The 288358-nt window shown below is 38.1% G+C and overlaps 3 protein-coding genes across 14 annotated transcripts; 1 reads left to right on the top strand and 2 right to left on the bottom strand.

Moving 5' to 3' along the window:
* Positions 1 to 4898: 4898 nt before the first annotated feature.
* On the bottom strand, positions 4899 to 162650 carry STXBP4 (syntaxin binding protein 4). Of its 8 annotated transcripts, none has more exons than XM_087440949.1 (19): positions 162551 to 162621; positions 151892 to 152000; positions 150998 to 151074; positions 150411 to 150535; positions 146292 to 146424; positions 137370 to 137476; positions 136974 to 137193; positions 135900 to 135978; positions 129924 to 130018; positions 120494 to 120590; positions 117946 to 118037; positions 107010 to 107099; positions 103579 to 103644; positions 78672 to 78848; positions 72447 to 72563; positions 71844 to 71890; positions 69681 to 69814; positions 27488 to 27545; positions 4899 to 8895 (listed from the first exon to the last, which is right to left on the bottom strand). In XM_087440949.1, the coding sequence occupies exons 4-19, from the start codon at positions 150455 to 150457 to the stop codon at positions 8781 to 8783; spliced, it is 1674 nt and encodes a 557-aa protein (XP_087297075.1). In that variant the 5' UTR covers positions 150458 to 150535; positions 150998 to 151074; positions 151892 to 152000; positions 162551 to 162621; the 3' UTR covers positions 4899 to 8780. The 8 variants fall into 8 exon arrangements, 7 of the variants coding, with proteins under 7 accessions (XP_087297075.1, XP_004434801.1, XP_087297080.1 ...); XM_087440952.1 differs by lacking the exon at positions 4899 to 8895 and adding an exon at positions 12404 to 12443 and having other exon boundaries at positions 162551 to 162620; XR_015554701.1 differs by lacking the exon at positions 4899 to 8895 and adding an exon at positions 61204 to 61281 and having other exon boundaries at positions 27530 to 27545; positions 162551 to 162620.
* A 48-nt stretch (positions 162651 to 162698) lies between these two features.
* On the top strand, positions 162699 to 168936 carry COX11 (cytochrome c oxidase copper chaperone COX11). The gene is made up of 4 exons (XM_004434742.3): positions 162699 to 163077; positions 166158 to 166313; positions 167621 to 167746; positions 168124 to 168936. The coding sequence occupies exons 1-4, from the start codon at positions 162715 to 162717 to the stop codon at positions 168304 to 168306; spliced, it is 828 nt and encodes a 275-aa protein (XP_004434799.1). The 5' UTR covers positions 162699 to 162714; the 3' UTR covers positions 168307 to 168936.
* A 123-nt stretch (positions 168937 to 169059) lies between these two features.
* Positions 169060 to 228246, bottom strand: TOM1L1 (target of myb1 like 1 membrane trafficking protein). 5 transcript variants are annotated; one of them, XM_087440956.1, is made up of 17 exons: positions 228031 to 228222; positions 226830 to 226900; positions 226164 to 226248; positions 224071 to 224149; positions 217735 to 217884; positions 216992 to 217117; positions 215144 to 215239; positions 214033 to 214149; positions 190418 to 190551; positions 186107 to 186167; positions 185597 to 185714; positions 184184 to 184280; positions 177020 to 177071; positions 174680 to 174785; positions 174159 to 174237; positions 170389 to 170453; positions 169060 to 169809 (listed from the first exon to the last, which is right to left on the bottom strand). In XM_087440956.1, exons 1-16 carry the CDS (start codon positions 228216 to 228218, stop codon positions 170414 to 170416), a joined length of 1599 nt encoding a protein of 532 aa, XP_087297082.1. In that variant the 5' UTR covers positions 228219 to 228222; the 3' UTR covers positions 169060 to 169809; positions 170389 to 170413. The 5 variants fall into 5 exon arrangements, 4 of the variants coding, with proteins under 4 accessions (XP_087297082.1, XP_087297081.1, XP_087297083.1 ...); XM_087440955.1 differs by having other exon boundaries at positions 174159 to 174240; positions 228031 to 228219; XR_015554702.1 differs by lacking the exon at positions 169060 to 169809 and having other exon boundaries at positions 174159 to 174240; positions 177020 to 177103; positions 228031 to 228240.
* Positions 228247 to 288358: the final 60112 nt, after the last annotated feature.

Raw genomic sequence — 288358 nt, forward strand, 5'->3', positions numbered from 1 at the left:
AATGAACAATCTTAGCAACACTCGGAAAACTGAGATAACTGTATAGACTCACCTTCTATGATTTATAGTAGCAGTTCCATTGCTGAGTGATGGGCCACCAGTTTGGTCATATTCTTGAAATTTTGTAAACATTAGCCTATTAAATATTTCTTATTCCTCCAAAGTGTGTATATGTGTGTACATGTGGTGTATATATACACACAAGGTATATGTATATACACACACACACACACACTGTGTGAGTCTGCACGCACGTGAGCACCCTATTTCCTTCAGATTTTCCTTATGTTGAGCACTCTTACCATTCAGAGAAGTAATCCATGCATTTAATTTGGTGCCAGCTTTTTATTTTTCTTTTGTGGTGATCATAAAACTATATATAACCCATGTGATCACCACATAAAATAAAAAGCTGGCATTAGATTAAATGCATGGATTCCCTCCTTGAATGATAAAACTACTCAGTATATAGAAACAGGATCTGCCCACAAACATCTTGGCATATTCCATTCCAGAGAAATAACTGACCTGAACTGACTATATGCCAAGGTAACTTTATTATCCACCCAATTTGTTTTGTCTTCCTGTTTCCCTGCCCATATTTTGCTGATGAATGATGAATTTCTCCATTGTGAAACAGCAACAGTCAAGCAATTCCAGGGGGCTTAGTTATAGATGGGATAATTTCTGCACTTTCAGAGTACTGTGGCAATACACAGCTCCCTCGTGCCCAATCAATTCTTCAGCAACATGATTAACTAACCTATAAGAGCAGAAGTTTGAGTGCTGTTGCCTTGAAATGCACTACTTGTATTTTGCTCCTAGGCTTTATCCACCCTTCATACCAAATCATTCTGTTGTATTTTTTCAAAACCTCGAGCAAATCAACAATGTCTGAGTACGTGCTTTACAGTCCTGCCACTGCAATCACACTGTGAGTTTTACGACCAATCTTATGCAGCATGCACTTCCTTCTTCAGCAAAACCCGTTATATCGTTTCAATGTTAGAACTGGTTAGTGTAGACATGCTTAGCTAAACTCCCAGCTTATTTTCTTTTTCTTTTTTCATTCACTTTGTCTTTCCCTGCCAGAAACAGGGAAGAGTTTTTGAAAACAATAAATCATGTTTTTAATTTATTCTGTAAACATGTATTGAATATTACTGTGCCATGTCTTGTGCGAGGGATTAAAAAAATTCATGGACTCTGACTTAAAAAGGGCTCAAAGTTGAGTAGGAGAGACACACACTTCCCTTTCTCACCCAAATTAATTGCAAATATAGTGTGATAGAGGCTTTATTAAAAGGTTTGCAGTGATAGGCAGCTGGGGTAGGATTTTAGAGCATGAATTCTCCCAGTTAACCTTCTCCCCTTCCAGGGTTTTAGATAAAAGCACCCCAAAGCAACAAAAGACAAATACGAAGCAACAGACCCTCCGAGCTAGTTTTCTCTCCTCCCATCTCCCTCCCAACTCCACCTGATTTACTCACCTAGTTGCTGATGTTGAGTGGGACAGGCGCAGTGAGACAGACTAGTTGGCTTTAACCAGAATTCTGATTTTCATTACCACGAGGAGAAAGGAAGCACAACAGGGGTAGGACCAGATTTCAAGTCTTTAAGATTCAGTAACCCAGCTCATTAGACAGAAATTAATTAGTAAATAAATGTAGTAACCCAACGAGTGTCTGGACAAACAGGTCAGCAACTCCCCTCGGGGTGGAAGTTCTTGCCACCACTCCTGCGTGGGAAGAGGGGTGGACATATATGAAAAAATGCAGAGGTGGCATCCGTAGAGCGCCAGTGCTGGGCATGGGGAAGGTGGCATGTGTCAAGATCTTCATAGAAAGGGTGGAATGAGAGTAGTGTCTTGAATGATGAGAAAGAACCTGATGAGGGAATGAGGCAGGAGAAGTTTCCCAGACAGAGAGTACAGTCTATTTGAGCGACTGTTGGGGATGAAAAATGAGGCTGGAGAGAAAGTGGAAGGGCTCAGATAATAGGAGGTGCTAGGAAACCACTGAAGAGTAGCAAGGGGGCAAGAGAATCAAATTTGTGTTTCAGAAAGATAATTCTGACAGAAATCTGGTGGGTAGATTGATGGGGACAGAGGTGGTAGAGAGGGAGGAAGGTATATCGCCTACGTTGCAATTATCCAGGTAATAAATGAGAAAGATCTGAAAAACAAATAGGCAGTGTTTGCATGGAACAGAGAAAAGGGAATATAGTTGAGAAATGTTCTAGAAACAGTACGTCTTGTTCTTTATCCCAAGCCCACCAAGCATGTAGGTCACTGCCTGAGAGTGCAGAGGCAGAGATGGGCCGGAAGTGTTACTGTAAGTAGCTCCCTCCACGAACAAGGAACCATCAGGAGTAGAGAATAAATGAGCTTGACCAACGCTAATCTCAGTCAACTTGTACTTCCCTCCGTTCTTTGGAGTCATTGCTAAACTCCAGGAGGCTTATCTAGCGCCAAGGCACTCCAAATTTGGATGGTCTGATGTCATTATCCAAACTGAGTTTCATTGAGAGGCCATGTGGATTGAATGGAAAAAATCCTCACTCAGGTCCAGCGGGTCTTCCTGCTGCTCCCGTGATCCTTTTGGGTTCATGGAAGTCAATCTGATCTTCCAGTTTGGACCACATCGGGCTGGAGGAAGCTCACTGGAGTTGTCCAAGGCCCCATCTGCCTAGGCACACCCTGCAATCATTTCCATCCTAGTGTACAGTGAGGAATGGGTCTCCTCTGCTCTCAAAACTCATGAATATAATTGGGGTTTTGCTGCTTTCAGGAGGTGGGGCCCAGGTATCTTTCTCTGAGCCCCACCAACATTTTCGTTCTTTCTTCCCTCCCACAGTGAGGGGAATTATTTCCTAGGCAGGGAATAGGAAGACCTTATTCTTCCTCATCATATGTGCTCTCAAATCTTTGATTGAAATCATGAATCCTTTCCAGTTCCCTAAGGAGCCAGACTTCTGAAACTCAAAAGAGCATGTTTTCCTCTGCTTTTTGATGTCACACCCCTTTCTTGAGGCAATGAACATTAAATGGCCTAGAAGTTCAAATATGGGATAAAGAAAGGGGAGAAAGAAAATAAATGGAAAAAGCTTTGGTTAATTTCAGTTGAATGTTCTTTGGATAAAATATAAATCACATGGGGGCTAGGATCATGTCTGTTTTGCATTGTATCCCTGGTACTTTACAAAGTGTCTGGCATCTAGCAGCACTTGGTAAGATTTGAAGTGAATAAATGAAGACAAGGGCATGAGAGTTAAACGGAGAGCTAAGTCTTAGTTATGGACAGCCTGTGACACATGCAATTTGGCAAGTATGTATTGAACACCTGCTATGTGACAGGCACTATGCTAGATCCTGAGGATGTAGTGGTGGATAAGACAGATTAATAATAATAAATTATTAAGGAACGCAGTAAACAAACAGATCATTACAAATTGATAAATAATGTAAAAGGAATAAACAGAATGAAGTGATAGAGAATAATTTCATGATGGAGAAATGGGAATGGGAGGGTCAGAGCTATTAATCTGACTGCTCTTTCCCTCAGACCCCCACACTCCAGAGTGAAAATCAAACTTAAAAAAAAATTAACAAAAGTAGTATTAGTCAAATGTAAAAAGTCATATGAAGAAAGCAAACACAGAATTGCATTTAATGTTTACATAATCATCATGCAGGCACAATGATATTACACGTGGATAGTTATGTTTAAAACATCTTGGGTGTTTTATTTCCCAAGTTGAGCTCCACAAGCATATTCTGTTTAAAATTCTTTTCACCTTCTCAAAAGTTATATGCAATAGAATACGTAAAGTTGTTTTAATGTTAGTTCCATCCTTTCTGTTCTATATACTGTAAATTCTAGTTTGTTGACCTTTGAAAAAGTTGCATTTCACTTGGCAGAGAAAATAAAATTGTCCCATTTCCCCCTGGAAAAAGGATAATATTTTCTAATTTTGCAAATGCTTTATGAAAGTATCATTTGACCCTGTATTTTTACAGCTGCTCTGCATTTATTATCAGAGAGGCCCTTCATACAGTATGTTCCTTTTCTTTCATTTCTAGTCAAGGGGTGCTGTTAATATTATTTTGGAATTATTCAAATTTAAGAGTGATAAAAGGCCTCTCTTCAGGGGCTCTTACTAAACAAACCCCTAACTTCTTACTCCTTTAAGGAAACATAAAAGGTTTTTGAGAAAAAAGAAAAGAAAGGAAAAAGGTTTCAGACTATGAGCTTCTTGATTTGGGGATCGGTACTCTTCAGCATGGTAACTTCAAGACCTTGCATCTTGCCTGGCATTTAGCAGGTGCTCAGGAAATGGTTGCTGAGTTGAATTGGTTTGGGAAGAAGCAGAGCATTACTATCCTCCTTATACAGATGGGGCAAGTGAGGCTGAAAGGACTTGTGGATGTGTTTGTATTGTGCTTTGCACTTTACCAAGGGCTCTCACCCAAGTCAGCTCATTTACAAGGCGACCCTCACCACCACTATATAGAAAGTAGGAAAGGTCAATGTTTTCAAGTAAAAAGATGAGAGTAACAATGTGTTCAACATGCAGTGAATTAGTCACTGCTGGACTACCCACTATGCAGCGAGTCAGTCTCTGTTGCTGTAGGACAACTAAAACCCAATGACAAAAAAGTTCAGGTCCTTAGACAACGACGGAAAGAAGGTTCTTCTTAAAGGACAAAAACAATCAGAAAAGTTATTGCTTGGACCAAAAAAAGCTCTTGTATACTATTGGTGGTTGTGTAAACTGGTCCTATTTTTATGGAGGAAACTTTATGATTATCTCCCCAAATTAAAATGAACATACTTTTGATGTAGCAATTTACTTTTACGAATGTATTCCCACTATAGACATATTGGAACGAGTGCATAGACATGTGAGGAAAAGAATTTAATGAATATAAGAATATGAACATAAAAATATTCACTGTGACATTCTTAGTAACAGAGAAAACTTAAAACAGCCTAAGTGTTCATCAATAGATTGCTGGCTACCCAAATTATGAGTTATCTGGGTAGTGATATTTTATACAAACATTTGAAATACAACATTAATCTATGTATTGACATGAAAAAATGACCACAATATATTAAGTCAAAAGAAAGCTGCTTAACAGTAGGATTTCCTTTGAGTAAAAATACTCATCACAGTATTAGTGATGACTACCTCTGGAAAGTGAGATGGGATTTTTTTTTTACTTTATTCAGTACCACACTACTTGATTTTTTAATGGAAATAGATTATTTTTAAAATTAAAAAATTAAAGAGAAGCTGTTCAATTCTGGCCACCTGAGAAGATTTTTTCCTTAAAACCAACAGTAAGCAGAAGCCAGGAAGTGGCTAGCTACTGCCCTACCTTGCCACAGTGCTTAAACACAATGCTTGGCACACTGTTGGTTTGCAGGAAATATTTTGAGAATGAATGAGTAAGGATGGCTAACCCTGGTTACTCTTTAGTAAATTGAGATGGAAGGACATAAGAACACTGAGATTTTTCTAACCCTAAAATCTGAGTCAGTGGGTCAATGAAGAAGAGTTTACAATGACCACGTCAATAGGGTTGATTTATATTAAAGAAAGACTCGTTATGCAAATGCTGACTCACCAAAAAATAATTTGGGGGTTCTATTTGCAATGGGAGAGGATTTCTAATGAGTCCCCACCATACGTTTCTTTGAGTGTCCGTTACAGCATTTATCTGGTGGTTTAGAGGTCACAGAAGCATAAAGAGGAGGGACTCTCAGACAGTGCTCAAACAGTACAGCCAATTCAGACCCGAACCTCCTCAGCAACATTCCTATAATCAGTTCAGATTGACTGGATACTGAAAGTGCTTCCACTTTCTCCCAGGGAATTCTTTCTTGAGTGCTAACTACCAGAAAGTTCCTTATTGCACTGAATTGGAATCTGTCTCTTTGTAAAACTGATCCACAGACCCCAGCTCTGCCCCTGGCATCACACACCCTGAATCTAAGCAGCTGTGCACGGTAGTTTAAGAGGATGGGCTCTGTGAGGCCTGCCTGGAACCCCAGCCTTCACAGGTAGGTGCTGTGTGAGCCTTACGCAAAGATTAGCAACTCTCTCTAAACCTAAGTTTCTTCTTTACAAAATGGGGTCATTATAGTTTCTACCTCATGGGGTTGTTTTAAGAAGATAATGAAATAACATATACAAACTGCCCATCACAATGTATAGCACAAAATACTTAATATTACAATGTTTATAGACCTTGCCATGAGGTATTTGACAGAAGCAGGCAGGAAAGTGGCAAAAAATAGCAAAGTTAACATATGAGGTGTCTGTCAGTGAAATGTGACTCTAGAGTCAGTCAAGTGACTCTAGCATCTCCTCTATTTGCCCCACTGGAAACAAATGAGAAAAACACTCCCAGTAGGAGGAGGGAAATTTCATAGCATTAATTCAGGAACAACAAAAGTCTGTACTTTCACAATTATAGATACTAACTTATAAGAGTAACTTCAGGTGTTTGAGAATCTCACTCACCTCTGGGGGACACAAGGAAAGAGGTCTCCCTGAGGCTTTCTAATATTCAAATAGCTGTCAGGTGAAACCCAAGTCCTTTCCAGCCATCTGAAACTTTTCTCAGGGCTCATGACTACCTATCAGCCTGGATTTGACTTTACGTTATTATTCAAGACATAAATTATAAATCCTACCGAAAAATAATTTGGGGGAATTTCAGGAATATGTGGGTGAGCACAATGCACACATATATTTACAATATACATGCACATTACATACCATATAAAATTTAGTGGACTAGGATACTTAGGACCTAGGTCTAATCTTGACTTGGCCACTAATTTATGGTGTGAACTCTTAGGATCTCAGTTTACTCACCTATAAAGTGGTTCTAATCCATGATTCTCACACTATGTTCCAAGGAGCTCAAGGTTTACACAGCAGTGCTGGGGGCTGCTTTAACAGGGCTCCAGGCTCCATCTTGTTTCAATCTGAGCACCAATATTCTTAAAAAATCTATTACATATATTGGGGTTCTGCATAAGACTTCACTTGAAGAATGAGTCTTTTCCATCAAACGATGTTTGAAAATCACTGAATCAGGTGTCTTCAAAGTTCCTTCCAGAACCTGAAGGTTCTGAGTTCCTTTTTCCTACTTGTATTTCAGAAGTGAGGCCGGAGGGAGAGAAGCGGGGAAGAAAGGGGGAGGAGGGGGGGAGAGGGGAAGGAGGAGGAAGAGTGTTGATGGTGGTGGGGGTGGGGAGAAGAGAAGAGAAGAGGCCAGAGTGACAAATATAACTTCTCTACGTTATCAGGCGTGGTTTGAGAATGGGGTATTCTGATTAATGATTCTTACTCACTGTCTTCCTAAGTATATTACCTGACAATATAATAACATTGGATAAGAATAAGTCCCTTTTTATTATTCAGCTGGTACCTAATGCCCAGGACATTTACAATAACTTCATCCCCACGCCACCCCCCATTTCCCAGCTTTAAGTTTAAATCATTAAACTGAGAGAAAATCTTTAGCTCTCCAAGTTAATGGCTCATTCCTTCCAGAAACTGTCTAGCAGCATCCTTACAATACAATAAGAGCAAAAGTATAATGAGTTTGGAGGGTGATAAGTCAGCAATAATGAGGTCAGTCTTGAACTCATAGCAGAAGAGTTCAAGGATGTCTCTTTTGATAGCAGAGGAGATTCTGACGCCCCTCTTCTCGTCAACTCCCCTCAAACGCTCCCTCTGGCAAGCGCAACCAAAGCAAGGCAAATCCCAGATGTGAGCCAGTCCCTTTACTTTAGAAAATTGTGAACTGCTGCAAGAAGCCTGCAGAAATGTCATCACAGAGCTGTGTTCCTACGTGGTGAGTGTCTGGGGGTGAAGAACCGGGAAGAGTTTATAGGAGAATAGTGGGGTTATGTGGGGGCCATCTTTGACTGAAGAGGTGCCCCCTGAATCTCTGTGGTCCCTGGAGTGCACAGCTGCGGAGCTCACATCAACAGAGCCACGTGTGTGGGGCTGTAACCTCCCTCTGCAGGGACGGCAGGGTGCGGTGGAAAGAGGACTGGACGTGGAATCAGAAGACTTAGCTGTTCCAGGATAAGGTGCTTCATTTCTCTGAACCACTATTTCCCTAACTGAAAAACAAAAATAAAAATACTCACTGGATCTGCCTCACAGGCATATCATATGGTTTAAATAAAACTGGGTCTGAAAAGCATTTTGCAAATTAGAAAGACCCATAAAGAGATAAGCCTGTATTCAGTAACCTGTGAGATAGTTGTCTGAATGTGATCCTTAAGAAGCCCCAGAAAGCTTGCTTCAATCACTTTCCTAAGATACGATACAAAAGGTTAGTGAATTACAAATTCATGAAGCGTTTCACCATGTTCACATAATTTTCCAATCTAAGTCTTAATTATAAAAACCATTGTATCTGATACTCTACAAAGAACTATATATAGAATTATAAGAAAAAAGCATACATATTATAAAATCTAATTACAAATGATTTCAAAAAATACGACTAGATTATTCTTAAAGAACTACTGTAGTGGCGATTGAGCTTGTAAATGTATACAGTTATATCAAAAAGTTTTACAAAAATAGCCGGAATCCAGTCTCCACTTCACAACTTCAATAAGTAGTGTAGATTAGTGTGTATCTTACTCCTATTTTAGTAAGAATAGGAGGTGCCGCAGAGCCATCCTCATCCAGTAGACTGAGATGCCAGAAGACCATGGAGCTCAGCTGCCTACAAAAGACCATCAGCTCTTCTGGTCAGGAAGTTCTCTGGAGCAATCCTCTTCATTCTCCTCTGAGCAGGGCAGGTTCAGTGCACTCATCACGGGATGGATCCAGGACGTGGTCTGCGTTACGTGACTCGAGAAGAACAAGGAATGCAATTACAATCTGAGAGGTGGTCCTTCTACCCATCCACGCAAGTACTGATCCTAGTGACACTGCTTCTCCCCTACTGCAGTCCCTTGTGATAGGAAGCAGTTGGAACTGGATCCAATAGTTTTTATAAGTCTTAGACGTGTTTTAAGGTTCAACAAAAATCATTTCTATTTTTCTTCTTTGGTAAAAGGAACACAGGAGAATGGGTCATCTTTGACTCCTCACGTTTCCTTACCTGACTTTCAGTCAGTCAGCAAGTCCTGTGATTGTCTTGCTGTAACATCACTGGAATCTTTTCCTTCCTCGCCTTTTCCAGTGCTATAGCCTGGGTCACTGAAATAGCTTGTCTCTCTGCCTCTGTTCTAGCTCTTTTCTAATTCAGTCTCCACTCCAGCCAAGAAATCTTTCTAAATGACAAATCATACTCTGTGGCTCACCCGCTAAAAATTCAGTGCCAACCAATGCCTTCTGGATCAAATACCTACTCTACGGTATGACATACTTTGTTTTTTACTTGCCTCAACAACACTTTCTTCTCTGCTACAATCTTCCTTCCTCCCACCTTATTTACCTAGTTAACTCATACTAATTCTAAAGAACCAAATCTCCTTCAAGATTGCTCTGATCTGTGCCCATGGTCTTATCTTATTACATTGTTATAAATGCCCGTTTATTTTTAAGCCTTCTTACTGCATATGAAGCTCCTTGAGGGCAGGAAGTATGTTTCTTATCTTTGAATTTATGGTGCCTAACATGTTCTCAGAACAAATGACCAGGCATTTCAGGGAGAACAAGCAGAGGTAAGGAAGGACGTACAAAAGATACAGGGCATGTTCGGGGAGTGGGGAAACAACATCACCAAGTGTGCCCCTACCTGGGGGACGGTGTTTCTCAGACCTAGTATCCCACTCCCATCCTTCAGCTGGATGAATCTCCTAAATCCACATTATCTGTCCAGCTCCTGAGTGTTGGACAGCCAGCTTTTGGAATTAGGATGATTTGTTTCTTCTCCTTGGATCCTCTTTCTAGCCCTGGTTTACCCCACAGCCCTCATCTATCCTAGATCAGTTCCCCCTGCCCCTATCCTACCCAAACTCAACCTCAGAAGCAGCATCATGTCTTAGATCAAGTCCTTTTGAGGGCTGGCACTTATGAGGATCAAATAAGATTGTGGATCTAAAAGCACCTCCTATATTACAGGATAACATTTTCCACAGAGTGTTCCAAGGGTTTTTACAAAATGTTATGTGAAGAAGAGAATTCTATGGTCAAATAAGTTTGAGATAACACTAAGTTAAACATAGTTATCTAGGCTTCTTTAGGATTTCTCAGAGCCTTAAATATACTAATGTGTTCTATGACTCTCCAAGAGTATGCAATATGACTGAAACTAGCCTCTTAGCACACACGGGGCTAGTGTTCCACAGAGCACAATTTGGGAACTATCACTAAAATGCTCTTACTTCATCAGCGGTTGATGACAGTAACTGAAATTGTTGGACTTAGTGCAATCGTCAGTTTCACTGTCATTACTGGATTTGGTTTGTTTTCAATCTTATACTCTAAATTCTATCCATGTCCCCCTGTACAAATTATTCAACTTCTGTGCTTAAATATAAAAAATGCATCTTTCCATGGAAGATCACTGATAGTTTCATGATGGGGTAAAAAAGTTTCAGATATTTAAGAATCAAGGAGAAGGTGGTAAGGCCCAGACATCTTCCTAGTTTCAAACCTTGGAGTGTGGTTAAGTGGTACAAAGAATCATTATTCTCTTGACAGTAGTCCACATTACTATTATCTCTTTAAAATGGTTTAATGGAATTTCTTCTTATGGAGGTTAAACTTACTAAGGCATTTGATTCTGCACAGGTTAACTTCATTTCAAGGCTTTTATAAAGCTGGAAAGTGGCTTAAATTGAAAGCGGTTTTAAAGAAACACTAATGAGTGTCACATAAGAGGGCCAGAACACGGCTGCAAGGTGGAATGAGGACACGCCATCCTGGACAAAATACCTGTTTAAACTAAAAGGAAAAAGCTCCATGAGACAGTTTTGCTAATTTCAAACTCTTGGTATATATACTTTAATGTTTATCAGCACATTTACAATATGTTAGTCCAAAGAAGAGACTTTAATTTGGATGATGATAAATCCTCCCTCCCCTGTAATGACCCCTAACTGTGGAGGGTGGGAAGGAAGATAAACAGGAACAATTACCTGAGGGATGAGTTTGGGTGCGTGCTTTCCTACTTGACTTTTTAAAAAATAAAGCTCTCATGCTTGAAATGTTATAACTGTCCATATATGGACATTTCATTAAATTGATAATTTATAATAATCAAAAACAAATGTCTAAGAAAAAAATGTAGTTATAGGCTCTAAACAATAAATATTAGAAAGTTCACCAGAAGGTCATCCTTGCCAGTAACCTTCGTTAAGCACTTTTAATTAACAAATCAACATCTGATCTTACTGCAAATACAAAAGGAACACCATAAAATATTGATTAATCTTATATTCACAATACGCTTCTCTGTACATGTTTAAAAAACACACACCTAAGCACCAAACAGGCAATTACAACAGCTACTCACTAGAAAAAATAAAACTTGAGCAACAGAGAGATAGTGTTCTGGGCTTCAAGGACACATTTCACACCCGGGTCTTTCATAAAAACATCCAGAACCAATGCTTCTAAAACTCAGGTAATGCACGTAATGTGCCTGGCGACAAGCAGATATTCAATAAATGATCATGGCTAGTTTCATTGATAATTATGGCTTTCTGATTATTGTAAGAAAAACTTGGAATTCTTCCTATGACTCTGGGATGGGGCCCTTTGTGGGTATACTATTCAATTTTATGTCCTAGGGCACAATGTGACTGAAGAGCTTTGACATAATCAGTATGATGAGATAATCCCAGATTTACTGGCTTGGAGAACATTTTAGTATTAGAAATATTTCCTCTCTGATTTGTGTGCTTGGTAATTCAACTGAGAAGAGAGAGAATAAATCAGCCCTGTTGACTCTGTTGAATTAATAAAGACCCCATGGTTGACAAAGTAAGATGCTGTTACTTAGCATGAAAAATTTAGAGGTCTGGAGAATAAATGAGGCTGACTATGAAACATGAAAATCTTCCATTTGAACATACAGTACCTCTGGCAAACGTTCCTGCAGAGAGTGCATCTGACCTGATTTGGGGAGCCACCAACAGCAGTTCAGATATATTTGAAAATCTAAAAAGCATAATACTACTTGCCTCTAAATGATTGCCAAATCTGTTGCTGGAAAACATTAATATTTGATTCGGGAAGATGACAGTGTTGAGTTTTTTCTTTTATAATATTAGTAAATTGAAAGACATATTTCAGAGCTTATAAAAAATAAACCAAGAGAATACACTTTATTTTATTGGCAAAGAAATCTAAGTGAATTATTTAAATCCCATTATAATTACCCTCCTTATGTTTCTTACCTCCTAGCATGTAAAATGCTTTCTTTCAAAATAAAAATTTAGGACAGCCTGTTAAGAGAAAAGTGGTTTAAAGACAAAAAGTGCACTAGTTTTGTATAAATTCATTCTTATAACCCTCTGTGATGATGACATAGGTCCTTTTGTTAATCTTCCATTGGAGATGGCATTATTTATATAGCATTGTGAATTTAGCAAGATTGCATGTACTATTTTATCATGTTTAAGATAAAGCTGCAGAATAATGAGCCAAAGTAATTAACTTCCAATGTTCTTTTTTTGGGGGCGGGGGGATAGTCTTATGTGTACAACATTCATATGAACCATAAAAAAATACAAATAAGTAAATCCATGTTAATTCAATCTGTTTCTGGCACCAGTAACTTGGAAACACCGGAAAATTTTACAACTGGCCATAAATTGCAAGTAGTAGTTACAATAAAAGATTTATATTTAAAAAATAATCCCAATTGACAACAAATTAGAAGGTAAGAACAAAAAGTGAATGGTATCAATAAAATTATAAAAAAGTCACCCAACCATGAAGCGGCATGTATTCTTGTCAGACACTGGTTATGAGAATGACTACAGATTAGTAATATGAAGTATCCATTCCAAAACACGTTTAAGAGAAAATTACAGGCAGTTTGTTTCCATGGATATATAAAGAGTTCCCTCTTACATAATTTTAGAAATATATGCCAAAAATCAATATGAATATTTCTCATTAATGAACTTTGTAAATATCATGGAACACTTTGAGCATTTCGTAATTAGGCATTCGGAAATCCAGCGAGGCTCTGATCAAATATTAGCAGGATGCCATCCATATCTTTACAGTTTTGAGGACAAATGTTATTTTTATTATATATTTACGGCACTTTCTATAAAAAAATACATCAGATATCTTTGGAAAGTTCAAAAAATCCAATTAATTAAAAAATCTCTAGGTCTCAGATATCAAATCATATTACAAGAATCTAAAATATTACTTATGCATAATATTGGAAAAAATTGCTATGTCACTATACTTGTAAAACTAGATCACTGAAAAGAAAATTCCTGAAAAAAATATGGAAAATATTAATAACATTTTTTTCAAATAATATACAGAAGCTTAGATTGCTGGCAATTTTGTATAGAACCAAAACATCCCAGGTCTGAAGCTGATGCAATTAATTTTTCAAAGAAAGAAAGTGTTCTATAGTCACAAATTACAGCTCTGGGTAGCTCTGTTTTTAATCACTGTAGGATAAAAAAATACAGAAGACCTCAAAGAACATGTCCCACTGACACTGGTACCTATACACTGGACTATTAGATACTAATAAATAATTATTCAGAATTTTATAGTTGCTATATTTGTACATTCTCATACACCGATTGGCAGTGTCCACCAACATTTATGTTCTCCATTCCATACTGTAGAGTTGTTATCAGGAGGCAGCTGCCCTGGAAGAGACTACATTTTCCAGCTCCCCTTTCATCTACATCCTTATGTGAGCATGTGACTAGTTCCTACCAATGGAAGGTGAGAGAATTGAGGTTTGTGTCTTGTAGGCCAGGGGTTTTTAAGAAGCTGGAGTGGGGGCCGGCCCGGCCCAGCGGCACAGTGGTTAAGTTCACACACTCCGCTTTGGCGGCCCGGGGTTTGCAGGTTTGGATCCTGGGTGCGAACTGACACACCGCTCATCAAGCCATACTGTGGCAGTGTCCCACATACCAAATAGAGGAGGATGGGCACAGATGTTAGCTCAGGGCTAATCTTCCTCAGCAAAAAGAGGAAGATTGGCAATGGATGTTGGCTCAGGGCCGATCTTCCTCACCCAAAAAAAAAAAAAAAACTGGAGTGTTTTCTCTACTCTTACTCCTCATCCACTAACTGAATGCAGAGGACTCTGAGGCCCAAGGGGATGGCAGAGCCATGTGCTAGAAGTTGTTGAGGTCTCGAAGTCACCACCCAAAGAAAAGAAACGCCATCCATGAACCAGGAATCCCTGCATTGACTGGTATGTGAACGTTAAGACACTGAGAGGCTGTGGTTTGGTATAGCAGCTAGTGTCATTCTAAGTCAATGTCAAGCAAGAAGAGAGTATTTCAAGATGAAGTCGTGATTATTACTTTCCTAGAAATACATATACTACTTTTACGAATCAAAGAGCTTGCCTTTCTAAAACACAGAAAACAGGGAATAAATACATATTTTCATGCTACTTTAAATTTATGTCAATAATCAAAAGACTGTCAGAATCCAGATTAATGGAACTAAAATTAATTAGAAACAAGTTTGCAAGACGATCACCAAAGTTTCCACATTAAATTCCCACTTATGAGTAGAAGTGCATCAAATACAGAAGGTACTTTAATTTTTAATGTTATTAAAACAGTAAGAATTACAATACAAGTCATAAGCCTTTTATTTAGTTTATCCAATAAAATAAGTTTAATAAACATCTGAATAAATGTATTTTTCTTAAATACCAGATTTGAAATCTTAAAATAACTAAAATTATTTGAAAGAAAATTTCAACTAATTTTAAACTTATTCTAGTATTATTTTTTTGCCAAAGTTAAACTGACTACACTAAAAATATAAATGTATATATTATATTAGAGAAGAATTGACATCCAAAAATCACAAAGCTGAAAGGGACTTGGAGGGGTCCCTTGTAAGACTATCTCTAAAGTCTTGAGGTGTTTTATAAGTATTATTGACTCCATATTGAGAGTGAGTGCTATAAAGTAGAAACCTTCACTTATAGTAAAAATTATGGGCTAAAAACCAAACATGCCATCAACCTTTATAGTTCTCTCATGAACTTTACATACTAATTGTTTCCAATGGTGCCACCATGGACTTGTGAATAAATGGACTTATTTAAGGTCTTTTAGAACCTTAGTATATTTTAAAGGAGAGAAAGAGTTATACTTATCCTCATCTTATATATGAGGAAACTAATACTGAGAGAGGTGAACTAACTCACTCCAGGTCATAAAACTAGTAAGTATTAGAGCCAGGACCTGGATCCAAATCTGACTTCTGAGAATTTAACCATTATGTTATCCTCCTCTCTGAGGCTCTGTTATCTGGGTTGGTTTCAACAATAATATGTATGAAGGTTCTGGGATGGATTAAATGATCACCTGAAAGGGCTCTTCAGCTTTATGAGATGAGATAAAGATGTGCTGACTGACTAATTCAATGATCATAGATTATATGTCTAAAGCATTTTTTAAAGCACTTGCCACAAAATTCATAAAAATTTTATTGAGTAAGTATAAATAAAGAGTACTGTGTGAGGCCTGCTTTCCCAGCAGTCTGACACTTGTCACATCATGTGGCAATGAATTCTTAATCTGTCTATCTTTGCCCACTAGGCTGTTAGCTTCGGGAGGGCAGGGAAGTTTCCTATGCATCTTTATAGCTCCAGTGTCTGGCTCACAGAAAGTGGGGGTCAATAAATGTTTGATGCATGGATCCATTAGACCTTCCACTGATATATTACTATTGTTATACCACTGAGTAAAAAATGCTCCCAAGTGGTAGATTAGCTTATTTATAATTGAGGATCAGATAAAACAATCTTCAGATGTGATAATGCAGTGGCCTTGCCCTAAATGACTCAGAAATATGTGTATAGAAACTCAACTTTATCAGGAAAAAAGTTCGATTTATTTAAATAGTCAAAAAGTTACCAAATAACCAGAATTACTAGCCCTCTTCACCAATATTCTCATATCTGAGTAACTTGAAAAGGTCTATTCATATCTTTGGTGGTAGGTAATAACTGAATCACTATGATAATTCAAACAATTTCAACTAGAGTTTAATTGCTAAATAGCTGGAATTATGTGTAAACTTACTCAAATCCCAGGCTTTAAGTTATAATTATTTACATCAAAAAAATACTATTTTAGCAAAACAAATCTTGTGTTAACTATTAGAGTATGAACTGTTACCAAAGATAAATACACATGATGGTAAGTGGTCTGGCTAAGTGCTCACCCCACCCCTCATTCTCTGACCTTTACTGAGCCGATTTTACCACACTGGGATTTTCAGCCTCTGAAATGATTCAGAATGCAGCCAGAGCCATGTTCCTAGGCACCTGATGCCCAACAGAAGGATGGAGAGTTTCATAGAGGGACCTGGTTAATGCTGATGCTAAGTAACAAAGTCCAAGTCTGATCCAAGAAGACCTCCAGCCCCCTCAATATCCTAGAGCATTCATTTGATGTGGATGTTCAGGTATACGGCAGCTGGAGAAGACTTTACATCAGATAAGCATTTTGTTCTTTACAATGTCCTTTGATACCAATTTCCCAATTTGCTTTTCATATGAATCTCATGAACCTTACTTTTCTCTACAATTTTTACAGTTGAAGAGACTGAGGCTAAGAGAGTTCAAGTACCCTGTCCAAGGTCACACAGTAGCAGAGCTAGGGCTTCAATGCAGACTAGGTTCACTATTCTTTCATACAGACTATGCAGACCTGGTTTGAAATTCCGGATTGCCCATGTACTCAGTGGGTTCCCTGTGTGTCTCTGGGAAAGTTACTTAAACTCTGAGTCTCAGTTTCCTAATCTAGAAAACATATATTACCTGCCTCAATACAGTTGAGATAACATATATAAATCCCCTAGCTCCATGCCTGACACATTCTAGATCCATCATAACCATTATCCCTTCCCCTCCACCTCTAACTCCTTGTATTAGTTTTCTATTGGTGCAGTAACAAATTATCACAAAGTTAGTGGCTTAAAACACGACAAATTTACTGGCTTACAGTTCTGTAGATCAGAAGTCCAACATGGGTCTTGCTGGGCTAAAATCAAGGTGCTGGCAAGGCTACACTCCTTTCTGGACACTCTAGGGGAGAATCCATTTCCTTGCTTTTCCAGCATTTAAAGGCCACTCACATTCCATAGCTTGTGGCCCCATCTTCAAAGCCAGCAACATAGCACATCTCTGACCTGCTTCCATCTTCACATCTCTTTCTCTGACTCTCTTCTTCTGCCTCCCTCTTCCACTATTAAGGACTCATGTGATTAGACCGGACCCACCTGGATAATCCAGGATAATTTCCCTATTTTAAGGTCAGCTGATTAGCAACCTTAATTCCACTTGCAACCTTTATGCTCCTTTACCATGTAACCTATCGCATTCAAAGGATTAGCATGTGGACGTGGTTGGGGAGCCATCATTCTGCTTACACACTCCCCTTCCCCTCAGCCGCTGTTCCACTGAAGACTGGGGCCTAAGGGAAAAGGCACTGGTTTGGATTAATTCTTGCAATTTGCCTCAAACTTGGTAAATGTATAGGAAGAAAGATTACATGCTACACTGTAACGGAGATTATTGGATGAAGAAAAAGATGGTGCTAGAGATCTTATGGAAAGTAATTTAATGGAGAAACAATTGTTACAGACTGAATAGTGGCCACACCCTCCTCCAATTCATAAGTTGAAGCCCTAACACCTAATGTGGCTGTATCTGCAGATAGGGTCTTTGGGGAGGTAATTAGGGTTAGATGAGGTCATGGAGATGAGGCCCTGGTCCAATGGACTGGTGTTCTTGTAAGAAGAAGAAGACACACCTGGGATCTCTCTTTCTCTGTGTACACACCGAGAAGAGGCCATGTGAGGACACAGCGAGAAGACAGCTGTCTCCATCCCAGGAAGGCCTCACCAGAAACCAGTCCTGATGGCATCTTGATCTTGGACTTCTGGCCTCCAGAATTGTGAGAAAACTTGTTTAAGCCATCCAGTCTGTGGTATTTTGTTATGGCAGCCCTAGCAGACTAATATAGCAAGCAAATTTGGAAGAGAAAGTGTTTAACAAAAAAGTTAGTATTTGTTGATAAATTTAAATAAAGGGTCCTGGAGGCAGAGAGAATTCCACAGCTGGCTAAATAAAAGTACAACCCCAGAAAGGGAATGAATTTCCAAAGTACTTTATGCAGTCCTGGAGGATTTGCTTATATTATTCCAATGAAATGCTAAAAAACATGCTTCATGCCTCAGTTACACTTGTCATTGGTTAAATGGGGGGGGGAAGTTTGATGTTGGCTGTCTAGATCTGGACGTTTTATTCATTTCAGTGAGCTTTGCTGAATAACCCCCATCAGCTGGCTGGCCTTTCGTTTAAATGACAGCTGCGCATCCAGTGCTTCATATGGCTACACCCCTTCCTGGATATTTATAGACAATCCAGAGCAAGCTCTCTCAGGCTCCTGAGCAGTGCAACCTCTCCGCTCCTCTCACAGGGCTTCTGACTGGCTGGAGAGTGGCATAAGTGTAGGTTTTGGCTACTGGTTTCTATTTGCAGCTGTGTAAATGGTGTCATTTACAACTCCTCCATTGGCAAATAGCAGTAGGATAAAATAAGCGAAGGAGGGGTGGACTAACATCTGTTAAGCACTCACCATGTACCAGGAATTTTGCCAGGGGCTTTACACCCCTTATTTTATTCAATTCACAAAACATTCCTGGGAGATAGAAACTACAATCTTCGTTTTTTGGATGAGAAAAAGGGGTGCAGACAATTGAAATAATACCAATTATACCAAGGTCACACTCAAAAATGGTGGCATCAACATTAGAACCCACATCTGTCTGATACTAAAGCCCATATTTTTTTCTCACCAATTGCTGCCCCAAATTGCCAGACAGCATTCATTCATTTGATAAATATTTATTAAGTCCCTACACACACCAGGCACTGTACTAATTACTGGATATTCCAAACCAGTTATCACATAGATGGTTATATCCAAACTGGTGGTTTCAATACCTTACAATTTATTCATGGCTAAGAAGTGCTCGAGCCTGCCCTGGTGGTCTAGTGGTTAAGATTCGGCACTCTCACCGCCACGGCCCAGGTTTGTTTCCCAATCAGGGAACCACAGCATCCATCTGTTGGTTGTCATACTGTGGTGGCTGTGTATTGCTGTGATGCTGAAAGCTATGTCACTGGTATTTCAAATACCAGCAGGGTCACCCATGGTGGACAGGTTTCAGCGGAGGTTCCAGACTAACACAGACTAGGAAGAAGGACCTGGCCACCCACTTCCGAAAACACTGGCCATGAAGGCCCTGTGAATAGCAGCGGAACACCGTCTGATCTAGCGCTGGAAGGTGAGAGGATGGTGCAAAAAGGCTGGGCAGGGTCACTAGGAGTTGGAATTGACTTGATGGCACTAACAAGAAGTGTTCAGGAACAAAATACTAAAAAGGTCCATATTTTCCCCTTCAAGTCCTTTATTGGTTTCTTCATTATAGTCTCATTAAGAAAGAAATGCTCAGGATTCTCATACATGTAAAAGACAGTAGGGGGCCTACACACATTCTTCTTATCTAACCTGAAGATAGGTGCATAGAAATTGCCCTGATACCTCATCAAGTGAGTTTTAGACTTTAGTAGGCTGTCAGTGGGCATTTCTTAATTCATCCAAAATGAATCAAAGCAACCAAATTAATGACGTCTTCAGAGGGAGGGCTCCTGACAGTATCCGCTAAAGTGGAGCTAACATAATCTCGCAAGGATTAGGAAAAGTTAAAGGTAGTAGCCTTTTATTTCCAATCCAGAAACCACTCCTTCCTCTCCTCCCTCCCCTCTTCAATATCCATAATTTCTTTTTTTTTTTTTTTTTTTTAAAGATTTATTTATTTATTTTCTCCCCAAAGCCCCAGTAGATAGTTGTATGTCATAGTTGCACAGCTTTCTAGTTGCCGTATGTGGGACGCGGCCTCAGCGTAGCCTGAGAAGCGGTGCGTCGGTGTGCGCCCGGGATCCGAACCCGGGCCGCCAGCATCAGAGAGCACGCACTTAACCGCTAAGCCACAGGGCCGGCCCATAATTTCTAATTACATTAGAATTACCTAACATAGGCTCTACTTGCAAAATATAGTTAGAGGATAAGAAAACATAACCTCTAATTTTTTTCTTTTGTGTTTGCTATTTTTTTGGTGAAGAAGATTGGCCCTGAGCTAACATCTGTTGCCAATCTTCCTCTTTTTGCTGAGGAAGATTGGCCCTGAGCTAACATCTGTTGCCAATCTTCCTCTTTCTGTTTGAGGAAGATTGTCCCTGAGCTAACATCTGTTGCCAATCTTCCTCTTTTTGCTGAGGAAGATTGGCCCTGAGCTAACATCTGTTGCCAATCTTCCTCTTTTTGTTTGAGGAAGATTGTCCCTGAGCTAACATCTGTGCCAATCTTCCTCTACTTTGTATGTGGGTCGCTGCCACAGCATGGCTTGATGAGTGGTGTAGGTCCGCACCTGGGATCCGAACCTGAACCCACAAACCCCGGGCTGCTGAAGCGGAGCGCACGAACTTAACCACTACGCCACCGGGCCGGCACCAGTGTTTTCTATTTTTTACTTATTTTATAAATGAGATGACACAATGTAACTTAAGCCTTTAATTAATACCATGGGCTGACAATAACAAATTGCATTCATATATAGGTTATCATCCACCTTCTTTCCTACCTAGGACCAACCTAATAGGATGCCCAACCCCAAGTTCAGACAATCATTTAGGGTCACTAATGAACTCTGACTGGAGAGAAATGAGAATAACCAAGCCTACTGGAAATCAGTTACTCTAAATTTAGAGTCATAAAGGCAAAGCTCTTAAATACTGAATATCTCATAAGAAGTTTTGGGAAGGGGGGTTGTCACTGTTTATTTTGTCATTCCAACCTACTATTTGCATTATTACTGGTCATCCTGGCAGAGTTTCTGTGTCAGCAATGTGCTCTAGAAGACCAAAGACTGCAGAGACGTGGCATGTGTCCCACATGCCTCTCGCCACCTGCACCCACAGCAGATATCTCTAATCAGTCAAGACATACATCAGTGAGGTTGAAAATGGCCTCAGAATTCTTCACAAACAACGCGTGAGAGAGTGAGCTGAAATCTATTTGCCTTCCCTGCTGGAGACAGAAACTTCTGTTTTATGCGGAAATAAGAGACTCCTAGGTTCTACTGATATGCCTTTGTAATGCTGTAAGTATAACACCTCCTATGTAATGGAGAACAGGTTATATAGTATGAGGAGTGCTATCTCAGATTTGAAGACCTGATATGAAGGCATATCAACACAAATGAATGCATGGAGAATTACAAGCCAAGTTTAGGTAACTTTAAAAAACAAATGATTATACCTACTCAAAAAAATCACCAATACTATAATTTAAGATTTGAACCAAGTATCTAATACTGAGATTTTTGTATTGTTTATATAGATGTATAGATTACATATATATATAATTTTTAACTAGTATAATTTGTTGTTAGTGCCACTGAGTCTTCTGATTCCTAGTGACCCTGTGTACAGCAGAGGGGTACCCTGCCCAGTCTTTCTGCGCTGTCCTCTCACCTTCTGGTGCTAGATCAAACAATGCTCCTCTGCTATTCACAGGGTTTTCATGGCCAATTTTTTGGAAGTGGGTGGCCAGGGTCTTCTTCCTAAGCTGCCTTAGTCTGGAAGCTCTGCTAAAATCTGTCCACGATGGGTGACCCTGCTGGTATTCGAAATACTGGTGACATAGCTTTCAGCATCAGAGCAACACACAGCTGCCACAGTATGACAAGTGACAGATGGATGGTGAGGTTCCCTGACTGGGACGTAAACCTGGGATGCAGCGGTGAGAGTGACGAATCTTAACCACTAGACCACCAAGGCTGGCTTAACTAATATATTACATATATTATATTGTGAAACACCATTGTAGTAGGCATCCTCTAACATAGCTCCCAATGATCTTCACTTTCTGGCATTTACACTCTTGTGTAGTTGCCTCCTACACTGTACTAAGGTTGGTTATATCCCAGTAGCATATGGCAGAAGTGATGGTACGTCACTCACTTCTGAGGTTGGTTATAAAAGACACTGTAGCTTTTGTCTGGTTTTTCTCTTGCTCTCACTCTTTCCCTTGTCTCTTGCTCTGGGGGAAGCCAGCTGCCATGTTGTGCACAGCCCAATAGCACTAGTGGGAAAGGTCCACGTTGTGGTGAGGAACTGAAGCCTCCTGCCAACAACCACATGCGTGAGGTCCGAACAAATATTCCAGCCCCACTAAGTGACTCTTCAATTCCCAGCCCTGGCTAACAGCTTGATTGCCACCTCATGAGAAACCCAGATTGAGAAAGAGCCAGAATCATCCAACGACCACACCTGGATTCTTGGTCCTCTGAAACTGGGTAAGAAAATATATGTTTATTGTTTTAAGCTGAAAAATTTTGGGGACATTTATTACGCAGCAATAGAGAATTAATACAATCACAATCATTGATTATAGTGAATCTGTATCTTTCAACAGAAAATAAGAATATAATGAAAGCAACGTAGTAGCTATGTCTAATTTGTAATATTTAAATTCATTTTTACTATCAAACATAACTCTCATAATAATTTTGTTAAATTATATAACACACATATAAAGTATATGAATTTTTAAAGTGGAATCATACAAAAAGACTACTATAAATCTGTAATAGTATACAACTTCAAAGGGAAGATAAGAAGTTGGGTGGAAAAATGGTCAAGTTAACCAGATAATTTCATTATAGCACCATCAAGATAACCAGCATTTTGTTGTTAAATTTAAGAATACTGCAACACTCTCTCTCAGGAGAAAATAAGAAAGTTTTCCCTTGATATATAGATATACAGATACATACTGCAAGTGAGCAAGCCCTGCCTGTATGCATATATGCATACACATATTGGTATATACACATACACATATATACAGACATATATATGTTTGTTAGTTCTATGGTACACTGGCTATAGCAATGCTAACACTTTGATTAAATTTGCTTACACCAGGTAAAATGCTTTGTTCTCTTGTGTCAGAACTTAAGTAGATGACTACAAAGTATTAATAGGTGTGCAGTGGATATGTAGATGGATAGGAATACCCAATGAGGACTAATTTATCTGGGTATTCTTGGGACAGCTCTGACAGTTATCCCTTTGCCTGAGGCTTGGCTTCCATCAGACGTAACAATTCAATTTCTAGGAAGACAGTGACAGATGTCAATCTCAGGGAAGAGATTACATGGATACAGACCATCATCTCCTCCGGTGTTCTGGAAGGGTGATTTCAGTCACTGCTCTTTTTAAGTAAAGGTGACGGAGGCAATGACCTGAGGTCATTACTTGTTATTTCTTGCCTCCAAAGTACCATTCACCTGGTAAATGAACCACACCTATTTCAAAAGCTAACCCAGGCTATCCAGGCTCAAAATTTTGGTTGGAGTAACGGGAGGAGAAGGATTAAAAAACAAAACAAAAAGCTTAACAGTTCCAAGAAAGACATATAGCGGATGCTTGCTTATGCAGACAGTACTTATCTGGCAACCTCACCTCTCTGAACGCAGCTAGGAGCCATGAAGAAACCCCTATGAAAATGTCAGAGTGAGGAGACGGAGTGAAGAGGGCTAACCTTTGCTGAGTGTCTACTTTGGGTCAGGTGATAGGTTCCTTACATACATAGGCTCATTCACTCTGGATAGGAACCCTATGACGTGCTAATATTCTTTCCATTCTATAAATGTGGAAATTAAAGCCCAGAGAGGTTAAGCAAATGTGCCCAAAGTTGTTCAGCTATTCTGTGGAGACACCAGCATGTGAACTCATGTTTCTCCAAATCCAAAGCCCCTGCTCTTCTCTCCCCGATACCAGACGGCCTTCCTGTAATCAAATCCACCTGTACCAGACTTACGTACTCAACTCACATACAAACCCCTGCAGACCTGCACTCAAGGACTACTGACACAAAATTCAAATTAGTCTGATTATCTGGCGTCCTGTGCTCTTCAAATAAGAAACTCCTGAGGAAGAGGATGAAGTGTGTAGAGGATAAAAAAGGAGAATGGGGATGAGGGGAGTGCCAGGCACATTGACAGCAGAGAGAGATGACAGCTGCATCTCTATTCTAGCTTATACAGCTTAACATCCCCCTGCAGAACTCACTGTATTATGTACAAGATTGATGTTCATAATGATTTTGTTCAGTGGCCTTGGTATAAGAAGGCAGGGAAGCATGTAACACTTATTAAATAAGACTTTGATCAAGAATAGTTAAGCTAAAATAAGCACTGGTGCTTGAATGGGGTTAACTTCTAGCAAAAAAAACTAACTCACGGTAAGCACCCCATTCCTCCATGAGGCTCCATGAGCTGGGTGAAGGAAGCACTGGTATACTGTTAGATTTTTTTATCTTTACTATTTGACCCTTCTAACCTCCAGGAGATAACTACTTATTCTTAAAACTAAGTTTCTATTCTGCTATCTAAAAATGCATAAAGTATAGAGCTCTATGTAAATGAAGATCTGTTTAAAATATCTTTCTTGTCACACGTAAACATACTACACTAATGTAAGGAGGTGGAGATGGTGCAGCATGGGGGGCGTGTGTGTGTGGCGGGGGGGGGGGGGGGGGGGGAGGGGGGGGTTGGCTGTGGAGCCAGACAACTCTGCATCTGTATCTTGGCTCTGCAATTTTACACTGTGTGACCTTGATAAGTTTAGCTTCTTTTCCACATAGTTTCTCCAACTGTAATGGTGAGACAATGATACCTAACATTGTCCTTTGGGGAACAAATCTACTTGATCATCTCTTTTCTGCTTTCCTTATGAGTCAAGATTAAGGTCAAGGAAGAGAACCGATGGGCTTCCAAAACACATTCTAATGGTATATTTTATAGGACTGGAGTGGACTATATAAATGTCGTGTCTCTTTCTATTCCTTCCACAGGGACTGTGAGTCACATCTCAGGGCAGTCAAAGGGCTTGTTTACTCTCCTCTTCTCTCCTCTCCTTGGATGCTATTCTCTCTTGCAGTATAAGCCCAGCCCAAGGCTATTCTGGTCTGCAAGAGACGGTTGCTTAAGCCAGCTGGCTACCAGGCAATGGGACAAACTCACTCTGTGGCTGGCTGTCTCTTGCTCCTTCCTTTTCCCTTGTAGTCAGTGATTGTGCCCTTAGTATCCTTTCGTCACAGGGCACTAGTTCGGCTCTGACACTCAGCTTTGGGTTAGGATATACTGACAGACGGCTAAGGCTAAGCTTAGGTAAAGGAGTTCCCCACAGTGTCTAGACTCATTTACTGACATTTTTCAAAGGTCTTTGAATTCAGAACCCCAGTTAATCATGAATGCCAGTTTGCTTTCCTTTGATTGGGCATTTCTTTTAAGGACCTTCTAGAAGACAGGAATGGCTGAGGGCAGGATGCAGCTGACCACCATCATAACACCACCCTAATAAGAGCCGAGTGACGCCCACTTTCCACATTTTAAGAGGATTAAACGATACAATGCATAGAAAAATACAGCTAACATGTGCCTGGCGATTGAGCACCAACTAGTGCCCAATCAATGCTCATTTCCCTCCCACCCCATACCCTTTCCCTTATTAATTAGAAAGTTAATATAAGAAAGAAACCCAATGCAAAGTTGAATGTGGCTTTTCATTTTGCTGCCACCCCTACAGTACAGTCATTCAGACCTTCCAGGAGCTATACATAGTTAACAGCACATCAGAGTGCAACTTTCCTTCCAGAAGAGTTATGATTCTGGAAGTGAAGGGTATGGTGCTAAATGTAATCTGTGCATGGAATTCCTGAGTCCTCTGTTCCAAAAGTCCCTTTCTCCTTCACAAGTTACAAACTACACCTTTGCTTTACTAATTACTTTTTGCTAGAGACCACAAGAAAAAAATGCATCATGAAAATACTTTGCCAGGTTTATCCCTGGTTTTTCCTTAAATGTTTTCAAATATGAAGCTTTTGAATTCTCAATGTTTTTAATGGTCATATAATTTTTCATGTTTTTTTTTTTACCATGGTTTCTCCATATTGTACATTAATGATGACTATTTACTGTATTCAAAGTTCTTTGCTAGGTGCTTAACATTTAACAACTCTATAAACTAGGTAATATTCCCTTATTTCATGATGACAAAATTGAGGTGAAGAGAGATATAGAAACCTGTGTAAAGTCACAAAGCTTGAGAATCTAAAATCTGGATACTGTTTTGGAAAATACTTGCACATTTGAAAAGACAGCAAGGACACATCTCCCTTTTCCTCCCCAAATGCATACCAAGAATAATTTGCTAAAAAGGACACATAAGGGAGTGTCCTGAGATCTTAAGAGTCTGTTGGGTTTCCCCTTTGTGTTCTCCTAACATGAAAGGAGTTACCCAGAACATAGTGGAAGGATATCAGACTGCTTTGTCCAGGGTAAAACTAACCAGTCCTGCAGCTAGAAAATGCATTCCTGTTGAGGCTTTCAAAGACAGCCTCTATCTGTCTCTATCAGCGACAGTCTAGTACAGTAGAAAGGATCTTGGAGTCAGAAGACTTTGATTCTGTTCTGGCTTGGTAACTGAGTAGCTTTGAATTTTTTGACAACTACTCTAGGCTCTCATTTTCTTCATCTATAAAATAGGGAAAATAATAAGATACACATACCTCAAAGGTGTTCTGAACATCCACTGAGATAGGTTTGTTCATATACTGCCTCATTTATCTAAGTTATTTACTGTCTCTTTCCTCACTATTATGTAAATTCCATGATATCAGGGAACTAGTCTGTATATTTCACTATATCTCCAAGGCATGGAACATTGTCTGGCACATAGCAAATGGGCCAAAAATGTTTGCAGGATGAATGAACTGTGTATACCGTAAAGCATAAAAAAAGGCTGATTATTATTAGTATTATTGTTAAATTTTGAGATAAACAAAGTGTATTTTTGCATTAGATATTAACTTTTCACAAATATCAATACTTTTAGCCAGAAGTAAAATCAGGCAGTCAACATTTAAGTTCAAATGATGATCTTATTCCAATTTTTTGATGTTTCCCTTGAAATAATTACTAGGTTTTTTTTTCTACATGATATCTGATATTAGCATTTAAATCACATGAAGTGAAAATGGTGAGGTTTCATTTCTTGTTACTAATTTTTGTAACCTCCAAGAGGGTTTCTTGGTTTTGCTGATTATTCTGCAACTTCCAGGTTCTCTCCAGATGTGAAGAAAATTGCTTACTTGGTTGAGATGCTTGTACTTACTTGATGAAGTACTTGATTCCATCTGCTGTGTAAGCTTCCTCCCACCCGTAAGGTAGACCTAGAGTGAAAGAAAACCAAAAATACATTTAATAAGATGATAAAGATAACTTTATTTCCTGGACATGAACTTCCCACATCTTTACAATTATTTGAGCACATTTCTTTTACAAAATAATTTTCTAGAAAGGAGGAATTAAAACAATTCAGAGGAGCTTTCATATTCAGCATCTTGAGAACACAATAAATAAGTCTTGAACAGTTAACAATCTGCTTTAGTTGCATTAACTGGATTATGACTTGTCATTTACATGTGGTGAGCATTTTTGTCAGCAGGATTCAAGCAGAAATCTTTGGTGCCGGGGATGGTTTTTGCCCGGAGGCAAAAGGATGGACAAGATGGCCTCTCCTTGTTTCTTCTGGCTCAAAGTTTCTTTAATTGGCTCCCTTTACATTCTTTCACTCAGCTCCACAGGGAATCAGTGCATGAGTGCCAGATCAGCAGGGGTTTGAAAGTAGCTTCTGGACAACACAAAATTCCTTATAAAGTTTGAAAGTTTAGCAGAGTGATTTACAATGGATTGTGGTATTTTATTTTGTTAATTAAGAATTTTGTGTACTAAACATAAATGGCCAAACGGTTTGCTAAACTTAGCTTCCATTTCTGTAATGGGCTTGAGAATAGTTAGCTATAAAGAGATGCAGATTGAAGTAAGCAGGCAATTATTTGGTCATATTTCTGTAAATGAGTACATTTTTGTCCTCATCATACCAAGAAAACAGGTCCGTGTTGAGGCAGCCACCTTCTCTTATATTCTAATTAGAAGCCCCTAGAATACAATGGTTTCCATCCTTCTCCTCCACCCCCGAGGGCTGCTAAAGATTTTAACTGACCTTTTGGATCAGTTGTTTGATACTGGCTTATCAAGCTCCTTTGATGGGCATAAACCACATCAACACACTAAAGAACAGACTCCATGGCTCAGGTAGCCTATATCTTTAGAAAGTTACTGAGCTATAACAACAAACCACTGACTTCCATTTCCCCAAGTCTCAGCAAGACGCAGAGCAAAAATGCAGGAACAGTACCTATTTGAATGATGTAAAACCCTACTCTATCACCATTCGCTTTGTAGAGAATATTCTCTGAGAACAGCTCTAAGGATGTTGTTTTCATAATCTAGAAAAACAAAAGCTTTATTTTATATCTATCTCCAGTCTTTTAACATAAGTTGTATAAAATAAGCCCTTGGCCAAAAATTCTATAACTATTTCCTTTGTAGATTAACACAGGCCACCAAGGAATTTCTTTTCTCTCTTAACGAATAAATGTTCCTTTTTTAAGTAGAAAATAAGCACTTCTGGGAACTCAGCATAAGCAAATGACTGGCTTCTTAAAAGCCCCTGAAGTGACACTATATACATCTCCTCCAGGATCCACTGCCAGCACACGCCCAGCCAGACAGGCCAGGATAAACTGCCGTTACTGCACTAATTCTAGTAGGTTCATTTGCTTTCTTCACACTTTCTGCATCTTTGTTACAGATAACTTTTTTCATCACTGACAAGCCCATAACCCGCAGGGAAGAATCTGACGACTGTACACACCAACGTTGATTTCATGACAAAAATGCTCAGAAATACCAGGATTTCTGATTAATAAGGCAAAGACAGCTAAAAGTTAAGAAGAAAGTCATTCTAATGTGACTAAGATTTTTGTCTAAATGACTTATTTGTCTGTCCAGCACAATTATATCCACACTTCTGATTTGTTAATTCACAGATTTTTTTAATGAAAAGGAAAAAAAAAAGTACACTTTAAAGATAGTATCGTTTAATCCAAAGGATCATTTGAAAATCGAGATTGACTTTGGGATACCACATTACCTGGGCCATCAGAATAAAATTCTTGCCCTGATTATTTTCTTACAACTATTAAACAAGGACTATAACTTCACAATAGACTTATTAAAGGTACTAATTCATATCCATTTAAGTCAAAATGGTTATTCAATGACCGTAGGCATGAAGATATTCGTGTGTATTAAATAATATGTATAGCTTATTTTAGGATAAATTCTCTGTTCTGAAAAAATAAGCATTTCTTTTTAGAAACTGAACATCTTCTTCTTTCCCATGCAGTTAATATAATCTGTAAAAAACAGACTTGGAGACTAAATTGATAGTAACTATCTCTCAGTGATAGTTCAGTAATAGAAAACACAATCACTGTCCAATTATAAAATGAAAAACACAATATATTGATAAACCAAATAGCCTACTTTATATAAAAAGAGCACTTTTGATTTTTTCCAAGGTTATATGATTATGATGGACTCAGTTTTCCATAGTAAAGATTTTCATTTCTTCATAATAAGTGATTTGGGCATCATTATAACATATTATCTAAATACTTTTCAATTATCATTATTGTTCCAAGGCATTAAAATTTTTCTACATTCCTCATATCTTTACACTTGCAAATATATAATGCTTTTATTTTTCCTTTTCTTTTCATATTTATTTTAAAATTGTTATGACAACTATAATCACCTGAAATCGTTTCTGATTGGCAGTGTTTCTCTACGAACCCTCACATAACATTCTTTCCATCAGAGATCATCTGTTTCCAATCAACTGCTTCATGGTGATAACTCCAAAATCTTATGAGTATCTTGCCAAAGTAAAAATATTGTATATATTCAGCTTAGAATACTGGCTGTCACCTAAAACTCAACATATCCAAAACCAAACTCATCAGATTTCCACACAAAATAGTGCCCTTCCAATTTCCCAGTCTATTTATGTATCAAAAGTCTCTTTGTCACATTTGGCCCATTTATTAAATATTCATAGATCATTTATTACGTGTTCAGTATTTTACTTGGTGCTTGATATACAATGATGAACAAATAAACATGGACCTTGATCTTATGGAGCTTTAAAAAATAATCATAAATAAAGATACCATTAAAAATAAGAATAAGCACTATGAAGAAAAGGTATTGAACACTATGAAAGAGTAACTCATAGCACAGAAAGGCTAAATTCCCCAATACATAAATAACCCCTACAAATCAGTAAGAAAAAGGTCAATGACAAAGAGGAGTCTGTGGAACATTTGGGACACAGGAAACACAAATGCACTTAAACATAGGAAAATATGCTTAACTTCTAATAATAGAAATACCAATTAAACTATTAAGAGATGCCATGTTCATCATGTTAGCAAAGAATAAAAAGTAGTTTGATAAGACTGTATCGAGGGTTTGAAGAGGCAGTCATTCTCATACTGATGGAAGTACAAATTGATAACATATTTAGGGGTAGAAACTTGTCAATATCTAACATCTTTTTTTTCTTTTTTGAGGAAGATGGGCCCTGAGCTAACATCTGTTGCCAATCTTCCTCTTTTTCTTATTTCTCCCCAAAGCCCCAGTACATAGTTGTATATCCTACTTGTCGGTCCTTCTAGTTCTCCTATATGGGACGCTGCCACAGCATGGCTTGATGAGCCACGAGTAGGTCTGCTCCCAGCATCTGAACTGGTGAACCCCGGGCTGCCGAAGCGGAACGCGCAACCTTAACTGCTACACCACCAGGCCAGCCCCATCTAAAATCTTCAACGCTAGTAACAGTTGACATTTATTGAGTAGTTATGTGTGAGACACTGTTCCAAGCACTATACATGTACCAACCCACGAAACCTCACAACAATTCTAAGAGAGGTGCCATTGTGATGCCCCTTTTACAAATGAGGAAACTGAGGCAGGGAAAGGTTAAATCACTGGCCCCAGGTTACACTGGCAGGTGGTAGAGCCCAGACTCTTCACTACGACTGCTGAACTGTCTCCATGGACCATTTAATCCAGAAATTCTTCTAAGAATTTATCCTATAGATATGCTTTATATACAAGATTGTTAATTGTAAAAACAAAAGATGGGAAATAATCCCCATCAGTCCCCCGTTGGGGACTGATTAATGGGGGACTGATTAAATCAAGACAATATATATATCCAGATAATGGGCTATTATCCAGCTGTGAAAAAGAATGAGGAAGTAATTTAAGTAATTTGGACAAGGGGGTGTAGTGTCAAGGAAGGATCTTTGGAGGAGCTGGAGTTATCCAGGTGCAGACATGGGGAAGAACACTCTAGATGAGTGAACAGCATGTGCAGAGGCTCTAGGAATGGGGAAGAGCTGGGCACACCTGAGGAACCGAGAGATCACTGTCACTGGAGCATAGTGAGTGAGGGAGGAGAAGAGTGATACAAGATTTGGTTGGAGAGACAGGCAAATATGACTACACAGAGTTTTGCAGGCCATATTAAAATTGTTTGAAAGTTTCTTAAAAAGGAAGCGGGAGATCTGCTCCTGTTTAAGATGAAGAAAACTGCAAGAGAATGTTGCTCCCACCATACGTGGGGAAAAGCTGCACAACCTAAAAAGATAATTTTTTTTGAGTTCCCCAGAGACTGAGTTCCTCACCTCAGCTGACCTTCAGGTGAACTGAATTTCAAAGGGTGACAAGCCCCTCTGAGGAAAGATGGGGCACATGAACTCTTTCTCTTCTGGCAGAGCACAGGAAGAAGAGGAGCTGCCATAAAAGTGGGTAAGAGGAAAACACCTAAAATTGTAACAAATTTGTAAAGCCTTGATGATGGGCTAGTATGACAGGTTAGTGTCCCCGGGAGCCCAGACACAAGGAGAGCCTGCTCTCCCTAAACAGCTCTTTGCTCACGAGAAAGACTCCGGGAGGGTAGGAGACCTGAGGGAGCCCCCTAGTGCAGGCTGATGCAGGATGTGCAAAGGTTCGAGGGTGGAGCAGGCATACATACCATCCATGCTCTGGGCCCTGCATGAGTACCAGATGGTGCATAATTGCTACGGGGGGACAGGCATAAAACCTGCAGATGCCTGGTCTCCTCCTCTGATATGAAGGAACAGCCGGCTGCTGTTAGGAGAGAAATGAGAGACACTCCCACGCTCTGGACAGGACTTTGAGTGACAGGAGGCAAAAGTCATCTGCTCCTGGGGAAGGGGCAAGAAATCATCACACCCCCAGTCCCTGCCCTGACTCTAGGAAAACCTCATTTGTGGGGATGGGGCAGTGGGTAGAAAATATGACGTCTTCACCCTGCACTGACACTAAGTCATTGGAGGGGTGAGGGCAGGAAACCTTTCAAATCCAGAATGATGCACTGGTACAAAGCAGAGTTTGACTTCCACAAGGGGCGGGAAACCCACCTGAGCACTGAGGAGACAGGGTTATTTGCCACTGAGGAAGGACAGGAAGACTGAGAAAGTCCCACCCTTGAGACTTGGGCACAGGGTCTGCCTAAACCAGAGACTGGAGTAGAAAAACCAAGAGCCTCTCCCCCACTCTCCACCCCCCACATCTACCAATAACCTTGCACTGAGTGAAAAGCCAATGCTGTCTATGTCTGGGGGAGGGCAAGAGAGAAGACATTAAACACCCATTGTGACGCAGGTGTGGGGAGCCTGCTGCCAGCTGAAGATGGAGCAGGAATACTGAGAAAAACTCTCCACACTGCAGACCTCAGGTGAGCACAAGAGAGTGGCAGACAACCACGAGAGGAATTTGAAGTCTGTGGTGAACTCAACATAACTCTAGAAATAAAATGCAAATCCAGCTCATCTACAAATGAGACTGAACAAACCCTTCACACGAATGGCCTCACAGAGAAGAGAGAGGTCCATTTCTGGGTTTAAATAATATTTATCTCAGTCTCTATAGTTTTGTACCTTCAATGTCTGACATTCAATGAAAATTATGAGACACACAGAAAAGCAAGAGGAAAAAAACGATCCATTGCCCAAAGCTAAAACCACCAACAGAACTAGATCCAGAGGTAGATGAAATATTGGATTTAAAAATAATTATAATTATACATTAAAAGATCTAGTGGAATCTAGTGAATTATGGTTGTATAACTGCAGTAATTTTCATTACTTGTGTATATTATGCAGAAGGTAGACTGAGCTTGTTGAGGCCTAGAGTCCGGTGAAGTGATGTGATGGAAGGAGAGAGGGCCGAGTGAGCTGAGGGAATTTGTAAGAATGTTTGGAATAATGGACCCCAGACTTTAAGCTGAATGAGAAGACAAGTAAAAACAACAGTGGAGGCTGAAGAATAGAGAGAATAGACAGGAGATCTTATTGAGGACATAGACCATGTAGTGAGCTGGAAAGGTGGGAAGCTGGAGTGGCAAAGTAGGGAGTTTGAACCACTATCTGTTGATGCCAAGGTTCATAGTGGGAGTGGAGGGCCGTGGTAAAGTGGAAAAAAATGAGCAGTGGACAAAAAGAACTGAAAAGTAAAGGTAGTGGGTTCACATGGATGATGACTGGAGTTTGGATGGTGAGAAATCTGGAGACTGAGAATTCTAAGAATAAAATAGAGAAAGACAACACCATCAATTTCAGAGCTCAAACAGCCAAATTTATTCGAAAAACACTTGCTAGAGTAATTGTTACAAAATTAAAATACATTTAACCTTTAGCATCTGATATCTTGAGAAGAAGAGAAAGAGAAGGAGGGGAGAAAGGGGTAGAGGGAAGAGAAGAAGAGAGATTAACGCACAATTAGTAAGGCTTCACTAAAGAATAAGACATTCATCACATAGTGGAATTTTCACCTGATTTGCAGTCAGAAAATCTGAATCTCTATATGTAATCTTCCTCAGATACAAGTTGAATAACCACGGGAAAGTAATAATCTTGTGGAGTCCCAACTCTCTCATCTATATAGCAGTGATAATAGCAGTTATCTTGCCTCGCTTATAGGGTTATCATGAGACTCTTATTAGATAATATAAATTATACAATGACATGCAAAAGGAGACCATTGTTATTCATAGCAATGAAAATAATAGTTCCTTCTTCATCGCTTATGGTTCTAGAGATACAGAGTAATTTGGATACTTAATATAGGAAAAGTATTTAAATTATCTACAGGGGAAATCTCCTCCAGGGTTTAGGTGTATTTTTTACAATTCTCTCTTCAATACAGGAAATTATATAGTCTCTATTTCACTTGTGATAACATTCAGCAAAAGAATAACAGAAACTAATGGGATACTCTGATCCCCATTGAGTGGTGTGATGGTAAATAACAACCAGCTTTTGGGTGGGAGCCCTAACTTGTAGCATTTGCTAATTTCTGTGGTGTAAATACTCCTACTATGACTGATTTTAAGCTAGTAATGTGATGTCACTGACTACAGAGTTGCGAAGAAATGCACAATAGTATACTATGAGAGAGTATTCCCAGATATAAAAGATGAAAGTAACCTCAAGAACAAAGATAATAGTAGAGTATAGGAAAATAATTAGGAAGTGGTGAGTCTTGAGTATTTATTACTTTTTCTTTTAGTATAATTTAATTTTCAGTTTAAACATTTTAATTTTTAATAATGACTATGGTTGACAATGAGCTCACAAAATTCTTGCAAGCCAGTACTAGCCAGCTCCAACATAACCACTGTGGAACCCATCTCTTAGTTCCGTGGTCCTAACAGACAGAAAGTTCCAAAAACCAAAGGATAGAAATACTGTTCTGTTCAATAGGTGATTACATGAAACTGGTATCAGACTTTAATGATGTGGAGAATCATTGCCCTAACAGTAAACTATGTATTTATCAAATGTTTACATAGAGCTTTCTATGTGCCTGAAATTCTTCTAGGTATTTTATAAAAAGTAACTCATTGTGTCCTCATAACAAACATTTGAGATAGATCTATTATTAACCTCCTTTTACAGAGGAAACTGAGGGATAAAGAGGTTTTAGTAACTTGCTCACTTTCACACTGCTAATATACGGTGCAGTCCCAGTTTGAACCCAAGCAATCTGGCGCTACAGCCTACGCTTTTAACCATTGTTGAGCTGCTTCCAGCTCCCTAACCCCTGTTTGCACTGCCATCAATCAATATTTTAAAATGGTCAAATCATACTTTTGCCTAACTTTTTGAAGAACAAAAAAGGAAAACAAAATTCCCAACATCTCAATTTCTGCCTTATTACCCAGAGAAATGCTCTTTTGAAAGGAACTGAAATAATTTTTAGGGTTGAACATAAAGCAGTATATTTTAGAGACATTTTATGTTAGATTTATGATGGTACAAGTTAATTTGTAGGTCTGAACTGCAGTGCCAATTTTAAAAGAACTACTAGTTAATATTCCTACGAAAAAGGAATCTATTATACTGAGAGATGGTTGTAACCTATAAATAACCAAATATAATGTAGTATTTTAAATATAATTTCTAAGGAAATAATTTCTTAAAAATCTATATAGATTTCTTGAATTGTGCTTTAAACACTCCTTGAAATTAGACTTGCATAAATGCTGTATTAACAGACATAATTTTAGACCTCTGACTTCATTTTTTTTACCACATGGTTATGTACATCATCATTTGAACAAGCAAAAAAAAAAAGCAAATGATATATAATGTAGGAAGATTTGATATATTTTTATATTTGTATGCCTCAAATTCAGAAGTTAAAATGTTAAATAATTCAATATAAATTATTTCTAGTTAGAAATCACTACTGAGCAAGTTAAAAGCTGTAATATATTAAAGGAATAACACGGTAAAAATATTTCTAGAGGTTATTGGGTGGTTCATAGTCTTTATCTTGTCACTATTTTTGGGCAAAAAATACTATACTAATACCCACGTAGGAAGGAAAAAGCTAACGTTCATTTTCATATTTCTCTTCCCAACAGATGCAAAACTCAGTTTTTACAGTTGGAATTCTTTTACTCCTAGTTAAAATCATGGGATCATTTCCTTGAACTCTGATGTCCAAATATTCAAGAAGCTAGCTTAAATGTTCTTTCTTACACTGCTAACTCTCATCGTATGACCCAGGCTGAAGATGAGAATGTAGGATTTCATCGGCAGTTGTCTTTGGGCATTTACACAATGCTGGGGGACTGATCTGGCTTAGGTTTGTTTTGCTTAAAATCAGTAACATACAATGGACTTCATTCTGTGCACTAATATAACTCAGCATAAAACTTCCTGAAGCTTTCCTCACTAGAGTGTGAGATCTCTCTCTGCATAACCAACTTAAAGAAATGATGTGGGTGCGTGCATGTGTGTGGGGGGGGTGTTCCTAATTCCTTTTAATGTACAAAGATAAACAGGGTTTCTTGAAAGCACTGCTTTTACTACAATAATAAAGATATTAAGGACTCAGTGGCTGCTGAACATGAATTAATGGACCTATTAGAAGGAAAAAAAATGAACTGCACCACCTCTTTTCTACTCCATTTAGGAAAACTGATTATTTAGCGATTAGTGGTGGCAGAGCTGCTGTCGAGCAAGCTTGATTTCCACTGGCTAAGAGCAACCGCGATGTTGGGTAGTCCAAACTGGACAATACTATTTGCCTGCAACTAACAGGTGGGCTGAGAGCAATAGGTTGACAGACTTGATCTAAGAAAATAGGGACAGCAGTTTGTTAACTAGGTCAAAATGCTAGATTCAAACTGACAGAGAAATTAGTATGTCTCTTCATGAATCTCTCTATGGAATGTCGTTAGCTTTCTACTACCGTATTTATAAAAGCATCCCAAACCAGAATACCAGAATCTTAAAAATTAAGCATTTTGGAAGTAAGCTTTTAAGAAAACATACTCACTGTTCCTGGTTGTATTAGTTTTCCACTCTTGCATAACATATTTCAGCAAACTTAGCAGCTTAACCTGACACCCATTTATTAGTCTTGTAGGTTCAAAGTCTGGCATGGCATGACTGGGTTCTCTGCTCAGGGTATCAAGGCTGAAATCAAGGTGTCAGCTGGGATGAGTTTTCATCTCAAGGTTCTGGGGAAAAACTTGCTTCTAAATTCATTTCTGTTGTTGGCAGAATTCAGTCCCTCGCAGCTCTAGGACTGAAGTCCCTGTTTTCTTGTCGGGTGTCAGTTGGGGGCTGCTTTCTGCTCTTAGAAGTAGTTGGCATTCCTTGCCACGTGACCCCCTCCGTCCTCAAGCTAGCAATGGTGCATAGAATCTTTTTCACGCTTCCAATCTGACTTCTCTGTTTTTGATTTCTAGACTCAGATTTAAATGGCTCACATGATTAGTCAGGCTCACCAGGATAATAATCTCCCTGTCTTAAGGTCAACTGATTAATATGCAAAATCCCTTCACAGCAGCACCTAGATTAGTATTTAGTTGAATAGCTGGCAGAAGGTGAGTGTACACCTGTGGCCAGGAATTTGGGGGCCATCTTAGAATTCTGCCTACCACAATGCTCCTACTATGTTTTTCACGTAATGTCTAAATCAGAGGTGGGACACTTTTTTTTGTGCCTAGGAAGGGAAATGTCATTGAAAGATATCAAAGGCCACAAACAAATAAAAAGAACTTCATAACTAATTTCAGTTCTTTTAAAAGGAGATGTATAAAATATCAAAGTAATCTACAATTTAAATTAGTCATGGGATTATAAACTTTTTCCCCCAATAAATATAGAAAACTAAAAAACAGTTTTGTGTTTCATTCTGTGGTCAGGGAGAGAAAGTAATAAAAGAGGAGAAAGGGGAAGAAAAAGAGAAGGAAGCAAGCAAGGGAATGAGAGACCAGAAGATAGGAAAAGATGAAAAAGATTAAAAAAAATGCTTACTGCTCTTAACTGAATTGGCTATGAAATCTTATAGTTGTGTGTATAACTATAGACCATATAAAAAAAAGAAGCGAGCAAGAGAGAACACATAAAAGGAATGACCGCGGGTTAAATTTAGGCACAGTAAAGTTGGGCAGGTAAAGTGGGTTTGGACATGGTGGACTCAAATCTCCAGGTCCCATCTCCCAATCTGATCTGGAATCTCGTCCAAGCTATCCCTGGTACGGCTGGTCAAAATCTCCCTCACCCTTGTCCAGCATAGTAACCTCTTGAACATTCTCAGCAGTGCCTCTGGCTCCTTACCTGCCTAGACCCTGGATCTGCCAGAAACTTCACTCAACACTTCTTCTGCTCACATTTGTTGAGTGCCTACTACCCAAGGCCTGGCAGAATGGTGACCAGATTCAGACCAGTGCCTCACACACACATACTGGACACTCATGAAATATTTTTTGACTGACTGCAGAAATTTGCCTCCCATGAAGGCTGATGGTTCAGTGAATCTTGCACATATTTGAAATTTTATTGTTGTTATAAAGTCTTTGTACTCATCGGGGGAACTTTCTCACAAATATTTGCTCAACTGTTATTTGTGGATTTTGACAACAGGATAGTGGAGGACCAACAGACATGTAATTTGAGAAACGCTGTCACAGACCAGAAGAAATTAAGATCATTTATGTTTCCTACCCTGAGGATAAGTAATGCAACTCTAAACATCATTAGTCCTTAATCATGTAGCATTCTGCTGTTAACATTCTTGTTAAAAAAAAAAAAAGTGTGTTTATCTGAAAATCTATTAAGGATCTCACATTACTTTCAGGTAAAATTTGAAAAAATCTTAAAATTTCTTTCAGATATTTGCCTCTAAGAAGATTTGTTTTAATTTTTATTAAATGCATTTTTAAAAAGATTTAAAGAAAAGCAATAAAAACACCTTAGTAGAGCAGGTAAAATTTTCAAATACTAGTTTTCTTGCAGATAAATGGAATATTGATTACATTAAAGAGTTACAAACTCAAATAAAAGTGATTTGAACTTTGCTTTTTTCCTCTGCAAAGAATATTAGTTCTCAAAGTATAGTTGATGACCAGTTAAAATTAAAAAAAAAAATCCATAGTGTGGCATTCAAGACCATTTCAAAACACATATCCACTGAAAGACATATACTTAAATGTTCGCAGAAGCTTTTTTCATAATAGCCCCAAACTGAAAGCAATACAAATGTCTATCAATTAGTGACTGAATAAATAAATTGTGGAATATAAATACAATGGAATATTGTTCAACAATATTGATACAAGTGATACACACAATATCATGGGTGAATCTGAAAAGCACTATACTAAGTGGAAGATGCTACATACGTATAGTCTATTTATATGAGATTTTAGAAGAGGCAAACCTACAGTGACAGAAAGCAGATCAGTGGCTGCCTTGGACCAGGGGTGATGGAGGGGAATGATTACACAGGGGCACAGGAGACAGTTGTGGAGTAACGGAAATGGTTTGGAACATGATTATGGTGGTGTTACACAACCGTATACATCTTTCAAAACTCAATGAATTGTATATTTACATTTTACTGTATGTAAATTATACCTTTTAATTTAAAATTTAAAAAAGCAGAGTGAAATCTCTCAAAGCAGCAGTATAAACAACCCATTAAAAAAAAAGACATTCTAAAATAGGGCTCCAGTCTTTCTTTTCATCTTCATGTCCTACCAATCCCACTTACTGTCTAGGCACTGAGCTATTTCCTAGAACATGCTATTGACTTCTTTCCCTCTATGCTTTTTCAGATACTGTTCTTTCTACCTGGAATGCTCATCACCTTGGAATTATTCGCTCAATAACCACTTTTCAATGAATTTCAAAGACAATAGTCACATACCAAAATTTCTTTGCCCAGCTGTAGGCTGGTATCTGATTTAGGGATTTCTTCAGTTGGGAAGTTTATGCAGAATTTTTTCCTTTGATGTAAAATTTACATACAATGAAACGCACAAATCTTAAGTGTACATTCATTGAATTTTGACAAATGTCTATACCTGTGTAACCCAAAACTCTATCAAGATATAGAACATTACCATCACCCCAGAAAGATACCTTTCCAGTTGATTCCTACCACCATTCCCCTAGAAGCTATCTCTGTTCTAATTTTTAAAAATATTATATTATTTTACTTTTAGAATTTCCATTTACTTTGAAAAATTATTTCTATTTCTCTGCCTAGATATCCTATCTTTACCTTCACTGTGAATATATTTTCCTTTACTTCATTGCACATAGTTATAATAAGCACTTTAAAATCCTTGTTCCAACATCTGGGTCTTTTGGGAACTGGTCTCTGCTCATTGTTTTTTCTTTTGAGAATGGTCACATGTTCCTGTTTCTTTTTACACTGAGTAATTTTGGTTTATATTCTGAAAATTATGAATGTTATATTGTAGAAACTCTAATTCTGTTACAACACTCTGAAGAGTGTTGATATTTTTGTTTTAGCAGGAAATTTACTTAGATTCAAGCTATAAGCTCTATCTGTTGGGCACTGGCTCAAATCTCACTTCAGTTTTTCTTCCCCCTTGGCTGGGCTATTGCAGTCTTCCCAGCGCTTGTGTAGTTTGGGCTCAGCCAGAGACTTGGGCTGAGTTTATATACAGAATTTGGGAAGCCCTATATCTGGTTATCTCCTCTCTGGGCTTTCCTCCCCTCCCTTTCCAGCAGTAGTGGTTGCCTCAAACTTCATTCTAGTTCTACAGGTCATAAAGACTACAGGTTATCACTTTTATACCTCATGGGTCCTGCTAGGTCTTGGAGTGGTGTGAGCCAAGCGAGGTGTCCAGAGTGCAAAATTTAAGCAGGCACTAAGCCTCAGGCTCACGCAAGTGCATAGTGAGCACCCAAGAATAAGTGCTTCCTTAAGAGTGAGGCACCTAGGGGGCCTTCCTTGCCTCACCTTATGCGTGAGCACTGGGTCCTGTCCTCAACCTGAAAGTGGAACAAACAGGAAACTTATCTCATGTTAGTTCCCTCTTCCAAGTTCTGACTAATGTCCAAAATTTGCCTCATTTTATTCACTCTCCAGAGGCTTAAGGTAGTTGTTTTTTAATATTTTGCCCAGGGTTTTTAATTGGGTTCTGTAGGATGGTTAGTCTGTCAGGAGCTTACTCAGCGACACTAGAAGTGGAACTCTCAGAATCATAGAATTTTTGAGTGGAAAGAGATCTTAGGAATTATCTATTCAATTGTCTGATGTTACAAATTGGAGACTGACACCAAAATAGGTTAAAAAGCTTTATCATAGAGTCAATTATTGGGAAAGAGTGATGTAACTTCTAATCTAGTGATCATCCACTATGCCACTCTGCAATGATGCTGAAAGAGCAACTTCTGTGCAGAGTGTAAAATGTTGCACTCAGACCCCTCTTTCAAATGTAAACACTGTATTAACTATCAATTATTAATTACTGCCTGCTTAACAGTTTGCTATTGTTCTGGACTGAATGTTTGTATCACCACAAAATTCACACGTTGAAGCCCTAAACCCCCCAGGTGGCTGTATTTGGAGATGAGGGCATCTAAGAAAGTAATTAAGGCTAAATGAGGTCATAGGGGTGGGGCTCTGATCTGATACCGTCCTTTTAAGAAGAGACACCAAGAGCATGTGTCTCCCTCCCTTCCTCCCCATGCATGCACAAAGAGGTGATGGGAGCACACAGAGAGATGGTGGCTGCCTACAAGCCAAGAGAAGAGGCCTCAGAATAAAACCTACCTTGTTGGTATCTTGATCTTGCACTTTCCAGCCTCCTGAACTGTGAGAAATAAATTTCTGTTGTTTAAGCCACCCAGTCTGTGGTATTTTGTTATGGCAGCCTGAGCTGACTAATACAGCTATAAAAATGGATCCAAATTTTGCACACTGGTACATCAGCTTAGCCAGCCCTGTGATCTAGTGGTTAAGATTTGGGGCTCTAGCTGCTGAGGCCCAGGTTCATTTCCCGGTCAGGGAAGAACACCATCCATCTGTGGGTTGTCATACTGTGGCAGCTGTGTGTTGCTGTGATGCTGAAAGCTATGCCACCAGTATTTCAAATATCAGCAGGGTCACCCATGGTGGACAGGTTTCAGTGGAGCTTCCAGACTAGACAGACTAGGAAGAAGGACCTGGCCACCCACTTCCAAAAAAACTGGCCACAAAAACCCTATGAATAGAGGCAGAGCATTGTCTGATACAGCGCCGAAGGTGAGAGGTTGGCGCAAAAAGACCAGGCAGGGTTCCACTCTGCTGTACGTGGGGTTGCTAGGAGTTGGAATTCACTCGACGGCACTAACAACAACATCATCTCATTTGACAGAATTACTTCAGCTTGACTACACAAAGGGAAATTTCTGAGCTTGAACTCAGAAAAATAAAATCTGACAAACAGTATAATAAAAATAAATTAGTTTTGAGGGCTAAACCCAGCACTTTGGGTAAATCTATTGTGAGGGTAGAGGGCAAACAGTATTTCTAAAACAATTTCATCCTATTGTTTTTCCTATTTTTAAAATGTTTATATATATATATATATGACTATTAATACATATCGGAGTCTATTCTGCAAATGCCTTAAAGAGTCATACCTTCCAAAAAAGCACATAAGCATGTTAAAAGTAAGACCCGAACACATACTCCTTATGTGCAGACTCAGCTTCCTGATCCATCTTCTCTCAATTTCCACACCTCTTGACCTCACAGCCTGCCCTATCACTTAGACCTCCATTTTACCCCTCACATTCCCCATATAGTGCTGTTATTTTCATGCAGCCTCACTTCGCTTTTTACCCAAATACCCTTGATAACATCTGTCCATGGAGACCTGGCCTGGGATCTTCTTACCATATGTTTAACGTTGACAATCCAGCGTAGCCTAGGCTTGGAGTAGTAACCAAGTATTATCAAATAAAAGGTATTCTAGTCAACACAAATTAGGAAGCACTGAATACAGTTAGGAGTGTATTATCTACAACAATTTCAAGTCATAGTTCTCATTGTACCCTATTCTTTTATCTCTTTCTCTTTCTCTCTCTCTTTTTTTTTTGTGTGAGGAAGATCGGCCCTGAGCTAACATCTGCCAATCCTCCTCCTTTTGCTGAGGAACACTGGCCCTGGGTTAACATCCGTGCCCATCTTCCTCCACTTTATACGGGACGCCGCCACAGCATGGCTTGACAAGCGGTATGTTGGTGCGTGCCCGGGATCCGAACCAGCGAACCCTGGGCCGCCGCAGCGGAGCGTGCTCACCTAACCGCTTGCGCCACCGGGCCAGCCCCCCTCTCTCTCTTTTTTTGGTCATTGCTGCTTGCTATTGGAATCAGTTGGTCTGTTCTGGTAACATTAGGTCACAATATTCATTTCTACACTCCAACTCTTTTTTATCTCTTTCCTCCATCTGTCAGCACTTAGTAAAGATCATCTATATCATAAGAAGCTGAGAAATATGAGAGTTATCTTTCATTTGACCAGTGATGATGATAATTTCTCATAATTCAGGATGAAAACACTTACATGCGATTATAGTCAATTTTTATTTCTATATATTGATTTGGTTTGACTGATGTAGACGACCATTCCAAGTAAGTCAGGTGCCAATTCTGCCAACTCTCTCCTTAACTTTATACCGTCATATTTAGCTTTAGTAAGGCCCTAAAGTATTTCTTTTCCCCTTCACTTAATAACCTTAACAAGTTACTGAAAAAAAAGAAAAGCTGCTGTATTTGGGGATCCTGATAACAAAAGTACTTTGGGAGGAAATTATCCAACTACTACGTTGGAATTTGGGGTCCTCTGGACAATGCAAGTTTCGGGACTGGAGTGTGAGCAAACTTTTCTTTTCAAAACTGTGTACCTGCTTTAATTAATGATAACAAAAAAGAAGAGGGATAACAAAATAAACTCATAATTTGAATAAAACAAAGGAAGAATTAAGTGAAATCTCTGAAAGAGATTTTCTAATTAAAAAAATTTAGTTTCCTACTTTCAAGTACACTTTAATTTGAGATAATGCTCTTTAAGGATATATTTTAATGATTGGATAAAATACTTGTAACTAAAAACTTTCAGTATTTATAGTTAAATAAGTGCTTCCAAAGTACTTAAAAGTTTCTTCTTTTACTTTTAAGCAATCTTTCCAATTTTAATATTTTAATTTGCTTAGGAAGTCATACGTAAACATACATATCTAAATATGTAAGTTTACAATCCAGAGATAAACTTCTGATTGGCTCTTAATATTTTTATAAATTCAGACTAGATGGAATTTAAATTAACCACTTTCTGTAATTATACAAGTAGCCGCATGGGGCAAAATCTATCTTCATTTTTAAATACAGTCGTATCTGAAACAAAGTAAACTTAAAATGTTTCAACTACTCTCAATGTTTTGCTTTTCCCAATATAGGTCAGTCACGCTCCGTTACTCGCCCCTGTGTTTGCACAGACTGTTAACTCTGCCTAGAGTTACTCACTCATTCTTTTCTTCTCTGCCTTGTAAGCTTCTGCTCATTAATCTAGAACCAGCTTAAATGGTTCTTCCTTGGTGCATCCTCCCCCAATTTCCTTGGCAGAGTTCATCTTCCCCTCCTCTATGGTACTTCTGTGGTTTGGACCAGTTTCTATCACAGCACATATCACGCTCGCATGTAAAATACAAGTTCCTTGAAGGCAGTGACCATGTTTTACTTTTGTATGACTTTCTGGTAGACAGTATAGTGTTTGGTGCACAATGAAAGTTAAACAATGGTTTGTTGAGTATTCACGTTTCAAGAAGTAAGACTTATCTTTAGATTTTTTAAGAGCAATATTGCCTGAAGAGATTTAGAAAAAAATGTGGCATACGAGTTAGGAGTGCTTTTAGGTGAAAGTGATGTACTAGCCAATTAGCTGGGCAAACATATAGGAGATTATTTTTAAGGAGCCTGGAGGTTGCTCAACAATGACATCAAGGTCCCAAGTTCTTTCTATCTTTCTACTCCAGCATCCTTAGAGCAGCCTTGTGCCTGCAAGATAATTCCAAAGTTACAGACATCAAATCCATATTGAAGGCAAGAAGAAAGGAAAAAGAGGTGGTCCCAGCTCTTTCTGTCCTTATCCGTTAATTAGAAGTTTCCCCAGAAGTTCCTAAGCAGAATTTCCTTCATATTTCATGGCTCGAAATGGGTTGTCTGGCTACCCCCAGATGCAGGAGGCTGAGAAAGCAAGTGTCTGACTTTACAGTTTCTAATGTGACAGACCTGAGAGCGCAAACATGGAGTCTGCCATAGATGACAAAAACAAAAAGACAGATAACAGGAGAGCAGATTAAGGTTAATTAAGATATTACAGGCACAAAGATCAATAGAACAGAATTGAAAGCCCAGAAATAAAACCACACATCTCCAGACAGCTAATCTTCCACAAAGGAGCTAAAAACATACAATGGAGAAAGGAAAGTCTCTTCAATAAATGGTATTGGGAAAACTGGACAGCCACATGCAAAAGAATGAAAGTAGACCATTATCTTTCGCCATGCACAAAAATTAACTCAAAATGGATCAAAGACTTGAAGGTAAGACGTGAAACCATAAAACTCCTAGAAGAAAATATAGGCAGTACACTCTTTGACATTGGTCTTAGAAGGATCTTTTCGAATATTGTGTCTATTCGGACAAGGGAAACAAAAGAAAAAACAAACAAATGGGACTACATAAGACTAAACAGTTTCTGCAAGGCAAATGAAACCAGAATCAAAATGAAAAGACAACCCACCAGCTAGGAGAAAGTATTTGCAAATCATATATCCAACAAGGGGTTAATCTCCATAATATATAAGAACTCACACAACTGAACAACAAAGAAACAAACAACCCAATCAAAAAATGGGCAAAGGATACGAACAGACATTTTTCCAAAGAAGATATACAGACAGCCAACAGGCAAATGAAAAGATGTTCAACATCATTAATTATTAGGGAAATGCAAATCAAAACTACAATGAGATATCACCTTACACATGTCAGAATGGCTATAATTAACATGACAAAAAATAACAAATGTTGGAAAGGATGAGGAGAAAAGGGAACCCTCATACACTGCCGGTGGGAATGCAAACTGGTGCAGCCACGATAGAAAACAGTATGGAGATTTCTCAAAAAATTAAAAATAGAAATACCATATGATCCAGCTATCCCACTACTGGGTATTTATCAAAAGAACTTGAAATCAACAATTCAAAAGAATTATGCACCCCTATGTTCATTGCAGCATTATTCACTATAGCCAGGAAGTGGAAGCAACCAAAGAGCCCATCGACTGATGACTGGATAAAGAAGATGTGGTATATATATACAATGGAATACTACTCAGCCATACAAAAAGACAAAATCGTCTCATTCACAACAACATGGATGGACCTTAAGGGTACTATATTAAGTGAAATAAGCCAGACAGAGAAAAACAAACACTGTATGATTTTACTCATATGTGGAAGATAAACTAACACATGGACAGAGAGAACAGTTTAGTGGTTACTAGGGGGAAGGGAGTTGAGGGGTGGGCACAAGGGGTGAAGGGGTGCATTTATATGGTGACTGACAAATAATAATGTACAACTAAAAATTCACAGTTATAAACTATTAAGACCTCAATAAAAAAATAAAAAATAAAATTAAATTTAAAAAAAAATAAGAAAAAAAAGATATTACGGTACCAGGTTTGTCAGAATGAGTGTGCCTGAGACCTTGGAGACCCTCAGGTATCAGTGCAAATGAGTATATAGTTAATAATTCATGTTGAGATATTTTCTCAAGACTGTGGTTGCTTATAATGGCATAAATAATAAGATATCTGTTTCAATCTTGCATCTCATAATTCTTTCAGTGCTTTTAAATTATGACAGTTTTCCTTCATCTCCCATTCACCCCAACTTCCTTTTGGCTCCTTTGCTGCCAGTCAAAATTTTTAGAGCCAAATCTTAAATGTTTCTTCATTCTCTATAAACGCTTTCCTGATTTTAAAACAGTTTCTCTCATTATTCTTCTGAGCTATTAGTATTTTGTATCATATGATACAATTTGCACAATTATGATAATTTGCACAATAATTTTATTCCCCTCCTCCCATAGACTGCTAGCTCCTTGAGGGTACTGAGTCTTCCTCGGACATACTTGGTACCCAAAATATTATTTTCTGAATTGAATATTTAATTCATTTCTTTTTATTTGCTTACTTAGTGTTGGAAGTAAGGAAACAGAAGGGAAGACTAACGTATAAAAATGGGGCCACCACTAGCCTATGGTGATGTTGTAAAAACTAGATAAAAAGTTTCCATTCTGGGTTGAAAATGTCACTCCCTCTGTGTGTAAGGGCTAGAAAATAGTGCCTCTTCTGAGCTGATGCAACTCTGAGCACATGGAGCTCTCAAGGCTAGTGGTCCTCCTGTGAAAATTACAAACAGGCACTCCTTCCTAGAGGAAATGCGATGTGGTCCTGTACCAGAGCATCCAGTGGGTTGTATTTCAGCCCCCACGTACTCCCTTGACCTTTGCTTACTGCACAAAATGCTCAATGTTCCGCAGCAGCCATATAGAAGGGACTTCAGAAGTTCCATTTTCATCCAACAGATCTACAAGTCTTTAGTGATTTCTCCAGGCTCTGTAGTGACGGGAAACACAGGACTTCACATTTTTGATAGTCTAATCATTCAAGATTCTTGCTTATAACTGAGCCAAAATTTGTCTTCCTGTTGTTTCTATCAGATGGCCCAAAGACTTAACTTTTGATTCTATATATAATAATCATCTTTCAAAGTAGTGCACTGGCATTAAAGCTGCCTCCTAAATAACCCACAAGTAATAGAATGGCATGTAACTACTTATAGGTGGGGGCCATGAACATTGTATTTGTTTATCAGACATTTGTGTGTACATGCAAAACCCTGTATTTAAAATCCAATAAATCAAATCTAATCAAATCTACTTTAAGAATCTAATGCCTAAACCCTCGGGAATCTTGAACTTCATTTCTATTTTCCCCCCACTGGATCACTGTCTTCTATGATACTCTATGACCTACCCACTTTAATCACTTGCCATCCCACATTGATCACTAACAATCTGACTATTAAATATGAAATTTTAATCTGAAAGTATTATTACTGATAAAAAATTAAATGCTTGCAGCTAAATTAATAGAACAGTAAGAACTGATACTTAAAATGTAGCAGTATTAAAAATTATTCTTTCTCATGTCCTCTAAGTATCTTGAGAAAGGTCTGAAATTAATTGAAAAGAGAATTTCAGAAAATAAGGGAGAAAAACTCTTTTAATTTATAATATTTTCTACTTGAGAAGTAGGTTTTAGTAACCTTTACTGTGGTTATGTACGAAGTATAAAAGTGAGCTTATAATGTTGTTTTGATTTGATGAGTAATCAAAGACATTCTTAAAAGTTATCAGTATGATTAAAGCAAAGAAATACAAAGGCTAGGTGCAGAGACACAATATGCATATGCTTAGAAAATTCAAAATATCCAAAGACTCATTTTCCTTGTTTGAGGTCCTTAAATATCAAAACCATGAAGGAAAAGGAATAAACTGGTCTATGATTTCAATCATTCAGTGATAATTTATTGATACACTTTGGTAATGAACATAGGCTGAGTTAAAGTTTATCTTTGCATCACTTGACATATGCTAGAACTGGATACAAAGATACTTGGCTACAGTAGAACATTAACCATCAGGTAAGGTATCATATACACACAGATATATTTTTATTTTATATATTTATATTTATATATTTTTATTTTAAATTAAAACATATAAATATATACTCATTTACCAATCTTTATTAGGTCAAAGTCTCTTGTTCATTGATTAGTCCTCTGAGCAGGGCTCTGTATTGTTCTTTTTGCAGAAACCACACTCAAAATGCATCAGCTATCGTTACCAGTTTCGGTTTCTTTAAAGTAGATGGAGAATTAAGAACAGTTATAAAACAATCCAAGAGCAGAATTCGTCTAAACCTTCATGATTTCCCTTCAATCTTTTACAGATGTCTCCCTCACATCTAACAGCATTATTAGCTCAACTTTATCAAATCTCTTTAAAACATTCAACTTAGTTTTTATAAAAACAACTTTTTCTTTCCACATTCATAATTTTATCAAATACAAATTCTACTATTAATTTACAGTAGCAAGTAACACTGGCATTAATCATTTTGGAAACAAACACAATCAACTCTGACATGCATTTTAGCTGATGGCAGCTTAAGTCTATGGTGGTACCGGAGGAAGGCCTGTTAGACGGGAGCCAACATCACCCCGAACATCAGTATGCTTTACAGGGAGAATGGAGTCAGTTGGTCAACCTGATTAAGATAGTTTCTACTCTTTGGAGAAAATGGTTCTAAAAAAAAAAAAAAATATATATATATATATATATATATATATATATATATAATATTAAAGACTATGGAAGTCTTTTATAATTTCCTGAGAATAATTAAAAAAAATTTTACTATCTACTAGGACAGTTAATTATTCAAAAGCATGTGCTTTTAAAAGTATTCAGTTTTTCTTGGTTTCCACAATACGACACTTGTCTTATTTTCCACCTATCTTTCTGACCACTCCCTTTTAGTCTAGTTTCTTCTTCTCTATAGACTTCCAAATGTTCCTAGGGTTCAGCTTTGGATCCTCTTCTTTTCTCTATTTATATTCTTATCCTAAGTGATCTCGTGGCTTTCATTAGCTTTAAAAACCCTATATATGCCAATAACTCTCAAATTTGGCCAGCCCAGCCCTTTCTTCTAACTCCAGACTAGTATAAGCAACTTCTCAATAACATCTCCACTTAGATGTTTCACAGGCAAATTATACTTAATTTTTCCAAAATTTAGTTTAGATTTATTTCTCAAAAGCTGATCCTCCCTGAAATCTTCCCCATCTCACTAAATGAATCTATTCTGGTCTCCTTTCATGTGTTGGAGTAGGCAGCTCTTTGCCTCAGCTCTTTGCCTGGCAAATTAGATGGTTGGCTCCTAGTCATCTTGCAAGTCTCAACTTAATCTTACCATGCAGACAGACCATCCTTGTCCTCCCTCCATTTCTATCAGAGCAACACGTGCACTACAGCCATAGGACTTTCTGTGTCTGAAATTATATAGTTATTGGTTTTCCTGTGTATTCTTTGTTTTCCCCAACTAAATCATAAGCTCTACGAGGGTAGAGATCATGTTATCTCATTCATCCTTGTCTACTATGCACCTAACAAAATGCCTGACATACAGCAGGCCTTGAAAATGTTTGCTGAATAAATAAATAACACTTTATTATTGTTCTTTAGAATACCTACCACAACTGGTAAGTATATAATTAAACTTTTTAGAAAAGTCCGATTACTCTCCACCCAGTGCATCTCTGGGAAGGCCATGTCTCTTTTATTCCCCCACTCAATACACAGTGTCTGACACATAGCAGGTACTAATCTGTATTTGTTGAAGGAAGGAATGACGTGATGATATGACTGAGGGAGAGAACAGACCCTAAAGGAGACTGCTTTACAGTAACACTCCAAGACTATGACAACAATTCAAATACAAGCTAAAAACATGCAATCAATCATTCAGTTGTTTTGCCCATATAATGTAAATATCTGTACCTTTGGGAACAGCTAGATGAGTCAGTACTTCACTCATAATACAGATGTTTTATGTTATTTAGATACAATTGAAACTATCATTTTATTTTCTGACTATTAATGCAGCCCATTTGGGTAGACTTATGTTTCTTTAAGATACAGAAAATTCTTAAATGACTGCTGTGCTATTTAGTCAAGGCCAGAGTGTTGGGAAGCCTTGACCACGTGATGCATGTTCAGTGAAATAACCTGGAATTTGTCCAATTTCCTAACAGTAATGTTACAGCATAATGGTTGCCTAAGACCTTTGGTCATCATCAAAATCTGAATGGGCTACAAAGAAAATTTCTCAATTAGTCTTTTATATACTAAGGGTTGAGCTAAGAGGAAAGGCTATGGCATGGCTGAAATCTGCCATATTGCTTGACATATGACAGCACTGGATGGCTGTTTGCTTTCCAGAATAAATAATGATAAAAAAAAAAAAGAATGAGATTATAATAGTAGATTGTAATAACAGGAAAGATTCTTTGAATAGATCAAAAAACATTTTGTTCAGCACAATATCAGATTAAAGAGTCACAGTTTCTGCCTACCAAGAATTCCAAGATTCATTAGATATAGAAATAAGAAATTTCTTTATGTATACAAAAAAGCACATTATTTTAAAAAGAAACTTAAGAGTGATTCTTTAAATATTTACCTCCTGAGAAATTTCTCTCAGAAAGATTATTAATTACACTTAGCTTATTAGCTTATCTGCATTATAAAAGCACTATGTGATTGTTTTTCAATAACAAAAAGTTTTGATTAAGAATTTTGCACAGGTAGGGCCTGTATGTAGCTGACTCATACTTTATCATTAGTGGTAGGTGTGCAGAGAGGGAATACACTGGGTTTGTACAGGAAATACTACAGAGATTTGAAATCTAGGTCACATAACAGAGCACTGCTATCACAGAAGCGCACAGAGGCCCAATGTTTCTTTGCCTTCCGCTCATATAAGAAAACCATGTTTAAACAAAAGTTAACAATTAACTGCTTTGTAATTACATTTGGTTAACTTATATGATAATTAGTTATAATCATAATTATCCTTTTTGACCTCTCCACAGTTTTAACATGCTACCTTCATATTCAAGGAAGTTTATATTCAGTGTGTACTGAGAGCAACCATTAGACAGAAAGCCAGATAAAATTTGTGCTTCCGTGAAATCTTTTATCTAGAAATCTCAAAACTGTGTCAAATACCAATTAAGTTTCTGTAGCATCATTAGGCAGCAGAGGTAAGATGGGGAAACCTGGCTCGTCACGTGGCAAGTCAACAACAAAACAGAAAAGAGAGCATGCTTGCTGCCCTGTGTGTTCCAACAGATCTGCTGGCCTTTATGGTTCTCTGAACGTGATGTTACAGTCAACACATATCTGTCTGCTGGGCTTTAGACATTAATGGTCTTTGGAAATAATACAACCACCACAAAATACTTTGACAATTAAGCTATATTCTCAAATGCAAATATATTCCATAGCAATGTTTTGAGTGCATTTATCAGGCCTTTGGGCAATGCTAATATCTCCTTTGAGTATTTAAAAAATATGTTTATAAATGTGTATGTTTCATTAAACTTTTTAGTTCTTGAGACATGAGAAAGTAGCTCAGATGTTTTAGTTTAAATATAAACAATTAAGGCATTATTTCCTGGAATAGGAAATAGTCTTTACTCCTATATCGGACTACTAAGACTAAGGTAGGTGACCAAAGCTAAACCAAACTAACTCTTAGTTAGCAATTCAGAAAAGAACTGAAGAAGTCTTAATGTGTCATTTCCCACCATGGTTAAACCTAGCACATGAATCATTTCCATTTAGTCAAATTTAGTTCAGATTTGACTCCTGAATTGTAAATGTAAAAAATAATCCTAGGTGCTGGAAGACGACATCTCTACATCCTCTCAAACGTTCTCATTACGTAGGTCTGTTTCCCTTTGCAATTGCTGTAGAATTCTGAACTTCAGGTTCACGACTGGCAGAACTCAGCTGAGGAATCACTACTGAAAACTGTGATTGGGCTGGAGAGTCAAATATTCTAACAAACAGCTTATTTTAAAATAATTGTGTCATTACATTTCATTAAAGAGAAAATAAATAATGGTTTCTCCATTAGAATAAAAAAGAATAAAAAACAGGATGTAGTTAAAAATTCAGAAAACACATGAACAAAATCTGCTCTTCTCTTTGGGAAGAAGTACATAATTAGTCCCTTTTTAAAAAAAAACTTCAGACTTACAGCTAGAATATACAATCACGCCCTGGGGCTTTGAGAAGGAAAATAAATAAATAAAAATAAAAGAAAACTTTAAGATGATGAGCTGAGGCCACACAAAGGTCCACACAAATGTGACCTTCCTCTTAGTCAACTCCTAACAAATGAAAACACACAGAGAACTATGAAAATGACAGCTCTGTTAGATGAAGAACATCCAAGCTTTTTGTTGTTCAAACCGCTAGGAAGTCATATTACATATTGATATATTTTTCTTCTTTTCAGATTAGAAAAAAGAGCTAGATGATTTAAGAACTATGTTTAATGCATTGCATTTATATTTTTACAAAGAGCCAATGTGTTTCCTAAGGAAGTCTTTGAAGGTTGATTTACTGCAAGATACTTAGAAAAACCTACAGCAGTCTGTTTCCTTAAGTTAATGTCAATTCACCATCTTCTCAAGCACCAAAACAATAGCATTTTGCTGTTTATAAAAACTCTCCAACTCAAAGCATAGCCATGCACTTCCAGAACCTCGTCAGTACCTTAGCAATAAAGACAGATCCACCTTTGGATAACAATTTACATTACAGCACTAGGACAGAGCAAAGATGTTTTCAATAAAGGCTAAGGTTGACAAAAACCTTGCTGACAAAGAAAGGATATTATAGATACTTCAATTATTTTTTTTCTGAGCCCCAAATCAGGAGAGTAATTGAAAAGGTGCCAAAGCACTCAAAATCGAGGTTGTCTCTGGGAAATAGAATTATGATTGTGATACCCAAAGCACCCATTGAGTTTGATGGGGAGAACTCAGGGCTTAGTTTTGCTTTCAATCATGAAGCCATGAGAGAGGTGTTGCATCTTTTATGGCCATGTTCTGCCTTGATGCTATCTGAACAATTATTTTAACCAAGAGGCTACCAAGGCCATTTTTCTTCATCTCCCCTTTCTTGAAAGATACTTAAATTCTAAGCTTTTCCTGAAGCAAACAAAAGAAGATACTGTTTTCCCTTGGGTTTTCTACTACTTAAATAGTTCACATTTGGCCTAGTCTTAGAAATATTTCTGTCCCAATAGTCTGCACATAGCACAGACAGTCGTGATGTGGTGCCCTAAGGGACAATTTACTGTTAATGGTCCACCTAGTCATTTGACTATCATTGTATGGTTAATGGCTTTTTAGGATAATAACTCTGATATAGACAATCAAAAGGTTTAATTAGTTTATTATCCGTTTTTTATTTCAGAACAGATCCAAGCCATATTTGACTTTAATGTGAGGGCACAGTGCAATGCAACTTTAAGGCTGTGATAGACAAGTGTAATCCTCAACTGGGTTCCTCAGCTTCTCATATTAGCTCAGTCTCCAGAAGTAGAGGTGGCTCCTAACCTAGATTTTATTTGTAAACAATATTTGCATATCAAGGCAAATGACAAATGTACAGAACATCAGGAGAATTATACATAAAATGACAACAGGGATGAGAAGTTTCCCAAGAGTGCCCAAGGAGGGGAAAACAGAACAAGTAAGATTGGAAAGGGGGAAAGAATATGAGATCAACTCTGTTTTGTATACCAGATATTAAACAAATGAGCTTATGAAAGAATTAGTTGCTCCTACATTTTACAGCTGAGGAGACTGAGGTACAGAGAAGTTATGAAACTCATCAAGATCATATTGCTTGTAAGAGGCAGGGGTGGCATTTGAACCCAGGCAATCTGGTCCTGGAGCCCGTGCTGTTAGCCACCATACTCCTTCTCCCATTATATAAAAATAACACAAAAGTGTTAGAAGTTTAAAAAAGCTGAAAGTAATTAGGCTAAAATGTAAACAATGATTGTCACTTGGTAGTGGATTATGAGCAATTCTTTCTGCTTATTCATTCTTTTCAGATCTTTTTCAAAATAACAAAAATGAAGTTCAACATATTTTTATGTCAGCAGACAATGAAATAAAAATATTGCTGTCCTAACCAACATTTTCCCTCTTATCTCAGCACTTCTCAATTTAGAAAAACTATGCACACACTTAAATGACACTTTGTTGACAGCTATCAGAGCACATGGCATCTCTTGGTAGAAAGTCACAGAAACCTGGGCACAGGCAGGAATTTGTTCAAATTAAGTAACTTCTAACATATGTTGTAGGATCAGTATAGATTCAGTTCAATTTTCTATACCTTTTGTCCTTAATCCTACACCTTTTAACTACAGAGTTATATAACTGATATTTATAAAATGACCAAGAGGTCCTAAGAGATAGTGAAATGCCTTATGAATCACAGAAGAAAGATTAAATTGACATTCAAGACAGTGTTGGTGTGAAATGTCTCTCTGCCCTCACCAATCTACTGAAGCTTCTCTTAAAGATCACAAATGCTTACAATCACAACCAATCCATCTCTCACATGTTGTCTCTTGTTATCAGCATTTAGCACTACTTACCACTCCCTTCTTGAAATTCTCTTCTCCCTGGGCTTTTTCTTTTTTGTGAAGACCAGCCCTGAGCTAACATCCAATGCCAATCTTCCTCTTTTTTTAGCTGAGGAAGACTGGCCCTGAGCTAACATCCGTGCCCATCTTCCTCTACTTTATATAGGACGGCGCCACAGCATGGCTTAAGAAGCGGTGCGTCGATGCGTGCCCGGGGTTCCCAACCGGCGAACCCCGGGCCGCCAGCGGCGGAGCGCGCGCACCCAACCGCTTGCACCACCAGGCCGGCCCTGGGTTTTTTTTTTTTTTTAACCTCCCTACAATCAACTCTCCATTTCTACTCCTATCATCCTGACTGCTCCCCATCTGGCCCTCTTCCTCCTCTGAGCTGCTCCCAAAGGACTTTTCCTTCTTCTCCTGTTACACCCTGTCCCTGCAATATAATTCGACTACCAGTACCACAAGAATAATCCCCTAAATAACTTCTCAATCCTCACTTCTCTCCCAACCTCCCTCTAGATGTCTATCAGCATTTCTCGTGTCTAATACAGAACTTGTCTTTCTTCTCTCCCAAATTGGTTTTTCCTTCTGAGTTGCTTGTGACTTTTAATGGTTCTACCACCATCCAAGAATCCAGGCTAGAAAATTCAGTGTCATTTTTACTTCTCTTCCTTGTTTCTCTCTTTAATTGTTGTTTAGTCTATAAAATTTACCTCTATGATCTTATTTATTTAGTTATTCAATCAACATGTATTGAATAACTGTAGTTGTAGATTCTGGGGCTACAGTGGTGAACAAGACAAGTGAGGACCCTGTCTTCCTGGAGTTTACGTTCTAGTAAGGCAGACACAACTTCAGGTGCAATCAGTGCTATTAGAAAAACAAACAGGAGTAGAGGGATCATGAGTGATTGGTAGTGATGATGGGGGCTAGTACTTCCGGTAGCACGGGCAGGAACAGACTCTTTCAAAAGATGACGTTACAGCACAGGCCTAAAGTGAAAGAGTAAGTCTTGTGAAAATCTGAAGGAAGACCATTCTAGGGAGGTGCAAAGGCACAGGGGTGGGAAGGAGTTTGGCATGTCTGAAAAACTACAAAAAGACTAATGCAGCTGGTGCAGTGTAAACAGGGGAAGAGTGGCAGACAATGGGATCAGACAGCTGGTCAGGGCCAGAAATGAAGGACTTTGTAAGCCATGGTAAGGAGTTTGGATCTTATTCTAAATGTGACGGTAAATGATTGGAGAGTTTTGACTTGGGGAGTGATATGGTCTGACTTATGTATTAAAGACCACTAGAGAACAGACTGTAGGAAAGAAGTAATATAGCACTTGTTAGATATTTAAAAAGTAACCAAATTCTTAGGCAAAACACATGGCCATCGAACCAATTTTTAAAAATGAAAGTTTGAATTCAACAAGTATGTAATTTCCTATTTCATAAATAATGACATTATGAGTTGAAATACTTTCATTTCCTTAGTTTTGATTAAAAGAATACCATGTTTCTGAAATGGACAGTAAAAGCAATGGAGCATATATTTTTACCCATTTTCTACTTATATGTTATGTAAATGAAACCAAATCTTTTGGGTATTTTGCCATCAGTAATGTCCAATGAGGCAATTAGGAAATTAATGAAAGTATTTATAAAGAATTCACAAATTGCTAGCAATGAGGTATGTACCAGGCATTCAGTGTACCAGAAAGGAATGAATAATGCTAAAATTATGTTTCCACTAGGCGTCTACAAAGAAGGAAGCTGAAAATAAAATGAATAAAAGATAAAGGCATTTCAGTTATTGTCCGGTTATAAAAGATTTATGCTTTTATGTGATGTGAAGACAGAGAGTGGAGACATAACAAATGAGTCTATTATGTCAGTATCATTTGGAATCACACAATTAAGCTTTTGGCATCTACCAACACTGAATATGTCTCATACAAAACCAAACACAATTCTGTAGATTGAGAAGAAAAAAAGAAAAGTATGAAATAATCAGTATTCACGTTAGGCTTTCAACGTTCCTTTTATTTACAAAAAGCAATTCACTCATCTCTGTATTCTCAGGGTTCATTCATTTGCTTCCCTGTACACAAATAAATGCCATGCTTGCCTTTTTATTCCCAAAAGTCTAAGAAGGAAAAGTGCCATGGTAGGGAAGGGTGACTTTCCTTCTTTCTTTTTGGATTTATGGGTGAGGTAACTTAACAAGAAATTCATTCATCAAACAGTCATTGAGCATCAACTATGTATCAAGCTCTGGGATAGGTACTGGGAATGTTAAGCTGAATGAGACAACATCACATAGTGAGGAAGGAGAGCTGCTTCTCTAGGAAGATTCATGACAGCATTTCTAACATAACAGCAACTGTCAGCTTCTGGAGGCTGGTGTCTTAATTAAACTTGTACAGGAATTCCTTCTATTTCCCTCAAACTTTCTTCGAATGGATAGAAAAGAGTCAAAGTGATGGGGGAGAGAGAAAAGAGTCACCTCATGGAGAGTGTGAAGGTTGATTCAAAGCTCTAAGACTGTAATTTGTGTCTCTTACTCTAATAGAAGGGAATTTTTTATTCCAGGGAAAATTCAAGCCTTGCCACTTTGAAGGTCATTTTCTTAACTGAGAAGAGAGAAGCAAATGGCAGTAGTTTATGATATTAATTTTCTACTGCTGTGTAACAAACTACCACATGCTTGGCAGCTTAAAATAACACACATATGTTTTATTATCTCACAGTTTCTGTGGGTCAGGAGTCTGGGCAAAGCTTAGCTGAGTCCTCTGCTTAGGGTCTTGCAAGGCTGTGGTCTCATCTGAGGCTTGACTGGGGAAGGTTTTGCTATTGTCAATAGAATTCAGTTCCTTGTGGTTATAGGATTGAAGGCTTCAGTTTCCCTGACTGTTGGCCCTAGGCTGCCCTCAGCTTCTTGCCATGTGGGTCTCCCAACATAACAGCTCGCTTTTTCCAAGCCCGGAAGGAGTGAGAGACTCCAGCAAAACGGGCACTAAAATCTTAAGCAATGTTATCATGTACATCCTGTCACCTTTGCCATGTTCTATTGGCTACAAGTAAATCACAGGTCCTGCACATACTCCAGGGGAGGGTCACACAAGAGCATGAACACCAGGAAGCAGGGATGGTGGAGATCACCCAGAGTCTGTCCACCACGTTATTAAAGACTCTCCTCCTCCATATCAATTTAACTTACTAAATCTTCTTCTTTCTCTTCATTAATGCTTCAAATACAGCTCTTCTCATCTTTAATCTTTTTAAAAACTTATAGTTAATCCTGGCTTTAACATTCCTGCCACTAGGAGTTCTCGTTAGTTCTAGGTTGTTTCTTTGTCCAGCTTTTGTATATTTGTTTAAGTATCCAAGCTCATTAAAGAGCACTGTGAAGCTTCCCTTGAAGAAGCTTTATTTGTATACCTCTCCCTTTTCCTCCCTACTGAGACTGTAAGCAATTGTATACAGTACAGTTCATCTTTTAGGATTTCTTACCCCACAAGCCACATTCCTATCCATGGTCTCTAAATGTAAGAACAAACCCATTTACTGAACTTTAAAATAAAACAAAACAATATATAACAAAACAAAACTGCTTTCATGGAATCTGTGGTATATGTCCAGACATGTACATAATTAAACGATCACACCCTCTTTAGATTCTTTCGGTAGAACTACAATTCCAGCAGATGTTACAGTAGTTGAAATGCCACACTATTACAACAGTTTGGCACGCATTAGTTAATGATTTACTTTGAGAAAGCATCATTCATATTCTTTTTCTGCGTGGGCTGTTTGAAGTCCACTCTTAGAGATTTACTTTGGTTTCTTTCTTTTTTCATCTCTAATGCTCTTTACGGCGCATCACCCTCACTCACATTCACGGCTTTCTGCACAGGAAACTGCCTGTAGTCTTACTCCCCTTCTATCATATCTGTTGCTTTGAAAAAAGATGTGGCCATTCATGGAAATACTTTTGTCAGAAAGTCTCAGCTGATGGTGCATGGTACCCTACCTAGGGTCTATATGTGCCAGAGAGAAGAGTTAATTCTCTTCTTCCTCAACTCTCACCTACTTCATGATTGAGCTTCAGCTGTTAGCTTTCTACTTCAGGGACATCCTCAACACTATCAGAGCCTCTCTTCTTAGTGTCTGATACATAGGTACTCAACAAATATTTGTGGAAAGAATTGACTATTTGACATCTATTTGGGTATTTCTGCTTATTAGATTCATGCATACGAATGAGTATTTATTTCTGTATAATAGATTCCTAGAAGTGAAACTGAAGAGTCAAAGAAAATGTACATTTTAGATGACTAGAGACACAGATAGATAGACTGCTCTCTGAATTGAGGAACATCTATCAACAGCACATGAGTGTGCTGGCTTCCTCACATATTTACTAACACTATAGATTGATAATCATTGTTAATATATAGCCCTCTGGTGAATAAAAATGGTGCCTCATTATTTTAAGTTCACTCCTAACTAAATGATATTAAAACATATATATTAAACACTCATATATATTAAGTATATTTGTTAAATAGATGTCAGTTAGACATAAACTTCTTTATTATTTTATACTTTATAACCATGAGATAAATGTGAGTTGAAGCTGCATTTCCTATCCAAATTTTAACTGCTACTTGAAAGAGTGAAATGTTACTCTGTAATTGTTTTCAGGGGTTTTAGCGCATGGTTTCTTACATGTTCTGAGTGGATCAATTTAACAGTGATAGATTATACAAATCTACATTAGTAGAAATCTTTCACCATCTTCCAAGGTTTCCAGTTCTCCAAAAAAAGAGATGGGGGAAGAGAATAGTTTATCATAGCAGACTAGGTTGCAAGGACAAAATAATCCTTTTATGTAACGACAATGAGCGATGAAGATTATGAAGATTATAATGATGATGACGGTAATGATGATATATATTGAGTGCCTACCAGACATGAGCCACTTTATAAACATTAGCTTTAGTCAGGTAGCCACTTCAGGTGCATTATCTTTAATCCTTACAACAACTCTATGAGTTGGTGGCATCTCCATTTTCATAGATAAAGGAAATGAGACTCAGAGAGTTTACAGAACCCCAAAAAGCACAAATCTATTAGGTGGCAGAGGCGGAATTGAGCATATAGTCTTTTCACTATACTATTCTGCCTCTCTAGAAGTAAAAATAAATCTGCATTTTTGATAAAGGTATCATTTAGGGTACAAACAACTAATTTTTATGTAAAAACTAAAGGCAATTTCATAAATGTTACTTCATTTTACCCTGTAATGTAATGAGCTGTAATGCTCATTCTTTCCATTTTATAAATGGGGCAAAAGCGAGGTTGAGGAATTTACCTAAGGTTTAAAGATCTTGTCCAACAAGCAGGTTTTCTCACTCCTAATGCTCTCTATCTACTTTGACTTGAACTTTCATTAGCAGTGGGGGTTATTATAAAAGAATGAAACGCCAATAGCATTGTGTAGTCCCAAGACCTAATAATCATTTTTAATCTAATTGGTAATGTTGGTTGGATAAGTTCATAAGGTCACAAATTTTTGAAAAATATTATTAAAGATTCAGTTCTTGGTTCTATATCCTCGGTTTTAAGGTCTTTACCTAGGCACATTCATTATTCCTTCGTTATGTACTATTTTGTAAATGACTCCAAAGAGAGCTTTTCTTACTGTCAGGTTTCCAAGATGCTTAAATATTCTTTTACTTTTAAAAGATGCTTTGAATTCCAGCAGCAACAAATGCTCACTCTAAAAAAACAAACAAACAATACAGAGGTTTTTAATAAAAAAAACGGATACTCTCCCAATCTGACCTCCTGAGAAAACCAATGTATCAATGAGTTAGGTATCATATACCTGAATGAAAATTATTAAAGCTTCTTGAACCAATGCAAACTGTTGCTTGATTCTGAATATTTCTAAGGCATGAAAATTAGTTAAGACGAGGTAACTTTTGGTCAATGATTCTAATTAAAATAAAAAATGAACTCTAAAACATAACCTTATATTTACATAGTACTTTACATTTTACAAAGCACTTTCATACTAGTTCACTTAATCCTTGAAACAAACTATGAAGATTGTATCCCCACTTTAGATGACCCCAAGGGGTCATCACATTCTATCAAATCTAAGATACCATCGAGTATAAGACATCCCGCCATTTTATATGCTCCAAAGAGAAAAAAAAAATTGCCAATTCGGTTGTGACATAGCGACTTAACTATACCCCTCTGAGGCTCCTAGGGCTTAATATCAGAAGACCTGAGTTAGGGTTCTGGCACTGTCCTTTCCAAGTGTGTGACTTAAGTCAATCATTTAAGTTCTCTGAGCCTTGATCTTTTCATATCTTTTAAATTAGAAATAATAATGCCTTTCTCACAAGGTTGAGGATATAACAATGTAAAATAGTACTTTTAAACTGTAAAACTGTTTACAGTTTAAACCTTCTGCATCTTTGGCATTATTATTTTTAAATATATTATCTGCAATAGTAATATTAATATTCTGTTGTTGAAGGCAGGAACTTCTGGATCTAAATTGCACTATTTTACCATATTAAATAATTTTAAAGCTGTTACTGCACACAGCTGCTACTGCTGCTGTCTTTTCTGAGGTGAGTTGTTAATACTCGTCCTCATATGAACTCTAGAGAACACCTACTCCATTAACCCAAAAATATGCATTCAGTTTGGATGAGGGCATTTTTCAGGCCTTGAGGGAAAATATTTCTTTCCAGCATCATTTACATTTTGCTTGTCCAGTTATAAGTTTGAAACATGAACTACACTTTAGACATTCTATTATTAGTCAGTTCTAATTATGAAAGGAATTGGAGTTTCATTTTTTGGAAGAGAGATAATTTACTTACTATCCTTTATTATCAATGCTATTTTTGAAGTGGTCTTATTTTTTCTGCCTTTGTCTTGGAAATCATTTTATGTTACAGTCTGTTCCCCATGTTAGTACCAAGGCATACAGGCTTTTACTTGATTAAATCCTAGATATTGTACACCCTGCAATCCCCTCGATAACTATATTCCTGCCTTGTGGGAGAAATTAAGTCTTGCTTGTCTAGCCGTGCCTTCATACCTTACGGCTACTTGCAGTGTATGTGATTCAAGTATATATCTGAAATACCTTCCTGGAAATGCTCTTCTATGAAAAGGCATATCATGTGGCGGCTGTGGCACTGAATCACACTAGATATTTATTTGTGTTTACTAAATACCGGAAACATGGTGGCTTCCTGGTTTTCACGACTGACAAACTGTATTATGTTTGCTTCCTATGTACCAATAGAGAATCGTAGATGGGTACTATAGATCTGGTATTATTAAATAATTTCAGCACTTTAATTCTCAGGAATTTGTTTAATGAAAAAGGCAAATACCCAGCAGTTAATTAATGTGCAGAGGAGCACTAGGGGCACATGAGGTAGCCCAAGATCCAAGATGACAACAGATAATTGCTTTGTGCTTCTAGACTTTCGGTTACTCATTGACCTAATATGCACATGAATATCAAGTTTAAACATTAATACTGAATTTCAGGTGTTCCAAAAAGTTATTATACACACTGATGAAATTACTAATCTTTTTTTCAAACATGAATATTTGTTCCTTGCTACTCCAAACCTAGTTCAAGCTACTAGCAGCTCCCATGTCAATCACTGTAATAGCCAACTAGTCTTCCTGCTTGCTTCACTCTTGTTACTCTTACAGTCCAGTTTCAAACAACTGCCTGAATGATCTTTTAGAATGTACATCAGATCATGTTACTCCTCCTGCTTAAAACCATCAATGGCTCTTATGACACTCAAAACAAAATCCAAACTCCTCAGTATGGTGTTCAAAGCCCTATATGATCTGGCTCCTTCCTACATCTCTACCCTGGTCTCAACCTACTCTCCTGCTTGCTCATATGTATCAGATACCCAGCCAGGCTTTTTTCTGTCCCTCAGATATGACAAGATTGTTCCTACCTCAGGGCTTTTGTACTTGGCCTGAAAAGCTCTTCCCAAAGATTTTTCTCCCGGCTGGATCTTGGATCAAATGTCACCTCTTCAAAGAGGAGTAGCATCTCCACTTACACTCCCTTACACATCATCTGGTTTTATTATATACGTAATAGTCTTCACTGTCTGGAATTGTTATTTACTTATTTGCTAACGTGTTTGTCCATCTCTGCCCTTACAATTTACCTAAGCAGCTTGATAGCAGGGACTTTGTTTATGCTGTTATACCAGTGCCTAGGTCAGGGTCTGGCCCATTGTAGATATTCAATGAACAGTGAATGAAGTAGTGAATCTAAACAATTACCTTTTCTTAAGTGATATATTTTTTTTTCACTTTTCTTTTACTGGAAATAAAATTGTACCAGAAAAGAAATTTCTTATTTTTCTTGAAGCTAATAATAATTTGCCCACTTAAAATTAAATAACCCAAGCATAGTTTCTGTTCCAGAAATCACTCAAGATTAAATTTGATATATTTTCTTAATGGAACATTATAGCAGTGACCTACTTTCAATTTGCAACAATATAGCAGAATATGCAAGTTTACCACTTTCCTTGAATGGTAAGACACCACAAATATTTACAGTGGTTATTATCTGGCTTTGAATAATCAACTCACTAGAGAACAGGTCCGTCTTACAAAAACAGGTGAAATTGTCTCTCAAATGGCATGAGAATCACACAAGCTATTCCCTTATGCTTGGAACAACTTCCCCAGTTCCAGAAGAAGAAAAATATATAAATAGAATGACTACTTACGGGAAAATAAATACCATAATGCCCATCCTAAATAGTATAGCTGACTTTCACCAAAGATATATGGCTTTTCCTTTGATAAATTCATGTTAGTTAATAAAAATATACTCTGGAGGACATAAGAAAAACGATGATGAGAGTTTGAGACTTAGAATAAGTACAATGAGAAGATGCTATCAAGTCTGAGTTTTGGATCTAAAAGAAAAATTATGAAGGCCTTCAAATGTTGCAGTACTGCATTTCCCCTTTTTCTCATAAAACCTTTTCCCATCTGCCTAAATAACTTCTAATTAGCTTCAGAATGCAAAGACAAAAAGCAGCTATTACTGACATTCTAATTTTAAAAGTTAAAATATTGCCAATTTCAGACAGGAACACCTGAATTGATGTAGGAGACTCATAGACATATATATGTAATCAGATGGTCATTGCTTGATAGGGGAAAAGTTCATCTTTATTTTCAATTGGTTGAGTAAAAATTACATTATTATTCAATTAATTTGTAACAGTTGAACATCCATATTTCTGCTATTAAAAGAAATGCTGTGATGAAAATACTAATATATACATTTTTATGCACATCTCTCTCATTATTTTCTTTGCAAAAATACCAACAGGTGGGATTATCGGTTAAAATATATGACCATTAAACATTTTTTTTAACTTTCAAAAAAACTTTTCAAATAGATATTTTAAAAGCTTTTGATGTATACCACAAAATTGATTCCCAAGAATGTTGTGCCAAGTTATAGTCCCACCTGTAGTGGATGAGAATATTTACTCGCAATTTTAATTAGTGGCAGGCCCAGATGGTTCCTAAATTTGAGGGATTTATTTTTTAATGCCTAATATATGAGTAACTTAAGAAAAGAAAGTGTATTCTCTACAGGAAGACTCCTGCTCCTTGCTTCCTTTTGCTCAGGTATCACTTGGGCCCTCGTGGGTGTAGAAACCTTTATGCCAGCTGCTCATCTCAATCCCGCGAATCTCTGAAGCTTAAGACCCCACTTATCATTATAGTTTTACCCTGGTTTTGGTGCAGAGAGACATTCCTTTCTTGGTTTTTATCTTTTGAACACACACACACAACTTTAAATGTGATATTTGAGAGCAGCAACAGAATGGGGAGGTTTTGGCATGAGATCACTCTACCGTCTTGATCCCAAAGTCTATTCTGAGCCTTGACAGCTGTATTTTCTTGCTTTAATACTGCGGACTTCTTCATAATCATATATTTGTATGTTTATGTATATATTTGTTTATAAGAGCTTGAGTGAAATATGTGTGTGTGTATATATATTTATATATATATTATGTACTTCTCTTTATAAAAGCTTGAATGTAGAGAGCTCTCTAGTCAGACTTGGTTTTTGACTACTGAAAGGATGTGTGGACCCCCGGGTTGTCCTGACTTCAACCCAGGTGTTGCTGGAGTACCCTCTCAAAGCTCAGGCTGGGGGCTGGCCAATGGGGATTTACGTTACAAGTATAAGGATGATGCAACAGTCTGAGGGGAGTGAGAAGCGAGCCAGGACCAGACGTGGCTGTGCAGAGCAACGTAGCATTTGGTGCAGAAGCCACTGTGCCAGGCTCCTTTTACATTTAAAGTTTCCTGTATGCCCCAGTGCGTATCAGATCTGAAGTGAGTCTATGTGCCCTAAAGGACCAAGCCCCAGTTGGCCCTCTGCTTGACAGAGAATTTGTATGAAACCTGAGGATTTCAACAAATGCCATGGACTCACCAAGATAAAAGGTAAAAAGAGTCCATCTCTCCCCTAGTCAGTCTTTGACTGTCTTCATTACCCCTTCAAATCAGAGTGCATTAAAGGGTGCCCTCCTGCCAGGGTGCCCTCCAGTTATTCCCACAACTGCTGCTGTTGTTTAGCTGAGGGTGTAACAAGTTGGCCCTTGGCACTTTCCTTCTTTCTATGTGTCCTATCTGCCCTATATTAAAAAGTTTTGGGGATTTGCCTATAACTGCTAGAACTTTTGAAGGGTTTTACCCTATTTTTATATTCCATTTATCATTTTCATGGAAATCTTGAAGGAAGGTAGATGCCTGTGTTTATGCTGCCAATTTACCAGGAAGTCAGTAAGTTTTCTTTTTATTAAAGACCTCCTATGGGATATCTGGCCAGACAGTGTTTTATTATGCATTCTTCTTAAATAGAACTGCCTCTTCCTGCTTTTGTCACAGAATTATTTTGTCAGTCTAGTGTCAAACAAAGAATACAGTTGGAAACAAGTAGTTATTTCAAATAACGATTACACCAAATCATTACAATATCAACCATGTAAATATTGACGGAGATCAACATAAGCACCTCCAGGGGTTCTAATACTGATTGAAAATGCCGATTCTGTCTACATACTGTTTCACTGGAAGTAATGCCACAGAAGAGACCAAAGTTTCCTTACAGTTAGCAATAAACAACTGAAAGATAAGATGCTGATTCATACATTTAGCCACAGTTTCCTGTGGTGATTTCATTCTAACTCAAAATCAATAGTAAGATTAAATATTATATATTAAAAAAACTCTCATCTCTCATATTTTCAAAGATATACAAGTTGAGAGAAGCTTTAGACAATAATTATTTAATACTTACCATAAAGTAAATTACAATTACTTATTTTAAATTCTAATAATAATGTAGTAGCAGCATTAGCAGCAGCAGCAGCGTCCATTTATGGAACAGATTATACTACCAGGTGCTTTGTTAGGTACTTTACATGTATCTCATTTAATCCTCCAATCCTGCCACTTCAGATATTATGCTCTCCACTTTTTATACGAGGAAACAGGCCCAGAGGTTAAGTAATTTGCCCAATGAAGCTGGATGACTAATTGGGGTGCTCTCTGGGGCACCTGTAGGGAACAAGAGAGATTCTGAGAAGCCCTGTCTACATGGATTCAAACTGCTACTCCAGGTTGCCCCTCTGATTCACTTCCTTCTCCACTGCTAGAGGTGTTCTGCTGAGGGCTGGATGGCAATGTTCGCAATGCTGTAGAAAGTATTCATGTTCCTTGTGATTCTACATCAGGGGTTTTTAAGTTGGGATTCAGAAGCACTCTGATAAATGGATGCAAAATGTGTATGATTGCACATTTCTGGGAAAAGGGAGATTTCAATGGAGTCCATGATCCAAAAAAGGTTCAGAATTGTCTTCTAGATATTCCTCAGAGGCTAGTTTTAAGCTGTAAGACCCAAGAAATCTTATTCTCATTTCCAAGGAAATCCTACAGTATAACATGCTAGAGTGTACTTACAGTAAGAAGAAAGTGGAGGCAATTACCCAAGTGAAAGTTTCAAATTGTCACTTGAAATAACCAGAGAGCCATGGCAAAGGAAATGAGGTGGAGGCTGCAGCTGAATTATCCACCTCATGGCAGTAATTTTCTGCTTTTCATTACATAAAGAAATGGCTACTGCCATTTTAAAGAGAAAGAAAAATGAGCTGAGTCTATCCGAATTATCAAACTTAAAAAGATATGTCATATAAAAGTACTGGGAAAACATGCCAACATTAGCAATTATATTTCTAAATAAAAAGACAACATAGGAACTATTTGCTAGTTATAAACAGCAGAGTAGGTATAATCTTGCAATGGATAAAAAGTGCAGATGGAATTTTTCACTTTTCTTCCAAAGAAGTTCTGCTGAATTTCAAATATTTTCTTTGAATAATCATGTTTGACAAATATAAAGGTTAATGTTAGCAAGGCAATTAAAATTAACGACGGCAATGTCCACTGGGCTATGTCTGTACAGGTGTTTCCCTCTACCCTAACTTAAAAACATCTGATACATAAAAGTCTGAGCTTACACATAATATATGAGGAGTGATTATTTTCATACCTCCTAAAAGCCACAGAATTCCTTTACATAAAGAGTTCTTACAGGATTTTTAAAATATAATTTGACTTTTAAAAATGTTAATAGGTTATACAAAATTGAGTAAAAGTACTCACTGCAGAAATTGAGCAGATACTATTGGATGCATGGTGTCCAATCCTCTATAACGTAGTTCTGAGTCAAAAGTTACCCCAAAGGGTCTTTGAATATGCCCCTATACAAAGGCAAGCCATTTACCACCTGGGACTTTACTCAAAACTTATTATATTGATAGTTAACATAGAATCTTATCTATATTTATATTTATATATATTTGATATCTGGTCTCCAGTATAGGGAAGATTAAGAGGGGCAAACTAGAGGGATAGTGGAACGCTAGAGGCCAGCACAAAGACAGCCAGCAGACAGACTGACATCAAGGGAAGAGACAGAAAATCAGACAAATAAAAAGCGAGTCCAAACCCACGAAGGGGCAAAAGTGCCTGGGAGACAGCATGAGAGAAGGATGGAAATGTCCAATCATTTAAGCCTTCCCCAAGGATCTCCCTGTCTGCTGGGATGCTGGAAGTTACTTAGAGCATTGCCCTGCTTCTCTTTCCAGCCCAGTGCTGAGTCTGGGGTATCCTGTCCCAGATCATTCAGTTCCTTAAGAGAGGTCATCTCTTGGCCCTAGCTTAGGAGTACATGTCTGAGCCAGCAGCTCTGATGAGTAGGGAACTGGTTCAGCTATTCCACAGCCCTTTAATTAATTACCCTGTTGACCGCCCCAGGGTCTGTTCCTAGTTTTCTCTGCTTGTAATCCTGGGGATTTTTCCACGGTTCTACCTAACTCACTGTTTCAGCAGTCTTGTTGTTTATCTTTATTGTGTTTTGGGGTCTTCGTTCAGCTGGGCTGTATCTTCAATCTTATTCCATGTGTTGTATATTATTCAAAACTTTCTCAATGTTGATTCCACCCTTCCAGGTTTCCAGTGCTGTTGTGGATTCATTTATTTATTTTTTTTGAGGAAGATTAGCCCGGAGCTAACATCAGATGCCAATCCTCCTCTTTTTTTGCTGAGGAAGATCGGCCCTGGGCTAACATCTGTGCCCATCTTCCTCTACTTTATATAGGACGCCGCCACAGCATGGCTTGACAAGTGGTGCGCCAGTGCGTGCCCAGGATCTGAACCTGCGAACCCCGGGCCACCAAAGTGGAGCGCGAGCACCTAAGCGCTGTGCTACCGGGCCGGCCCCTGGATTTATTTTTATATTTATTCTTCCATTTCAAAGAGACTTTGGATGGAAGTAGAGGTAAAGACATGTCCTAACCAGCTATCTTCTGTTGGAAGCCATTTTGAGTACATTAAATAAAGCAAATATTCTCCCCCTACATTAACATTTTTATCAATTAGCTATCAATTTTCCTGTAAGTAAACTAAACATTTAACAAAATTAAACTGTCAAACTTGAAATTTCTTCTTTTGTTTTGTTAAATGAATTTTTTTTTTTAAAGTGAAAAAATGCCGAAAACTTACAATCCATATCAAGGATGGCACGAACAGATTTAATAAGTTCCTTCGATTCAAGTGCCAGGGTTGCTGGGATGTTACGTCCATTCCTTCCCAGCGGCATGAGGGAAGTCTGAGAAGCTAACAGAGCTCTTCTTTCACTATGAGAGCAATAAAATAAAGTGAACTTATTACACAATAAATAACAACTATCTTTGCTAAATCTGAATTCCTATTAGTTACAAAGCTGTACAAAAATATTTCTGTTTCGGAATATTGTATTCTTATAGCCATAAACGAAGTAATTCACACAAAACAATATTTCTGTTTTCAATTCTTCTTTATATAATAAATCGGCATATTTTAAAAATTAGGTTGACTTCATATATAAGGAGGAAGGAACAGAAGGATGGCCCAGCTCCTACATTTGTTGGGCTTATTTTGCGAGTGCTTGTGTTATGCTAACATAATGCAGCCTTTCAGTTTTATAAAAATTCAAATTAAGCACTTCCACATAAATTTACTAAACATTTACTGTTCCTTCAGGTCACGTGAAATATAAATTCCATATGTATATTTGCTCTTGAAATTCTCTCTTAAGTTCTTCCATTTGTTGTCCTTAAATCTAAAACAGCCTAGAGCATTTATATCACTTTTTAAAAATGCAAATATCATCGGAAGTGAACGCATTCTGATATAATTAAAAATGCAAAGTTTTACTGCAAAAAACTATCATGCTAAAACTTTTACTTGAAAAGAAATAATTTTAAACTGATGACAACACCATCATTACTTACAACCATCTTCTTAAGCAAGATGGTATTAATTCACAAGGAGAAACTAAAGCATCAATTCTCAAATTCAAATACAGAGCCTTTAATCTGTGTTGAATGACCAAGGCCAATATCCATTATAGAAGATATAGTATATGAAAAAGACTAATCCAAATTTTACTTGTGTTTAACTTTCCAAGACGTGGTGAAAAGTTGCTTGTTTTTGCTTTTTAAAGTTGCCTTTTTCCATAGACCAGTTTAAGGCAAGGACAGGCTACGGCTTTTAAATTGTCATTTTTAACCTTCATTTTTAATACCAAAACTTTTCAATTATTATTCAAGGTCACAATGAGACCTGAGGGGGTGGGGGTGGGGGACACGCCTAGCCCATACAAGGGGAATCCGACTGCTGAGTATTGTAACATCCTCACTGAAAATAATCACCATGGAAAATTCACATAATTATCTTACATCATAAGCAGAATGGATAACAAAAATGTCAGAGTTCTTCATTAGAGGAAATAAAGTATTACGTTAAAATGAGTTTAAAAGTATGCTACTATAGATATTCTTCTAAATTCAAAAAAAATGCTATGTGGGAACCTAAAATATAAGAATACAATGTATCATCTTCATTTATTAAACTGCCGTTTTCATAGAAAGGGGTAGAAATTTGCTATTTTTTCTGCAAGCATACCTTGCTAGAAGTAAAAATACATTGCTAGTGGCAGCTATTAAAAGACGAGGAAAAAAATTGCTTTGAAAATCTATAAACAGGAATCTTTCTTTTGTATATGTCTTTCATCATGTACCAAGATGACCATAAGCTTGCAGTTTGAAATAAATAAATCTTGTTAGTAGGTTTGTAGCTCCTAGTAAGAAATTTTAAATCAGAAACAAACTGTGAATAAAAACAAAATCAAGGTGTATTCTCCAAATGTATTTCTTTTATTTGTCTACTGAATATTGAAAATAAAAGAAATTGATTGGATGAGCATGTTTTGCAAAATTCTCCTTGCCATAACAACTGATATGCTGGGTTGAGACCAACCTTTAGCAATGAACCTCTGACTAGTATAGTAATTTTTATTCACACACAGGATGCTTAAAGAACTTCCAGTTAATCTCATCTTTACAGAATTCCTGACAAAGACAAGGTAGGTGATTCCTACCTCTATTTTAGAGTACCAGGTTACAATGACTGGTTAAATACCGCCAGGAATTTCTTTTATAGAGATGGGACCAAAAAACAACTTGTCCTTGTATCTATTTCCACAAGACATTAAAGAATGACATTCAATAGGAGTTATGTAGCATCTTAAGACTATTTAAGAGATTTTAATACTTTAGTCACAATTACCAGATGAAAAATATAATCACTGGCCATACTCTGAAGAAAGCACTTAAATAGTCTTACCTTAAATTTGATAAAGCAGAATTGTCAGAAAATACTTCTTGAACAGCCTAGCGACAAACATGACAGTGAAGGAGATATGTAAGGTTGATAGTTTTTCAAAATGTCTTTTCTTGCTTAATTAATATTTATAACACCCCCCAGTTAGTGAAGGAGATACGTTAGGTTGATAGTTTTTCAAAATGTCTTTTCTTGCTTAATTAATATTTATACCCCCCCAAATGATTAAAAAGGTGTTTCTGTTAGGTGGAGAAAAAATCAATTACATTAACATGCAATTCTACTCAGAAATATAATAGCTATAGAAACATTTCTTTATAGGGTAAATATCAAATCATGTTTACATAGTATCAACAGTTTTAGGAAAGTGCTCATTAAAACAGTATATATTTGGGAACATGTTACTTGTCTCAATTATTTTCTTAATCTGTATGTTAGTTGGTCTTTTCGTTATCTAGGCAATTTTAAATCTGACTATAAGTCACCATTGCTGTTTTGAGCCCAGAGAATGTTTCTATAGCCACCAAACACCGTGATATTATCTATATGTCATCACCTATACATTTCTTAAAAATGGGTATAAAGTAATATAACAGGAAAATTTACCTCTACAAAACGAAGAAGCTTTTCAGTGGATGCCTCAAAAGTTTTTCGAGCCATTTCCGATTTTCGCAATTGGCAGTCAAGTACTGTGATTCTCTTTCTTAACTCCTGAACACTTTCCTGTACAGAGATATCAAAAGGAGTGTCTTACACATTTCTTTAATTTTATATCAGTGGCTCCTATTTTCAGTTTTTATTAACTAATATGCAACATTACCATATCATTTATATTCTCTCTTACTGTACATATCTTCTGATTTTGGGGAGCACCTAACTAATTGCATACTTAAAAGTTAAACTGAACAGGGATGCTGCAAATTTTATGAGACAAGCTGCATATAACCTTATTGATTCTTATAGTAAAATACATTTAAATTCATTTATGGTGTTTTTTGGGCAACATGGCATACCAGATGTTGACAGAAATACCTACCACTGTGGCACAACCAAAAATGCTGAAGATATACATATATATTTAATGTAATATAATCCAATGTAAAAGCCAAGCTAGCAGAGAGTAAAAGAATCCCACGAAGACAAGCAATAGTGATGCTGCGTGAACCCACTGGAGTAAGAGTGCATAGCAGCATAATTTGCTCTGAGGGTATATGTTGATCTCTGGTGGCCTACAGTTTGGGGTTTCATCAGGCACAAACAGCAAATGGGAGAACTTTAATGGGTGAACTAGCAAGAAACAAACCTCACAGAGGTGAACAGGGTTTTGATTTTGGCTCTGGTGAGTAGGTAAAAAAAGTCTCCCTTGAATAATTGCTAACCACAAGCCCCCATTCACGCAGATTTGAAGTCAGAATTTATGTTACCTCTGTGACTTGTCAATTCATAAGCTGAAAATTTAGTTTAAATTGTCCTAGGCTGGTAGAAGCAAACACAAAACTTCTCTGGATGGATTTTTTCTAAACTCAGATCTCAAAGGATTGTCACATATAAAGACAGCAGACACTGGAGTGATCAGATAGAGACTGATGTTTAATATGTTTTAACAATTAAGAAGAAATTTAAAACATAATAAAGGGATGAGAAACTATCAAAATCCAGATGACAAAAAACATCAATCTTAAAAAAATGTAATCATAATTAAATTAGAAACTCAATGTATGGGTTTGACAAATTAGATACAGTTGAAAAGAGAATGTTGAACTGGAAGACAGAGGAAAAGAAACTCCTCGTAATGGAGCAGAAAGATAAAATGGAAAATATAAAAGGAGGAGAGGAGGTAAGGAGAAAATAGCCAGAAGATATAGCATATATCCAATCTAAATTACACAAGAAAGACCAGAAAGAATGAAAGAGAAATAGCTCAGGATAACAGCTTAGGGTTTTCCAGAAATGGCAAAAGACATTGTTTCTCAGATCAGAAAGCTCAATGAGTCTCAAGCAACATAAATAAAAATATGTCAAGACTTGACTCATCATAGTTAAGCTGAATAAATAAATAAATAAAGAGATCTTAAAATGATCTAGAAAGAAACAGCAGAATTGCAAACAAATTACAGACTGACAGCTGGTATCACAACCATGAAATAAAAACTGAGAAATTAAATGCCAACTTAACATTCTAAACATAGCAAAAATTGTTTCAAGAACAGGAGTTCAATAAAGATGTTTCAGACAAACAAAAAGGGAGAGGGTTTATTACCAATATATCCTCACTAAACAAATTTTTAAAAGATGTACTTCAGGAAGAAAGGAAATAATTCTAGCAAGAAGGTCTGAGATGTGAGAAAGAATGTTGAATAAAGAAAATGTAAGCATGGGGGTCTATCTAAACAAAGGTTGACTGCACAAAATAAACTATAATAGTGTCTAATTTATGGTGTTAAAAGCCAAGAAAGAATTAAAATACAGACAAAAATAGAAATCAAGTAGGAAGAGATGATTGGATTTATGTTCTAAAGTGCTTATAATACTTCAAGGAAGAGGAAAGCTAATGATTAGTTTCTACTTAAAATAGAATGTTAAAATTTCTAAGATAATCATTAAAAATTAGAAACAGAGTGTACAACTTCTAAACCAGCAGAAGCAGAGAAATGAAATGTGAGTTGGGGGACACAAGAGAAATCTGAACCAATCCAAAATAAAAGAAGCAAAAAACAAAAAACAACTAAAAAACATGGGACAAAGAAAATGCACAATATAAGAGGGTGGAAATGAAGCCAAGTGCATTAGCGAATAAGAGTGTAAATGGAGCGATCTTTCCAATTAAAGGTCAAAAATTAGTAAAATGAGGAAAAAAATCCAGCTACATGTTGTTTACCATATATGCAATTAAAATATAAGGACACTGAAAAGTTGAAAGTAAAATCATGGAAAAAATACATAGGTAAATACCAAAACAAAGCTGGTGTAACTATTTCAATATCAATCAAAAAAAACATTAAGGAGAAAAGAATATTGCTAGATTGAGGAATCACAACATTTTCAAAATGGATGATAACACAATTCCAAACTTGTATGCAGCTAAAAACATTACTTCAAAATATGCAAACAAAATTAAAAAAAAGAAACTACAGGGGAGATTTTAACACACTTGCCTGATACAGAAATTAACAGGACTAGAGAAGAACTGGACCCTATAATTCATGACCCTGATCTAGTGGACTATACAAAACAATTTATCAAACAAGTGCAGAATTCTTTTTAAGCTCACTTTGAACATTTGTAAACACTGGCCATATAGTAAGCCATGAAGCAACCATCAACAAATTTTGGAGTTGTGATCCTATAGATTGGATTCTCTGGCCATAATGCAATTAATCTTTCTGTGCCTCAGCCGTGTTTATAAATAAAGACTCAATCATAAATATGCAAAATTCTTCCCAAATTAACCTGTATATTTAATGAATTTTTAGTAAAATTCCAGTAGTTTTTTTTCTTTTGGTGGTACTTACAAGCTGAGACCAAAATACATATAAAAGATCAAAGGGTCATGTAGCCCATGCACTTTTAAAGAAAAAGAACTAGGTAGGGTGATCAGAAATTAAGACTTACTGTAAAAGATATAGTAATCCACACAGTGTGCTATTTGCACAGGAATATACAAATAGACCAATGAAAGAGAATAGAAAGCCCTCAAAAAGATCAACACACACGAAATCTTGATATATGACAGAGCTGATTTTGTAGATCAATTAGGAAAGAAGACACTTTTGAATAAATGGTGCTGGGACAAGTGGTTATTCATTTAGAATAAAGAAAGAAAGAATATAATGGATCCCCACCCCATACAACGCCACAAAACCAATGACAGAAGGATCAAAACTTTAAAACTTTTAGAGGCAAATATAAAAGAATATCTTTATATCTTTGGGAATGGAAGAACTTCTAAAAAGACACATGAGGGAAAAGATTGATTAAGTCTGACTACATGAAAATTAAAGAATATCTTTCACCCAATTCACCATTGGGTGAAAAGGCAAGCCATAAATTCCAGAGAAGATTTTAATAATATATAACTTAATATAGGATTAGTAACCAGAACACACAAATAATCACTACAAATCAATAAGAAGAAGGCAAATAACCCAATGGAAAAATGGTTAAAATCAGGAAGAGAGATTTCACAGAGACACACAAATGGCTAACAAATACATAAACATATGTTCAACTGGCTATCTGGGGCAGGGGGCAAAGCCTTAGAGTATAATGTTGTGGGGTATAAATAACCCCGCCACGGCTAATTTCAAGCTACCAACATGATGTCATTGAACATGGAGTTGAGAAGAGATGCACACAATCAACTCTGTGAGCCAGTACAGCTGGCCCCAGCACATCAGTGGCTCAAAGTCATTAGTAATCAGGGAAATTCAAATTAAACCACAATGAGATATACTTATGACACCTACTAGATTGATAACAATTAAAAGTAAAAGAAAACAAAGGCTCAGCAAGGATGTGGGGTAATTGTAATTCTTATTCACTACTGGTGGGAGTAAAAATTGGTTCAAGCACTTTCAAATAATTAGGCATTACCTACTAAAGTTGATCATATAATCATCATTCAACCTGGCAATTCCACTCCAAGATAGGAACCCAAGAGAAATTGCTACGCATGTGGAGCAGAATATACATACAAAAATGTTTTTAACAACATCATTGATAACAGAAGAAAACAGAAACAATTAGACTGTCCATCAAATACAGAATGGATGAATATACTGTAGTATATCCATTCAAAGGAGTACAAAAAAGCAATGAAAAGACATGAATTAGCTATAAACTTGAAGTAGATGAACTGCAATAACAAAATGTTGAGGGAAAACAGCAAGTCAGAATAATACATAGAGTATACTATATAAAGTTGATAAACAGGCTAAACTAAACAACATACTGTTAAGGGATACATACAGGTAGTAAAATTATCAAGAAAATGGTTAACATTACATCCAGGAAAGTAGTTAACTCTGAGGGCCAGGGGGGATGCAATTGGAGAGGGACATTTGGTCTTCAAAGGTATTAGTAATGTTTTATTTCTTAAGCTGGACATAAATAAAAAAATTAAAAAGGTAAATAAGTAAATAAATAGATAATATAAGAGAAAAATTATAATGAAAAATAACAGCATTGTTACAAAAAGAATCTGTGTCTTAAAAATGAATATTTGAATCTCAATCCTGTAACATCTTGGTCAGTGTCTCTTCAAGCAATCTCAAACAATTAAAAAAAATGTTTCCTTCTCTTTCTCCACTGGTTTTGGGTTGCAAAATGTTGAGGTTCCCATGTCTAATATCTCTTCTTTGAAAAAAAATAAAACGCTGTTTACAGAGACAGGTTAATGGCTTAGCTTAGGGTCTTATTAAGAGAAATGGCATGAGACCCCCATTAGGCTAAAAAAGAGAAGAACTGAATTAAGCATATTATCAGACAACTTAGGACAAAAATATTTCTCAGCTAGGAGCTGGAAGAGAGACTTGCAAACAGCCTACTCCAAAAAAAAAAAAATATGGGATAAATTCATGTCAACTCCTTGAACATAATATTATTTAAAAAGAAAAGTATTTTTAAAGACTGCTCATTTTCCCTCCAAAAATAACTATAGTTATTATGAAAAAGCACTTTTAATACTTTGATAATTCCCAAAATATGTTCAGAATCATGTTAAAGTTACATGAAATAATCATGTATCTCTGTTTTAAAAATGTAAATAATGGGTCAAAAATAATAAATGTATGCAATATTTCTAAGCATTGCCGCTTTCTAAGTAATATGTTTTCCCCTTGGCCTTGTTGTATTATCAAAGGGTAACAGGAAATCAGTCTTCTTTTGGAATTGGTTTAAATGGACAGTTGTGAGAAGTACAGTAGTGACTCTTAAGAGCTAACCAAAAAAATTTCAGATTTTCTTGTGTATTTTACTTTTCCAAAACTAGTTTCATTTCCACTTGGTATATTTAAAGTACTTAACTCTTTTATGCTTGAATAAATGGTCATAAATTATTCAAATTCGCTTTATGTTCTCTTGAAAACTGACTGGATCAGAGATATAACCACCCATTGAGTTTAGAAATGAACTCTATCAAGTTATAAAATATCTATTTCAATTTATTTAATTTTCTACCTCAGTGAAGTAAAAATGTACATGTCTATTGTAGTTTTTTGAAGTCTATTCAATGAATACAGTATGTGTTATGTAAAAAAAAATCACACAATAAAAAAATGCACATATAAAAAGTTTACATTGCCTTCTGAAAAGCATTCAGTATTTTGCTGTTGAAATTGGAGCCTAATTTAGTACATCTTCCATTAAAACTAAATTCTAACTCAGTTTCTTCCCGTTAATTATCTTGGGCCTTGGGCAAAAAATTATTTAACTTTCACACTTCCTTGAGTGCTCTAATGAAAGAGTAAAACTCATCCCTAGACTTTCCTGCCATCCCCACAAGACAAATTAGCAAGTTTAGAAACAAAAGGAGAAAACCAATGTAATCAATTAAATGTTAAATAGTTCTAGGACTTAACAGCTGAGCTGTGCAATGTTGACCAATGACCCAAATAAATTTGGGGCATATGCTTTTCCATTCCAAAGCTATCTGGATAAAGGGAGGCTTGCAACCTTCACATCGCCCCCATCAGGACTCATCATCCTATAATTGAACAATAGAAGACAAACACTGACCTAGTTTAGAAGTGCAGATGAAAAGAAAATGAAAACAGGATACATGACATCGGCAAGGAAACCATGGTAACTAGAAGAGAGGACTGTTTTGCTTACTTTATTTTGGTCAGAAGACTCAGCCAGCTGAGCCTTCAGCTCTGTAATCTCGGCCTCCAACAGACGGATCACTTCTTCATAGTCCATCTCCACTCTGTGCGCCTGCCTCTGCGCAGCTTCCGCAAGATGAATCCGACTTCGCAGGGCTCTCGTTTCTTCAACTACAGCTTTGGCTTCCTAAAGATTTCAAAGTTAATGTCATTAATAAAAAATGTAAAAAACAGATCAGTGGTTTAAACAAATATTTTCCTCCCTCTGGAAGTTTTAATGCCAAAACTTAATCAATGTACGTATGTTCCTCACATCTCAATTTGAACATTAATATTCATGTTATTTTATTATGTAGAGTAGCTGCCTGATCTTACTTTCCCTTTGTTGATTTCTTGGATAATTTTCAGCATGGAATCTCCAACTTCACATACTCAGCATGACATTTTGAAAACAAGGGAAGTAGAAGAGAATTGAAAATGGAAAATAGAAAAATAAGAATTGGTTCAAAAGATACAAAGAGTAGACTTCCTCAAAACGCAAGTAGGTGGTTGGGCTCATGTTCTAGGAATGCTCTTGTGCCTTCATCAGATACTGCTGAGAGATTTATAGGGTTGTGGGGCTTCTCTGTGGTCCAAGCCCCAGGAGCCAATGCTTACTCCTAGACATCAGTCTAACTGCTACTTCTCCCTTTTGATTTAAGGCAAAAGGTAGAATTCAGTAGCAAAATATATAGCTACTTCCATAGGATGTCATGCTCACAAGACATTTATTAAACATGGCGTTATGTCTCAGGTGATTCACGTGTCTTCTCTCATTTAATCTTTAGAACAACACTGAAAGAAAAGCATTATTAAAAACCATCTTATACATAATCAAACAGAGTTTAGGACAGGTTACATAACCTGTCCAAGTACACATGGTATTGCCAAGAATTTAAACTCAGGTCCGCCTGACTCCAACATTAATGCTCTTTTCACCATTTCGCTCTGCACTAGATGACAAAACCTCCTATACACTAGCTACACTCTCCACCTTAGGGAGAGGATGCAGTGGCCAATACCACTTGCTCTCTCAAAATGTGCCTTGGTGCTGGGTCAGTGACAGTCCCCCAGGACACAATATAATTTAACATGGCAGTTATTATACGGTAAACCATTTCTTTTTCTTGACTTGATGCAGAAAACTCTTTTCTCTGCAATGGAACTTTCTGCTCCAATTGCCATGGCTAATATTCAGCTATGGCTATTTCAATTTTCTCAGAGCTACTATAGAACACTTGCATTTGTTTGAGCCTAAATACATTTGAAGTGAAGGGAGGGTTGGCAATATGCACATATTTTTAGGGGTGAATTTTTCATTCATACATCCAATAACTATTAAGTACTCATTATGTGTAAGGTTCTGTTTCAGGTACTGAGGACAGAGAACCTACCACAATAGACAAAAAATCCTCCCTCTTCTCCCCCAGAATTTACACTCCAGTTTGTGGAGAGAGACAGTAAATTAGGGACTGTCAGTGAGGATCTCATTGAGAAGACATTTCATCAGAGACCTGCAGGAAGGATGCAGCAGGAAGATGTCCCAAGAAGGAGCTTTCTGGGCAGACGGAACAGTTCGTGCGAAGGCCCAGAGACAGGATTGTGCCTTGTGTCTTCAGAGAACAGCAAGGAAGCCAGGGTGACAGAGCAAAGAGTAGTAGGGGACAGGAAGGGAGTAGAAGGCCGTGAGGGCAAAGTGGTAATAGGAGCGAGGGCAGGGATGGGGTCGGGTGAACAGGCAGATCTTAAGGGGTGTTGCAGGCCACTGTAAGGACTTTGGTTTTACTCAGGATGAGATAGGGAGTGATTGGAGTGTTTTGAGCAGAGAAGTGATGTGATCTGACTTAAAGTTGAAGTGGATTACTTTTGCTGCCACGTTGATAGCAGACTGCAGGGGCTCGGCAAGTGGGGGGAGCAGGGAGCAGAGGAAGAGGACAACCATAAAGTAATTGTGGCTTGGACAAGGGTGACAGTGGTGGTGATGGTGTGAAGTGGTTAGATTCTAAATATAGTTTGAAAGTAGAGCTAACAGAATAGTTCATCATCATTAACAACATTTACTTAGCAGCTACTGCATTCAGACAATCACGTTATGGGATAAAAAATACAAAGCGGGGGGTAAAGATACTTTCCCTTTTCCGGCTCAGCTTAGAACACTAGGTATGACTTAGATAAGTGGGGGAAGAGAGTAGGGCATGTTAGAAAAAAGAAGAATGTCAACAAATGAAGAGAGACAAGAAGGAATGTGGTACATTCGAGAAATGGCACTAGATCAATTTTGACCGGAGTAGATGCTTCCCATAGGGGAGCAATGGATAAAAAAGGTTGGGGAGAGGGAGCAAAAGGGCCAAGCTCTAGTAGAAATGTCATGAGAGCCAAGGACCTCGTACCCTGGGAAGTCTTGAAGCCTTCTGAGCAGAAATTAATATGAGAACACAGTGCTTTAGAAAGTGAAATCTGGCCGCAGGTGCAGGATGGAGAATGTGCCCTAAATTCAAAGAACTTTACTTCCTTATTTTTTAAAGTAACTGTCTTATAATAAAAGGATACTATTTTGGGCCGGCCCCGTGGCTCAGCGGTTGGGTGCGCGCGCTCCGCTGCTGGCGGCCCGGGGTTGGGATCCCGGGCGTGCACCGACACACCGCTTCTCCGGCCATGCTGAGGCCGCGTCCCACTGCAGCAACTAGAAGGATGTGCAGCTATGACATACAACTACCTACTGGGCCTTTGGGGGAAAAAATAAATAAATAAATAAAATTATAAAAGGATACTTTTAGGAAGAAATATCTGAGGAAATAAAAGGACATCTACTTAGCCACATCAGTCACGTGGGTCAGTTCAGCCCAGGTGATCGATGGTCACCAGAGTCACAGCTGGATCAACTTCACAGCAGACTGTTGCTGTGCATACAAGAAGTAATGGCTTGCATATGCTGGTACTACTCTAAGTGTTTTACACGGATCAGCTCAGTTAATCCGCACACTGCTGTGTGAGGTATGTCTATTATTATCCTCATTTAATAGGTAGGAAACTGAAGCATAGAAAGGTTAAGTAACTTGTTCAGAATCACAAACCTAATAAGTGGCCAAGCTAGGATTTGAATCCAGACAGTCTAGTTACAAAGTTCATGCTCTTGGCTACTGTGCCATACTCTCTCTCCAACGACAGAAAACGCTAAAAAAAATCAGTTGCAGATGACAATATCGTCAGTGCCCAGCCCTGCATGAGCTTAGGATGTGACCATTACAATATACTCAAACCCATTCGAGGCTGCTACACCATTCCCCACTTTCCATTCAATCAAGCTAGAAAAAAATATATTATCACTGAAGAGAAACAGGCCGGGCAGGGAATTCTCCATAGCCGCAATGAAGAATAACTAATTTGATGATTTGTCTCCTTCACACTCACTTCATGCAGCTTTTATTCCTTTATAAAAACAGCACTTTTATTTTTGTTCAAAGAATGCCAGTTAATTAAATGAAGAATCTGGATGGAATTTATACAGCTATTATAGTGCACTGATGGTAATACAGTGTGAAATGCAGTTGGGTGGTAAAAGATGAAGAGGTTTTGATGCTGAATAAATTCATGCTATTTCTTTTGTAAATGTATAACTGTCAGGTTGGTAAATGTGACCCCTTAGCAAAGTTCTAGCCCAATTCCCGCTGAATGGCTGTTTAAAAGATTAGTGCATTGAAATGATGAGTCTTAGAGGAAGCAGTAAGAAAAGACAGCAGCAGTGTGCTGTATTTAGCAACACAGGATCACACAAATCCATTTCTTCTTTTCCTCCTGGGCCATCTTCTAACAAATAACTGTAAAGCCTCCTATGTCAGTAACAATTGAGGCAGAATTTTCCCAGTCCTTCACCATGAGCCTGAAATCCTGTCAGGGTAAATGCTGCAGCCAGTTCACTGGTTACTTCGTATTAGGTAAACATTAATTCAGTTTAGAAAGTTAGAAAATAAATGAGAAACTAAGATGTAATAGTGAATCAGAAAAATTGACATAAGCGTTATGCTTTTTAATACTAAGCAGTATGAGCAAATATACTGGAAGGGAATCGTGAGGTATGAAGTCAAATCTCTGACTTAACTTTTTTTTGGTGACACTGAGGAAATGCCTTCAACTCATATTGCCCCAGTGTAAAATGAGGATTTTCCACCCCACAATTTCACAATGAAGCTTCATGGAAGATGAGACCAAATTATTCTTTGAAAATATAATTCAAACTAATGAAAATCTTCGTAGGCTACAAATACTTTGAACTTAGCTATGTGATTGTGTTGAGACAAAGGGCATTATAAACTCACATAAAGGGCAGTATAAGCTCAGAAGAAAACACAATATGCTGTATGTTTTTCCACATACAGCACTTTTCCCTCACAAGGCAACATGATATAGAATTAAAAACATGAGTGTGAGATGAGCTATACCTAGGTCAGAATCTCAGATCTGTGATTTTTTTCATTTTCTGGCTGTGTAATTCTCTAAGACTCAGTTTGCTCATCTGTATAACGGGAAATAACAACACTTACTTTATAAGGTCAAAACAACTCTCACAAGAGGGTTAAAGAAACGATTATAGGTCTGGGTACAGTTTTTTCTCATTCCTCTTTACTGCTTTTGGAAAATATACCAAATCACCTCTGTGATTAGAGAGGTAGACTAGACAATTTATTAAGGGCTTTCCTGAGGCACTCAGTAATACCAGTTATTGAACTTGAGAGAAGTTGTTTGGAAACATAATGTGCACACGTCTTTTTTGATGTTAGCAACAGTATGTAAAACCGTTTCTTCCCTAGGTATGAGTCGTAACACTCCCTTAAGTAGAAGGAAAAGCACTAGCTGCAGTTTCACACTTGTAATTAGGCTACCACATCCACATCACTAATCTTAGAAGTTCGGTAGTTTTTAAGCTAATCAGTAAATCTTTCAAAATGTCAATGGCTGACAGGAGAAAAATCAGACTGCAAAGAGATATATGTTTTGGTGTAATGTAACTTACTATGCTACCAAGCCCAAAAGAATACCTCTCTTATCAGCTTCCTACATCCACTCATTGGAAAACCTTTCTTGGTCTTGGTCCCCTTACAGCTTGTGAAAAAGATTAAGGGTTACTACAGGAAGAGGGCTGTTGAAGGAAAAGTGTTTAAAAGCTAGTTATATCTAGTTTCCCTAACTTATATATCGGATTTATTAAAACATTTATGAAAACATATAATATTCTTCTCAATGGATGATCTCAAAATAATTTGCAGATATTCATGAATGAATCTACAACTCATCCCTTAAGCATGGACACACTCAGGGAAGAAAATTAATCCAGAGAACTTTATATGCCTCTGAAATGTGCTCTCTCCTTTGTCTTTCCTTATTCCTCCCTCATGCATGCACCCAGTTCACTACTCCACCTCCTGACGTAACCAGTTATTAAGCACTATGAAGTCTTCATTTACGATGTATTTGCAGCCATTCCTTAGTTTCCTTTCTTACCACCATATTACTGATTCATATCTTTATCAGCTCACACGTAGGTACTATGAAAATCACGTAAGCGATCACCCTGCCTACTGTATTCTCCACTGTAATGTATTCTGCACACTTCCAAAGGATCAATTTTCCTGAAATATTGCTCAATTACACCTTAGGTAACAAACCTAAGTACACAGTATGTGATAAAATGGCACATGATAAAACACATCCTCAATCTCCATACTTCAAGGTTCTCCACTACTTGTTCCAAATCAATCTTTCCAGCCTTAGCACATTTGACTCTCTGACATGATTGCCATATCCAAGTACATTAACTTATCAAATTTCCCAGACTAAACTCTCCCACCTCCAAGATGCTTTTGAGGACATTATTCCTTCCACTAGGTGTATCAATTTTCCCCTTTATTCTTCATCCAGTTCTCACCTATCCTTTAAAATCTACTTCAGATTTTACCTTCTCTAATCTTTCCAGATCACTTCAGCTTACAATGATTTTTCCCTCCTTTTATCTTTTATAATATCTGTTTTCTGTAATTAATCACACACTACTTAATGTCTCCTACTACTATCTTGAACTGTCATTAAAATATTAAATATTTTGGGCCAGCCTGGTGGTGTAGTGGTTAAGTTCGTGTGGCCTGGGGTTCGTGGGTTCAGATGCCGGGAGTGGACCTACATAATGCTCATCAAGCCATGCTGTGGCAGCGTCCCATATATAAAACAGAGGAAGACTGGCACAGATGTTAGCTCAGGGATAACCTTCCTCAAGCAAAATGAGGAAGATTGGCAACAGATGTTAGCTCAGGGATAATCTTCCTCACCAAAAAAAAAAAAAAAAAAAAAGTTCTTTAAAAAAATAAAAAAGAATTATTTTACCACCTAACTTTCTAAAGTCAAAGGGTCTTGATGTCCCAAATTAAAACACAAACTCTCTGAGAGTAAAAACCCATATAATATGAACAGGTACTCCACTTAACATAAATATGAGATATAAGTGAGTTGACAAACAGTGAACACGACTATTTTGTTTTTCACATATAATAATTGCCTTAGAGAATTCTATTAGGTAAGAAGCTTTCATAGGAAAGTTCTTCGTTAAAGGTTTCAATTTTATGGCAATAGTAGTAGAACTATATTGCATTTAAATAATTACAATAACAACCATAAATCATGCTATGAAAAATACCACATAATGAAAAGCAAATCATTTCATTATAGCCTCTTTATATAAATTAAACAAAAATCCTTTTATAGTATTTATTAAGCAAGTGAGATTATATCAAAACTAAGTAGAATGAAGAAAATATCAAGGTCAAAAAAGGACAGTTATGCTTTATTGTGTTTGACAATTTCATTTCTTGTTTTTTTATTAAATACCTTTAAAAATTTAAAGATTTAGAAGTCATGCATACTAGTTTATATTTCCCTAAAAATTACAATTTTCCATCATAAATTAATATAATACATGTTCTCAAGGACCATATAATCTTGAAGGTCCTTTCCAACCTCACCCATATCCCTGATTCTATGATTTATGTGATGACTTCTTTGTAAAGCATGTAAAAATGATAGATATTTGTAAATCCAAGAAACAAAGATTTTTTTAGTTTGCATGAAAAAGCAAAATCCTCACTTTGCAAAGGAAGATTTGGTTAAGCTTTTTGGAGGAAAAGCAGGTCAATCAAATTATAATTAGCTCTAATTAACCCTCCCAAGAGCTGTCAACCTCTTTACCTGCAGCTGCCTCATTCTCCAAAAGGTGCAAAATTGAGTTGTGCCTCTGAACATCAAAGAAAATCAAAGAAACAATTTTCAATCTCTGTTTATAAACAGAAGTCCCTAATCAAAGACAGACACACAGTACATCTATCCGATAAATTTTATGATGTGAACTTGTTCACAATATAAATATTAATTAGTTAAACCCTGTTTTGACAATATATTTAACGCTGAACACGTATTTTCTGATTCAGTGAAGGTTGACATAAAAAAAAAACATATTTTCCTACTTCTCCAATTCTGGTTACAAATACCAAAAGGGGACATCTACGTACTGGAAATTTCCTTTCATAATGGGATTTTAAACCCTGTTCATCAAAACCTGGTATAGCTCAAAGGCTACTTTCTCAGCTATTAAATATTTAGAATTCATGTGAAGTTTGGGGTTTAAGGGAGATCTGGCTTCAAAACAGAAATGTATTCCCTCTAAACTAACATTTAGAGGTTTAATTCAACCAGAGTCAAAATTTTATCAAATTTTGTTTGTTTTGGAGGAACTTAACCAGGAGTTCCAAAATTGAATCTAGGTATAACAAGATTCTTAAGTCGATTTGGAAGAAAAAAATCAGTCAGAACTGGTAAGCAAATTTTGAAAAACAACAATAATAACAACAAGAAAGAAAGAAACAAGGTAGGACATGGCCGAAGGATTTAAGGCATAAATAAAGCTATAATAGTTGGTAGTGGCCAAAGAACAGCTAGGTAAAACATACATGCACCCAATAAATATGTATTGACAAAGCAACTGGAAACATCAGATAGCCCCAAACAGACCCTAGAATATATAAGAATTTAATCTACCATAATGGAGATACCGCAAAACAATGAGTGGTTGTGACAACAAACTATTTGGGGAAAAAAAGTGTAAAGCATAGATCCTCATCTCACACCATATACCAAACAAAATAATTTCTTAGATGGGTTAAATAAAGACAGACATGGGAGGAAACCCAGGTAAATAGGTATCTGAAATCTGGCTAGAAGTGAACTTTAAAAAAGTTTAAAAAAAGGAGAAATCACAAAGAAAAAGATTTGACAACACAAAAACACCTGTGTTTTAAAAACTTTGAAAAAATTAGAAAGGCAATTTCTATATATGGGGAAATATCTGCAAGAGATTTGGTAGAAATAGGGTTAATAACTACAATGTAAAGAGATTTTATAAGATGATGTGAGAAAAAGGAGAAAACAGTTATTGACTAAGAATACAAGAGAAGTGAAGAAGAAAAAGCAGGATATGGGAAGGGATACAGATAACATAAGGGGCACGTATGGTCAGGAGGGACAGAACGTCACTAGCAATCATATCAGAAAATGAGCTGCCTTCAATACTGAAGAATTGTGATGGGATTCACAATTTAATTTGAAACCCATGGTCATAGACAATCTTTGGTATCTAGCATGAATGACAATGAATCAAAGTACAATATTTTCAAATAGGGTGATTTATTTACATAGGGTTACGTACGACTAGAGAAGTCTTGTTTTTAACTCTAAAATAGTTTGTGAATAAATCATCTAGCACAATGTCATGAGGCCCATAAAGAAGCATGAGCACTGAAAGTGGTTCTCACATAGTAAACTGCCAAGATAAGAGTTTTATAGTATCAACCGCCTTATCACTACTTCCTCCTTGGGTGAAATTTACTAGTTTGTCAGCCAAATTAATATATATTGCTCTAACATTTAGAAACATGAAATGTTTGGCATCTACACTGAAGTTTAAAATACACCCTGAAAGGTGCTCTCTTAGCAACTGACTAATGGAATTTGAGAGATTTCTATTTGTTTGTTTTTAGTTAAATAAGGAAAATTACAGGGAGTTAAGCCACCTTAGTGCACAAACACACCTCTGAAAACTCCCCAGCTACAGGGCACCTATTCTGAAATGCTTTCTAGGAAGTGATGGTTTTGTTCTATTTTTCTTTTTTCTTACTAGATTGAGAGCTCTGTGCAGAGAGTATGTCTAGCTTTCAGAGTGCATCCAGATAAAAAGAGCATTTAATAAATGTTTCTTAAATTTCCTTGCCAAGTCTCCCTTATAAGTTACTACGGGCATGTGTGAAACAATAGATGAAAAGAATGCCGAATGTGGTCCCTGATCAGCCAGAAAATAAGTGGCTCACACTATGGAGCCCAGAACCCTAACATCAGTTCTTTTTTTTTTTTTTTTTTTTGTGAGGAAGGTCAGCCCTGAGCTAACATCCATGCTAATCCTCCTCTTTTTGCTGAGGAAGACCGGCTCTGAGCTACCATCTATTGCCAATCCTCCTCCTTTTTTCCCACAAAGCCCCAGTATATAGTTGTATGTCATAGTTGGATATCATTCTAGTTGCTGCATGTGGGATGCGGCCTCAGCATGGCCGGAGAGGCAGTGTGTCGGTGCGCGCCCGGGGGTCCGAACCTGGGCTGCCAGTAGCGGAGCGCGAGCCCTTAACCGCTACGCCACGGGGCTGGCCCCCTAACATCAGTTCTAACTAAGCCAAGTGACTACAGAAAATACTGTAATCAAATGGACTGGAAGGTTTCTATGAAGAATAAGATAACTTCCCTGCCAAATTCTCCAACATAAAAATTCTGTGATTCTAATTAATCTAACACAATTAAAATGGGTTCTGTAGTATCAACAGGATAATAAAATTTCTCTCAGAATTCTTAAGATGGTAAGAACTTTTCTACATTAAAAAGAAACAACTATTTGGAAATGGGGATTCTGAAACAGGCATCTTTGCCAACGCTTGCTTAGAACGCTACATTCACCCGCAGTGAATCACTAGGTACGGTCGGTGTCTGCGCAAACAGGAATGCCAACTGGGCTGTCTGTCCGTGTGCTCCTTTTCCAAGCAAGCTGTCTACAAGTTAGGCAGTTTCTCGGGCAAAGTCTAATGTTAGAGAATAGACAGGTATATTTTTTTTCACAAAAAGGCAATTAATATTGAAAAATAAGGCCAAGTTTGCTTCATAAGTTTCTCCACTCAGATTGCTGTTCATTACAAGAACTTTATAATTTCTTTTTTCAAAGAAGTTTTTTATTTTTGCTTTTTAAAAATCACTTAAAGGTAACTGTAGATTTCACACAGTTGTAAGAAATAATGCAGAGGGGTCCCCTGTGCTCTTCACTCAGTCTTCCTCAGTTCCACCTTGCATTACTATAGTAGAATATCACAACTAGGAAACTTCAGTGATACAATTCACCACCTTAATCAGATAGCACCAGTTTTATCTGCACTCAGCAATAAAAAGGAAAAAGTTGCAGATATATTCAACAACTCGGATGGATCCCAAGGGAATTACGTTGGGTGAAAAAAGCCAAGCCCAAAAAGTGGCAAACTGTATGATAATATTTATAGAACACTCTTGAAATGACAAAATTATAGAGATAGAGAAGAAATTTGCGGTTGCCAGCTGTTAGGGGAGTGGAGGATGGAAGGAGGTGGCTGTGGCTGTAAAACAGCAGCATGAGGGATCCTTGTAAAGAGGGTTTTTAATAGAAAAGTTGACATTCTGAGGTCACCAGTGACCATCTGAAATGGAAACATAGGGACGTTTTACTATAGTACCCTTTTAGAACAGAAAAGACTGACAAATCAAATATGTGTATTTTTCTTCTTTTTCCTTCTAAAGATGAGATTGGCATCTTAGAATACTACTAATGCTATGCTGAAATACAATAAAAAGTTCAAATCACTAAAAATGAATAAAAAGGGCATGGGAACTCATATCTATCCTAAAAATTAGAGGCTTTGCTGTTTCTGTAATAAATGCACAAAGGAACACAATCTCTAAAAGTGTGAAAATGTGAATACTTCTTTAGTAATCACATATTATTGTTGTTCCTTTTAGAGATATATTTAATCTGTTCTTAAAGTTTCCTATGTTGCTTCATCCATAAACCAAGACAGCTCACATGTCAGCTGCACCAGCTGTAACCAAGCTCACGTTCAACCTCAACTGTCCACAGAGAATCCTGTGCCGATTTGACCTTTCACTTCTGCCTTAGACTTCATACTCTCCTCAAGCATTCGATCCAGCCTTTGCACAGGTGAGGCCAACTACCACTGGGCTTATCTGAACCTAGAGAAGTTGCCAAATGAACAATTTCCCATGTTTCTTTAGGGCAAAGACTGGTTCAGACAAGCTAAATATTTTGGCTTTGGATTGTTCACCAATTCATTGCTGCCGTAGGTCATAATGCTATGCTGAAAGAAACCTGAAAAACAACCTAAGTGTGAAAGTAGGTTTTGGAAAGTTGTTGATCAAAGGAAGTTGCTCGAAGAACGGCCCATGCCTGTTAAAAGTTGTTAGAACTTGAAGGAAAAAAATAACATGAAGTATAATTTCATGGGAAATTACCCTCATGATTTTAAACATTGGGTTATTCTGAAAGGCATAAAAACTCGTCAAAAATACTTAGATTTTAGAGAACAGTACAGTTCACTTAAAAAACAGTGAGTAAGTATTCTGGTAGCTATCCCTGGTTGAAAAAAACAATGTACCTGATCCTTCTGGTGAAAAAGGATCCCTTCATAGCTTGTTATTTCCTTTTTATTTATATCTTTCTTCCCTCTCCCTTCCTTTTTCTTATTCTCCCTCTCTTCCTTTTTCCCTCTCTTTTAGTTCTTCATTGCTTTCTTTTTGAGTCATTACACTAAAGGTAAACTAATCTCCATAATTTAAAATGGCTAACGTGTTTTCAAAAAGGGAGATTATTCTGTTTCTAGGATCAGGCCACTGTCTCACATAATTGAATGAAAAGTTTATAAGTGAGAGAATAAATTGTGTTCTCTACTCCCCTTGGAAGCAACCGGTAACCATCATTGTAAAACAAATGGAAAATCAATCTAGTAGTGTTTTAATAATTAGGTTACCTATGTATTTCAAGGATTTATAGGGTGTAATTATTAGTACTGAACTGATTTCATGTCAAGATCTTCAAAAGGATACCAAAAAAGGGGAAGAAACTGCCAAATTTAATACAACTCAAGTTTCTGGTTTTTAAAAATTTTTGCAATTTTTAAAGACTCTTTTGCTAATTGTGAAAAAAGAAATTAATCCTTGGAAAAATGGAGTTTTAGTATTTTCACTAAAGCACAGGAACTCTCATTAACAGTAAGTCTATATCACTGAAACCCCCTTAAACAGAATAATATCATTCTATATACATAATAGAAGCTGAATGGTATGCACAGTCAATATACTAAAAAAATGGAAAGTTTTAGGGTTGATTTGGGTAGTGTGTATATATATATATTTTTTTTATAATTTTATTTATTTATTTTTCCCCCAAAGCCCCAGTAGATAGCTGTATGTCATAGTTGCACATCCTTCCAGCTGCTGCATGTGGACGCAGCCCCAGCATGGCCCGAGAAGCGGTGTGTCGGTGTGCGCCCGGGATCCGAACCCAGGCTGCCAGCAGCAGAGCGCGCGCACTTAACTGCCAAGCCACGGGGCCGGCCCCTGGGTAGTATATTTTTTATTGCAAGTATGTGTTTCTGAAATGAATAACTGTGCCAGTATGTATGTATGCATGCGGGTTTGCATATACAAACATATACATACGTTTTTAATTATTTTTTGCTAAAACTGGAAAATACACATTAAATACTACTATAAATGAAAATATCTTTACTCTTAATCTCATTTCTCCTATTTTGTTAATTGCATCATAGCAGCATCTCAATCACCAAATTACAAAGTCTTGATTGCTCTGACTATTACTGCACATTCTATCATTAAGTTTGGTTTACTTTATACTCATCTTTTACACAGACCCCCTTTCGTATATTTCCATTGCCACTACCCAGTTAAATCTTCCCTTGCTTATTATCAGGACAAGTGCTTCTCAAATTTTAAGGTGCATACGACTCACCTGAGGACTTGTTAAAAACAGATTCTGATTCAGTAGGTCTAGTGTGGCACTAAGTTCCAGGTGTTGCTGACACTGCTGGCCCTGGATCACTTTTTGGGTAGCAAGGATGTACAGTTCTAAATCTGCGCTGTCCAGTGTGGTAGCCACTAGCTATATGTGGCTATTGAGCAACTGGAATATAGCTAGTCAACTGAAGAACTGAATTTTTAATTTCATTTAATTTTAATTAGTTTGCATTTAAGTTTAAAAACTTAAGAAGTATAAAATATTTTTCCATTATACAACTATATTGTTTCGGCAGAACTATATTTCACTTTAATCACTGCATTATTTAAGATATTATTGTTGCATTGTAGTGTTAAACAGGCATGTGAGTCACTTGAGTAGTATCAGACATAACTGATCTGGTTACTGTCAATGAATTACTTTCATTTTTTTTTACACACCAATGTAATAGCGTGTTTATCTCAATATTTTATGCAACAGGACGAGTTACAGTAATATGTATGTAAATCAAAAGTGGTATTTAAAACATTTATTTTTATTAGAATATAATTAAATTATTTTTTCTATTTAAAAAAGTATATATGGGAAAATTTTTAAATTTAAAATGAAGACATATTACTGATACAGAATAAAGTAGAGGTAAATTAGCTAGAAATATAACCAGGACAATAAAAAGAGACTAGAAGAAGGTATGTTGCAAATTTCACGATCAATGTAATAGCAATTTACAAAGCTGCTGTTGTGAAAAAAAATTTTTAAACATATAAAAAGTGAGCAATATTAAGAGACGTTTTTGCAACTGCATGGTGAATTTGTTAAGAAGTTTTCTCTGAACAGTCAAACGAGAACAAATAAAACTAGTTACCTGAAATCAAATGTAAATGTTCCACATTTATAACTCTGGCCAGCCATAAAATGGCTTGGATTTTTACACAAAAGAGAAAACCATTTTTAGATCGAGATGGTAATTTCAGTCATGATAAAGGACTAGAAGAGATATTTTATAAAAAATTAAGTCACAAAATCAATTAAGTCACAAAACAAATGCCTACAGAATACAAGAACTTTCTAGCAATATCAATGATCAATTAATTCAAATTTGAAAAACTACAAGTCCCTTTCTTCAGCTTTAGGTGAGCATGTGATACAGGAGACACTACCCAATTCATATGTCAGGCATGTACTGTCTTAAAGCACTTCCAAATTTATGACAAAAAGTTGACAATTTGCAGCCTAAAAAAATCAAACTTGTGGTATAGATATTTTTAACTCTTTTACATCTTTCAAAGAGTTTCAGTTGGATAATGAAGAAATGTTTTTATCATAATAGATGGTGCTCCAGCTATGTCAAATCAAAAATTCAGATTTATTGACATTTTCAAAAAAGAGACTGATTTTCTCTATTGTTTCATTCCACTATACGATACATATTGAAAATATCTGTGCTCAGTTTTTTGAGGCTGAATGTGTGAAAAATTTCATGGATACAGTTGTCAACATTGTTTAGTATAAATGTGCAAATTCTATGAATCTTCACTAGCTTAGAAGACAATGAATTTAACCGTCCTGTGTTTCTTGCCAATGTTCTTTGGCTGAGTTGGGGAAGAGTTTTACAAAGATTTACTGTACTTTTAACTCCAATTCAAGATTTTCTTAAAACAAAAGGCATACTTGCCTAAAATTCAATAATCAAAGACAAAAAAATGACAATGTAATTTACATTTTCTCATTGACATCACGTTGCACATGAATGAGCTAAATCTGAAGCTCCAAGGAAAGGGAAAGCTTATCTGTGAAGCTGGACAAGTATAAGAATTTATACTGACATGGAAACTTCTCATAATATAAACCAATAATAATGATTTTACATATTTTTCTACCATAAATCAATAGGTAGATTTTAATTACTGATAGTATTATATAAATTAGCTACAAAAGCTTAAAAAAATTAGAGTATGCTTGGTTGATATTGATACATTTAGAGTTGCTTTAAATATATGCAATAATCCTTTGAATTTGAAGTTAATGTTGAGTTGAAAAGAATCAGTGGTATACTTAACTTGAAAAGATATAGTTTTGAAATGATTTTGCTTCAAAGACAAAGTCTTCTAAAAAATACGAAATAGTTTTGTCAATATGGATGTAAATATTAAAAGAAAAAGATTTTTGGTATTCAATTCAGTTACTGGAAACTTTTTAAGTATGTCTGGAACATTTGGGTTTATGAATCTACTTGTTCAACTCTAAACTCCTGTTAAATCTAAACAAGGTCCAGCATTTCCAATGGAAACTTAGTGCACAAATTAAGATGTGCCGTAAGTGTAAAATAATACTGGACTTCAAAGGTACAGTATGAAAAAAGAATGTAAAAATAACTCACTAATGAATTTTTAATATTATTGCATGTTAAAATGATATTTTAAATATATTAGACTAAATTAAATATATTTTAAATAATTTTACTTGTTTCTTTTCACTTTTTAAAAATGTGGCTACTAGAAAATTAACAATACATTGGTGGGTTTCATTACATTTCTATTGGACTGTGCTGGTCTAGACTATTACAAAAGATCCTTAACTGATCTTCTGTTACTTCCCAACCTGCTGTCAGATTACTCTTCTTAAAGTATAGATATTCTTCACTCATTGATCAAATATTTACTGAGTACCTACTCTGTGTTATTGTTCTAAGATAAATCAGAGGACAAACCAAAGACAGCTGCCCTCATGAAGCTTGCTCTCTAGTTGGGGGATACAGATAAAGGACAAAAACACAAGTATGTAATGTGTAAGAAAACAGTCATACCAGAAAGCTTCTCCACACACAGTGATGTTGGAGCGTTGTTGGGTGACGGTGCAGGGAGATCAGAGGGGCTGGAGAACTAGTAGGGGAGTGGAGGGGAGAGGAAAGAGTGGTAGGAGATGAAGTCACTGGGGTAAGAGGAGTGTGGGATGAAGTAGGCTCTGCAGGCTCTGACATTTACTTGTAGGCTTCTACTTGTGAGATTCTGGCTTTTACTCTGAGTGGGTGGAAAGTCTCAGAGAGTTCTAACAAGCTTTAGAAGGATATTTCCGGCTGCTGTGTTCAGATTAGACTGTTACAGCAGTGGGGCAAAGGTAAAACAGGGTGATCTGGTAGGAAGCTATAACTGCAACACAGGTAGCAGGTGACAGTGGCTTAGACCAGTGATGGAAGTGGTGAAAAAAGTGGTCAAGTTCTGCAATATTTTAAAAGCAGGACCAACAAGTCAGATGTGGAGTATGAAGGAAAGCGGGGGGTCAGATTATGGGTGGAGCAAACTGATCATTGTTTTCCTTCGTCAAATACCTTCAATGGCAGTCCACTGTCTAAACTCTCAGATTGGTATTCAAGTGCCTATGTGTTTCGCCCTCAACATCCCCCCAAATGTCATTTCCTAACACTTTCATCTGTCCACGTTTCCCTTATGTTCCTGGGCCTTTAATAATGATAATGATGATGAAGAAGATGACAATAAAATAACACGAATCAAAACTATTACTTTTTAGGAAACTACTATATTCCTGACAGTTTTCGGCTCAAATCTCAAGTCCTATGAACAAATTATAAGACAGATATTATCACATTTGAAGACACAAACATATTAACAAATAACAGTAAAGCAGGCATACAAAAAGAGGGCCTATTTTGACTCTAAAGACAAGACTTTTCCTTTCATACTATGATTTTCATGCTGTATCTTCTGCCTGGAATGCTCTTCCCTTTCTATGTCTAGTCCAGTTCATGTGTCACCTTCTCTATAAAAAGTCTCCTTATCCCCTCAGCGAGAATGAGGATTTCTTCTTCTATTGAATGGTTAAAACAAATCATTTCCACCTCTTTCTCAGCACCTAATATTTCTTCTATTGTTTACAATAATGACCATAATAGTTAACATTTGTGGAGTGAGTACTATGTGCTGTATACATTTACACTATGCATATTACCTTACTTAAGATTTCTTACACTCTTGTGAGGGATCCTATTATCAAACTCATTTTACAGATGAGGAGACTGAGTCTTAGAAAGGTGAATTAATTTGCTTAAGGTCAAAAGCAAGCAAGAGGCCGGGTCAGGGTATAAACCTACTCAGTCTAATTCCAAAGCTCATTATTTACTACACTATTCTTTATGCCAATTCACCTTTCATCATGCAAGATTCTTTCTCCTGTTTATTTTTTTCATCTATGTCCCATTTTTTCCTACCGATTCTTATTAAATTCTGATACAGAGTAGTCTTAGATTATTTATTCATGCAGACTTGACCTTCCTTAATAACAGAAACTAATCCATTCAGAGAAATAAATACAGGAGGGCCTCATGTGGAAAAGGTAGGTATTGCTAGAAAAAGAAAGCAAAACTGTTATTTTTCTTTAGCTTCATGTCTTAATCAACCCTTAATGTAATTATTATTTCATCAAGTATGCTTGATACTCTAAAGTTTTTAAGTTCCAAGCATTTAGGAGAAAAGAACATCTTAATTAAATGTAGAAAAAACTCCACCTTCTAATTTATTCTACACGTAAAAATTAACAAAGAAGATTTATAAATGTCCACTTTCAGGATGCAAAGAAACACGAAAATGTAAAAGGCCTGATCATACAAACTGATCAAGTATTGAAGATACATAACTAAAAAGGCATATCCACCAAAGTACAAAAATACTTAATAAAATGGGGGGTCCAAAAATTGCCCAAAAAATAGAGGACTGTTAAACACTTTTTATTTGGAAATAATTTCAAATATACAGAAGAGTTGCAAGAATAGGAATAGTACAAAGGACATCCTCATACCTTTCGCCCAGATTTACCTAATTCACAGATTCACCCTTTGCGAATGTGTACATGAGTGAGAAATAAAGTATTCTTATAAGCCACTGATATTTAGAGGTTGTTGTTGCTGAGATTTTGCATATTCTCAATCTGTCTCATATATATATATATATATACACACACACACACACACACATAAATGTACACATATAAATATGTATCTATATATAAAACCTACATAGATATATAAATACACACACACACAGACAATTTTTTTCTTAACCATTTGAGGGTAAATTACATACATCATGACTCTTTACCCCTAAAAACTTCAGTATTTCCTAAGTAGAAGAATATTCTCTTATATAACCATAGAATGGTTATCATGTTTAGGATATTTAACAATGATTCAATATTTTTATCTAATCTGCTATCTGTATTGCAACTCTGTCCACTGACCCAATAACATCCTTTACAGTATCTTCCCTCTTCCAGCGCAGGATCCAGGCTAGGGTCAGTACTGTATTTAGTTTTCATGTCTCTTGAGCCTCTTTTAATCTGGAATCTTTTATCATCTTTCTTCTTCTCTTTTTTTATGGCATTGACATTTCTGAAGAATACAACCCATTCTCTCTCTCTCTCTCACACACATATCTCCCCCCCCCACACCTCTTTTTTAAAAAATAAAACTGTCCCTCATTTTGGGTTTATCTGATGCTTCCTCATGGCCAGATGCAGGTTTATACATTGTCAGCCATAATACTACATAGGTGATGTTGTGTCCTTTTCAAGGTGTCACATTTGGAGGCACACATATCCATCTGTTCTTCACTGGTAATGTCAATTTTTAGCACCAGTCAAGGAGTTGTCTGATTTCACTACTGTATAATTACAATTTTTCCCCTTGCAATTAATAAGCAGTTTATAGAGAGCTACTTTACAACCATGTAAATATGTAAATATTCTGCTCTTCATCAAAATTTCTCCCTAGACTTAGCATTTGATGATTCTAGTCTGATCCAGTCTTTACTAAAACAGATGCAAAATGCTGATTTCCTAAATCTGGCAGCCTCTCTGTAGTTACCAGTCAGCACTCAACAGTCTATAAGGAGCAAGAGCCCTCCTTTCTCCCCATTAATTAATCTATTTACTAGTGGCATGGACTCATGAATTACTATTTTTTCAATGGTTTGTAATTCATTACTGTATTTAATTATTTTGGTGCTCAAGTACTTCCAGATTTGGCCAGTGGGAGCCCCTTCAAGCTGGTTCCTGTGACATGTTCTCGTCATTTTGAGCACTTCCTTATTTTCTGGCATAACTTGTTCCAGGCTCATCTTGTACTTATCCTTACCCAGCCCTGAAATCAGTTATTTCTCCAAGAAGCCTGGGTTCCTTTTAGTAGGGAATGGTATGTGGGCACTTAGATATGCTATATGCTCATTGTTATTGGGGTGTCTGCCTCTTGGCTCTTCCAGCTGACAGAGGTAGGCATACATATATACATACACACACATATACACACACATCACATTCACACAAATATATACACACACATACATACATATATCCATGTGCACATGCACATACACATATATATTTTAGAAATGATGCTTTCACAATGATACCTCCAATTCTAGTCCACCCCACAGGATTCTTTCTCGACTTCCTCCATTCTGTTTTGTATGTCTTTGCTTTTTCATTGAGATTCTGGTGCTCAACGACAATCAACACATTTGCTGAGTCCTATAATACATCTTAAAATTGTTTCAGAATTGCTTTGATCATACCTCTAAAACAACTACAAAACAAAACAACAAAACATACTAACAAAGGTTTGGGGTTTGTTTGCAATTCTTTTCCAACTCAACCCCAACCTGTCATACACTGAACATAAATACCGTATTCACAAGTTACTTGAATTGGTGCTTTTGTTTTCCTTTAGTATGGTCATGGTATTCATTTGAAACACAAATGGATTCATTTATTTTAGTTTGCTTGTAGTTTTAAGTTCATTTTCCCTGTCCTATGTTTACTGATTTCTTTATACATTTTTTACATGTGTAGAATATTAACGTGCACCCAAAAGTAAAAATTACATCAAAAGGTATTCTCAGAGGGGTGCCACTCCTGCCTGTATCTTATCCACCCTGTGTCCACCCACATTATAGATAACCAATTTCATTGCTGTGCAGTTTTTCCTTCTTTTGGTTTCTTTTGTAAAGATAAACAGATATATGTTTTAATTTCTCTTGTTTATAAAAGACAGTATACTATATATACTCTTTTCTACTTTGCTATTTTTAGTTGATAAAATCTCCTGGAAGTCACTCCATATTACTTGAGAGATCTTCCTTATTCCTTCCTGCAGCGGCATAGTACTCCATTGTCTGTACATACCATAGTTTATTCAATCAATCACCTATGCTTAGAGATTAAGATGGTTTCCAATATTTTCTAATTACAAATACTACTGCAATAAATACTGTGCCTATGTATTTTAATATTGGAGGTATACCTTGGGGGTAAATTCCTAGAAGTGAGATTGCCAGGTTGAAGGGTAAATGCATACGTATATTTGTTAGAAATGCCAAATTCTCCTTCACAGGGCTGTACCATTTTGCATTACTACCAGCACTATATGAGAACGCCTGTTTCGAAACAGCTTCACCAACAGTGTACTACCAAGTTGTTGAATTTTTGCTAATCTGATGGGTGAGAAATTGTATTGGCATAGTTTTTTTAAAAAATAGCTTTGTCGAGGTATGGTTTATATATAGTAAAATTTACTAACTTTAGAGATATAGTTTGATAACTTTGCTTCTTACATTTAGATCCATAATCCATTCAGAGTTGGTTTTTGAGTATGATATGAGGTAGGGGTTGAGATTCATTTTTTTCTCACACAAATATTCCCTTATTCTAGCACCATGTATTGTTAATGAGCATCTTTTCTCCACTGAATTGTCTTTGAATCTTTTTTGAATATCAAGTGACCATAAGGGTGAGTCAAGCCGTAGAAACAGGAAATTTAGTTCCTCCCAGTTTGTCTGATTATGTTCACTCTCCAATTCCTTTGGTGGTTGTTTATTGCAGAATGCCCAGGTCTTTGAGTTGTCTTCTGTTGGGGGAGGTCCTTTGCCAGCATCTTACTCTATTATTACTAGAAGCTGGAAGTCCTCTCTCAGTGTAGATTCAATTGGTATTTCTCTTATTATGAGAAAGATTGAATACCTTTTCATATGTTTAACATTTTTATAACATTTTGGTGAATTGTCTGTTCATGTCTTTTGCCCATTTTTTTTTTTTTTTTTTTGTGAGGAGGACCAGTCCTGAGCTAACATCCAATGCCAATCCTCCCCTTTTTTGCTGAGGAAGACTCGCCCTGGGCTAACATCCATGCCCATCTTCCTCTACTTTATATGGGACGCCGCCACAGCATGGCTTAACAAGCGGTGCGTCGGTGCGCACCCGGGATCCGAACCGGCGAACCCCGGGCCGCTGCAGCGGAACGTGCGCACTTAACCGCTTGCGCCACCGGGCTGGCCCCTTTTGCCCATTTTTCTATAGAATTTTTGGTTTCTCCTCCACTGTTAAAATTTCTAACTGGTTATTATTTGTGTATATGGATGCAATTGAGTTTTGCATATTAATTTTATATCTTGCTAGCTTGTGAATTTTTCACCGTGTTAGTTTTATCATTGATTCTTTAGGGTTTTCTGGATTACTATTATGTCATCTGCAAACAGAGTTTTCTTTTTTCTTTTCCAATTCATATGTCCCTTGTTTTTCTAATCTAATACCATTTTCTTTTTCTGTGCTATTTTTATCAGGTCTAGGCACCAATGTTACACTTGCCTCAAGAAAAGAATTTGTTAATTTTCTCTGAAATTTTTACACTGAAGCCATTTACATAGTTTTGGGACTAACCCCCAAAGGCTTGGTTCAATTCCCTTGTGAAATCTATCTGGCCTGGTCCTTTTCTGTAGGGTAGTTTCTTGATAACTTTATTTCTTCCATGGAAATTGGTCTGTTAAGCTCTCTATCTCTACTGAGGTCAGTTTTGGTAAACTATATTTTCCTTAAAAAATCTTTTAATAGGTGAGTTAATCCCATTCATGTTAATTAAGATGACTATTATGTTTGGTCTCAAGTCATATTTTGTTGTAATTAATTGTGTACATTATATTTACTGTGTTTCTCTGTTTTGTGTGTCCCTTTTGCTCTTTTTTTTTTTGGTGAGGAAGATTAGCCCTCAGCTAACATCTGTTGCCAATCTTTCTCTCCTTGCTGAGGAAGATCGGCCCTGGGGTAACATCCGTACCCATCTTCCTCCACTTTACATGTGGGATGCCTGCCACAGCATGGCTTGTCCAGCAGTGCATAGGTCTGCGTCCAGGATCCAAACCCGTGAACCCCAGGCTTCCAAAGAAGAATGGCCGAACTTAACAACTACGCCACCGAGCTGGACCCCTTTAGCTTTTTAAGAAAATTTCTTTTGGTATTTAGGAAGGTTCATATTTTCATTCTATAGGTTACCTTTGTATTGTTACTTTTTATAGTGCCTGAAATACTCTCTATTTGTAACTGATCTTTTACTATTTGATGTCAGTTTTAAATGATATTTGATGACTACTACCCTTTACTTATACACAGAATGATTATATTCTGTTTCCTTTTTTTCTCCCTTATCATCTTTTACATAAATTGCATCTTTTGATTTTTGTCAGACATGTAATGTTTACACATTATTCTTTTACCTGTGAACCCACTCTCATTTTAGTGTAAGCTATAAAATAACACGTATGAAATGCTTACTGTTTATCGGCTGGATAAAACTCACCCTCTCCTAGATTCCTCAGGAATACTACATGTGTACAGTGCTCCCTGAATACTGGCACATTCCTAACTGTTTTTCTATGGCCTTGATATCTGAAAGTCAACCTGGCCATATACAATATTCTTGGTTTACACTTACTTTCCTTTAGTTTCTTGAAACTGTTGCTCCACTATTGCCTTACTTTGTATGCTGCGTTGAGAGGGCTGATGCTGGTCTAATTCTATGGTCTTTTTGTATGCTATTCAGTCTTTTCACTTGGAGGCACTGTGCACTTTTTCCTCTATCTTTAAAGTCTAACATAATAGTTTTAACGGATATGTTCTAGAGTTGATCTTTCCAGGTCAAATTTCCCTAGTACATAATAATAGATTCAGGTCGTCTTTTATTTCTGGAAAGTTTTCTTGGATTATAGTTCTAAATATTAGTGCCGTTCAGTTGTTTCGATTTACTTCTTCAAGAAACTCTTTTACTTCTTTATTTCATTGTCATTTTCCTGGTTACTTTTCTGGTTTTCTTTAATGGCTTTTCATTTGACTATATTCTTTCTTGGGCAACTTGTAATTTAGTTTTCATTTCTGATAAAATTTTGTCTTTTCCTTCTATTTCTTTCCTAAGTTCTACTAACTCTCATTTTATTTCTTCCTGTTTTTTGTCAATTTCTATTCTCAGTTTTTTTCCTTCTGATTTGAGGTGTTTTTTCCTTAGTGCCAAATGCTTGCTTGAGGATATTTAGTTGAGTTTGGAGTGTCGTGTTACAGTTTTCTTCAGCTTTGTGGTTGAATTGTTTTGGAGAGGCTTCATCAGAAGGAAAGCTTTAATTCATACTGTCTGATTTTTACATAGTTGTTTTGTAATAATGGGGACAGATTTTTTTTCCTATTCCTTTTTCTTTCATAGAAAGAGTTCCTAGTTCAACAGCACCCTCTTCTGTGCAGTTTCCTTTATGAAGATCATGTTGATGGCCACGGCGGGAACAGATGGAAAGGACTGGTATAACTTGTTTCTCTTTCATTTCTACAAGATCCTTCATTTTCCCCTCTTGTTTCCTTCTTTCCCTTCATTGCCTAGTCTCCAAGGGATACTATCCCATCTCTATTTATTTGATTCTTCCCCAGAAGCAATGATTCTCCAAGGCTGCCACTTCTGGTTGCACACACTTTCTCAAGTCCTGATAACCACCAAATCCTGACCTGTGTTCAGTATTTTGGCCTTAATTGTTGCATTTTCTCTTTCTGGAGGTGATTTTATTTGTACTTCATCTAACTGCTCTCTGCTCTCCCTTCTTCTTTTTCAGAGTCATTTAAGGCTTACTACCTCTGCTTTCTGTATCCCAGGTTTCAGTGACAGGCAAGCTGCAGGATTTTGTTGGGATTTTTTTTACTCTATTTCTATGTACTTTGAAGGTTGTGGTGTTCTCTGTCACAGTCATATTGAAGGTACGGGTCCTGTATGGTTTTATTTGCTCTCTTTGTCTATTTTATGTTTTCTGGGGGGATGATGTTGGGGAGATTCAAAATGGTGATTGCCATTGGTCTCTAGCAACATTCTCTTAACTTTCTACTCTTATTAATATTTCATTTGCTTGTTATTTGTATATCTATTTCATGATAATATCATTGTATTTGTTTTGTTGTAAGCTACCTAAAATTCTTTGAAGAAGGATGCAGAGTAAAAGTATATTTTTACTTGTTATTACTAAAAAATAAAAGTAAAAAATGCTCTGCCTTGTTTTTTTTTTCTTGTTTTGTTTTTTCTTTAATAAAAGTAGTACGAGTAACAGATGAAAAGGGAAAAAGAAAAGAAAAGAGAAAGAAAAAAGCATAGAAAAGCAATGAGATTGATGGTTTCAGTCACTGGTTATCTGATTTTGAAAGCTATTTCAAAGAGAAGTTTTAACATTTCTTTGAGCAATAGTAGCAAGACTTCAGCCCAGGTACAGCCTCTGGAAGTGATTGCTTTTAAGATCTATGCCATTTTATACTATATTATTGACATCTGTAATCTCTGGGATATCATACAGCATCGTTGCTTTGCAATTATACCTCATATGTTTACACACACATACACAATAGGCTTTCACTTGTTTGCACTTACTTGTTTCACATTCTGGAGTTCTTCTGTCAACTGTTTCCTTTGCCTTTCTGATTCAAATAATTTTTCCTATATTTAAAAACCACTGAATTAATAACTTGTTATGAAGGTATCAATGAGTATCATTTTTAGGGCGTTGTTTCAAAGCTACAAAATTCCCCAAACACCCAATTGTTACAATCTGAAAATGTAGTTCTCGGTCACTTTTCTGGCTTTCTACATACCATTTAAAAATAATTAGTTATTTACAGTATAATTGTGATGTAAATATGCTTTTTTTACTTTAGCCATTTTGTAAAATCTCAAAATCGGAGGCTCAAAATAAGTCAATCAAAATCAAAACGTGTAAATATTAACTAAATTTTGGGTAATGGCTATCATTGCCAAAGAGCTTCCAAATTGAAGAGCATTATTATTACAAATTAGAAGCCTCGCTTATCATTCTAAAGAGGACACATGAAACTGGGTTGATTACAATTTTCTTAATTTAGCTTTTCCTTGGAAGATTATCCATAAAAGTGAAGCTATGACTGGCGTAACCAATATATGAAATAATAGTTATTAAGATAGAATAATATTATGCATGGAAATCAAATATTATCATCTTTGAACTTAAGTTAAGCATATACCCTAAAATGTTCAATTTTGTTAAGTATATCATAAATAAGTCTACATTTTATTGACCAAATCAGAAATACTAAGAGTAATTTAAGAGCCATTTTACTATAAACTTGAGCAGAGGAATTGCTTGAAGACTAAATTGATTGGTAAATATTCAAGGCAACATTGCAATGTTTATAAGAAGTGATCTGCTTTCCAGTGTATTTCAGCTCATTCTTGCCTAAGAGATGAAATGAAGGTATATGAAGGTGACTATAATAGAGCAATCTAATGAGTCTGCCACAGACCAGGAACCAAGAAACTGCTGGCTCTCATGCTTTTATGCTCTGGCAAGTGACCTTCACTCTGTGTCCTAGTTTTTTGCATCTATAAATGAAAAATACATCTACTTTCATTGAGATTTGCAAAGCACTAGCAATGTGAACTCTGAAGAAAGGCTTTAAGTTAAAGCCTACAGTACTTTTAAAAATCATTCTTGCAAAATAAAAATTAGCTATTGGCACACAATTATCTTGGTTTCATTTTTATTTGTACCTCAGATCAGACATGAAGAATACAGATGTCACAGGATAATGGGAAGCAATGAGAGACCATCTACAGACTCTGTATACTTCATGTAACAAACAACATTCTGTTATTCTTCTGTGTGTGTATAAGACAAGGAGAAAAAGTGAAAGTACAAACATTATCTCAAATGAAATATTTATTGCTTTGTACACTCTTTTATATAGCTAAGCAAGTGGTTCTCAGCCAAATGATAGGTTTTTAGGTAAAGGAAATTATAAAATACAGAATACGTTTTATCTGGGATTTCAGGTTTTGTCGCATTAGGATATGTTCAGTTACATTTCATAAACTTTAAATGTGAATCCTGATCTACTGAACAGCTCCTCAGAGAAGCCTTCTTTAAATGTTACATGAATTCAGTTTTAAATTAAAATTCTAATAATTAATACTGATATTCGAATAAAAAACTGAAATATATCACTAAATTTAACAATGATAAACATTAAGGAAATGAAAAAGATCTCAGAAACTCTGAAAATTCTGATGAACCATGAGATTTAATTGTTATGCAGAGATAGATGACATAAAAATGCTATTTTACCAAGGTAACCAACACTTCGAGATTTTTTCGAAGAGAATATGAGGAAACTATTGTCAATTTATTTTTAAAACTAAATTTATATTTTTCATCCTAACTCTTCTTATACAAAAAAATGTGGAAAGATAGTGCTTTCAAAGTTGTAAAAAGAAGTATATAAAAAATTCCTTTAGTAATAAAATGCTCATATACATTTGGAAGGAACATGAATTGGTGAAGCCTTTTGAAAGGGAATTTGGTAACATGTATAAAATTGAATGTACCCAAATCTTCTGATAAAGCAATTCCACTTTCAGAAGTTTATTCAATTTGTACTTTTACAATTGTTTAATTGCCCAAAGATACATCTACAAAGCTATTTATGATGGAATTATTTTTTATTTTATTTTTTGCTTGAGGAAGGTTAGCCATGAGCTAATATCTGTGCCAATCCTCCTCTACTTTGTATGTGGGTCACCGCCACAGCATGGCTGACAAGTGGTGTAGGTCCGCGCCCCCAGGATCTGAACCTCTGATCCCAGAGGGCAGAAGTGGAGCTTGCCGAACTCAACCACTATGCCATGGGGCCAGCCCTTGTAATTATTTTTAATAATGGAAAATTGAAAACAGCCTAAATATCCATCAACAAGGAACTGGCTAAATAATGTAGGACAGAACCATTTAATGATAGGAGAGCCGTTAAGAAGAATATGACAGATCTGTATATATTAATCTAAAAAGTAGCCCAAGATATAACCCTAGTTGTAAAAAAGTGTACAATGTATGAAGTGATTTATGTAAAAGTTAAAATACATATACATATTTATTTTTAAAAATATGATTGCCTATACAGTATAGAGAAACTCTTTGAAAGGATAAACAAGATATGCTTAACAGTGGCTTCCTCTAGAGGTTGGAATTTAAAAAGTAAGGTAACAAGGAAATGTCTTTCTTTTTTTTAGGTATAAAGATTTTGCTTAAATGAAAATTAAATAAATAAACAATAGAATTTGTCTTATTTTAGAAAATAATTAAAAATAATTTAAAAATATATTCCTACAGTGAATTAACAGTATATCAAGTAGTTACACTGCTTTTCTTGAAGATTTGGAAAATATAACGGCTTTCCCTAAAAATTAAGATATAATTGAAATTCAATATTCTACTAAAAACAGAATGAAAATATATAAAGAGAATCAAAATCTTAAAGTATACATGGGATATACTGTGTGTTTTTCTTCCCTTAAATCATATTGCCTTAATTCCAAATTATTTTAGCAAAAACACGATGCCCCTGAAGCATGCCCGTGAACATGGGAGAAAATGTATTTCCCAATGAACATCTGAGGACCCAAAACTGTCATGGCTTGCTTTGTTGGCTCCTCATCCTTGCCACCAATGTGAGTAAAAAAGGGGTGAGAAGTAGCCAGATCAGAAGGTTTGAGCAAAACTCACTATTACACTGAATCTTACATGGATATTATGAAATATGAATAATAAATGTATGAACTAAAAAATTAACTCTTCTAATTGAAGAAATATTCAAATTTCAAATCACTTGATATTAATATTCAATATCAATTATTAGATATTAATATGAAGTTATTTAATATTAATATTCTTTACTTAAAAATAAAACTAAGCCCCAATACATCAGAGTTCAACACAAGATAATTCTCCTTCTTTCTTTTTTCTAAAGAAAATGTAAGGAGGCTAAATTGGAGATTACCTTAAGTGTGTTCACTTCTTCTAAGGCATCATTTCTTTCACGCTTAAGCCTTTCCATTTCATCTGATTCTAAGGAATCACAGGGAACAAGCTGTCAACATTAAAATACAAGAGAAAAGTTATGCATTAGACATTAATTATGAGAACTAACAGAAAAATCCTTTTTGAGGAGTCTTAGGCTTTTGCATTCCAATAACAAAATTCAGTTTCTTACTTTGGAGTCATTTGATTAGATAAAAGAGAATATTAAAGTAACCTGGGGTAACTTCATTCATTTAAGCTTAACCTTACATTGCTGTTACTTATAACAGAATTTAGATGATTATAAGATATATGTACTCTTTTGTCATCTTTATGATTCTTAACAACATAATTTTCCTTAAAAGTCCAAATTCCAAGACTGTGTTTATAATGTCAAAAAGACTTTATGAGTTATCAACATAAACTACTCCCTAAAGACATCCACTCCAAGTACATGGTATCTAGGGCTAACAAAATGCTGGACATTATCAACCAAGATAGTTTACGTGAACCCAGTAAAGTATATTAATCGATTACGTGTCTTGTTTTAACTAAACAAAATGTAATGTAACAGCCAAACAGCTTAAAGTGATTTCTGCACAGAAACTGTGCCTTGAAGATAATATTAATAATTCATGCACAAGTGAGTAACAACAACAGAAAATAGCAGAGATGTCAATTTCTCCTACTTCTAGCATGATCTCTTTGACAGTTAATTACAAGGTAAAAAACAATGAGAATTTTATCAGAGATAAAAATCCAAGTCTAATTACAGCTATTTCTATGTAGAAGTTATAATAGAACTAAAAATAAAGTATAAAAAATATAATTTAAAGGATTAAGTAGAGAAAGAGATTGCTATATAAGTATGGGCTTAAAGCAGTGACCTTCAGATAGGAGAGGCGAATGCAGAGTAGGAAAAGATAATACAAATAATTAAGAATATCAGTCATTTATTGGGAACTTAGTATGTGCAGACGCTGCTAAGGACCATATATATTCAATATTAAATCCTTACTATAACCTTGTCTCCATTTTACAGATGAGACTAAAAGGTTAGTAACTTGCCTAAGGTTTCACAGCTAATAAATAGTTTTTCCAAGATTCCCACAGAGGTCTGACGTTAGTCTGTGATTTTTACTAACCACTAAACAAAAATCATGGTGGAATGGAGATGATAAACTCAGATTTGATTTCCATATCCTAGAATAACAGAAGTAGGAGTCATTCCTCAAGTTTTGGGAGAAATATTTTTCCTAAACATTATTGGCTCCTTCTGTCCTGACACATTTGCTTTGGTGTATTTATGGTCATCGCCCATAATTTACACACTCTCATTTCTTCATCTGTCTCTGTTATTCTACTCTTTCTTAAGTACTCAACACACAGACTCATAGAATTCATTCTTATACTGTTCTAGATTAGTTTTTAACACATTTTCAAATATAATATTTCACAAAGTGTGTTCCAAAGGATATTAGCTAGTCTTGTGCAAAAGCAAACCTGGGTGGTGAAGATGGTGGTAGTGGTCCCTGTGGTCAGATAAGCTTGAGAAATGTAGGATTTAGAAAAAATTAACTTTCTTTCCTGCAGGGCTCCCAACAGCCTTAATATGCTAATAAGCATCTTGAATATCCCAAAAGGAAATATAATCTAATAACTTGTTGCATTTCCTCAAGTTACCTGACCATACTATACCTTCCCCCTCCTTTATTTATTTTGTAGCATCTCAAGGGACTAAGTCTGCAAAGTACATTCTGGGAAACATTGCTACTCAACATTCAGATGGGCTTATTCTATCTTGTTATCCTAAGAAGTGAAATGAAGGGGATTCAAACGTTTAAATAAGAATTTAGATAACAGAGCTATAATAATTTACTAGGAGAAACTATGGATTGGGATTTCAGAGATGTAATCATAAACTTCTAAGCTTAAAACATGGAGGAAAATGATGCGTAAAAGAATCTATGGTGCCATTTTGGGAGGCAAAACACTAGACTGAACAGTCATAGAACAAAACATGACTTAAAAAAAAAACGTTTTATAATCCTATTGCTATTTTAAGCTAAGCAGTAAAAACTTATAGCCAGGGAACTGGCCACAGATATCACTTGTGAATTCTTTGAAAAGCCCCTTGGTGCTCAGCGACTTTTTAAAATAGTTCAAATATGCTTCAACTAAGCAAGCAGCAAATGAAATGAATTGCTGCTGTTTAACATCAATGATTTCAGACAGATACCTGTTTTCTAATTTACCTCCAACTCTTGGACTTTATCCTCCTTACCTTCTTACATCCCTTTCCTGCCTGGCTCCCATATCATTTGTGACCCTCAGGCCCCCTGACCTCTGCAATACCTGGTAAACGACATTGTAAACCATTTCCACTCTGTTTTCTCAGGTGTCCTGTGGAGATACCAAGAGACACTGTAGGAGGTCATTGGACTATGCTGTCTACGTCTGACCTCAACTATCCCTTCACTGTTGCTCCACGATCATCATTTTTAAGTTATTTTACTTGTATCAATTGTGGATAGCCACCATTCCACTGGCCACATTCCCAACCTCAATTCATCGTAAACAGAACAAAACAACAACCTCTGTTTCAGTCTAATTTTATCGATAAAATTACCCATTCGATTACCTCCTTTCCTTAAAATTTCTGTGTATTCCCTTATTTTTCTCCTTCCATTTCCCCTGCTCACTCTTTTTACTTTTTATAATCTGATTTACACAACTTTCCTCCCATCCCCACATTTCAAAAATAATTCCTTGCAGTGTCACCCATAAACCTGCTATTTGGCAAAATAAATGCCCCCTACCAACTTTCTTAACCTCTTTGTTACATATAACATTGCTCAAGCCATTTGTTCTTGAAACTTTCTCTTCCCTAGGTTTTGATATCCCACTATCTCACCTACCCATCAGAATATTTAAGCTGTTGTTAGTGACTTAATTTAATTTTTACTCCTTAAATGGGGGTAGGGGGAGGCTCCTCAAATTTTGTCCCTTTCCCTCTTTTTTCTACAAACTCTCCCTGAGTGATGATGTTCACTGCCATGCTTCAACTATCACCTTCCAGATCATTCCCAAACCCCTCTCCTGGTGTCCATTCCTTATTTCCAATGGGCTTTTGGTCACCTGTCAGCATCTCAAACTTACTCTCTCTAAGACACAACCCATTATCTTCTCCACCTTTCTTACTTCCCTATTCCTATTAACGGTCCCATCACATCATTAACCATCCTAATTAAAACTCTCGAGTTACCTTTAACTCATTCTCTCTTGGTTCTTATATCTAAATGCAAGTCTTATTGATGATATACTTGTTGCTGTTGTTATTTTTGGTAAATATTGTAGATCTGTCTCTCCATTCGTTTCCATTCTCCTCACCCTGACCATAGTTTAGTTATTATTCTATATTGGGACTCTTTCCTTTGTTGCCTCTCTAGACTACCTACAACTGGTTTTATTCCCTTCCAAGATAACCAACACTATTATAAGATTACCATTTCTAAAATATCACTTTGATCATGTCACTAATTTCCTTAATGGCTCCTCAGTGACTACTGAGTAAAGTATAAATTTTAATATTTACCCTTGCAGGCCTAACTTCCTTCACTGACCTGCATGTACTAGATTATCTTTTTAAAAAAGTAGATTACTCTCTGCTTACCATCACATTTTATATATATTTTTGTTCATGCTAATACTCTTACGCTCTCTGTTCACCTCTTGAGCAAATAAAATCCTATTGATCATTCAAAACTCACTCAAATGCCAACTCTGTTATGAATGTTCTCTGAATGTTCTAAGCTCTATTATCACTATGGCCTTATCACATAATGCACTTTTAATATAATTATTTGTGTACATGACTTTTCTTACACTATACCCTAAGTTCCTTGAGGGACAGGCTCGAGTTTTATTTACCTTAATAACATGTGCCAGAGCACCTAACACGATGCCATGCACATTACAGTTCTTCAATATATATTTAATGTTTTACAGACGAGTATATAGTGATGTGGCTATAAAGCATTCACTGCTAAACATAGTGAAAACACCATTTATATTATAACTCAGTATAAGTAAAACATTACTTTCTTTAAAGACTTTTTTTATGGAGGTAACATTGGTTTATAACATTATATAAATTTCAGGTATACATCATTATATTTTGATTTCTGTGCAGACTACATCATGTTCACCACCCAAAGACTACCATCCATCACCATACACATGTGCCCTGACACCCCTTTCACCCTCCCCACCTTCTCCTCTGGTAACCACCAATCTCTGTATCTCTGTGTCTCTGTATCTATGTGTTTGGTTGTTGTTTTCATTGTCTACCTATGAGTGAGATCATATAGTATTTGACTTCCTCCATCTGACTTATTTCACTTAGCATAATACTCTCAAGGTCCATCCATGTTGTCTCAAATGGCAAGATTTCATCTTTTGTTTTATAGCTGACTAGTATTCCATTGTGTATATATACCACCTCTTCTTTACCCATTCATCCCTTGATGAGCACTTAGGTTGTTTCCAAGTCTAGGCTATTGTGAATAATGCTACAATGAACATAGGGGTGCATATATCTTTAAGCATTCGTGTTTTCATGTTCTTTGGATAAATACCCAGCAGTGGAATAGCTGGGTACTCACTCTTACTATATATATTTTCCATTCTATTCTATTTCACTTGTTAAAATGATGATTGCAATCCACTAAATTGATTTAGCAAGAATCCAAATTGTGAAAAGTCTACATTAGGGAATTTACAGTGTTCTCTCTGTAATTTTAAGATAATCCATTTATGACACTTGATTAGTGTGGAAAACCCATCATATTATGATGGACTATAGTCTGCTGTTGCTAAGTTTAGAATACTGCTAATGTAGGCTCCAACCTTGCCTTTTCTGTGTGTAACACCGTGCCAGTAGCAGGTGCAGCACTGTGTGAATTTTTTAATATAGCAGTGATGATTAGAATCACAGTAAGATATTTATATTTTTGGTTCTAAATGCCACATTATTCCAAAACCAAAAGTTTTTTGTCAACTAAACAAAAGTAGGACTGACTTACACTGACTCAGCAATTCTTATTTCTTAAAAGAAGCATCTTAAGAAATCTTACGAGTCAGACAAAATAATGAGCAAAAGAAGCTAGTTACAAAAGAGTACATACTGTATGTTACTATGAAGTTCAAGAACAGGCCAAAGTAATCTAAGCTGATATAAGACAGAATAGTGGTTCCACTGTAAAGGTGGGAGTGGTAGCTGAGTGGGAAGTTGGCATGAAGGAGCCTTTTGAGTGATGATTACACAGGAGATACTAACAGAAATTCATCAAATCATACACTTGAGATTTTTGTGCTTTACTGTGTGTCCATTATACTTGGGCAAAAATATTTTTAAAAAATGAGTTAAGAAAGAGACAAGCCAAAAAAAAGGAAACATATGAGTAAAAAACAAGCATCCCTAACAGATGGATTATAAAATCTGACTCTGTTGTTGGTGACGAGATAGTTGAGGGGGTAACCAGAGTGGAATTTCCCCACCTTCACAGACTGTCAGCATCCTCAACCACAGATCAACTGATATACTCAGATGAGGCACTATACTGCTTTTTAACTCAAAAAAAATTGGGAATTATACTAAAAAATAATGCAATATTTTTGATTTGTTTCTGGTGAGTAGCTTTATCAACAGTGATTTTTACAGTGTTTTTCAAACTGTGGTACAGGACCCATTAGTGAATTGTAAGACCAAACATTTAATGAAATAGAACTGAATATTCAATAAGAGTGCAATGATGTAGCAAAGGTAAGTAATTCTTTTGAGACTTTTGTTTCAGTTATATATGCGAATGTGGTGAACCAAAATGTATTCTTATTGTGGATTCAAGTGAAAAAACAGTCAACATTTTACAGGGCTATCTTCTGCGTACTGACAAGCAGAATACAACAAAGGACACCTTATAAATTGATAGTGACTATTGCACAACATTTTGATCTGAAGCCACAAACAGGAAGTTATTGGCATGTAGAAGCATGCCTAATTACCATCAGCACTTTGCTGTTACTATCAAGTATCACAGATTGAATACATTCTTATCTGCCCTAAAATCATACTGGTAAGAGGGAAGTAAATTACTAATTTGGAGCATGAGTATTTCTTTGCAGCTGCTAAGAAAGTTTTGCATACTCATACAAAGTACTCTCAATTCTCTACTTCATTACGTTGTAAGCCATCCAACCACCTTCGCCTTTCCTCATCAAAAGTGGGTATGTTATGTTTGAGAACTACCAGCAGTAAGAAAACATTAGGCAGATAAATACATAACACCTGAATCAGTGGAAGAAAAAGGACGCTCTTGCAGCTTCAGTTTTCCTACACTAAATGCGACAGAATCAGTTCTGATAAATCAGTGCCTCAATTCTGGGAGAACTGGGTCTCCTGCCAGTTTCCAAACAACTAGGTCTTTGGGAACTCTCATTCTCAGCAACAGGAACTCTCATTCATTGCTGGTGGGAATGAAAATGGTACAGCCACACTGGAAGACAGTTTGATGGTTTCTTACAAAACTAAACATCCTCTTACCATATGATCCCCTAATTGCACTCCTCGGTATTTACCCAAAGGAGTTGAAAACTTATGTTCACACAAAAACTTGCACATGGATGTTTATAGCAGCTTTATTCACAATTGCCAAAACTTGGAAGCAATTAAGATGTCCTTCAGTAGGTGAATGGATAAATAAACTGCGGTACATCCAGACAATGGAATATCAATCAGCACTGAAAAGACATGAAGGAAGCTTAAATGCATATTACTAAGTGAAAGAAGCCAATCTGAAAAGGCTACATATGTCTGATTCCAACTATGTGACATTCTGGAAAGTGCAAAACTACGGAGACAATAAAAGGATCAGTGGTTGCCAGGGGTAGGGGGCAGGGGTGTGGAGAGAGAAACAGGCAGAGCACAGAGGATTTTTAGGGCAGTAAAAATGATTGATACATGTCATTATACATTTGTCCAAACCCACAGAGAATGCACAACACAGAGAACTGTAATGTAAACTCTGGACTTGAGGTGATTATGATGGGTGTATGTAGGTTCATGAGTTGTAACAAATGTACTACTCTGACGGAGGATGTTGATGACAGAGGAGACTATGCCTGTGTGGGGGCAGAGGGCAAATGGGAAATCTCTGTACCTTCCCCTCAGTTTTGCTGTGAACCTAAAACTGCTCAAAAAAATAAAGTCTTAATTTAAAAAAAAGACACCATTTATTATAATGGCAAAAAAGTATAAGGTAACTAGAAACAAATCTAACAAAAGATTAATAAAGCTTGTATTGGAAAAAATATATCAAATGTATTTATGCCATTCAAGAAGATGAAGATTTAAGTTTATGAAGATGCTGATTCTTCCCAAAATAATCTATAAATTCAATACAGCAAGATTTTTGCTAGAACTTATATGGACAAAATAAGAGCAAAGATTAGGCAAAGAATATTTAAAAAGAAGAACAAGGTGGGAGAATGTGTCTCATATCAAGACTTAGGAAGACAAATAAACCACAGAATAAAGAGTCCAGAAGTACCCAGCCAACTGTGGAAATCTTATAAATGACAGAGCTGGACTGCAAATAATCCTCCTTCCATCCCATTGATATATGAATTTATATTTCTAAATTACGTTTATAAAAATAATTGATCAAAATTTATATTACATTTTTGATTAATTGTGTGCCAATAATAAGTATAATTACTATTCAATTCAGAAGAAAATTTTAATATGTAAGAGCTTATGAAAACATAGTGAATTAAAACAAATACATTCTAATTTATTTAAACTTTTTTTGGCAGCAAAAAGATAGGGTGATCAATGAAAGACTTTTAAGCATATTGTATGCTTGAAATGATAATATATCACTATAACATTCTAGGGCAATATGGAATAGAAATAAGAGTTAGAGAAAAAGGAAAGACAATAAATTTCTGAGATAAGAATTTATGCATGAATTTTCTTTTAAATAAATGATTATGGGTATCAAAAACTAGAGTATTTAGATTCCATTAGATACATTTAAAAGAGCTATATAACAGTTTCCTTTAGAAAAGAAAAATATTTATAATCACTGGAAACCAAACCAAAACACCAACTAAAAGAGAGGTGGTATAGCTACACAACTAGACTAAGTTAATTTTAAGGCAAGAAACATCCTAGAGATGAAGAGATTCAATATCCTGTCAGGATATAACAATTCTAAAATTGTATACATCTAATAGTACAGCCTTATGATACATAAAGCAAAAATCAGCAGAACTAAATTGGGGAAATTTTAAAACACCTCTCTTTCAGTAACTGACAATAAAAGATGACAAAAAAATGAGTAAGGAAAGAGAAAATTTGAAGAAGAAAAAAAACGAAATAAAAAATTTGAACCACATGATTAACAACCTCAACCTAATTGACATACAGGGAGCACTGCACTCAACAAGTGCAGAATATACATGCTTTTCAAAAGACGGGAAAGATTTCATAAAATTGACTATATGTCTGGGTATATGGTCAATGGATTAATACCATATAGAATATGTCTCTAACTTCAGTGGAATTAAACCAGAAATCAGTAACCAAAAGGGAACAATAAAACTAGAAAATGTTTAAAAAAGTTCAAAATAAGGGTCAAAGAAGCAACCACAATGGAAATATCATATCCTGAGTGATAATTAAATCGTGACCTAAAAAAACCTGTGGATGCGATTACTCTGTAAAAACTATGTAGTACATCTATGAAATAAAAAGCAATATCATCAAAAATAAGATTAAAAATCTCATGGGGCCGGCCAGGTGGCAGAAGTGGTTAAGTGTGCGCATTCCGCTGTGGTGGCCTGGGGTTTGCTGGTTTGGATCACAGGCACCCACTGACGCACTACTTGGCAGGCCACGCCGTGGCGGCGTCCCATATAAAGTAGAGGAAGATGGGCACAGATGTTAGCCCATGGCCAGTCTTCCTCACCAAAAAAAAAAAAAGAGGAGGATTGGCAGATGTTAGCTCAGGGCCGATCTTCCTCACACAAAAAAATAATAAGATTAAAAATCTCAAAAAATGCCAGGTCAATCTTTAATAAATTTTAATATCTTGATGAAAGAAAAAATTTTCTAGGAACATGTACATTAACAAAATTATTCAAGAGAAGGAGAAAAACTTGAATAGAATAATCTTAGAAGACATTAAAAAGCAGGATATCTCTCCTCTCCTGAAAGATCTAGGCCCAGATCTTTTGGCATATGAAACATTTTCAAAACCTTAAAGGAACAAATAAAGTTTCTATTATCTAAACTGCTCCAGAAAAACAGAAATGGTATAAATCTTATTTAAATAAGATAATGCTAGCTTCTTTTAAAAAAAGTAAAAATGTAAAATGGCTCAAATATCATGGAAATTTATTTCTTGCTCACTTTCGCTGCTCCTATTCAACAGTATTCAGAAGAGTAAAAATTTGTTAAAGAGACAAAAACATAATTAATTTCAAACGTCTACCTAGAAAACCCAAGAGAAATAACTGAAAAGCAACTGGAATAAGGGAGTTCAATACAGTGGCGGCACACAAAATAACCATTCAAAAGTTAATATCTTTAGGAATCATCAATTAGAAAATATAATGGTAAAAAAAAAAATCCCATTTCTAATAGCATCAAAAACTACAGCATATCTATTCAGACCTAACAAGAAATATTCAAGACATATATTAAGCAAGATTTAATTCTCTTCCCAAAACATCAACAAAGACCTAAATGAATGGAGAAATAAACCATGTTCATTCTTCCCAAACCATCTACTAAATTCAATGCGATTCTAATTAAAAAAAAAGTCACAGTTGAATTTTTATTACCATGGCAAAATGGTTCTAAAGATTATCTAGAAGATCTAAATCAAGAAGTTAAAAAAAAAATTAAGGACTTAACCTACCAGATAACAATGAACCTAAGACTATAAAGCTAGAATAATTAAAATAATAATGTACTGGCAGAGAGAAATGAATCAATGGAACAGAGTGCTGGGCCTAGAAACAGATCTGTGTATCTGGAGAGAAATTTAGTATATGATAAAGTTTGTATTTCAGATTAGTGGCAAAAGTGGAGAAGGATGGTTATTAAATATATCATGGTGGAACATGGACAAGTGGTTATCAATTTAGGGCACTACCTTATCCATAGACAAGAATAAATTTAGAGTGAATTAAATATATAAATTATATATAACATAAACTGGGAAGGCCTTCCTCAATAATATAATAATATCAAAAATCTATCACGAAAAGGACTGAAAGATTTGACAACATAAATGTCAAAGTTCTGTAGAACAAATGACTTCTAAAGTTAATAGACTTTGCAATTTCAATTTGCATAAAGCACAAAAACAGGCAAAACCAATCCATGCTGTTGGAAGGCAAAAGAGCAGTGATCTTGACTGAGGGACAGAGAGGGAGAGCACTAGTAATTGGAAAGGAACATGGGAGTAGGAGAGCATCAGGGTCCTGGTAATGTACTTCTTTAACGTTGTGCTTTTGATTTTGGATGCTGATTACATGAGGTTGGTTCAGACTGTAAAATTTCAGAGTATATACTTATGATAAGAGTACTATTCTGTGTTAAATTTAGGGATGGGAGTAGCATGTGGGGACAGTGAGAGAGGAGGATGGAGGAGATCAATATGTAATTTTACTTTCGATTTTAAATTAATCTGTATTGTATGTATTTATCCAAGAAGCATGTATTATTTGCATAATTTATTTTTTAAAAAAAGATAAAAATGAAAAAAAAAAGCTTACATATATGACACATAACATTCAAGACTCATGATTTAAGTGCAATCAAGATAATTCTATAGGGCATACTCTACCTGTGACTCAAGTATGTTGGAAATATCATGTGCATCAATATTTACTTCATCCAACCGCAAGCAAAACAAGTTTCTGGCAACCTGGACAAAATCTAAAATGGAACACATTTCACTAATAACACAGTATTTAACCTCATCTCAATAAATCTTACCTTTTTATACATGAAGTTGAAGCTATGTGTTATAACTAATGCTTAACATTTAGCTTACTTAAATAAATTATCTTAAAATAGTATTAACTGAAGTGGCAGATAAATATAAGTTCATATAAGAAGTAAGAAATCAACTGGTTTTAACTTCATTTAACTTTGCTGAAGTTAATAAACCAGTTAAGATAATAAAGCAAATACATATCACAGGCATAACTATTTCTCCAACTCTTTTATTATGAGTAGAACTTTTTTTGAAACATATGACAATATTATGATTTACAGCTTTTCTAGCTGGAAGAACCGGAGGTTTAATAATAATAATAATAATAATAATAATAATAATAATAGCTTGGATGGCAACCAGACTTTTGGTGGTGAAATAAATAAATAAGAGCAGCTAATATTTATGTAACAGCTTGCATGTGCTAGGCATGGGGCTTTGCAATTTCATCATGAGCATCTTCTGAAGTAGGCCCTCTTATCCTCTCCATTTTACAGTTTGGGGCTAAGATAAGTTAACCGCCTTAAACTCCCCAAGGCTGCCCAGCAAACGAGCAGCAAAGCTGCATTGAAGGTCCAACGCAAAGGCGTCTGCTCTTGATGGTTACATGCCACTGCCTGACGCAGGCCTAGCAAACTATAAGCTTCTTCGGACTCGGAGTGTGACCTATTCGTCTGTGTAGCCTCACATTTCTTCATTTTGGCTACTATATTTTTAATTTCCAGGGATCCTTTTAACGTTCTGATTGTTCCTATTTTACAACACCTACTCTTATTTCATGGATGTCTTATCTTTTTAAAGATGTTAATTATGGTTTATCTGAAGTTCTCTTCTTCTGATCTTGGCAATATTTTCCTTTTTTTTGAGTCCCTCTTTTCTCTATTTGTCTGATAGTTTTGGGCTCTATATTTTATGCTGGAGGATTTCTTCAAATGTCTGTTGACCCTTGGCTATGAGTTCATATTTAAGAAGAACCAGGCGCTAAAACGTTGATTGGAAATTTTCTGTGCAGAACTTGCCTTGTCAACTGGTGGGTTTCAGTACAGAGCAATCAGGTGGTCAGCTGATATTTTTGTTCAGGTTCTTCAGAAAGAATCCTACACTCTCTTACTATAGAGTATAACATGGCTGCAAATTTCACTGAGCAATCTGGGTGTGTGTTGTGAATGATAGCTCACCATACACTCCCTCCAAATTCCCTGGGTGCTGGCAACTACGGGTCCAGAATCTCTCTGGTTTAATCTCAAAAGAATATGCTTATTTTCCTCTGCAGGTGTAAGGGAGTGAGTGGTAGTTGCTGGATGGCCTAAGAAGGGGCAGGGAATAGCATATATAATTACTCCTTATACAGATTTCTAACAATCTTGTTTCAAAGGCCCTGCCTAAGCCCAGCCTTCAGAAGTACCTGATGCTTTCAATTCCTAAGCCTTTTCAGGGACAAATCAGCCTACTCCCCATTGTGATTCCCCTAGCTCTTCAGACACTGGGGCTTACCTGCCTCTGCTCACTAATTCATTTACATTCCTCATCCACTTTCTGTCCTTATATATTGTGGTTTTAGATATACATGCAATTCTGTTTCTTATTCTCCTTATTATTTTGGGTGATTTTCAAAAGGAGAGGGGAGCAAATACGTCTTTTTTCCATCACTTCAAAACCAAAAAGTGAATTTCTTTTTTTAGCAATACAGATATTTTTAAAATGATACAATGTTGTATCTACTGTATAAGAAAAACATTTTAATACTTAATGCTGTCAAGGATACAAAAAACTGTTATATTCAAATATTATTATTGGCAGAACAAATGAATGTGTAAAATGTCTCTGGAAATCAACTTATCAATACAAACAAAAGTCCAAACCATTTATACAGATTTAGAAGGAAAAAAGCTATGATATTAAATATAGAATTATTTATAGTATCAACTACTGAGAAACCACCAAAATTCCCAGTAGTGGAAAGGCTTAATATTATAGTACATCAACTAAGTATGTCAACATTACGCTACCTTTAATAATTATACAGCATCATAAAAATATTTATTATATCATCTTAGCTGAAAAAAAAAAGGGAATTTCACAGTAGCAGAATTAGGAGTTCTACACTTTGTACTGTTTTTTATTATTCCTAAAGCAATGTTTATGCAATAAATAAAAAATTTAAAAGAATATGATAGAACGATGATATTTTAGAGCTGAAAGAGTCTAAGAAAGTTCTCCTTTCTGCTGACCCAGCCAGGCCAGTAATTCTAGCTGAGTACTGATTAAGGAACTTGAAACAGACGTGGTCTTATTTCTCTCTCTCCTTCTACAGAGGCACTCTTAATGAAAATGGGTCACAATAACTCTTCCACCAAGTTTCTGCGAGGCTACAACAGGACAAACCCAATATTACCTCCAAAAGACACCGTCCCCTCTGGGTCTACTTGCACTTGCTGTCTCAGGGCTTGCTGTTGTTCCTTTGTGGGCTGAATACCAAGATAATTTAGAGCCTGGAAGCAAAAAGATTCATGTGAAGCAATTTTTCAAATCTCCAAAGAATAAAGCTTTTCATTACAAGTTTATTTTACAACCCAGTGAAAAGAATCAATATCAGGAACAGTGAACAGAATTAGATGCCCAAAGAAAGTCTGCTGACTATTTATGGATTCATTTTCTATAAAATATTAACTTCCTGATGCCACCACCACCTCAGTTTTTTTTTTTTCCAAGGGTAGCACTTTGGCTAATGTCAAATTCATACGCATAGCCCTAGAACCAAAACTCAAACAATTTCTTAGTTTAAAATATGTGATATGGCAGTAGAAAAATAGCAAGGAAATTTTATTAAATCCAATTTAACATTAATTTCTATAAGTAACACTCTAAAACATGGATATTGTGTTAATATCTTGTACTTGAGACCAAAACTAAAGTTGATAGGAATTGGGTTAAATACAAAATACTCCAATTTTGGGCTTGTTTATGGGCAGGCTTACACAAATAGTAAACTAAAAAGCTTTCTCTGGAACCCACTTCTCACTACCTTCTCCTTTTAGTACCCACAGCTGATTAAAAATTCAGAGACTGGGCCGGCCTGGTGGCACAAGCGGTTAAGTGCGCAGGCTCCACTGTGACAGCCCAGGGTTTGCCGGTTCGGATCCTGGGCATGCACCGAGGCACTGCTTGTCGAGCCATGCTGTGGCAGCGTCCCATATAAAGTAGAGGAAGATAGGCACAGATGTTAGGTCAGGACCAATCTTCCTCAGCAAAATGAGGAGGACTGGCACGGATGTTAGGTCAGGGTTGATCTTCCTCACACACAAAAAAATAATAATAAAATAAATAAATAAAAATAAAAATTCAGAGACTGCCAGTTGTATTCCAATGTCCATTCTCTCCTTGTTATTTAGTTACAGAACCACAATTTTTAACTGGAAACATTGTCATCCAGCTAAAAAATATTTTCCAGCCCCTTTTGCAGCTTGATGAGGCCATGTGACTATGTACTGACCAAGGAGAGATAAGGCAAAGTGCTGTAGGTACTTCTAAGAAGTCTTTCAAAAATATGGGTAGGCACTTCTTGTCCCTTTTCTTTCTCTCTTTGGGAAGAAAGGAAAGAGGGAATGAAAGGAGGGAGGGAGGGAGGAAGACAGGAAGAAAAAGATTGTTGGAATTTAAGCAGTCATCTTGGTTCATGAGCTACCTCAATTAAGATGGTGCAGCAGAAAGATAGTTGGAGCATGGGCCCCTGACACTGTGGAACCTCCATGCCAGCATGGATTACCTTCTTTCAGGCTTCTTTGGGCATGAGAGACATAAATTTCTAATGGAAACCACTGTTATTTTAGGTTCTCCAGTTATATATAGCAAAACCTAATCTTAACTAATGGATAGGGCCTGACTGGATCCTCTATTTTTTTTTCCCCCCAAAGCCCCACTAGATAGTTGCATGTCATAGTTGCACATCCTTCTAGTTGCTGTATGTGGGACGCAGCCTCAGCACGGCCGGACAAGCGGTGTGTCGGTGCACGCCCGGGATCTGAACCCGGGCCGCCAGTAGCAGAGCACGTGCACTTAACCGCTAAGCCACAGGGCCGGCCCTGGATGCCCTATTATTGGATTCTGGCAAGAACATATTCTGTGTCAATCATATCAAAAGTAAAACATAGGCAAAGTTTAATACTGGTAACTGTCCTTTATAAATTTCTTCCTCCTTTGGAATCTGTTCAGTCATTCATCACTTCATTTACCAAATATTTAGTGCTTACTATTTGTCAGGCACTAAACTATGCAAATGGACACTCAAACAATATAGAGCCACTATCCTCGAAGAGCTTATGGTCTCTAGGGTGAGAATAACATGTAAATAAATATAATTAGTGCAATATGTAAGTTAATAGAAGTGTGTACAGAATATACTATGGCAAAAACAAACTGGTTAATGTATAGGTGGCTGGGCACCAGGAGAGGAGACAGGTGGAAGAACATCAGGAAAGATTCCTTCAAAAGTGGTTCTAGAGCTGAGTCTAACATCATCTGCCTACCCTGTCTACACAGTCATAAATATTTGTCTTGCATAACATGGAATAATGATTCTCAACTTTTGGTGTTCTTTTCCTTCAGTCATAAAAATGTTCCAAATATACCAAAAAAAAAAAAGGAAAGAGAATATACAAAGAACACCCATGTACTTGCTATCATCAAATACTCATTGATATTTACTTGAAATTTATATATATATTTTAAGAGATAAATATTATAGACTTGGTTGAAAGCTTTCTCCATTGTTCCTCAGCAGGAACCACTATCCTAGGGTTGATGTATCCATCCTGTCTATGATCTGATGCCATTACTCCATGTATCCCCTAATAATACATATTTAAATATACTTAAAATTTTACATGAATAGTATAATACAAAAGGATAACTTTGCAAATTATTTTTATTTTTACCTCAATGTTATGATTTTATAATTGCTCAATATTATCTGCAAAACTAGTTCAATTATTTTAACTTTAAATGGTATCCTACTGTATGAATATACTGTAATTTATTATCCATTCCCTGATTGATGAGCTTTTATAATTACTCAATCTGTTTTTATTACAAAACACTGAATATGTCTCCTTGTATAGATGTGTAGAAATTTCTCTACAGTACATCCCTTGAAGAGGAAATGCTGAGTCATAGGTTATATATACAGTCAACTTTGTTGGACATTGTAAAATAACTCTCCAAACTGGTTGTACCAATTTATGCACACCACTAGTATATAAGCACTTCCATTTTTCTACATTCTTAACAGCATTCGCTGTTTTCACACTTTAATTTTTGTCAATATGTTGCATATGAAATAGTTTGTTGTTCGTTAATTTGAATTTCCCTAATTACAAGTGAGATTAAACTTCATTTACATGTTTATTAGCAAGGATTTTTACTCATAAATTATTTAACAATATGTTTAAAATTTTTATACATAGAATTTTAAGAAGTATCTTTTTTAGTGATTCCTAATTTGGTGGCATTCTCTCAATTGTGAAAACCAAAAATATCTCCAGACGTTGCCAAATGTCCCCTGAGGCAAAAAACCCACATCTCTGTCCTTAAGAACCACTGCTCCAGAGACAAACACTATTAACAGTCTGGTGTCTAATTTTCCTGATCTTTTTTCCTATGAATATAGCACCTATATATAAAAAATATATAAATTATATATTTTTTGGAAAAAATTAAATTATACTATATACAGTGTTCTATGTTTTTAAAAAATTATCAGTATATCACAGCTTTCAATTCTGTACATTTTAGGTCTTTGCATGCTTTTTAAAATTGTTGTAATAGTACATTAAAGCTTAGCATTTAAGTATATTTACCTCAGATTTGGATGTAACAAAACATTGCAAAAGCCCCTTCTAAACTTCTCCTCAGAGGTAACAACTGTTGTACATTTGGTTTAATATTACCAAGCATTCTATTATATAACATTTGATATATAGTAAAAACATATATGTAACAAATATATGTTTTAAAGCAGGACAATAAAATAAAACATCCATGAATCCATTTTAGAATTGCTAAACTTATTTCACATACTCCTGTCCTGCTCCACCAGAGGTAACCACTACTAATGAACTGTGTGATTATCATTCCCATACTATTTATTTTAAAATGGTTTGTTACATACTTACATATCCCTAACATACTATTTTGTTTTGCTGTTTTTAGCTTCATAAAACTGTTGCAGGTAGTCTTCTGAAACTTGCTTTTTTCACTCTACTGTATGGTTTTATCATTCATCCATGTGGTTATATGCTACTATAACATTAATATATTCATTTTTTTCATTTTCACTACTAAATATATTTGATTAGATTAATATGTCACAATTTATCTGTCCATCCTCCTGTAGACGGTCATTGGGGTTTTCTGCTTGGTAATGCAGAAATGCAGCAATGAACATCCTTGTACATATCTACTATAGCACATGGGTAAAAAATTCTTTAGGGTATACACCTAGGAGCAGTATTGGTGGGTCTTTTTCTGATTGATTTATAGGAGTTCTTATATATTTTGGATACTAGCATTTTACATGTTATGTGTATTACAAATATTTTCTCCCAGTTTTTGGTATACCTTTTCACTTTTTTATATTCTCTTTTTATGAGTTTCTTACGGACAGTTCCTAGGCATATTTTTATACCATTACTTCATATTTTTATAAATATATATGATGAATAGTTTAAAAAATATTTTTAAGTTTTGACTTTTATATAAACGGTACCATACTGTACATATCAATATGTGACTTTTCATTTTATTAATAACAGATTTATTGAGCTATAATTCACATACCATAACGTTCACCATTTTAGTGCACAGTTAAGTGGATTTTAGCACATGCACAAAGTTGTGCATCCATCACCAGTAACTCTAGGAAATTTTCATCACTCCCTAAAGAAAAGTCATACTCATAAGTAGTCACTTGCTATTTCCCTATCCTCCCAGCCCCAGGCAACCACTAATCTATTTTCTGTCTCTATGGATTTGCCTATTCTGGGCATTTCATATAAAGAGAATCGTACAATTTGTGGCTTTTTGCATCTGGTTTCTTTCACTTAGCCTAATGTTTCAAGGTTTACCTACGTTGTAACATATATCAGAACTTCATTCCTTTTATGGCCCAATAATAGTCCATTGTATGTATATACTACATTTTGTTTACCCTTTTTAAGCTAAAAAAGATGAATCAGAAATAAAAGTTAGGAACAAGATACTATTATAAAAATACTAGGTAGATAATAAATTAGAAACTCAATGGGTATGTGAAATAGCAGATGGCTGCAAAGAGAGACAGTGAACTAGAGAAACAATGCCTCACTAAAGCTAAAATCCTGGGAAATAATAAGCGTAGGTGTAAGTTGCAAAGAGGCTAATCAGAGTTAGAGTGTTATAAGTGCCTTCTATGCCTGAAAGAAGGGTAAAGATTCTCATTAACTTTAGACTGGAAATATGCATGTTAACATTTTAAGGTAATCACTAGAAGAATAGTAAGAGAAGACATAATTTCTAAAGAAGTTGGAGGAGAAGAAATAAAACGCAAAAACAATCAACCAAAAATCAAATATAATCAAACCAAATACAATAAAGAGAGGAAAAAAAGTGATAAAAAAAGAAGAAAAATTTTAAAAAATAAGATGGTAGAAATAAATCAGAGTGCATTATAATGAGACTAAATGTAAATATGTGGGGCAACTGGAACTCTTACCGAAGACGAGTGGGAATGAAAATTGGTAAAACTGCTCTAGAAAACAAGTCGCCAATCCAACAATTACTTTCTGAGCATTTACTATGAGCCAAGCATTTTTCTAGGAGCTGGAGAAACAAGTGAAAATTGTAGCAACCTCAAGTAAAGTTGAAGATAAACTCTTCGACCTCATAATATTGTAGTAATCAATTTTTAAAAGCATATAAATGGTAAACTCAAAATTTAGAATACAGTTACCTCTTGGGGAGCGGAGAGGGATATATGATCAGGAAGAAATACAGAGGCAACGTCAAAAATTCTCATTCTTAGCTGGGTGGTGGGTACATGTGTGTTTGTGTTATTATTCTTTAAACCATACCTGTAAAACATAATCATGCTTGGGTATGACTGATATTTCATATAAAGAAATAAAAACAATTTTACAAAAGTAATGCAACTAAAACACCTATCACAGAAGGTACTCAATATATGGTGATTCTTATTATAAGTAATAATAAAATAATAAAATAACAGTATCAATTGATCTAGAGCTAAAGTTAGTAATAGGTGAAAGTTTTGTTGAAAGTAAAATTTACTCTGGATGAATACAGCATGTCAGTGAGGTAAGCTCATAAATTTAAATTGGAAGTAATTTATTTTTAATCAAAACGTAGGTTCCAATAATTTCTTGAATAACTAATGTCATCTTTTAACCTTAAACAAAAATACAAATTTGCTAATTGGACAAACAAATGTCCTTAACTTTTTCTGATGACTGAATGGTGAATTTAAAAAATCTCACTTTAAAATGTTAGTCACATACTTCCCAACCTAATACAAAGAACATCTCATTAACTATAATCAGACATTGGGTATGCCATCCCTCACTACAGCTTTCTTCAAATGTTACAGAAATGGCAAGAGGTAAAGGAAATATCAGCGAAATGGCATCTTTATCCCAAAGCACCTTTCTCAGGTATAAAAATACAGATAGTATAGAGGGGCAATAATTCTTCATCTTCAAGCTAACTAATAAACTGTACCCCTATTTGCTATGTTTACCATACCCACTTGTAAGTTTAATGTTAGGATCAAATGAGATACATAGTACTTGTAAAAATACTTTGAAAAAACACAGCACTACAAATAACTGAGGTGAAATTATTTTAAAATATCTGTATATAAAATCATTCTCAGAGTATTCATAGAAGAGGCAATCCATTTTTCAGACAAAGAATTAACAAATAACTAGGTCAGTGTTAGAAATCACTTTCCAGTATATCCTGATATAAAACTGTCTACTTAGACTAGTAAGACATGGAGGACTTCATGAAGACAATGCCAAACATACATATGTCTTGACAGGTAATTTTCTTCATCAAATTTTTTTTTTTTTTTGGTGAGGAAGATCAGCCCTGAGCTAACATCCATGCTGATCCTCCTCTTTTTGCTGAGGAATACCGGCCTTGAGCTAACATCTATTGCCAATCCTCCTCCTTTTTTTTTTCTCCCCAAAGCCCCAGTAGATAGTTGTATGTCATAGTTGCACATCCTTCTAGTTGCTGTATGTGGGATGCGGCCTCAGCATGGCCGGAGAAGCGGTGCGTCAGTGTGCACCCGGGATCTGAACCCGGGCCGCCAGTAGCAGAGCGCGTGCACTTAACCGCTAAGCCACAGGGCCGGCCCTCTTCATTAATTTCTTAAAAATTGTACTGAGTAGGCTAATTACTTAACAACCACATAATCAGTCAACACCTTCTCCTCATGAAATCTTATTATATTACCAATTTTCTGGATACTTTGTGCAATATATTTATAGAAGATAAAGGAAAAAGATATAATTTTATTACATTTTAAATACTTGATCACACTGGCCTTATCTACTACCGAACAGAAAATATGTTAAAAATGTAATGGACAATAAAGTTGAATCTGTCTACAAAGTAGCAACTAAATTACCAGAACCTATTTCAAATTAAAGTGACACAGATATTATCATATTAACATGTAACTATCCAAAAAACCAAGAGTAGCTTAGGAAATATTTGGGTGTATGGTAACCAATAGGGATTTTAGAAAAAAATTTTCATTAAGTGAAATATAGTCTCAAACTCTGAACACAAAGAATGCTCTACTAATTACAGTCACTAAATGTAATTTGAATAAAAGCAGGGAAGCTTAATTTACACAGAATATGGGTTTCCTTTGCTGTAAAACTGCCATTTTATTTTTCTACAAAAATAATAAACTTGCTTAGGCTATAAGGAGGACCAAAATTGGAATTATGATTCAATAGTCAAGCAACTCATAATTCACAGAATCAACAAATTTATATGATTTCCATATCTCTGGGAATACCAATCAGATTAAAAAAAATATCATACGCTAGGAAAATTTAAACCAAGTAAAAGAACAAAGGCTGACAGGTAAAGTCACTAGCTAGATAATTTTCTCCTTATCCAGAGGAATACTCTGTATTACATCTTGGATATTCATTTTTTTTTTTTTTGTGTGAGGGAGGTCAGCCCTGAGCTAACATCCGTGCTAATCCTCCTCTTTTTGCTGAGGAAGACGGGCTCTGTGCTAACATCTATTGCCAATCCTCCTCCTTTTTTTCCCCCAAAGCCCCAGTAGATAGTTGTGTGTCATAGCTGCACATCCTTCCAGTTGCTGTATGTGGGACATGGCCTCAGCATGGCCGGAGAAGCCATGCGTCAGTGCGCGCCCGGGATCCGAACCCGGGCTGCCAGTAGCGGAGCGCGCGCACTTAACCGCTAAGCCACGGGGCCGGCCCAGGATATTCATTAATGTATACTAAAGCAGCATCATTAAAAAACAATAATTATTAACTTATAGGTATGTTTTTAAACCTCAAACATTCTATTTTTGGAAAGTGTTCACATTAATGGATTATAAACCTTGTCATTAGTCAGAACTTACATTTTAGCCACAAATGAAAAGAAAGCACAAGTTAGCAAAAGATACTTAGGATTCTGTAAATAACATCTCCAGTATCTAATTAATTGGAAAGTTTCACTGAGCAGAAACCAGGTGTTTAAACAGTGGTAGGTACATGGGTATTGTTGTAATGAAGTTTTATCACATTGATAAAACAAGATACATGAAAGATTACAGAGTATTACAAAGCGATGTTAAGTGCTACAGATGTACAAAATAAGGCAACATTGGCCCAAACTATAATAGTTAGCAAAGTCTGGATGAAGGAGTTGGAATTGAGTCAGAACTTGAACAATGGGTAAGATTCAAATTGGCAATGAAAAGGGTATTGTTATAAGACCATGCAAAGGTATGGATATGTCAATAAATGTAATGTGTATTTATTCTAGCTATGCATTTTCATACTCTTCCTAAAATGTAAAAAATCACTATTCACAAAATACTGACAGGAGAGCAGAGGCTGTGGACCTTCAGCACTATATCCATTTTTATATTTAAAAAGACGTAGCACATTTTTCCTGTCAGCTCCCAGGTAATCTGATAGGCAAACTTTTAAAATGCTTTACTTTTAATTTTCCCTTTTTAATCATCTTAAGTTTCTTTTACATATAGAAACTGTTGATACTTTACTTTCCCCAGGACTACTTTTTGGTGCCTTAATACATTGCTATCATCTGCCTTGTATTTAGTGAGCATCTGACGACCTTGTTCTTTAGGATTTAGTTTCCCTTCTTGAAAAATTAAATAACAGAGTATTATTATATATAATAATGGGGTATTTCCTTGCACTCATTGCTATCACATATGAAGTCTACCACACTGTCATAATTTGTTCCATGTTTCCTTTGATTCTACATTGTAAAACATCACATTTGTCTTATTCCCACACAGGAGGAAACTGATTAATTTGAATGTCAATTTAGTTATCAAAGGTTTTATTTCTATTTTGTACTAGTGAACTACCAGGACGGTCCAACTCAAACATAAATTAAATAATTTAAACCCAAACCGCCATTCATTCAAACTGTAAGTAAGTAACTCTTCAAGAAACTAATGGCTCCAGTCCTTTATCTTCTCAAAGAATGAGACTATTTCCCTGCTGTTGTTTCACGGAGGGAAAATGGAAACTTAAAATCTTTACCATTTCCAGTTTCTCTGCCTTAAGGCGAACACAGGGATTTAGGAAAATCTTCTTTTCTTGTGGTCCATAATTATCAGTCCACGCAGAGGCAATATCTAAGAGACAACAGGGTGCACATTAATTGGAAATTTAATTGGAATAGAACTTTTCATTTGACAGTATGTGTTCTGGGCTCCTGCTGTTCAAAAATAATTCTGGCTAATCAGTTGGCAGTTTTCACGATTTTTTTCCTTTAAATCTAAAATGTATCATATAAACCAGCTTCACTTGAGACCTAAAAGATACGATATAAAAAGAGTGGCCAAATATGCATTAAGTTCCACGGAAATATTAATTTAAAAGACAAATATACGTCCCACCACTACCCTGTCATCACAATGCCTTAGTAATTGTAAAATGAAAAGTCTTTTTTTGGGGCTGGCCCGGTGCCATAGTGGTTGGGTTCCTGTGCTCCGCTTTGGTGGCCCGGGGTTTGCGGGTTTGGATCCGAGGAGTGGACCTGCATACCACTTATCAAGCCATGCTGTGGTGGTGGCCCATATAAAGTGGAGGAAGATGGGTACGGATGTTGGCCCAGGGCCAATCTTCCTCAGCAAAAAGAGGAGGACTGGCAATAGATGTTAGCTCAGGCTAATCTTCCTCACTAAAAGAAAAGTCTTTTTTTTCTTTCAAAATAAGTAAAATCGTATTAGAAATTCAAAAAGATCATGGTATTTCTTTGACTGGCAAAAGTGGTTTTGTTCTGTGAGTTCTGGAGTTACCTTGTAAAAACTCATAAATGCAAATTGTTTCAAGTTGGCACAAACAGTATGATATAGTAGCTTCAGAACTTCTTGAACTAAAATCCTGTTTCTTATTTTACAGAAGGGTTATATTTCAAGTAGCATAAATAGACTTTCAAGAGTTAAATTTCATATACCTCTCACCCATTCTCTAACACCTTCTCAATATACCTAGATTATTGAGCTAAGCCTTTGTCCTTGGTGCATAAGAAACCAGGTGCCACGAGGGAGTAGAACTTGAAAAATTATTTGTTTTAATACGCCAGAGTTTTTATAACAAATTCCTGTAATTCATGTCAATTCTTATATCTAAATTGTCACTATTCTAAATACACTTTTAAATGGTATTTTACTAGTTCTACATAGAAACAAGAGGAAGAGAAAAAACTTTTTAAAATGTCACATCTTTATGCAGTGTTTTAATTTTTTTTTTATTTCTCAGAGCATCTGTCTCTAAGTACAAAATGATTTGCATTCTCTTTAAGAACATAAGAAGTGCATACGAAAATAAATAGTCTTCCTCTAAACCTTTAACACATCCTTAACATTCTATATAAAATCTTGAATATAGCTTATAGGTGTCAAGATCATAAAAAAAGAAGAGAAAGGTTACTGACTTTTAGCTTCAAATGGAATCAAACCTTGAGAAAGACTGATTTTAGTACAATAGAATTTTTACAATTCTGATAAAAGCAACAAAGTCTCCTTTGTTATCATGATACTTCATCATTGGCCATGGGCTAAAGAATACTATATATTTTTTTTTCTCTTAAAAGAAATTCTGTGCCAGAGTTAAAGTGTGGCATAAAAGATCATCATGGATTGGAGTGGTATGGAAGCCCAAACAGCAGATAAGTCAAACTTTACTTTTCATTTTTAAGGTTTGGATTTGTGTGGCTTGACACATCGACTTTCAGCTTGGTGCTACATTTAAAGCACACTAACACTAGGTGGACCCAAGCTAATCTAATTATGGTCTCAGACCAAGACTAACTAACCCTGGACATGAATTACTCAATTCAAGTGTAAGTGTGTGGAAGGGTTGGAGAGGGGACGAGAGAGAGAGCAGAAAGAGAGAGGGAGGGACAAGTACACACACAATATCTACACCCGCTAAGATGGGCATTTTCACTTAGGTTTTCCCACATCCAAGCATAAAAATTTGCTATGTGTAACAATGAAAATAACAGAAGATTAGCTCTTGTTTATACTTACTTAAGCCAGGCAGTGCACTAAGTACTTTACATATATAAGTTCATTAATCTTTACAATAATCACAATGACATAGGTGTTATTATTCCCATCCCAAAGATGAGGGGAAGAAACTAGCCCAAGATCATTCAGCTAGTAGGTGACCATGTTAGGATTCTAATCTCTCCTGACTCCTGAAGCTAATGTTCTTAAATATGTCAATATCTTTCATCATCAGTTTTCTCACCTGTAAAGTAGCAAGAATAAAGCAGCCCACCTTACAGGAATTGTAAGGATAAAATAAAAAATTAGAGAAAACTATAAAGTATGTATTGTTAATACTGGCACAGAGACATTGTATTTAAATAGGAGATTTAATGTAAAATTGTACTAACCCCCTCATTTAACAAGATGCAATCATGGCTTAACAAAATCTCACTTATTTCCAGCTAACCTTCCCCTAGATCTTTACCTCCAAGCCAAAACCTTAGGAGGACCTGTGTATAAATCCAGCATGCTTTGATAATCAGAGTAGCTAGACCTGAAAAGCCCCCTCACAGACACAACGCTTTGCGCCTTCGCCAATGGCATCTCTCAACTCCTGCCTCAAGCTCCTTATTTGTTCCTCTCTGGGGCAGTGAGACTTTTCAAACACTGGCTTGTTATTTTCTTGGATCTGCTCTTCCTATTCCTCTTTTTAGGAGGAGAAGAAAGGGAATGTGTTGTAAGGGCAGGATCAATACCATTTGGTAAAGACCATGAATCCACGGATACTTTTTTTCCCCTTCACTACTTTGTTTCAGTTTCAAAGGTCCTTAGTGCAGGAGAATTAAGGCCTGGGCTATGGTTAAAGTTAAAATAACGATAGCATTTCTTCAGGCAATCATTCTTTGCCGAATTCCTGAGGAATGTTTCTGGTCTGGTTTTAGCTCACTCACTAGTCCATGTGTTGTTCAGCCTATGGCAATAGTAAACAACTCAGGATTCAGAAACAAGAAATTTATAGAAGAGTTTTTAAAAACGTATTCAAGTATTACGTGGATTTAAAAAAATTCTAACCTGCTTTACACTTTGGAATGATTTTGAGACGGGAACCAGGGTAGATTTGCCTCATTAAGTTTATTTTTGTTGAGGTTAACGTTAAAACTTGTTTATATTTTTTGAATAAATACCAACTGGCCGAAGGATTCTAGACGTGATGGCTAAGGATCTAATTTGGGAACGATCTATAACTAAGTACTTAGACAAATCACAATGTATATAAATTACCTGGAGATAATTTAGCGTTGACTTTGCTTTTTTCCTCCCAGAAACATCTGGCCTGCTACATTTATGCGGAAGAAAGAAAACGGGATGAAGTCTATGCTATTTCTACTCTAGAAAAATAGTTCCCTTTTAATTGCATTTTAATATTTACTTTACATATAGCTTACTCACCAAAATATATTTTTCATTAAATTATTTTTCTATTACAAAATCTAGTATCATTTCTTAGAGTCACTGATGTAAATTTCCCTCAGTTTATTCATTACTCCAGTATCCCCTTGCTCTAATCAGACCTGCCTCCTAGGGTCACACAAGACATCCTTACTTCTGTGCTTTTGCTCATGGCGCTGCCTTCACTTAGGATGATCTCCTACCTTCATCCGGCAATTGACGTCTACCACTTCCTTCAAGATCTGGATGATGTCTGACTTTTGCCAAGAAATTTCTGCATATTGTGACAAATCCTTTACTATGTACTAGCTTTTGTGGTAGGAGGGAGGATGCAAAATTGAATTAAAGAATGAAAGCTTTCACTTCCGCTCTAAAAACACACCCTGGAAAATTATCTGAGCTACACTCTAGTCTGCAGGTTCTGTAATATTAATAACAATAACAGCAAAACTTACTGAGCATATACTATGTACCAATTACAATGCTAAGTGTTTGACATGCATGATCTCCTTTAATATTCATAACAACCCCATGAGGCAACTATTTCAAGGTTACATAGCTAATAATTTGGGAGCAAAGACTTCAGCCTCTAAGTCTGCATTCAGAGCCTGGTGATTAACCACTGTGCCTTCCCTACACTACACTCAGGCCACTTACAACTTCTTTCCTTAGTCCACTTTGTTCACGTCTTTACACTATTTGTGCAAATGTGTTATTTATCCACGAGACATTATGCTCCTGAAAGCACTAAACCCATACCCTGCTCTAGTTAACAGAGAACACCACAAATAGTTATTCAATAAAATAAAGACACATACACATAAACACACACACACACACACACACACACACATGTTTTCTAATCCGAATAATGAAGATTTTTTAACTCTATGTTTTATTTCACAATATATTAAGTATCTCACAGAAAATATCCCAATTCCTTCATAATTCCTACTGAACTATATTTTCTACACACACAATATACTCAGTAAATGCTTACTGAATAAATAAAAGGATGAAAGAGGCATTGAGTAGTTCAATTACTTTCAAAATTAAAAATATGTTACATAAATATTACATAAGGGTCTCCTCACCAGTGTTTGTTACTTTCATTTATCTTTTTTTTTCTCATATGGGTTCCCAGTTTAAAATAAAAACAATATATCAAGAGAATGGAAATTAATTATGTAAAGGGAATAATACCAATAAAGTTTCTAAGAGTCAACAAATCCCACTAAGAAATAGGCCTATAATTTATGGCTAAAACTTGCTACTAATTTACTGGTAAATACTGCTCCAAATCAGAGGAAACTACTATGGAATCTACTATAAATTCCCCTTAAGTGTGGTAGCTATGTGCTATGGTCTGAATGTTTGTGTCACCCTAAAATTCATATGTTGAAATCCTAACCCCTAAAAATGATGGCATTAGGAGATGGGGGCTTTGGGAGGTACTTAGGTTGTCAGGGTGGAGCCCTCATGAATGGGATTAGTGTTCTTATGAAAGAGACCCCACAGAGCTCTCTAGCCCCTTCCACCATGCAAGGACTCAATGAGAAGTCTGCAACTGCAAGAAGGCTCTCGCCTGGCCCATGCTGGCACCATGATCCTGGACTTCCAGCCTCCAAAACTGAGAAATAAATGTTTATTGTTTATAAGCTACCCAGTCTGTGGTATTTTGTTGCAGTAGCCCAAATGGACTAATGCACTATGTAATTTATACTAACTCTTATTCTGCAATTCTGATCTAGATAATGCTATTAAAAATTAAAACATAGGTGTAACAATCTGCATTATAATTTAGACATATGTAATTAACTCTTCCTTTCTATAAGTATAGTTTTTAGATTGTTGTTCTGTTTAACTTTTGGAGATAACTTAAGGGAAAGGGATTTTTTTCTTCATATTTGAGTCAATAGACAATTTACAGCTTGATAAAAAAAATCCTTCTTTTATGAGTAGCTTATACAATTAATCCTTTATTGTTTTAAAAAGTCAATAAATCATTTCATGGTAATTAAGAACCAATATTATTGAATTCACTGATGTTCTGTGAATACTGATGAAACCAATAATATTGAATTCACTGATGTTCTGTGAATACTGATGAATTTCTGCGAAATACTGATGTTCTTTCTAATTTATATCTATATAGTCTCTTCTGAAAAAACAAAACATTTTTTTTTCCTACGCCATGCTCCCATCTATAAGCTCTCTGAAAGATGCATTTAATATATCTCACCAGTATTTCATTAAAAGGACAAGGCAACCTAATCTTCACTTATAAAAGAGTTTTCATTATTGGTTTCAACAGTTTGTTGATTATTACAGCTTCACAGATACTGTTATGATAACGCATCTTTTAAAATTTCAACCCTTTGTTTAATAAAGGTCATAATCCAACAGGGACCACTGCACAATACATTCATTTTGCTCTTTTATTCACGAAAGAAAAAAGGCATAATGCATCTTTTTTTAAAGTCTCTTAAGTCCCATTATGTACTCCTCATTGAGAGACAGTAATTGAAAAAAAGTAACAGGAAAGAGGAATTAAATGTGCATTTACTTGTATCAGACATATCTGTAGGGCTGTTGTCCGAACAAGTAATTGGAGTCTGTTCTGTTTTCTTGTATCCGGTTTTTATCTATGAAAGAAAATAAGGAACGTGAAATGTCATTTTCTAAAGTAGGTCAAAGACCAGACTAGAAGCTCATGTTAACATAAAAAGAATGGTTAAAGAGATTAAAGCAATAGTCTAAAAAATATAAAGCCTCTGAAATTTCGGTATATTCATCTTCAAACAAAGCAATTCAGAATTAAAGGTAACAACTGCTTTCAGCTCCACCATGTCCAAGGACAACGAAACATAAAGCTGTGTACCTTGTCTTTGAAAAAGTATTATAACGCCAAATAAAAAAGTATAAGGAGCTGACAGGAAATCTTATACTCTGTACCTAATTAGCACGTACCCGAAACTGAAGTTACCTTTGATGAATTTTATGCCAATGACTGAACGCCTACCTGAGTTTCCTATTTTGTTTTATAGCTAACACAGATTTAAAGAGTATATGCTCTATTTTATAACTTTGATTTGTTAAGGCACTGTAGCAATTAGTAATTAATTGTTTCAATTTTGACATAGAAACCCTTCCTTTTCTGTGATTCTACTAGGGTGAACTACATTCTAGCATACACATGTGAGGGAATAATATCCACCTACACTGGATGGTTAGGATTAGCCTCACTGTGTAGGAAAGAAGCTAAGGAACAAAAAAGAAGATTGCCTGTCTTCAGTCAAGCAGAAAACAGAAATAATAATGAACTGAACCGTATTAAAGACAGTCTGAAAATAAATATGACATTCCTAACATAGTTTTGAGTGAAATCTAGGCATATCTTTGTGATGTCATTCCTGATCGTGATTTTCTGGACAAAGGACACACTGACTTGAAAAATTATATTTATTGACAGCACAGCATAGAAATTTTAAACAGAAAAAAAGAAAAAAATCTTTCAAGGAAATACCAATTTGTTAACAAACTGTACTAGCAAAATTATAATTCTATATGTATATACCAAACATAAAAACATATAGGGGATTTATTGACTGCATAAATAAACAGAGAAATTTAAGATTACCTGATTTATCTTAAAAGAAGGCAAAATGGCATCTGTAGTTTTGGGAGTTGATGAGGTCTTTGGAATTAGCATTTCAGGGGGAGAAGAAAGAAGACTGAATGTTGAGGCTTGACGTCCATACTCTCCTGAAGCTTGTAAAAGGGATGTACACGATGGATTTTCTGGATGACCGCCATCAGATTTTTGTCTTATAAATGCTATCTCCCAAGCAGATTCTGACCTAGCATCAAAACAAAATCACTCTATGGATATAGTACAATTCAACTCTAAGATAATGTTTCAAATATTATCAAAAAATACTTCTTTTAGGGTCTAAAGTACTTAAGACATCTTAAATTACTATTTCTAAGGAGATATGCTAAATGACTCATTCTATCTTACGGATAGGAGAGTTACCTCAACTTGGCTCTTGTAATTATGCTTTTTGCTTCTTCAAATGATACACCAATCATAGATTCCTTGTTTATTGAGACAAGCTGATCTCCTGGCTTCAAACGTCCATCCTAACAAAAATAGTAATATTTGTAAAGAAACTAATGAGGGTGTTTTTAAAAAATTAATTGATGCAATTAAAGCAAACAAAAGGTTTAGTGAAGAATGTCTCAAACAAAGAGTAAAAAGAAAATCTTAGGCAAAGAACCTCAACAGAAAAAGTTTTGATTAAAGCCTGGTTTGGTAATATATGTGAATGAAATGGAACGGTTTATGTATACCTTGAATAAACTTGCAAGCTAAGGAATCCTGAATATGTGAAGACATAGCCCAGTACACCAGGAAAAAGAGACCTGTTTTAAAAAGCTGAGGACTGAGACAGATACAGCTCTGACTCGTGATAAAGTAGGTCAAATAATCCTAGGATATTTCAGAATATAAGACTCGTTCACTTTAGTTTCTGAGCATTCCTATATCTTTCATCCCACCAAACTGTTAAGATTTATTGCACAGCAAGAATCTTCAAAAATTCAGTCAAGGATCTTAATTATATTGATCCTGCCCATATTTCAGCTTATGATCAAACATCTTTACTGGACCTGCTGTCCTGCTTGTCACTCAGGCTAGTTCATTGCGCATATAGCTTTAGTTGTGTCCTGCTAATAATGACCACTCATAATTGGCTGCCTGGCATTGTCTTTACTAAGTCACATGGCTTAATCAATAGGCTCTGCCTATCAATGAATAACCTAACTGAACAGCGTAACTGAATAAGATAGAGCATATCAGTTACAGGATTCAGTGTATCTGTTAGGCAAGTTTCTCAGTTTTCATCTGTCTTTTCTCTTAATTCAAACTGGAAAAGAAGAATGAGCTCTCCTCATTTTCAGCTCCTAAGATCCTTCTCAATTTATCATTCATACAAAGACAGAAAGCATTATTTCTATAATTAGGGAAGAAGCTTATATGGTTAAAAAGCCAGATTTTCACCCTGATGGCATTTAAGTAAATTGCACAAATTCAAGGAAATATCTTTCTTCAAAGTCTTATCTACCAAGATAGATCCCTTGGACAGCTGATCTTTGATCCAAACTGCATTATATGTAATAATGGTGACTTATGGTTACTTTACTGCTAAATAACAATAGTTATTTTTGTTTTTTAAAAAGCCAGCGCTCTTACACTGAACACTGAGTACATAAGCACACAATTAAATAAATATAAAATATTTATCAAAAAATGTTATGGGAACATGTTATCTCAAATATCGTACGAAAGATACTATAATCTAAATGTATAATGACAGTATTACCCTTCTGAATTATAAATATTATTAAAAAATGAAACTGAAAAAGGCAATTTCATTTTAAAATATATAAAATTTGAAAACTAATTTGAATTTTATAAATACATGATGAAATGTAACTAGCAAAGTCAGAGAACATAACACACAATTGCTATATTCACAAGTGATTTTTTTTCCTTCCATTTGATAAATGTATGGGGAGTAAAACCCAACAGTAATGCTGGAAAACACTAAGCAAGATGAGCAATATGGATCCTACATATTCAGTAAAACAAAAGAGGTGATTTTGTAAGATTTCGTAAACATAGTTCTGTATTGCCTGGGTCCAAATCTTACTAGAGTTTGGTTACATATGCATTTAAATCAACTATACCCAGACTATACTTAGACACTTATGTACACTAGTTTGCAATTTAATATGCTAAATTTTAGTTTGATGACAGTCATTCACTCAAGGTTAAGGTGAAATGGTAATAAACAAGAAAAACAACCTTTTTTGCCACAGGCAAAAAAATAAGGCTAAGAAAAGTTAGGGAAGAATAAACAAAATTCTAGAGTGCTTATATCTGGGAGGGAGGGTGGAGAATGTGATCGGGGAAAACACACAGGAAACCTCAGTAGTACTTAAATTTTCTACTTCTTAAGTCAAGCGGCGAACTCTAAGTGGATTGATAGGTGTTCACTTTATTATTATGCTTCATAAGTTAGGTAGATGTTTCAATATTCTTTTGTGTGTGTCAAATATTACATTATAAAAAAGAAAAGAAATTCTCCAACCCCCCAAATAAAAAGAAAGCTCACAACGTTTGCCTCAACAGTGTGCTTAACTAGGTGAACTATATTTTGGTTCTATATTCCAAAACCAGTATTGGAAGTAAGGGTCAAATAGAGAATTTTTTTAAATCTAATTTTAAAATTAATTAATTAATTAAATGTTATTGTTAAATCCAGCTCTAGACTATTTGGAATGTGCAAAATAATTTCTCATTAGAATCAATTCAATAAGGTAGATTGTAACTGAAATTTAATGACTATAATACTCCTGACTTGTACTCCAAATCCTGACAACAATTTAGGAGAAAAAAAGGGAAAAATGAAGAAAGCCCTGCTTTGTTAGAGCAAAGCATTTAAAGGACACTGACAAGGAAAGAAAGGTTCTTTCAGAATTGGGGTGGTGGTCAGTAAATATTAGGTTATTTTGTTTTAATCTAAATGTTCTTGGTATTAAAGCTCCTTCCTTTTATTAAACTTCCTTGGAAAGGGAAAATTCTATAATGATGACTACAAGTCAGATGGCAACACAACCATCTTTCATTTGGGCAGGAGGCTTCAGAGGCAGTGGGCTGAAGTGGCAAGAGCATGAAGTTTGGCAACCAGATAGACCTGCATTCGGATTTGAGCTCTACAACTTGCTAGCTATATCTTCATGAACAATGAGACAGCGAGAGAAGGAAGGAGATGGGGGGTGCACAATCTTCTCCATAAGAACTCAGAACTAAATTCTAAGTTGTTAGAGGCAGCTCCTGTATCAATGTACCTTGTAGAGACCACAGTTGGTTGTTAGGGTTGTGGAGAAAAAGGCTACAGAGAACAGAGGTAGGCAATAGGGTTTAGGCTGACCTACTACCTCCCCGATTCTCCCCTCAGCCTGTACAGGACTACAGTACAGAGGACAAGGCTCTCAGGACGGCAGTTCAACCTATCTTCTATTAAAGTACACTGATGCACCGAAGCAGCATTTTCTAGCAGGACAAAGAGTCAGAGAAGAGAGGAAGAATAACGCCTTCTGGTGTTTATATATTTTTTTCTTTCTAAAAAGTATTCACAGCAGTTTTTTCTTCTTTGCCTCCTAGAATAAGATCTTAGCTGATCATGTGAATTTCTGAACCCGTTTAAAAGTCAGAACCTGAAAACTAAAACAAAGCTATTTCTGTAAAAGTCTAGCATTCAAAACCAGTGAATGCTGCCCCAGCTGGATTAATGTATATGTGAAGATACTAACTTCAGGGATATGCTGAGGCCTCTTCCACACCGTCTAGATTCTCACTCAGCAGTTACTGAGCAACTATATACAACACAGCAGGCAACGTGCCAGGCATTTTCACATGCCCCACTTAGAGTCTGAATTCTTTCACGCTGACATTTATAAAGACGTTGAAATAATAATGTATTCCTGACCACTTAAACACTTCTGTGAAAACTACCAGCACTGTTCATTTCAGATTATGATGTCTATTATCTAGTTTTTTAAACAACATGCTACCGTATTATCAGAAACCATCTATACAGCCTGACTCTGATTTGACTAACTCGTTATTCCTAACTACTAAGGAAGGCTCCTGCAAGCCTTCGGATTCCTTTCCTATACTTTCATAAACTTTCCACTGGAGGTATCCTTCTTTTAATCCCAGTTATTAATATGAGTTTAGGCAAGTTGTTCAACCTCCATGAGATTCCATTTTCTTACCCAAAGTGGGGATAAATACCAATCACACAAGGTTGCTATAATAATTAAATAACATATACAAAATCCTTATACATTGTAGGTGTTAAATACAGGTGAGTTGAATCAGAATCCCTTATATGTTATGGGCAAGTTTCACATTGATAGCAAATTTAATCCTGTTACTCCTCAAATTAAAAACCTTTGATGGCTGGCCACTGGTAGAAAAGTTGAAACTCCTTAACTTCCCAAACCCAGCAAACAAACTAGCTGCAATCTATTTTCTCTAGCCTCATCCTCCACCTTCCCTCTTCAGCATATAAATTCTTCATTCTATTCTCAGAAAATGTTCTTCAAACCTTAATGCTTTTACACATACTAATTCCTGTCTAGAATGCCACCGCCCACCCTGCCACTTCTCTTTCTGATGAACTCTCACTTAAACTTCACAGCCAAAATCAAACATTATCTCTGCCATAAGTTTTCCCCACCTCCCTAGATTTACTTAATTGTTCCTTTCTCTGTGCTCCAAAAGCACTTTTACTTACCCACATTATTGCACTTACTTTGTACTGTTCTTATTTTATTTTTTTTAAGAGGAGGCCAGCCTTGCTGGGGAATTTTTTTTTTTTTTTGAGGAAGACTGACCCCACGCTAACATCTGTTGCCAATCTTCCTCCTTTATTTTTTTTCCTCCCCAAAGCCCCAGTACATAGTTGTAGAGTTGTAGCTCTTCTATGTGAGGCGCCGCCTCAGCATGGCTTGATGAGTGGTGAGTAGGTCTGCACCCAGGATCTGAACTGGCAACCCCGGGGCCGCCGAAGCGGAACGCACGAACTCAACTGCTATGCCACCAGGCCGGCCCCTGTACTGTTCTTATTTTTTACATATCTTTTTTCTCCCATTAGAGCATATTAATTCAGCAACTCCCAAACTAGCAGCACTGATTCTTTCAGGTGGCCAGAACCATGTCCTTTCATGGTTTTTTCCCCCAGCATAGTGTCATTTACCTAATAAGTCCACAATAAATTAATAAGGCCCAGGAAATAGTCTGAGGAAATTAAGATGGCTCTCACAGAAACAATAATGGCAAAGGAGGAAAGAGAGCTACATTGCAAAGTAAACCCTCCTGCCTGCTTCTTCTTTAGCTCCTACCAATGGACTGGTTTCTTTACCAGGGAAAAAGCCTTGGTCCTAGTTCCAGTGACATGCTCAGCATATCCTGAAAATAGATTTCCTCTGAGAGTTAAATATGCACTACTTCAATCCTTTGTGAACAATGACTAACCATTAGTACCTATATCTGTGTGATCTTTGTCTTTACCTATACGGTTTGACCAAAAAAGTCCTGAATTTATCAAATCTAAGATGACAATGATTGTAAGAAACACCATTATTTTATGAATCACTAAAAGAAAAAATGCTGCCAATTATATTATGACATTTATTGTAAGATCCATCTCAATTTCAGAGAGTCTTAGAAAGAGAGAAAAAAAATGTATCAGGTTTGAAGAAAAGCATTTGATTCCTGCCTGCTTTCTTTACGTTATTAGCAGAAAAACAAAGAAACAAACAAAAACACTTGAAAAATTCAAAGTGTTGTCCAGAATGCAACACAAAGGGCCAGGGAGGAAAGGTACCTTGGTGTAGAGCCCAGATGGTGGCAGTGGAATTGTAAACAGGTATACTGGTAATTCTCGGAAACATGACAGAATAACTAAGGGATCATTCATTCATAAATATTGAGCAATTAGTATGTGTCAGGTATCACACTGGGGACTAAGGATATTATTGTGAATAAAATCAGGTAGAATCCTTGCACTTAGGAAGCATACTGTGTTGTGGTTCAGGCAGAGTTAATAAAACAATCACAGATATTAGTATATGATTACAAACTGAGATAAGCGATATGAAGGAAAGGAACAGGATCTAGGAGCACACATAGGAAAAAAAAAACCTGGCCCACACTGGGGGGGGAGGGACAGGGAACACATTCCTTAGGAAGTGGTCTTTGAATTGACATCTAGAAGTAATGGGAAAGTTGGGGGAGGAGTGGGGGGGTGTTCCCAGTCAGAGAAAATAGCATATGAGATGAGAAAGAACTTGGCCCCTTCCAGGAACTGAAAGAACGCCACTCTGGAAACAGAGATGGAGAACCAGAGAAGTAGAGAGCAGAAGTCACATTACACAGAGCCTTGGAGGCAACTAAGTATTTGTAAGATAGGTTGGGGGGGAAATGGGCATGATGCATAAGAGCAGACAAAGCTATTGTGAGGTCTGATGAAAACTGATGGTAGTTTAAGCTATGGTGATGGCAGTGGAGATCAAGAAGACTGATGGGTTCAAGAGATATGTAGAGAGTTAAAAAACCAACAGGATGTGCTAATGAATTGAATATGGGTGCTAAGGGAGAGGCAGTAGTTAGGATGCTGTTAGGTTTTCTGACTTGGTGCAACTAGAAGGTGTCATTCACCATGAGTGGTAACACTGGAAGAGGCCCCGTTTGGGAAGAGATGGGCAGATGAGGATATGGGGTGACTATCAACGAGTCCTGCCACAGATATGCTGAGTTTGAGATCCCTTTAAGAGATACAAGTGGAAATGTTGGTGAGGCAATTGGATATGTGGGTATGAAGCTCAAAGAAGTATCTAGGCCAGAAAAAGTTCTAAGATTGAACACTGAGAACTCCAGCCTGATATGTGACTGGCTGGTGGGGTGAAAAGTGCCTCAGAGTTCTTGTATATCCTTAATTCAGTGCCTAGTATATTGTCCCCAACCCACAGGCTGCCTCTAGCTCTTAGAGCTGGGAGAATATTCTTTCCTACTTGAACTGGAAAAATGTGTTCAAGATATCCCAAGTTTGAACTCTGAATATGTTTTTCAAAGAAACATGATATTTTGGTTACCGAACCAGTATTGTATTTGTATTTGCCAGGTGGAAAACATTTGTGTGTATGTAGGGGGGCGGGGAGGAGGACTAACTATGATTAATTAAAGAAGATTCCCGCTGAGTTCCAATAACTCCCTAACATATGAAGTTTGGGAATATAAATGGAATATAATCCATCTATAAGCTTGACATTACCTATATGGTTAGTTCTGAAACAACATAATGTTAAAATTAGAGCAAGTGAAAGCACTTACATGCATTTAAAAAATATTAACAGTTGTTCAGTTCAACAGCTTAATAAAGATAACCTTATGAGCCTGTGTTTTCTAGTCTATGAATACATCTACTATGTAGAAATTTTGTGCAGTTAGGAATTTATTAACATTCTAACACAGTATTTAGAACACAGTAAATGCTATTATTATTAATTAAAACATATTTTGAAATAAAATTGCATCCATTTTGTATTTGCAGAGTAAATATGCATATAACTCTCCATCTTGAGGAAGTATACAAAAATAAATGTAAGCACTGCAAACTTACTTATTCTTCTCCGACTACACTTTCTCTATTTTGGCTGTTCTCTTCTCTTCGACATGACCAGGTACAGCCAAAGAACATTAAATAACTCTGTGCTGCTCTCTAGTGGTAAATATAGAATATAGTCCACTACGGGGTTTCGCTTTTTAAAACCCTTTCAAACAATAAAATTCTAAGAAAATCAATAAGAGGAAGTATACATTATGGGTATAATTACTTAATCTGCTATCACTCACAGCAGAGGAAGAGTCACTCAACACCACTGTTATCAATTTATTACTCCAACTACAAATATTTTTCATGGGAATGAAACACAAATTGATGCTTGTCTTAAAAGCAAATTTTCATCACTTGCTGGGTACCGTGATCTATTATTGCATTATAACAAGTGTAGTCTAAGAAATACCTTAGCTATACTGAACATACACACATACACACACACATACACATCTCAGCTTTAAAACTAAAGGAGTACTAAACATTTCAATTCTTACAAGAAAACCTTCATATTTTTGTTCGTTTGAATTTCTTTAAATTTAGCATTTCAATATGATGTTATTTGGTTAATAATTTAAATTCAATAGCCAAAAATTTCTATTATAATATCCTCAACTTACTGTATAATACTTACAACTTGGTAAATGTATTTGGAAGATACATTATTATCTCAACAAACCTGAAACAACTGAAATAATTTCTATTATTTCAGAAGTTATTAGTGAAGCTGATTTTTTTTTCCTGACAAGAAAAAATCCAGTTGAATAGATAAAATGCTTGCTAAACAAATGTTAGGGGTGGGGATGGGGGTAAGGGCAGAGCTATTTATTCAACCAAAACAATAAGAAAAACAATAATACGAACAAACTTAATGATAACAGAAACCCTTCTCATCCTATTATTAATAGGATATTTATTAAATTCTTTATATCTTATAACTCTCTAAAAAAGACTGGAAGCAATTTTCAATAAAAGACATATATAATCACATTAGTAAAACAGAAACAACAAATGAAATCCAAGAAAAATGAGAATGCAAATATAGTAACCAGTTTGTAAGCAATGTCGCTAGTACTGTGCTTCAAGTTTGGGTCAGAGCTTCCTAGCAATCAGAGCAAAAAGGAACTCATTATTTACATGTTTCTTACACTGAAAAGAAGAGTAAGATTTTCTAATTCCTAAAAAAGGATATTTTCTGATCTTAATTCTAGATCTAATTTCTCATGTGGGCATATAATTCGTGATATAATTAACAAACTCAACAAGAATTACTGTAAATTCAGAAATGAGTGATTATATTTGCCGAGTGTTTTTGTCTGTTTTGTTTCGTGTTTAGGAGAGGCCAAATGAATGTCGTTTAAGTGATCTGACTTAATCCAAACTCAGAGCAATGAACAGACAACACATCTTCAATATAATTTCTCTCAACCAGACACAGGATAAGAGTTGAACAGTATATAATTATAAATATACAACCTTTAGTTAGAGCCTGAACTCTGTTATTTTCATATTTATTTCACATTCATTTGTTAGGCTAAAGCTCCTTAAGGGTAAAGGTCTATCTTCCCGTCCCTTTGTATCTTTCACAGAAAAATGGTCACAGTGGACATTCAGTTAATACTACAAATTAACTGATGAAGTAGAAAAACAAGACTCATCACGAGTGTTTTTGTCTTTTGGTGAAGGGTTATTTTTATTTTCATTTTTACCTTATAACAGTCTCCTCCAGGAATGATTTCCTGAATATATACCAAGGGACCTTCATTCCGGTTAATTCCTCCTAGGATCTTCAGACCAAGGCCTGTTTCCTTGGTAACTGTAATCATCTGAAAGGCAGGATCCCTAAGATAAAATAAATTAGCACTTGCAGGTTAGTCTAGAGATCTGTACCTACTTTTTCTTTAAACTACTTGGTAAGTCAAATTCTTAGCCTAGACAACTCAAAATACTCAGTACATACTAGCAATTACATTTTAAAAAGTATGGTGATACAACAGCAATCAAATGGATTTTCTTACCTATATTTTTAATTTCTCTAAAAAACAACCAAATAAAAGAAATAATAGCAATAATGCTTATTTCTTTGGAGAACCAAGGAAAATACTTTAAAAATATTATTTAGATAAATTTAAACATTTATTACAGGTGACTGAAAAGATTTGTTTTTAGTTGATTTTAAACTACACTGAAGAACTCCAATACTAAATATTTTAATGAGTTAGGTAATGACTTTAAAAGATACATTTGTGGCCACTTAAAGCAAAATAAATATGACCTCCATTTATTTATTTTTTATTGTTTTTATATTTTGGTGAGGAAGATTTGCCCTGAGCTCACATCTGTTGCCAATCCTCCTCTTTTTTTTGCTTGAGGAAGATTAGCCCTGAGCTAACATCTATGCCAATCTTCCTCTATTTCATATGCGGGTCACTGTCATAGCATGGCTGATGAGTGGTGTAGGTCCGCACCCAGGATCCAAACCCACGAACCCCGGGCTGCTGAATTGGAGTGTGCCAAATTTAACCACTACGTCACAGGGCTAGCCCTAATACGACCTCCACTCAAATCTCAAAAAAACAAAAAAGTTTATCTTTTTCATTCAGAAAGAGTATTTTCGTGGTGCAAAGCACTTGCTCTAGCTGTCATTTCTGCCAGACACAAGAGCAATGCCATTAGAAAAGAAGGAACTGTCAAAAGAATTCTGCAAAAGGTATACCACCAAGTGACATTTCCGAACACTTTGGTCAGAGCAAAGACTTTTACTGGTCAATAAAGTTTGCAATAAAGCTTAGGGCTGCCTGCTTACTTATTATGTGCTGGGTATTGTGCTAAGCAATATACATATATTATGCCATTCAATTTAGTATTTATAAAATCCCTAAGATTCTTATCCTCATTTTTCTAAAAGGACCAAAATCTGGGAAGGTTAACTTGGTGGCCTAAGGTTATAAAGCTGGAGAACAGGCAATGGGAATCCAGTCTGTCCTCCTCCAGAGTACCTGCTTTGTTGGTGTCTTAAAGCCACTGTTGAATATAGGAGTTCTAGCTAAGATCAAACATATCAAAAAACTGAAGCTGCTATTAAAAAGTTACTTCATATCTTACATATGCTTATAGCTTTCTTACTTTCTGCCATAGAAATTCTATCTTTAAGAAAACTTGTATTCAAAAGTTAGACTATAAAAAAAAGAATGAAAGAAAAATTTTAAAAACCTTACAAAACTCATGTTTTTGAATATTTTGCCCTCTATACAGCACATTATTTATGGTCGCATTATGTTAAATTCAGCTCTAGTGTTGGAAGGCCTATCTGGGTAATAGGGCAATAGTCAATTAGCTAGGAAAAAAGGCAGAAAGGACTGGGTCCAAAATGTTCTACTGCCATGGATTTCAGAACCTCAACCCATCCTGATGGGATATTAGGTTGCAAGGGCAGTAAGGAGTGAAGCCTACAAATGAGAGAGACGAAGGATAGAGGGAACTAAGGTACTTCATTAGGTACCTCTCGTAACCTCTTAAACCCTCTAAAGTGAATTTTCTTCAATGGGGACACACATAATCTCTGGCATACATTGTTGTTTCAATAAAGGATCTCTCTCTTTTTTTTTTTTTAATAATTTTATTTATTTATTTATTTTTTCCCCCAAAGCCCCAGTAGATAGTTGTATGTCATAGCTGCATGTCTTTCTAGTTGCTGTATGTGGGACGCGGCCTCAGTATGGCCGGAGAAGCGGTGCGTTGGTGCGCGCCCGGGATCCGAACCCGGGCCGCCAGCAGCTGAACGTGCACACTTAACCGCTAAGCCACGGGGCCGGCCCTCTTTTTTCTAATCTAAGAGAGTACCTACTGTTAACACAGCAGTGTATTTACTTGCTAGGACCTTATTTTTAAATTCCCCTACTATTAAGAATTTATATTACTTATTTATTTCTGTTTTGCTATTAAAAATAGTTCTGCTGCTCAACTTTAATCATAATAAGAGAATTACAAATTAAAACTAGGCAGAGATACAGTTATTCACCTATCAGATCAACGTCAATTTAAAACTTCGACAATATACTCTGATGACAAGGCTGTAGGAAAAGTGGTACGCTTGTACGTTGTTGGTGGGAATGCAAAAGGGCATCACCCCTAAAAAGGGAATTTGGTAATCTCTACGTTTACCCTCCAATCCAGCAATCCCATTTCTAGGAATCTATCCTAAAGATACTCGGGCAAAAAATACTTCAATGACTTCATTACTAGATTATTTGTTTTGACAAAATTTGTAATCCCCCAAAATTGCAAACAATTCAAATGTCCATCAATAAGGTACTGGCTGAATAAACTATGGTACATCTACATGATAGAATACTATACACTTATAACAAGGTACAAGAAGATCTTGATAAACTATGATAGGAAGTGATCACCAAGATATAATTTTAAGTTAAAGAAAAAGGTAAGGTCAAAACAACATATATAATATGCTACCTTTTTGTTAAGAATATGCTGGCGAGTGGAGCCTGGGAGATGGAGCCTGAGTGTTTTGAGACATCTTACCTCAGTCATATGATTCTTTCCCATGGGCTTGATTCTGACCTAAGTATTTGGACAAAACTCTGTGCTGTCCCAGAGAGTAAAGCTGTTCAGCACCAAGGCATGGAGCTCTATGCATGGAGCTCTTTGCATGCCACACAGCTGGGCACAGCTTGTGCCCTTGGAGCCTAGAGCTTTCCAGGGCTCCCAGGAGGAGGTATCAGAGAAAGACACCCTGTATTTAACTGGCCTGACACCTTTCTCCAGAGAAGATCTGTCAACTTGAGCCAAAGGGCTGGTGTACACTTGTTTACTGTATAAGCAGGAGTAGAAGAATGTCTAATGTACAGTGGAACTTTGTACAGGATAAATAATAGATTTGAGAAAAATATATATATAATTATTATGTGTGCATATATATACACACACATACATAACATGTATGCATATTTATATGTATATGTATTTGCTTATGCAAAAGGAATCAAGAACATACTCTATAGCAGGAATGAGGGCAGAGAGTGAAGGAAGAGAATGAAAGCAAGACTTCTCTGAATATACCTCGTCATATTGTTACATGTTTGCAAAATGGCCACAAATTCTTTTCATTCCTATCTGCATGCCCCTTAGAGTGTGACTTTACTGTTCTTTTCATTAAAAGGTAAAGTCTATATCTCTACCCCTTGAATTTGGACTTAATTATTTGAATTGCTTCAGCCAATGGTACACCAGCAAATGTGAGGGAAATAGATACTTGGAAAACACTTGTCCTTGTCGCTGGGAACCATTCTGCTACCATATGAAAAAGCCTGAGCTAGCCGCCTGGAGGATGAGAGACCAGGTCAGAAGAGACCTCTGCCACCCAGCCCTCCCTGATGGGGCTCCAGAACATGTGAAAGACGCCATCCTACATCATCTGGTGCAGAACAGAACTGCCCAGCCAACCCAGAGAATCATGAGAAAGAATAAATGCTTGTTGATTAAGGCACTTTAGGGTGGTTTGTTACTCAGCAAAAATTAATCTTATTGTAATTTTTTTTACTATTGGAATCATAAAACGTTTTAGATATTCAAAAAATCAGATCAAATGTTTAAAAAGCAATCTCTGTAATTAATTCTAAAAGAGAATGCAGAATTTGTTCTATACGCTGACTTACATTGAAAGGTAATTATTGATCAACTTTCTCATTACTGCTATCTTAGACCACAGGTAGTTAGCTGTATAAAATTTTCCACCAAATGTTCATTAATATTGTACATATTTCATACTATGATAGGTCAAAACATATTAAATCAAACTTAAGAATTACTTTTCAAGTAGACGGGATGATACCACAGCAGACGTATTCTTATTCATGGTTTCACCACAGTAGGCTTGGATTTAACAGCTGTATAAATGAAGATCTTGATGAAGAGTCTATAAATTCTTCTTTTCCTAAGATTGGAGAAGTAGAAAATAAATTGTCATGTCCTAGGACAATCAGATTTCATTTCAAATTTGCATAAAAACATTACATACCCCTGGCACATAACATGTGCATGTGTACAAATGTTAGATGTATTTTATATATTTTGGGCTATCGCAATTTTAATCATTACTGATAATATCTGAGTAAAGACAGTTCTGTAGATAGATAGATACAGATACAGGACTATATATCATTATCAATATCTCTATCTCTATCAAATCTGCATTTTCTGGCAGAAGTGAAAAATATAGTTAAACTTTAGGTAACTATTATAGCTTCTACCATTAGTAAACTTAAAAATCTCATGTTAATAAAAGACTGAGGGAAGTGTCTCTTGTGAGCTCAAGGCTGGGAAGTTTATAGTCAGAATGTCTGCAAGTAATTATACAATACACTGCTGAAGAAAGCAGAAATTCCTATTGTCTCACCAACTATATTGAGGGACTTCCTGCAGATCCTATATTACTCTGATTCCTATTACTCCACGAGCTTCTTAAATACTTTCCTATAAAAAGAAAAAAATATTATTTTAATATCTCATAGATCTCCACTGTGAAAATTACAGAGAACAGTGCAGTTTCATTTTAATTTAAAAAATTGTATTTGAACAGAGATGTACCATCTCTGCACAAGAAACATGAATGAAGTACAGAACTTCAAGTTGAAAAAGACATTAGGATCATTTAGCACAACCTTCTTATTAAAGAAATGAGTAGACAGATGCAGAGAGATTCTGTACTTTCCCCATACAAATGAGAAATAGTCACTGGTTGTTTTTCCAGCTAGACCTCAGGCTTCAGAGCCTAGAGCATGAAGCTTGACATCAGACAGAGCTGGGCTCCAATTTGAGCTTCTAGGCTTCTCTAAGCCTCAGTTTCTTCACAGGTACAGTAGGTAGTAGTGATGGGTTCACAAATGGATACACATGTCAAAACTTACCAAATTGTTTCACTTTAAAAATCAATTATACCTTAATAAAGTTAAAGTTTTTTAAAAATCTGATTTTCAGTTAAAAATGGCAACTTGACCTTGGCATGTACCTTCTTTCTCTCCAAAGAGCCCACTAATACGCGAGTAAAAGGTTACACAAACCGTATAAACTCATAATGTTAATGAGTAAATGGAGGAGAGACATCAGATGAAAATTTTCAACAAATTTCTGGAAGACAAAAAATAGATGGTGGGGTGATAATTGATAAAGGAGGACTGAATAAGCTGAAAGCTACGGGAGGCTTCTTAAACACTTTCAAGTTTGAGCACACATACAGAACACGGTAGTATTTGTGTGGTGTACTGGGGCAAACAGTGGTGGCCTGCCATACCTCTGAGAGGCTGAGGGGAAATCAATGATGCAGCACGCCAGTAACTGATTCACAGCAAAACTCTGGTCTAGGAAATAGCTGGAGGGAGATACAGGAGAAACCTATCAACCTACAAAAACAGAAACCAGTTTAAGAAGCAAAGTATTTATTTGGGATCAAAGAATTGCAATTCAGGGAGCCCAGATTCAGGTTGAAACCCAAAGTGTGTCCCGATATAGGAGAGGGGCTCAGGGCTTTTCTGGGAAAAAGGGAGGAAGATGAAGTGAGTTGTTTTAAAGAAGAAGAGTTCATTGGTGCTAGATGAGGTGAGGCTAGGCTTGTACTTCATAGATTGGCTTGAGATTCAGTCATCAGGCAAAAGGCTACACTCGTACTTCATTGATTGGTTAGTGATTCAGTCATCAGCAAAGTCCAATTTCACCAGTTCTTACAGACAGGATATTCTCATCCTTACTGACTTCTTGGAATGTTGGTGGATTGGCCCAGTTTGGAAGATAAAGAAAACAAGATGTACAAGGCAATGTCCACTCATGTCATCTTCCACAACCTATCTTACAGAATCCCAGAGAGGTTAAGGACCCAGAAATGCAAAGCTCTAGGGGGAGCAAAACTGAGACAGAGAACTAAAATCAAGGGGATTATCCCATCTCTTCTTCAACCATTGTATGCAGAAGAAATCATAGTTTCTTCTGTAAATAAATTAAATGGACCTGAAGAAAGAGCCAACTACCTTCTAGGAGCCTAACACAGAGTTGTATCACTAGCCTGGGTGTTAAAAACCTATTTCAACTTTCACAGCCCCTGTTGTAGCAGGAACAGCGGGAGCACACAAATCAATAGCAGCAGAGAAATGAAGCTACCAAGCAACACCACTGTCAGTAGGAAAACTCCAACAGCCAGGAAGCAAGGTTACTCAGTGCCCCGTGGGGAAAAGAGCAAGGACTTGAGGGAGGAGCTTAAAATGCTAGGGCTCTGAGGGGCCAGCCCGTGGCGTAGCGGTTAAGTGCGCGTGCTCTACTGCTGGCGCCCCGGGGGTTCGGACCCCGGGCGCGCACTGACGCACCGCTTGCCAGGCCATGCTGTGGTGGCGTCCCACATGAAGTGGAGGAAGATGGGCACGGATGTTAGTCCAGGGCCAGTCTTCCTCAGCAAAAAGAGGAGGATTGGCACGGATGTTAGCTCAGGGCTGATCTTCCTCACACACACACAAAAAATCCTAGGGCTTCGACTGAGTAATGACTCAGACTCAAGAACTGCTGCAGTGGTCCACAGGACTGATGGAGCCATGGAAGAGGTCAATTCTAAAACTAAGTTTTCATAAGGTCATTATAGATTGCCTTAACAATACATGCATGGGGCAGATTCTCAAAGCTCATGGGAGGAAGTTTTGACATAACAATAATAATAGCAACCACCATTTATTGGCATCATGTGTCATACACTGGGCGAAGTATTTCAAACATATTTATCTTATTTAATATCATGGAAAATGCATTAGACACAAGTAAAAAAAACCTGAGTTCAAATGGCAATACCGCTATATGCTAGCCATCTGGCCTTAGAAACATCACCTAACCCCTTGGCATCTCCTCATATTAAGGTAGGAAGAGTAACACCTAGCTCAAAGGGTTGCAGTAGGGATTAAGGTAGATGTGAAAAATTGAGCAGTCTTTCCAGTGTTTGTAAAAAGTGAGTAAGATCCCCATCTAGTGGTGATCTGTCCTAACTGGGCATGGGGGTCCCCACGTTATGCACCACATCCAAGTCTAACGGATGTGTCATTGCTAAATTCTACAATAGATTCCATGTAATGTCATACTTAAGATATTTAAAAATATTTCTATGTTAAAGTATTAAAAATAAATTTAAGTGTTTAAATGATTTCATTCACCTAACACGCCTGACAGTGTCCCGAGTACTGGAAGTGAGATTAAAAAGAGAAGTCTGTCCCCAGAGACAGTGAAATGAACAGATGTCAGGAGGGTGCTAAGTGCTCTGACAGTGGTATGCCCAGGATGCTAGAGGAGCCTGGAGGAAGGCCACCTAACCCAGAATGGAGGAGTCATCACTAAACACCAATACTACCCGGCACCATAGTAGAGGATTTTATCCTCACAGGAGCCCCAAAGGCAGGTCATATTAACCCATTTTACATAAAAGAAAACCAATCAATGGAGAAGCTTTGTGACACGTCCATGGCCACAAGGCTAAGCAGTTGTAAAGTGGAATTTGAATCCAGTTCCTCCTGGCTTCAAATGAAACCTTTTTCCTCTACGGCATGCTGGGAAATTAATTTATGTGGAAAAACACCCTTCTCCAAAAAAGTACGATGAGAGTGTTAATAGTAGTAATATACTGTCTCTCTTCTAGGAAGATGATACTATTGATTAAACTTTTTTACAGTAACGGAAATGAGTTTAATCTTATCCATCCAAACAGTAGGCTTTTTTTTTTAAATGAGTGAGGTGTCCATTGTCATACCATTAAATAGCACAAAATGCCCTTCCCTTCCCTCTCCTTTGCCTGTTTCCTACTCCTGCCTTTATATAAGCGAGCAAGGCCCTCAATCAATAGGGGTTCTAGTAATGTTACACACACACACACACACACACACACACACCTCCCCACACAACTCCACATTATTAATGAATGAAACAGAAGAAAAACATTCTATTCTCTTACTAAAAATATGCCCATTCAAGGAAAATATATTGTTTTTTCTAGTTTGGTGACTCATAAGGGAAAAGGTTAGGTCGGCCAAAAACAGAGAAAGTGGAACACTGAGGGAAAAATCTTGTTTTATAAGATGAATCTATTCCAGAAAATTTAAATTCGAGCTTTACTTGGATATATGAATTGCTTTACTTACAATTTCATTAAAAGTTTTCATTCTATATAATTAGAAATCTCATCAGATAAAAAATCTGTCCATCATGCATATGATGTTCGAATAATGAACTTAATAATTTATATTCTCAGAGACATGACATTCAATACTTTCTAAAATTAGTTCTTTCTACCAGACCAAAAATAGAGAAAATAAAAGAGAAAGGGATAGAAACATCTGAGAGAAATGATGGTAAAAATTAACTTGATGAAATTACCATAATATGAAATATTATTATGTCTTTTAATTTTTACAAATAGCTAATACATTCCAATGGGGATATATATATATATATACACACACACACGGGGATATTTATATACATCCTATCCACCTCCACAGCACTTTCACACATTTAGGTATCTATTGTTTTAGTTTCTTATGAATCCTTTTAGTTCCTTTATGCATACATAACAATATGAATACAATACATAAACAAATAGGAATAAATATTCTAATTCCATGACATGTTTTGACACAGAAAGTAGCTACAATCAGGCACAAAGCATCCAGCTGTTCAGGTTGTGCACTGCACAATCCTCAAGCGTATGGGTCATATGACTCTGATGTGCACAGGTCTCTTTTGCTCTTTTATTAACCAAGTTTCCCTGGCTATTTTTGGTTGTTTATTTTTACACGTTAACTTAAAAATCTCCTTATCTTGTTACAAAACAAAACAAAATAATGCTAATTGTTGGGGAATCATGTTAAATTTACAAATTAATTGAGGAAGTATTAGGGTCTATCTTTATGATGTTGACTCTTCCTATCCATGAACTTGGGATGTCTTTCAATTTGTTCAAGTCTTATTTCATGACCGTTTGTAGTATTTTAAAGTTGTCTTCATATGGGTCTTGCAGATTTCTTATTTAGTTAATTCCTAGGTGTTTTTATCTTTTTTTGTTGTTAATTTAATGTCTTTTAAAATATCTACTATTTTGTATACAACAAAAACTGTTTTTGGAAAGCCTTAAGAGTAGTACCTTCCAGAAAATAATTTCCCTCCCATCCCAAATTCTACCATACAATTAAATGTCTTTATTTTAAAATGTACTAATAAACCAGTTGAAGGAAAAACTGACACAATTCATATATTAGATTTTAGTTGAAAATTGTGCAACTGCAATATGTTTATACCCAAGTGTGTCTTATTTAACACTTCAACACATACACACGTATACACCTCTCATAGACAACAATTAGAAGACTTACTGAGCTAGCATTGCAAAGATTAAAATAATACAACTGGAATAGATTTATAAGAGCTTTATAAGCAATAGCCTGATTCCTACCCTCCCTTGCCAAAGTTCTTTATTTACTTTAAAATACTTAATAAGCTGTATGGTCAAGGAACTCTAATTTCTTTTAGTTGTTAATCTAAAGTGAAAATATAACCAGAAGGACAGGGAAGAAGGACAAAGTGTGATAACAGTGAAGGAGAGATTTGTTAGTTTAATACCAAGCCCAAACAGTCCAATAATAATAATAATAGTAGTAGTAGTAGTAGTAGTAAAAAGCTCATCAGAAAGGCGCTTTGTCAGAAGCTGTTGGCCTCATATCCATCTAGACATCTTTGAAGATCCATCAGATTATCCTGTTCAACTGATTGGGGATCTTTAGTTCATTATTGAGTGTGGGGCTAATGCTTATATTATCAGAGAGGGAACAAAAGAAAAGAAAGGAGCTCAAGGAGGCTCTTTCTTAGGAGAGAGCACTCACTGTCGGCCTTTCCAAGTGCATAAAGGAGAGATCCAATTGTTTTTTCCGGTTCACACACTACATAAGGTGGCAAGGTTCCAGATAGAGCAATAAGGACATTTAGGGCACTCCTTGATTTTATGTTCAAACAGGAAGCTATCTAAGAAAGTAAGTTTGGCTTACAGCACTTGTAAAATATCCCCCCCAAATTTAGCAAGTTTAATAAATAATTATGAACAATAAGAAAAAGAGGATTAACAGGCTGGCCCTGTAGCCCAGTGGTTAAGTTCGGAGCACTCGCTTTGGCAGCCTGGGTTCGTTCCTGGGCGCGGACCTACACGGCTCGGCGGCAGCCATGCAGCGGGGTGACCCACATACAAAACAGAGGAAGATTGGCCACAGACGTTAGCTCAGGGCGATTCTTCCTCAGCAAAAAAAAAAAAAAAAGAAAAAGAGGATTAGAAAAAGTAAGAGGGCAAAAACATTTTAACGAGGTTATTTGGGGAGAGAGGATATAAGTAATGATGGAAAATCCAAATCTGGATTTGTCTAAAAAAGGCAGGACACTAGGCAAGAGTACATAAAAATCCAACAAGCACATAAAAATATTTGTTAGTTCATGAATACCATCACAGAATAGTTAATAATGACAAAACATCAGAAACCACCTAAATATGTAAAAACTGACAACTGGTTAAATACTTTATAGTATAACCACAGACAATAATACTACACAGTCATCAAAAACAATCATGTAGACCCATTCCTTCAAATTTGTTGATTTGGAAATTAGTCCCCAATATATTATTAGGTAAAAAATAATAGCAGGGTAAAAATGGAATGCACAAAATAATTTCATATTTAAAAATTACATATATGGATAAATATACAGTAAAATATAAACAATAATTGACAGAATTACTGTTACTTTTTACTTGCTCTTATTTGTTATTTTCTTCTTTAAATTATTCTTTATTTGTTTAATGATTCACAGTGAGAATATATACTTTGATATACTGTTTTGATAATGAAGGAAAAATACTAAAAAGTTATCAGATTTGAGTGTCCCTTCTTGGCATCTAGTATTTAAAATTAGCTCCTTCAGGCCGGCCCCATGGCGTAGTGGTTAAGTGCACATGCTCTGCTGCTGGCGGCCCAGTTTCGGATCCCGGGCACGCACCAACGCACCCCTTGTCAGGCCATGCTGTGGCGGTGTCCCATATAAAGTGGAGGAAGATGGGCACAGATGTTAGCCCAGGGCTGGTCTTCCTCAGCAAAAAGAGGAGGATTGGCAGGGATGTTAGCTCAGGGCTGATCTTCCTCACAAAACAAATAAAACAAACAAAAAAAATTAGCTCCTTCTAATTATGTCTCCTTGAACATCATTCTCCCTTTCTCTCATTCTCTTCTTTTATCTCCATTTGCTAAGGTATCAGCACATTTTGCAAGTTGAAAGAGAAAACAACATAGACCTGGTGTTTACTAAAGAAAACTGGCTATACCATTTAAATAATTTCTTATGACTAGTCCTTTGAAAGCAAACTGACAAGCAGTAAAAATAAATAAAATACACTTTTTTCTTGCTATAATTTAAAAAGAAATAAGACTCAGAGCAAAGAAACTCACAGTACAAACACTATTTAATGTTAATTTCACCTGCAATTAACCATCTACAGTCTGTTTTAAAACAGAAACATTTTGGAATATTCCGTGCCACTGGTCTTATATTTGGAAGTGCATTGCATCGGGAAGAGCACTGGTCTAGAAGTTAAAATACCTGAGTTTCAGTTCCATTTCTGCTGCCCAGTGGCCACGTGACTTTGAGCATCCACTTAACTACTCTGCTCCCCAATTTCTTCATATGTAGAATGACAAGATCATTCATAAAATGACCTTTAAAGGTTCTTTTCTGGCTCCACAAATTGAAAATTCTATTCCAGGTTAAACTAAACTACAAGTCCCCCAATGTTTTTTGAGGGGAGGATTTTCTTTTTAAAATGTGCGTACACCTCTACCATGAGTCGGGTCTGTGAATGGGATAGGGTAGTCTGCAGTCAGGTCATTTGGAAGGAACTGGAGAGGAGGAAAACAAGCACTTATGTAGTGAAATTTTACATTAACGTCATTTCAAGAGAGGATGAGGGCATGATGGTGCTGGCTGCCCAATAAATAATTTGTCTGGATTCTGTGACTAACAAGTTGGAAATGCCTACTATTTATAGATTCACTGAAGCCAATAATAAAACTGTAAATATTTCTTGTTGAAAGTTAGACCTATAGATTCAGCATTATACTTGAAGAGACAAAAAAACAGCGTTTAGAAACGGTGGCAACACGTTGTACACCTTATCACACAGAGATTCTTCGAGATCTCATTAGCTATTTATATAATCCTAGGGTTACATAATCAGGAATGACTCCCTTCCCTGGGCTAGACTTTACTTGATCTTCTTAAAATGATAGTTTTAGGAAATCAAGATATAAAAGATCAGTCAAAGGGTTATTTTACTATCTCCTTTATTCTGTACCCAAAGGCAACATTCCCTCTGCTAGAGAATCTTTTTCTTTCAAGAAGCTAAGAAGTTCAGGAATGCTGCTCATTTGTCTTAGGGGTGGACATAGCATAGCATCTGCCTGTAACACACAGCCCAGCCCCGTGGGAAACACCAGACGACTGCTTCAAAGAAGGAGTCCTAGGCTTCTCAAAACATGAGATCTTCACGGAGCAACAGCTCACTGCTCTCGGAGTTTGGATTTTTGCCTGATTTTATTTCATATAATCCACCTATTCTCAGGAAACCTGAATTTGCCTTTTGCCTTGTTTGTCTCTTACCCTTCATCTCCTGAGGCTGGGCTCTCTGCTTCTGAATTTTCCCTGGTTTTCTGCCCCATGTAAAAAAAATTATTAAGAATTTCAAGACATTGCAGAGCATTAAACCAAGTGCAGTGCAGGGCCCGTCTAAGCAAGGGGCCCTTTAAGAGCAGGGCCTTGTGCGACTGCACAGGTCACACACACACCAATGAAGCTGGCCCTGATCTTGATAAATGTGACTTGAAAAAATAAATGCCTTCTACTGATGAATGATCTCTATTTTCATTTCACCTTATCTGTCAGTTATATAATCTTATTCAAGATCTTTTAAATGGAGTAGCCCCACAAACACGTGGCTTAAAGGAAGCCGCCAAGAAAAAATAAAGTAGGATATCAAGACTTACAGAGGCAACTTCATGCCATTATTGTGCACTAATTGGAAAAGAGTGATTATTCAACCTATTCTTAAGCAAACGACAATTCATTTGTTCTTACTATTTATTCAAATGCATTACTCTTCCTCTTTTAGGTACAAGGAAAGTATGGTAATAAATAGCTACCAAGTAAACGGTTGTTAGTACTGTTGGAATAATTCTTAGGTATTTCACATTGCCAAATGCCATCCAAGAAATACAGCTCAGCGACGAACATATTAAGATTTAAGTTACAATTTTCCTAATTTATATTATGCATTAAAAATGTAATTACAAACCAAATTTTAAAAATAACATATCTCTATAATCCTTAAGTTTCAGAAAGCCTGTAAACCAATAATCAGATAAGAAAACATTGTGTGACTATCAAAATCTTTTCTTTTCTTTTCCATTTTTATCTTCCTTTTTCCACCTTCACTCATTTTGCTCACCCTCCACACCCCAAAATAGTTTGTATGAAAAATAACAACCTATTTTACCTACTATGTAAAATTGGACACGATCAGAGCTAACTAGAAACGGTTCACAAGGTTTAATTATTTACTGCTAAAGAATGATATTACAAATTAAAGGTGCCGAGTCTGAAATGGCAGTCCAGCCCCTGATATTTTAAGTTTGTAATCAAATCTCTCCCTGCAGAACAGGGTTTACTAGCCTTGCCCTGAGGTGCTCTCATTCCATTCATGGTAGAACCCATTATTTAGCATTAGTTATCATAATGATTAGTGCAGTATCACAAGCACACTCAGACTCAAAAAACTGCAGCCAACACTTTATTACTATCAAGATTACTGCACCTTGGAAAGGAATAGTTTCATGTGCAATTACAAAACAAAATAAAATAACAGAGTCCAAGACAAAGGCACTAGGTCTGACGTATTTACACTGCTACCTGTTGCTACATGTAAGGGTTGGTTGGAGGGAACGTATTGTTGGTTTCAGTGACATTAACATTTGCATGGAGTTTGAGTCTATGCTGTAATAAATTTAAAGTAAGACACGTCTTGTCCTGAAAGAGCTGACAGTCTAGTATAAGAACTAAGGTAGATACAGAAGAAAAAGATTTTCAAACATTCTCATAAAACAATATGAATAAATTGAAGAATCATAGAATCTTGAAAGTTCCGTGCTAGAGTAGAAAAGAGTCAGAAGATACTTGGATTTTATTGGCTTTGCAATTTTCTCGCCCTGTGACCACAAGTTAATCAATTACTCACTCAAGGTGACCAGCATCACTCACCTGGACTACTGCAATCGCCTCCTAACTGTTCTACTTCCATTTTTTCCTCCTTCCCTTTAATCCATCCTCCACAACATAACCAGTATCCTTTTTAAAAATGTGAAACAGATCATATCACCTGTATGCTTCAAACTCTCCAATAGCTTCCTATTACTTTTAGAATAAAACCCAAACCCTTGGACGTGGCCTAAAAGGCTCTGTATTGTCTGGTCCCTGTATACCTGCTCTGACCTCATTTCCTACCACTTTCCTCCCTGCTCACTGTGCTAGGAACACACAGGCCTTTTTGTTATTCAGTGGTATCTAGCTCTTTCTTGCCTCTGGTCCTTTGCATGGCTTGGAATTGTCATTGTGTAGGTAGCTCCTTATCATCATTCAGGACTAGCGTCAAATGTCACATCTTCAGAAAGACTTGACTTCACTACCTCCCTCATCATCATTTTAGATCACGATATCCTATTCCATTGTCTTCATTGTACTGATGGTTATCTGAAATTTCCTTATTTATGTATCTGTCACATGATTATCTCCAGAGTCCAGCAGTGGAAAGCACACGCCATAACAGAAGTGATCTTTGACTCTCTCTGTGCTGTAGCCCCAGTAGGTTGAACAGGGTCTAGCACATAGTAAGAGTGCAATAAATAAAATAAATGTTGAATGACTTAAAGTCATTTAACTTCTCAGGCCTTCACTTTCCTCATTCATAAAATGGGGATAATTATACCTGTTCTGGTCATTAGAAATAAAGCCTGACGTTTACTAAATTTTTACTATGCCTCAGGCACTGTGTAAATGAGAAGATGCATATTCTTTACATGCATCTTTTCATTTACTATTATGATTCTCCCTTTACAAAGAAGGCCACCAAATCTTAGATCAAATAACGGGGCTAAGGACACAAGGCCAAAACGAGGACTCAGGTATGCACCTAACCTCAGAATCTGAGCCCTTAACCACTACTTCCTAGAAAAATGCTTCCTTCCGTTACAGCAAAATCGGCTTCGCCGTCCGTCCCCCTCAGGTGCTAGTCTGTCCCGTGGGACAACGGAAGAAAGCTATTACATCCCCCACGCGCCTCTTTCCCAAGATGAACATCCCCATTTCTTTCAATCCTTCCTTAAATGACCCTCATATCCTGGTCACTCTCCTCTAAACAAACTTCAGTTTGACAACGTCTCTCCCGCTACAGAAGCGGTGATGTTCACTGGGCAAGTAGTTAAGCGGCATCAGACAGAGGAAGCCGATTCCCAGGGGCTGAGAAAATGCAGATGTGCGAGTGCTCCAACGGGCTGTGGTTAACACAGGAAGGCTTCCCGGGAGAGGCGATCCCTGAGCCCAGGTCCAGGGCAGTAAAGAGCAGGCCGGCGGCCAGAGGACCCCGAGTCAAGGGGCCGTGGGAGAGCGGCCGCTGGGGGCCGCCAGGTCGAGACAAAGGTTGGGGGAGTTTAGGAAGATTAGGGACACAAGCCCAAGCGATGATGCGCTTGCACGCGGAGGAGCGTAAGGCGTTTTCCTACACGTTAAGTTAGTCAGGTACTGGAGGAAAGCAAAGCGGGATGAACGGTCACACAGCAAAACGCGAACTTACCCCCAACCTGGCAACCCAGCCGCCGTAGCGCGACTACAAACACGGCGGCTTGAGGAGCCTGGTAGCCAAGGCAGCGGCAGGCTCCATCAGATATCGCGAGATAGAGCAGGCCTCGCGAGATCTGACCTCTCGTCCCTGACAGGCGGGCGGTCTTTCCGGGCGGTATGGGAGGGCTTTGGTGTCCGGGCTGGAGGCGCGTCGTTTTATGTGGCTGGCGCTGCGGCCACCCTGGCTCCTCGACTAGGGTTGTGGAGAGGGCAGAGCCGCGTCTCAGGCCGGGGAGGAGTGGGACAGGAGGTGCTGAGAGGGGGCTGAGGCGGCTCGGGACATGGAAGCGCCCGAGCCCGGCCGGGCAGCTGGCCGTGCAGCCACCGCGGCGGCCGAAGAGCACGAACCCCTTCACGCGCGCGCAGGAGGAGGACTGGCGCCGGCGGAACAAGACCGTCCTCACGTACGTGGCCGCGGCCGCCGTCGGCATGCTGGGGGCCTCCTACGCCGCCGTGCCCCTCTATCGGCTCTATTGCCAGGTAGGGGCCGGCGCTGCCCGCGGGGCGGTGTCGTGTTGGAAGGGCTGGCCGAGAGTACCTACCGCAGAGGAAGTAGACTCAGAAAAGTGACTTGCCCAAGGTCACCGGGGAAGTTAGTGGCAAAGCTCCAAGGAGAACCCAGGCCCCTATAGTGATCGTGCTTATGCCAACCACACTGCGGAGTGAAATTCCCTGATCTCTGAGCCACACCTCGCCAAAATCCACCATACCCTCCTGGTCACACACGTGGCCGCCTTTAAAATATACTTTATTTTAATGCATTCATTCTATGGATCACGTAAGGTTTATGTGCGAAGGCTAACCCTGGAAATGGGAGTGTGCGTGTTACTTGTGCTTAAACTGGGAGTAGCCTTTTGTCTATACAAACAGGCCTGAATTAGGCCTTCGAGGCCCACCCCACTCCCCCACCTCCGCTGTTAATATATAGTTGTAGTGTGCTTACCCTGGGCTCCGTTTTAGATCCGAAATTAGTGTAGTCGTTCTCAAAGTGTGATCCCCGGGCATCAACATCGCCTGGGAACTTCAGTGCAAATTCTTGGGCCCAACTCCAGAACTACTGAATCAGAAAACTCTGGGGGCAGGGCCCAGCAATCTGTATTTTAGTAAGTCCTCTAGCTGATTTTGATACAGACTAATGTCTTTGAACCACTGGTAAAGGCAAACTTCACCTATTTCATATATATCCTCCTTAGTTCTTAAGTAGTAGTTTGCTGCTTTGGCTGGGCATTAGGATCACTAGTGGAGCTTAAATAAACGTGCCAGGGCTCCCCCAGCCCAGAGATTCTCATTAGGAGTCTGCGTAGGGGCCAGGAATTTGTTTAAAAAACATGCCACAAGTGAGAGCTACACATTGGGTTCCTTCAGTAAGTGTTTGAGAGTGGTTCTCAAACTTTGTCGTACATGGGAATTACCTGGAGAGCTTTTAAAAAGCGAGATACCCAGGTCACATCCCTAACCAATGAAATCCATGTCTTGGAGTGGGAGTCAGGCATTAGTACTATTTTAAAGATTCCTCACGTGATTCCAGTGTGCAGCAAAATTCAGGAATCAGTGGTTAACTGCTCTTTCCTGCCACTATTGTTAATACCTGGTTTACTTCCGCTGTCCTTAGGGAGATTAACTTGCCTTTATTTTCCATGAGGACTGAAGCAGCAGAAGTCAAAAGGACTTTTCAGTCTCCTAATATCAGCGTTTATGTGGGAAAGTGCAATAACTTGATTTCTGGAGGATGAGTGGAGAATGTGAATTAGTTTTCATCAGAGGCCAGCCTGGACCAAGCATGAATCCCAAAACTACCAGTTGGTTAAATCATAAGCAGAACTGAATCCAAGGCGGCCAAGTACAGATCTCTGCAAACCACGGAGGGAGGAGGGTGATCGATTTTATTTTTCAGGGAATGTTTAGCAGTGTCTGAAGACATTTTTGGTTGTCACGACCTAGGAGGTGAGAGGGGAGGGTGCTACCCGTGTCTAATGGGTAGAGGCTAGGGATGCTGCTAAACATCCAACACTGCACAGGACAGACACCCCACCCCAAAACAACAAAGAATTATCCAACCCCAAATGTGATTAGTGCCAACGTTGAGAATCCCTGACCCAAACTGAAGTCAATGACAACATTTTGTGCACGTGTATGCAAGCTCAGGGCAACAAATTAAAAACAATTGTGTTTTGCAATCTAAACCTAAATCACAGTTGGATGTTAGTGACATTTCCAAAAGAGCATCTCTTTCACTTTTGGAATCACAGAACTTTGGAGCCAAAAGTCAGAGATTATATAAACCACTTTATACAGTGACTTCATTTTATGAGTATGGAAAGTGTAGCCCAAGGAAAGTAAGATTTATTTAGTTCTTGGAGCTATTTAGTGGCAGAACTAGACTAGAGCCCAGGACATATTTTCTTTTCAGTGCCCTTTTCTGTTCTTTGTTTAATTTCTCTAATCATCAAACTTTACAAATTTGAAGACTTTATATTCAAAGACTGTCGGAAAGAATGCATTAAGGAATCTTCATTGAAGTGACTAAAATTCTTCAGGAAAAGGAGTTATACTTAAAACTTAGGCATTGTAGCCCTCTTGCGCAGAAGTATATACTTAGCTATTAAACAAGGATAAAGAAAGGCTTGTCCTCTGATGCATCTTTTAGGGTTATAATGGAGTTCGATAGTGTTGCATAGCAGCTGAGTGAGGCTAGTTGACTTGTAACAAGCAGAAGATAGTAATACTATATTTTGCTGGGAGTCTTCCCCTAGCCTCAAATTTGGTATTTTTTTCCTAGTATAGTAACACATTAATTGTCCGAAGACCAGAATTCTGGCAACCTCAAGCATCAGAAGAATGATGACCCTGGAAGTAAGGATTTTTTTTTTATGCATCTCTGATAGAGAAATAACTAATGGCAGTGGAGATAGGCAAGAAATGTCAGATATAGATTATCCTGATGCATTATGATTAGTTGATTCCATGGCCAAAGGGATCAGGTTCTCTGATTAATTGATGATATCTGTAAAAGCTGTACTATACAAAAAATACAAAAAAAAAATTTACACATTTACCATCATGGGGAAAATACTTATGCTGCTTGAGAAAAGCAGACTACAGAAGTGAAGCTACAAACTAATCTGTGCTATAAAAGTTATGATATGGGAAAAGACCATATAGGAATGTGGAAAATGGAATTATTTAAATTTATTGAAATGACAGGATTGTGGGTAGATTTTTTCTATTAATAGTTGATAGGAAATACTAGCAATAAAGGGAAGTATCTGAGCTGTATTATCACTGGAGAGCCCACTCTCTTCCAAATGACTCATTTTTTACCATATGAGATAATGAAGTGATTATTGAAAAAATATGACTTTAACAAATATAGGCCCTTGATACCCCAAAAGTGGGCAAACCATTGATACATTCATAGGGAATAGTCAGTGATAGTATATAAACTTGGCTTCTGCTGGATTATTTTAAGTTGTTTTTAAAACTTTGTTTTTATCCATTAAATAGATCATCAGCACCTAAAAGTATTGTTTAACATATTATACTTTAATATCTTGTTCTAGACTACTGGACTGGGAGGATCAGCAGTAGCAGGTCATGGGTCAGACCAGATTGAAAACATGGTGCCTGTTAAGGATCGCATCATCAAAGTCACCTTCAATGCAGATGTGCACGCAAGCCTCCAGTGGAACTTTAGACCTCAGCAAACAGAAATATATGTAAGTGATTAAAGCCGTTATTACAAGATTCCTTTTGTCAATGTAAAAATTCCTTTATTTCATCACTTAAAACTGTTTAAATGATTTAGGAAACACTCATCTAAACTTAATTTCAAAATACTGACTCCATTACTGTAATTTTTATTCCCACCGACTACTTTTTGACAGTGCCCTACACCTAATGTAATGGAATATACTTGAAGTTTCATGGTACTATAGTAACACTCAGTTTGGAACAAGGGAACATGTCTGTTTTTATTAGAATCATATTAAGAGTTCACGAAGAAGTTCTCTGGTCACTAATCTTGAGAGTAGGAGTAGCTGTCATGCTATGTAATTGACTTTTCCTCAGGAATAAATGATGTAGGAAAAATGTTGAAAATCATTGGTTATAATGAAAAGTAGTTTACTGATTTACATCAAAAGTATCCCAGTCCCTTAAAAGAAAAATTTGAGGACCTTTGAAGTAATCATACTAAACAGGTTATACTTCAGAAACACTACCTGTTAAAGTTTTCTTAAAATCTTGACTAACTGGAATCCTAGAGGATTTAACTGAAATTCTCTCATGAACTGAGGAATAGTCAGAAAAGCTTAATCATAACTCTTATTGGAAAACTCTTAAAAATATTAGTCCTTCCCCAGGTTGGTAAACATGACTGAATCTCTTGAGGATTTTATAGCTTATGATTTTGAATATTAGTTCCAATCACATAGTAGTATACAAGGTACTAGTGGCTGAATTGGTACAAATGGCAGTGCATGCTTTGGAAATTGATGTTTTTTTTAAGCCTTGCAATTTATTTTATCTGTTATTCTCTTGAAAAAAAGTATCAGTGCTTTTTGGTTAAATAAAAGTTCTATTCATTCAGAGTTTTACTCTGGTTATAAGTTTAATTTACTGTGGTTGTAAGCTAAGTTTAATGTTGGTAACCTTTTAAAAAGAATCTTGAGTCAATCATATGATGATATTCAGGGATAAGTATTAAGAAGTTAGGCTTGGGCTGTGATAGGCTTGGCTTGTCCTTGAACACATTCTAAATAATTTGTGGATTATTGCTCGAAGACTTCAGATATACAAAAGGACAATCCATAACAAAGTATGAATAGAGCATTGGTTCTTCACTGACATGCAAGTAAAATCTGAAAATCAGATGTTCATGGGTAGTATTCACTACTTTGCTGACCCTTAACATGAGATTAGGTACTATGGTCTGATGGATAGGAAGAATAATACAACTCATACAGTAGGGAAAGGAGGTGTGTGAGATTTAAAGTATTGATAATGTATATTTTCCTTAAAACAGGTGGTGCCAGGAGAGACTGCACTGGCTTTTTATAAAGCTAAGAATCCTACTGACAAACCAGTAATCGGCATTTCCACATACAATGTTGTACCATTTGAAGCTGGGCAGTATTTCAATAAAATACAGGTATGATAAATGCAAACTTGATAGAATCTGATAAAAGTATATAAAATTTAGTACTAAATTTACTGCAGTGTTTTAGTAGATACTAATTTCTGAAAATTTATTTCTTCTAAACTTCAAACTGTTTTTTTCTTTTGCTTATGACAGCTGTGCAGAGGTTGAGAGCCAAATCATAAGGATATCTGCTTTTAAGATTAGAAGAATTAATTTGTTGATTCAGTCCTTAAAGCAAAACTCAATCTGAGATGGAAAGATGCTGCTATCCTGTCACAGAACTTAAAGATTATATTTAACACTTGGCTTATTAAAGCCATATTAGTTTCTATTATAGATAATAGAATGGAAATATTAATAAACAAATACCTTTCTATAACTTCTAGTGCTTCTGTTTTGAAGAACAAAGGCTTAATCCACAAGAGGAAGTAGATATGCCAGTGTTTTTCTACATTGATCCTGAATTTGCTGAAGATCCAAGAATGGTGAATGTTGATCTCATCACTCTTTCTTATACTTTTTTTGAAGCAAAGGAGGGATACAAGTTGCCGGTTCCAGGCTATAACTGAAGTCAGCAACTACGTCCTGCTTCAAATTTGTGATTTTTGAAAAATCATGTATGTTATCTTCTCAGAGGAGAAATATTCTACAATGTGAAGCCTTCTATTTTAAATATTATGTACTGATGGTTCTTTTTTTCCCAACTAATTTATCCTACTTAAAATTGAGAGACTAGATTCAGCTTTCTAGCATAAGAAATCTACAAGCCTATTTAGAATGTATGACTGTTCAAAACCATACTTAGAGTTTGTTAAGTAGTATTAAAAGAAACTGCTTTGTTTCTTAAATAGGTAGGCATGGACTTGATGGTTCAGCTAATTCACCAGTCCCCTTCCAAATTATTAGCACTTCATACTTGTAGCAATGAATTTTTTTTTAATGCCTAGGGTTATTTATTTTAGACTCTAGGTCAGAACTTCTGACCGTTTTCATTATTTCTAAAATAGTTGGTTACTATTTTAAAAGCTCAAAATGGAAGAGGAATCGCTGAGTCCTACCAGCTTGCCCAAAGGTTACATTCTGATTTCAAATTTGACTGTATTTTTCCTTTAAGATCTAGGGCTATTTTACATTCAGAGTACTGAATAATTACTTTGAAATTTTGGTATCATGAAATTGAAATAAAGTGCATAAGTGTATCTACTAGGCTTCTAGCATTTCTTACGATAGTTCCAAGTCCCTAAATGTTAAAATGTTAAGTGTGGGATTGTGAAGATTTACTGACATCAGTTCTTCTCTGAATAAACTCTGTAAAAAAGATGTATTAAATTGTTTTAATAGTAATTTGTCATTGTAATTTATGACATAAATGAATGCACAATTTATTATGTTTTCCAGTAGTCTTTGTTCCAAATAGAAATATTAAATTGCAGTAAAAAGGAAAAAAACAATTAGTATTATAAAGAATCATATTTAAAGGCAATCCGATGTGGAGTCCAATGACTTCTTCAGAGTACCTGAAAAATAATTAAACTACAATCATCAAGGCTTTTATAATTCATAATTCTAAACGAGTATTATTTATAAAGAAGTGCAAATTGACTTTTACATTCAACTTTAGTTAAATGAAGGCACTCAGGATTCTTCCTGAATAATATAGTTTTGCACATTTCATGCTTAACATCTATTCAGAATTATTTTGTAATCTTCATCTCCTCTTATCACAGCTGTGCGATGATTTCTAATATAGGAAGGTCTGTGAAACATAAGATGCTACAGTTAACATGGTTGGCCTCAGTAAAACGATTTTTTCTTCTGCTGAAGTTTTAAGTGAATATATGTTACAACCAAGTTCTTGTGAGATAAAGCTTGAACTGCTGTCAGGAACCATAAATGTTACTCTGGAACGGTTACTCTTCTTTTTAACCTTCATTATTACAGAGGAGAAATGTTCCGCCATGGTTTTGATGTGTTGTTAGGTCTTGTCTTCTGGGCCTCAAAGGTGGCCAGGGGCTATCTTTTAGAGAACTGGCACCCTTAACGCAGCCAGTGAGCTGGTCATTCACTTTCACCTAGAATAAAAAGATAGTCAACCATCTCCATCCTTTCCTTCTCTTTCCCCATTCCTTGATAACTAGAGTCTAGTAGAGAAAAGGTGGGAATGTACTACTACCGTTGGGGAGGATGTGAGGGGAATAAATAAGGTTAATAGGTTACTAGTGGTCGTGCATTCATTCATAAATAGAATGGGATGACTAGTACAGCAAATAGAATCCAGACCTATCTGCACTAAGAGTGAATGGGTTCTACCAATCCCAGTTAACAGGTATTAGCTGCCCATAAAAGACAAATGTCTGATTCCAGTGCTAAGAAGGTTTTATTGATCATCTATTTTTATTAGCATTAATATTTCTATACCATAAACCAACTTCTGCATTCATAAGATTATTTTTAGCTAACAAGGTCACAATGTATTTCATTAGTGAACAATAGTTCATTACACTTTGAGTGATTCAGAGGGATTTGTATAATATTTCACTCAAAGTGTCAGAGATTCAGATGGCTCTTACAAAATATAAATACCAAATACAGAAAGTGATAATTACACTGAAATCATGTAGAATGTAAGTTGTGTAAATTGAAGTCTTTACCTCAACAATCACTATGACTTTGAGCTTATTTTTGGTGATGAACATCAATTTCTTCATAAATAGCTCTGAAACAAATAAGTCATGGCAAAAGGGTTATATATCTGTTTCAAAGTACTATTTTGGCTTTTAATTGCCAACACCTTAACTAAAAATCTGGTGCTGTTTTAGGTGTTCAGGCTATCTCAGTGAATAAAAACAAAGGTCTCTGCCCTGAAGCTTACATGATAGCGTTCTTAGATCATAATGTTGTAATTCCCATGCATCTTATAGAGCCAATTCATTTTACTTGTGATTTAATGAAAAATGGCTCAAATTTGGACAATTTGCTTTCTGCTATAAAAAAAAAAAGCAAAAATTGTTCAGCTTTTCCTGGCTTCAAAACATTTAAAAAAAAATTAATATTCCAGCTTATTTAACCTATGTTGTTATAGTCCAAACTCCTGAGCCACCTTTAACTTATGACTTATCTTTGTACCTTGTATATAGTAATTTTTCTATGACATCTTTCAGTTCTTTATATGTGTCTTACATATGTGTGTAGCTAGAAAATATCTATACCTACAAACGACATTCATACACAATATGGTAAAACATGGCTCAGGAAAACTCGAAAAATTGTAGCACCCTAAGCCATGATCACCAACTTGATAGTCCAGAAATTTTAATATGTTTCTCCAGTAAGTTTTGTCTCATTTTCCAGAAAACTGTTTCAACCTCCTTTACTCTCCTCAAGTCTCTGATCCCCCTCCTCTCACTCTCAGTCAGAAACCTCACTTAATAAATTAAATGCCTTGACAGCGAGACTTCCTCATCTTCCCATCAACAAATCTTCAAGTCTATTTTCATCTGCACCATCATCTACTTCTGTGATACTATCAATCCCTGGCTTCTCAAACACTTCACTTGGTATCTGCCTTCTGGAACTGAACCTTCAACCTCTCCCTCTCTACTGGATCCTACCCTTTAGCATTCACAGATGCTCCAGCATCTCTCATTTTATAAAACAATACCATCCTTAATCCCATGTCTCCTTAGAGAAATCCCCTCAGTAATCCTCTAGCTGCCAAACCACTTTCCATCATCCCTTCATGTTTAAGTTTCTAGTGTCATCTGCACTTACTGTCTCTGCTTCATCTCTTACAAGTAAACACACTGACATTTGGCTTCTGTCCCCATCAATCTACCAAAATGACTTTTACTAAAATCACCAATGATTTCCTGTTATTTAATCCATTAAATAACTTAGACCCCGGTGGTCTAATGGTTAAGATTCAATGGCATTAACAACAAAAAATCCGTTATCTAGTTTTCAGTCCTCCTCAAGTCCTCTCAGCAGTGTTCATCACAGTTGTGCATTCCCTTCTTTTTGTTTCCAAATTGCAATTTCTGTATCTGGTAATAGGTTCCCTGTTGCTCTCTTTGCTTTTGACTTTGGCTTTTCCATTTCCTTGAATGTGCCAAAACTCTTTCTCCTCAGAGTCTTGGTATACTTTGTTCCCTGGGCCTACAACGCTGATTCCTAAACTTCTTACTTGACTAACACTTGCAGGTCTCAATTTTAATGTTACTTCCTCTAACCCTCATTTAACTTGGATCTTCCTGTTATACACTGTCAAGTCACCATATTATTTCATACCATTAACACAAATACATGTAATTTAATTTCTGTCTCCACACTAGATTTAACCTCTCTGAGGACAGGGAGCATGTCTCTTGTTCAACATGATAAGATTAGGTACCCAGTCATTGTCCCTGGCACATAGTCAATGTTCAATGCATTTGTCAAATGAATGAATTGTGTGTATGTATATATCTTCATAAATATTGTACTTTATGTCCTGCTAGAGCAGAAATTCTTAATCTTGGGTTCATGGACAACCAGTGACGTGAAAATCCAAGAACTTTTCTGCAAGATTTTGTGCTTTTCTTCAGAGAGAAGTTCCCTGGATTTCATGCGACATTCAAAGAAATTGAGACACCCTACCCCCAGAAAGTAAGAACCACAATGGTAGACAATTCCAAAGCTTCACTTCTCCAGGTTCCTAGTATCTCTCTCATCTTTAATATCTGTTGCATTGCCATATCTACTTACAACCTCCTCCTAATTAACTGGAATATAATAATAAACTTTTCCACTTCCTATTTGGATGCAAAAACTGATTTAAAAAAATTCAGTTTCAGGGCTGGCCCAGTGGCATAGTGGTTAGGTTCACGCACTCTGCTTTAGCAGCCTGGGGTTCATGGATTTGGATCCTGGGCACAGACCTACACACCACTCATCAAGCCATGCTGTGGCAGCGTCCCACATACAAAAATAGAGGAAGACTGGCACAGATGTTAGCTCAGGGACAATCTTCCTCAAGCAAAAAAATAAATAAACAAATAAAAATTTAGTTTCCAGACAGCATGCCTAGTTTAACCGATTTCTAATTCCTTAAACCTTTAGTATATTCAGCAATACAGTCATGCGTTGCTTAACAAGGATATGTTCTGAAAATGCATTGTTAGGCAATTTTGTCATTGTGCAAACATCATCTAGTGTACTTAGACAAACCTAGATGGTATAGTCTACTACACACCTAGACTATATGGATCTAATCTTAGGGGACCACTGTCATATATGTGGTGCACTCTTGACTGAAATATCATTATGTAGCACATGACTGTACCTGATCAAGCAGAATGACTTAGGGAAATTTCAGAATCCTAAGTTAGGAAAAAATATTTAATGAACTCCTAAGTCTATTAAGATTTATTCATAAGGTATTCCACAATGGATCACTACATTGAGGGCTTAAACCAGGGGTCAAAACCTCAAATGCCTACATACGCCAGGCAGATCAAATGAATGGACGCAGGGGGCCAGGTGCAGGCTGGTGGACTGCAGAGCATGCCTCATCTTATGGAAGCAGCCACTACTCAGCCCCAGCATGTTGCTAGCATTTAAAAATGCAGGCCTGCTGTTGCCGTGGTATCCAAAACAATCTAGAGGTCTAGATATTTTTGAAATATCCCAGTTTTTAACTGTTGGCAATTAATTTTTAGATGTATATTTTAAATACCACATAGGTCAAACAAAACACGGCTGCACACAAGATACAGCCTGCAGGCTGCCAGTTTCTGAACAATGATTTCCATAAACTTGCTTTAATCATTTTTAACAATTTTGGGGGTAACCTTCAGTCAATCAGGGCATATTAAAGCTCTAATGAGCCTACCATCCCATAAATATATATACACTTGACCAATATGAAATCTTAAAATAATGGTGATTTCAGGATTTCAAGTTAAAAAGTAATTTTTACACAAATGCTTTATTAACCTATTTTAAGCACATTGTCGTCATATGTAGTGAAGATTAAAAACAAGTTCTTATATAAGTTTTTTTGGGATTAGTAGTCAAAGAACGGCTAAAATAGCCCATCGATGTGGTGTCACTTATGTCACCTATCAGTGACTAGTGCCCTTCTCAAGCTGGAGAGAGCCTGATTTTCTGCCAAGGCATCTATGAGGAATCCATTAATGCACACGATGGTTCTGGTTGTTTCTTAGTGTGCAACCCCAGAATTTTTATTTTTCAGTCACAAGGCCGAGAACAATAAGACCATTAAGAGCAATAACCTCCATAAAACCTCCTAAGTCATTTTTAATAAGGCCATCAATTTCTGCCAAGACCTAAACAAAGTTAAACAAATAATCAAGCCATGTTAGCTCGGCTACCAAAGGGAATCAAGACAAAAAATAAATTAATCATTTTGTAAATGACTTACTCTGTAGCGACAGCAGGAGCTAAGGGATCAAACTCCATTACCTCGTAGTAATTGTGTGGCTGGAGATCATTCTCTGTCACTGCTTTAGGCAAAAAAAAAAAAGACCTGTAAACACACATTGTGCTTTTCGAGGAGATATGCACGGTTAATAGTCTCTATGATTTAGATTTCAAACATAACATTCTAACAAACACTGACAACCAGAAACAAATATACTGGCGTTCCAATGCTACTCCCAAGTGCAACAAATCTATTTATCACAAAAAGATTTCCAAACTTCAGCTAAAGCTTCATTTAGCTTAGTGATCAAAATACAATCTTCAGTGCAACACAAGCATTTTTACAATCTCCTAATGTCGGTCATAATGGTATCTGAACTGAATTTACTTCATGTAGCTTAAAAATGCAAATGAACTCTAATTTTTCTCCTCTTTATATTTTCAATTATCAGTAAATCTTTGGCCGACTCATATATTCTCACAAGTTTCCTTATTTGATACAAATAATAAGGTCTCAAGTACCTGGGTGATTGCTGGGCAAGGATGGCAGTGTCTGGTTTGATGGCGTTGCTGGAATGGTCTGTAGGCTAACCGGCTGTAGTAATACTGAATTTGAATGTTCTGGAAGCTGAAGAAAGTATAGTACATGTTCAAATAAACGTTCTACATTAAGCTTTTCTTTTTCTATTATTTAGATTCCTAGGCTTCCAAGTGGCACTATTCCAAGAATCATCTATTCTCAACTGGGCAAGAATTAGTAATTATTAACTATTACTTTAGTTTTTTAGGTAATAACTACTTATACAATTTACTGCTTTTCTGTCTGATTTCATTCCCATTGCACTTCATTTCTCATATAAAATGTACAATTAAAAAAAAAAGTGTTGCTTTAAAAAAGAGCAGCAGAAAGGTACAGCTCAGTCCAGATTCTGTTGTTCCACATTGAATATAAAATCTTAGCTTCAAACAGGACAAAAAACAATCTTAACTACAGAGAGGCAGAAGGTGATGATATCAAATTAGGACTGATAAGGATTAAAGTCTTAATTGGAAATCTCTCTTCTTGTAATTTTCCTCATTCATTTCACAAACATGTCCTGGGTACCTATTAGATGCCGGGTACTATAAATAAAGCAATAAATGAAACAGGCCCAATCCCTGCCCTCATGGAGCAGACAATCAACAAATGTGAACACATGTCAGATGGCAAGTGCTCTAAGAAAAAAGCAAGGTAACAGGGAGAGACAGGGTAGGCAGAGTAGGTGGGGTGGGATGTTGCTTTGATCATAGAGGTCAGGGAAGCCTCACCACTGGGACAATGAGCAGCGCCCTGACTGAAGTGGGCCCTCTAATTATCTGAGGGGACACAAGGTCAGATGCTCTGAAGCAAGGGAGGCCAGTGTGGCTGAAGCAGACTGCACCAAAGGAGAGAGGCGAGAGGTGAGGTTGGAGACGTAATGGGAGGGGTCAGATCCGCATTTCACACTTTTACTGAGTAAAATGGAGTGAGCAAGAAAATCATAGACGCATTTAGAGCAAATGAGGAATGTAATACGACTTTACTTTTTAAAAAAGATTGCACTGGGGGGCCGGCCCTGTGGCTTAGCGGTTAAGTGCGTGCGCTCCGCTACTGGCAGCCCGGGTCTTCCGGGCGCGCACCAACGCACTGCTTGTCCAGCCATGCTGAGGTGGCATCTCACATACAGCAACTAGAAGGATGTGCAACTATGACATACAACTATCTACTGGGGCTTTGGGGAGAAAAAGGGAAAAAAGAGGAGGATTGGCATGGATGTTAGCTCAGGGCTGATCTTCTTCACAAAAAAAAAAAAAAAGATTGCACTGGTTTCTGTTTTGAGAATAGATTGTAAGGTGGGCAGTAGAGGTGAAGAGGGAAGTGAAGGCTGCAGAAGGGCAACCCGTAGGAGGCCACTGCAATATCCTTCTGATGGTGGCTTGGATGGGATGTAGAAGTGGAGGTGTGAGAAGTGGCTGGATAACGGATATATCTTGAAGGTAAAAAGTTAGAGATCAAGCACTATTTTCTAAGGCTTTTGATCTCAGCCACTGAAATAGTGGAGTGGTCATTTACTGAGGCTGGGAAGACTGTGGGAAGAGCAGGTCGGGAGCCGGGGCTGGGATGAAATCGAGAGGACATGTGTGTTAAGTGGAAGGTGGATACGTGAGTTCTGTGTTTCGGGGAGGGGTATGGACTAGAGATACCAACTTGTAAGTTGTCAGAATTTGAATGGTATTTCAAGGTACAAGACCAAAAGACCACAGAGGAATGAATACGGATAGAGAAGTATGAAGTCAGCCCTGAGATCTCCAACATTGAAAGGCCACAAGAGGAGGAGGGACCAGGAAAGGAGATGGAGAAGTGGAAGCGAGGCAAGAGAAGCACAAAAAAGAGGGGTTTCTGAAACTTCACGTGCAAAAAGGAGGAAGTGATTGATTTGTCACTTGCTGCTGATAAATCAGGTAAGATGAGGACTGAGCATTGCAAGACTAGATTTAGGCAATCGCTAATGTCCTCGATGAGAGCTATGCCAGTAAAGTGGTACAGATGAGAGCCTGTCTGAAGTCTGTCCAAGAGGAGGAAAGGAAAGAAATTGGAGACAGCAAATATAAACAACTCTAAAGGAATTTTGATCCTACACCATCTTTCTAACAGAAGTAAGACTCAATCCGTCTATGTCAAAAGGTTGGAAGACAAGGAAAAGTCCTAACAAGGCCTGTGTCAATACATTAGACACACAAAGAAACGTTGAGCAGAACATGAGCGTCAATAACCATGAGTTCCTTTGTGCCGTGATAATCTGCTGACTAAGTGCACTGCCAGGGAAGAGTTTCACTACTTACATTCTCATATTCATGACTTGAGGAGAGGTTTTGGCTGGTCCTTTGAGCAAACCTAGGATAGTGTGATAACACAGCATGATTACCCTACAGTGAGAACACAAATGCAAAAAGTAAGATGACTTTCTTGGTCTAAAAACAAAACTTAAAATGTACCTTCAGGCTGCATAAAAATATGAATTTATGTAACAATTGCCATCTGGTTTCAGTGCCCGCCCCCAGGTCATGATGCCCAAATACCAAAGAGAGTAAAGACAAAGCACTGTGCCTTGGCAGTGGTAGCCCTGAGACCCGGGAGTGTGCGTAGTATACTAGCAAAAACGGAGCCTTCAGTCTTGCCATCAGAGTAGCTACCAACCCATCATTTCCTGAAGGATGAGAGGGAACGCAGAGTAGAGCTTAAGGAGGAGGTGGGGAGCGTTCTGGTTCTGGGTAAGACGGAGTAAACACACTTTGCCCTGTCTCCTACTGAATGCAATAATAAAATCTGGACAGAATGCACTGGGCAAATATTTGAGGACAGAAAAGTAAATAGTTACAGGCTGACTGGGAAAAAAGACCAGACCACTGAATCATTGGTGAACTTACCATTTTTTTGCCCCCCTGATATTCTCTAACCTGAATGCAATGCAGCCTAAAACCCAAAAGTGGGCAGTGAGGACAGACAGAGCTCCAAGAGAAGGCCTCTTGTTCTCACTCAAGGAGCAGGAAAGGGAAATTCTAATGCTCAGAGAGAGTGTGGAAATCCCTCACCCCTTTTTTTCCTCTTCTCTCTGTTCTCTCACACCCCAAACCCTTGGCAATCCCAAGGCAGCTGCAGTGACAGCAGAGGCAACAGGGACCTGTAGGGACTTAAAACTCTGAGAGAGGGGAACCTTCCTCTCCAACAGGTGGAACTGAGATCCTAAGAGGATGGAGCAAACTTGCATTGTTTCTTTTGTCTTTTCTGTCCTGCCTGATGCAAGCAGTTGAGGAAATGCATGGCATAGTAAACCTCCAGCTTTCTGACTGGAAACCTGAAAGGGGAGTCCCAGGAATGCACAGTACCAGAGAAATCACAAAAAAGGAGGAATTCAGGAAACAACCTCGTAAAGTTGTTTATGAAATCCTGGACTCACCTCCTGATCTGTGCATCTGTGGATCTGATCCCAGTCAGGATGCCAAAGACATTGAGAACTAAACACACAGCCTGCTGTCTAGACCTTAGACTGACCACTGGGTGGCGCATATGTGAGGCAGATCTGAATAGCACTGCCAAGGCTCTGAAAATTTAACTGGACTGGAACCACAGCACACAGAAGGCAGGCTGAAACTGTAGCATGAACCTAACGAGGTTGTTTGCCTAATAAAATGCCAACATTCTCAACAGGATTTAAATAAGATCAAGTATTTCATAACATTAGAAAATGCCAGGCCAGCCCCAGTGGCCTAGTGGTTAAGTCTGGCACACTCCACTTCAGTGGCCCATGTTCGGTTCCCGGCACGGACCTACAGCACTCGTCTGTCAGTGGCCATGCTATGGCGTTGGCTCGCATACAAAAAGAGTAATATTGGCAGCAAATGTTAGCTTGGGGCAAACCTTCCTCAGCAAAAAAAAAATGCCCAAGATATAATCCGAAATTGGAACTGGGAAAATTTCAACTTGCAAGAGAAAAGACTGATATCAAGAGGGCATAGATGCTGAAATTATCTCACAGAGATTTTAAAGCAGTTATTATACAAATGCTTCAACAAGCAACTGTGAACACTCTTTGAAAAAAAAAAAAAAGGAAAAATAGAAACTCTCAGCAAAGAAACACAAGATATAAAGAAGAGCTAAATGGTAATTTTATAATTGAAAAATACAATAACTGAAATTAAAGCAAATTGACAGAATGAGCTCAATAGCAAAATGGGAATGACAGAGGAAATAGTGAACTCAAACATAGATCAATAGAAATTATCTTAAAAAGCAGAAAAAAAGTGAGAAAACTAATGAACAGAACCCTAGGAATCTATGAGACAATGACAACAGGTCTAACATTTGTGTCATCAAGAGTCCCAGAAGGCCAGCAGAAAGTGTATAGTGCTGAAAAAATATTTGAAGAAATAAAGGCTAAAAACTTCACAAATTTGGTGCAAGACATAAACCCACAGATTCAAGAAGTTCAGTGTAGTAGGTTGAACGGTGGCTCCCAAAAAGTTATGTCCTTGTCCTAATTCTTGGAACCTGTGAACATTACCTTATTGGACAAAGGGTCTTTGCAGATGTAATTAAGTTAACGATCTCAAGATGGTGACCTCCTGTATTATTCGAGTGGGCCCTAAATCCAATGACAAATGATTTTCAAAAAGAAAATCAGAAAGAGATTTGAGACACACAGAGGAGAAGGCAATGTGAAAGTGGAGACAGAAAGTGGAGTGATGTGGCCCTAGCCAAAGACGCCAAGGAGTACCAACAGTCACCAGAATCTGGAAAAGGCAAAAAAGTGGCTTCTCCCCTAAGATCCCTGGAGGGAGTGCGGCCCTGCTGAATTTCAAACTTCTAGACTCCAGCCCTACAAGAAAATAAATTCCTGTGGTTTTAAACCACCCAACTTGTGGTAAATTTTTTTATGGTAGCCACAGGACACTAAAACACTGAACAAATCCCAAACAGAATACACCAAAAGAAATCCATGCCCAGACATAGCAAACTGTTCAAAATCAGAAAAGAAAATTTCCTGAAAGCACAGCCAGAGAAAAGAAGACATTATCTATAGGAGAACACAATTTGAATGAATGTAGTTTTCTCATTAGAAACCATTTAGGCCAGAAGAGAGGGAAGCAATGTTTAAAAACTGCTGAAAGAAAAGAACTGTTAACTCAGAATTCTATATCCACTGAAAATATCTTCCAGGAACAAAAATGAAATAAAGACATTCTCACATGAAGTCAAACAAACAGATTTTCACTGTCAACAGAACCTCTCTAAAAGAATTGCTAACAGAAATTCTTCAGAGAGAAGGGAAATTATACCAGAAGAAAATAAGAGCAACAGAAATGGTCAATATTGGGTAAATAGACCATTTTTCTCAAGTCCTTTAAAATATATTTGAGGGTGGCAAGCAAAAATTATAACATTGTTTCGTGGTATTTTTTCCCAATGTATATAGATGTAATATATACCATAACTATAGTATAAAGGAGGATCTATAGCCAAATTTTCTACATTTCACTTCAAGTGGTAAAATGCTAGTGATAAGTAGACTAAAAAACTAAGTACCTATATTGCAATCCCTAGAGCAACCAGTCCCTGCTTCCCCATATAAAAACTATACCAAGTTATAGTCAAAATCACAGTAGATAAAATGGAATACCTAAAAACGTTCAAATAATCCAAAAGACTGCTGGAAAGAGGAAACAGAGAAAAAAAAAAGAAAGGGAACAAATAGAAAACAAATTATACAATGGTAGCCCTAAACCAAACATATAATTACATTAAATGTAAATTGCCTAAACATACCAATTAAAGACAGAAATTATGAGAATATAAAAATGCACAACCCAACTATATGCTATCTACAAGAAACTCACTTCGAATATATCAATATAGTTAAGTTAAAAGTAGAAATATGGAAAAAGATATATCATGCAAACACTAATGAAAGAAAGCTAGAGTGGCTATATTAATAGCAAAGTAAACAATAGGGCAAAGAAAATTACAAAAGACAAAGAGGGACATTACATAATGATAAAAGAGTCAATTCACCTTTTAGCACTAGGGGGTTTTTTTTGGGTGATGGAACTATTCCGTATCCTGACTGTGGTGGTGATTACAAGAAGCTATGCTGTATGTTAAAATTCATAACTGTACACCAAAGGAAAAAAAGGGTCAATTTTAACATATGGAAATTTAAAAAATAAAATTAAAGCACAGAAAGAAAAAAGAGAGCAGGTACTGAAATCAGACCCACTTGAATCTGAATCCTGTTTCTCCACTAGTGGGGCAAACTTTGGCAAGTTAATCTTCCTCAGCCTTGGCTTCTCATTTGCAAAATGAGAATGACGGGGGTCCCTACCTCATAGGTCTATTGGGAGCACTGGTAAGTAACTGGTAAGCATTTCTTATTCTTCTTAGCCTGTTGACTGATAAGTGGGCTACAAATGTGACCTATGACTTTATCTCATCATCGTCGTTTTTTCAATGATCTTTGCTATTATGAATAATTCTATCACTCATTTGTTCTGTGATGGTACACAAATTAAACTGCAAACAGAGGGGAGGAAAAATCTCAAGACGCTAAGGCATTCTGATGACTGATTTTGCCTCTCATATGTGATGTTCAGCATATGATTTAACCCAGACACATGTCCTAGGCAGCTTTAGTGCTTCAATTTCTGACACTATAAAAAATTGGTCTAATTATAGCTTCACTCACGTGCAGATCTTCCTTGACTTACAATGGGGTTATGCCTGATAAATTCATCATAAATTGAAAATATCTTAAGTCGAAAACCTATCAGACATCACAGATCACCCTAGCCTACCTTAAACATGCTTAGAACACTTGCATTAGCCTACAGTTGGGCAAAATTATCTAACACAAAGCCTATTTTATAATAAAGTGTTGACTATCTTATGTAATTGATTGAATACTGTACTGAAAGTGAAAAAAAAAAAAACAGTTGTAAGAGTACAGAATGGTTGTAAATGTATCAGTTGTTTATCCTTGTGACTGCATGGCTGACGGGGAGCTGCAGCTCGCTGCCACGGCCCAGCATCACAAGAGACTATCGTACTGCATATTGCTAGCCCAGGAAAAGATCAAAGGTCAAAGTGTGGTTTCTACTGAATGTGCATTGCTTTCGTACATTGTAAAGTCAAAACATTGTAATTCAAACCATCCTAAATCGGGGACCCTCTGTATAAGCCTTTTTTGAAAATTAGAAAAAAATAGAAACAAAAGGCTGAGATAGTCTAGAAAACAAAATATTATTGATATTAAAGAGTATCTTTCATTCCAGTGAATTCCAAGAACTATTATAATTATTTTGATATCTGGATCTTGGGTGGGTGACAATTATAGGATTTCTAAAGTATGACTGGCAAACCACTGCTTTATGATTCTGCTGCCTTTTAAAAACTAAAGAGTCCTGCTACTGAATCAGCATTTCTGAGGGCCAGCAACTTTACTTTTTTTTGTAATGGGATTTCATCTATATCCTCCTTTCTCCTATTACCCAAGAAGATTTGCAGGATAAAGGAAAACAGAACTGGCTACTTTAGACTACATTATTTACTAAGCAACGTCACTGGAGATCTGCCCTCAATATTTCAACATTCACTTAACATCACACATAGTCAAGACCAGAGGTAGCCAACTGGATTCTGACCCAACTTAGTGGTTCATGAGATAACCATTGACACTCTATTGTGTCCCAGCACAGCACATGAATCTTTCCTTCCTCCTCTTCTTCCCTCATACTTTTTTTTTTTTTGCTTTTTTCCCCAACTTGATTGTCCTTTCTCATTCTCCTTCCTCCCCCCCCCCGCCCCGTCCCTACTCCTTTTTTAATACAGAAAAGTAATTGTCCCTATACACCTTTTTATATTGACATCTGAACCATGGAAATGCACTGCCTATTACCTAAAATATATGCATTTAAAAAGAAAAAAGAATATAGGCTTTGGTATAAGGCAAATCCCACTTCTGTTTATTTTTTGCTCTATCTACTCTATCCTGCCCCTTCCTGACCTTAGGTAGCCATGCTTTTTTAGTTTCTTCTGCATCCTTCTTGCATTTCTTTATGCAAATAGAGGCAAATAATATATATTCTTATTTCTCACTTTCTTACACAAATGCAATATAGTATACAAACACTACTTTGCACCTTTTTTTTTCACTTAATAATAAATATATTAGTGGTTGTTCCTCACATAGAGAACCTACTTTTTTCCCCCTAGCTATATAGTAATACACTGCATAGATGTTTATTTAACCAATCCCCAACCAATGGGTACTTGAGTTGTTTCCAATTATTCGCTATTGCCCAAATGTGGTAAAGAATAATCTCGTAAACAACTCATTTTGCATAGGTAAGAATTCCTAGAAATGAGATTACAGGTTCAAAGGTAAATGCATTTATAATTTTAATAGATATTGCCACTTGCCCCTCATAAGAACTACATAATTTTGTGATAGTATCTGTCTTTCCACAGGCAAGACAGGCCTGTTATCATTTGGACTTTTCCCAGTCTGTGAGGTTAAAATAAAGTCTCAGGCTGCCCTCATGGTGTTGTGGTTAAGTTTGTGAGCTCTGCTTCGGTGGCCCTGGTTTGCGGGTTCGGATCCCAGACACAGACCTACACCACTTGTCAGCCAAGCTGTGGTGGCGACCACATACAAAAAAGTAGAGGAAGATGGGCACAGATGTTAGCTCAGGGCTAATCTTCCTCAAGCAAAAAAAGAGGAAGACTGGCAACAGATGTTAGCTCAGGGTGAATATTCCTCAGGAAAACAAAAAAGTCTCACTGTAGTTTAATTTATATTTCTGTAACTATAAGTAAGGTCGAGCATCTTGCATATGTTTAAGGGTCATTTGTATTTTTTGGTGAACTATCAGTTCATTAGACCTGCTACTTAATAGCTATATGAACTTGGGCAAGTTCTATTCCCTAAGTCTCAGCCTTTTCTCCTATAAAACAGGAATAATAACAGAACTGACTCAAGAACTTTTGCGAAGATAAAATGAAATAAACAAAAACAGCTTAGCAAAGTGCCTGGCACACAGCAAGTGCTGTGTAATTGGTGTGGCCATTACACTTAACAATTTTAAACCTCATTTCTCTTCCCCTACCTTTGTCATTGTATTTCCCCTACCTTCTGTTATCACTAATAAATAACAGAAACAAAGACAACTTATTGAAGACTTATTATGTATCAAGTGCTACACTGGAGTGTTACATATAGCATCTCACTATATCTTTGTAAGAATCCTAGGAAGTATTCTTAGAAGAAAAATGAAGGCTCATGCTGGTTAAGCTTCTCATCCAAGGTCACACAGCTAGTAGGAGGTAGTGCTGAGAGTCTAATTCAGGTCTGTTTGATTCCTAAGTCTCTACTCTTTCTACTATGCCATGTTTTCTTAAATATGAGGAATCAGAATGAGATGGTATCAGTTCTGGAGCATTACGGACACACTTACAGGGATGTTTCTGTATTTTCCAAGTCTAGCAAATCCATCTGTGGATGAAGACTGGGTTTCACTTTGTTTGTTACAGCAGGACTTGGAGAAGTGAAACCTAGAATACAAAATAGATTTGCTGTTTGGCTTCAAAACATTGTCAGTCAGTTCTGTTGGATGTTCCACAGTAAAAAAAAAAAAAAAAGAAAAAAAAAAAATTAAAGAGATTGAGATGTTTCTGTCACTATAACATCATGGGATTTCCTCAACCAGAAATTAAAAAGCATCATTTATGGTAATTGGAAAGAGAGAAATTCCTTGCCACAAAAAGAGGTTGTCGAAAAGGTAACAAATGTTATTTTATTGGGTTTTCTAAAATCCCAAGCTGATCCAGAATGGAAGAGATTTTACCTGTATGGTTCTGCCAAACACAAAATTTTTAAAGCTATGGTGTATATAGACCTCTACCCTCACCTCCCCAAGCTCTTAACTTCCTACAATCCTAAGCGAGACACCCCAAAGGAAATAATCATTTCCTCCCCTCTAAAAATGCCTGATAAAAACTCTTTCACGTAACGGACTCCACACATCCCATTGGTCTACATAAGCAGCCAACATTTTAGTTATGGGGGAAGTTATACGAAAACCACAAATTCAGTGATACTGAATATTTTGACTCTGGAAAAACATGCTAACATAAGAAAAACAAACTGATTTTAGTTTGGCAAAAACTTCTGAATTTCAGCATTTTTCATCCTTATTTTGTAATTTACCAAAACTATTTGGGAATAAGGACAGTAAGAGATAACAAATAAGATAGATAAGATAGTTAACCCTAAGCCTACAAAGAACTTTGTAAATGTTATTCATTTACCTTCACAGCAACCCATTAAGCAACTATTGTTCTCACTTTATAAAGTAGGCAAGTCTCAACGGCTGGGTGGTTGAGATGTGGCAGAACTGGGATTTCAACTAGGACTTCGACTCACAAGCCTGTGTTTTTCCCTCTGCATTTCACCACCATGTGGATCAGGCCTCATAATTCCTGAATTTCTCCATCTGCATGGAACATTCCCTTACCTGACGCTGTAGCAGAGCAGAGAAATCCAAAGATAATAGTGAGTGGGTTGGTTCAGAGAGGATTTAAGTATTGGCCGTGAAGCTGAACAACCTCCATAAAGCAGGCTAGGGGAATTCCATGAGATTCTAACCAGTGGGATGAGTTTCAAGGACCTCCTCCCCCAGACATATCCCATTCCTGCCCTGGATGTGACTCAACCATTTGCCAAGAAGTAATTACGTCTCCTGATATAGTTCTCTGATATTCAAACTGACTTCAGTCCCTTCTCAGGTTGCATTTAATCATGAAACCAAGGAGAACTGTTTCACATCAAGCTCTTCTGCTGGTCTGAAAAGGCCCACGTGCTTATTTACTTAAGTCTGAAAGCTGAGCATTCAGGGAGCTGAATTCTCCCAGAGGCCCCCCTGACATCGGAAGGCTGGGACTCAGGTCAAGGAGATCACAGGATGGGGCAGAAGGTTCACTGGTAGTCTAAAAGCAAAGCAAACAGAAACACAATTTAGAAAAAACGTGTCAGGTCGTTTATCACGGCTTTCTCCCCAGAGACTTTCCTTTGGAGAAGGGAAGATCCTATTTGGATGCATTTTCATTTCATCCATATTGCCATTCAACAGGCAACACTAGTACTATTCACATCTCACCATCTACATAGGTTCCCGCTTAATTAGAGAATCTTCTTATGACCTCTTATTAATAACTTAATAACATCAACTTATTAAGGCAAATACTCTACACCACTAAAACCACTCCAAATTGTTAACGAATGTCTCCTCTTTTAATACCTGTTTGAAGTAAGCCTATTTCTTACTGGACAATTCATAAAACGCGCAATTGTTTGTTTTGTAACATTTCTATTCACTTACATTGGCGTCTTCCATCTGGTTCTTATTTTGCTCCAAAATCCTTTGTTGGTTTCGAGTAAACCTGTTTGAATTAGCAAAACACAAGTATTTAAAAGAAAAACAGATATGAAAATGCTACAATATTTAACAAATTATTAATATGCAAATATTTAGGAACAATCGGCTTCATCCCCATTCAATTCCCAATAAAGTACTTTAATAACGTTTTTCTAGTTCATAGAGGTAATAATGCCTTTAGAGAAAATTGTGAGAAAATGGACAAGTATTAAAAATATGAATAATAATTCCATCACCTAGAAATGGTCCCTATTAACATTATAATGTATTTCCTTCTAGTATTTCTTTCTGTAAGTTAATCTATTTTAAACTTAGTTGAAGTTATACTTTACATAATTCTACATCCTAATTTAATTATGTTGTGAGCATTTTTATAGTTATTCAGAAATATAATTTTTGGTGGCTGCATATTTTATCTTATGAATGTATCACACATTTAACTATTCTTCTTATTCTCAGATATTTAAGTTGTTTCCAATTTTGCCATTAAAATTTTCCAGAAAAATTCAAATACATTTAAAGTACCTTCACTGTTTCTGTTCATTTGTATAAGATACCTGATACCTACTAAAAATATTGACCTTTTACAACTTGATTTAATTTTACATTGCTTGTACACTGGTAGTGGGAAAGGAACTGTTAAATAAATAAAAGAACAGGTTTGAAAGGGTAGTGAAGTTGAGGCAGAAGTCCAAGGTTCAACTCTCAGCATTATTATCTAGCAGCTATCTGACCATGGATATAACTTCCTGATCCTCAGTTCCCCATCTGCTAAAAGAGAATAACAACATTTGAACCATTTGCTCCCCAGGGACAACATCTAGATAGATCATGCACGTGGATGAAGACGGAAATGCTTTGCAAACTAAGAGTTGCTTTAGAAACATACAATATTACTATTATGACACATTGACTCCATGAACCTAAACAAGTCTAAAATCTTACACTGAATTGGAACATGCACTTAGGTTTAAGGATTTTCCATTTCTAAAACACATGTTTTTTCTTCCGTCTACTTATTGTCTTGGCTTCTTGTATGCTAGCTAGTTATGTGCTGGGTATGAACAACCTTCACAGATAAAGCCTTGAGTAACAAATTTCCATTTCCTTATTTGCACAAGTATTCCCTGGTTGTAATGAGTAGAGAGCGACTTTGGGGGATGTTGGAATAGGGTCAAAGTATTTCACATGTGGGATGGATGTGAGTCTTTGTGAAACAGAGGGCAAGCTGTGATAGGCAGAACGATGCCTCTCCAAAGATATCCACATCCTAATCAACAGAACAGTGAATACGTAAGGTTAGATGGCAAATGGAATGAGGTTGCTAGTGAGCTGTCTTTAATATGGAGATTATCCTGGATGATACAGACGAGCCCAATGTAATCACAGAGATCCTTAAGTGTGGAAGAGGGAGGCAGAAGAGGCAGCAGAGTGATATGCCGTGAGAAGGACTCGATCGGATGATGTTGGCTTTGAAGATGGAGGAGAGGGGCCATGAGCCAAGGAAAGTGGTCAGCCTCTAGAAGTTGCAAAAGTTAAGGAAACAGACCCTCCTCTAGGGCCTCCAAAAAGGAATGTGGCCCTGCTGACACCTTGATGATAAACCTGTAAGATCCATTTCGGACTCTTAACGGAACTATAAGATAGTAAGTTTATGTTGTTTTAAGCCACTAAATTTGTGGTAAATTGTTACAGCAGCCATAGGAAACGAATACATTAGAAGTATCTTTTCTAGAGGCAAGAATTTTCCTCTAAATCTTAAGACATGTTTCTGTGTCACCATTAACTGCAGTTGCTTTTGGCATGGTTCAAAGCTGAATCAGAATGAGCCATTCACAGAGGTCATCCAATCTCCTGATATTAGACCAAATAAACACCCATTCCCTCTCTGAGGAAGCATTTAGTTAGTGGTCTTGTAATAGAAGTAACCAAAATAAAAACCAGAAGGCAGCACTACACTGAAAACCACGTGGTTTTCCTTAGATGTTTTCTGCTTGCAAAGATTTATACCCAGAAAACAAAGGGCAAGGACTGTGAGTTTGTTCAATGCTAAGAGAACACTGGTCACTGGGTTCATATCCTCGGTCGATGCTCTGTCATCTCCCCATAGGACAGGCTGCTGTCCCTGATAGTGAGGTAGTGGAGGAGAGAACTTATCACTTCTCAGCTATTGGTTTTACTTCACTGCTTCTCTTGGTTCATTCATAATCAGTGAAAAGAAATCTAGTCAATAAATTAAAAGTGGGACAATAACAGAGAGAAGGACAAGAAATTACTTTTTTAATGAGTGTCAATGTGCTAGCACTCTGCTAGGTGCTTTTATATATATCATCTTATTTAATTCTCAAAAAAAAACCCCAACGTATTGTTAAGTGAAATAAGCCAGACAGAGAAAGATAAACATTGTATGATTTCACTCATATGTGGAAGATAAACTAACACCAGACAGAGAGAACAGTTTGGTGGTTACCAGGGGGAAGGGGGTTGTGGGGTGGGCACAAGGGGTGAAGGGGCGCATTTATATGGTGACTGACAATAATGTATAACTGGAATCTTACAATGTTATAAACTATTATGACATCAATAAAAAAAATTAACAACAACAAAAAAACCCAAAAACAAACAAAAAATCCTCCAAATAGGTAGTATTATCCTCTTTAATAAACAGGAAAAAAACTAAGTCTTAAAAAAGTAACCAACTTGTCTGAAATCATCACTGAGATTTGAATCCGGGCCTGTTCACCTCTTTCCCTTGTCACACTGGTCTCATTCTTCATCAGCTGGTTGGAAATATAGCCTCTGCGCGATTTACACGTTCCCAGTAATTCTCAACAGAAATGGTGCCCCTAAGGGTGTCTAGAAATGCCACTTTAGGAGGAATACTTGCTGCATTTAGTGAGTAGAGGCCACACAACGGAAAACCCTCCCACCCAAAATGCCAACACTGCTCCTACTGAGAAACAAGATCTAGAAAAAGTGTGGGGATTTCAGAGGCTCCAGAATTTCCATGATAGGAAGGCCTAGGGATAGGTTTTCAAAGAAACCAGGAGACTTGCCTGAAGCTACGTTTTTACACGTCACTTTCCATTAAGACTGAGGAAAAAGCCACCTGTCAATCAAAGCATGCTGCAGGTTCCGGGGCTGGGTGCTGGGTGCATGCTTGCTCCCCAAGTCTCTCGTCCTTTCCCATAGCTTCACACGCTGCACCTGTGCTTGCTCTGCTCCTTGTTTAGTCAACTCCTACTCCTCAGGTGGTTTCTCAGCTTAAAAGGCACTTCTTCACAGAAGCCTTCCCTCCCCTCTCCCAACCTGAATTAGGTCTGGCTGTTATTCTCACCACAGGTCTCCTGTACTTTTGTTTCACTGCACTTATTTCAGTTTCCAAGTTTGTATATTTATATATATGATTTAAGGTGTTTTCCTGACTATAGGCTTAACTATAGATTATAATAGATTATAAGACTACTATTTTGATGAATGAATGAGTTAGAAACAACTTAAACGCCGAATAAGTGAACTGTGAGAAAAACATGGACCACTATGCAGCTATTAAAAATAATGGCTTATCAAAAGCATTTAAAAACATAGGATACACCAATACTTGCTATATAGTGAATAAAATCAAGGGAGAAATAAAAGTTTATGTTGTTTATATGATCATAACTATATAAAAAAGTTTAGGAAAAAAACTAAAATGTTAGTGACAAAATTAGGAGTATTTAAAATTTTTGCCTTCACACTTTTCCAAATGGAAATTTTTAAGAATCTATGTTCATATACAAAATGTCCTCACTGGCTGCTCTGGTTTTGTACAGACTATTTTCTCCACATAAAATATCCTCCACTTTTTACCATTCCATGTTCTTCTCCATCTCAAACTTAGGGTAAACCTCTCTTTTACTAAGATGCTTTGTTTATACCATTCATCTACTTGAGAGCCTATGATGTGTTCAGGGCAAACAACATTAAGTGAATAAGATCCAGGCCCTGCTTACAGGTTAGGTGTTTACACCACCCGAAATGCCCAAGAATGCTCCTAGCAGTGCTCAGATATGCTCTCCTTCTTGCAAGCCCCATCACAAGCTCCCAGAAGGCAGGACCAGATTCCGTCCCTTGGGAGGAAGGCGGCCTTGTCCTGAACTTACTCTTGATCTTCCTGAGTGTTCACCTTGTAGGCAGTCTAATAAGAATGCTGAGTAACTGGGGTAGAACTAGAATTGGAGGAGGGTTGGAGAGGGGGCACCGCCTGCTCACCTCTCACATCCAAGGATGGCATTATTCAAATCCTCATTGACTTGAATTAGCTCAACTGTTACGTCTTCATTCTCCACCACCACCAGCAGGTCCATGATCCTCTCCTGCATCTCCCGACCAGTCTTATAAAGTTTCTGCCAAAGAAAGGAGAGAGATTTCCTCTTCTATGCTAGGAACGTTCTACAAAGACAACTGACTTGCCAATCCACATACACCTGTGATCACCTCTGCACTGAGTCACCTATGGGAAATGACCAAAATATTTAACTACGGACAGCTCATCCTTATCAGAAGGCAATGAGTTATAAATGATGGTATTTTCCTCTAAAAATCAAAATAGGTGTCATAAGAACAATATGCTAAACTGTATGTAACACTAGACTAGAAATTAGAAGTGGTGTATGGGAATTCTAGAGGTATTGCTTATTAGCCATACTATGTAGAAAAAAAAAATCACTTGTTTTCTAAATCTCAGTTTTTTCGTTTGATAAATGAAATTATACTACTTGCCACATCTACGACAAGGGGGGACATAAAAATCAAATGAGATGCGTATAGAGGAACTCTATAACTATAAAGCACTACATAAAACAAACACTATTGTCATTATTAGTGATAGTGGAAGAAAGAAGTAGTTAAAAAACATTTACAGGAGCATAATTTTCCTATTATGTTTTACTTAAACATTTCAAGTTTACAGTTACAACATCACATTCCAAGGTAAACTGAACCAGGATTAAAAAACTAGTCATGGATACTATCCTCATTCAGACTACCTAGAATGACGGCATTAAGCTAGGGCTCCACTCCCCAAACCAGCTTTTTCTCATAAGCATGAGAGGCACCTAGGGCAGACTTACTGATTCAAAATCTCTAGGGCTGAGGGTCTGGGAATCTACATTTAGCAAGTATCCCAAAGTGTTTATGTACACCGACCTTTGAAAACTGCCTTACAACTTACTTCCTCCTAGGCAAAGCTCCAATAAGTCTGAGGAGCATAAAACGTATTAATATTTCTTCAAACCCACCTTGGCTAGAATTTATAAATGTAACAGTACATCAACCTCAGGCAAAAACACAGGGACGTTTCCCTTTTCAAAATGAAAGCAGCATAACTTGGTAAATCATCACACTATGATATTATCTGATTATTTTTTCCCCTCAAGAAAGAAAGACCCACTGAAAAACTTATGTTTCACAAAACCATTTAGAATCTCAAACAATCTATTGCAAGACTCCGGACAGGAAATCTCTAAATAAATAAATCAAACCATTACTAGCTGGCATTTAGACTCAGAGGTAAAAGCCACTACCCTTCACAAAATCATAAGAAAATATTTAGAAGACAAAAGAAAAGGAAGAAAAAGATAGAAAGACAGACTCTGGATTTTATACCTGCAATGTGCAGCCAGAAAAACTGTCTTATTTGCTAATGACTTGCCTACTATCAGCTGATGTTGACAAACTTTTTTCAAAGGTCCTGACATTAAATATTTTCTGCTTTGTGGGCCGTGTGTTCTCTGTCGAAACCACCCAACTCTGCCACTGTAACATGAAAGCAACCATAGACAATATGTAAACAAATGGGTGTGGCCATATCCTAATAAAACAAAGACACGTGGCGGGGTAAATGTAGCTCATTTATGGCCCCCTGGTATAGTGCAAAGAGCACAGACTTTAGACTCAACAGACCAATGGCATCTCCCATTACATACCTGACATGGCATTTAGTTAAATTTTAGCCTCAGGTTTTTTAAATTATTTTTTCTTCTATAAAATAAGGGTAGGGAAATGGTGCAGTTGAAACCCTACCATGTCTGGCACACAGTGAGTAGTCAAAGAATGTATTATGGTTGCCTAGGGAGGTATCACTAGAAGCCTAACTCGATAACCAATACAATCCTGTAATACTTGCGCCATTACCCAGGACTCAATGTTAACAGAGGAAAGAACTAAGATGAGCATTTGCTATAACCTCCATAATGAATGAGAACTTTTCCATTGTTCTTGTGTTAGTGAGTATAGAGAACTGTTCTCCTTCTTGTTCACTGGTAGCTTTGCTAGAGCAATGTCAAGATCAAGGAAATACAATGGCTGTTAGATGCCTATGATAAAAATGTAGAAATTAATTTGAAGTGAATTTGCAGCCAAAATCAATAGCCTGTGGTCACATGAAGACCTTCCCTTTGCCCTCTCAAGAGACAGATGGAATGGAAACATGAAAGGAGCACCACATCTCTCAGCAGGATCGCAAAGCAGAATTTGAAAAACCTCTTCAAAAGCCAGCACGCTCTGATCTTTGCAATTGATGTCTGTCTCAGAGGAGGGCCAAGCCATCTGGAAACAGTGAGATCAAGCACCGTGGTCCAAAAGGATGGGTCAGAAGTTCCACACAGCAGGCACCTGGCAGGGCTGTGGATGTGGGGAGCCAGCGGGAGTGAGTCACACACCGAGTAACAGCTGCTGGTGCATATGCCCAACATGGAGCTCCTGGAATCACCTCCCTTTACACCATATCAAAGCAAAGGCAGGCTTCTAAGTTAAAGCCAATTTAACAATCAATTCAAAAGTCTTTGGAGCAAAACAAAATGGAGCTCATTAAGAGCGTCCTCTTCTGACATCCAGATGGCTCCAACTCCTCCACAGAGCACTCAGGAATTAAGGAAGGAGATCCCTCTGCACTTTCCACTCCAACTGTAATCCTCCCACATTCACCAACACAGAGCAACTCAACAAAATGAAAAACAAAAGTGCCTGAACATCTCCCTTGAATAAGTAAAAACAGGAAGAAATGTGTTTGCTTGAAAGCCCTCTCTGGAAATAATATCTGTATCACAAGACTCCTATTATCAGCCTATAACATATTTCCTCTCTCCCAGTACTTGCCACCCAGACTCCAAGAGAATCAGAGAATATCTCTATCTGCTCAAAAAACAATTCCACTCTACTCTAAAAATGAACATTTCTCAGCATAACTTGCTCATACAGTCTTTTTTTTCCCCTCATACAGGCCTCAGATGAGTGAATGACAAATTGTCAAGACAATCCTCAAAGATCATTAAAACTCATTGGAACCCTTCCAACTCTTTTTCCCAACTAAATACCGTCAACATTTTATTTACTGAAAGCCTTTGTCTTCAGTAACTCCTTAGTCCTTTCATCCTAAATCATTAATTCTTCAAAGAATATCAATCAATCTATTCACCTCAACTGACATTTAATGAACTCATTCAGTGTACAAAGCACACACTCTAAATATGCAGTCATACGGATTTAGAAGTACAGAACTTGGTTACTGCCTTCAAGTTGCTTCCAATCTAGCTAGAGAGCTAATACAAACCCGCATGAAAAGACAACAGATTAGCCACCTATACTAGAAAGTCAATCCTAGGTTCAAAAATGAGAAACAAGTTGGTATAACGAATAGAACCCAGGCTCAGGAGAACGAGGTTCTCGCTCCAGCCCCATCCCTTGCCACTGTGTGGGCAAATCATCCCCTTTCTGAATACGTAGCCTCATCTGTAAAAGAAGGGAGATGGTCTCAATGACATTCAAATTCCCTTCCACTCTTAATACCTTACAAGTTTCTGAACGGGACAGACAGTAAGAGTGGTCAGGGGACGATGACTTTTTATTTTACTCTGAGGTTTTTTTCTCAACTGGTTACAAATCATTCTCACAGGATCAGATTTTAGATTCACAGGATTTTAAACTTCTCTAATAAATTAGAGTAAGGCTCTCTCTAGATGTACGTTCAAAATCAGAGCTCACTTTATTCTAAAGCAGATTAATATTTTCTTCTTTCATTGTCCTCCCGGGGCTAGGCAAGAACAAGATAAGAAAGACCAACATGGGAGGTACCAGGGAAAGTCAGCTCTTCAAGGTTAGGGTAAGAGGGCAAACTAGAAGACTTTCAGTCTCCACCCCTAATGAAGTTCAAAGTCCATGAGCAACATAGTGGTGGGAAAGGTGTTTACAAGGCAAAATAGTTTTATGCCTAAGAGTCTAACATAGAGCAAGAGCCCTGTAATTAGCAGGGCTTCAGAATCTAACTGTCCAGCGTGGACTGGAGAAATGATCTGGGATTCCAAGTAAGTACACTGGATTTCAGATGGAAGGAAACAGATAGGGAAGGGGTTCCAAATAAACGGAACAGCTGCTAGAAGTTACACAGCAACAGAAAAACAGGAAGAGATTTCAAGCACAGAGGCTGGTTTTAATGTTAACAAATTGCATAATAAGACTGTGATCACTGGTAAAGTATATGTCCAAGAAGAGCCAAGGAATTTATGAGTAGAGACTTTTCCTATGTGCTGGACACTTTTCTTTTGCCCTCTACATCCACTGTCCACATACTCTGCCCTGCTCTGTGCTCTGGGGGCTGGTCCATGGGAAACACACCACCAGGTCCCCTGCCCTCTAGCTTCTGATTGGGTTCAGCCAACAAGACGCACTGGCAGGAAGTGGGAGAAAGGAGAGTGAGGTCTGGGTGTTCATTCCCTTCATTCTGTCCATCAAAGGCACCACCATTCTCAAGGCTGCCTTCTCCATGTGATTCTTTACTTTGGCTTCTAGCAAAAGTTCCCTCTTGACTATTTATGCCTAGGGATATTAGTTATTTGCCCAGGGTAGTGAACTATCTCCTGTGGTTTCTCTGTACCCTGTGATATCTCACTAAATAAATAGTGCCTTGATTAAACTCTCTTCAAATTACCCAAATTGAGTATGCCATCTGTTTGACTGATAATCCCTACAAGGCATGAAAACACAGAGTAATTAAAATAGTATCATAGTGAAACAGGGACAGAGAAACAGATCAGAGAACAGCTTCTGGAAAGACATCCTTGTATTAGAATATAGAATGTGACAAAGGGGTGTTTGAAATCCGTGGAGAAGGTATGAATTGTTAGTAAGTGTTATTTGGACAACCAGCCATCTAACTGAAAAAAGTAAATGAAAGTCAAGTCTCTAACTCAGACCAAGGATAAAGATTTTTAAACCACGTAAAATCTAGGGAAAATCCATTAATTTATTAAAGATATTTTTATTGATTGATTACATCATGCCAGGCACTGCTATGGAAGCCAGAACCTCAGCAGTACACGAGAAAAGCCCTGTGCGGTGTCCATTCTAGAAGGCAAAGACAGCTGAACAAATGGGCAGAAGTGTCAGAGCGCTGGGTGGAGAAGGAAATGGTGATGTGATGGGAAAGTGGCTGATAGAAGCCTCAAGTCCAAAGACGGGGGAGTCAGAAAAGACCTCTCAGAGGAGGTAACATACTAAGATCAGAGCGACAAGAAAAAGCTAGCCATTAGAAGATGGGGAAACATGAGAGTCAACTAGAACGAACTCAGTGCGTCCAACAACAGGAAGGCGGCCAGTGTAGCTGGACCGAGGAGAAGCGTGCACGTGCTGTGGAAAGAGAGGTAGACAGGAGCTGATCAGGAAGGGCTTTGTGGCCAAAATAAGGAGGTTGGCTTTTATTCCAAGTGTAATGGGAAGCCATTGAAGGGTTTCAAGGAAGCAATAACATGACCTGGCTTACCTTTTAAAAGGCAAGATGGAGATGTTCAGTATCATTAGCCATTAGGCAAATGCAAATTAAAACCATAAGGAGATACCACTTGTTACCTCACACCTACTAGATGGCTATAAAAAAAAAAAAAAAAACAGAAAATAAGTGTTGGCAAGAAGTAGAGAAATTAGAACTCTTGTACATTGTTGGTGGGAATGTAAAACAGTGCAGCCACTGAGGAAAACAGTTTGACAGTTCCTCAAAAAGTTAAACATAGAGTTACTATATGACCCAGCAATGTTCCTCCTAGGTATATATTCAAAAGAGCTGAACACAAGTATTCAAACAAAAACTTGAACATGAATGTTCATAGCAGCATTATTCCCAAGAACCAAAAGGCAGAAACAAAGCAAATGTCCGACGACTAATGAATGAATAAATAAAATGCAGTTATATCCATACAATGGAATATTATTGGGCTATAAAAGAAATTAAATTCTGATACATGCTACAACATGGATGAATCTTGAAAACGTTACAGTAAGTGAAAGAAGCCAGACACAAAAGGCCACGTATTGTATGATTCCATTTATGTGAAATATCCAGAATAGGTAAATCCATAGAAACAGAGCAGAAAGGTGGTTGCCTGGGACTAGGTGAAGATAGGAAGGAGAAACTGCTTAATGGGTATGGGGCTTCCTTTTGGGGTAATGAAAATGTTTTGGAACTAAATAGAGGAAATAGTTACACTGTGAATGTACTAAATGCCACTAAATTGTACACTTTAAAATAGTTAATTTTACGTTACGTGAATTTTACCTCAATTAAAAAAAAAAGCTATACAAGAGTTTCCAGTTTTCAGCACAGCACTGTACTCGATATGCTGAAAACTTTCCTGATAACAAAATATCTAATAATGCTGGATGTGATAGAAAAATATTTTAACATGCACACCTAACTTTCAAGAAAGCATGAGAAACCCTCAAAGGCTGAAAAACCAAATAGGATCCAAAGATATGAGAGGCAATGAAGACAGGAGGGCTTGAAAGACATCCACTTATCAATCTCTAACAAGCTTGAAAGGCAGGAGACAATGCCTGGGGCCTGAACAAGATGGCGAGATGGATCAAAGACCCCAGGTGCAGCTGGGGCACCTAAACGGCTACTTCCTATATGTGAAATAATAATACATATATTGGTCTCTGCTCTTGGTTCCAGACAAGAGCTTCTAAATCCCTTGGAATTTCCTGGGTAATAGAAGCATCTTTTGTTCTAATGAGGCATCTCTTGGTGGGCTCCTGGACAGCTTCAGGATGGGGGCTAGTCACCAGAAAGACCAAGCCATGATTAGAAGCTTGGAGCTTTCAACCTCACTCTCCATCCTCTGGGAAGGGGAAAGAGGCTGGAGACTAGAGTTAATAATCAATCATGCCTACGTGATAAAGCCTCCATAAAAATCCATAAACTATGGGGTTCAAAGAGCTTCCAGGTTGGTGACACACCCTTCTGCTGGGAGACTGGTGCACCCCAACTCCATGGGGACAGAAGCTCCTGGGCTCAGAATTCTTTTGGACCTCTTCATCTGGCCATGCGTCTGCATCCTTTGTGATATCCTTTATAATAAACCAGTAAATATAAGTGTTTCCCTGAGTTCTGTGAGCCATGCTAGCATATTCAAACCCAAGGAGAAGATCGTGGGAATGCCCAGTTTATAGCAGGTCAGTCAGAAGTGTGGGAGACCCAGACTTGCAATGGGCATCTGAAGTGGGGGAAGTCTTATGGGACTGAGCCCTTAGCCTGTGGGATCTGATGTTATCTCCAGTAGATAGTGTCAGAATTGCATTGAATTGTAGTACACTCAGCTGGCATTGGAGAATTGGTTGGTGTGGGAAAAATACCCACACATTTGGCATCAGAAGTGTCAGATTTGATTAGTAGAAAAAACAAAGGTTTCCTTTCACTATATGTGTCAGTAAATTAGGGGGGGGAAAAACCCTCAGCCCCACAGAACAAAATGGCAAGGAAAATGGTTTCTCAGCCTTGGCTTTCAGGAAGAAGAGGAAAATAAGTATTTTTCCTGAGAATTCTAACAGCCTTACTGCATCATCATCTCTAGGGATGAGACTCCTTGCCTTCAATGTTTACAAGCCCTAGACAGTGCTGCCCCTTTTTCTTCTGACTGCTGAGGTTCCAGGTTCTCTTGGAAACCAGCAGTTATTTGGAGTCCCTTTTCTCTGGCCTTAACAGTGACACTGGAAGTTCTCTGCTCCTGAAGTTAGCTGCTGGGACAGCAGAGGAGAAATATAGCTGTTTCCATCTCCATGTGAGTACCCAAGGCCCATCCAATCTTACTCTGATTTTGAGGTTAGTATAGGGGAGAAAGTCACTTGGAAGGGTCTCTTTCACCTGGGAGGGCTGTGGTTTTAGTGTGATCCCACCTACATTATCAGACATTGAATATTCTCACTGTTCTGGTCTCCTGATTGTCTGTCTAGACTCTTCTGTAATCCTTGGAGTTTATTCTTCATTTCATATTTCTTAGGTCATTTCGATGGGATTTAAGGAAGAAAGAGGAGGTAAATTTATTATTGTAGCAAGCTAAAAAAAAAAAAACATGGTTATTAGCTGGTTTTGGGAAAAAAAAGAGATGTCTGTTTCACAACTTACATAGTTGACTTCAGATACTTTTATCACTTCTTTACTCACAGATGCACACTCCTTCCCTCAGAGTATGTGATGCCTGTGAGTCCTCACTGCCTCCTACCTTGCTGCCCCTTCACCCTCTTTGTCCTCTACCTCCATGGAGGATTTCATCACATTATTGTGGATTGACTATAGTGTGGATTGACTTATTATATCACAATAATAAGAAATATAGGGGGCCGGCCCCGTGGCTTAGCAGTTAAGTGCGCACCCCGCTACTGGCGGCCCGGGTTTGGATCCTGGGCGTGCACCGACTCACCGCTTGTCGGGCCATGCTGAGGCCGCATCCCACATACAGCAACTAGAAAGATGTGCAACTATGACATACAACTATCTACTGGGGCTTTGGGGAGAAAAAGGGGAAAAAAAGAGGAGGATTGGCAATAGATATTAGCTCAGAGCTGGCCTTCCTCAGCAAAAAAAAAGAGGAAGATTGGCATGGATGTTAGCTCAGGGCAGATCTTCCTCACAAAAAAAAAAAAGAAAAAAAAAAAAAGAAAGAAATATATATTTGGTCTTCATCTCCAGTCCCTGGCACAGAGCTTCTAAAACTCTTGGAAATTCCTGAGTAATAGGAGTGAGAAGAACATCTTTTGTTACTCATAATAAAACCTTTTCAACCATCCTGAGTTTATGCTAATGAGGTAACTCTTGGGGAATGGAGGCTGGCTGCCAGAGGAACCAACCCTGTAATTAGACAGTTGGAAACTTCAGCCCATCCCCCAACCTCTAGGGAGGAGAGAAGGGTTAGGGATCGAGTCAATCAGCAAAGGCCAGTGATTAAATCAATCATGCCTACATAATGGAATCTCCATGGAAACCCTAAATGAAGGGGTTTAAAGAGCTTCTGGGTCAGGAGTGAACCCCAACTCCAGGGGGACAGATGCTCTTGTGATCAGGACCCGTCCAGACCTTCCTGTATGTACCTCTTCTTCTGGCTGTTCATTTGTATTCTTTAAAATAAGCTGGTAATAGTAAATAAAGTGTTTCCCCAGATTCTGTGAGCTATTCTAGCAAATCGTTGAACCTGAGGAGGGGATCAGGGGAACCCTCGATTTGTAGCCAAATCAGACAGAAGTATGGCTAACCTGGGGACCCACTACTTGTGATGGGTGTCTGAAGTGGGGGCAGTCTTGTGGGACTGAGCCCTTAACTTGTGGGATCTGTGCTAACTCTGGGTAGTTGGTGTCAGAACTGTTTAATGTGAGGAAAAAAAACCTCACACATGGTGTCAGAAGTGTCATGAGTAGAGAAATAGTTAATGAGGCTATTTAGATTACAAGAAAAAATTCAAATACTTGTCAAAAGAATTTAAGAACAGCACTCCCCACACCAGATCTCTATGTGTTACTAATGGGCAGCTTGGGAAAAAATTAAGCTACACATTCAATAGGTCCCGTAAACAAGTTGATCCCATGCCAGAATCCATTCAATGTGAACTGGCCATGAGTAGTATTCTAATGTTGATTTATAACCCAAGTCTCCTTACTATTCAAGGCAACACACAGCTCTAAGCTCTGGCATCAAAACAGCAACCAACAAATTAGCCTTATCCTTGCAAAATTCAACCAAACATCTGTGCCCAAAGACTCTGACACAAAAAACGCATTTCAGTGTACTCCAGGATGGCAGAAAATGTAAAACTAGTTTCACATATTTAAATGGAATGTTTCAGTGTACATTTTTACAGAAGGATTGTTGGCCACAGATGGATGAAAACGAGAGAAGAGTCATTAATCATGTCATTTTAGAGCTCTGAAAGACCTGCAAAGACCACATGGAACTAGAAACATTGCTGTGGCCATTTTTGAAAAATGTCATCTGCCACATCCCCTTTTACTTTGATACTTAAATTTCAGTTTAACAAGCTTGTTAACATCTTGAGTCAGAAAACTCATATCTGTAAAAAAGCTTCCAATTGTGAAATTTTAAAAAAGGATTAGGAACTTTATCTAATGATTAACTTTCCTTTTAACCTCCTAATAAACAGGATGTGTTAATACTACCTTCATTTACTAAGTATCATCTTAACTCTTCATTTTATACATACTACAGAAACTAAGTCCAGTGACACTCAATGACTTGCCCCGGGCCAGGAGCCCCAGGAATCCTTAGCAAAATGATATAGTAGAATGTTCCTAAGTAAAATATTCTAAAAGTAATATACTTAATGCCATTGATGCAAAATATTGATTTGTTTCTCAAGATATATTACTCTGATGTTCTGTAGGATAATAACAGATACTCAGCAGATGGGGATTCTTTGGTTAAATAAGTTTGTAAATGTTGGGTTAAACAAAGAATCTTAGAGCCTTTACTATACTAATGAACTTCATGAACCTCTGTAACCACAGGAGCAGGAATAGAATTTGCCACTCCAAAATATGCCCCTTTGGTATAAAAATTATTTTGGACTTACTACTGAAAAAAAAAAAAAAAAAAATAGCAGACACAGGGAAAGCTCTGAACACCTAGTAGAAGTTACCCATTTGCAAAAGAAATTTAAATTTATGAGAGAAATCTCCATTTGTAGGGGTGCCTTCCTCTCTGAGCCAGGAAGGAGAGGACAACTAAATCTCTAGAAACTCTTATCAACAGAGAAGCCAATGACTTAAATCTGCACAACAACTTCCCCTTGTTTACTGCGCTAACCTTATCTTAACAACAGAATGTTAAGGTTATTTTTTTTCAGGGGTGGCAGCCAACCAGGAGTATGTGCAGAAGAGAAAATTTTGATCTGCCTATGGAAACTCATCCTGCCAACACTTCTGCATACCAGCCTGCCCTCCCTGATCCCTTAAACCTTACCTTATACCCTGGATGGGGGGAGACAGAGTTGAGAGCCGTTCTTCTGTCTCCTAACCAATCAACTGCACAGTAAAGTGTCTTCCCTCAAAGACCAGTGTCCCACAGTATTGGCTTCTGTGCACATTGGGTGGAGAGAACCCTCGTTTGGTAACAATTTTTGGTGACCATGAAGGGACTGGGTCCTGTCACTGCCCGCCCAAGGCTCTGGAGACCCCAGCAGGGCCCCGGGGTGTTTTCGTTGACCCTAAGCGGCCGCCTAGACAATGTTGTCTAGACCTTTGGCTAACTGAAGTCCCATTTCCCACTGTGGTGTTTTAGGCCCCACGGTGCTTTTTCTTTGCTTTGAGAGAAGAAACAGCTTCTGGATCCAGACGTCTCTGGGTTCTGGGTAACTTTAAGTGACTGTCCCTTACCTCATCTTTCTGGTTTGATTTCCTAGAAATATAGGTTTAGCTTATATTCTGGGGACTCCTGGCAGGCTGAGTCCCCAACCTTGGACCTGAACCACCCAAGATAATTAGAAGAAGCATAAAAGGTTCACTTGTATAGTTGCTCCTGGCAATCTGGTTTTGAGTAGGTCCTGGTAAACTAACTAATATTCTGGTCTACCTTATACATAGAATTGAATTGATACTGGCTCAACACAAGGTTGACATAAGGGAAGCTATATTGTATAAAAGAAACAATATTCTAACTTTGAGTGACCTCTGACTAATTAACCCAGTTGGATATGCACCCTCCAGGAGATCCACCTGCTGTGTAGATTTTCTGACCCCTGCTTGCGTATATACCTCCCAACTGTGATAAGATAACTTTGTTCTTTTGAGTTCCTTAGGAATGTGATGACCCCTGGCCAGAGAGTCTATGCTGATAGACATCATTAATGACAACTGAAATATCTGGTGTGTTGACTCCCAATCTGTAACACCAGAGGGTCAACGTTCCTAACCTCCTCCCCTCTAACCCACTGGCCTATATAACTGCTTCAAGATTCTGAGCTCCCCTTAAGATGGTTCTTTAGGACACTAGTCCCCTCACCTTCCAATCTGCTAGCTTATTGCTTAATAAAATGCCCTTTTTCTGCCACCATCTTGCCTCTTGACAATTGGCTTTTGTCTTACAGCGAGCAGATCGTGCCTTTTGTGCAGTAATAGTATTGTGTATTAATGTCTGTCTGAATTGGATTGGCTATTTGGGGACTGAGTTTCTTTGTGACCGTAACAAATTCTCTTTAGAAATTAACTTCATGAGGGTCTTCTGACTCTGAAGAAAAGAGGCACTGTTCCCTCTGGTCCTTTGGGATGTTCTAGGTGATTGGGGTCTTTACGGAGGCATCAAGGCATCTGCCCATGATGTGCAATGGCCTCACAGGGATCCCCTTCTGAAGAACAGAGCCTATTGGGCCCTCACTGTTTGTGGTGAGGCAATCGGCAGTGGCAGCTCGTCCAGGGCTCAATTGCCCAAAATCTGTGGGTGCCAGAACACGAAGGGAAAAAGCCAACCCTTGGTTATTCTTGGGAGAGCTGTTCCCACAAGCACACTATCAAAACACCATCCCCTAGAAAGACCTTGTTTGTTGTGGCCACCTTGATAAAAGCCCTGTTAAAATGGGAAATGTAAAGGTATACCAAAATGCAGCCTGTTGGGATGCATTCTTCAAAATTGGACGATGTTCAGTTATGAGCCCACGAAGAAAAAGAAAATGATATCCTTTTGTAATACAGCCTGGCCCCAGTACTCACTGGGATGAGATCCCCTATGTGAAATCTTTTACATCTCTATATCAGAACGAGAACTCGCAAAAGAGATATAAAGTTATGCTACAGAGGGAGGTGCTACAGAAAAAACCTGTCCTCCCAGAATCACTGAAGTCAGATGATGACCTTATCATTCCTCATTTGCTATCCCCTACATCACCTCCACCATATGCAGGAGATGACCAGGAAGGGCATAATGACCCTCTATGAAGCTGCTGGCTCGGCTTTGTACCCCTTTAACTAATAGTCAGAAAGGAATGGTCTCCCCTCCTCATACCCATCGAGGTACTCAATTTGGCCCAGGGAATGCTCCACCCCAGGCAGGGCAATTTCCGATACAGCAAGTCCCTGCAGGTCTTGATAACCAAGGCCGGCCCAGAGGATTTTTGTTCCTGCATACCCCTTTTCAACTTCAGATTTATACAACTGGAAAAACAACACGCCCACTTACCAGCATGATCCCCAAAAGATGGAAAGTTTATTTATGTCCATCTTTTCTACTTGTAACTCCAACTGGGCAGACATTCAGGCCCTTATGAATACCTTCCTCACCCCAGAGGAGCGTAGGACGATATTGGAAGCCACGAGACTCCATGAGTTACAACCTAAGAGTCCAGTCAGTGCTCCAGCAGTAGAGGCCATAGCCAGGGTTGAGCCAGCCTGGACCCCAATGACCCCGAAGACTGGGCAAGCCTAACCATTATAAAGCATGTTTAATAACTAGAATGCGAGGTGGAGTCCCAAAACTGAAGAGCCTAAATAAGGTCCAGGAGGTACAACAGGGGCCAAAAGAAAATCCTTACACTTCCTTAGAGAGTCTTTGAAGCCTACAGAAAGTCTACTGATATTGACCTGGAACATGTGGATAACATGAGGCTGATCAATACGACTTTTATCAGCCAGAGTGCCCCCGATATAAGAAAAACATTACAAAGACTGAAGGGAGAATGGGGATGCCCAAGTCTCAACTGGTTGAGATTGCTTTCAAATTGTTTAATAGGCTTGACCAGGAACAAGAGAAACAGAAAGATGCAACAGCAAACCGCCCTATTTGCCGCAGCCCTCAGTCAAGATCCACCAAGGCCACTGAGAAAAGACAAACGGCATGGGTAAGACCCCGGGGGCCCTCACCTTCCAACCGCAAGGGACCCTCAGTCCTGGGGTCAAGACATTGTGCTTACTGTAAGAAGGAAGGCCACTGGAAAAAGGAATGTCCTAACCGTTCTCGAAGTTGAGAGAGGAAACGAATGTGCTCAACCACCAGTTGATGCCCCAATTTGCTGACAGTGAGCAAGGATGGGGCCAAGGGGCTCCTCTAGACTCCACCAGCTCCATCAACATCTCCCATAAGGAACCCCAGATAACAACAGCAGTGAGAAAGAAACTTATAGACTTTCTAATTGACACGAGCTACTTAGTCTGTACTAAACACCAAGCGGGGCCCCCTCTCCCCCAAGACCACGTCCATTACTGGTATATCTGGGGAAGTCTCTCAAAAACCTTTCCCACAGCCACTCGAGTGTCACATAGGGAAAATGTTATCTGAAGCACAGCTTTTTGTATATGCCTGAGTGCCCTATTCCATCATCGGGATGAGATCTACTAACAAAACTAAATGCCCAAGTGACTTTTTCACCGGAAAAGGTAGACATTAAAGTCCTCCCAGATCAAGCCTGCGCCCTCCGAGCAGCACTGCTGCAACGGGGAGACAAGCCTCCATCAGAAGTCCCTGAAGAAGTCCTGCAAAAGGTACGAGCAGATGTTTGGGCTGACGGGAGGCTGGGAAGTGCCAAGATGGCTGATCCAATAGTAGTAAAACTCCACCCAGGAGCCACGACTCCAAATTTCAAACAATACCCTTTAAAGAGACATGCAAAAGAATGTACAAAACCGGATAGCCACCTCTCTTAAATGCCAGTTAATGTGACCTTGTCAATCCCTGTATAACACTCCCATCCTGCCAGTGCAAAAACCAGGACCAGAGACTATTGTTTTGTACAGGATTCGACAGCCATTAACCAAACTGTAGAGGATATACATCCGGTGGTACCAAATCCTTATACTTTGCTTACAACTTTATTTGGAGACTTCTGCTGGTTTTCAGTTCTGGACTTAAAGGATGCCTTCTACTGTATACTCCTAAGTCCCGACTCCTAGCAAGTGTTTGCCTTTGAATGTGACGATCCAGAGACCTATGTAAAATAACAATACTGCTGGATGGTACTCCCACAAGGCTTTAAAAACGCCCACACCATTTTCAGGGAAGCCCTAGCCAAGGACTTAAGAGATCTCCAGTTAAGTTGAGGGAGTCTTACTCCAGTATGTGGATGACATACTGATTGCTAGTAAAACTAAAGGAGCTTCAGACCAAAATACAATCCTTACTTTAAATTTTTGGGCAGAACGGGGATATAAAGTCTCCAAGAGAAAGCCACAGATTTCTTGACCAACTGTAAAATACCTAGGATTTGAGTTATCAAAAGGACAAAGAAACTTATTGCCAGATCGAAGGGAAGCACTAGCTGGGATGGCTGTACCCACCACCAGAAGACAACTGCGAGGATTTTAGGGATGGCTGGGTTTTGTTGTATTTGGATTCCTAACTTTGGACTCATGGCCAAACCCCTAGATGAGGCTCTTGGAGGAAATGACAATGAGCCATTAAACTGCACTGCAGAATGCCATAAGGCATTTCATACCATCAAGGAGAAACTTTTAACAGCCCCAGCACTTGGTCCCCCAGACATTAGAAAGCCACTGGATCTTTTTGTACATGAGTGACAGGGTGTAAGTCTTAGAGTGCTAACTCAGAATTTAGGTGCTGACAGAAGGCCAGTAGCTTACTTTTCCAAACAATTGGAAATCATACCTCAAGGGTGGCCAGTTTGCCTCCAGGCTGTAGCTGCAACCTGTGACCTTTCACAAGAAGCTGAAAAATTTACTCTGGGCCAGCCTACTACCATGCATGCTCCACATTGCCTGCTATCTCCACTTGAACAAAAAGGTGGACAGTGGCATACTTCAGGGAGACTGGGCAAATATAAGGCCATACTACTGGACAACCCAAATTAAAATTAAAGGCAGTGGGCCGGCCCCGTGGCTTAGCGGTTAAGTGCGTGCGCTCCGATGCTGGCGGCCCGGGTTCGGATCCCGGGTGCGCACCGATGCACCGCTTCTCCGGCCATGCTGGGGCTGTGTCCCACATACAGCAACTAGAAGGAAATGCAGCTATGACATACAACTATCTACTGGGGCTTTGGGGGGGGAAAAAAAAAAAATTAAAAAAAAAAAAAAAATTAAAGGCAGTATCCACTCTAAACCCAGCCACTCTGCTCCCCACCATGACAGGAGAACCTGTCCGTAATTGTATACAAATAATCGAAGAAGTTTACTCCAGCAGACCCGACGTGACTGACCAGCCTTTGGAGAATCCAGATGTGGAAATGTTTACTGACAGGGGCAGTTTCATGGACTACGGACATTGAAAGGCTGGGTATGCAACAGTAACTCATCGGGAAGTCCTAGAAGCAGAAGCCCTCCCTCCAGGTACATCTGCCCAGAAGGCAGAACTTACAGCCCTCCCAGGAGCTCTACATCTTGGAGCTGAGAAAAAGGTAAGCACTTATGCTGATTCGAAGTCTGCCTTCTCTGTGGTGCATGCACGTAGGGCTATATGGAAAGACAGAGGCCTATTAACAGCAGGAAGGAAAGAGATTAAACATACAGAGGAGATACCGGCCTTATTAGATTCTGTTATGATTCTGGAAAAGATGGCCATAGTACCCGGGCCACCAAAAGACTGTTATATAGCTAAAGGAAATAATTTGGCCAATCAGGCTGCAAAACAAGCAGCCAGAAGCAAAAATCCAAGTCCTAAGGCCCTACCACTCATTCTGAGTGTGGATCTGTCCCTGTTTAAGCCTCAGTATTCAGAAACAGATCTAGACAGAGCAGATGAACGGGGATTTCATTCTGACTCTAGAAACTTAGATGGTAATCAGTATTAAACAACTAAAGAAGGCTGGATTTATAATAAACAGGCACTAGCGCTTATACCTGAGCATTTAATGGAAAAAATTATTGCTCACCTACATCAAGGAACCCATTATAGGAGAGACGCATCCTATCATTGGCTACAAAAGTTTATTGTCGGTCCACAAATGCAAAGGACTATCGAAAATGTAGTGCAAAATTACCTGATTTGTGCCAGAAACAATCCCCAAACTGGGCCACCTCCAATAATAAAAGGGGTGCAAACCTGAGGAACTGAACCAGGAGATGACTGGCAAATAGACTTTACTGTTATGCCAAGAGCCATGGGCAATTATAAATATTTACTGGTATTTGTGGACACCTTCACAGGATGGGTTGAAGCTTTTCCATGTAGGACGGAAAAGGCTTCCAAAGTAACAAAGGCCTTACTAAAAGACATTATCCCTCACTTTGGGCTGCCTCTTTCAATTCAAAGTGATAATGGAGGAGCTTTCATAGCCAAGGTAACACGAGAGGTGTCTGGGGCCCTTGGAATACAATGGAAATTATATGCTTCATGGAGGCCTCAGTCTACAGGAAAGACTGAAAAGATGAAGCATACCCTAAAGAAAACAATTGCCAAAATATGTCAGGGAACCAACTTAACATGGCATAAGGTCTTGCCAGTTGCCCGCTTAGGCTAAGAGTAGCCCTTAGAAGTAGGATCCAATTGAGCCCTTGTGAAATATTATATGGGGGACTGTTCCTTAAGACTAAGTAGTATTGCAATCTTGAAAATGATCATATTGTAAAAGAATTAGATGCTATAAAATCGTACAGTCTCTAGGTGCTACTTTATCTGCTATATATAAATATGTTTCTAGCTGACTAATGTTTCCCACAGATGTTCCCCTGCACTGCATAAGCACAGGGGATTGGGTCCCCTCAAGACTTGGAAAAGTTAACACGCTGAGGACCAACTGCAGCCTAAGTGGAATGGACTCTATGAAGTCCTTCTGGTTACACATTCTTCAGTAAAATTAAAAAGAGTTAAACCTTGGATACACCAGTCATGAACAAAAATAACACCCATTTCCAGTCAGGACACCCCTCATCCCCTTTATAATTCTCAGATAGGTAACCCCCTTCACGGACAACAGGAAACAGAAGGACCAAATCACCCAAACACTGGGTGGCCACGGAGGCCCACGGCCAACTTTTCTACCCAAGAGCATTCTTGTGAACCTTTAACTGATCTCAAGTTACTTTTCAGAAAAGCAACAAAACTGAGGGAACTCTTGGATCCCCAAATAAATAAGAAGCCATTCCTGCCTCTAAAGTCAGCTTCTGTCTGATCAGGTTGAGAGGCCGGAAGCAGCCGACAGCTGAAGAAGACAGCTCACCCAAGATAGCGAACCAGGCCTGTACTGATGCAACTTAATTACCTTGTCCTCATATACACTATTCTGCACTGCCTGACCATCCATACCTCCTTAATTTCAAACCCCTCTCACTGACACATCTTTGCCTGACTCCTTTTGGTATACTGTCCTTTTTCTTCTTCTCGTTGTAATTATCCTGACTTTCTACTTCTTTCTTACAAACTAATTGCCTCCTCCAGATGGACTGAACCATTTTCTTTGTCAATTCAAGTCCAGGCTATAAAATGTCCCCTACTTTTCTTTGCTATGTTCTTTTTTTCGCCCTAGCCTCTCAGGCTTGGAAAGATAACCCTGTAATAGGAACTTCACAGACTCTTTCAAAATCAGGAAACCTAACTGACTGTGGGATCTGTCACCCAAAGCCCTACTCAGTACATGATCATGGTGACTCTATAGTAATTTCTCAAGTCCCAAGATCTCAAGAAATCAAGTGATTTGTCAAGAAATAGTCAATTTCTCAAGTATACCTGATTGGACTGTGACTTATGATATGAAACCTTCAGAGGTAACCTATAGAGGGGTCAGGTTAATCGACAGAGGATTTCCTGTCCCATGTTTCTTTATAATGGCCCCCAAAATGCAGCCTATGATGGTTACTGGAGAAGAATGTAAGGACAAAAGAACCCAGAGCCGTCAAGACCGGAAATGAACTAACGGACAGACCATACTCACCTGCACACTCAATGATACTTACCTTCTCGGTTCCTATTTCCCACTATCTGGTCGAGGAAAGGTGCTGGCGAGATCCAAATTATAAGCCCACCCAATTATGTCAGGATTTTAATTAAAAAAAAAAAGTGTTTCTTTATGCAACACCCAATTCTATACCAACCTGTGGATTAAATTCTTCCTCCTGGATACTGCCTTGCACTGACCCCTGGCTTGACCAGATCCTAGATAAAATCCCCAAAAATGAAAGCCTGAATTTTAACAACATGACTAAGGTATCCTATGTGCCCCCTAAGGGTATGTCTTTGTCTGTGGATCCAATCGTCAACACTGGGCCTACAATTGCCTTGATAGCTGGCACAGAGGAGGTACCTGTCTATTAGGATATTTAGTCACTCGTTTCTCTATACATAACTCAAGCGAAGCCCAGCCCTGGACTAGTTCCTTAAAACTTTTCGCTAGAACTAAAAGACCTATATTAGATGAAGATTCGATCTTGAGAACACCAGACAAATATTTGCCTGGATACCAGGAAGACTCTGATGCATATTTCTTTAGATGAACCTTATTACCTGGTGGGGTGTGGCAGCTTATGAACATATGATTAGAAATCGCTCTCTCACCTTAGGAGTAGTAACCAGGGAAGTGGCCCAAGCCGTAGCTTCCCAACAGAAAGCATCAGGTTCCTTAGCTAAAGCAGTATTAGATAACCAGATTGCTTTAGATTACAACCTAGGTGAATAAGGAGGTGTTTGTGCTGTAGCAAATTCTTCCTGTTGCGTCTATATCAACACCTCCTCAGAGGTTGAAACTCACATAGACAAAATTAGACAAGAGGCAACTTGGTTCCAACAAGTGTCACCCCAAGAACCTGAGTTTGATCTCTTGAACAATATTTTCTCATGGATCCTGTCAGGAATAAAGTCTATATTTGAGGGATTGATTAAGTTACGTATCATAATGTTATGTCTACTAGGATTTATATTCCTCCTTGTCAAACCCTGCACTTGCTGTGTTTCTCATATCTAAAAATCTATTCCCCATGCTCAGTCATGATCATAAAAGGAGCCCCATAACGCAACAACCAGATTACAACATGGGACTCATGAGTATTTACAATTAAAAGCTAAACAATTTCATTTCTCAAGCCCCTGTTAAGCCTATGCCCCTTATCAGTAGGAAGCAGCTAGAGGGGTGGTCACCAGATTTCCCTCAAGACTGAAGAATGAACAACAAAAGTGGGGATTTGTAACCACAGGACAAGGAACAGAATTTGCCACTCCAAAACATGCCTCTTTGGTATAAAAAATTATCTGGGGCTGATTACTTAAAAAAAAAAAAAAAAAAAAAACAGACACAAGGAAAGCTCTGAAAACATAGTAGAAGTTACCCATTTGTAAGGGAAATTTACATTTATAAGAGAAATCTCCATTTGTAAGAGTGCCTTACTTCTCTGAGCCAGGAAGGAGAAGGCAACTAAATCTCTAGAAACTCTTATCAATAGAGAAGGCAGTGACTTAAATCTGCATAACAACTTTACCCTTGCTTACTGTGCTGACCTCATCTTAACGACAGAATGTTAAGGCTATTTTTCAGGGGCTGTGAGCCAGCCAGGAGTGTGCACAGAAGAGAAAATTTTGATCTGCCAATCGAAACTCATCCTGCCAGCGCTTTCGCATACCAGCCTGTCCTCCCTGAGCCCTTAAACTTTACCCTATACCCTGGATCAGAGAGACAAGAGTCGAGAGCCTTCCTTCTGTCTCCTTACCAATAAATTGCATAATAAACTTTCTTCCCTCAAAGACCGGTGTTCCATGGTACTGGCTTCTGTGCACATCGGGTGGAGAGAGCTCTTGCTCTCTAACACCTCCAAGAGGAGAAATACGGTAGGCAATTGGTTTTACAAACTTTGACCATAGATAGCATTTCACCCCCACAGAATACAGCATAAGACCAGTGGGAAGTGCTATCTTAAATTGTTTCCTAGAGTTTTGTCTTGCTTCCCACAGAATTTATTACCTTAATATCATCAGAGGAATCTTTCTCAAATGTTATCTGGTTATGCAGTCCTTCAGCTTACGTCCCTTTAATGGCTCCCTTCTGCTCTCTGAGTTAAGCCCACTCTGGCATGGCCTATGGGGCCCTCAATAACCTGCATAGACCAGCTCTTACCATTCCATACCTGGAACTTTACGCTCCCAAGCTGTGGTGTTAAGTCCTTTTGTCATCCCTACGTCCCTGAGAGATACCACAAACTCAAATCAACTAATAGTGGGTGCAGGGTGGTGAGGAGTTTCTTAAGAGGTGTGTCTGACTCCCTAGTGGTCTCTGGAGGTAGGCTGACTTAGATACAGCTTGAGAAATGGCCTTTTTTTTTTTTTTTAAACAACTCTTTAAAAATGTAAAAGCCATTCTGAGTTCACAGCCAGCACGAAAACAGACTGAGGCCTGCATGTGGCCCACGGGCCAGTTTGCTGACTCGTAGATTAGAGGAAAGCACAATCCGGGACATTCAAGACTGCCCACAGTGAGTACCACCACAGAACATGGAAGGAAAATGAAGGACACTCTGCACCTATAGACTGTGGGAGCTGGAACAAGATGGCACGAAGGGCAGCTAACAGAGTTGAGGTAAGGAGACAGGAGTGTCTGTTTCCAGGTGGGAGCAATGCTTGGGACAGAGGCATAGGGTATTAGTTCTAGTTGCCGGTAGCATCTAGGAAAAATAGGAAGCACGTAACTCAGAAGACCAGCTACCAACACATCCCACCCAGCATCATCCCATGCCAATCCCACCTACTCTGAAAACAGCACCAAACACATGCTGCAGCAATTGTGTCCTCCCCTCGGCACAGGTGAGCTAGGTCACAGAAAATGCAGACCAGCTGCCAGGGAACTTCACCCAAAAATGAGTTCACTATCAGCAATCCAGCCAGATATTTGAGGAACGCAAATGAAAGAAGGGATAAACAAAAGAATTTGCACCCAAGGGAGGAAAATCCATAGAGCAAATCAAAAAGCAACTTTAAAAAGAACTACTATCCTTAGGAAGATAAAAGGGGAAAGCACATCCATGGAAAAAAAGAACTCACAAAAATCTAAATAGATTTTTTAAAAATAAAAAACATACTTGTTGAAATTAAACATTCCTTAGAAGGGCTGAATAGCCAATCTGATATACAAGTTTCAGAGAAATAATACATGAAATAGAGAAAATTTCCTAGAACTACAGCCCAAAAGAATGAAGAAATGGAAAGTACTTAAAAAATGTTAAGAGATAAGAAAAACATAACTGGAAGTTTCATCATCTGAAAAAAGTTCCATAGGAAAAGAATAGAAAGATGGTAGAAAAGAAATATTTGAAGAACTCAGAATTTCCCAGAATTAAAATATATGCAAGTTGACAGGGCAAAAGGGCCTATTAAGTACTAAGCAGGATAGGTAAAAAAATACACACATGCACATACATGCACACATATCCCCAGACAGTGTAGCGAAATTTCAAAAACGATACGGTAAAGAGAAATCGCAAATGCAACCAGAAAAAAAAAACAGATTATAAAACAAAAGTGCAAGGATCAATAATATCAGATTCTCATCAGCATCACTGGGTGCGAGATAACAATGGAGCAGTCTCTTCGAAGGATTTAAGGAAAAGAATTTTGTATCTAGGATTCTGTATCTAGCCAAACTACTGGAACTTAACATGGGAGCAAAAAGACATTTTTGGACAGGAAACACTCCAAGTTTACCAAGAGTAATGATTCAAGGAGATAGCAGTAATACACAAGAAGCAATGTTGAGCGAGTCAAGTTTTACAACTTATTGTTTCCCAAATAAGCAATGATTTAGAAAAATGTTATTTACTAACAATCTAAGAAGTTAAAGGAAAGATAACACCAACAGGAGAAGTGGGGAGTGGGAATCCAAGACAAGTAAAAATATGACAAGGTTCTTAACTTATTTGGGAAAAAGATTTAGAAACTGATTCTTTTTCCTAACGAGTTCTAAAATTAATATGTTAATAGGTGTGTTAAAATATAAAATTGATCATTAGAACAAATCATTAGAGGGGAAAAAAGTAGAGCGTATGGATGTACAGACATAGAAAAAAGCCTAGGAGGGCCATCGCTCCAGTAATAATGAACTGCTCATGGTTTTCTTCACATGCTCACACAGGTCCAAATGCACTGTCCACTTATTCCTCCAAAGCCCGAGTACTGCCTCAATCTAAATAGTTCCAAAAATCCTCACCTTTCTCCTTGCCCCCAGCCCTGATCCCACCATATAATAAACAAATTTCTATTATAACATCTATAATACTTTATTAAACAAGTTGTTTACAAAACAATCTTGTTCACTAGACATAAGTACCTTGAGAACTAGGACATCCTCTTCATCTCTATATCGTTTACCACACTGCAGTTATTCAGTGTTTGTTGAATGCATGGATAAAGGCAACCTTTACACATTTAAAACAACTCGAGACTAATAAGACATTGTATATGACCAAGACTATAAATGATTAAATGATGGTAAATTACTTGTTGCAAGAGAATAAGGACCATGTTTAAGTTACTACTGCATTTCTGATAAAGTCATCCTTGCATCTTTTTGTTAAGTTTAGAAATAAACTGAAGATGCAGGAGGATGGACTAGACAATGTTAAGGTATCTTCCATTTCCAAGGCTCTAAGTTTAGAGAATAATTTTAAGAGACACTTTGAGTGTCCCTGCAATCATACTACACCTGCAGAAGCTCTATGTCTTCACGATTTTCCGATCCAGGAACATTCTCCATCAATATGGCGGACATCACTCTCACATTCATTTTCACCATATCCAACTCACTGTGCAATTTTCCAATCTGTAGAGAGCAACACAATCACCAGTCAGTATGTGTGACACATGAAGAAGGGCTACCTGTTTCTTTCTCTCAGGAGACATTTGTTGGAAGAGAAAATGCTTTTGCAAAACTCAACATTTTCAAATTTATATTTAAATTAATATAAATATACATATAATTACTTTACAAACACATAATCTGTCACTTCCTAAAAGGACTTGAGATCTCTTGTAATAAATCCAAACATAAGGTTTAGGAAAGTTAAAAATGAAGGGGGAAAAAAGCCAGATTAGAACCAATATGGAGAAGGAGGAAGGTGACTATACCAGGAACCTGGACAAAATGGCAAATGTTTGTCTGGGTTTCTTGGCAAGCAGTGGAAAAAAACAGGTTTTATATTTTTCATGGCATTAGGGAAGGAAGAATCAAAAGAGAAACACTTTTTTCCTTCCTGGATTAAATCCTAAGAGGAATTAATGGCATGAACTTTTATATAATACTGAATAATAATAATACAAAGTCTTCAATGATAGTTCCCTTATAGCAGGACAGAAATGAGCTTCATATGATATTGCTTCTCTGGACCTTTGATAAACAGATATAAACAAGTAAATGGAATTCAGTTGCACAATTAATACTAGTAATAAGGCTACCACTTACTGAACTCTGAAATGGTACATGGGCAGTCCTATTAGGAGCAACAGGAATCAGCTGGTGGACACAAGAGCCGTTGTGTCCACAGCCCAGTCTCCACAAAGACATGAAAGCCACTAGCTGAGCACAACTGTTAAGAGCTTGGGCTTTAGAATAAGACAGAATCCAAGGTAATAATCCCACTTAGAATTGAACCATTATAAGTCACACAGCATCACTAAGCTTCAGTCCCTCCTCCGTAAAATGAGGGTAATAACGTACCTCCACCTCATAATGTTGTTAAGAAGAAGAAACAAACTGTATATAAAGTGCTTAGAACGTAGAAAGAGCCAACAATAAATATAGTTGTTGCTATTGTTACCTGTTCTGGGACCAATGTGATAGTCGAGTTCTTGGGAGCAATTACAGAAGGAAGAGCTGGTGCAGTAGGAACAGATGCTGGTGGATCCGATGAGATCTGGGCAGCCCACCAGTAGGAAATATGGAAATATTATTATTTGATTTAACATAGCCACCCAAGCCCAGTTTTTCCATTCAGATGACTCAATCACTTTCCCTCAACCAAAGTCCTGGGTGGGGGGTGTTAGCCCACAGTAAATCTTCAAGTGTACAACCTGACCAGCATTTTGAGAAGACTGCTAAGCAAATGGTGTGCCCACAACAGAGAAAGTATTCAATGACAGGTGGCTGCTACTGATTATTAACTAAATTAAAATTAAATAACATGCTCTTAGTTTACACCAAGGGTCTACACGATAAAAGGTCATGTGGGATCATTGCTGCCCTCTCTTTGGGTTGTTAAAAATAATTTATGTCAAGTTTGTTTTTTTTTTAATTTTTATTTATTTCCCCCAAAGCCCCAGTAGATAGTTGTACATCACAGCTGCACATCCTTCTAGTTGCTGTATGTGGGACGCGGCCTCAGCATGGCCGGAGAAGCGGTGCATCTGTGCGCGCCCGGGATCTGAACATGGGCCGCCAGCAGCGGAGCGCACGCACTGAACCGCTAAGCCACGGGGCCAGCCCTGTGTCAAGTCTTTTTAAGCCACAGCTGGCAAGGCATCTCCTTCTCCACCAATGAATACTACCAGAGTCAATACCTCATTTCCATCCTTGGGTAGAGAGCCCAAAGCAGAGGCCCTAGGCCAGTGCTTCTGGAGATTAATGTGCCAATAAGTCACCTGGAAATCTTGTAAAAATGAAGAGTTTGACTGAGTTGATTGAATATACTTAACAAGCTCCCAGATTATACCCCAAGTCATATTTTGAGTAGCAAGATCCTAGGCCTCCACTATATTGTGCCTTGGAAGAAAGAGAAAAAGGGGTATGGTGAGCAAGCTCCTGGTTGGACAATAGGATGGGGCAAGGGGCTAATGGCCAGGAGCAGCCTGCACAAATAGAAGAGTTAGCCCTCAGAACAATGCCTCCATGAAGATCAGACTTCCAGTATATACCTGAATTGCTTATTCCACCAAAGCAGGATTGATCTATCTATAGAAGAGAAGAACTGCTGTTTCACATCATGGAAATTACAGAAAGTTAGGAGTTGAATTATAATCAGCCACTCAAAGTATTATAAGTTCAAAACCTTGAAAATTATTTGCAAACTTGAGAATGAATACATGTGAATATCTAGAAACTCCTCCATGGGCACAGTATTAATAATAAGTTTATTATATGACCACCTGTGGTAGAGACCCTTGCCTACCTAGCACCAACCCTTTCTTTCGAAAACTGCCCCCCTCCTCTACTATATCCAAATGATTTTCTTTTGGAGCCCCCATGTTCTTAGATGACCTCAGTTGATTTGTGCAGAAATAGAAAACTGACTCAGGTTGGTTCAATGAGTCCCTTCGCCAAAGTTTTTGAGCTTGGAACCTGACAAAACGAAAGCTGTAACATGAAAATTTGGGAGCTATGTTGTCTACTGTGTGGAAAAAGCTAATCTGTAATGAGAGAGAAGAATGAAGCTGGTGATCAAAGAGAAGCAGACAAGCAACAAGGCATTTGAGTGCTTGGTTCTCTGCCATTCCAAAGATCCAACTAACACCAACTCTCTCACGGCTTGGTTATTCTAGGAGAAATCACGGTAACCTCATAAATTAGTCTTTTAGCTTAAGCTAGATGGAGCTAGGGGTGTCCCTTTCAATGAGAAAAGACCCACGTAACCCACTACCTTACTCTACAAGGTCAAAGAAAGGCCTCCTACCTCTAGTCCTGCTGTTTCAGCCTCTATCTCTGTGGGAGGAAACCGAACACCTTTCTTAAGCAGGTCAAGGTACACTTCTTTCACTTCACTTACGTCCACGCCTCCTGGGAAACCCTGTGACCAAGTCTGAATTCAAGAGATGGAAAGTTCCAGAGTCAAAACAGCAGCAAAACCAAAACACAATTCTTAAGCTGGGCACAGCAAATGAGAAACTGACAATTATGTATCTCAGCTTTCCGTAAGCTACTGTTGAATGCCATGGACAAAATGCACATTTTCAAAGACCAGAATAATAACATCTTTTTAATCAGCAGACTCCCATGCCTCAACATTTTAATGAAGCCCTGGAATAGATACTATCGATTTTTTTTTGCTGTACTAAACCCAGAATTAATAGAAAGATTCTAAAATAGCATCAGTAGCTCTTTTGCCAAGCAACTCTGAAAGTAGTCCGTTCTCTACTTCAGAGCATAGTTTCCATACCTGCAAAATGGAGGTACACATTACACTCTTTCCCACCTGACGTGGATAAAATAGAAACAGAGAAAAGGAGGGAACAGACTACAAATTCTTCATAACGGCACTATCCAATGTCAAGAAATGATTATTACACGGAAAATAAAATAGTAAAAATGCTTTCCGGTTCAATTCTAGGTTTGTAAAGGATCACTCAATTAGGAGGTATGTAATTAAATCTTTAATCTTAGAAGTTTACCATCCCATAAGGCATACAACCGACTTACCTTAATGAAATTCAAGATTCTATTCTGAATGTGTAACGGCAAGGTGTATCTGGGATTTAGCAGCTTAACTAGACTATCTTTAATGAATTCCTTCTTCACAATCAGAGATTGGAAACTCGGACCACAGTTCTGCACGCACATGTCAATAAGCTAAATTAGAGAGAACAAATTAAACATTATATCTCCCTGGCAAACCCCTTGCTAAATATAAGGTAAAAATTGCTAAGTAATGATTTCCACCAGCATTCTAGTTAACAAACAGAATTTAGTATCTATTAAATATATGGCAAAAAACTAGGTTCTAGGAATGTGAGGAAGTGTAAGGCATATTGTAACTGCTTAGAGGATGGACTTCGTGGGGAGTCAGGACATAGTTATAAGAGCATTAATAACAATACAAGATAATAAGTACCAAGGGCTGAATGGGAAGTACAAACAAAACATATGAGCTGTAGACAGAGTGACATAGGTCCCAGTTTTTCCACAGAAGTCCTGCTATATTTCTGTTGTCCTGGCTTTATTTGTGATGATACCCCTTTTCACTCCCAAAAATGTCCTGGTCTGGATGATAAATTACACAGTTACCTTAGCTATAGACCTTTTTAGGCAGATGTGATAATTTAGGACCAGGAGGTCTTAAAACTTTTAGAAAACGCTGGTCTTAAGCTGGGCTTTGAAAATTAAGAAAAGTATGAATGAGTGTAGAGGAATATTCTAGACAGGAAAATGGTATTAAAAATACACATACAGCTGACAAAGTGTTTGAGTTGTGAGGAGGAAAACAAGTACTCTGGTGTGTAGGGGCTTCTTTATGTAGGCAAATTGGGGACATTGGGGAGGTAGGGTGAATCGAGTCTGAGGGGCATCATCCCGAGTGTAGAGAAGTTTGTGTGGCAGTGTAAAGAGTTTGGACATTATCTTGAAGGCACTAAGAAGCCACTGAGCATTCTTGGTAGTTTGTCACCATCATACCATCACCATCGATCCTGAACTTGAGAGAAAGGTTAATGTGTGCTCTGGAAAGCTTTTCAAGCAGCACTCTATAAAGGGAATTGGAGGGCAAAAGAACCCAGAATGATGGAAAAATCCAGTAGGGACCCACTAGTACAGGCCTGATGCAGAAAGGCCTAAACTAGGATGACGTAGGGCAAGGAAGGGAAAGACATGAGAGAATTATGAAGGAAGAACTTTCAACAACTGTGTGTTTGTTGAAAAAAGATGTTCGAAAGTTAACTGGCTGTCATTCTGCGTGAGACTGATGGCACGTTGGATGGAAATTTGGAAGTGGATGGGATGGAATGATTGGTTTGGGGTAAAAACGATGGGTTGAAATTTAGATTTTTGAGTTTAAAAGTCCTATGAACTGAATGTCTGTGTCCCTCCCAAATTCTTATGTTGAAGCCCCTAAGCCCTACTGTGATGGTATTTGGAGGTGGGATCTTTGGGAAGGTAATTAGGTCATGAGAGTGGAGCCGTCATGAATGAGATCAGTGCCCTCGTAAAAAGGGATGAGAGAGATGATCTCTTGGCCATGTGAGGATACAATGAGAAGATGACCATCCACAACCCAGAACGTGGGCCCTCACCAGACACCGGATCTGCCGCCACCTTGATCTTAGACTTCATAGCCTTCAAAACTGTGAGAAATAATGTCTGTTGTTTAAGCCACCCAGGCTGTGATATTTTTGTTACGGCAGTCTAAGATGACCAAGACAAAAGATGGGGGACATTCAAGCAGAGATGTTTAGCTGAGAGCTGTACATGCACAACTACAGTTCAGGAGAGTTAGGCAAAAAGTAGAAATCCAGGCTTCCTTTGATGAGCAGAGAAGAGGAATAGCTGGAGCAATGGGGTTCCCCTATCACATGGGCTGGAAGAAAACTCAAGAAAGGCAACTGAAGAGCAACCACAGAAATTGACGCATAAAATAAAGAGAACATAATATTGGTAAAGTCAAAAGAGGGCCGAGTTTCCAGGAGGATGGTGTGTCAAACAGTTAAGAATACGGACTGAGAAAAACTCAGCTAGGTGTGTTGACTAGTGGGGTCATTAGTCATCCTGAAAAAGCATTTTCAATAAAGCAACATGAGCAGAAGTCAGGCTGAGAAAGAATGAGCTGGTATTGAAGAAATGCAGAGAGTAGATTTCTAAAAGGGATCTAAAAACAAAATTAAATCTCTAGTTTCCATGCTACCACTTTGGTTTAGACAGGTCACAGAAACCATAACATAACTGGACAGGTATAATCATCTTTGCAGAAAAGAAGGCCTGAAAACTGACTTTACACCATGCTCTGTATTGTGTCACTTTAATGGCAATACAAAAAGAAGAAGGTATGGGGGATGAAAGCTGTAGTTTTAAGGACAATGTGGCTAAGAAGGCAATCAGAAAATACAGAAGCTGAGCACATGTAGCTCTGTAAAACACAGGGACAACCTTCAAGGCAAAGGAAAATAAAAACAAAATCCAAAACATAGTAAGAGGAATCTATTTTAATGCAAGTTGTTTGCAGAAAGACAAGTTGAAAAGTTGAATAACTAATGACTTTCTGCCTGATACGTTATTATGATGAGGTGTTTTTTTTGGTGAAATGCTGAGAGGAAAAGTACCTCTAGTTCAATGGGAATTTATAGAAATACTTCATCCAACTGGTTATGCAGACTTAGGCAAGATACCTAGCCTCCAGTCTCACTTTCCCTAAATGAATGGTGAATTTCTTGCTAAATATTCCACAAACCGATTTTTATCTTTGGAGCACCAAGATTTTATGGTAATAGGTAACATTCTCAGGAGGTTATCCGCATGAAATCAAAGAGTCAACATGAAATGCTAACAATGTTAACATCTGGAGATCACAAATCATGCCCTTTGTGTTTTCCCACTGGAATCTAGAATGTCAGGACTAATTACTTCTATATCACCTCTTCCATTATGTCACCAGTAGCTCTGTCACCCCCAAGCCCACTCAGATAAGCAATAAAACCTATTGTGGCAAATTTGAAAAATTAAATATGTTGCTTTATACATTTTGAAATTGGGTTTTGGTGCAATTTGTGTGTTCAGATGACCTATCTTTGGAAACAGGACAACCAAGAAACCTTAATCTGAATCGGGATAGAGAACCTAGGAGCCAGGGGACCAAGAGAGACTAAAGAGTATAATGACTTCAGGCTTCACCCATCTCCTTTTGCACTTGGCTGGGCAAGTCACTTATCCTTATTAAGCCTCACCATCCTCAGCTGCAAAATGGGCATAATACCTCCCTCTAGAGCCTTTTTGTAAGGCTTAAATGAATATAAAGTATATAAAGAGCTTGACACATAGCAGGACCTTAGTAAATGGTAGCTATTTTGATCATGTGCTTCCATCGATAATTTCCTATCGGGGAGAATATGTTGATTAGCAGTATAAGTATTCTTTCCAGAATGGCTGGACAAAAGAGAGCTATTTGGTAGTTTTATTTCTCACAATAAATTTCTAAATCAAGCACAGTAACCCAGGTGTTGGGGCCATCCAGAGCTGAAGACCACACCAAGGTATGGCCACCCTAAGGGACGAGCTCACTCTACAAACGGCTCCTGGAGAAATAAATACATTTTACACTAATTCTGAAACCCTCATAGCTCACCACCTACGGGGTGCTCCACAAAGGCCTATTAACTAACTGATTCCTAGGAATCTGTTCAACCACTTTCCATTTGACAATCATATCTTGCTGAGACTTATCACAATTGACTCATTCAAGAAAAGGCTAGGCTGTGGCTAAGAGTTATAAAGCCTGGTAACATAACACTTTTTAAAAAAACAAAACTACCGGCTTCTTGACAAAACTGCTTCAGCAACTGATGGTAGGAAATCACAGTCTAGTCAGATGCCACCAAAGAGCTAATCAAGGCTAACACGTCCATGGAGAACCCAAATGACAGATAATACAAAGAATATCTATAATCAACTTTGACAGGCTCTCATCACTTCATAGTAATAAAATGGAAATGTCATATGCGGAGATTCATTTTTAAAGAGTTTATTGGTAAGCATACAATTGCCTTTGACAAACATTGGATGATTCTTTCTGTGACTAATTTCCCTCATAATTAAGTCTGGCTTAAGTTAATATTAAAGTCAGTTCTGAGGCCTTAAGCATACCTCTGCAATGGAGTTGTCTGACATGAGGTGACTGGGCCATTAAATAAACAGCTTGGGGAAATCTGCATGAAGCTATCAAGAGTCAAAGGCCTATTTAAAGAAAATCCGAGAAGCAGGTACCTTAATGAACTCTGACGCTAACAGTGAGGGGCTATTCTGACCCCCAACCGGTGACTCTCACGCTTATCTTGGCACAGGTTTTAGATTCGCTTGTTCTCATGTACCAGTGTGGAAATCACGAGGTGGAGGATGTACAGTTATCTGAGGTGGAACAGGTAATGGGAACAGGCAGCTAGCTGGTAGTAAGGCTTGAGAGATCAGACTACCTGAAGGGAAGAAAGAATGGGAACCCAAAGAGAAGTGGAGGGCCAGAAGAGACAACACTCTGGAATAACCCAACTTCCTCAGGGTCCTGGTTCATCCTCAGAAGGAAGGAACCATGAAGAAGGAAGATCTGGAGACAGGGATAAGAAGCAACTATAGAAATGTCAAGTAGGCTGGATACAACAGACAAAGAGACAAACCCATTATTTAGAATAAACAACTGTAAGAAGGTGAAATACCACATGCTGAAATACAGAAGGGGGCATAAATTCATCTTCTGCCCTTATCTTCCTCAGTCAATTTTCCTAACCATCAGGAGCCTTGAGATATCCTAGGATCCACTTCATTTTAGGGCACAGCTACGTATCTTTCTATCCCAATTCTATATTACATCCCATTAGACTTTGAGTCTTCCCGGATAAGGAGAGTAGGATGCGGGCTGAAGGACACTCAATCATTAATTCAGTCGACACCTGATACACTGATGTACTGGGTCTTACACCACGTACAGGAGTTGAAGACACAAAAACAGTAGCCCATTATTTCAAGGGGCTTGATTCATTCTGAGAAGCAAGGTGGTATGGGGCAAGGGCATGGAGTTTAGAATCTGAGGACTAGGTTGAAATCTTGCCTATGGCACTCAAATCTTGAGGAAAAAAAAAATCACAACCTCAGTCTCAGTTTCCTCATCTGTGAAATGGAGTTAATAATACAACTACTTCACAGAGCTGCCGAGAGCATCAATCAGGTGCCAGGCAAAGGTTTATTTCTATTATAGACCCATTGTTGTGATATTTCTACTGAAGTGCCTTACTCCTCTCTCCAGAGTTCTCTCCATTCTGTGACCTCCCTGAGGAGGCTGCTATGAGTAAAGAACAGGGGAGAGGTCAAAAGAAGGTGAAGGAGGAAAATGCCTCTAAAAATAGTTTTTTGATTCAGATCCCAACTTGAAGGGTTTCTTCAGTGATAGCATCATTAAGACTGTTCAATTCGTTTGTTCTCATTCAGTTACTCTCCAAGTAAGCAAGAGGTGATAAGTTGTCTTCCTCTGGAAACTAGAAAATGGGCGCTGTGCTCACCTCTGCCCCATAGCCGTCTGGATAAACACTCTCAAAGTCCCCAAGAGCAGTGTGAAGGGTGACCAGTGTGAAGTGTGACCCCTGGCTGAATGGTGCCATAACCATGCAGGGCCTGGGGCTGGGCCGAGGGAAACAAAGGCATGCAGAAGAAATTAGAAAGCCACACAGCTCACTCTCAGGCAGCAGGCAGGGCTTGCAAAAACATACTGAAGGAAAAAGGGCAACTCACCAAAGTGACTGAAGAGGTCATATGGCCAAGGATGGGGGGAAAATGGGAACAAGTCAAATAAGTGTCCACACCCAAGGGCGCATAAAAGAATTGCTTAAATCAACACAGAACATTCTCCAAATAATACCAAGCAGAAGAACTTGGTTGAAACTTAACAAGCTGCCAGCATCTCAGAATTCCAGAAAGGTGTTCAAGTGAGGTAGAAAGCTGATGGGAGGGATTTTTCAAGACTTCAGTTCTCCCCATGCATAACACATACACAACTTCTTGATCGGCTCAGTATCTATAAGTTTTTGTGACCAATTTCCATCTCCTGACCTGGAAAAACTGATTTGCCAGGAACACTCTCTTTCCACAAAAGTAAATGCTATTACAATCAACAAAACTCTTGATTCTGCAATTCTCAATAAACAAAAAGTTTTAATTCATATGGCAAACAACTTTTTGCTAACCTATTAATTATCCCAGGATATTTATATTTTTTTTACCCAAAACTAAAAATGTGACCGTTGCTTGGGAAATCTTAGAGTCTTATAATTATAACATTAAAGTACTTACTGACAAGGTAAGTTGGATTTCTTTATGATTGTAGTTTTTGGAAATCCTTTTCTTCAAAGCTTTTACTGCATCTTTTGGCCTACAGCAATAAATACAGTGAAATCATCAATTTAGGAACTGCTGAAAACAAATAGTCTCTGAAAAGCAATATGCATTGTTGAAAGAGGAATGGCTAAGGAGAAGACCAAGGCCTTGGTTCTGCTGCGTGACCCTGGGCAGATCACTTAACTTCTCACACCTGATTCCTCATACAATACTACCTACCCACTTGTGGGAATAAAAATATTTACATACAAGTATTACCTAGAAAGCACTCCACATGAAATGTACTCATATCGATATCTTTCTATCAATGCACAGAACCAGTTTATAGGAAATGTAATTTCCAAAACAATGAAGGTTACCCATTTTAATTAAGACTATTAGTATTTCCTGAGCACCCTATAGGCAAGGGGAAGTAGTAGGAATTACAACTAACTAGGTCAACTTCTCATATGCTACAACTTTATGTTACAAAAGGAAGAACTATGTATAAGCAGAGGGTCAAAATTTACTTTGAGATGGTCAAAAGGTACAGACTTCCAGTTTTAAGATAAGTCATGGATGTAATGCACAACATGATGACTACAGTTAACACTGCTGTATAGTATATTTGAAAGTTGCTAAGAGAGTAGATCCTAAAAGTTCTCATCACAAGGAAAAAAATTTTTTTTTGGAACTATATGAGATGGTGGATGTTAACTAAACTTACTTGGTAATCATTTTGCAATATACGTATGACAAGTCATTATGCTGTACACTTTACACCTACATAGTGCTGTATGTCAATTTTATCTCAAAACTGAAAAAAAAGATACAAATCCTTTTTACACACTGCTTTCCAATTTTGTTATGTTTGCGTGGAGAGAATTTCTATTATATGATAATATAATTATATAATATTACATATGCTTACATAGAATTATAACTATTTTAAAATACAATATTTTATAGATATCTATATTTCTAAAAAATCTTATTAAAAATCTAGGATTAAACTTTTGGACGAGTTTAAAAGAAGAAAAATACTGTTTTAAAAGGAAAAATAATTTTGAGATTCCCTTTTTGTATTATCAATGAAGAAATTAGTATTATCAGTGAAGAAAAGATTCAGAGTAACCAAATATGGTAAACAACATTATAGAGAAAACACTGACACTTTAAATTACTAACATAAGCACTTTCCATTGATATAGCCAATAATTAAGCTTTTCATCAACATAAACTAGACTAAATCTGTTTTGCTGTGACTTATCACTTTTTCTTTTTATTTATGTCTTAATAGTTTATAACATTGTGAGATTTTGGTTGTACATTTTTGTTTGTTGATCACCATATACAAGTCTTCCTTTACCCCTTGTGACTACCCCCCACGCTCATATCACTTATCACTTTAATATGCACAGGAAAATTAACAAAATTGTATCCCTTATAACAACCTGTAATTCAGACTAAATTCACAAAATAGTTGGCCTTCTTAATGAGTTTTAAAACTTTAATTCTCTAAAATTTAAAAAGTATAATAAAAGATAGCATGTCATTTAAGAATACAGCATGAACATGGGTGAGTTGGCACTTGGAAGAAAAAAATTGTCTTGTGACAGGGAGAGAGAAAAAAGACTGGTAGATTATTTCCTGGTTAGTAATGACCATTGCCCAGAGACAGGTCACCCCCAGGAGTCCACTAGCTCCTTGACAATATTTCTCAATTACAGTAACATAAAATACTGGCAATCAGAGCAGGGGGAATTTCTAAAGCACAATCTGTCTCTCTTTAAAGAACAAGGAATTTGAGGCTCACAGAGACAAAACTTGAAACTATTCAGGAAAAGGCAAAGAGGAGAAAAATTATAATGGATTCTCAGATATTCCACAGGCTGAAACAAGCAGCTGTCCTAATATTTCAAGCTGACATGTCTTCAAAAGGCAGCGGGTGCCTAAGGGGTGATGAAAACACTTTCAACAAGAAAACCAAAGAGTTTGCAAGAGAAAATGTGCTGTAGTTCTGATGCTACTTATCAGAGGCAAAGGCACGAACCAAACACTGTACTCACCCATCGTGGGCAGTGTTAATTATATCACAGATGTGCATGAACTGACCCCAATCTTCAGTCTGAACTCCAGCAAATGTAGCCTTTTCTGCAAACAATAAGCTGTTATGTTGAGTCTGAGCTACAACAAAATAAGAAATGTCTGGTCTTCTTGGAATAATCTGCCTGCAGTTCACTAGCAAGTACCATTGAGTTTATGTTACCAAAGGGCAAAGAGCTTTTTTTCTCAGCAATTCCCAAGAATTCAGGAATCAATCAGAAGTCAAGTTCAGGGTGCCGCTGTTGCAACAGTAATGGGTGACCTATTAACAAACACTGCAGGCACAACACCTGGCTGCAGGGCCAGCGAGGCCGGCTAAACCTCCTGGAACCCCATTATTAAAGAATCAGATGTTTTTCCCTCTCCAGATATCCTCAAGAATACAAAATGCTGTTTGGGAAGGGTAAAAGAACACTCAAACTAAACGAGTTTAACATCTTTCCTACATGAAAAAAGGGGTCCTGGGGGAATGAAGAGAAAATGAAAAAGGATAATGAAGGGGGATCAAGAATAAAGGTTTGGTTGGGGGAATCCCAAAGCTTAGCCTGCTTCCCATCCAGAAAAGGAGCTATTTGAATTTGGCATCCAATGGACAAAGCTAACCAACCCTGTGCTGTGTAGGCACATACCGCTGTTCCTTCTGCCTGATTCCTTGGTCTTCCTTCCACCTTTCCATCGTCCTAGAAAACTCCTATTCACCCTTCAAAAACCATGACAGAGTTAATTTCTCCATTTTCATAAATTTTGGGTGTTCTACATTTTTCTTGTATTGCAAAGATACCATATTATCACTACAAAACTGTGTCCATCTTCCTTACAAGACTGCGTTCCCTGAGGGTTGAGACCAGGTCTTACCTTTGCCTGCGCCAGGTCCAAGTATACAGCTGGCAGTGAGTAAATGTTTACAGCATTAAAGAACTAATCAGCCTACAATGATGCAGTCTGAATCCATTTCTGCTCAGGGTTCATTTTAATATTCAATAGGGATATATCCAGCAACATTAGAAAGCATTCTCTCTTCAAAGATAGTGACTCTCACCATTTTATAAAGATGTGGGAAGTAAGGTTCAGGATAAGTGGCGAGTTCCATGTCACACAGCAGTTAATCGAGCTGCGACCAAAACTCCAAATCTGAGCCTCCTCACTGGAACTACCAGGTTCTCACATTTCCTCACCCCCACTAAGTTCCAGACATTATCATGCTTTGCTTAGCATTGATAGGCGCGCGTGCCACACCCGGGTCCCCAAGGCAGACATCAGGGAGAAGAGGGAGGCGGGAGTTGGTGCTGGGAAAACTGCCCAGTCACTGGCTTCTGGTTCCGCGTACATTACTCAGATTAACTCAGGTTGTAAGGGCCCGGCACCAGAGAGAACTGGTTTGGAGAGACCTGCCTGTCACAGTGAGGTCACATCACTTCTTCACCTCCTTGAGCTTTCCTTTCCCCCTCTGTAAAGCGGACATAACAATACCGTGCCCTCGAGTGAACGCACTTGATGAACACCCTTCCCCTGGCCGAGTCTACGCTCTTTCCTTGGAGAGGCCCAAACACTCCGCACCTGAATCCCGTGCGTGGGTCACCTGTTCGGGCCACTCCCCAGGAGACATCAAAAGGGCGATTTTGAGGACGGGTTCTAGAAAGAGTGGACTATAAAGAAATGCCTCAGAGGCCGGGTGGAAGGCGAGTGCCCTGGGAAAGTTGTAGGGGGAGGGGAGGGATTGTCCTCAAACTTGGACCAACTCCGCCCTCCGCAGGGCGAGAACGGAGTCCAGCGGGAAGGGTCCCCCAGTCCCCAAAGTCTATCCAGGCGTCTCCCCTCGTGCCTCCTTACCTATGAGGTGGCCCACGGAGGTCGCATAGGGATCCCGGTGACTCCTCCCAAACGCCATGGTAGCCCCAGAGAGCCGGGCCCAAGAAATCCGACTCCACCGCTCTCCGGCTCCCGACTCCACCCGCTCGGGGCCCCTGGCTCCTCCTCTTCGCCCGAGCGCGTCCCGGGCTCGGGCCGAGGCTGCGCATCCCGCCTGGCCGCTGCGGGGCGCCGGGCACCGGGCGGGGGACGGGGACGCGGGGCGGGGCTCCGGGGCGCCGCGCACCTGCCTCGCGCCCCGCGGGACTGGCGGGGAGGCGGCGCTCCCCGCTCCGGGTGGGGCGCGCGGGCGGGCCACGGGGTGTCGCTCCGGACCCAGATGGGCTTCTCGCCCCCGCGGAGCCGGGCGGCCCCGGCGCCACAGCCCGGGAATGAGAGACCCGGGCTCTGATCCCGCCGCTTACGGGCCAATTGCTGCTCTTCTCTGCGCCTCTTGCTCTCCTTCGTAGAGAAGGAAATATGGGATTAATAATACAAATCTCAGGATTATTGTGAGAATTAAGGGCGTAAAACGCTGAGGTCAGTATCTGACACGCACAAAATAAATATTTAACCACTGAATGGAATAACTAGAAATATTTACACCCCCACCCTCGCCCCAGAGATCCAGGAGGGGAGGTGTGTCCCTTGCCCTTTAAAGCTGCAGGTGGTGGATAGGAAGAGGGATTGGCTTCGAAATTAGGGACTTCCCAGGAGCCGGCGTCGTTTGTCTCGCCTCTGTTTCCTGAGGGACCACAGGGCGCCGCGCAAGCTGTCGGTTCCTAACCCTCCCTCCTGGGAGCTGTGTTCTCCAGCGATGCTGAGGAGAGAGGCTTTCCTTCTGCTCAGGCAGGAGTGTGTTTGGCCTCAGCACTGCTTTGGAATGTAAATCCGAGCTTGAGCAGTCCAGCCCCTTTCCAGCTGCCCTTTCAGAAGAGGAATTTATTTCCTTTTCCTGTGCGTTCATTTAACGTCTGATTAGCGATGTTAATCTCCAGCGACGCCGGAGCCTGCTAGAGAGTCGGGTGTCTCCAGGTGATGGCAATTCGCCATAAAATGGCCTCCCTGTGCCTCCAGATCTTGCATTCTGTGGTCAGCTTGGGCCCAGTTCCACGCGCCCTTCCTTGGCCCTGGAAGTGATGAGGAGAGAGATCAAAGGGGCTTTCTCTGATTTATGTCCTTAGTCTTACATATTTTAAAATAGAAGTAAAAACCAATTGCAATGCATGCCAAGGGACTAACTTTTTTTTTCCCCCTCTAATTCGGTTACAGATTTCCCCCGCTATCTGAAAGTATAGCATTCCCATGGAACCTTTGGTAAACTGAAAAGGCATAAAAGGAAGGAGCAATTACCATTAATTTATATGGGAAAATTTTTTGAACCTTCCCAGACCAAAAAAATAACCTACCAAGATAAATAGAGATAAAGCACAGATGCTCACACAGTTCAAAGCTGTGGCGGCTTGAGGCTGCGAGGCTGAGTGCAGTTCCAGGGGAGGGAGCTTGGCGGCGCCACTCTGGCTACTAAGAGTGCCACCCGCCTCTATAATTAACTGGCTGCAAATAAAACCCTGGACGCTATTTTCTCTTTTCACCTTTTTTCCTTAAAGTGAAAATGCTCTTCAGATTTCTTTCAGTTAGCAAAAACAGGTACTCATGTTAGGTCTTTCGAAAAATCTAAGTGGCGTAAAGCGAACTTTCACATACCAGGGGAAACGTATATTTCTAATTTTTCTTGACCTAAGTGAGCTGGGATCTAAAATCTAGAATGAAACATTTTTGTTGTCATGGTATTTCTCATAATGGGATTGGTCCTGCCTGTAACTCATATTCTCCACCTACTTATTCAGGTTGAGTAGCTATTTCAGATTTTATCAACTTCCTTAGTCATCAGTCCAACCTCTGCTGACACTGTTGAAAACCTCTTTTGTGACATCACCAACCTAATCTCTGTTCCATGTTATAGACTGTAGCAAAATATTTCACCTTCTCTGGACCCTACGATTAAGCAACCTTAAAGAGAAAGTAAAAAAACCAAAAAAATAGAGTCAATTTTAGCCTAAGTTACTGTTATTGTCCGTGGCCTTCCATCAGGAAATGAGAACTAGGAAGGAACCAACCATTCGGACAGATTTCTAACATAACTCTGCTACTTCTTATTTGAAAGGTGGTTTTGTTTTTTATTTTCTTGTGTTACAGGATTGAGGCACTGAGAACGTGCAAAATGGCACCGGGGAGCGTGTTCAGGACATTGAGGCTGGGTAAACAGAACCAGGTTGATGAGTACTACCTGTGTTCTGTCTCAGCCATGCCTGGGGAGAAGCTTTTCTCTCTCTCCACATGCCCACGAGGGTGTTGTGGTGGTTGCAGCCTTCTCCTTCTGTGCTCTGCCTCTTTCTCCATGATCGCTCTCCTCCTCAGAAGTGAAAATCAACTCAGTCGATGTTAATATGGTCTGGGAGCAGGATAGAATTCACAGCCAAGGTAAGGTCCAAGAAGGAGCAGAGTCTCAAAAAGAAACAAGGTTCTAATTTCTGGATACCAGGAGCAAAATCTCACAATTTCAATTCCAAGAACACTTCCTAAGCGTTTATTTATATGTAAGTCATAATGCTAGGTGGAAGCAAAGAAAATAACCTTTATTTAAAACGCACTAGAGCCAGTCCTGATGGCCTAGCAGTTAAGGTTTGGCGCACTCCACTTTGGCGGCCCAGGTTCGGTTCCCAGGGGCGGAACCATACCACTTATTTGTTAGTAGCCATGCTGTGGCCATGGCTCACATAGAAGAACTAGAAGGACTTGCAACTAGAATATACAACTATGTACTGAGGAGAAGGAAAAAAAAAAAAGAAAGAAAGAAGATTGCCAACAGATGTTAGCTCAGAGGGAAACTTTCCCAGGGGAAAAAAAAATGCACTAAGAGCCCAAAACAGGAAATCTGTCAACGTAGTCTTCACAATCCTGGAGGCAGGTAGCATTCACCTCAATTTTACAAATATGTAATTTGAGATTAAGAAAAATAAAGCTAATACATAGCTTGGCTAGAATTGAATCATGGCTGCCTGATTCCAAAGCCTGTATTATTGCTACTAGGTGAATCTGCTCATTGAGCATGACATCTCATTTTGTTTAAGGATCTGTTTGATTCAAAGAGAGACCTCTCAAAGAAGATAGGAGTAGGGGCAGTCATATATTTTGCTAGCACATGGTCCTGCTGTTCTTTCTGTACTTATTCAAGAATGCTAGTATTGGGCCAGTCCCGTGGGCAAGCGGTTGGGTGTGCACGCTCTGCTTCTGCAGCACGGGGTTCATGGGTTCAGATCCCAGGCGCACCGATGCACCGGTTGTCATGCCACAATGTGGCGGCGTCCCATATAAAGTAGAGGAAGATGAGTGTGGATGTTAGCTCAGGGCCAATCTTCCTCAGCAAAAAAGAGGAGGATTGGCATGGGATGTTAGCTCAGGGTTGATCTTCCTCACACACAAAAAAAGAATGCTAATATTTTCTGTACTAGAACTATATTCTGGGTGTGCTCTAAATACATTACATGCATTATGTCACTTAATCCCATAATAACTCTATGAAACCAGTACCATTATTACTCTATTTTACAGATTAGAAAAACCAAAGTAAATAATTTTTCACACAGTCACCTTGCTAGTGAAGAACTGATTCCAGAAGCTGTGACTTTAACCTGGGTACTATGCCACCTCTCATGGGTAGAGCCCTAGGGAGTAGGTGGTACTCTTGACCAGTTCACACTTTAAAAAAAAGTGGGTTCTAGAGGATGGTGCCTGAAGAATGAGGTGACTGAACATGGCAAGTACACATGTCTAGAAGACAAAGTTGACCCAGCATCAGGATTTCTGCGCCTAAGAGTCATTTTCATCCTCTCATTTGATTCTGTTCTTACCACTAAATTTTTTAGATTGTCAGATCTGGACATGAGCTTAGAATTCACATAGCCTCTATCCCCAGCATTCTGTAGATGAAAAAATTGACAGCCAGAGTAGGGAAGTGACTGGCCCAAGGCCATCCAGCTCCAGGCTAGGAGAACACGACACAATAGCTTAACCTAAGTCCCAACTCTTCCTGCTATAGGCACCTCCTCTCTATTTGAATATTTAAATATGCTTCTGCCACCCTCCCCATAGTATTTTCTCCAGCCCTCTCTTTATCTTTCTCTTTTTCCATGGTTCCAGTTCCAAACACCACCCATTCTCTCTCCCCTAGCTGTCCCACTAGGAAACTAACTTCTATAGCAATACGATCATCAAATCTAACAGCCATTTCTCAGCCTCATCCTCTTTGCCCTGTCTAGCATGGGATGCCCCCCCTCAACCCCCAGTTAACCATCCTTCTTTCCCCCCTCCCCTTTCAGGGCACTTCTCTATTCTACGTTCCTTTTTCTGACTGTACTTTCTCATGATCTTTACCTGGCTCCATTTCCCTCCCTTGCCTGCTAAACCCAAATCTCCCCACAGTTCTGCAGTGTGCCTGTTCCTCTTTCTCCGTTTCCCTCATGCCTTCTCCTTGTCCCTTCTTTAGGAAGCCTTTTCTGACCACTTCTAAGAGAACTGAGCCCTCCTTTCTTGTCCGACACACAGATTTCTGTGTTAGAGCTCACAACACTTTATACTACTTCTTTGTTTAGAAATCTGTTCCCTGCTTCCTAGATATAAGCCCCTCAAGGGAACAGGACCCTGTTTGTTGGACTTGGGATCCAGGCACTTAACAGGCCTTAAGGGATGTTTATTGAATGCCTGAAGGGCTCTCCAAAATCTTGAGCTGCAATATCCTTCCTGAGATTCAGTCCATAATTTCCTCTGGATGCCGTAATGGAATCCTGACCTTGGTATATCTAGAATTATACTTATCGCCTTCCTCCATCATCTCAGTACGCTGCCTTTCTTGTTTTGACAAAGGCAGTCATTGATGTATTAGAATCACCTGGGTTGCTGTAAAGAGTACTGATGCCTGGGTCCCCCCCTTAGAGATTCTGGTTTAACAAACCTGGGATGCATCAAGGGCATGAAGATTTTTAAAGGTCCCCAGATGGGCTAATGGTACCATAATTTCCTAAATGAAAAATCTTAAAGTTATCTTTCACTTTTTCCTTTCAAGCAGTTCCTGATCCCATGTGTTCTTTGTCTCTCTTTCTCCTTCCCTTTTTTTTCTCAATGGACACTGCTCAATCCAGCAGTTCTCAAATGTCATAAGCCTTAATACTGGTTAGAGATGAAATTGGACTGAAGCTTGGGTTCTCCCAAACGTAACCAAGACCCTGTGCATTTAAAGAGGTATTATTTGTCTTTAAAATTGACCCTCTGTCACACAATTCTTATCCATTAGTTTTGCAAACTATATGTACAAAGATATATGTTAAGTTTATTTTCACAGTTATTTTTTAATATACTACATCTTGGCGACTCCTGATTCTGGAAATTAACTTCAGAGCTCAGCCTGCCCTCGGGCTTCTCTTCCCAACCCTTACTCCTACCCCAAGGAATGTTTTGTTCCAGTTCTGTGGGCTTTCGGGGGAACTTGGAGACCCAAGATAAGAGAGGAAAAGACACAGGAAGAGTGATGGGAGCTAACACTCCTCCCGTGCCAGCCACTGTACAAAGCGCTTTGGTATCTCCAATAAACCTCATAATATTCTTATAAACTACGAATCATTATTTCCATTTTACTAACTGACTTGCTTCAAGTCACTCAGAATCGGGAGATGAATTGGAATTTGTCTCATTCCAAACCTTAAGCCCTCTTCATTTCATCACCCCACACTCAGAGCAAGGATCCTGCAACATCTAGCCCAGTGCTCCTCACCCAGTGTTACCAAGTAGAAGTTTGTTGAGTGATTTTAAATATTGGCCCTGTCCCCATTGTTGAACTTTAAACCTGCAAATGTTTTCATTAGCTTCCCTCAACAACCTTACAATTAAGGAGCTCCACTGAGATCTGGGACTAAAGGGCATCTCTTGGCTAAATTTGTCACCTCAAAGGATTCCAATAAAGTTTACAACCAAAGTTTTATCTGGAAAATAAACCAAGGTGACCGATATTTTCATGACCTAAGCCAACTTGCTTTCTGTGGGTTTCACGATCTCACCAGCTCACACTTAACTCATTTGGGGTTTGTAATTTAGCTCCTGTGTGTTTCTTTGGAAATCTAGCTCAAATTTGCAAGTCAGATCACCTGGGTTTAAATTATCACCTGGTGATAAAAATAATTCCAACTTCATAGGATTGTTTTGAAAAATAATGAGATGATGTATGCATAGCACTTAGAATGGTGCTTGGCGTATAATAAAGCTCGGTACATCTTAACTAGTTGTCTTCTTCTCCTTCCGGCCTACCAGGTGGCCTGAAATTTCTTTCGGAATCAGTCTTTGAGGCTTGGCAATATCTCCCTAAAAGCCACTATTTAAATATGCAGGTGTTACCTGTTTGGGAGAGAGGGTCCTATTAGCACCCACTGGCAATGCCAGTCACACATTCAGTTTCTATTAGCATGTTATGAATAATGTGTGATTTGTTGAACAATGTACTTGAAAAAAGGTCTTGTGGGAATGGGGCTCTGAAAAACCTCAGAGGTGGGATTTCTGGCTGGAGTAGGGGAAGGGCAGGCCCAGCAGGATACTGCTGGGAGGTTTGTTCGGTGCGAGAGTCTTGAAAGAGAGGGTGGACAGCGAGGGAAACAGACGTTTAATTTAGATGTCAAACTTGGTTCAAATCCCAGCGCTGCCTTTCATTAACTATGACCTTTGATAGGCAAATCTTTCTTTCAGAACCTGTTTCCTTATCTACAATAATGGAGCTAACTCCACATTGCTCAAAGAGTGGGTCAAGATGAAATGACACAACATTTGAACACTTTTAACAAATGCCTTGGCATATCACCAGTGCTCAATAATTGCTAAAGCCCTAAGCTCAATGATTGCTAAGGCTCCTATTCCCTACTTTCTATCACCTCATCTTGGTTATGCCCTTTGTGATACTGATTATAATCTCAAATTGTTTTGTGTAATTATTTGTCTACTTGTTGTCTGTTTGCAAGACTTAATACTGCCCCCCTCACACTGCAAAACATATGCTTTTATTATTCTCCATTGCCCTGCAGGTAAGACCCGACAGGCAGTTTCTCTTAGCCCTTGAAAACAGACCTACCCTAAGGGATGCCTGTTTGCTCCCCTACATCCACATCTCCCATTCTTCCTCAACCCACTTTAGTCCAGCTGTGAGGTCCCTTTTAAAGGATATGGCCCTGCCAATACTGAGGACAGTCCTCTAGACTCACTTTACTTTCCCTTCTAATACTATTTGTCACACTTGACTTCTGCCTGCGTCTTGAACGGTTCTTCTCTTACCTCTTGTGATGGGATGGTGCACTCTCCTGGGTTTCTGATGTGCTGCAGTGCTGATCTAAAGTCTGTCTCTCTGTCCTGGCCTCTGTTTATCCATTTACTCTGCTTTATTGTTTTCATAGCACTTACTACTATTTGAAATGGTCTCATTTCTTTATTAGTTTCCATGTTTATGGTTGTCTTCCCCTCATCTGGCTCTGTGAGGGCAGAGGAAGGTCTGTTTTGTTTATCACTGCATTACTCAGTGACTGCAACACTGCTGGTACGTTCCATAGTTCATTGACTCTAAAACTCCTTCTGTTGTAAGATGCACTATTATTTTAGGGACTACTGAAAGATAAAAAGTTTCCAATTAAACTATGACATACTGCTTCCTTATCACTTTGAATTTTTATTTTATATTTATTTAAATAACCCTTTGAAACTTATAAGACCTAGTTTTTTTTGCACATATTGTTACTGCACAAAATTGGGGTTCTCTGCCTGATGCGCATAAACAAGCCAATTAATTATGGCACCAGCCTTTGAGGGAAGAAATCAGCTTTTTATGCTGCAAGATCAATCTCCGGGGAAACAGGGGGCATGTGATCTGTCTCCCCAATTCAGGATTTGGGACAAAAGTTAAGAGGTTAGGGAGAACAGGTTGGCACGTGGAAATGCTGGCAGGACAGGTGTCGATTGGTGGGCTTCAGGTATTTATGGTAAGGTTTTAAACATTTATGATGAGGTTCTAAACATCTATGATGAAATTGGGAAGGAATTGTAACACCAGATTTTCCTGAACGAGGGACCCCTTGCTTCTGATACTAGTCCCCGTCCTTGGGTTCCGTAGAAGGAGGCTCTTTGGTTCCGAGCTCGTTTCAGGTCATGATTTCTTCTTTTGCGCATTCCCTGGCTGTGTGACTGTGCAGTTTTTCTGAAAGATAATCCTTAATCACTTTGTTGGTAAGAGATGGGGTCTGTTCAAACTGGCTCTAGATGGGCCCGTGGTTACAATATGACTCCTATTCACATATGAGAAGGAAAATGTAAGCAAAATAACAAATATTTCTTCTTTCCATACATAATCCAATTCTCCCAAGTCATTCTTTGACTGAGAGACGTCAATGTGTCAACCTCATATAATTTTCTGCAGCACGTCATCCTTTGTGCCATCAAGAGCATTGGTGAGGCAGCAATTCTTAAAGAGCTCCCCTATTGTCTCCCAATATTTTCTCCTAAACTGGGTTAGGAGACAACCATTTTGCATGTTTTGATGGTGATGCTTTCTTGATCTTATCAGAAAGCGTCAATGAAAGGTTTTTCGGGCAACAAGTAGAACTGGTTTTCCTTCCCCAAATGGTCCTTAAATAGATGTGGGACTGAAACATCAAGGAGTTGGCAGTTGCCTTGTGAGCCACCAGCAATAACAAGCAGATGGCTCATATCCAGGCAGTGAAAACTACATCCACATCTCTGCTGCCTCCTAGCGACAAATTATAACACACCACAGGTTGTAAAATACATTAGAAAAAGTTAAAATATGGGGGAAAAAAAAGAGTATCTTAGAATTCTTGAAATTCCTTAGTAAGTACTTTATAGATATTTGCTCAATGGGTGAATATATGAATGGAACCAGTGTTACTGCTGTATAAGGCAATAAATTCTAAAATAAATCACCTATGAAAGAAATCCCATGTATTAGGGAATTATTTCATCTGCCTTTCAATTCTAGAACCAGTCATGAGTTCTTTTTTTTTTTTTATGAATTCTTGATGATGATTATAATTCAGTCTAGCTCAGGTTTTAAAGTTGTGAATGTATTTTTTTCACTTAGAATTTTACTTATCATTCATTTTATCTTAGAAGTTGATGGAAATGTATTTTAAATTCTCTGCTTTTAAAAAGATATAAGTATTACTCGCATTTTCAATAGGGTGCCCTGGATTTCTTGTGCGTAGAGAATAGAAAGTGTTTTATTTTCTATAGGTAATTTTTTTTTAACCATGAGAGGGCAGCCTTGTTTAACTTATCGAATTCTCCCAAAGGCCTGGCTGGGCAGCCGAATTCTGGCAGAATGATTCACTGGAGGTGGAGGGCTCCAGGAACCCCAGCCAGCTGTGTTTTCCAGGGTGTTTTACTGCTAAAGGCTAGGTGCTCCACAGGGAAGCACACTGATGCTGCTCACTGTTTTTCCTTCCTGGGGTCTCATATTGGTAGTAAAACCTGATATACCAGTAAAACCTGGTATGCTTTATTTAACAGGCAGATGTGGGGTCTGGAGGGAGTTGGTTGTTTGGGAGAATTGATATGTATCAGGAATTAGGTGGATGCAGGAGGGGATGGTTTAATAAAAGCCATGTCTGGGATTTGAACTTCTGGATGACAAATACGTACGTAGAGTTGTGCAAACTTCGAAATACAGTTAGAGGCTACGTGGAGAAGCACACCATTAAGAAAGGTGTGAGGTTGAAGGTGGGTCTAGCAAAAGGAAGCAGGTCATGATCAAATAGCATAGGTGGTCACGGAGGCAAGAGAGGATAAAGCCCATCTTACATCCTTATTAGATCATTTATTCATTCATCCCTTCATTTATCATACATTATTCACTTTTGTTGTACAGAGGCACAATATGAACTCCTAAGCTAGTGAGAGAAACTGTCTAGTAAATGATAATTGCAATCCCATCCAAGTGGTGAATAAATGCATGGACACAGTATTGATGGGAGCACAGAATGGGAACTAACTTTGCATGGAGGCTTGGGTCCTAGGGTCGGTTAAAGGTCTGGCCAGCATATGGTTAGAGCCAGTTCTGTGATTAGGAGGAGAAGAGAGCTCTCGAAAGTCTGGATCTCACAAACTCTGCACCTGATTCCTTTATAGGAGGAACTTTTACTTTGAGTGCTTCTCCATCTCTACAGCGGCAATAGCAGTTATGAAGGTGTGCCCAATCTCCTTTATAGTTCAAGTTCCTTCCATGTCAGCATTGCTAACTGAGCTACGGCAACACATGACAATATTCACTCAGTCATTCTACAAACACATAATGGGGCCCCCAAATGTTCAAGTCACTGTGCGAGGAATGAGTGGTATATGAAGGAGATAAAATCCAATCTCTGCGTGCCAAGTGCTCACAATCAAGTAAGGAAGAACTCATAACTTAGTGGGCAAAGTTAATTTCTTGTGCAGATGGACAGAAAATGCACTTTTCATCAAGTCCTTGAATCTAGTGATCACAGTTTTTCCTCATTGGCTTCTTATCATAAAAGGATCAGGATGAGCTTCAAAATGGTAGGGATGGAGGTGGTAGAAATCATAGCATTTCATATTAGTCTTAGCCCCAAGTTATAAGGTGAATATATAACCATATTCCTTACAAAAACATAAGAAAACAACATCAATTGCATTCCAGAGCTGAATAGAAATGACTTTCAGATCATGTGCTGTTTCTATATTTCTATATGTACTTGGAGGTACATTCCAATTCATGGAGAAAAAGAAGACTTATTAAAGAGATAGTATGGGATAAATTTGACTTTTAAGTGAATTAATTTTTTATATTTTTCACAACAAAATCATCTATATGCATTTGAATTTGTGCACATTTATTCAGTCTATAGTGTGCACATGGACCCAAGGACTTCTTAAGATAATTCTGCAGCTTCTCTGAGGCCATTAGCCTCATAATACCTGCTATATTTCTGAGTCCTTCCTAAGAAAACCTACTTATAGCCCTTAAATCATGGATCAACAGATACTTTCTGTAAAAGGCCGGATAGTAAATATTTTAGGCTTTGTGGCAACTACTTAACTCTGCCTAACCTTGTAGTGCAAGGGTAGCCATAGACAGTACATAAAGAAATCAAAGTACGAAAACAGGTGGCAGGCTAGATTTGGCCTGTGGGCTACTTTGCAGATTCCTATTTAAATCATTTGATGCCACCATTTTAGCTGATTGGACTAGGAGAGGGCACCTGAAGTAGGGAAAGCAAATCTATTAAGCAGTGTCAAGGTGATCAACAGCCTTGGAAGGGACTTGGTGTGAGACCTTTGTACTGATCAGGGTGTCTTGACATAGACAGATAGACAGACGGATGGATGGATGGATGGATGGATGGATGGATGGATGGATAGCTAGCTGGCTAGCTAGCTAGCTAGATAGAAAGAACAATTGTTAGCAGGATCAGGTTCAGCAGGAAAGGAGTTAACAGTAATCAGGAGCTATCAGTAAACTAAAGCCAAAAGATAGAGAAATGATATCCAAATAGAGGGTGAGGTAGTTGGTTAATAATATCAATAGTAGAGAATCCAAGAGGATTACCATTGGTGGGGGTTGTCAAACTTTTGATGCTGAATTCCTGACAATACAATGGGTCTTGGGAATTGTGTGTCCTGAAAAAAAAGACTTACAATTTTTAAACTATACTCCAACTTTAGTCCAGTCATCACTGGGTTCCTGGGGTATTTCTATTGTTCTTCTTTCCACACATAGACTCACAGCTGATTTCCCATTGCTAGGAGTAACCTCAGTGAATCTCTATTTCTGATAACTTCAAAGAGCCCAGCTAACGTTCTCCTCTGCCTGTAGGTTGAGAACCAGAGTTGTACATCAAATCTTCAGTACCAAGTGTCGGCTATGTTAGGAGATTTCTCTGCTACTCGTTTGTTTTATACTTTTTGTCTAGTCTTTGAATAGATTGAGGAAGCCTAAGTCAAACTTCCCTTGGAAATGCACAGACGTTTTCTCTGGGGGAATATGACGAAGAACAAGCATGAATGTGTATCTCCTTCGGGGCCCTTCAGTGCTGCTCATTGAGGCATTGGGGCTCCATATGGTGAAAATTGTTCCATGACAAGTCTAGTTTATTCCAGTTGTTGCTTCCATTGAGGATCTTGGGGAAACCTTTTCATATTTCTCACCTGTGTGCGGCAAAGGATTTTTGGGCTGCCTGGGAACGGGTTTAAAGGAAGGTTACATTATTAATGAATATGCCTTTATGTGCAGTTATCCCTGGCCAGAGATGAATCCTTCACCTGGCTCTTAACAGTCCTTGGAATTTAATTCATCCCTTGTCATCTCTGACAGTGTTTTATGATCCCCTTCTCTGGCTGCCAATCTTAAAATAACAGATTTTGGAAGAAATTTTTGTCCTTTTTTCCCCACAGTATGGGAAAGGAGGTGCAATGTTGCAGCTATTCAGGGTAGAAAAACATTTTATTTTTGAAGAGGTGAATTCTTGGATTTGTTAATATATCTCCTTTCACAGCTATGTTGAAAGATATTTTATTTCTCTGATTCATTTTTATCATTTAAAAAAAAGTTTATTTAGTTGCTAAACATTGCATAATACATGACACCATGTTTTTGGAAACTGTTTCTTATAGATCTGAGAGTACATTGACGTTGTTAACATGAATCCCTTAGCTAACCCCTCTTGAGAGCAGGCAAAAATTCATCACCGTTATTATTCTGTTAGGGACCAAACTGCGTTAATAATACCTACGATTTGCAAACTTGATATGTACTAGACACTGAGGCACAGAGTATTGATAACTTTCCCAAGGTCCCACAGTAGTAGCAGATACATTTGGTTACATACAGTGTATGTAACCACTGCACCATCCTGCTTCCACGGTGTCATGCCCATGAGCTCAGGTTCCAGAAAACTTAAAAGAACTCTCCATGCATAGAGTGTGGAGATCTGAAGAAAACCCGGGTATGAACCACAAGATAATTGATTCCTCTAAATTTCCTTTTTTCCGTAAGCAGGAGAAATAGGCTCCCCTGGATTGTAGTTTAAGTAACAAGTCAGACAGTCAATGCAATGTATTGATGCCCACTATGTGGCGGCTTTCCATTAGGCACCTTCACAATGAGGTCACAGATCAGAAAAAGGCAGTTCAGGGACCAGCTGATGCAGGGATGGACAGAGGCCTGCGGTATACCCTTGTTTTACATGAAGCTTGTCTTCTCTTTATAGAAAGCTATGTTCCATGCTGCTCACATGGCTGCTTCCTGTCCTAATTAATTTTTGAGCTCTCTGTTGGATTTTAATTACAGACCTATTAATTCATGGGAAGAGTTGACAGATGTTGTAGGTTGGTCATAGCAAATTAATAGGTAGGTGCTGGATAGAAAGTCCTGAAGACAGTTCAGTAATTGACTCACAGACAAGTTGCTACTTGGAAATAGGAAACACAACCCCAGAGTATCTTTAGTTACACTGAGGAGCATTTTTAGAAGGAAAGAACCTGGAGCTGAAAACACAGATCCCAGTTTGGACGTGTGCTTTCTGTTGCAGTGGGGAGGGTGAGTTGCGGGTGCTGTAAAGAGAAGGAATGGGGATGGTATCAGGCTGGGTCACCTGGAAAGACTTGAGCAAAGTCTCTTGGGATGATATAAACACAGTGGAGGCAGAAGAGAGTAAACAGATACTTTATTTTTAGCAGAATTTGTCCTCAAACCTCAATACAGTACAAAACTCGAAAGAGAGCTAAACTATAGAGAATTCTTTTTTTTGCTTTAGTTAAGAGCCTAGAATCAAAACTGGGGAAATGGCCACATTTTTTCCCCTTAAGTCTACTTCCAATTTTGGAACTTCGTCCCACTGTTGAGAGAAAAAGCCATGTCAAGAGAGCTAGCGTGTAAAAAAGCCCCTTTGCTCTGATGTAAAGATGTCCCTGCCCCTGGCTCTGCCTTGGCATAGCCCTAGGAAAAGAGGACATCAGGAGTGACAGAACTGGTCAGCCTCTTCCCATTTGGAAGCAGCTCTGGCTGTACCTAGTGGCTGAGGGAAATCTACAGAAAGAGGAGAAAGACCGTGCTAATCAGGTGACATTTTAACACTTTTTAAAACTCTACCCCTAAAAGCATAGCCCGGAGTCTGAGTATGTCATCCTGATCACTGCTCCTGCCCCTTGAAGGCTGAAGTGTCTTCCCCCAACCCTGCCTCATCCTTAGGAAGGAGTAAAATGAGGGTGGGGGGGAAAGAAGGAGCCTTGAGCTGCCTGTCAATACCTGTCTCTATAGGGAAATCAAACCATCCAAGTGCTCTGTCTATAAAGCAGGATTTCTGTCAACAAAAGCATCCTCTTGGGAATGAATTGGAATTACATAGAAAGGGATTGAAAGCATTCAAGAAGAACTTTCTAATTAGTAGAGTGGTGAGACTGTAGAATAACTAAAGATAACGGAAAATCTCTTTAACACCTAAAAGGTAAAGATAAACAAATGCAATAAGTAGTTTTTCAAATATGCCCCCTACCTTTTCAACGTAATTCTCGCCAATCTTTTAAGACCTGCTAAGCAGAATCAGGTGCCCCTTTTGCTTTCATCTAGCATACACTTGCATATTTGCATATTTATTATGATACCTATTCATGGGCAGAGATTGCAGTCTATTCTGCTATTAAATATTAGTTGCATTACTTAAAGAAACATGGTGTTCTTTTTAAAAAGTGTTACCAAAACAACTGTTTAAATGGAATAAAATGGATTATTTTTTCTGAAAATTTTCAATAATGAGGGTGTTTCTCTAGGCAAAGTATGTGATTATAATCCTCAAATATCACTGAGCAGAACCAGCATTTAATTGTCTCAAGTGAAATGGTTTCTTTCCCTTTAACCACCAGCACCCTCATTAGCAGAACATCTCTCATACTCTTCTCTTTGTGACTTGTTATATCCATTGTTATGGCAAAACAAAGCTCAGAATCTCTCAAACATAGTAGCTGCAATAGGTTAGCAAAAGCATTTTTACCAACTAGGTGGACGACAGGTTCCCCCCCCCCCCCACTATCATTGTGAGTTCCTGGCCATCCCTTTCTACTGATACTTGTCCTTGCAATGCAAATAGTCTTCCCTACTTTTTCAGTCTTATTGTAGCCAAATCATGTTATGGAAACATAAATTGTAAGAGAACTGCCTGTATCAGAGTTGTGCTTTCCACAGCTGGCTGCACATCAAAATCATCTCAGGATCTTTTACACACTGCAGCTTCTTACCTACGCATAAAATCAACAGAATCACCATCTCTGGGGCTGGAGTCTGGGGATCTCCATTTTCAAGAAGCTTCCCCGAGGATTCACACGGATAGCTGGATTTGGAAACCACTATACATGATTACCTCTTGTAGCGTCTCAATGTTTAGAAACTCTTTGAATGAAAAATATGTTCTTTTTTCCCCCAGTTAAGATTCTTGCGGGTAATAGTTGCCCAACTGATACCTATGGAAGGAATATAATCTATTATTATTCATTTATTTGGGGAGGAAATAAACTCATTGAGAGATATCCTTAGAAGAAACTATATGTAATTTTCTCTAAGATGATCATACAAGGAATAAATGTTTCCCAATTAACACTGAAATAAAGGTGGCCAAGCAAAGTTGGCCAAGGATTTGATGAGATGATGGAAGAGAAAGTATCACGACAAAGGTTGGCATGTATTAGGTTAATAGATGCTCAATAAATATGTTCCCTTCCTTTTAGATTTCTATTTCTTCCCCATTTTCTCCTCTCTTTCTCTCTCTCTCTCTGCAGATATCCAACCTTTCTATTTTCCATAAATATGGAGCACAAAAATATAAAGGTCTTAAAAAGTCAGAATTACATAATATTAGTTATTATTCTTTGGAATTTAATTGAAGCTAAATTAATATTTCCCTTTTACAGCTTCACTGATCATTCTCTTTATTAGTCCATAGCAAACTAGCCCCTCTATATTAAAAGCTAATTCTTCTCTATCCTTCGATAAAACAGTCCCAATCCTCTGGTTTTCTTGAAGATTAGCAACAATTCAGACAAAAATCAATCCTTTTTCTCTTTGATCTCCAAGCGATTTGAACCTCTGCTGTAGAGTTATCACACACTGTCTTTTATTTGAATTACCTAACTGTGCATTCGTTTTTCCATTTCGATTACTCTTTGTATATCTCCACAGTACCTTACCCATCATAGGTGCTCAGTAAATGTTATTCTATTCCATGCATTTATCACAATGGTAATTGGTTAGATTTGGCGGTGTTATTTTCTTCTCGCCTGACTTCTCTGCTGTATGGTAAAGCTGTCTGAGGAAGGCACCATCTCTCTTACACAGTGCCTGGAACGTGCAAACCTGCCTCAATCCCAAATGGCCTTCCAATTCCTTCCCATTTCTCTGTCCCCCTTCACATAGAGTTGTTATGTTCACTTTCTCTACTTCTTACCTTCCAATCTCTTCTCGACCTAATCTAAGTGGTTTCTTTCCTATCACTGCATGGAAACTTTCTCTCATCTAGGTTACCAGTGATCTAAGATGGTCCATTGTTCACTTCGTTGTCTTGTCTTAGTTGATACCTTGCCAACATTCAAAATAGCTGGTGCTCTCTTTTTTTGAAACATTCTGTTCGCTTGATTCCACGACACCATAAACTTAGCTTCTTAGTTTCCTCCTATCTCACGGATTATTCTGTTTTTGAGGGCCCCACACCTCTCTCAGATCTGTAAATGTTAGATGCCCCAGGGCTCTGTTCTGGACCTTCTTTTCTAATCTATCTAGAAACTCTCTCCAGGGGATCTTATCCAATCCCGTGGGTTTACATACCATCGTTGTACAGATGACTCCAAAAACACATCTTTGGTATCTTTTCTTGGAACTCCAGTCTCTTCTATCGAGGTGCCTGACACATCCGTATAGATGTATATTAGCCATCTCAAACATAACATGATCAAAAGGGCACTCTTGATTTCCACCCCCAAATATACCCCTCCTCCAATCTTCTTCACCAATGGCATCACAATCTACCCTGTTGTTTGGGACCCAAACCTGGGCATTATCCTTGATTTCTTACTTTCTTTTGCCTGCCACATCAGTAAGTCCTGGGGGTCCTCAAAACATATCCTAAATCTATCCACTTTTCTCCCTCTCCCCCCTGCAACCCTAATCTAAGATATTCTAATTTATAGCCATAAAAGGCCTCCTAATTCATTGCTCTGCTTGAACTCTTACATCTCTATATTCTACTCTCTGTAAAGCCACAGAGAGTTGTCTTTTAAAAACACAAATCTGATGATGTTACACATCCTCTCTCCACAGCTTAAAATCATCAGTGGTTTTGAACCCATACTTTAGACTAAAATCCAAACTATCTATCCTGATCTCTAAAACTCTATACTGATGGTTCTCAAGTTTGAGCATGCATCATGATCACCTGGAGGATCTATTAAAACTCAGGATGTTGGGCCTCACCCCAGAGTTTCTGATTCAGTAGACCTGGTGTGCAGGTGGAGAATTTGCATTTCTAACAAGTTCCAGGTGATATTGATGCTGCTGGTTTGGGGACCACACTTTGCAAACCACTGCGCCAAATGCTATGGTCCCTGCTTACTTCTCTGACCTCAACTCTTATTAACTTTCTTTTCTCTTCCTGTGCTCCTTCTACCCTAGGCCCTCATTCCCCCATTAGAACTTTTGTATTAACTGTCTGGCTTTCTCATTTGAATGTAAGCATAATGCTTAGCACTTAATAACCGATCCATACATTTTTGTGAAGAAATGAATTAATGTTTCCATTATAGTACGTCTCACATTATCTTCCACTCTTTTGTTGGTCTATCCTCTTTTTTTATTGGCATATCTTCTTATTGGCAAGTCCAATGCCTGGCACTTAGTGGGTACTCAATAAGTGGTTGCTGAATTGAATTGTTTCTCCTTTCCGGGGGGGAAGGAATATCTGCCATGACCTGGTGGCTTCTGTCAATTTTCTTACCTGTTCAGGTCTGAGTATTGTTAACCACTGCTGCATGGCTATGATGTGTTGAGGCTGGTTCATACTGTTTCACAAGAGCCAATTGCTAAATTTTCAGGAATTTTGGGATCTGATAGATGTCATGTTGGTAACTTGAAATCAACCATGGTGAGAGTTTTTATACCTTAGAAATCAGCAAATGCTACAAATCAGGTATTTTGTTCGTTTGTTTTGTTTTGCCGGAGAGCCAGTTGTTCCACTGTTGTCTGCACATCAATATAGTAGACAAGTACTAGTTTTTTTTTGTCTAGTTTTCCATCCCCCAATTTTCTGATAATAGACTCTCCACGCAAAGACGGGTCTAAGACTTTAAGAAATAAACGTATGATACAAGTTGACTCCTGATCCCCTATCAAGTTGTTCCTTAGGATTTCCAAAGGAGACTGGAGAGAAAGGCCCCTGTTCTCCTGATGATAAAGCTATGAAGGTTAGAGCAAGGGCTGTTCTTTAAGACTGCTTTACATCTGCCTTCCCTAAGGTTTGGTTACATTAAGCCAATGGATTTTAGTTTCCTGGTCAACCCTCCCACTCCCCTGCCTTTTTTCTTTTCTTCTTTTAAACTTAAAGCTTGTTTGAATGGGTTTTAGTCTCTTATATCCTAAAGAATACTGACCAAGCCAGTACAGATACGCAAAGTTATCTTTTTGTTAAAAAGATTAACGCAAAGTTAATATTTTGTTAAAAGTGTACCTCTCAATGTGGTGCAGCATAGTGCAGTAGGAGCATATTGGATTGTTAAGCCTGAAAACCTGAGTTGGTTGGAGTTCCAGCTCCACCAAAGAGTAGTTAGGAAAATTATTGAACCTCTCTGGCCCTGCATTTCTTCAACTGTGAAGTGGGGGTAACACTACCTACTCTGATTCCTCTGCAGGGTTTCCAGACTGATCAAATATGACAATAGAGGTGACAGTGTTTTATAAAGCATAAAGATATCTATATCTATGATGGTATTGTTAACCTTATGAAGAAAGAATAGGATTTATAGAGTGAAGTGATCATTAGAAGAGTACTTCTGGTATTTCTGAATGTAACAATTTATAAACACTGAAAGTTTCAAATGTCCCTGGTCATTTAGGTTGTATGAATGTGTGCTGAATTTTAGGGATAAACAACAATAACAGCAAAACTAGTTCTTGTCCTCAAATGCTTATTTTTAGAAAAATTTGAGATGAGATTGTGGGAAAAAGGAGCATTGGCCAGGGAGGGAAGAGAACTTGGTCCTAATGCTGACTCAGTCACCAATCGATGTGTGACTTGAAACAAGTCCCTTGCTTCCCTGGACCTTGATGTTCCCACCTGTACAGTGAAAAGTTTAGCCTAAACTCTTCTCTAAGTTTCTTTCTGGCTCGATAAGTCGATTATCCTAATTGAGTAGACAAGGCATGCACACATGAACAGACATAAGAATGCTTACAAAGTAATTTACCAGCAAGAACACACAAATGCGGGGTATATTAAGTATTTAGGTGGGTCAACAGAGAGAGTAACCCCACTTGGGTGGGCCTGCTCAAGAAGATATCGACATCTTGATTGATGAGTCCTATGCCAATGAACTGTTTACAATAAAACATTTACAAAGAAATGTTCATCACATGAGGCTGAACTGCATGCATTGAAGTCTCCACACTAGATGAATAAATCAAGCAAAATTCTATTTGCTGTTTGCTAGTGTCAGGCACTTTTATATTCATTATTTCACTTAATTCCAGAGAAGTTCAGTAACTTGCCAAAGGTCACCCTGCTAGCAAATGGCAGAATAGAGATTCAAATGTAAATCTTTTGATTCTAAGTCCTGCGTTCCTGCTGCTATACCACTATTATCTATGTTCCACTTGCCCTCATCCATTGCATGCAAACAGGTGTGACTCTAGACCTAAAAGAAGCTAGTCAACTGGCTCTTATCTGTCTCCCCCAACTGGCTTGGATCATGCTTTTACATTTTTAAAAATTAAGTAACCTTTCCTGTCACTGCCTCTCCATTGTTTTTTCTGTTGCTGACTTTCCAGGAACTAGCAGTGTCTATTTCTACTGATTCCCTGTGTATCAGTAGGGACAAATAACCTCAGTACACATCTGGCTTGCTTGAGCAACTTCCTGTCCTTCAAATCTCGCCATACCCAGATGATTCTTCCAGCAACAATTCCTTTACTGTGACACATTCTTCTCAATTTTGAAGATAGAGAATTCTTTGCAGGTGGGGGAGAAAACATTACCACTAAGTTTCTTTGTAATACTTTTCTTCTGTCCATCTTGTTAGTCTTTACCACATACCCACTCCGCTTTGGCCACTGGAGTATTTCCTTGAGTCGCTGCTAGTAGATGAATGCGCAGTGCTTTATTAAGACGTATGGATGTGTCACCCTAGTGCCTTGCTAAGCATCAGCTGCTCTGGAGGCTTGATATGGGTCCCTTCTTGAGCTCTCTGCAAAAAATTAAATGATCAGGTTATTCCACCTATGCCTGAAGCAGCTTCCTGCATATCCCCTTGTGAGTCCTCTCTGGAAAATATTCCATACAATGAGATGAAAATAAATTGAGAGAGAAGTATATCTATCATGTGCCAAGCCAGATACCCTGTTTCAGAAAGCTCAGAAACAATAATGCGAAGTTAATACTCTTTCTCAGTCAGAGGCAATTGCTGAGTTTCAGATTGTACACAGTGAGCTGGAATCATCTCGCAGATGTCAGCCTTCATGAGCGTGCATTTGTAGCAGTTATTCAGTAGGTTCACCCTTGAAAGCATGATTCTTCTTTCAATACTGCTTATTAGAGAGTGTGCTACAACCCAGAGGTAACATGTCATACACGCAGGTTGAAATAATCCTTAAAATTAAAATTACAAAAAGGGCGCTCGTAAGTAATTACTTACTTTGTTCATTGTGAGAAAGCAGAAATGTAACCAGCGGAGTCCATTTGGTTCAGATATCTGTATGTTATAATCCTTAAGGGAAATATGTAACTTGGGGCTTTTTGAAGATGACAAAAGATTAGCTAAGAATGATTAACTGCAAGGTGTATAATGGAAAATCCTATTCAGTTTAATATACATTCTTTTACAAGTGAGTAATTTTTGAGGTTCAGTAGCTCAAGGTTCAGCTCATGGTTGATTATTTTTAAAAAATACGAAAACTCTGTTAGTAAATTCAGGTAGCAATTTTGTTTTTACTGTTGAATAAATGATAGTTTATGATTTCTCACATGTGACAATTCTATTTGGAATCCAAGGATGTAAAATACTTTTCTGTTACTATACTCTAAAGGTAAATGAAATAAGTATTTCGTATATATTCTTTTATTAAAGTCAGGTTGATTGAGGTATAATTTATATACAGTAAAATTTACTCTGCTTTGGTATACAGTTCTGTGAATTTTGACAGGTATACACAGCTGTGTAACCACCAACACGATTGAGATATACATTTCCATCACTCTTCAAACTTCCTTCATGTACCTTTGTAGTCAATATTCTCCCCCACCCCACCAGCCTTTGTAACTACTGATATGTTTCTTTTACTCTAGTTTTGCCTTTTCCAAAATGTCATATAAATGGAACCTAAAATGTACCTTTTAAATCTGGCATCTTTCACTTAGCATTAATCTTGAACTTCATCCTTGTTGCACATATCAATAGTTGGCCCTTTATATTGTAAGTAATATTCCACTGTATGGATATACCACACGTTGTTTATTCATTCATAAGGTAATGGACATTTTCCCCTCGGTTTTTGGCTATTACAAATAAAGCTACTATGAACATTCATGAAGAAGACTTTGTACAGACATGTTTTCATTTCTCTAGGGTCATTACCCAGAAGTGGAATGGTTGAGTCATGTGGCGGTTTTTTAAGAAATTGCCAAACTGTTTTCCAGAGTGGTGGACCATATTACGTTCTCGTTAGCAGTATATGAAAGTTCCAGTTGCTCTGCATCCTCACCAACACGCGGTACACTCAGTCTTTTTAATTAAGTCTGTCTAATGGGTGTGGTAATATCTCACTGTGGTTTTACTTCGCATTTCCCTAACAACTAATGAAGTTATTAGTCAGTAGGTATGCAACAAATCACAAGATATTGAGCATCTTTCCATGTGCTTATTTCCCATCTCTATATATTCTTTGATGAAGTGTCTATTCAAATCTTTTCCATTTTTAATTGGGTTATTTTTTATTATTGAGTTGTAAGAGTTCTTTGATAAGGACAACGATTCTTACAAAACCTGGAGAAAAGTTCTCCATGGCTTCAAAATTCCTAAAATTTATATCTGTGCAAATGTCTTCAAGATAAGTCTCTCTTTTACATAAAATAAATCTTTCTAACTGAATTATTTCAGTTCACAGTGCTCTTTTCCTTATGAGATTTTCTTATGTTGGTAGAGCCACCTTTAGACATTTTTATTATTATGTATGTGATTCATCATTAGGTACCAAGGTAGTCATAGAGTTCTTTTGTCTAGTCAATACCGTGAACATATTTTCTGTTGCAATAAATTATTTAATGTTCTTTGACCTATATTGCTTTTTTATTACTTATCTATAAGTACATTAGCCTATAGTTTAATGACATGTCAAAAATCAGTCATTGTCTTGTTTATTTTGTATAAAGGCAGAATCAACTCTAAGATGGAGAATGCTGTGTGTATTTCCTGATGTGTTCATTTAGTTAAGAAAAATGGTGAAATTTCATTGTTAGTAATAATTATCATCATGTTATTGAATATAGTCTTGCTTTTCTGCTTCAGTTTTGCAAGGAGTCTTCCTACAGCTTCATTTTTGACATAGTATAATATATCTCAAAATATTTCATAATCATACAGAGCTCTGTATAGAAACAAACTACAAATAACAGATTTAGAAATTTATCTCATTGTGCATAACACTTTGTGCTCACTTCACTACTTAAACTTATTATTGATGATGCCAGTTAAGAATACCCATAATTCTTTTACAAAAAATATTCATTTTCATTTCTTCTCTACACAGACAATTACTTCCTCAGTTATATCACCAGTACAGCCCTTGGGCCCCTGTGTTACGTTTCATTGTGCCAGTGTCTTTCTTATGCTAGATTATAAATTTCTTGAGGACAAGGACTGTGCTTTATTTACCTTCATATCCCCAGTATTTAGCATAGGACCTTGACACAGGCACTTGGGGATATGAAGGTATGTATTAAATTGCTGTCTGGATGAGTGAAAACTAACAAAATATTAATTTTTGTATTCATTTGTCCTTCTGGAATCGGACTGCAGTCCTTCTTGGAGATCAAAAGCTGGGTTTTAGAGTCAGATTGACTTGGGTTCAAGTCCCAACTCTGTCACAGCCTGGCTATGCCAAGTTGGAAAGATACTTTACCTTTTGTACATCAATTTTCTCATTTATAAAGTGGAGAAAATGGCACTCAGCTTCAGGCTGTTTTGAGTGTTAAATGAAATGAGTCACGCAAAGTGCATAGAACAGGGCATTTGATACACGGCAGCTGCTAGTAGTAGTAGCCTCAAAATGTGTTTCTATGTCTGTGTTCACATCCTCACAGTATTCTGTGTTACAAAAATTTAAGATATTGAGTTTTACAGGTCACCATCAAATAGTAATATTTGTTTTAGAGTAAATTTGGCTTTTTGTATCCTCTGAACCATGCAGAATTTTCCCCACTTGTTTGTAATTCCACTTTTAGTATCTCAGACCCTATTGCATCTGTTGATGTTTGTTTAGCTTGAATTTTATTAACGGGGTGTTATAGTCAGGTCTCATATCACCTGTAACGATTATGACTTCCCAAGTGAAAAGCTCACACATTGGGTACCTATCTTTTCTGTATTCAACTCACAAATATAGGACTCTCATCGTTCAGAGAGGGGAAGACTTACTACCAAATACTGGAAGGTGGTCATAATCATTTAAAATGTTTGTAAAAATGTTCTTATCATTTAAAATATTTTCAAGTTATTTTCTGCCTACACCCACAGGCAGGATGCTCTAGCTTAATGCACATGATATCTTTCACTCATTCACTCACTCATCTTTTTTTCTATTTAAACATTTCTTAAGTACCTACTGTGTGTTAGCCACTGAGCTCAGTCCTAGGAATTCCTAGTGGTATGCGAAATTGCTTCTTACAAGTGTCTTAAATCATAAAATTCTGAATTAAGTTCATCTAGAAAATCTGTATTTACTGAAAAATAATAACACCTCCCGTGACATTTTTTACAGTGTGAATAACTGAAAGAACACAGTATGTTTTAAAAGTTTTAAAAATCAATCTCTGGAGAGAGATGGATCTAAACTAGCTTCTCAAGCACGCAGTAGTTACTGTTTAGGCAGCCTTCAAGAGTACCCCCGACCCCTTCCAATTTCACATCCTCTAACCCCCTACGGATATTAAGACATTGTGTCTGTGCCATCAATTTTCAGATTTCTTGTGAACTGAAGAATTCAAGCATGGTAGAGACAGTGTTCTCTAGAACAGCCTGTTACTTATAATTTCTCCAGTGTAAGTTCATGCCGATCCTTAGTTTGGCTCAATAGAACTAAATACATATCTTACCTCTGATAATTTAACACAAAAAAAACAAGATTTCTGCAATCATCTAGGTATTGTTTTACATGAACCTTTATTATTATGGTCAGATGTCCTCCACACAGAACAGCCAGGTTATTTTGGCCTCAAGTGATGGAATTTTGCCCCTTATTTCCCTCCCCTCTGCTCTCTGTATCCCTTTCCCTGCTTCCCGCCTCTTTGAAAGCTCTCCCCAGCACACTTATAAAACACACACACCTGGGTCTTCAATTCTCCTATTTTCCTGAAGTCTTAGGCTAATGTTTCCATTAGTTTGGCTTTGCTTCCTTGAAGCAGGATAATTGATTTGCCTATATCCAGATCTATACATTATGTATTAGTAGATGAGAAATCACACACGAATGGCAAGACTTGGCAGGAGGCATCAACACAGATTAGCTCTAGCGGATCAAATAATAACCACAAGGCAGCTCTGCTCTCTGCTCAATGAGTCTCAAGAGGGAAATCACGGGAATCTTTTCTATTTTTCAGAATGGCTTTCCGTCTCTTGTACTCTTAATAAAAACATTTATTCCCTGGGCATCCTGGGGTAAAATTTAGTCCTAATCAGTAACTGTCATCATAGCATTAAACATTAAAGGGGAGGAATGCAATGGGGCTGTCAGAGTTCAAGAAATAATGGAAGGAGAACAAAGCTGGTATTAAAGCATATTCTGAGCAAAATGTGGAATCTAGGGAAAACCAGAAAGAGCTAGGCAACTGACAGCTGGTTCTGAGAAGAAAGAAGAAAGGTCTTGGTGTACCTACTGAATCAACAAATAGAACTTGAGAAGGAGGAGTTGCCAGTATTTTCTGGCAGAGAGAAAATGTTTTCTTAGTGATGACCTAGGGGCCAACAGTGTAAATTTCCACTCAAGAGTCAATATCCGAAAAGGGCCTTTTTTTTTTATCTGCCACTTAACAGGTAGAGTCTGTCTGGGTGTTTGATGAGGCGGATTCGTGGTCTGTTTTGGAACCCAAGAAGAAAGGGATGAGGGGTTTTTCAACTACCATCATTAGAATGTCTGCTTAGAATTGGAATTTTTGCTTAGCCCACAGCTTTACTACTGTCTCAGGACACTGTGACTTCCTGCTTGGGCACTGACACCACCCCAAAGGCAGGGTGGGAGGAATGGAGCTACAGAACAGCAGGTGAAAGGAAATCAGAGAAGTCAGAGGCTGACCTGTATGTGCAAGTTTCCAGCTAGGGTTGGTGGAGTGGATATCTCTTACAGGAACTGCCAGTTCCTTTAACTGGGACCAAAAGACTTTACAGGGTGGAGATCGACATTCCAGATAAGGTTAGAAAGGTCCCTGGACCAATCAGAGGAGGCAGAAACTTATACTGAAAACCAGGGAATTGGATCAAGCTAAAGGGAGCACTAAGAAGCATGTATATGTAAATGAATTGACAATCCAGGGCAAATGGTCAGATCCCACCTTTTAACTTCCTGCCATTGCATGGAATATTTAAAGGGCAACTGGCAGATGCGTTAATTCTACTCTTGACTTTGGCCTCATTGACCCCTGCTGTATCTTTAATTTCCTTGTCTCTGACCTCCTGGTGGTCTAAGCTGCATGGTCTTAAGTACTTAGGCTTAAGCACTATACAAACAGAGTTCAAATCCCACCTCTCCGCTTAAGATGTGTCACCTCAATCTAATTCATTCACCTCTCAAGTCTTCAACCCCTTTGTTGATAAAGTGGAGAAAATAATTCCTACCTTGCAGAAGTGTTATGAGGATTAAGTGGTATGAGGTTTGTAAAACCCCTATTACAGGGTCTGACATGGTGAGTAATATGCTATAGTTACTAACCTGGTTTTTTACCAAGAATCTGACAGCTCCTGACCTAGGTGTGTGTCCTGTAGGAGCCTATTAATTTGTTGGCTTCTTTTTAGGAAGGGTCATCCTTGGCAGGTACCAGTTCCCGGGATGTTCCTATCCCAGCACCTTGGCACTCTCCGAACTGAGAGTTATTTGCCATTTCAGGAGTTCCTCTGAAGGGTGCCCTTTAGTTCTCTTAGTCATCCCAACTTTTGATTTGTCCCTGTGATTTTGTGATTTATACTAAGAAATATATATTTGGTCTTTGTCTCTGTATCTGGCACATAGCTCCTAAAACTCTTGCAATTTCCTAAGTAATGAAAGCCATAAATGTGTCTTTTTTTTTTTTTTTGGTGAGAAAGATTGGCCCTGAACTAACAGCTGTTGCCAATCTTCCTCTTTTTGCTTGAGGAAGAGTGGCCCTGAACTAACATCTGTGCCCATATTCCTCCATTTTTGTATGTGGATTGCCACCACAGCATGGCTTGATGAGTGATGTAGGTCCGTGCCCAGGATCTGAACTGAACCGGGGCCACTGATGGGGAGCATGTAGAACTCAACCACTACACCCCCAGGCTGCCCCCTGAAGGTGTCTTTTGTTATGTTAATCAGGTGGCTTTTGGACTGCACCTAAGGATGGGGCTGGTTACCAGGAGAACAAACTATGTGATTAAAGCATTGAACTTTCAGTCCCTGTACCCCCCTCCTCCCCAAGGGAAGGGAGGGGGGCTAGAGGTTGAATCAATTACCAAAGGCCAATAATTTAAATAATCATGGCTATGTAATGAAGCCCCCATAAAAACCCAAAAGGACTAGGTTGGAAGAGCTTTTGGGTTAGTGAACGCATGGAGATTTGGGGAGAGTGGTATGCTTGGAGAGGGCATGGTAGCAAATTAATTGAAGCCAAGGAGGGAGTTGTTGGAGCCTTCGATGTATAGCCAGTTGGTCAGAAGTACAGATGATAACCTAGAATTGTGATTGGCATCTAAAGTGGGGATGGGGAGCAGTCTTGTAGGACTGAGCCCTTAGCCTGTGGAGTCTGATACTATATCCAGGTAGATAGTGTCAGAATTGAGTTGAATTGTAGTACACCCAGCTGGGGTCAGAGCATTGCTTGTTGGTGTGGGAACACCCCCCTCTACAGTGGAATTGGGTGCAGAACCCTTAGTCACTTAGACTTTTATTAATCTTATTGAAAAATCTAAACTCCCTTCACCTAAGCAGATTCCTAGTATTTCTTCTTCACTATTCAATGATGGCTCTACAATTCAGGGTCTATTTTAGGCATTATTCACATCACGCTGGATGACCAAGAGTTAACTCAAGAGCTAGTGAAAAAATTCTGACATCACCTATATTTAAACCATAACTGTTAAGGTCCAACATAGTTTTTCTGGGCATTAAGCATTTGGCTAAGTGTTTCAACATTAACTGAGATGTAGGATAATGCATTTTGAATTTAGTACAAACAGCATATTTAAATAGCCAACCACCATTTAATATTCCCAGGCATGGGTCATAGGAAATGATGTTTCTGCTTTTTTTCTTTCCTTTAGTAGCCTCCCTACATAAGAGAGACCAGAATCTATAAAAACAAACACCAAAGAACTCCCTTTAAAACAAATAGTTGGTTGCAACAACTCTGATCTAAAAGGAATAGCTGACCTTTACTGGGATACAGTTTGCCTTGCCTGAGGAGATTCGATTTTTGACTGTGATCATCTTCTTGCGTAAATCTCCTTTTTTGAAAGCCTGTTTTTACTTGTGGGGCTGTCAACTCCTGCCTTGCTCTTCCTGCCCTTGTTTCTCTTTCATTGCAGACTGAATATATCCTACTCTAAGCTCTTAATTTCTAGTGTCCTTCCAGCTCAGTCTGGTGGAGGCCAGACATGCCCCGAGAATGATGATGACCGACCCTTTGACCAGCACTCCACTGACAGGGCTTCTAGATTTTTTTGGCCATGGCAGAGAGATCAATGACAACACCGCCGCCTTGTCCTCACCATTATGACTCTAAATTTTCCATTTTGTAAAATGAGAGAAGCTGTGCTTGTTACAGTATCATCACTTTGAAATGAGATATTTAAAAACACGAAAGAATTAAAGATAAGATCAGAAATATAAAAGATTTGGTGATGTAAAAATATAAGGACAGCCATATAAGGTGAACACCTTTTGAATTGTTTCTTTCAAGAATTCCTTTTTTGTTTACAAACCAAGGCAGTATTGCCATAATTACAGGTATAGTCAGCACATTGAAGGGAGGTGAGCTAGAGAGGAAGATCTTTTGCTGAAGCAGTTTTGAGAGGCTGGAATGTTAGCACCAGATAATGGCCAAAGATTCCATTAGGTTGGGTCCATGAGCAGACACCCATGACTATCAGGTGACAGACAGTGATTTGTTTGAAGGTAGGTGATGGTACCAGATGCTTTCTTCAGATTCCTTCTTCTCTATAACTCTGATTCTATTTTTGTTTAACTTCAGAGGTTGGTTATAGGTGTTTGGGTTTTAATCACTTTTCTCTTGAGGAAATAGGCCAGATCCCTTATGGAAAATATGTGAGTAGGAGCAAATATGGAAGTTGGGTAGACAGAGTCATTCCTTACAGAATGGAGTGGGATGAAGAAGCAAACTGGTAACTGTCTTTTGTTGGTCACCTCTACCAGGTGCTTCCCACTCATTATTTCATTTGCTACTCAAGCAAACTGGAAACATTTAGGCAATTTATCAATGAGAAAACAGAAGCTCAGAGAGGTTCACGGACTTCAGTAAGATCCCTTTGTGAGTAATTGGCAGAGATAATATTTGAACTACATCTGTCTAACTCTAGAGATCATCCTCTCTCCATTGAAACCCATTATATGTAGCAGATGTTACAATAGAGGAGAAAACAAAGTAAAATGGATGGTAGGACCTGGGGACGTGAATGCCAATGTGGGCATCTGGGAAAACTTCCTGGAAGAAAGAGAATTATAGTAGCGCCTTGAAGGATGGGTAGGACTTTGAGAGAAAGAGATGAGGTCTGGGAGAAGTGGGAGAGGGGTAGGTTGCAGGCTACAAAATGAGTGAATAAATGAAGTGGAGGAAAATGGGTTGTTCAAAAAGGCAGAAAATTCAGTGTGACTCAAATATAGGCTATGGGGGATCAAAAAGAGTGTGCAAGGAAAGATAAGACTGAAAAGGTAGGCTAAGGGCTTTAATACCCCAGGGCAGTGTGTGATTCAGTTCCAAGTGGCTTATACTATAAGTGATGTGAGTTCAGAGGAGGGAAAAAGCAATGTGAGCATTTGCTCCTTGAGTCATTTTTGTAGTGGAAATTCTATGCTGACAGTGCTTCTCCCTGGATCCGTCTCCCCAAGTGATCTTTGAAAACACAGACCCTGGATCTGTGTGTAGCAGAGAGCTTAGTGAGTCAGCTAGTGGATCAAGGAAAATTCTGTCGTTCCTCAAACTGGGAGTTATCTGCTCCCTCAGCCAGCATAGCTGCCAGAGGCCCTAGAGGAATCTGAAAGGGCTTACCTATTCATGGGCTTATCAGGCAAAGCAGCTCAGAGGCTGTTTGTGAGAAAGACAAGATAGCAGGCCTCTAAAGAGAAGAGGGAAATGACAGAGCAAAGAAAAAAAATACGTATATGGATGTGTGTATATGTATATTTTATGTACATGTACATATGTGTCTATGTCTAAGTATGTATGTGTGTGTATATGTGTATGTATATATATTGATATAGATGTTTGCATACATCTATATAGCTACATCTATATCTATATCTATATCTCTACCTATACCTATACTTGTAGCTATACTTATATACTTATCATCTTCTTGGCTGGGCCTTATCATTTAGCTAGGTATCTCTATTAAGAAAAGGGATTCTTTACTAAAAGAAAATTGACGCCGGGGTTCCGGGGGGAATTTCCTCACTCAACCAGGGCTGTTTTCAAAGAACAGGATATATAGTCTCAAATGAGTTTGCAGTGTTCAAGTTTGAGCACACAGGCACATGTCTGTTTCGGGGGGTTCCAAGCAAGGCCAAGTAAGCAGGCAGTTAGTTTGACAGACAAGTATCTGACTCCTGTCCCAGAGGAAGTGAAGGAGTCACAGCACAGGTTATTATTATGTTATCTCGTGAGAACTTTGGTATGCTCTAATTTGAGCTATCCATCTATGTGCCTGTGTAGCAGTGGGATAGAGTAGAAAGTAGACAGACTTAGTAGTCAAATCTAGGTTAAATGAATTCATTTATTTAGCATATATTTATTAAGCACTTATTATATAACCTTTTATTATATGCTAAGCCCTGGGTTAGAAGCTGAGGATAGACTAGAAAACAAGAGAGAAATTGTCTTTCCTGCATGGAGCTTGCATTCCCTTTTGATCTATAGATTCCATGTCATCCGCTCAATACCATTCACAGAAAACCTTTTCCCAGGAGTGGTTTATCACAGGAGTTGGCATTCTATAGCCTGCATCCAAATCTGGCATGATAACCACTGTTGCATAGCTCAAGAGCTAAGAATGGGTTTTACATTTGTAAATGGTTGGGAAAAAAATCAAAAGAAGAATAATATTTCATGATGTGAAAATTATATGAAATTCAAATTTCATTGTCCATAAATAAAGTTTTATTGGAACTCAGCCGTGCCTATTGGCTTATATATTATCTGTGGCTGCTCTCACTGTACGATAGCAGAGATGAGTAGTTGTGACAGAACCCATAAGGTCCGCAGAGTCTAAAATATTTACTATCTGGCTCTTTACAGACATCTGGTTTAAAGTCTTTGCACCTCCTCACAACACATTCTCCTCCCAGTTCACTCTATTAAAGCTTCTGTCTCCATCCTTCCACTGAGACTGCTCTTGTCAGGCAAAACAATATTTTCCATGTTACCAGATTCAGAGATTTCCTGTTACTCGATCTTTCAACAGCATTATACACAATTGATGTCTCTCTTCTTCTAGCACCTTTTCCTCCTGGCTTCCATGACACCACATTCTCATTTCATCTTACCTTACTGCCCACTGTCCCAACCCCCGTTCTCAGTCAAGCTGAAGGTCTAGAAAAGTCCATTGTACTTATACAGCTGTACTTGCTTCCCACAAGACATTCTAATGTTATAAACCCCCTCATGGAGCTATGCCAATATTTGCCCACATCTACCTTCAGGCTGTTCCCCACAAGCTGTGACATCCCCTTGCTACCAGCTATACAAAAAGGGAAATGGCGGTGCATTTTAGGATCTCTGTGTCCTGTGGTTTGGTAACTCTCTGTCTCCTGTTCCACTCATGGCGTCTGGTCTAGAGAAGAGATGCGGAGCAGAAAGTCAGGTAGTTGTCCTGCTACAACACAATTCTCTATAACATGAATTAGCCAATGTGGGATCGGTAAGGGAGGGAATGACGTCCCCCAACGTGGATGTTATGTTGGTTCATATGTGAGTTTTTCTAGGCGAGGTGAACCAGAATAGCAGAAGAATTATAACCTTCAGTAGGAAAGAAAAACACTTCAGTTGTCTGTTGCACAGACAGAAGATTTTTTAGTGGAGATGAGCATCTGTACTGGGGTTTGCGTGGGGTTTGCTCAGCCTGGGGCAGACTGCACTTCTTTCCTTTACACAGCTTTAGTCTAGTTCCACCTGCACTGTCTCAGGCCTACAAGCAGCATTTCCTCTTTGGAGGTAGAGGATCTTTCAGTATCCCCTGAGGCATTCTGCAAGCCTGCTGAACTGCCTGTTTGGGTTCTCCAGGTCATCTTCTGAGGTTCCAATTGTTGCTATCAGTAGTGCTCGGGTTACCAAGTCACCTACGTCTTGAGTGGTTTGCCCCAACCCCATATGCTGCCTAAGCCTTGTTATTTTTAAGTCTAATTTTGTAAAACTTGAGAGTGTTCAAGAATGCATATGTCAAGTTATTTCACAGTAATACCTGTACTGTGCACAGGGCAGGTTTTGCTAATGGTATTAAACTAGAGTTTTAGGTCTTGGGGCCTGAGTGAAGCTCTTTAGGCACCACTATGAGACCCCTTGCACAAGCTGGTGTATCAATTAATGACATATCAATTTGTTAATCTACCTCCTAAAATGGTTAGGGAGCGCTAGATCCTCTGAACCCGATTACCTTGGGTTGATACATATGAGTGATTTTCCTGGCAGAGCTGAGAAGGAAGCCCTAGATCCCTGTGGCCAATGCCACCCTCCGAGGCCCAGGGTGAAGAGCTGACCTCTAACACCAGGCACCCCTGGACTCTTCCAGGTGAGCAGCAGCCGCCTCTGCTTGCCTGTGGGATTGTCCCTGATTACGTTCTCAAGCCAGAGCCCTGGGGATTAGCCAGGGCTTTGTCCTTTATTTGATCACCTTCTCTAGGAACAACAGGGTCATTTTGAGCTTTATTGTTTTCCTTTTTGGCTTGGTTATTTCATTTAGGAGGATTTCCCAGAGTTCGTGCTCTCTCATTTCCTCCTGTCATTCTTGGGAGTGGGTGTCCCATCTTCCTGCACTGCACCTGTGAAAGACAGCTGTTGTCAGAGCATCATCAAATATGGTGAACAGGTTACAGCCTCTTCGAATCTGGTATAGGATGACTTTATTTCCTATTCCATTATGTAGGGAATTGAAGATTCTCTGTGAAATCATGTTACTCTGAAAACACTTCCAGTGGATTTCGGTCACTCATTGCAAATGTGGTCATAAAGTGGTACAAGGCAAGGAGGACTAATAATCGGTGGGGCTTGAGGGAGAGAGGGAAGAAGATAGTGGCATCACTTCAATGCCGAGAGACTTATCGCAAGTCATGATTTCAAGTAAGCAGCTTAACTCTGAGGTTTATTCTAGAAGGATCCTTAAAGGATCATGTAAAATTTTTAATATATTTAAAGATATATATTGAGTTCTCCCCAAAGAGCAATTTCATTAACTGCTGGTGTTACTACAAGCTAGAATCATAATCCTTTTCTTATATTACAGAGCATGCTTCAACCAAAGTATCTTCTTTATATACTCTCATATTAAGGAATAATTTTAAAAACAATAAACCTGAAATATCTCCAGGGATGCTGTTGACGTAATTCTCTTCTTCAGATATCATGGGGTTTCCAAAGGAGATCTGTTTATGATAATATTATCATTCACAGTTTCCCAAAGCTTTCACTTAATCTTTTCTTAAATAGTCAGATATTAATTAGTAATTCTGAATACTGGAGGGACACTGTTATTCCCAAAGGGGCTACCTGGAATGGGGAAATGACAGGCGTGCTGATATTATGGTATCATGAGACTAACATGATAGGGATTTGTCTCAATTAGGAAGAAGCACAGACATCATGCTGTGTTATTATCAGCGGTGTTCTCAACTTGGGAATATTGCAGGGAGTATGTGGTTCCTGGGTTCTAGCTTTCTCTTCCTCTTAATAACTTCCTCAACACTCTCAAGCTTTCAAGGACACTCAACATCTGTCACTGGCTCCCCATTACCTTAATATCATTAAAACCTTTTCTTTTTTCTTTTTTTTTTTTGCCAGGAAGATTCTCCCTGAGCTAACATCTGTTGCCAATCTTCCTCTTTTTGCTTGAGGAAGATTGTCCCTGAGCTAATATCTGTGCCTGTCTTCCTCTATTTTGTATATGGGACACCACCACAGCATGGCTTGATGAGCGGTGTGTAGGTCCGTGCCTGGAATCTGAATCTGCAAACCCCGGGCCACTGAAGTGGAGAGTGCGAACATAACCACTACGCCACTGGGCTGGCCCCTAAAACTTTTTAATATGGCATGTAAGATACCAGGCATTCCATGACCTGCCTCTCCCATTTCCTCTTCTCCAGCTCCCACTGTATCCTCACGTGCATTTTGTGCATGAGTCATCCAGAATTATCATGATTCTGTAAACAAGCCGTGGTATTTTTATGTCTGTGGTTTTGGACATGCCTCTTGCTTTTTCCTGGAATGCCCTTTAACCCCTTGCCTGTCTGGAGAATTCCTTCTCAATGCTCAAGCTTCAGTTCAATTGTCACCTCCTCAGTGAAGCCTTCTCCAACCCTCCCTCTCCATTGTCTGCCTCCTGCCATAAAGCTATTATTTCCTTCTTTATGTCACTCCAAGACATTGTAAACATGATATTATAGTAATAATAACCAATATTACAAGTATTTATATACTTGCCTTTCTTCTTTACTGGATTGTGTGTTTCTTGAGGGCAGGGACTGTATTTAATTACTTTTGGTTTTCTTAGTACCTAGGATAATATCCAGCATATAGCAGGCACTCCAAAAATTAAAAAAGAAAAAATGTGCCGATTAAGGAATTAAAATAATTTTATCAAAGAATACATATTTACTGAATTGCTCTATTTCCTTAACTGTGCTGGTGCTATGGGGAATACAAAAGAGGCAATTATTTCTCTGCTCTTGGGGACTTTATGGTTTAACCTGAAAGACAAGGCTGACCCACTTGAAACAATTACACATTGTTTGCCAAAGAGAGTGGTGCAGAACACTAATTGTGGGAGAGCTACATCAGAAAGTGTTCTGTGGTCAATTAAATTTGAAATGTTGCATATTTTATCCTCCTTCAGAGATTTCAGTGTTCTTATGTACACGAAATGTTCTGAGAAATCTTGTGATAAAGAATCCTGTGTAAATTCTAAATCTCAAGTGACCAGGAGGCCTTTTCTATGCGGGTAATACCTATTAACATCCTGTGGTTCCAAGGAATACCCTGATTTAGAGAATAGAAATGAGTGTTAAACTGCCTAGGTATAATTATGTGCAAAGAAGTGCAAAGAAAGAGACATCATTGTGGGTTTGAATGGGTAGGAAGGTATCCTAGTATGAGTCTAGCTTTGGGGAATTAATTTTATAATCTGGATTCTTTATTTTTTTTTGCAGGCAAATATTCTCCCTGAGCTAATATCTATTGTCAATCTTCTGCTTTTTTTTTTTTTCTCTTCCCAAAGCCCCAGTGCATGGTTGTATATCCTAGTTGTAAGTCCTTCTAGTTCTTGTATGTGAGCTGCCACCACAGCAAGGCAAGTGACAGATGGGTGGTGTGGTTCCATGACCGGGAAACGAACCTGGGCCACCGAAGCAGAGCACACTGAACTTTAACCACTAGGCCATCAGGGCTGGTTCTCTTTATGTTTCTTTTATTTTTCTGTTCCACACAGTGAAAGTAGTTGCCCTCACCATTGCCTGGATAAGGTTGGATGACCTCTCCTGTTGGTAGCTGTAGAGACCTATCATTTGCCAAACAGTGTGCCACGTGCTCTACTTCCATGATTTCAGTGCAACTCTGGGAGTTGGAGACATCATAAACTCTATTTCACAGATGTGAAAGCTTTGGGTAGAGAGTGAATGTGACTTTCCTGTCATCACAAAGCTAGAGAGTGACAGAGCCGGGACTCAAAATCAGGTCTGAGACCAAAACCCATACATGTAACCAATAGTCTATGTATTGTAGTACATCCCAAAGAAGACTGAGAGGTTCTCAGGGAAGAGACAACATGAAAAAGTTTAGAGGCCACTGATATTTCCTCCTTTTGCCTAAGTGAGTTTGATGGTTAATTTTATGTGTCAACTTGCCTGGGTCACGGTGCCTAGATATTTGGTCATGGTTCTGTGAGGATGTTTTTGGATGAGATTTACATTTAAATTGGTGGACTTCAAATAAAGCAGATTGCCCTCTATAATGTGAGTGGGTCTCATCCAATCAGTTGAAGGCCTGAATAGAACAAAAGACTGACCTCCCCAGAGCAATAAGAAATTCTGCCAGCCGATGGCCTTCGCACTTCAACTACAACAATGGCTCTTCTTGAGTCTCTAGCTTGCCGATCCACTCTGCAAATTTTGGACTTGTTCACATCCGTAATTGCATGTCAATTCCTTAAAATAAATCACACATACATCCTAGTGATTTTGTTTCTCTGGAGAACCCTAATACAATAAAGAAACGAAAACCATACAAATGTCCTCTGCGATTGCAGGTCTCAGTCATGGAGACACTAGCCCAAAGGAGAGAGGAGGCACTGTTTCCATAAATTGTTAAGTCTGCAACAAATGTAGCCCAGGAGGCCATGACTTACCATCCTATGCACCAGGCCATCCTGTCGCCAATACAGCAGTCAGGGTATAGCCCTGCACAGAACAGCTCTCCACAAGACTTGAACTTCAAATGGAGTCATCTTCCTTCCTTGAAATTCTGCTTTCTTTCATGAGAGGCATATTTCCACAGAATTTGATTCATCTATGGTGAATGTAAAGAACATCAGGAACATCACTCACCATTGGTACGTAGTAAACTGAGTGGTTCTAAGCCAAGGCTTGATGGTTGGTATGAGGTCTAATTTTGGCTCTGCTACTTCTAAGCATGTGACTCTGGGCAAGTTTGGACACCTTATGTCTTAATTTCCTCATCTGTAAAATGAATATAATAACAGCATCTACCCCATAGCATTCTGTGATTGAAACAATATATGTTATGATACCCTAAAACTGACACAAGATAATCACTCAAATGCTAGTGATTATAATGATAATAATTATTATATCTTATCAAAAGTTGGTTTTTAAGCCATGCTAGTTAGTCTGTTCACAGCTCTTTGATTTACTGACCCATACCCTCATTGATATAATTTTCTATTCAAACTTGACTCTATAGCAATCTATGTACATCTTTAACTACATTCGCTATTTTAGTTGCTGGACATATGCAGGTATGTGACATAATTCCTACTCTCCAGAGGCTTGGAATCTTTATTAAATCAGTAAGAACCAACTCAGACTCTTTAGTATCTAAGGAGCTTAGTTCTTAGTTTCTAAGTTTCCTAAGGCCTCTTACTTTTACAAAGATCTACGTTTTTGCTCACACCCATTTACCTTGATTCTTCCCTTTTCTTTACCCCTCATATCTAATCCATTAGCAAAATCTCATTAGTTTCATCTCTTGTATATATATTCTGAATCTATTTCCTTCTTTGCATCACTGCTGCTAACACCTGTGGAATTTTAGCTGTGATAAAAATTATATGCTTCCTTTTGCCCAGCTTGATTGGAAAGGGAACACCTAAAACAAAGAATCCTGCACCAGGAGAAGATGCTGTGGAAATGTTGTTTATACAGATGAGGTGCTGTTCATGAAAGGCTTTACTTTGATCTGAGAGGAAACTGAAGCTAAACAGAAGTTTTGATTATCCAGTTAATCAAGTTGAATGTGGGTTCCAATAAGACTAAATTTAAATCTGTTTTTCTCCGTGTCCCAAGTGGGAGATTTCCTCTTTGGAGATTTTCTTTCATCTTGTATAAAGACAAGTTTTATCATCAAATTCTTTTTATCTGAGTTTGCCTTTTAACACCTGCATTGTAACCTCTGATCTCTCTTTTTGAAAAAAGTGGGTGGAATCATGAAACATTGACATCGTGTTGATTACTAAAATGTAAGCTTGCTTTTCTTTGTTTATGTTGCAAATGACATTATTGATGCATTTTCTCTCCACTTTCTGCCTCCTTTCTTTTTTCTCCCAAACGTACAGGTTATCTCCAAAATTTTCTGAGTGGGGAGAAAGTAGTTCAATTTTTATTTCTTCTAGCATCCACTGGTTTTAGAACAAAGAATTGATTATGATGTTTCTGATTCAAAACCAGTGTGGTTTATTTTTCCCAAACACCCTAGTCTACGTCTCTGCCATTTCTCATCTGGATTACACTATTGCCACCTAACCAGTGTCTTTGCTCACTCTTGCTCCACCGTTACCCAATTTGATATAAAAATATCACGGTGATTTTTTTTTTTTGTGAGGAAGATTGGCCCTTAGCTAACATCTGATGCCAATCCTCCTCTTTTTGCTGAGGAAGATTGGCCCTGGGCTAACATCTGTGCTCATCTTCCTCTACTTTATATGGGATGCTGCCACAGCATGGCTTGACAAGCGGTGCCTCAGTGTGCACCCGGGTTCTGAATCTGTGAACCCTGGGTTGCTGGAGCGGAGCGCATGCACTTAACCACTACGCCTCCTGGCAGGCCCCCACAGTGATATTTTTAAAACTTAGACGATGCCAACTCCAGCTGAAAACTCTCGAGTTTTCCCACCAATTCCAATGGATTCTGGCCCCTCTTATCCCTCTGACTCAGTCACTAGACTCCAGCCACACTGGCCTCTCTTGGACTCTCCCAGGCTTGGTTGTACCTTAGAGTTTTGAGCCCTAGTTTGTTTTTTATCTGTCTCCTTCTCATCATTCATGTCTCATCTCATATGTCACCTCTTCAGAGAAGCCTTCCCTCACCACCTGCCCAAAGCGTGTCCACCCCAGTGCTCGCCGCTGTCAGCTTACTCTGTTGTGTTTCCATCATGGCATTCACCTCGATCTGAAGTCAGCAAGTTTATTTATTTGATTTCATAGTATATTCTTTCTGGATTCCCAATAAGATAATGAACTTTGGAGGGCATTGACCTTGTTTGTCTGGTTTGCCACTGTATCTTGAGCACCTTGAATAGTCCTTGGAACATAGTAATTGTTCCATAAATATTTGTTGAATGAATATTTAGTTACCTAGGCATGTTTCCTAATTATATTCTGATCATAGACCTATGTGTGCCTCTTGACTGGGAAGTTGGGCCCTAATTTTAGGCTCATCTAAATATATCAAAACAAATGATGCCTGATACTGCTCAGGTGCCCACATTTTCATGGAGTGGGGTGAATTAATCTTAAACCTGGGCTGTCATAGTGTATAAGGCTGTATATTGGTGAATAAGTCTAGCAGCATGATTTCTTGGACATTATGGGAAATGCAGGAATGATGGCAGGGCCCAGCAGGAATGCCATTGACTAAAGTCCATAAATGTGTAGGCATCTAAAAATCAGGGAAGAGTCTTTACTCCGCCCCCTTTCATCACTCACATGAAAATTCTTCCTTAAATATTCTTTAGCACAATCCATTCTTCAGAGTATGGAACCTTCCAGCCCAGGAGAACAAAGGCAGCTAGTGACACATTCTGTCTCGTGGCTCTCCCTAGTCTAGCTGGAATTTAATTTCAATAAAGCAGATGACTTCTTTGGGAGGACGACTGAGCTATTAATTCATGAGAAGGAAAAGAGGAGGTTAAATGTGGGGCTGTCAATCTGAGCAATGCCCTTGCAAGACAGATGATACCATCTTCCCTTTTCAATAGCCTTCCTGGCATCTAATTTGCATGAGTTGTGAGATAACACTCAGCTCTGTCTCATTTGCAAATCTGGAAACATAAGGGACCAACGGGCCTCTAACAGTAAATCCAGAAAGTGTAGCAAGGTTAACTCTTCTCATTTAGGGACAGAAATGATGTGCTGGTCACCGCCTGGATGAAAAAGAAGGACCTGTGAAATGATAGGGATATCTATGTAAGTAAATACTGTTACAGCCCTTGAAATAAAAGTCAAATAAAGGATTTACTGTCCCAAAATTGAGGGTGTCTTCAGAAGACCACCCCTTAATGAAAGAATAAAATTCTCATCAAGCAAAAGAGCAATCAGCAGGGTTGACAGTCATGGGTTTGATGATATTCTTGGAATAGTTACCAAAAGTGATTTTTTTTCTTCTATTTCTTGTTCCTCATTTGGACTACTAGATCTGTGTCATTCATTGCCTTAAGTTATGGTTAATGAAAAAGAAAGCAAGAAAAACTTGAATTTTTTCAAACGAGCAGACTAACTTTTGAGAGTACTCGGAGGATAAACAGTAGAGTTAGAAGAACACAAGATGAGTCAGAGCCAGGAATCAGACCAGGAGACTAGATAGGGATTCCATCAGTTGACGGGTGGAAACAAGTCTGAGGAGAAGCAGTGCACATGTCCCAGCACCAAGTCCCAGAAAAAGCAGGGGTGGGGATATCCCCACTTTGACCTACCTCTTTGGGCTAATTTGGGTGGGGAATGCAATAAAAAATGACTGGTATGTCTGAAACTCTGTGTGTGGCTTCCAGAATAGAATCTCAGAGAGGTGGCAAGACCTCAGAGAGGAAATGGCAGTGAGCTTAGGCAGATGGGTCCTTAGAGAGTTCACAGAGTTTCTACCACCTAGCCTGTCACTGGAACAGTCCTGGAGAATTGGTGTCACCCCCACCCCTAGCAGCCACTCCTCAACCAGTAGATTCATGGGAGATGGTGCACAAATACCCAGGCTCCCTTGTGCTCAGGTGAGGTAACTCAAAGGAGTGTGTTCTACATGGAGCCCCAGGATTCCCCAGCAGCAAGAAGCTCATGACTCATAGCGGCTGCCTTGCCTTCCCTTCCCCATCTCACCTCCCACTCTCCTAACGCTTCCTGGGATCAGCTCCAAACAAACTACATACACTTGAATCTTTGTCTCAAGATCTCTTCCTGGGGGAATCCAAACATAGATAATCAGATCTATGTACACCCCACTCCACGCAACCAAGCCCTGACACCGTGGAATTTCGCTGGAACTTGGTACAAGTTGAGTAAAGAATCACCTCTAAAATAACTGAGATTAAGTTTTCATCACCTGGTTGAATGATTACTGAAAATAGGATTTTAATTCAGTTATAGAAAAACAAAGTTATATATGTCTGCACACGAGTTTTGGCCAGAGATTCCCATATTTCCATTGATGGACTGATTTGTTCACAAAATTTATCAGTCTATTTAGAAAGGAAGATTGTCATACTGTCAGCTTCTGCTTTATTCCCTGCCTTTGTCTTCTCTGGTTTCTCATGAGCACATATACTGAAAACCCCCAAAGACCCAGGCCTTCTGAAATTCCTTAAAATCTCATAAGAGCCAATCCTGAAGTAAACTAGAAGGCTCAGTCATTTCTCCACCTGGAATGGCTAACCATGTATAGCATAGCTGAATACCTGTATAACCTTGAGTTGCTGTATATACTTTCTGGAACTTTTCATTCCTGGTGCCAACCCTTGCTGACTATAGAAGTAAGTTATTACCTTGGTGCATACTCTACAATCTGGAAACTTTTCTGTAGCAGAAAAAATACGTTTATAATACTAACTTATTTTTTCTGATATTTTATTATCCCTCTTGGTTGATTTAGTCATGCTCAACACTTAAGTTCTTAACATAGTCTCCAAAGGAATTTAAAATGAGTAAGGATTAGTTACTTCCTGCAATCTCGCTGCCAGGTTTTGAAGAAAGCAATTCTTAGGTCAAATTCGACTACACACACAGACCTTTGTGAGAGAATTGCTTTATGGAGGAGGCAAAAAATAGTTTATACAATCTGCTCTGTAAGCTCCATAAAGTGTCGACTCACTGTATTTTTGGGTGTCCTGTCCATCGCTTGTAGGATTCAGACATGGCATTGTTTTAAAGGCAGGATTCTGTTAGTCTTACAGTCGGCATCAGTCAAATAGAATTCCCCTCAATAAGACTTCATAGAAGACCATTTAGGGTTCAAGCCACAGGGGCCATCTCTAAGAGAAAAAGTTAGAAGTCTGTTCAGATTCTTTTTTTTTTGGTGGGGAAGATTCACCCTAAGCTAACACCATTGGCAATCTTCCTCTTTTCTTTTCTTTTCTTTTTTTTTTGCTTGAGGAAGACCAGCCCTGAGCTAACATCTGTGCCAATCTTCCTCTATTTTAGAGGGATGCCTCCACAGCATGGCTGATGAGTGGAGTAGGTCCGCACCTGGGATCCGAACCCATGAACCTGGGCTGCCGAAGCAGAGTGCCCGGAGCCCTCACCATTCGGCCATGGGGATGACCCTTGTTCAGATTCTTTATACCCTGTTCTTGCAAGAGTGACGCATATCTCTAAAATGTTTTAGCCAATCCACATATCTCAAATACTTTAAATTTTCCCAAAGAGAGTTCCATATCTAGTATTCATCATGCTATTTAATATGCTACACATTTCAGCAATAAAACCCATTTCTGCTACTTCTGTCCTAATTAGCCTAACTTCAAGTGCTGATTGAGATATGAATAATAGAAGTGCTTGCGGTAATGGCCTGTGGACTGTGGCTTTTCTGATATAATACCAGCTCACCACCCTCCTTCAGTAAACAGGTCTTTCTTTGCTTTCTTTCATCAGGGCAGGAATGTATTAGCAGAGAGCACAGAAAAAAATGTATGTGCCTCTTCATAGCTTTTGAAGTTCTTAAGTTTAGGTTCTAAGAGTCATGGAAAGAGTGCTTTCCATATTCAGATTGTTAAGGATAATGCATGACAAGTACCTGGGCTTCTCCTCTGCCCCAGTATCGAAAGGATTCTCCAGGTCTGGGGGAGGGGGACCATGAGGGAGAGGGGAAGTGATGAAAGGAAGAGTTTGTTGGGGCTGAAGTCAAGGGAGCCCACCTGAAGGGATTATTTGTTGGTGCATCAGTGTCCTCCATACTTCACACACTCTACTTAAGCAAGTAGTGCTTACCCCCAGTGACCAGAGCCCATCAGTGGTGCGGGTGATCATCCAGTCTCCCTGCTAGTGACCATGGTGTGTCCCTTAGGCCCAGGGGCTATGCTAGATTTCCTTCTTCTCTAGGGAAGACTTCTCCTCACCAGTTATTAGCACATGGCCTAGTGGCCACGCAGCAGGAAGATGTTTTTTGTGCTTGGAGATTGCTCTGCCTTGTCCAACTTACCCAATGTGAACAACCTGTTACCCTCCTCCATCTTGTAAGATCCCAAGATATTTGTAAGCCACAGAGAAAAGCAGGGTGGGGTCTCAGAGGAGAGGGTGGAGCCCTGGTACCTGCCATGGCAGTAATGGTGAGAAAAGGTAAGTTCCTACACCTCTACTTGTGTGGAGTGAAGTGGGAACAGCTTGAGATTCTCTCTGAAGCAAGAAAGTGGTAAACCCCACTAGAGAAACCCAATCTAGGTCAAGGTATCTTCACACTGACCTAGACTGACAGGTTTAATTCTCTGAATTGGACAAATAAGAATTTAATTACTTGCTGGAAATGTACCTCAATAGCTCTAGACTGTGGAAAATGTGCTCTGGGCCACTTAGCTACCTTTGTTGGGACTAAGCTTCTCTTCATAGGACCATAACGATCAGGTCTCGGGTTGATCTTGCCTCACTTTTCCTTCACTCTTGGTCCCCACATTTTGGCCTGATCTTTGCTGGCAATTTGTGTGAATTAATTTATTATGACATACACAAAGTTCTAACTTTCCAAGAAGTTTCACCTCTTTTCCTCAGATAAAATTTACTTTAGTCTCTACGTTTAGTGAAAATAAATATCCCAGCTTTAGCTGCATATAAGGAGAAAGCCTATCTTAGGAAAAAAATAGCTTTCCTAAGCATTCCTCTGTAGGGAGAAGTAGTTCTGAATGAGATCCAAAGGAAAAAGATGAAGAAAGAGACAGTTGCTCAGGTTTGGGCTTTAAAAGACAGACCATGTAGGCAACTCAACAACAGCAAAAAGCAAAGAACTCAATTAAAAAACGGGCAAGGGACTTGAACAGACATGTCTCCAGAGAAGATGTACAAATGGTCAGTAAGCACATGAAAAGATGTTGAACACTGCTAATCATTAGGCAAATACAAATCAAAACTGCAATGAGATACCACCTCATACCCGTTAGGATGGCTACTAGTAAAAATCCCCAGAAAATAACAAGTGTTGATGAGGATGTGGAGAAATTGAAACCCCTGTGCACTGTTGGTGGGTATGTGAAGTGGTGTGGCCACTGTGGAAAATAGTATGGTGGTTCCTCAAACAACTAAAAATATAATTATGTGATATACCAACTCCACTTCTGGGTGTTTACCAAAAAGAATTGAAAACATAGCCTTGAAGAGATATTTGCACAGCTATGTTCATAGCAGCATTTTTCACAACGGCCAAAACGTGGAAGCAACCCAAGTCCATTGACAGATGAATTGACAAACAAAATGTGGTATATACATACAATGAATGTTATTCAGCCTTAAAAGGAAGGAAATTCTGACATATGCTACAACATGAATGAACTTTGAGGACATCATGATAAGTGAAATAAATCAATCACAATAAATACTATATGATTCTACTTATATGAGGTACCCAGAGCAGTCAAATTCATAGAGACAGAATGTAGAATGGGGTTGCCAGGGGCTGGAGGTAGGTGGCAATGGAGAATTGTTATTTAGTAAGTACAGAGTTTTAGTTTTGCAAGATGAAAAGAGTTCTACAGATGGATGGTGGTGATGGTTGCACAACAGTGTGGTTGTACTTAACACTACTGAACTGTATACTTAAAAATGGTTAAGATGGGAAATTTTATATTATGCATATTTTATGACAATTAAAAAAAAAAAGACTACGTAAAGAGGAGGCCATAGAATTTTGTATGTTTTCTAGTCCAGCTCATTGGGATAATAGAGCAGAAAGGTATTTGGGTCTGCAATCCAAGTCAAGAGTGAAGGGTAGGGATTTTTATGAGGGTTTTGTGAATCATATATTTCACAGGGACTACTCAGGAGAGGCTACATGATAACAAAATTAACTCTGAAATCTGAGTTGCTTATCCGAGAAAAAAGTTTACCAATTAATTAATTTACCAGTTAATTACCAATTACCAGCTGGTACCAATTAATATTCTAATTAATTACAAAAAAACAATGAATTTATCAATTATGCTAGATGTTCAACGTGGGAGGGTAGAGGCCCTCTACTCCGCATAGTCACTCAGGGACCCAGGCTGATGAAGGCTGCACCCTCTTATGATATTGCTTTCTTGTCATGGGCTTCTAGGGTTGCTGAAGCAAGGGAAGAGAGTGTCAGAAGATAACATGGAATGTTTTTAAGTGTCATGCTTGGAGTGACATACATTTGTTCCACCTAAGTTTCACTGGCCAGAATCCACAGATATGGTAGCAATTTAACTGCAGCTTGGGCAAGAAGTATATTCTTCCTGGACGTCCAGGAAGAGGAAAATGAAATGGAAATTGGTAAATATATAGCATTGTTTCTGCCACAGGGAACTTTCCTAAATACCAGAAATTAACAGATGGAACCAACCATGAGTTGTACACTCATAAAAAAATCAAACCAATAGTGAAGCTGTAATTATCACTCCACTTTTAGTATTCTGACATTTACTTCCAATATCTATTAATCTATATACTTCTTCTTTCCAAAAATGACTTGAGAGGGCCTCTAATAAGACAAGAGGAGGGGAACACAAAATTAATAATGCAGAAGGTGCAAAAATGTTAGTTTTGAGCTTCCTGGATGTCTTGGTGGAAAACTTCAATGCTGTCATTTTCTAATAAAGTTTCTGTTTATCAGGGGACATAATACTTTTCTTGCACTGATTTTGCTTTTGATATGTTTTACATAGTAGGCATTACATAATATACTAAATAGTTTTTTCAATAGCAATTTTCAAGAGATGGCAAATTTTTTGTCCTCTCAATAAGAAGACATAGTGTTAAACTGGTCTGTAATGGCATTTCTTTAGGGAACTAATAGAATAATTTTTGCATGTAGCTTTTCTGGCTATTTGGTTTGATTCAGGTATAGAGCTTAGAGGACTGAGGGAAATGAATATTTAGCAAGTCTCTTAGCCTATCTCTCTAGAATATCAGTCGTCTCAGTGAGAGTTTGGACGTTAGATGAGATCCATATACTTTAGACGGGGATGCACAAGTGGAAGAGTTAACATTTTGATAGGAAAATTAAGAAACCTCACTTGCATTTGTTATGAGAGGTTCGGGGATTCGATCGGAGACGTAAAAGACACTTTCCACTCCAAACAAATGGACTGAAGGTATATTTTATTATATAGAGGATAGTAAAGGCGACAGTCTGCAAACAGATCAAATAGGTCAAATATTAAGAGGAAAAAACATCAGCCCGACTGGAAAGGGAAAACACCCACATCGGCTGAAGAGAAATGACACAAATCAACCAGAAAGAGAAACACCAGGTTAACCGAAAAGAGAACACATCAAATCAATTACTTCATATCAAATCAATTACTTCACAATAAATCAGTTACTCACAACATCCACGCCCCACTGCCGGGAGAGCCCTGTCAATCAACACGGCTGGGCAAGGATCACACGTCCTGGGCAAGGTGTCCCTTCCACAGGTGGAACTCTCACCGGGGCTCAGTTTCCAGCAGTTTTTATACCATCAGTAATTTTCAGAGTAAGCAATTACAGAGTTTGCAGAGCAAGCATTTAGTGTTCCCATGCATAAAATGGTTATCAGTGGCGTACGTGCACTGAGCCCCCTGGCTAACGTCCCAGCCCAGTAGTTGCGTACGTGCATTGTTCTCTTTGGTTATCGTCTTAGCCTGGCACAGATGGCCAGTCCATTCCGGGCCACGACGCTCCAAGAGCCTTGAAATGTTACAACTTGCAACTCTCTCCGTGGGAGAAAGGCCAGTTCCCGGGAAAAGGCCAGTTCCCACCACACAGAAAGCAGCTTTGTATTTCCTTTTTGTGCTGGTGGCTGTAGGTCAATGGAGCGGCCAAACATGGCTGTACTCATGTCAAGACAGCATTTTTAACCAGAGTGTAAATTTGAAAGCAGAGGGTTTAGAACACAGCCTTTTACATTTGTTAATACATCGGCTAGGTTCTGAATTTACGGGGTCAAGAGCCCGCTCCTCTGTGATTGATTTTTCACAGAGGGCATTTGACAAAGGCTTGGAAGAATTGTTTAGAGTCCATGACCTATTTTGAGGTGATTGACCCATACAGTGTCTCCATCTGTGTGATCAAAGGCTTCTGCAGCCTACTTCTGATGCATTAAGCCAGCTGGTTACGTCCTTCCCACCAGCCCAACTGTAAAAGCACGCCACAGATGCTTGAAGGGTCTTTTCAATCAGCACTTTAGATCTTCTTTGCTTCTTCCTGAGGTAATCTTTGTCTGATCTAACCCCCATTCTGACCTCAAACTTTTGACTTCTTCCTTCAAATCTCCCGTTTCTGGCACTGTGGATTTTCCTTTTTTTTTTTTTTTTTTTTTTAAATTGCTTCTTTGCAATCTTACTTTCAGCTCTCATCAGTAGACTTTGGCTTGTGTGCATGTTTCTGCTTCTTTTCGTACTGCCTGAGATAAGTTGCCACTCTCTGGTTTAAGGCTTTTGGAACTCCCTAGCACTGAGTGTTTGCTTATCCAGTGGACTAGCCCTACCTCCTAAGGAGGATCTTTAAACAAAGATGAAGATAGATCAATTCTTACTTCTAAAAAGTCTTTAATTCTGATTAACATTCTCCATCAGGTAAATGTGAGGGTACAAATATTCATTGGCTTACTGGTTGAACCTATAACCTGCCAATTCTTCATGAAGACAATGAGTAAGAGGGCTGCTTTTGTAAAAAGCATGATTTATTGTACTTTGAATCCATTCTCAAGAAATATATACCTGAACCATTAATTAGATTAAGTTGTTTTGCAAGGATTTGAAAATACTTTGTTTAGGAATATTCTTCAACTTAAGGTGGTTAATCAGATACTCAATAATGGGTGGATTTAATGTGTCACAGTTAGGTAGAGGTTGAATTCTACATACATGAGGTAAAAGTCAGTGGATTATAAAGTTAGGACATTTAGAGTTCAAAATATTTGTAACTTTATTGACCTAGAATATCACTAAGAGCTCTATACGTTTGTGTTTCTAAGCCGATTCTGCAATATCTGGTATTTTGATTGGTGTAGATAGACTATATTAATGCACACCTTAACTTGAGTCATCAAATTGGCCATATAACTTCTAGGCATCTACATTGCTTTGAGGTCTCTTTGAGTAGCTTTCACTGGTTGTGACTGCCTGAAATTAACAATGGGTGACTGGAGGGAAGGAAATATTCTATCCACTGGGTTGAACCCTCTGCTTCAACAGCTATATCTTCTCCTCTTCTATTGGCTGTTATGGGCAAAGCTCTGGGGTTACTACCTGCCTGGTGGGAAAAGTGGTTGGGAAGAAATGGAGAGTCAGAACGTTTCCTTCCAGAACAGGGCCCCACTCCCACAGAATGCTCATGGGTGGTCAGTTCCAAATGCTTCAGATTATTTGTGCTCTAGTTTAACTTTCAAACTTGAACTTTTCCGAGCCTGCACTGCTCTAGTTCTCTCACAGAAAGACTAGGCTCCTTGGACTGTTGCCTCTTGCCCTGGGGGTAGCAGTTGGTTAAGAATTCTTTCTCCTTAGTTACAGTCCTGAGGGACCTGCGAGCTTAAGCCCCACTGGCCATCAGAGCCTGGTGATCTAGAGGTGCCCTCTGGCAGCAGCCGCAAAAATTGGGGCTCCAGAAGAGGGTATAAGATCTTTTTCACAAGATGCAGGAGAGATGGAGCGAGGCAGAGGGAGAGTGGGAAGATGGATCTTGCCAGCCTCCATCCAGGAGAGTATTTCAACAGGCCTCTAGATGTGTGTTAAATTAGATGCCTGCCTCTCAGGCGGATGCTTTAAGATAAGCAAATAAGCCTCCTTTCACAGAAAGTCTGGGCACTTCTTAATGGCTGCCTCTGCACTGGGCCCTGGGGCAGGTGAGTCTGAGTCCAGAAGCACTTCAAGAGCTGTTTCTCAGATCCTTATAGCTTTGTGGGTCTCATGGACATGAGCCCCACTGGCTTTCAAAGCTAGATGTTTTGGAGGTTTGTCTCTCCAAAGACAAACCCCAACTTTTTTTTTTAAGACCTTAAAAGTTGGGGGTTCAAATGTGGGGTTCAAACTCTTCACTCCTCATGGAGAAGCTGCAGGTTTTGAGTTCTCTCTCGATTGTGAGTTGCCATGCTGGGGGTGGGTATTATGGCGAGATTGTGTCTCAACCTCTCCTACCCACTTGGATGTGGGCTTTTTTCTCATTTGCCTGATGTATAGCCATCACTCAGGTAGTTTCTTTTTTCCAGAGGAAATTGTTCCATTGTAGCTGTAGATTTGGTGTGTCCATGGGGTGAGGGGAGTTCAGGATCTTCCTATGTCGCCATCTTGAATGGAACCTCTGTGGTTCTTTACCTGACGTGAGAAACATGTCCTGAATACTCTGTGGCCCCAGATAAACAACATAAAGCTGACATTAACACAGTCCCCCAGAGTTCACAAAGATTAACATGCTGCTGAATTATTTAAAAGGATTGACAATTCTTTATCTTATCCATATGCATTGTTTGGTGATCCAGCTAGTGTGGTACAGTTATGATAAGAGATTTTAGAGATAAAGTTAATCAGAATGTCCCTCTTAGTTAAAAATCAGCTCAGGGCTGGATAAAAATGTGTACTCTGTGAGACAAGGATCAACCTCACAAATATATTTCCACTCCTTTATGCTGATGTGTTTCTTCAATAATCCTTCAGAATAACTTTGTTTGAACTGCACCTCCTTCAGGAGTGCCACTACCTGTCAATGGCATTAATCACCAGGAATGGAAAGGTAGGAGTGGAAGGAAGAACCAAATCTTCTTTGGTTGAAGAAATGGTCTTCTTTGGTGGTCAGAAATCCTCAGGATAAACTAACCAATGTGACTGCACTGGCTCTGTACTCCTAGCTTTTGAGAATGCCACTGGGCTTTCTTTGCTTATCCTCGCTCCCCTTGCTCATGCATTGGGTTAAGTTGCAGCTACACTGTAGGATTTTCTCCTCTAAAATGGATGCCCATGAAACCCTGGAGTTGTGTGATGCAAATTAAGTTGTTTGTTCGCAACCTCTCAGAGGTAACTTGTACAGGCAAAGTCTAGCTGATTTATTATTTCAATATCCTAGTCTTAGTGCTACCTTTTGGCATTGCCACCTACTCGTGTCGATTCTGAAACCTTGGTGGGTAGTAAACACCCGAAATAGTGGGAGAGAAAAATCAGCATGCTTCCCTTCTGGGGATAATTTAGGTTAGGTTTTGCTTCTGGATTTATAGAGGGGTGGCTGTGAAAAATCGGTGAGTGGATCCAGTAGTTGGCAAAAGCAAAAACTTGAGAATCCTGGCAGAGGAGAGAGGCTGTGAAGCAGCTTCAGTGGGTCTGCTGATGAGTCAAGCTTTTGACTTGCCATATGCTGCTCCTTAGCTGCAAGCCCTATTGGGAGCAGAGCTGGGCTGTCTCGGAAAACACTGTGCGTCTGTAGAGGGAGGCAAGAGATCTCCTGAGATACTCGTACCCCCAGTTGTTGGCAGTACTGCTGGGCTGATGAGCACTGACAGCTGAGTCCCTCTGGAAAGCCCATGAAGAAAGGCATTTCAGAAAGAAGGAAGAACACAATCAGAAGCACAAGGCTGAAAGTATTTCTCCTTTGCAGAGAGAAGGGAAGGGTATATAATGAGGTTGGAAAAGTAAGTAGGATTCAGATTATAATGACCCTGAATGTCATGCTAAATGAGGACATTGATCTTTATTCTATGGATGTGTTTTAAAAAGAGAAGCAATCTGATTAGATTTGGGATACATTTGACAGCAGCCCTGAGAGCCCTTGCTACTTCTGGGGGGAAGGGGACTTTTGGGGATGGTGGAGTAGATTTACCTAAGGCATGGCTGCTGAGGTCATAGGCACTGGTGATCCAAGAAGGTCCCCCACTAAGATCAGAAGATTAAAAAATTTTTTTTTAAATTTTGAAATAATTATAGATTCACAGAAAATTGTAAAAATAAAACAGATGTTCTGTGTACCCTTCACCCAGGTTCCCTCAATAGTAACATCTTACAAACTATATAGTTCAATACAAACCCAAGAAATTGGCGTTGGTACAATCCACAGAGCTTATTCAGTTTACCAATCCATATGCACTCATGTGTGTGTGTGTAGTTCTATGCAATTTTGTCCATGTAGATTCTGTTACCATCACTGCAACTGAAATACAAAACTGTTCCATCACCTCAAAAATTCCTCACGCTACCCCTTTATAGTCTCATTCTGTCTCCCTGCCACTCTCCCCCCATTCCTAAACCTTGGAAAATACTAATCTGTTTTCCATTTTTATAATTTTGTCATTTTGAGAATGTTATAGAAACTGAATCATATAGTATGTAGACTTTTAAAGTTGGCTTCCCCCCCGACTCAGCATAATTCCCTTGAGATTCATCCAAGTGGTTTTGTGTATCAATAATCAGAGGTTTTAAAAGTCCCCAAAAGTTTATTCTATTCACACCATATCTCAGTTGGTAATGGTTTAAATATTTAGATAGAGGCCTTGAAATAAAGACCAAAGAAAATGAAATGGTGGCTAAGTACTAAAGGAATTTTGCACTAGATTCAGAAGGATAATTATTACACATGACGTGTCTGAAGTCCATGGGAATTGAGTGACTTTTTCTCAGTCATAATAGTCATAGGTAGATCTACAACTGTTCCCCCCACCGCCCTGTGATTTGCACTTTCTTTGGCCCTCTGTCCATATGCAAAATGGGAACCAAAGTAACATACCTCTGTTTTCTTCTGTGCAGTGTTTTGGGAATGACAAAAAAATCATAAAAATCAGATATTTGGGTTTGAGTCCAGGCTCTGCCTTTCACAAATCTCAAACTCACTGAGGCTCAGATTTTTCCCACGTAACGTGGGTGGGGAAATCTGCTTTATCTACCCACAAAGTCATTAGTAGGATTAAATGGGATTACATGATTTAAAGAAATATTTAAATTGTCAGGGATTATTTGAATGGAAGGGATGGTTTTAAATATTGACATGTCCTAATGAAGGGATTAAAAAAATTACTTTTCTATTCCAAAGCCACAGATTTAAAACATGAGAGGCAACTTGATATAAGAAAAAGCCAGGCAATCAGGTCCCAGCTATTAGAAGTGGTGTCACTGAAAATTTACCCAATCTTTCTCAGGCTCAGTTTTATTTTTAATCTAAAAATGTATTTAATACCTATTTTGATGAGTTGTTGTGGTGGCAGGAGGAGGTATGAATAATAGAAAAAAACCTTAGTTCATAGTAAGTGTTTAGCAACGGTCGTTCCCACATGATTATAAGGGCTACTATTTTTTTTTAGGACCTGTGAATTGATTCCTTTTGGAAAATACTTGGTTACTTAACTCTGTCAGATTCAACACAACATTTGAAGAGTCTATCATTTTCCTACATGTGCTACTTTTGTCACATGAAGTGCCACTGCCCTGTTCTCCTGCCAGATGAGAAGCATGATATAGCGAAAGAGCACAGGCTTCGGAACAGAGACATCTGAGATCCGGCCCCAGTTCTGTTACTCTTCCCTCGGGCAGATCAAATAATCTTCTGACCATCAGTTTCCTTATCTATAAAATAGGAGCTAATAACACTTTTTTCCTGTGGGGACATTTTTAAGATTATGAAAAGTGCATGACAAAATGGCTGGTGTGTAACAGGTACTCGGTAATGACATGAACCCTCCAAATCATTCCCAGTTTAAAATACAAAAAATATCTACTGTCCTAGGGTGGAGTGGACAAGTTCTGCCTCTTAACCGAGACTCTTGCTCTCACTTATTAATTGAAGGATGGTTGAGATCAGGAATTGAAAACTGGTGGCCCAAGGGCTGAATCTCCACAAATGTGCTTTGTTTGATGACAAATATCTGTCTTTCTCTCTCTCTATCTCGCAATCTATCATTTGTTTTTAGTACTTTGAACTTGAATGCCTTTAGGAGAGCAAGCATCCCCTAGTTCCACAGCCCTCAGCATTCCCTATTGTCTGATACCAGACTGCTTCACACAACTACTTGACACACCTAAACACCGAAAGCGTTTGAACTTGACACAGCTGAACCAGACCATCAATCCCAAAGTGTGATCTATGGAATGTTAATAAATAGTTAAAATGAAATTCATAGCTAAATATATTTGGGAAATGGCAGCTAAACAAATTAAACAGATGTCTTTACTATTGAACTTTACAAGTACTGATGAAGAGAGTGGTATAGAACTCAGCATTTCCTAAATATATTTGATAGTGGAATTTCTATCTTAGACTGAGAGCATCTCCCAGGATTAGTAAGCATGCAATAGTCTACTTTGGGAAATACCAGATGATCTAAGATTGTGCCAAGTGATAACTTATTCCCAAATGACTGTATCTAGGGACTTGAGGTAAGTATTTATTTGAAATATCTGCAGAAAATACAAAGGAAACATACAAACACATGGACATGCCAAATAGAAATGATGGAAATATTGAATAGAACTGTCCAAAGATCATAGTTTGAAAACTTATTGCATTTATGCAGCAGCAATTAAAAAAAAAAAAACACCTGAGTCCTTTAAGATAGTGATTTTCCCAACTAATTGATTTAGTTATACTTTGAAAATTTGAAGTTTAATATGACATTTCTTGAAATATAGCATTCAATGCTGAAAGGAGGCACCAAGAGATTCCATTGTTTTGATGTTTGCCTTTTGAATGTTACGTGGGACAGATTTTTTCTGATTCTAGGCATTTAGAATGCTCCTGAAAATTTATGTTCCTGTTCGGTACAATTTTAAGTGCATTAGATAAAATTAAAGACAACTAAGGAATTGTTTGGTAAATCAGAGGACCGTTTTGTCATGAGAATATCTTGTCTAGATTTATTCATTAGTTTATTTCTTACATTTTAATTTTCATGAGTGCAATATTTATAACAGATTCATCTACAAAAGACTGTCTACCTGGTTTCCCTTCAGATAAAACTCAGTGAATATGGGTGCAGGGGAGTCAGATATTCTGGAAGTAAAAACTATTCTCATCTCTATCATCAGAATATGTGGCCTTCTGATTAATCATTCATTTCCAGTAAAATTAACTCCCAAATCATTCAACATGAACTAGTCTTTTTTTTTGATAGTTTCTTCAGCTCTCAGGTCTCTCTGTGCCTCAGGGTCATAATCATGGACATCATTTATCATTGTACAGGCAAATGTGTGATTCAAATAATAGATCTTTCTAGTCATTAGGACACTGGATGAACCTATATTGGATTTGTTTAGCAAATATTGACAAGGTGAATTCGTTATAAAATACATACTTGGCAACCAAAGAAAGATTTGAACTTTCATCTTGTCACTCTTCTCCTACTATCCTTTCTATCTTTTTTTCTTCCCTTTCCTTCTTCTTTCTTTCTTCTCTTCCTTTTCCATCCTTTTTTCCCACCTTTCTTTTTTCATTTGCATTTCCTTCTTCATCATTATCCTTTCTTAAGAATGTATATTTATGCAAAGTACCTCCAGTATTGCTGAGATTTTACTATTTTAGCCCCAGAGAACAGCTTCAGCACAGGGAATATATTGTAGTTAGAGCTTATGAAATAATTCGATTTAAAAAATCTTAAGATTCAACAGATCCTTAGAAGTCATTTGGTATAACTTGGCAGTGATCCCAGCAGGCACCCCTCCTGCAGACTCCCCAAGACCTTCAAGCGTCTGCTTAAATACTTCCATGGAGCATCCTGTAACACTTTTCAACATCTCAAACTTCTGACCATTGCCTTGTTGGGATCTGTGGTGGTTTTATCCAGAGCTTCAGTGAAACAAGCAATGCCTGTTTTTCTGGTCGTAGAGGCCAAAACTTTTGTGGTAAAGCTGCTTAAGATGTTCAGGAATAGTAGGAACCAGAGAAATGGATCAAAACTATAGTTCTAAAGAGTCCTGAGAGTTGGGTTATGGAAACCTCAGAAGTCAATAGTTCCAAAGGGCAGACGTAGAGCTGGTAATGGAAGACAAGTTAAAGATCAGAATCTGGGAAAAAATGGAACGTAAGAGGAACATAGCCAGAAATGAAGCAAGAAGGGTTCCTTGATGATTATTATAGAAGCCGTTGAAGAACCTAGAGCTTGTCGTCATAGGCAGTCAGGAGATGTGCATGGCTTAGGCGGGCATACGGAGCAGGGGTGGAAGTGAGTCATTGGTTATTTTTCTCTGTTGGTTTTCTTCACTCTTCTGGAAAGAGCAGAATGAGTCTATTACTTCTACCATATGGGACAATGGAATTCTGCAATAAATAAAACTTTTCTTTGAGACTAGATCAGCTTTCCACATATTTGTCTTATATTTATTTGCTTGTTGTAATTCTCTTACCAAATCCCAGAGACTGAGAATCTGGAAACCTGGCTGAATGTGGGGATGGGATGAGTTTAGCCCAAGGGCCACAGATCACAGAGTTAAAATGAACCTAGAGATGAAGTCTAGGAATGAATCTCAGAGACCAAACAAAACCTCAATCTGAAGGGACTTGGTGGAGGCATAAATCAGGTAGATGTCAAAGAGGTAGATTCTGAAAAAAGAAATGCAGAACAGGCAGGTTTGGCTTGGGATATAAATGATAGATCTCAAAGGGAGGAGCCCCTGGTACCCTGAGATATAATTCCAGGGATTTTTATAGAGATCTTGTTTCGGTTGAAGAGGAGCAACTAGTGGGCTCACAATACAACTTCTTTACATACAAGTTTTTACTCAACCCTACCCACCCCTGTACCTCACCAAAGATAAAATTTGACTGGAACTACCCTGGATACACCTGGTAGAAGACTCTAAGGTCTCAGTTGCAAGGAAAAACATGGGAAGTGGATTTCCCAAATCTATCCTCTGGGTATTAAACTTTTATTATTTAATGTCAAAACTTATTAAAAGTTACATTCCTGAGAAACAAAAACAAAAAAGTGACTCTTAATGGACATGAGTCTTGGTTCCCTAACTTAGACTCAAAGCAGTTTTATTTCAGTGATTAAAGAAATGCATGAAAAAGATTTGGATTAAAAAGTGGTCTAGTTTTTGGAAAACCAAAGGTATTGACATTATATGTAACACAATTTTAATCGGCTGTGATAGAAAATTTATTTATTTCACTGGTCGTTAGTGTAATTTGGGTTGGCAAAGGCAGATCTAGAGTGCTTCTATGAAGACATGCATGTGGAACCTGATTTATCCTGCTAACCTAGGAAAGGCATTAGATTCTGCTGTTGAGATGCCCCTACAATTTGCAGTATGTTGCACTAAACTTAATCCTCTGTTCCAAGGTGATGAGTTGTTCCTTCTGGAAGTTTGGTGTGGAATTACCATCTATGAAGTAGTTCTGGTAAAGAGCAATCCTGCCTAAATGGGACTGATATGTCATTAGGAGCAAATGTATCTATAGAATAAGAACACCAATAGGGTTTCTCAGTAACCTTTGATAAAAAATTTTAATGTTTCTTGCGGATTGATGAAGTGCCTACTTTGTGCTAGGCATTTTTCTAGATTGAGGATCAGCAAACTTTTTCTGTAAAGGGCAGATAGCAAATATTTCAGGCTTTGTGGGCCATCTGGTCTCTGTCGCAATTACTCCACTCTGTCCTTGTAGCACAAAAGCAGCCACAGACAGTCTGTAAATAAATGTGAATGGCCATGTTTTAATAAAACTTTATTTACAAAACAGGTAGCTGGCTGGATTTGGCTGAGGCTGTAGTTTGCCAGTCCCTGTTCTGGGTACCGGGTGTGCAGAGGTGATCAAAGCAAACAAGGTTCTTATATGGAGCTTGCATTCTGACGGTGGGGTAGGGGTAGAGGAGCAGACAATGAATAAAGAAATAAATCGATGAGCAAGAAAAATATGACGTTGTAATAAGTGCTCTGCAGAGAATTAAAACAGAATGCTATGATGGATGACTGCTTTTATATGGCTGGGGAGGAGGACCACTCTGAGGAAGTGGCATTTAGGTTGATATCTCATTGACAAGAAAGATCTAGCTAAACACTGATCTGGGGGAAGAACATTCTGGGCAAAAGGAGCTGCTAGTGAAGATTTTCTAAGTTGGATGATCTTGGTATGTTCCAAGAACCAATAGAAGGTCAGTGGGAGCATAGTGGGTGAGAGAGAGAGAGAGAGGGAGAGAATTATTTTTTATGGAAATAATTTCAAAGAAAAATATATGCACAATGGTTTTCAGTTCGGATTTTTTTTTTCTGTAAAGTGCAAAATTGGAAAAACTGTTAATTCCTTCATGGGAAGGAATGTATCTTATTAATTTAATAACACAGAACTGATACACAGGAGACCAATCTATACATGTTTGTTGAACTCTGCAATCTAAATTCTGGCAAAAGGTAAATGACTAATTCAATTATATTAATGTGACAAATTTTTCCAGAGTTATAACTAACAATGGCTTCTAGAAACTTGAATTTATTTTTCTCATATCATAAGAAGTCCAGAGGTAGATGGCTGCATGAATTTTTGCAGGGGCTTGGTGATCTCATGGCTTATGTCTCTAAAATTCTTAGGCCTTTCTGTCACATTCACCAAACGGCTTCCAAAGCTCTAAGTAGCACATCTGGGATCAAGGCAGGAACAACAGGGAGAAGGGGAGAACCAGCAGAGTCTATTGCTTTTATCAGAAAAATGAATGCCTTCCCAGAAGCATCCCTTCCTCCCCTAGTGGATTTCCCCTTAGGTTTCTTGCCAGAACTTAGTCACATGACCCCACCCTCTGCTGCAAGGAAGGCTGGGAAAGAAGGGAACAGATTTCCTCATGATTGGTTTAGATCAATCATGATTTATCACTAGGCTAGGCACATGGCCAACCTCAAATAAAATTGAGTTGCTGTTGGTGAAATGAAGGGGGAATGGAAATTAGGTAGGCCACTATGAAGATTAGTGTCATTGTGGAAATGCTAATTATAGAGGAAATGAGAGTAGCAGAGTGAAGAATTGTATCCTTACTGCGATCACCTGTGTTAATGTAAATTACTGAACTTTTGAGCAGTGCTTATAAATGTGCATTACCTAATTTAATTCTCATAACAACTCTGGGAGGTAGATAATATTTTTCTTCCCTTTTATAAGTGAGCAAAGATTTAGAGAGATTAGGTAATTTGGCTAAAGTCTCACAGCTAATAAATAGCCCATCAAGGTTTCAAATTAGGTTCTCTGACTCCAGACCCTGACTTCTTTCTATATAAATTTGTGTCCAGAATGACTCCTTATGTAACTGTGTATACAAAGGAATATGGACAAGGGAAAACAGCTCATGTTTTAGGGTTGGGTTACAAGTGGAAATGTATGTGATTTGTCTTTTTTTAAAAAAAATCTTCATTTATAAAATTTTAATAAGCTTATGATCAACATAAAAATATTTTTTTGGGGGGTAAACATTAATTCTTCATGGGAAAGGAAATAATTAATTTACTCTCTTTTTGCCAGACCTGCACTTCTTTAATTACCACTCGATAATTTTTATTTTGGTCCTTATAATTATTTATATTTCTTGAGATAACTTTATACAGTAAGTACACAAATATTAAATGTACAGACTAATTTTTTTTTGTATATATAAACCCATGTAAGTACCACCCAGATCAAGGCATAGGATGTGTCCAGGGTCCGGGAAAGATCTATTGTGCCCCCTCCTGGGTGGTTTTCCTTCCACCAAGGCTAACCACTATTGTGACATCTCTCATCATAGATAAATTTTTTCCTGTTTTTAAATGTCAGATAAATGGAATTATAAAATATGTAATCTTGAGTGTCTGACTTCTTCCATTTAATATTTTATCTGTGAGATTCATCCATGTGGTTACGTATATCAGTAGCTTGTTCCTTTTCATTGTTATTTAGTTTTTCATTGTATGACCATACCACATTTATTTACTCATTGTACTGTGTATGGACATTTGGGTCATTTCCAGTTTTTGGCTATTATGAATAAAATTGCTATTAATATTCTTGTACCAGTCTTTGATGGACATAGCACTCATTTCTGTTGAGTGAGATTGCAAGGTCATAGGGTGTATGTATATTTAGCTTTGGTAGATGCTACCAAAGATTTTCCAAAGTTGTTCTGATTTACATGCCTGCCATTGTTCCATATCCTTGCCAGTATTTGGCATTGTTGATCTTTTTCATTTTAGTCAGTTCAGTGAGTGTGTGGTGGTAGTTCATGTTGGTTTTATTTTGCATTTTTTTGCTAATTAATTAAGGTGCACTCTTTTTCACATGTTTGTTGGCTATTTTGATATCCCTTTTTTGTGAAATATCTATTGAAGTCTTTTGTGCATTTTTAAATTGGGGATGTCTGTCTTTTTCTTATAGATTTTTCAAGGGTTCTTTATGCATTCTCTTATAGGTATACATATATATCTTTCTTGATTCTCTTTTATACTACATATGTTGCAAATATCACTTGATGCTCTTTTATGCTATAGTTACTCTCCTCCAGCCAAGTCAATTTTCTATACCCAATCTTCTTTGGCTAACACTTGCTAACTCCTGTTACATGTGTGTTACATATCTCCCCATGGTGAATGCCCCTTTATCTTTCATTATCAAGCCATGTCTCACCTTCTTCAAAACATAGACGAAAGCTTACCTCTTGGAGGTCTTTGTGTATAAGCATCCATAATATGCAATCACCTTAATAATGATTTTCTTCTCTGTATAAAGAAGGTTGATATGCTGCTTGCATTGGTCCTAAGTTTGTGTGCTTGTGTCATAGCACGTAGTTGGCATAGTAAATGTGAATTCTGTTGTCCAATCTACATATATTCTTACATTTATATTTATTTTCTTGTTTGAATAATTTCAGGAACTGCTTCACTTGATTGTTCTCATTTCTATCTTCGTTATTCTCATCTGCATCTTCAACCTTTTCAGTATCTGAAAATTAAAGTGGGAGGTAAGGTAAGGGATTTAGAAGTTAGAGTTTACTGTAGAGTGAAATGATATCCCAAGAGTTTTACTTTTTTTAAATGTTTTATTTTGTAAACATTTTACAATTTTGAAATTAAACATATATATGGAAAAGTTAATAATAATTATAGAGTGAATACTTTGTTATCATAACTCAAGTTAAGGTATAAGCTGTTTCCAACACTCAGAGGTCCTCTGTGAGGCTCTGCTCCCTCAGACCCCCCTCTCTCCCTTCGGAGTATCTCCTATCATAAATTTTATGGTAATTAACTCCTTGTATTTTTAAAATTGTTTTACTGTATATGCAAG

Source organism: Ceratotherium simum, chromosome 16 (assembly GCF_057802395.1).
Source record: "Ceratotherium simum simum isolate JZ-2026a chromosome 16, ASM5780239v1, whole genome shotgun sequence".
In the NCBI taxonomy this organism is placed as follows: Eukaryota; Metazoa; Chordata; class Mammalia; order Perissodactyla; family Rhinocerotidae; genus Ceratotherium; species Ceratotherium simum.

Excerpts from the sequence above, each read along its gene's own strand:
- COX11 (XM_004434742.3), top strand. The coding sequence starts at position 162,715 with ATGGGAGGGCTTTGGTGTCCGGGCTGGAGGCGCGTCGTTTTATGTGGC. Across the intron at positions 163,078-166,157 it reads TCTATCGGCTCTATTGCCAG|ACTACTGGACTGGGAGGATC; the intron begins GTAGGGGCCGGC and ends ATCTTGTTCTAG. Across the intron at positions 167,747-168,123 it reads AGTATTTCAATAAAATACAG|TGCTTCTGTTTTGAAGAACA; the intron begins GTATGATAAATG and ends TATAACTTCTAG.
- STXBP4 (XM_004434744.3), bottom strand. The coding sequence starts at position 150,457 with ATGAATAAGAATACGTCTGCTGTGGTATCATCCCGTCTACTTGAAAA. Across the intron at positions 146,425-150,410 it reads TCATCCCGTCTACTTGAAAA|GGATCCTGCCTTTCAGATGA; the intron begins GTAATTCTTAAG and ends ATTTTATCTTAG. Across the intron at positions 103,645-107,009 it reads AAGAAGTGAACACACTTAAG|GAAAAATTATTTGAATCAGA; the intron begins GTAATCTCCAAT and ends TTTTAAATATAG.
- TOM1L1 (XM_087440955.1), bottom strand. The coding sequence starts at position 228,218 with ATGCGCAGCCTCGGCCCGAGCCCGGGACGCGCTCGGGCGAAGAGGAGG. Across the intron at positions 217,885-224,070 it reads AAATCCAACTTACCTTGTCA|CTTATTGACATGTGCGTGCA; the intron begins GTAAGTACTTTA and ends TCTCTAATTTAG. Across the intron at positions 214,150-215,143 it reads TCACATTGGTCCCAGAACAG|ATTGGAAAATTGCACAGTGA; the intron begins GTAACAATAGCA and ends TGCTCTCTACAG.